Consider the following 288,358-nt stretch of genomic DNA (forward strand, 5'->3'; position numbering starts at 1 on the left):
TATGACTTTCCCTGCCACTGTCTTACAAGAGATAAAAGGCCGGACTTTGCATCGCGTATTGCTGATATTCAGGTAGTTGAGCGCTGTTGCAATTGCGCATGCGCAAAAATTCCTGAAAACCTGTATATCACATGCGTTACACAGTGTGTACGCTCAAAGGCGATTGGGACAGATGGCGTAAGACAGACGGTGATTGGTCAACTCAGTGGGCTTGTTATATGAGTGTTGGGGGCGTGTCAGAGCAAGAGTCTGTGTGCCCAGACACACAGCAGTGGGGATAGGTGACCATGGTCAGAAGGGAAAACTGCACCTTCCATAAGGCTGCTGCAAGTTTTAATGGTGCAACCAATAGCGGTGGCCAAAGATGCAACAATCAGAATGTCACAGTGCATGGGTGCTAAAAGTGGGCGCCATGGCACAAGCAGGGAAAACCTGGCTTCGGAGAGGAGGGGGGGGTTCTGCGCATGCGCGATTAACTCTAACCCCTGGCTGACCACGCTGACCAGCCCGGAGCAACAGTAAGTGAATATGGGTACATCAGGCGCCATCACATCCCCCTATAGAAACCTACTGGGGTTGAGGCTGCAAGCGGGACAGGAAGGATCACTGCAGGTATTGGAGATTCCCATACCTCCCAACTTTTAGGAATAGCGAGGAGGGACAACGGCGCCCGCCCAAAATTAGGGAGCATGGCTTGCCGGGAAAGGGGGAGTGGCCTATAATTGCATCATTCCACAAGATCGCACCCCTATCTTGACACTGTAGGGGCATGGCCCAGAGGCTCTGTGAGCCTCTATCCATGCCCCAAGCCCCTCTGGCTGCGGGAATAGACGCTGTGCACATGCGCACAGCATCTATTAAGTGCTGGTCAGCAACTGACAGGGGGGACTCCCAATGAAACCCCCCCCCCCCCCCCCCGCCGCAGGAGGGACGCGGGGACGTCCCCCGAAAATCGTGGCGTTCCTGCGGCAATCAAGGCAGTTAGGAGGTATGGATTCCTGCTGCGGCCCCTACGCCATGCATGCCAGCGGTACTTAATATTTGTGCCTAACTCCCCAAAAAATGGGTGTTTTCAGGCAATTAGCCACAAACAGTAAATGGTAAGTGGGCACATAATCAGTTAGGCTGTTGAATCTGCGCTAATACAGGTAGAAGGCAGCCAGCTCCAGGAAGTAGGGGATGGGGCCAGTGACCGTGCTTTGAAAAGGGGAGGAGCCAGGAGTGGGGCAATTCAAATAAACGCATGGATGGGCGTGGTCATTGATAATGCATCATCATGGCCACGTCCACCGCTGTGTAATGCCGGTATCACACAGTGGGGGATGGGGCCACGATTATGCAATCTGCGTCATTTGGTCCCCACGGACCCCCGGCTGTGGGAAGCTGCCGCCATTCCAGGGGACTTGGCCACTTTTCGGGGGGCATACACGATTTTTGGGAGCCTCCCAGCTGTCAGACTCATAGTCAAACCCAGATTTCGTTGCTGCATCAATAACTCCTGTACACCATTTGCCTGTCTTCCAGCATGGGGCCCCTGCGTGACAAGCTGGCCGGCCAGGGACTCACAAACATCAGTTACATGATTGTCAACGATCAGAGTTCTTTTTCAAAGTTGATGCTGGAAGAGTTGAAGAGAAAGGCTCCGGAGGGTATGCCGGTGTACCAGCAACTGCCAAAGCAGGACGATGTATGGGATATGCTTGATGGAAATAAGGACGACTTCCTGATCTATGACCGGTAGGTGGCAGCAGCTACCAGGAAGTACAGCTATACACACACACACACCGGCACACACATGCGCACACACATAAGCCCTATGCTGGGAAATAGTTGGTGATTGGAATTTTGCAGTCAGTTCTGACAGACACCGGCCACCAAAAGTACCAGTGCATATTTTGTTCCTGTACCGTAGCCCACTATGGGGGTAAGTACAGGGCTAGGCGGTGCCTTCTGCCCAGTGTAAAAATCATCACCCCTGGATGTGTAGTTCCACAACAGCTGGAGGGCCATGAGTTTCACACCACTGCTCTATTGTATATTAGATGCCACGTGGCATGCATAGAGGGTGTGGCTGGTTGGGTAGGTGGTCTGACCAGGGGCATGGTACTGTACAGTGAGAGGACTGGGCTATGATGATACAATTCAGCGAGAATTGTGTCATCGGGTTCCCCTCACACCCACCACAGTCCTCACATTGCTTCTGAAACACTTCTATTTGTAATATGTCTCAATGGATAAAGGTCCTTAGTATGTAACATGGCTGTAACACAATCTCCTGCCTGTATACATGTGAATTGTACGTACTTATTCTTTACAGATGTGGCCGTCTCACCTTCCATATCCGACTACCGTACAGCTACCTCCACTTTCCTTATGTCCATGCCGCTATTTATCACACCTATTATGAAGACTCCTGTCAAAATTGCAGCTTTTACGCAAACATCACCAATAATGCAACGGTAATACTAGTATATATAAACATTATAGGTTGCAGTATATATAAACATTATAGGTTGCAGTATATATAAACATTATAGGTTGCAGTATATATAAATATTACAGGTTGCAGTATATATATAAACATTATAGGTTGCAGTATATATAAACATTATAGGTTGCAGTATATATAAATATTACAGGTTGCAGTATATATAAATATTACAGGTTGCAGTATATATATATATATATATATATATATATATATATATATATATATATATATATAAATAGTGTTCCCGCTAGGCTGTTTTAGCTAAAACAGCCTCACGGGGAAGCCCAGCATCGCCGTTGACGGCGATGCCTGGTGCTTCCCCGGCAGCACAGTGTATTCGGAGGGGCCGGGCCCGCCCCCTTTGATGACTGTGGTGGCCGGGCCCGCCCCCTTTAATGACAATGGCGGCCCAAGCACGCCTCTTTCATTACGGCGGCGGCCCGGGCACGCCCCTTTCTTGACGTCGGTGGCCCAGGCACGCCCCCAGCTGTGACGTCGGTGTGCCCGGTCCGCCCCCCAGCGCCCTGCCCGGTGTAACTCAGGCACATACACTACTGCTCCCTCCCGGTGTAACTCAGGCACATATACTACTGCTCTCTACCGGTGTAACCTGGGCACATATACTACTGCTCTCTCCCGGTGTAACCCGGGCACATATACTACTGCTCCCTCCCGGTGTAACTCAGGCACATATACTACTGCTCTCTACCGGTGTAACTCAGGCACATATACTACTGCTCTCTCCCGGTGTAACCCGGGCACATATATACTACTGCTCTCTCCCGGTGTAACCCAGGCACATATACTACTGCTCTCTACCGGTGTAACCCGGGCACATATACTACTGCTCTCTCCCGATGTAACCCGGGCACATATACTACTGCTATCTCCTGTGTAACCCAGGCACATATACTACTGCTCCCTACCGGTGTAACCCGGGCACATATACTACTGCTCTCTCCCCATGTAACCCGGGCACATATACTACTGCTCTCTCCCGGTGTAACCCAGGCACATATACTACTGCTCTCTCCCGGTGTAACCCAGGCACATATACTACTGCTCTCTCCTGGTGTTACCCAGGCACATATACTACTGCTCTTTCCTGGTGTATATTGGATACATAAAACACTGTTTTTTTCCAACAGTACAGTAAGTACATATGCTACATTTTTACTGACCTCCGTCCTGCATGCTCTAGGATGTGACTGTTAAGTTCAAATCAAAAGGTAACTAATGACCTATGATTTAACCACACAATTGGTCCATGATTTGGATAATAAGTGGCTGGGAACATGATGGTCATTTTTTTAGGATATGACAAGCTGTGGATTGTCAAATTCATAGAATATATATGCGATGTGTAAGATATAATAAAAGGATAAAATAAAAGGTGGTCTATAATTTTAATTGAATTACCAATAAAAGTTATATAATTATAACAGTCATAGTACGGATAATCTTTTGGGACATAAGAGTGCCCCCAAACAGAGTTTTCTCTTTTTTCTCCTGTTCTCCCTTGAACTTAACATTCATATATGACATTTTTAAAACTCGGGGTGCACCACTGACTGTCACAAGTAAAAACCCAAGGACATATATTAAAGGGTGATTTGGTGACCAATTGGAGATTTAACTCCAATAGTCAGTAGTCCCAAAAGATCAGTAAAGACCATAGAATTGTAAAAGAATTCCAAATATAGTACATAACAGACTGGTGCGATCTCCATTCCCCAAACCCCCTTCCCTTCTATATGCTCTAGGATGTGGTCAGCACTGTGGGGCATGTTGCGGTACAAGTGTGCGGTGTTGGGGATGTGATCATGTTATCATGAGATTGGCATTGTGCGCAGCCAACTAGACCATGCTCTGACACCATCCAGGAAAGTAGGCAATTCTTCTCTCCTGACCAGAACCATACAGTACTGTTTTCTCCAGGAATACAGCCAGCACACATGATACAACCCCTGACAAGAGGTTCTCCAGCTGGTCGCCCTACTTCAACAGCCAAGCCCGCCAGTCAGCAGATTGTTTTGTATTCCAACCAAGCGAACCATTTAGTGACATGGTCCTAGTATCTATCCTAACTAGACAGAGAAATATTCTCCGTGTCCATGTACATGTCAAACCAAACAGATACTGGAGGAGGGTGTGGTGCCTTCCGATACACTGGCATTACTGAGGTTCTTGCATAGATAAAATGCGCAGAGATTTCTTATATCTGGGAATGGGGAGATCTATAGGATCATGCAGCCAGAATCCAAGGACAGATGGCGTCCCCTCCCCAACCATAGCCTCAGTCATCCGAATGATCGGATCCCAGGGCTGATGAAGGTTAGGGCAATCCCACCATATAAGGTGGGCACAGCCCCTCATCCCTCCCTCTCATGGCTGAGTTGCTGCTGTGCTTCCACTTTCTAATATGTCACTGACAGTTAACTGTGCAATGTCATCAGGTATTGCAAAGGTACAAATGGGGACTGCACGGCTAGGTTGCTTGATCTTACACCAGTGACAATGGGTCTGATTAGATCACCAGTTATGTCATTAGGCCCCACCCCTTTATGTAAATATGCACAGGTGCACGGATAGGGAATGGAAGTGTGGAGTTGGGGGTGGGGACAAATTAGCAGGGCCGGATTAAAGTGGGGGCAGAGGGGGTCAGTACCCCTGGGCCCCCCTCTATCTAGGGGCCCCCTGCGGTTGCCATGTTTTTTTTATTTTTTATTTTAGCTAATGATTTTGCTCAGTTATACCATAGAGGGCCGGGGACTGGCCAAATAGCTATTCCTCCCTCACTCTGCTCAGCTGCCCAACACAAAAAAAAGATGGGGTGTGCCACTAGGCCATACCCCATGATCCATGACCACACCCCTTGTCATGTGTGCGCACTAGAATGGCCGCTCTTTTTTAAACCCCCAGTTCAGTTCCACAATATAGCACTACAATGTAATTTGTCAAATGTAACATGTGAAACATCTCTCCTGACAGATCAACGCTGCTTTCAATAATTCTACGAAAGGGAAAACTGAACAAGACCCAAGTAATAAAAAGACCCAAAACTCCGGTGAGAAACATGACCACAACAACCATAGCGGAGGCCACGAAGAACATGACCATAAATCTCATCCTGCAACCAATAGGAAGGGGGAGAACCAGCAGAAACATCATCCAATCAACAATGATGGCCCACAAAATCTCAACAACCAATCAAAAGTACTGAACCACAATCGCCATCATAACAGTAATGGACCATGAACTCAGTGATCCAAAAATGTAAGAGACCAGAAACCTCAGCATCTAGTCAATAGTATTGGACCTTTAAACTCCATTATATCTGATGTGTATTGTACTCATGCTCTGTAATTCTGATATGGTTTTTTATGTCTACCCCCTGTCCACTCTGCTGAAACTTTGTAGCTTATTAATAAATGATGATGATAATAATAATAATAATAATGATAATAATCATCATCATCAGCCAAACAAACCCCATAATTTGCCGCTGTTGACAGGATAGCCGGTCCCGGGGGGATATCCAGTTACCAGTTATTAGTAATAAGCTGTACTATTGGTGCATAAAGGGTTAACAATCATTTCTAATATTGGAACACACTCCTTTAACCCCTTCAGTGGTTGGTTTTTTTTTGGGAGCGCTCCCCACTGGGCGAGTTTTTTATGGGGAGCGCTCCCTTTAAAAAAAAAACCACCACTACCCCCCTGGGTCCGGGCAGCGCCGCTGAACTGTCAATCAGCGGCGGCCCGGACCTGCGCCCCCCCCCACCGCATCGCTGTCCCCGGCAGCCGGCTTGTCATAAGCCGGCGCCGGGGACTTCTATTGAAAACCCGGAGGGGAGGAGGGAGGAGGAGGGAGAAGGAGGCGACACTGCAGAGGGGAGGGAGCCGGGCAGCGCGACGCTGCCTGAGATCAGAGTGAACTCAGCAGCGCTGCCCGACTCCAAACAGTGGCAATCCCGAGAATTTTCCGGGCTTGCCAGACTGGGCACTGAGGCACAGCCCGGAAAATTCTCGGGATTGCCACTGAAGAGGTAAATCATAGAAAAAAAAAAGAACTGCGCAATAAAGGGGAACACATGCAATTTATTTATGCACTAATATGAAAATATATAAAAAAACATACACAAATTCAAGGTACAATTATAAGAATTAATAAAAAAAGGGGGGGGGGGGGTAGGGGTATATAAAAATATATATCTTTTAGCACAACCGGTCGTGTCTGATTAGTATGTAAGTTTTAAAACCAAATACATTTTGCTTCCCTTGGATTAGTCACAGTCATGTTAGTGTATTAGTTGATTATAATGCTGGTTTTAGTAACAGTCTTATTTGTGGATTAGTGGAGTAACTGTCCAGGTTTTTATGTCTGGCCAGACAAATTGTATTCGGGGTACCTTACAGCTGCCACCTGTAATTCCTCCGGTCTCCCAGTGGATGGTGCTGAATCACCTTTCTTGGTCCAACTTTATCTGGAGTTACCTTTGGGCTGGTGGTCTGGTAATGAACCTGTATGGTTTTTCCCCTTTGGTGAGACTAACTGAATCTCTGTTTCTATGGATTAACAATGACATTATTCATATTAATGGTGTTTTATTTCTATACTAGTTAAAAGCCCGCCAAAATGACAGCTTCTGCAATGTACTTTCACTTTGAGCTGTGACCGTTTTTATTTTCACTTTGAGCTGTGACAGTTTTGAGCCCATAGACTCTCCACCCCTTCCCCAGTCCCTATCTGCTCCTACCTCCAATCTCTGTCTTCACAGCCCCCTCTCTCCATATCCAGCAAGTTTGAAACAGATCAGTGTCCATGCAAATATTGCTTTCACTTTCTGTTATGACATCTTTTAGCACACAAAGGAGTAATTTAGTCTGTCAAGTGGCCTCCAGTGGTCACCTCACAATTTTACCAAATGAGAGAGATTTTTTTTCCCTTTTTTTAATCATAAAGTTCATCAAAGTACAGCCATAAAAAAATAATACATCACATCATCCAGATATAAAGTGCAATAAGTAAAATAGAGGCAGATGTATTAAGCCGCTGATGGCTGCCTAGGCGCTGTGCAGCTCGGCGGGTATGTGTTCCCCACATGTAATGTCTTAATGTAATGTATGTAATGCAGAGGCAGGGGGCAGGGTGCCATGTGCCCCCCGGGCCGCTCATTCGTTTTCTGTGCAGGCCGCCATTGTTCTGAGGCTGCTGCAGTGCTGCAGCCAGACTGACCAGGTTCCGACTGGTCTCCATAAACATGGCCGCCGGCCTCCTGCACTGAGGACATGTCTAGTGCAGTAGGCCACTACAGATTCTCTGTTTGTTCCACCTACTTCCTCATGCTGCTGCCTCACTTATCTGGCATCAAGGTAAGGGACTGTACATACAGGCTGGGCAGCCTGTGGGGTTCAGTATTATACAGGGGGAGCAGCCTGTGGGGGTCCAGTTATTATTCTAAGGGGGAGCAGCCTGTGGGGGTCCAGTTATTATTCTAAGGGGGAGCAGCCTGTGGGGGTCCAGTTATTATTCTAAGGGGGAGCAGCCTGTGGGGGTCCAGTTAATATTCTAAGGGTGAACAGCCTGCTGGGGTCCAGTTAATATTATAAGGGGGAGCAGCCTGTGGGGGTCCAGTTAATATTATAAGGGGGAGCAGCCTGTGGGGGTCCCATTATTATTATACAGGGGGAGCAGCCTGTGGGGGTCCTGTTATTATTATACAGGAGGAGCAACCTGTGGGGGTCCCATTATTTTTATACAGGAGGAGCAGCCTGTGGGGGTCCCCTTATTATTAATATTATACAGGGGGAGCAGCCTGTGGGCTCATGTTATACAGGTTGAGCAGCCTGTTGTGTCCTGGTATTATAAAGGAGGAGTAGCCTGTGATGTATTTTTATTATACAGGGGGAGCAGCCTGTGGGGGTCCTGTTATTATACAGGGGGAGCAGCCTGTGGGGGTTCCGTTATTATTATACAGGTGGAGCAGCCTATGGGGGTCCTGTTATTATTATACAGGGGGAGCAGCCTGTGGGGGTCCCGTTATGATGATTATTATTATACAGGGGGAGCAGCCTGTGGGGTCATGTTATACAGGGGTAGCAGCCTGTGATGTATTTTTATTATACAGGGGGAGCAGCCTGTGGGGTCCTGTTATTATACAGGGGAGCAGCCTGTGGGGTCCTGTTATTATACATGGGGAGAAGCCTGTGGGGTCCTGTTATTGTTAGAAGACAGGGGGAGCAGCCTGTTGTGTACTATTATAGAAGGGGAGCAGCCTGTGGTGTCCTCTTATAGAAGGGGAACAGCTACTCCATTATACAGGAGTAGCAGCCAGTGGGGGTCCTATTATTATACAGGAGAAGCAGCCTGTGGCGGTCCTATTATTATACAGGGGAGCAGCCTGTGGGGGTCCTATTATTATAAGACAGGGGGAGTAGCCTGTAGTGTCCTGATATTACAGATAGTGGTAGATGCTCAAATTAGTTCAGTAAAACTTTTCAGGTGCATGCAAGGGAGGGGTTAATACTTAGTAAGTAACAAGACATTGGTTCCCCTGGCACACTGAATAGTTTTAGCAGCCAATCTTGAACACTACATGATAATAGAATTCAGAGATATTGGTTACATATACCTGCGCAGGTGTATGATATGCCCCCAAGCCGCGTCAAGGCTTCTCTGTATATTGGGGGTCCCTAGCGCTATATCTAGGTGCAGGGTGTGGCACCCCAAAAACTATCATAGGTACTCTTTACCTAGAAGGGCGCCAACGATCAAAATCGTGGTCATCGCGGGTAAAAATCGCGGTGATCGCGGGCATCGCGGGTAAAATTGGATGGTCGCGATGCCCGCGATGACCGCGATCACCGCGATTTTCCCATAGGGAACAATGTTAAAAAAGCTGATTGACCGCGATTTCACTGTTAAATGGCTCAATTGACCCGATTTGGCCATATTAACCCTGAATTAGGCCCAATTAACCCTTAAATGTCCCCCCCAATTTTTGACGCCACCCCACGATCCACGCCAACCCGAAGCGTGGCGAGCGCAGCGAGCCCGCGAGGGGCGGCGGTACGCGTCCTCCGACCTTTTCATGCCCTTCTATCCACGTCGGCGTGGTGTGAGAATAGAATAGTGTGGCGAGCGCAGCGAGCCACCGAGCCCGAAGCGTGGCGAGCGCAGCGAGCCCCGCGAGGGGACGCGGATACCTTCACAGGTATACGCGTCCCCTCGCGGGCTTCACAGGTGTCCGGGTCGCCACGGACACCTGTGAAGCCCGCGAGGGGACGCGTATACCTGTGAAGGTATCCGCGTCCCCTCGCGGGGCTCGCTGCGCTCGCCACGCTTCGGGCTCGGTGGCTCGCTGCGCTCGCCACACTATTCTATTCTCACACCACGCCGACGTGGATAGTAGGGCATGAAAAGGTCGGAGGACGCGTACCGCCGCCCCTCGCGGGCTCGCTGCGCTCGCCACGCTTCGGGTTGGCGTGGATCGTGGGGTGGCGTTAAAAATTTGGGGGGACATTTAAGGGTTAATGGGCTCTGTAGCCCATTTAACATTGATTCCTATGGCCAAATCGGGTGAATTGAGGCATTTAACACTAAAATCGGGTCCATCGCGGCTTTTAACATTGCTTCCTATGGGAAATCGGGAGCATCGCGTCGCGGGCATCGCGGGTACGTTTATGGCCGGCCGCGACGCGACCGACACGATTTTCATGTTTTACATTGATTTCAATGGGAAATCGCGGGCATCGCGTCGGTCGCGTCGCGGCCATACATAAATGTACCCGCGATGCCCGCGACGGGCGCCGTACTAAGTAAAGAGTACCCTATCATAAGCTGGGAAGCCCAGTGCGGCATGCCAGTGAGATACTAAGGGGGAAATTTACTAAAGGAAATTTGTAAAAAATAGGTGTATTTGTATTCAGAAATACACTTATTTTTGACATTTACTATCCCGAAAATATGGCAATTCGTATTCGTATTGATAGCACATCAATACGAATTGCCGTATTTTCGGGATAGTAAATGTCAAAAATAAGTTTATTTCTGGATACAAATACACCTATTTTTTACAAATTTCCTCTAGTAAATTTCCCCCTAAGTGTTAATAATTAGTGATAGGAAGCCAAAGCTATACATAAAGAGAGAGAGATAAATGAAATGTAATTAAAATAAGAGAGAGAGAGTGTTAGTGAGGGAAAAGTGTTAATAGAATGTAAGGGCATGCCGCACTAAAGCCACCCAGCCCAACCAGTCCAGGGGCACCGCACCCCACACCACTGTTACCCTAAATTGGGTCTACAATTAGTCAGCAAGGAGCCACATGATAATGGCTCCTTACTTGGTATATCTGAACTAAGAGATACCTACCTTGGAGCAACCCCAGACTACTCCATGTGGCATATCAGGTCCTGCATCTCCGCCTAATACAGGCTCCTCTCTGCCTCTCACAACATACATACAGATAGTGGTAGATGCTCAAATTAGTTCAGTAAAACTTTTCAGGTGCATGCAAGGGAGGGGTTAATACTTAGTAAGTAACAAAACATTGGTTCCCCCGGCACACTGAATAGTTTTAGCAACCAATCTTGAACACTACATGATAATAGAATTCAGAGATATTGGTTACATATACCTGCGTCTGTGTCCTGATATTATACAGGGGAGCAGCCTGTGGTGTCCTATTATTGTTTTTGGTACTTGTTTCCTAGCACGGCACCCGTCGGGTCCTATCGCATACCATTAGTTAAGGTATGTGATGGGACCCGATCAGACCCGATATTCGGGTTTTTAGAGCTTCACATCCAATTTTGAAATCGCGTCGCATTGTATGCCATTACAATGGCATACGATGCGATGCGATGTGATTACACCCGATTTAATATTGTACAGGCACCCTGATGGCTGATTACAATGTTAAATGCACCCACACACCCGATTTTTAATTGTACACCCACCCTGATGGGTAATTATTATGTCAAATGGCCACCATTGTTAATGCCACAGCACTATCAACATGAATCCGAAGCATGGCAAGCGCATCGGTACGCGTCCTCCGACCTTTTCATACCCCCACTATCCACGTCGGCGTGGAGTTAATTTTAGATAGTGTGGCGAGCGCACGCGGAATACATGTGAAGTAATCCGTGTGCGCTCGCCACGCTTTGGGCTCTATATAAAATCAACTCCACGCCGACGTGGATAGTGGGGGTATAAAAAGGTCGGAGGACGCGTACCGCTGCGCTCACCACGCTTCTGGTTGGCGTTGATACTGGGGTGGCGTTAACAATGGGGGGGGCATTTCACAAAGTAATTACCCATCAGGGTGGGTGTACAATTAAAAATCGGGTCTGGTGGGGCATTTAACATAGTAATCAGCCATCAGGGTGGCTGTACAATGGGAAATCGGGTGTAATCAGGTCGCATCGCACCGATTTCATAGACCCGATGCCATAAGATTAAAATAGGTGGCACCGTGCTAGGAAACAAGTACCTTTTTTTTTTTTATTAATACATATTTTTAAATCGCAAAACCTAAATTTAACGATACGCTGTTACTTATGGGCCAGTGCTCTGTACTTCCCCTCCAGGCTAAAAGTTGCCAGCCAGCCCCTGATGTAATGCCTTCACCCCCCCTTCATCCCTGCTTGATGCTGCACTGTAAATCCACAAAAAATTCCTAGTGTGCGCAAGCATACATGGCCAATAAAGTTGATTCTGATTCTAACAAGAGATAAAGGGGCAGATGTATCATAGCAGCGCGATAAGCGCCGCTATGATACTTCCTGCTTCGCCTCAATAGCGAGGCGAAGCAGGAAGGGACATCGACAAGATGTATTAACATCTTGTCTGCCGAAGCGGGGGAGCGTTAACTCCCCCCTTCGGCGATGTCCCTTTCTGAAGATAGCGCATCAGTTAATACTGATGCGCTATCTCCTGTCCCCCGGCCGGCCGCACTGGGCATGCGCGGGATCTCGCTGTTCACGCGAGATCCCCAGCGCAGCCCACAGCTGACAGCAGGGACAGCGCTGTCCCTGCTGTTTAGATACGGCTTCGCCAGCCTGATGCTGGCGAAGCCAAAGCCGGCTTCGTGCGGAACGGTCAGCGATGCTGACCGTTCATACATTCGGCCTGCTATCATTTTATAAGCAGCGCCGATATGGACAGGGGCGCATAGCGCCCCTGTCCATTACCGCACGCTGGCGCCGTCATACATGGGGGAGAAGCGGTATCAGCGCACATAACGTGCGCTAATACCCCTTCGTCCGTTCATACATCTGCCCCAATGAGAGATACATGCCCAGCCAATCACCTGCAAACTGCCATGTTACAGGCTGTGTTTGAAAAAAGTCAGTAATGAGCTGATTGGCTGGACGTTTATCTCTCTTTATCACCCTTGCATTTATCTCTTGTTAAGGCCCATTAAGACAAAGGGGACGATGCTATTAGCCATGGAATTTGTCTAAAAGCGCTTGAACCTCCAGCAAAGGGTGCGAGATCTGGTTAAATCAGGTGCCGTTGCCTGCGTTTTAAACATGCTGGAACGGCACTCACCCCCTTCGCAGCTAATAGGATCGACCACCATAGTGGAGAATTCAATTGGGTACAAGGTTTTACCTGCTTAAAAATTTTGCGAACTCAATGCTTCATTTTGGATTACTGCGGGTATACACGCTTCTGGTTGGCGTTGATACTGGGGTGGCGTTAACAATGGGGGGGGCATTTCACAAAGTAATTACCCATCAGGGTGGGTGTACAATTAAAAATCCGGTCTGGTGGGGCATTTAACATAGTAATCAGCCATCAGGGTGGCTGTACAATGGGAAATCGGGTGTAATCAGGTCGCATCGCACCGATTTCATAGACCCGATGCCATAAGATTAAAATAGGTGGCACCGTGCTAGGAAACAAGTACCTTTTTTTTTTTAATTAATACATATTTTTAAATCGCAAAACCTAAATTTAACGATACGCTGTTACTTATGGGCCAGTGCTCTGTACTTGCCCCCCAGGCTAAAAGTTGCCAGCCAGCCCCTGATGTAATGCCTTCACCCCCCCCTTCATCCCTGCTTGATGCTGCACTGTAAATCCACAAAAAATTCCTAGTGTGCGCAAGCATACATGGCCAATAAAGTTGATTCTGATTCTAACAAGAGATAAAGGGGCAGATGTATCATAGCAGCGCGATAAGCGCCGCTATGATACTTCCTGCTTCGCCTCAATAGCGAGGCGAAGCAGGAAGGGACATCGACAAGATGTATTAACATCTTGTCTGCCGAAGCGGGGGAGCGTTAACTCCCCCCTTCGGCGATGTCCCTTTCTGAAGATAGCGCATCAGTTAATACTGATGCACTATCTCCTGTCCCCCGGCCGGCTGCACTGGGCATGCGCGGGATCTCGCTGTTCACGCGAGATCCCCAGCGCAGCCCACAGCTGACAGCAGGGACAGCGCTGTCCCTGCTGTTTAGATACGGCTTCGCCAGCCTGATGCTGGCGAAGCCAAAGCCGGCTTCGTGCGGAACGGTCAGCGATGCTGACCGTTCATACATTCGGCCTGCTATCATTTTGATAGCAGCGCCGATATGGACAGGGGCGCATAGCGCCCCTGTCCATTACCGCACGCTGGCGCCGTCATACATGGGGGAGAAGCGGTATCAGCGCACATAACGTGCGCTAATACCCCTTCGTCCGTTCATACATCTGCCCCAATGAGAGATACATGCCCAGCCAATCACCTGCTAACTGCCATGTTACAGGCTGTGTTTGAAAAAAGTCAGTAATGAGCTGATTGGCTGGACGTTTATCTCTCTTTATCACCCTTGCATTTATCTCTTGTTAAGGCCCATTAAGACAAAGGGGACGATGCTATTAGCCATGGAATTTGTCTAAAAGCGCTTGAACCTCCAGCAAAGGGTGCGAGATCTGGTTAAATCAGGTGCCGTTGCCTGCGTTTTAAACATGCTGGAACGGCACTCACCCCCTTCGCAGCTAATAGGATCGACCACCATAGTGGAGAATTCAATTGGGTACAAGGTTTTACCTGCTTAAAAATTTTGCGAACTCAATGCTTCATTTTGGATTACTGCGGGTATACACTCTCCCAATACCTGTGTTTCTAATAAAAAGAAAAATTACAATGGCTGACGGAAAAAAAAGGTACTCCCCAGTCCCGTGGTCTCCAGCTTCTAACAGGGGAGGAGGCTGCTGAAAGTTATAGTCACACATACAGGGGGGGGGATACACACATGGGGGTCACACACTAATACTTACACACATTCATACACAAGACACACACATACTTACCAACACACGCTGCCACAGAAGACTGGGTCCCGACAGCTGGATGAAGAAGACACTGTTTCAGAAGGTGAGTAATTGGAAATTTCCAATTGCTTAATTAGTTCTTGGGGGATGTTTGTTTGCCTGGGGGTAGCTGCACAGCGCTGGTTTGCCTGGGGGTGCCCGCTTAGTTGTGTGGCCTGGTTTGCCCGGGAGGTGGGTATTAAGCTGCTCAGTCATGTTGCCACGGGGCACTGAGACTGTGCAGTGATGACAGAGACACTTCTGTGAGTAGGATCTATGATATTTCCCATCTGAATACAGAGATCACTACACAGACCCGCGCTCTCTTCCCCCTTTTTGCCTTTTATCTGTCTATATTCCATTCTATTATGGAATACACCCAGTGGTGGGATTCAGCCGGTTCGCACCGGTTCTGCAGAACCGATACCTAATGCATTATGGGTTCTGCAGAACCGTTTCCTAATGAGCGCCCCATCGGCCGGGTAGAGGCTGAATCCCACCACTGATTACACCCCAGACCACGTGCACTGGTTTTACCATTACAAGTTAATGTGATACCCAGCAAAGAAGACCGATCTATAATAATAGGGGGAGAGATTGCTGATCGGGAGACAAGCAATGGCAGCCCGTCAGCAATATGTAATCCATGGAATTCCTCGTCAGCCCTCACAGCGACAGGCAGAGATTCCAAGGCAAGGGCAAATAACAAGGGCGATAGTTGTCAGCCTTGGTGTGTGCCCCTCGGTATCTGAAAAGGGTCAGAAAGGAAATCATTGCTGTATAAGGGTTCAAATATAAAGGGCCCAGGTAAATGCCGCCCGACTGAAGGCCCATCCCACCCCGCTGAGCGAATCCCCTCGATAGCATGCAATGGGATATATACGCCTGCACAGCCCCTTGTATGCGGCACATGCGCAGAAATACAACATCGGTCCCTGTGCGAACAAACGGCCGTTGCATATGGACCTGAATAAGGTCCAAAAACGTTGCCCGTTCCCCTACTGTCACCCCCCTGCCCGTCCTGGCCCTCCCTTAACAGTGTGAATGAGGCCTAAATTGGGTCTCGACTGATCTTAAGGAATCCAGTAAAAAATCCAGATCTGGACAATGCGGTACATTTATGACCAGGTGTCATGGGGTAAAGTATCAGCGCACATCCCGCTTCTCTCCATGTATTACTGTGGTGATGCTACTAGCTACAAGACAGAGCGACGATGTGCCAGGCAATGTATGAGCGCTCATGTATCTATTAATGCCGACAGCTGCAGTTGACCCATCTCTACACCAGGGGGAGCTCTGTCACTGACTGTCCTGGCTGCCGGGCTGCACAGGAGATCTTGGGATGGTTGCAAGGTCTCGCACTTGCCCAGTGCAAGGGGACGGGCAGTGAGTCACAGCACATCTAGACGGCACACAGGCCCTTATTCAGATCTGATCGCAGTACAAATTTGTCTGTAAAATGGGCAAAACCATGTGCACTGCAGGTGGGGCAGATGTAACATGTGCAGAGAGTTCAATTTGGGTGGGGTGTGTTGAAACCTAAACTGCAGTGTAAAAATAATGCAGCCGGTATTTACCCTGCACAGAAACAAAATAACTCACCCAAATCTAAGTCTCTCTGCACGTGTTACATCTGCCCCACCTGCAGTGCGCATGGTTTTGCCCATTTTCCAAACAAGTTTGTACTGCGATCAGATCTGAATAAAGGCCATAGTGATGAAAGCAGGAATTGCTCACGATCATGGGCATTTCCTCAAGCCTTGCCCCCTTTGCCAAAGTCATGCCCCCTTCTTAGGAGCCCCGATTGCCTATTTCTACAAGTTGGGAGGTATGAATCTATAGGGCCGTACACACGTTTGGATTTTTGGCCATTTTCGATTCGATTTTGCTTATAGGAGCAAAATCAGATCGAATCCTGTAAGAAATCGTTTCGGTTTGTTGTTCCTTTCGATCTAAATTCGATTCGATGTGCGCTCCCGTTTTCGCCAAATCGAACAAAAAAATCCTCTATGCAGCCAAGGAAATCTCGAATTCGATCTAGTAAATCGAATGTGTACACTGTACCATGAATGTATATCAAATTCGATATCGAAATCAATATCTAATGCAAAAGTACAGATCTAATGCCAAATCGAATGGGAAGATCTCATGCCAGATCTAATAGAAAATCTAATCTAATATCGAATCAAAAGCTTTTTGACATCCATCAAGAACCATAATGGGATCTTTCCAGTGGTCTATCAATTTTATCGCAGCTTTTATATGTAGCACACAAACCCACTGAAATGAATGAGCCAATGGGGGTTATTCAGACCTGAACGTTATTTATTTACTAATTTATTCAGCTTTGCAGCTGCTGCCTAACAGCGAGGGGTAAGGGTCATTGTGCCGACAGTAATTAGATCGACCACTATTGGACCAAAGGTTAACACGTGAAAACTGTCGACACGCATTAGGTTGACATGGACAAAAGGTCAACACAAGCAATAGGTTGATGTGGAAAAAGGTCAACATGAGTCAGAAAGTGGGCCTGATTCAGAACTGTATACGGTACTGACCAGACAGGAAACCATGCATGATTGTGAATTTTACACGTTTAATATCCCAGATCCCCCGGTGTGGCGGCCCCAATACACCGCTATTATATGGGCTTTAATGCCCCTGCTGGGGCTTTGGCGGTCTGCATCCAAAGACATAAATCCTGGCCTTCGCATGCCTACAACATGGGGGCAAATCAACCATGTCTTGGCAAATGGGCCTCGTTGCTGCCCCGGCTGCAAACAATCATGTAGAACTTGTTCCACGTACGCCCAAAAGCCGGAAATGTAAGTAAGGGCGTGATACAGTAGTGATCAGAAGGGAATGAATTGGGCCCTGTTCTGATGGCGGGGGTGGGGGGTCCGCGCTTTGCGTATTGGTGCATGTGCAGACCCCCTGTGTGAATGCCTTTGGTTAGTATCACACTCGCAGTGGCGTTCTCACGGGTAGGGGAGGGAGGGGGGCGGCCGGGGGCGAACACCATCCTGGACCATGACGTCAGCGCCCACCCCCTCTTCTGCAGAATCCAACAGAAATAAAACTTTTATACCGACGGGGAGAAAAATCATTTGGGGTTCCTTTTCAGTTCGTTTTTTAACAATTGATTTCTGATTAATCCCAGCTATAAGCCTTGAAGGAAACACCGACATTTATCATATATCCTTCACCCAGTTTAGAATTAAAAAATAATAATAATTATTTCAGAAGGTGCAATAAAGGGATTTTTGTAAGAACTTACCGTTCGAATCCCTTTCTCTGATATGGTCCTGGTGACACAGCTCAACACTGGGATGTAGGAGGGTCCGAAGGAGCCAGGCACCTATCCTAAAGCTTTAGAGGGTAGGCTCCTCCCCTACTGCATCCCTGGACTCTTCAGTTCAATCTTTCAAAGCCACTGGAATACATTAACTCAGTACAAACGCCTGCACATATTATATGCACAATTTATAACAGAAACTGTTAACTTTTAACCATTTTAACATGAACATCATGAAACTTCTGGCATACTTACTGAGCGTAAGGGAGGGATCGCTGTGTCACCAGGACCATATCAGAGAAAGGGATTCGAACGGTAAGTTCTTACAAAAATCCCTTTTTCTCTTTCAATGGTCCTGGTGACACAGCTCAACACTGGGACGTTCCAGAGCCGGTCCTTTGGGAGGGTACGCTCAGGTCTGCAGCTCTCAGCACTGCTCGCCCGAATGATGCGTCCTCCGACGCGAACTCATGGAATCTATAGAATTTGGCAAATGTGTGAACAGATGACCAAGTGGCAGCTCTGCAAACCTGCTCAGCTGTGGCCCCATGTCGGACCGCCCAAGAGGTGGCAACTGACCTGGTGGTATGCGCATTAATTCTGGCCGGTACAGGCCTACCCACCTTGGTGTATGCAAAGGCTATCTCAGATCGCAACCACCTAGCAATGGTCTGCTTAGATGCAGGCCAACCAATTTTATGTACATCATACAGTACCAATAAAGTGTCAGTCTTCCTAACACTCTTCACTCTGTCCACATATATGCGTAATGCACGCACAACATCCAAAGTCTTTAACTTGTCCCTTTTCTTAGAACCCTCTGGGGGTTGAAAAACAGGTAAAACTATCTCCTGATTTAAATGGAAGGCAGAGACTACCTTCGGTAAAAACTGAGGCACTGTTCTCAGAACAGCCCTGTCCTCATGAAAAATTAAGAAGGGAGATTTGCATGACAAGGCTCCCAACTCTGACACTCTTTTAGCAGATGCTACTGCTAACAAAAACACTAGCTTCCACGTGAGAAACTTAAAGTCAGCCGACCTTAAAGGTTCAAATGGTGCCTTTTGAAGGCAATCCAAAACCAGTGACAGATCCCAAGGCGCTACTGGTTGCTTGTAAGGGGGTTTTAGTCTGGATACCCCTTGTAAAAAGGTTTGAATCTCCGGCAAAATGGCAATTCTTTTTTGAAAATAGATGGACAAGGCCGAAATCTGCACCTTCAATGACTGAAGGCTTAGGCCCGATGAAAACCCATCTTGTAAAAATTCCAACATTTTTGATAATTTGAAGTGAGATGTGTGAGCCTTTCGCCTCTCACACCATCTAATATAAGTCTTCCAGACTCTATAATAATTTGCTGAAGAAACAGCTTTTCTGGCTTTTATCATAGTCTGCACTACTGCGTCAGAAAACCCTTTCTTTTTCAAAATGGCGGTTTCAATAACCAGGCCGTCAAAATCAATCGATCGGAATCCAGGTGATTGAATGGGCCTTGTCTTAACAGATCTGGTCTCAGAGGTAGACGCCATGAATCCACCGACAACCTCTGAAGCCTCGAGTACCAGGACCTCCTTGGCCAATCTGGGGCCACAAGGATCACCGGAACCTTCTGGTCCTGTACCCTCTTCAACAGTCTCGCTAACATTGGAATTGGAGGGAATGCATAAAGAAGATCTCCCTGCCAATGAGTAGTCATGGCATCCACTGCCTCTGCTAGCGGATCTCTCGTTCTGGCATAGAACCTGGGCACCTGATGGTTGAACCTGGATGCCATTAGGTCCAAATCCGGAGTTCCCCACCTTGCAGCGATCTGGTGAAACACCTGAGGGTGTAGGCTCCATTCTCCTTCCTTGAGCTCCTCCCTGCTCAGGAAGTCTGCTTCTATATTCTCCACTCCTGGAATGAATATAGCCGATACAGCAGGAACATTCTGTTCCGCCCATAGGAAGATTCTGGACACCTCCCACATGGCCAATCTGCTGCGTGTACCTCCCTGGTGATTCAGATACGCCACAGCTGTGGCATTGTCGGTCTGAATCCTCAAAGGGAGGTTCCGTAACCTGTCTCCCGCCAAGGAAATCACTTTCCAGACAGCTCTCAGCTCCAAGATGTTTATTGGTAACACTGATTCCTCTGCCGTCCACAGGCCCTGCAGCCTGAGATCCAGGACTACTGCCCCCCAGCCCCTGAGACTGGCATCGGTAGTTACTACCAACCAGTCCCAGGTCTGTAATGACCGACCCCACTGAAGGGAATCTACCTCTGTCCACCATTTCAAGGAGTCCCGAGTGTCCGCAGACAGCACTATCAACTCCGTCTTCATGGTCAAAGTGTTTCCTGACCAGGCTGACAAAATGTTCCATTGGAATACTCGAGAGTGGAACCTGGCAAATTGAAGCGTCTCGAATGACGCCACCATCTTCCCCAGGAGCTTGATGCACCTCCATACTGACAAGCTCGGAGCTCTGAGAATCTCCTGAACTAAGGTGACCAGGTCCCTGGCCTTTATCTCCGGGAGAAATACCCGATGGAGATGGGTATCCAGTATGACTCCCAAGAACTGGAGCCTCTGTGATGGTACCAACTGAGATTTTTGTAAGTTTAAAATCCAGCCGTGAGCCTGCAAAAAACTGATGGCCTCTTTCAAGTGACTTTGAAGCAGGGCTGCTGACTCTGCTTTGAACAGGAGATCGTCCAAATAGGGTATTACTGTGATTCCCCTGAGCCTCAGCACGGCCGCCATTACTGACATTATCTTTGTAAATACCCTTGGCGCGGTTGCTAGCCCAAAGGGTAACGCCCGGAATTGTAAATGCAGGTCTCCTATAGCAAACCTCAACAGGGTCTGATGTTCAGGGTGAATGGGAACGTGCAGATATGCGTCTTGGACATCCATGGACGCCAAAAACTCTCCCTGGTCCAGACTCAGGAGTACAGACCTCAAAGACTCCATTTTGAAATGGTCTACCCATAGGTGGACATTTAAGGACTTCAAGTTTAGTATTGGTCTGAAAGACCCGTCTGGTTTGGGCACCAGGAACAGCGTGGAGTAAAAGCCTTTCTTCCACTCTGCCCTGGGAACCGGAATTACCACCCCTCTCATAAGAGCTGTGCGCAGGAGCGCCTGTTTTGGCATGGGTGTGGGGATGAACCTCTTCGGAGGCAGCCCTCTGAAAGGGATTTTGTAACCCTGGGTAATAATCTCTAAGACCCAGGCATCCTGGTCTAGAGAAGCCCAAGCGTCCCTGAAGTGTGTGAGACGCCCCCCCACCTTTATCCCTGCCGGGCCTATCCCCTGGCAGTCATGCGGAGGGTTTTTCCTCTCCTTTGGAGGCAGGCTTCTTATGGAAGGAGCCAAACTTGGACCTTTGAGATTTGCCCCTAGAGGTCTGAAACTTTCCCCTGAACGACTGTCCCCGAAAGGACGCACCACCTCTAGGGGAGGGCCGAAAGGACGGCCTAAAAGCAGCGAATCTGGATGACTGCTTTGTTGAGGAGGCCGGCAGAAATGTACTCTTGCCGCCTGTGGCTTGTTTTATAATCTCCTCTAGCTCAGAACCAAAAAGTAACTTTCCCTTGAAAGCTAACATTTCTAGGGCCTTTTTGGACTCATTGTCCGCTTCCCAGGCCTTAAGCCAGAGCACTCTCCTGGCATTAATAGAGACTGTGGACACTCTGGTAGCCATTTTAAGAGCTTCCTCCTCTGCTTCCACTGCATATTCTGCAGCAGCCTTAATCTTTTCTGCTACCAGCAAAGCACCAGAGTCAGCCTCCAGCATGGTGCATAACTCACCAGCCCACTCTATAATGGCCTTAGAGACCCAGGCTGAAGCAATAAGGGGCCGTAGGGTAAACCCCACCCCTTCAAAAATAGCCTTGAGGTTTCCCTCCAGCTTTTTATCCACAGAATCTTTAAAAGCTGCACCACCCTGTACAGGCAATACCGTAGCTTTTGATAAACGTGCCACTGAAGCATCCACAACAGGCACCTTTTCCCAGAGTTCAGCATGAGACTCTGGCATGGGGTACAGACTAAGGAATCTCTTAGGCATCTGTAGCCTCTTATCTGGGGTTTTCCAAGCCCCTTCCAATAATTCCTGCAACCCCTCATCTGAAGGAAAAGTAACAGCCTCCTTCCGCTGTCGCTTAAAAACACCCTTAACAGGAGTCTTATCCTCTACAGACAGTTTTAAAGCCTGTTTTACAGCTACAATGAGATCCTCTATACCAGCAGCAGAGGTCTCTTCAAAATCATCACCCTGATCCCAGGGGGCGTCAGTATACGCTCCCTCCTCCTCATCTACCACAGTAGGCATAGCATAAGACCTTTTAGGGGTCCCTGCCACATCATCCATTTTGTCCAGTATTTCACTGAACCTGTTGATCCCCTTTGCAGTATCCTGCATCACCTGAATAAGCGCAGGATCTGCCTGGGTAAGAGGCAAGGAGCCAGAAGACTGCTGAGATGATGGCATAGGTCTCTGTGATTCTACCAGCACATCACTCTGCCTGTCCAGAAGCTGCACCAAAGCGTTTACAGACCTGCCTAGGGCACTGGCCCACGCAGGTTCACTCTGCTCTGCCCTATGGGGTTCACTGCCCATGGGTCTCACATCAGCGCAAGTAATACATAAGCCCCCCTTGGCCATCTGCTCAGGGACAAACTTTTGTGTGCAAACATTGCACGCGCTCAGTGCACTAAGGGCTCCCTCCCCCAAAACCACAGCCTGATGCTCAGACATGATGCAAGTGAAAAATATATATATATATCTCAATATACACAGTGCAAACAATGTACAAGCGTTTATACCAGGGGTCCTCAAACTACGGCCCGCGGGCCAGATGCGGCCCGCAGAGGACTTTCATGTGGCCCGCCTGCTTGCCGCTGCCCAGGCAATCAATCTGACTTGCCTCACTAGCCGGGACCGGGAGGATGGACGGGCAGGCTGGCTGGCGAATGGACGGACGGGCGGGGGCGTGGCCTGTGACATCGGGTGGAAGCAGCAGTGTCTGCTGGTCCGACCCGTCTCCCTGCTTCAGCTTCTCCTATGCGTGTGACGTCAACACGTCACACGCTGTGGCTGAGGAGAATCGGGAGAGGAGCCGACGCGAAGCAAGCAGCGAGGGAGCAGTGGAGCGGAGCAGTGCATATTACTTTGGGTAAGTAGAGGCCGTGACTGGTTGGGGGTATGTTGGGGGTGCTTGACCCCCCTTGTCCCCCTCCTGACTGTCAGAGCCGGAGTTGCCCTTCCACCATCTCCCCTCTCTCTTCATGTGTCGGAACCAGCATGTTCCTTCCCTCCTCCCCAGGCAGCTATGTTACCACATCACAGCGCTGCCACTGCCCTGCCTGCTTACTACTGCAGGCAAGGTCCGGTTCGCTGGGGGGGGGGGGGGGGTCGTCATCGGGCGAGAGGGGGGAGGTTATCCTGCTTACTCTCTCTGCTGAGCCCCAGGGCCGGCGCTACCCACTAAAGCAGTGGATGCAATGCAGGGAGGCGCTGGCCAGGAGAGGCGCACTGCCCACTTTGCATCTCTCTGCTGTCCTGCTTTTACTGCCGGCCCGGCTGCTGCACTGTCAGTGTTTACTGTGTCTATGACAGGCAGCTCCGGAAGCATGACCTGACCTTCAACCTCTGTCCCTCCCAATAACGCCTCCTCCCATGTCCGTCCCGGCGTCGTCCGCACAGGCTGGCAGTAGAAGTTTCAGCAGTCTCCCTGCTGCTTTATGTTCCTGCTATTAAGCACGGAACTCTTCCCCCTTACACTCCAGTTACTAGCCCTCCCCCTCTGCATTCTACATGCTGCTGCTGCACCAGCCAAGAGTGACTGAAAACAGCTTTAACCCTTTCACAGCTGACTTTTATACAGTAAGCTACAAGTGTGTGTGTGTGTGTGTTTAATTTTTACAGAGCTAGTGTGTGTATTTATATTTTATATTTTCTCTCTCTCTCTCAAACACACACACACACACACTCATGCACTGTATATATTGTATATTTTAACTACTTGTTGCACCCAAACTTCCCAATCTCCCATCACTGTCACCCCCTGTGGTCTCTACTTCTCTCCCACCCAACAGCTGCTGTCGCCCCCCCACAACCCCTCACCCCCTGTGGTCTCTACCTCTCTCATAAATGGTCACTCCTGTGGTCTATACCTCTCTCCCACCACTGACCACTGTTGCCCCCGTGGTCTCTACCTCTCTCCCACCTAGTTTTTGTTTTTACTATTGTCCGGCCCTCCAATGGTCTGAGGTACAGTGAACTGGCCCCCGATTTAAAAAGTTTGAGGACCCCTGGTTTATACAAAGTCAATGCACCCAGTCACTTAGCTGTCTGTAGGTTTCAACTGCGGGGAAGCGATGCCCAGGAAATCCAAGTCACTCTGCCAGGATCAATTAGCCAGCTCAGCTCCGCTGCAAGCGTTCTGAAAGTCACCAAAGTCAGAGTGAAGGAAGAGACCAAAAGTCCCTGCTGCTGCGGGGTCCGTGACCTTTTGGCGCCAACCACCCCCAGCCAGCCGCTCCTTAGGTAGGATTTCCTAGTTCCAGTGTCTCCCCCTCGAATGGGGACCACTTGGAACGTGCCTGTCACAGCGCTGCTGTCCTCTCAATCAGGAGCTCAGCGTGTAAGCTCCGCATAAAATGGCCGCCGCCATCACGGAGCGCCTGTCCCCCATGATCCCCACCTAACTGTGGAGCCGGTTTCAGGCAACTCCGGAGCCCAGGCAGCCTCTTAATAGAGGCTGTAAGCGCAGCACAGGGAGACCAGACAGCGTCTCCCCTGTGCACAGAGAGCTGACAGGACGCGCTTCTGTCAGCTCCTGCTGCGCTAGCAGTGTGAGGATTCACTATGAGAATCCTCACACTGTGCCTACCTAGCTAGGGTAATAGTTAATAAAATAATAAAAATCCCCTAACTACTCTATTTCTTCGGCTGCTCCCGCAGCCCTTTAGAATAGCACCCACTCCAGTGGGCACCTAACACGAACTGAAGAGTCCAGGGATGCAGTAGGGGAGGAGCCTACCCTCTAAAGCTTTAGGATAGGTGCCTGGCTCCTTCGGACCCTCCTACATCCCAGTGTTGAGCTGTGTCACCAGGACCATTGAAAGAGAAAATCCTGCTCTGTGATAATAGAAGTGGGCATCTTAAATACACAGCGTTATATTATCTGCTGCCCACCAGTTTCCTGCTTAGATACTGTCTAGTTCTTATGGGTGTCCCCTGGGTCTGCAGTCACCATGTACATAATGGGTTCCGGTCAGGGTAAGGTATCGTAATCTTTATATCAAGGAAGTGATGGTCAGGGGTCAGTAACAGGACGGAGGCCTTTGTGCTAGGAGGGTGATTACAGGTCACTGACCGGCCACTCGGCTATGGGGGTACTGATAATTACAGCCAATATCTAGCCTATAGGCCCAAGGTAAGCAAAAAAACCACAACATATTTGAAAATAAAAATCAAGCTTATGTTGGCTGCAATTATTGATTAACAATATTGGGGTATAAGTAACAGGGTACAAGTCGGCCCGAGGTGCGGAACGCTGGGGGTTTTCGGATGTTTTTTAAAGCAGCAATCATTTACAAGGTTGTTTTGCTTTTTAAAGAATTGCCACTTTCAAACAACTTCCAAGATCAGCCAGCATCCAGAACTTCCGGTGAACATCGGACCCTATTACATTTGCACCATTGACTTTAATTAACATTAGACTGCGCAGTTTAACACTACAGCAATCCCTCCAAGTATGAATATTTATTTATTTATTAACAGTTTCTTATAAAGCGCAGCATATTCCATTGCGCTTTACAAAGGGGACAGTGATACAACAAAACAGGGTATTTACAGACAGTCAAAATGTAGGAGGGCCCTGCTCGCAAGCTTACAATCTATAGGGAAATAGGCATTGATACATAAGGATAGATACTGTATTCTTTATTGCATCGATTCCACCAGAACGCAAGGTTCTATGACTGGTTCTGGAATTTGATAAGCTGCCTGAAGAGATGAGTTTTTAGGGAACGCTTATAGGTTTGGAGACTGGAGGAGAGTCTTATTGTGCTTGGGAGGGCATTCCACAGAGTGGGAGCAGCCCGGAGAAAGTCCTGCAGTCGGGAATGGGAGCGAGTAATGAGTGTGGATGAGAGACGCAGATCTTGGGAGGAGTGTAGAGGTTGTGTTGGATGATATTTTGAGATAAGAGAAGATATGTATGTTGGTGTAGTTTGGTTTATGGCTTTGTGTGTAAGTAAAATTATTTTGTATTGAATACGGTAGAATACAGGTAACCAATGAAGTGAGTGACAGAGTAGCTTTGCAGACGATGAACGTCTGGCTAGGAAGATTAGCCTCGCAGCTGCATTTATAATGGACTGTAGTGGTGAGAGTCTGTATTGGGGTAGGCCAATAAGGAGACTATTGCAATAATCAATGCGTGAGATGATGAGAGCATGGATTAGAGTTTTTGCAGTGTCTTGTGCAGGGGTGGATTGGGAATTAAAACCAGCCCGGGAAATATCTTGAACCAAAGAGGGAAAGGGGGTGTGGCCACTGAAAAAGGGTTGTGTCTTTAAGTGTAGCGTATCACACTACATACCCCTTATACACCACACTAGTAGGACCCCTTATACTATCTAATACTAGTGCCCTTAACACATTGTGCCACACAGTATGAGCAAAAACTCAAGGACAGCAAGGAAAAAGGGCCAGAGAGAGTGACAGCGGGGACACAGAGAGCCACATATGTATATTGAGCATCACGGTGTGTGGCAAATGTATAATGGACTCGTTATACATATGCCACACACCGTGATGCCCATTATAATTATGTCCCACACCGTGATGCTCCATTATACATATGCCACACACCGTGATGCCCATTATACATATGTCACACACCGTTATGCTCCATTATACATATGCCACACACCGTGATGCCCATTATACATATGCCACACACCGTGATGCTCCATTATACATATGCCACACACTGTGATGCCCATTATACATATGTCACACACCGATATGCCCATTATACATATGCCACACACCGTGATGCCCATTATACATATGTCACACACCGAGATGCCCATTATACATATGCCCCACACCGTGATGCTCCATTATACATATGCCACACACCGATATGCCCATTATACATATGCCACACACCGTGATGCCCATTATACATATGCCTCACACCATGATGCTCCATTATACATATGCCACACACCGTGATGCCATTATACATATGCCATACACCGTGATGCACCATTATACATATGCCGCACACCGTGATGCTCCATTATACATATACCACACACATGATGCCCATTATACATATGCCACACACATGATGCCCATTATACATATGCCACACACCGCGATGCTCCATTATACATATGCCACACACCGTGATGCCCATTATACATATGCCTCACACCGTGATGCTCCATTATACATATGCCACACACCGTGATGCCCATTATACATATGCCACACACCGTGATGCTCCATTATACATATGCCACACACCGTGATGCCCATTATACATATGCCACATACCGTGATGCTCCATTATACATATGCCACATACCGTGATGCTCCATTATACATATGCCACACACCGTGATGCTCCATTATACATATGCCACACACCGTGATGCTCCATTATACATATGTCACACACCGTGATGCCCATTATAATTATGTCCCACACCGTGATGCTCCATTATACATATGCCACACACCGTGATGCCCATTATACATATGTCCCACACCGTGATGCTCCATTATACATATGACACACACCGTGATGCCCATTATACATATGCCACACACCGTGATGCTCCATTATACATATGCCACACACCGTGATGCTCCATTATACATATGCCACACACCGTGATGCTCCATTATACATATGTCACACACCGATATGCCCATTATACATATGCCACACATCGTGATGCCCATTATACATATGCCACACACCGTGATGCTCCATTATACATATGCCACACACCGTGATGCTCCATTATACATATGTCACACACCGATATGCCCATTATACATATGCCACACATCGTGATGCCCATTATACATATGCCTCACACCGTGATGCTCCATTATACATATGCCACACACCGTGATGCCCATTATACATATGCCACACACCGTGATGCTCCATTATACATATGTCACACACCGATATGCCCATTATACATATGCCACACATCGTGATGCCCATTATACATATGCCTCACACCGTGATGCTCCATTATACATATGCCACACACCGTGATGCCCATTATACATATGCCACACACCGTGATGCCCATTATACATATGTCACACACCGTGATGCTCCATTATACATATGCCACACATCGTGATGCCCATTATACATATGCCACACACCACAATGCTCCATTATACATATGCCGCACACCGTGATGCCCATTATACATATGCCACACACCACAATGCTCCATTATACATATGCCACACACCGTGATGCCCATTATACATATGTCACACACCGTTATGCTCCATTATACTTATGCCACACACCGTGATGCTCCATTATACATATGTCACACACCATGATGCCCGTTATACATATGCCACACACCGTGATTGCTCCATTATACATATGTCACACACCGATTGCTCCATTATACATATGTCACACACCGATATGCCCATTATACATATGTCACACACCGTGATGTCCATTATACATATGCCACACACCGTGAAGCCCATTATACATATGCCACACAACGTGATGCCCATTATACATATGCCACACACCGTGATGCTCCATTATACATATGTCATACACTGTGATACCCATTATACATATGCCACACACCGTGATGCCCATTATACATATGCCACACACCGTGATGCCCATTATACATATGCCGCACACCGTGATGCCCATTATACATATGCCTCACACCGTGATGCTCCATTATACATATGCCACACACCGTGATGCCCATTATACATATGCCACACACCGTAATGCTCCATTATACATATGTCACACACCGTGATGCTCCATTATACATATGTCACACACCATGATGCCCGTTATACATATGCCACACACCGTGATTGCTCCATTATACATATGTCACACACCGATATGCCCATTATACATATGCCACACACCGTGATGTCCATTATACATATGCCACACACCGTGATGCCCATTATACATATGCCACACACCGTGATGCACCATTATACATATGCCACACACCGTGATGCTCCATTATACATATGCCGCACACCGTGATGCTCCATTATACATATGACGCACACCGTGATGCTCATTATACATATGCCGCACACCGTGATGCCCATTATACATATGCCGCACACCGTGATGCCCATTATACATATGCCGCACACCGTAATGTCCATTATACATATGCCACACACTGTGATGCCCATTATACATATGCCACACACCGTGATGCTCCATTATACATATGCCACACACCGTGATGCCCATTATACATATGCCACACACCGTGATGCCCATTATACATATGCCACACACCGTGATGCTCCATTATACATAGGCCACACACCGTGATGCCCATTATACATATGTCACACACCCTGATGCCCATTATACATATGTCACACACCCTGATGCCCATTATACATATGCCACACACCGTGATGCCCATTATACATATGTCCCACACCTTGATGCCCATTATACATATGTCACACACCCTGATGCCCATTATACATATACCACACACCGTGATGCCCATTATACATGCGCCACACACCGTGATGCCCATTATACATATGCCACATACCGTGATGCACCATTATACATATGTCACACACCGTGATGCTCCAATATACATATGTCACACACCGTGATGCCCATTATACATATGTCACACACCCTGATGCCCATTATACATATGCCACACACCGTGATGCCCATTATACATATGCCACACACCGTGATGCCCATTATACATATGCCACACACCGTGATGCTCCATTATACATATGTCACACACCGTGATGTCCATTATACATATGTCACACACCCTGATGCCCATTATACATATGTCACACACGGTGATGTCCATTATACATATGTCACACACCGATATGCCCATTATACATATGTCACACACCCTGATGCCCATTATACATATGTCACACACCGTGATGCCCATTATACATATGTCACACACCGATATGCCCATTATACATATGTCACACACCCTGATGCCCATTATACATATGCCACACACCGTGATGCTCCATTATACATATGTCACACACCGTGATGCCCATTATACATATGTCACACACGATATGCCCATTATACATATGTCACACACCCTGATGCCCTTTATACATATGCCACACACCCTGATGCCCATTATACATATGTCTCACACCGTGATGCCCATTATACATATGCCACACACCGTAATGCCCAGTATATATTATAATACATAAGTGCTGCTCACCTACATGCTTGTTGCCAGGGGTTCTAGGTCGACAGTCATTAGGTCGACATGAGTTTTTCACAGTTTTTTTTACCCGAATGTCGACACAGTCGACATGGACACAGTTGGAGTTGAACCGCAGCCCCTCGCATCGCTCACTATGCTTCGGGCACGGTGCCTCGCTGTGCTAGGCACACTATTTTATTCTCCAACCACGCCCTAGTGGATGGTAGGGCATAAAATACTGCCTGTCGGCACATGTCGGCTCAAAAAAACAGTGAAAAACTAATGTCAACATAATGACTGTCGACCTAGAACCATGTCGACCTTGGCCCATGTCGACCTTAAGTCATGTCGACCTTGACCCATGTCGACCTTTAACCCTGTCGACCTTGGCCCATGTCGACCTTCCATGGTCGACCTAATGACTGTCGACCTAAGTCTGGTCTAGTAGATGACCATTTCCCGCCCGCAGTAGTAACGATACTTATACACATAATGCCCGCAGTAGTAACGATACTTATACACATAATGCCAGCAGTAGTAACAATACTTATACACATAATGCCCGCAGTAGAAATGAGGCCTATACATGTAACGCTCACAGTGTGGCTGGGTGGTGGGTGAAGGACCTTGCGCGGCAGGAGGGTTGAGTGGGCGGTCGGCTGAGTAGGGTGCTGTGTAGGCGGCTGAGTGCATCATCGCCGCAGCCATGCTTTGGGGCCCCTGAGAACGCCGGGGCCCGGGTCAGCTGTACCCTTTGACCCTCCATGTAGCCGGGCCTGGGTACATCCCACACCCCCATAGGCAGACATGTCCCCCTCCAGCATAGCCCCCCAGCCCCCCCCCCACACACACACACAAGTAGGCAGACTTGTCACATATTCACATGCCCCAGGCACTCCAGCACAGCCCCCCCATAGGCAGACATGTTACATACCCCTCCAGCACAGCCCCTATAGACAGACATGGGGGGGGCGGGGGGCTGAATGTCACATGTCTGCCTATGGGGGAGCTGAGCTGGAGGGGGAGCTGAGATGTCACAGTGAGTCTGTCTGTGAGACAGTCACAGATCCCCTTCCCCCTAAAGTGCAGGAATGTCACATACACAGAAACCCCTCCAGCACAGCCTACACTGTAAAACTGGCACCTGCAGGCAGGGAGATTTATTCCCCATGTCCCTCACACACAGTGACAGGAGTGAGCCCAGTGTGACAGGACTCACATAATTCTGGAAGCTGAGAAGCCCGGCCACAGCGCTGCTGCTCCTCGTCTCTCTCCCCTCTCAGGCTGACGTCATCAGTCTGAGAGGTGCTCCCCCTGGCTGCCAGCGGCTGTATTTGCAGCTCATTGCAGCCGCAGCAGCAGGGAGGAGGGAGCCGGACGGAAGCACACGCAGCCATCTTTATTTAGGGCACAGTGCCGCGGCCCAGCACGGAGATGCCGCGGCAGCCCAGTTAGGTAGGATAGGCGGCCCAATCTGACATAAAAGGTTCCGGCCCACCGGGAAACGGCCCGGTTTCCCGGTTGGCCAATCCGCCCCTGGTCTTGTGTAAGGTAAGGGCGAATTTTAAATATGTTTTTTAGGTGCATGTGGCATGATTTTGAGACAGATTGAATGTGGGGTACAAAGGAAAGTTCTGAGTCAAGGATAACACCTAGGCAGCGAGCTTGAGAGGTAGGAGCTATAGAGATATCAGGTTGGTAACTACTATTTATTGGTGGAAATATAATTAATTCTGTTTTTTAGATATTACGTTTGAGGTGGCGAGATGACATCCAGGATGAAACAGCAGAAAGGCATTCAGAGACACGGCTCAATACAGATGGGGACAGGTCCGGGGAGGATAGATAGAGCTGAGTATCATCCGCATACAGATGGTACCGAAATCCAAAGGAGCTGATTTGTTTGCCAAGCTATCCAAGAATAGTGTAGGTTTAGCGTATTTAAGATAATTACCCACTTCATTATGAAGGATTCAAAGAAGCAGAAAACCAATATTTCTTTTTCATTGTCTCACAATGTAGGATGTGATCCAAATGGCCTAGAAATGGCCCTAATCTTTGCACAACGTTTGGTGGTGATTTCGGAATTATTTATATGGAATAATAGATGTTTTGCAAATTAAGCTGAAAGTTGGTCAGTGCATTCAGAAAACCGAGGGCTGCATAGGCAGGAGGTGACATAAACCGCCGAAGGTACCTGAGTTGCTGGCACTTTAAGTAGCAAGTTGCTAGGGTCTGACTAGGAAGGGAGCAGCCAATCAGGGCTTAGGGTGGAGCTGTCTGTGCTTAAGGAAAGAGGAAGTTGGATTGAACTTCCTCTATGATCCAGCTTTCCCCTCCCTCCCATCCCTATTTCTCTACTTTCCAGGCGGCGGTAAAGAACGGTCCCCCTGGACAGGCGATTGGCTGCACCATCCGGATGGGTGGGTGTGATGGGAGAGTTGAACACCAGCAATGTTTTGAATGGTGTGTGTGGTATTTACCCCCTCCTTTCTATGACCTTTCTTTAGGGCCGCCTACCACTTATAGTCAGATATATAACTGTCAATTAATAAATGTGACAATTTATTTGAAACACCAGCACTTGTGCCTGTCTCTTTATTTTAGTGATAAGTTTATTTGTAAGTTAAATAAGTTTGGTTAAAGTGTGTGGCAAAAAGGTTGCCGATGGTGAGTTTATATCACAGCAAGTCTGACAGCACATTTAGACGGTTCTAACTTAACAGCAAAATGAATATTGCGTTGGTCCATGGTGGCTGTGCCACTACCAATTCTTAAAGAACTGGTAACCCCATCGCCAAGGGGCCACGCCCGATAGCCATGCAATAACAGCCACGGGTGGTTTGGGTTTCTTTGTCTCAGGTTCCCAAGCCTGTTGGTGGGTCTCTTTGTCTGAGGTTCCCAAGCCTGTATGTGGGTCTCTTTGTCTCAGGTTCCCAAGCCTGTTTGTGGGTCTCTTTGTCTCAGGTTCCCAAGCCTGTTTGTGGGTCTCTTTGTCTCAGGTTCCTAAGCCTGTTTGTGGGTCTCTTTGTCTCAGGTTCCCAAGCCTGTTTGTGGGTCTCTTTGTCTCAGGTTCCCAAGCCTGTTTGTGGGTCTCTTTGTCTCAGATTCCTAAGCCTGTTTGTGGGTCTCTTTGTCTCAGGTTCCCAAGCCTGTTTGTGGGTCTCTTTGTCTCAGGTTCCTAAGCCTGTTTGTGGGTCTCTTTGTCTGAGGTTCCCAAGCCTGTTTGTGGGTCTCTTTGTCTAAGGTTCCCAAGCCTGTATGTGGGTCTCTTTGTCTAAGGTTCCCAAGCCTGTTTGTGGGTCTCTTTGTCTCAGGTTCCTAAGCCTGTTTGTGGGTCTCTTTGTCTCAGGTTCCCAAGCCTGTATGTGGGTCTCTTTGTCTCAGGTTCCTAAGCCTGTTTTTGGGTCTCTTTTTGGTTCCCAAGCCAGATCTGCAACTGGTAACTCCATCATCAAGGGGCCATGTCCGATAGCCATGCAATAAAAGCCATGGGTGGGTTTCTTTGTCTGAGGTTCCCAAGCCTGTATTTGGGTCTTTTTTTGGTTCCCAAGCCAGAGCTGTTGGCTCTAATATCCACAAAGATGCTTGCACTCAGGACCGCACACTTCTCTATGCTTCTCGAGGTTACGGAGGATTTTTCTCTTCCTCTTGGTGTTACCTCTTGTATGTGGTAATTTGATTGCTTTCGCATCTTTTTTTGCCTTCTTAAGTATTCCCTTCTTTTTCATAAATGAAACTTTTTTTTTTTGTTTCTCTGGTATCTCTGGTTGTTCTGGTTTCTCTGGTGTTACCTGTCTGACTGGAAAAATTTCATCTATTTCTATTATGCTCCAGCTGCTATCATCTCCAATCTCAATGTCAGGTTCTGATTTCTTTCCTTTGAAGATGTATTTGCAGAGGACGATCATAACTGCTAGAATTGCCGCAAAGGCACAGGTAAAGGCGATCATCAAGCCAAAGATTTCAAAAATGTTGGCATATTCATTTGTCGGGGCATGGCCTGCAGAGAATCCTAGATTTGTGGCTTCAGCCATCGCAGTTGTTGTTCCTTTGCCAGGTGTAATAAATAATCCTAGGACCATAAACAGGAACACTTCATTTTTGTGTCTTTCTCCTCTGAAAACTGCCTATCAAAAGGCTGAAACTGTAGCAGTCAGTGACATCACACGGAACTCAGCTGCATTCTAATGCATCCTGTGATGTCATAATGACAGGAAGTGGCTGGGGCCTTCTAAGGGGCAATCTGTGAAGGTATATTCTATTATGTGATATTATGGGGGAAATTTACTAAGATGAGAGTTCTATTTCACATTGGATGTTGTTATGGGCAACCAATCAGAATCTACTTATTTATTTAGCACCTTCTAGTAGATAATAGATAGTAACTGATTGGTTGCCCATAGCAACATCCCATCTGAAATAGAACTCAAATTTTAGTAAATGTGTTTTAAACAAGAACTGTCATTAAAATAATGTTATGGCATAAATGGGCCGTTATCTCACAGAGGGCGGGATGGTGTAAACCAGAAATGCAATAGAAACCCTGTTATCTGGGTATTTACCGCATTTCTGTATGATGTATTGCCCCTCCGCAGTGTCAGTGCTGCAGAGGGAATCGCCAGCAAAAGCTGGTGATTACCTGCAGAAGCCTATGGGCTTCTTACCGCAGCGCTGTACGGATCCTTCCCAGCATGCCCTGTGGCCGGTGCCAGGCTCTGCACATGTGTAGATGGCTCCCGGGTCTCAGACCCGGAAGTCCAGCGCCGGAGCCGTATAGCAAGGGACAGATCTTATCACAAGAGCTGTCCCTTGTGTCAATAATATTAGAGCATATAAGATTATTAAGAATGCAGTGACCTGCGAAGGGGGGCTATATATGTTAGACCACCCCGCCCAGAGTCACACATATATTCTGCAGCACCAGTATGCCTGCCCGCGCCCTACCCCCACCTACTAAACCTGACCAGTATGCCTCCCCGCGCCCTGCCCCCCACCTGCTATTGTAATATGTCACTGTATTTTGACTTGTATATTATTTCTGCTACTCTGCTGCACTGAACTTCACAGCAAATTCCTAGTATACGCAATTATTCCTTCCCATTAAGGCTGATTCTGATTTTCAGCTCCAGGCCCATTTGACCCTTAATCCATCCCTGAGTGACCCTAGAACATATACTCCTGATACTTCCTGTATATTATCTCGCATTCACAGATCCCTCCCTGTTTATACAGGCTGCTGCTTTGGTGTTCTCCCATCTTATCATGACGCAGATAACTGAAATGTCTCAGAGAACAAGCAATTACACAACTAGGGACTGGATATGTCCCACAATACCGTGTACAAACACATTCTGCCTGTCGTCACTCCTCCACAAAAAGACAAAACTTTCATAGGTTTGGGTTTCTAATCCTACCCAGTACAGCATGTTGGACCATGTCCCGCCTGGTTCGGTTGGTACTTTCTCTGTCTACTTGGTACTTGTGGAGTATCACGGCTCCCATCGCATGCCATATGTAGTGGCATGAGATGGCATGCGATGAGATGCGATTTTTACAGTTTTTTAGTTATTTTTTTTCAAAAATCATATAGCATGCAATCAAATCGCATGCGATGCGATCGCATGCGTTTTTGCACTGAAATGCTTCCAAATGCATTGAAATGTGTAGCAAACATGTTAAATGCCCCCAAATGTCATTTTTCAGAGTGTACCACCCCCACTATCAACGCCAACCCGAAGCGTGGCGAGCGGCGGCGGTACGCGTCCTATGACCTTTTCATACCCCCACTATCCATAGTTGAGAATATAAAGTGTGGCGAGCGCAGCGAGCCACCGAGCCCGACGTGTGGCGAGCGGACGCGGACACCTGTGAAGCCCGTGAGGGGACACGGATACCTGTGAAGCCACACTTTCTATTCTCAACTCCACGCCGACGTGGATAGTGGGGGTATGAAAAGGTCGTAGGACGCGTACCGCTGCCCCTCGCGGGCTCGCTGCACTCGCCACGCTTCTGGTTGGCATTGATAGTGGGGTGGTACACTCTGAAAAATGACATTTGGGGGCATTAAACATGTTTGCGACACATTTCAATGCATTTGGATGCATTTCAGTGCAAAATCGCATGCAATCGCATGCGATTTGATTGCATGCGATGCGATTGTTTTTAGCATGCGATGGACATCTTGGGAGCCGTGATACTCCACAAGTACCGTCTACTTTATCTCCCACCAAAGTTTGATACATCTTCCCCCAAAAGAGCAATGCCCATATTTCCTTGCATTCAGGGCCGGTGTAAGGCTTCTCAGCACCCTAGGCAAAACTCCACCCTACTGCGCCCCCCCCCCCCCCCCCCCATACTGCGACCAATACCCAGTTTCCAACCCCTTAAGGCATTCTTGACTAACATTCCGGAATGGCAGGCAGGCTCCCAAAAATTGGGTAACAAACCGAGCCCCCTGAGAAAGTGGGCAAGTCCCCTGGTAGCCCCCCTTTGCCATCCACATTACGTACAAGGAGAAGGGGGCAGCAAAGTAGGACAGTATGTCTCAAGAGAAAGTATGGAGGTGAGGTCTTAGCGGACACCAGCATTAAGTACAACAAAGATCCTCATAGACATCCTTGATTTTTTGATAGGCAGACTTGGTGGCACCCCACAGATCCTGCCGCCCTAGGCAGTTGCCTAAAGCTGCCTAATGGTAGAGCTGGCGCTGCTTGCATTGAAATGAGTCCATGAAAATGTCCAAACATTGAGACGCAAAAGTCATCCACGTACACATTCAGAAGAATCAGATGAATGTGTACGTATCAGAGACATTCTGGCAGGCACGGTGCCTCATGCATCACCATCAGCAGTGCTAGTGGCATAAATTCACCCCAGTTGCCCCCCAAATAGCTCAATCAGTAAGGTGTCTCCAGTAAGACAGGTCATGGGTGCTAATACAAGGCGTGACACTTGCAAAAATGATGTTAGGAGGGGGAGTCAGCCACAGAAGCGATATTGACAGCTTTTACATAACTGATTTAAACTCGCTGGGGAGGAGAGATGCCCCGTTGGGAGCAGGAGCCCAGCGGCAGATGACTCCATTGCCTCCCAGCGCCACACCTCTGTTCAGCACACCTTAGGTTCTGATGAGGATTCCTGTATGATAGAATAAAATAATACTCTGTCTCTATAATGGTAAACAATGTGCAGGGATGATGTATCCAGCAGCAACCAATCAGCTTCTACCTATTATTTTATACAATGTACTTGATACATGTCACTTGTTGCTATAGGCAACTTCTCCACTATCACAAACCAGACACAAGTGTACAGTCGCCAATGCCAAATCCATGTACTAAGTCTTTGAGAATTATACACTGGAGAGAGATAGAAAAAAACAGCCAATCAGCACCTAACTGCCATGTTATAGGCTGGGTTTGACAAATGACGTTGATTGGTCGGTACTTTGTCACTTTTCAAGGCTTGGTACATCTGCCCCTATAAATGAAGGAGGCACTCTGATGGCTTGTACTACCACGTGTACAAAGGTCCGCACACACTTTGTTAACGATATCAGCCGGTCCCGCAAAAACGAACGGTACGCGGGTAAACTGGGAACCCGGCAGAACATGCAGTCACTGACGATATCTTCAGATTGGACTGTATGATCGGGCATATCATTATAGATCTGCGGGAACGTCCATCGTTAATGATACAGTGGGGTACACAACGATACCGTTACTGTGAATATGGCAGGCTTGCCTACCTTCTCGGAATGGCCGTGAGTCTCCCGAAAACCGGGTCCCCCTCCCGGCCCCCCGGGATGGTGGGCAAGTCTCCCGCAATTTCCTCGGAGACCTGGCACCCCCCTTCCCCGCAACTACAACTGCTGGAATTTGGGCTGTACAGGGGAGGGGAGGGGCTAAAATGTCGTAAATCGTGGCATTTTGCACCTTTAAAGCCCCGCCCCTCTTCGCGGACCCGCGAATAACATCGTTTTGTGGAATGGGGGCAGGGCTACATGACATAAGTCTCATCCATGCATCCCCCACCATGTGCTTCTCCCGGAAAGGAAAAGCAAAAGGTAGGCAACTATGGCATATGGTGCATGCAGGTTGCATAGTGTGTGCCCAGCATTACGCACATATCAGGAACACGGTACATTCTTCATTCGTTACGTGTTTTGGTAAAACTCAGAGCAATATATCTAGAACAATATCCACATCCCACATACCTCGTACAGATGTCTAAATGTGATTACAATGTCCATTAGTAACCATGGGAACAAATCTAGCCAAGTAGTAATCATACGACCCGTGACTGATGATTACTACTCCGTTTGATTGATTGACTGACATTGGTACTTGACTTTGAAGTCTGCTTGAGATATTTCAGCCTTCATGCAGTTAATAAATGAATACATTTCCTAAGCAGACCCAGCTCTGTCCACCGCACATATTCTGCAATGTCTTATACATTCTAAAGGAGATTGGCCATAAATATAGAAATCCCAATTTAATTCCTCCCTTTTTGGATTTTGTTTGCGAATCAACCAGAATAAGGACCACTATGCGGATCTGGGCTGGGAAGAAGGGAAACCATTTCTAAGACATCCTGTTACTCTTGTAACAAGGTCGTGGAATGTTTTTGTTCTCACAGATAGAATAGAATAGAAGAATAGAATCAACTTTATTGGCCATGTATGCTTGCGCACACTAGGATTTTTTTTGCGGATTTACAGTGCATCATCAAGCAGGGATGGGGGGGGGGGGGGGAGAGGACATTACATACATTACATTGAGAACATTACATGTAGGGAACACATACCCGCCGAGCTGCACAGCGCCTAGGCAGCCATCAGCGGCGCCACTGGTCGTTGCAGCAGTCGGTAGGTGACAATATGAGCAGGGACAGTACAATTTATCACACAGGGAACACATACCCGCCGAGCAGCACAGCGCCTAGGCAGCCATCAGCGGCGCCACTGGTCGCTGCACCAGCCAGGCAGGTAACATTGGAGCAAGGACACGGGGGTTACATAGCTGAGTGCACAGTTCCTTGGCAGCCATTTGCGGCGCCATCTTCCTGTAGGAGAAGCCAGCGTGGGGGATGGAGTGGTATGGGGGAGTTGGGGGGGAGGGGGCAGAGAGAGTCACTGGGCCTGGGGAGAGACAGTGAGGCCTGGGGCTGGAGTTGGGCCCTCCCTGAGCTGAGTTCCACGCCGCTGCCACCGATGGACTGATCCTACCTCCTCCTTCCTTGTAACATAGGGGGGTACCACAGCATTGGGTGGGTGACGCCGCCCGGTGCCGATGGGGGGGGAGCGAGCTGTGCGCCTGCGGCATAGGCCGGGTCCTATGCCGCATTCTGGGGGCTGAGCTGACACGTGCAGCCGTCCAGAGCCGGGCCGGGTCCCCCTCCTCCTCGCCGCTTCCGTCTCCTCAGTGCGGGGGCCGTGGCGGAGTCCTTGTGGCCGACTTTGCGCCGGGGGCTGGGCTGACTCCTGCGGCCGATCCTGAGCCACATCCAGAGCCGGGTCTCCCTCCTCCACATCCCTTCCGTCTCATCTGCGTCTCTGCGGTGCGGGTGCTGTGGCGGTGCCCTGTCCCGGCCGGGGGGGCTTCTTCTCTGCCCTCTCCCCGTCATCCTCCCCCGTCCACGGGGCGCCCTTTCTCCGGGGGCCGAGGATGGAAGCTCCGGTGGACAGGAGCTCGCATGCTTGCGACCATCCCCGGCCCCCAACGGAAGTAAGAACGGATCCCCAGCCTATGCCCCATTTGTACCCATGGTGAAGATGTGACATATAAAGGACATGGACATGCCTATCTACAAGTTATTATATTTCCAGAATGGTAGACAATATAATATTCAACGTGTGTAAAAAAAAAAAAAAAAAAGTTGCTAGAATGTAAAATCTCAGTATAAGAAATCACCAGCAGGAGGACACCTACTCCATCATTTACAGGAGTGAACACACAATAGAATGAATTTAAACTAGAGATGGGCAAAACAGGTCGCTAACGAAAGCTGGGAACCAGCAGATCAGTCTGTGAAAAGATCCAGATCTTTTGCACAGATCTTTGGTTCACTTTGAAAGAAGGGGTCATTTGATAATAATGAAGCATAATTTGTTTTACAATCATTTTTTGCCATTTGTTTTTATATATAAAATAAGAACATACATGACCAAGTAAAACACTGATCAATGGCTGGATGCAGATTCGCCATCGATGGCAACCATCGATGGCGTCTGCACCGATAGCCATCCCTAGCAGCAGCAGCAGCCTTGTTATTCTTTCTTTTACTTGCAGTCGCAGCACTGTACTCAGTCTCCAGAGTCAGTACATCTCAGCTGCCACAGGTGGCAGTGCTGAGCTCAGGCGAATGCATTGTAATGAAAATGAAACTGAAAGTAAAAGAACAACGGTTCACCTTTTTGGGATCGGCGGCTCCCTCAGTCTTTTATGGGATCCGTCCAAAAGACCCGCTTCGTTCGCGAACGACCCATCTCTTATTTAAACAGAGTATAGCATAGCAGGGTATTCTGGGACTTGTAGCTACATCGCATGCACAGGGCTGGCAACAGAAATCTTGGGGCCCTGTACAATTATATTTCTGGGGCCCCCACCTAATCCCAAATCCACACAACCCTCTTCTGTACGAGCCTCATTTAACCTTTCGCTGCTCCAGATCCTGCTTTCAGGTGCAGACTGCTCTCGTTCTCAGTACTGTTGGCCTGGCTCCTGGCTGCTGCCTTTTGCTGGCCTGTCACTTTCACAAAAGAACGCAGAGCACTACAAGCAGGCACGGAACAGACGACCCATGCATGTGCTATAAAGTACAGGACCCAGAGACTGAGGCTACAGTGCCAGTGGCGAGTTTGGCTGTGCACCTGCGGCCACAGGCTATGTGCACACACAGAGTAGATGGCTCTGAGCACCGAATGGAAGGGCGCACACACAGTAGACAGCAGTGGCACACAGTGTCAGTCACACTCAGCCACACACAGAAGGTGCACAGTAGACAGCCTGGCCCCGAGGGTCACTGACAGGCCAGTGTCCATGATGGGGCATGGAAGCTCTGGGGCCCTTGAGATTGCTGGGGCCCGTCACACTTGTCCCCTTTGACCCCCCCTGTCGCCTGCCCTGCGCATGCAATCCCATTCCCCCGCTTCCGGGAGGGGGACCATTCTGGAGGTCAGACAGGCAGCAGGTCCGACCTCCGACTCCGATGCGCTCGGGACTGCGCATCAGATCTGATCAGATGGACTGAATTTACTCGATTTCTCGGCATGATTCTAATCACTAGTGTCAGTAGCTCAGCACTTTGTAGTGCTGAGCTACTGACACTAGTGGGTGCTCTCTCCCACTAATCCCAAGCTTATTTCCCCTTCAATTTCTATTGATTTCCAGTAGCCATGGATTTTTTTTTTTTCATCCCAGAAGTTTCCTACCCCAAGGGAAAGAGCAATGAAAAAAATAAACTGCCCCTCACCAGCACCACCTTGTTTTATTTCCATGGATTCCCTAATGGGATCACTGGTCTGTTGTGTTAATGATGAATACACAAACAAAGCCTTTGGCTTATAGAGGGCAGCACACAAACAGTCATTTCAACACAGTACCCTACAAACACTCTGGGACAAAGGCTCACTCTGCAGCTATTTGCTTTGTAATGATCATCTTGTCATACGGAAACACTGATGACAAACCACAACTCGATAGTGTGCACAGAGGTGCATCTGCTGTCATCCTGATTTACTCCGGAACAAGGTTATTCTGGGTATGCATCAGAGTGATTTGGGCTCAATTCCCCCCATTCCGACGCGTCGTACGACCGATTGGATGTAGAAAGTGCAGAATCGTACCTGTTATCAGTACAATTCAGATTCGATGCGCACCCCCGCCGGTCGTTTGACGCATTGTAGATTTTGCCTGCTGCACTAAAGATTCGTCATCTACATTGGCTTGGGTACTGATTGTGTGCAGATTGGGCGACCATCGTGCGATTTCAAAGGAAATCGTTTCACAATCGTCACATAATCATGGTCGTTCTGGTGTGTACCTGCTGCTCGATCGTGGTCATTCTGGTGTGTACAGATGTGTCTTTATGCAGATGTGTCCTTATTCAGACATTGGCCCTTATTCAGATCTGATCGCAGTACAAATTTGGTCTCAAAATGGGCAAAATCTTGCTGCACTGCAGGTGGGGCCGATGTAACATGTACAGAGAGAGTTAAGGTCCATACACACTGGGCGACTATGCCTTTTAACACCGCTTTTCAGATCCAGCAGCAGGCGCTGCTAAACACCGCACGTCTGTAGTCTCGCGATAGCAGAGACCCGGAAGACACTCTGACTCAGAGGGAGCGAGGGGAGCCCTGGGACCCGCTCCGGACGGAGAAACCCCCAGCCGGACATCCTCCGCAGACGCCCAGCAAACCGTGAGTGAATGTGCACACACGCTGCGATGCGGGACGCCGCCAGCAGCAACTTGTGAGGACACACCACGGACACTGCACCAAGTGAAGGAGCAGAGAGGGCATAGGTGTTTACCTATGTGATTGTAAGGGGGTTCCTGCAGGAATCGCCTGAAGCCCACCTGAGGCACCTCTCTGCACACTCCACCAAAGTCAGACCGTCACACTTAAACTGTTCACTTCCCACACAAATCGTCAGGAGAGGCCGTAGGTCCTGGGCTCAGGACCCACGGTAGCTAAAGTAGTCTAGTACAGACTAACTGAAAACCCATTGGGAACTCTCCCCTGGCGACACTTGTGTAGGAAGATTCCCATCATACTGGGGACCCCAAGTAGGTGTATAGAAACACCATTTACACCCATCAAGGGTACCCATTACCCCTAGGGTAACAAGGCTGCAACACCACCCAGAACTGCCGACCACTATTCCCCGCAGCCAAACACCCCCCCCCCCCCCCCCCCCCTGTTCCTACAGAGTCTGGCTCACACATAGTATCTTAAATAATCAATAAATACCTTAATTTTTTACCTTTACAATACTTGACCTATTCTTCTTTTTTACACCCACAACAATTAACCCTTTTTTCAACACCATCAGGATAGCGCTTTCCCATCTCCAAACTTTCTTCACTAAATGCCTAGAGCAGCCTAGTGGTGGCGCCAGCCCTGCCTTTGCACAATTATCACAAACAATGAAGGATGTTGCTGGAATCCATTGCCCTTTACAACTGGGAACAGAACAGTTATAAAACAAGACTGGGTAATGCCACACAGACAAAGAGCTAAAAGTATACTTACCTACCCTCCCGGAAGCTGCAGGAGACTCACAATGTTTAATCTAGTCCCCCGCAGCCCCGAAAGGGTATGTGGCTTTCCCGTAAGGTAAGATGAGGATAAAATCATTGAAACGGCAGAGATGATGCAAAGAAGGTGGAGCTAAAAAAGATGCAAATTACATCATTTAGCCCCACCTCTACACACAGACCCTCAAGCATTTTCTTGTCTTGGGGGCAGGGCTTGATGACATTACAGTTGAGGCCCCGCCTTGATCCCCACCCCCTACTTGTAAACTTACCATCTACAGGAAATACATGCAAATAGCACCTTACGTGTTCATTTTGGACAACCAACCAGATCTGATCAACCACCAGCATCTTTAGTATAGAGACAGATATGGAGAAACACATATCTCACGTTCAGACCATTTTCACTCTTGCTAGATCTCACCAGTGTACATTTGGAACATTGGCTTGTGTTGCACAGGGCTTACAGAGTGTCCCAAAATGAAAGGGCTCTAAATCCACCGGACCCAGGGCCGGCGCTACCCACTCAGCAGCTCCTGCAAAGCAGGGAGGCGCCATGCTGAAAAGGCGCTGTCTCCCTCGCTGCTCTGCTAAACCTGCCTCAGCCCTCACTGTCACAGCCTCCTGCACTCCTGCACACCGCCCGCAGCGCCTGTCTGACAGCGGGCGGCAGTATGGAGAGGCTGAGCAGCTCCCTGCACCGCGCACACACTGCCCTCCTCCTGTGAACTGCCCCCTCTTCCTCACGTACACTTGTGCTGAGGCATGTAGCTCTGTCTGTGAATGCCTGGATGACCTGTCATGTCCGGATCCACCCCCTACCCATTGCTCCCTGCGCCAGTCAGCTGTCAATCAAATGACGAACAGGCAGCAGCGCCGCCTCCCCATCCTTCCCTCTTCTCAGTGTGCTGTGCCAGTGCCACTGCCAGTCCTCAACACTCCGCCACCTCTATGTCCTCCCCTCTTGCATGCCGTGCGATGCGATCTAGCCCATAACATATGCGATTCTCTTAGCGCAGAGCTGGGCAATTGCGGCCCTCCAGATGTTGAGGAACTACACATCCCAGGATGCTTTGCATTAGTTTTGCTATGTGGCCATGCTGAAACTGATGCAATGCATGCTGGGATGTGTAGTTCCTCAACATCTGGAGGGCCGCAATTGCCCAGCCCTATTTTAGCGTGTATGGGCATCTTTAGTGCCTTCAACATTTTGCGGACACAGCACTGAGATGGTCTATGCATACATGTACATGCACCCAAGATCCTCCATAGGATTGAATGTTGCATACACTCCCACAATCAGGCTGCAGCTTGTTGCAATGGCAATGTAAAAGTGTGCAAAATGTATGGTTTGCAGGAGGGCGCCGGACACCCTAGCACCGGCCCTGACCGGACCCTAATGAAACTAAAGAAGGAAGACTGGTAATGCTGCTGCAAGGTCCTGACTTAATCTAGGCATATATACGTATGCATCATACTTGCTGACTTATCAACACTCCCCTCTGGAAGTGCTCTAGAAGTGGGTGTAGGTTTGGTACAATTCCAGTTATTAAGGCCCATCTTCATCTGCGTAATCCATTTGTGCTAGGATAATAGCCAAGTATGATATATATATCCCAACCACAGGTATATGACCTTAGAATAAGTCAGTTATACAGATACCATTGACAGGAATGTATACGTAACATATGTCAGCATTAGTCGTGTGTTGTAAAAGTATGGATAATACAGGGCTCCTTCGGGACCTTGTGCAACGTTCACTATGATAAAGGTGCTGATATCACCAATACACACACATATAAATAAACAGTACAAAATGCATTCTGGTATTTACATGGTACGTGTGTAACTACTTAAACCGCAAGTGGTAAACACACTTGTTGGCAGTAATGTGATATTCAAGGGACTTGTGACCTCACTGCACAAACAAGAGGCCGATGACATCATCACACACTCTTAGGCAGAATATCTTTATTCAGGCATCTATCCAGGCGCTGCCAAGAGACTGCAGGGTGCTGCCTGAGCTGTGCTACATGCATTCGTCAGAAGCAGCCTTGGTTTGGTTGTACACAATTGCCGTGCATGATGAGGTAGAGTAGTCTGGTATATGGTTTCGCTGCTGAAAGTGTGTTAACATAACTATGGTGTGGCAGCCCCAGCTGTGGCTTGGGGGAGCCAGCGGTCTCGGGGCGCACTGAAAACTGTCCTGTATGAATACACAGTTTGCTGTCACTCAGTAGTAGTGGGCGGCGGTGGATGTGTACTGTAGCTGCGTACCGTAGGTGACAGTCCCCCCCCCCCCCCCATAATTTCCAGTCTCCTCACCTCCTCTGTGCCTATGGGAGGCCAGTGTCATTACTCGCACACACTCCCGCTAGTATCCCTGGTCGGTCCTTGGAAGCTGAGGTTGGTGACGGAAGGCTACAGTATGTCAGCGGACGGGATGTCCTCCCTGTTATGCGCAGGTCTCTTTGGGTGACACATGGCGGTGCACAGTAGCCCAGATAACCAGTTTACACCATTGTCATGTTTTACTAAATAAGTTTTTGGCAGGGGGGAGCTAAATTTATCGTTACGCCACTGTGTGTTAATCCAACCAAATTATACAGTAAACCAATATTCATCCTCTCAATTCCCAGCGATCACCAATGAGGCATAAATGCACTTGCTGGGCGGCGTTCTCCTGAATTCTGGTTCAGTCCACAATATGACTCCCTCCACAGTTTGTAGGCCACCATGTCACTAAACATAAAGATAGGTGATTTAAAGTTCTGAGGAATCAGGCTTCAATGTCTGTATTTTGAGTTGCTTACATCATACTCGCTGACACACCCTGACGGTCACCGTAAATAGTGCTGATCTCCTTGTCCACCCTGAGGACCCATCTCTCCGGTTCACAATGGAGTGTACAGTGTGGAGAGGAAGGAGGATGTGGGTTTGAACATAATTAACCACCCCTCTCCATCTCACTGATGGCTGTGTCCCAGGATGGCAGACTTACCTCCTTGGGATGCCCATCAATGGCTACCCATTGATAGTGTGAACCCATCTGCAAGGGCACACTTGCTTTACAATACAGAAGGTTGTGGGCCCAATAAGACACGGGGGGGGCGGAGTTTCACAGCAGTGTCGGGATGGAGCGAAGCTCTACGTCCTATTACTTAAAAAATAACAAAAATTATTCGCTTCTGCATCATTGATGGTGGAAAACGATTTGGTTCTCCACTATCGATGGCAAAAGTATTCAACATTGGTCATAGACCAGCGGTTCCCAAACTTTTTTGAATCATGGCACCCCTGATTAACAGAATATTTTTCACGGCACCCCTAGGACAAGTTTCTCATTAATACAATCAGAAAATATTAAATTAAGCAAATTGTGTTTAGATATTATCCCTACTGTCAGTTATGTGGTAATGGTCAGGATTCACTTCTGTTTGTCTACAATTTGCAAATGACCTTGGTCATAATTAATATGAATTGGTCCTGGACTACCAATCAAGGGCACCCCTGCAAGTCCTTCAAGGCACCCCAGAGTGCCACGGCACACAGTTTGGGAACCACTGTCATAGACCATCAATGATTTTTAATCATGGACACAATGCATCCCCATGGCAACCTATGGGACAAGTGGCTGCGAGTGGGGCAGGAGGGATCGGAGAAGTACTTAATATTTGTGGCAAACCCCCGAAAATGGGTGTTTTCAGGGAATTAGCCAAAATTATTCAATAGTAAACTGTTAGTAAACGTTAGGCTCACATTCTCTCTCTTGTGCGTGGATTAAAGGGGGAACCAAGCGACTGGTCAAAGGTCACCTATCTACTGAATCAGTCTCTTCCCTTGCATTTGAGTATAATGCTTGTGGCTGAGGAGATTGAGCAGAGAGATATAAGGACTGGATAAGTCAGTATTTGGCTTCACTCATGGTGACAGTTGTAATAAAAGGTAATCACGCTGCTTTTGTGTATAAAGTGACACGTTGTGTGGAGCAGCTACGTTTGAATTGGAATGCATGACAGCGGCTCAGCAGCCCGCCCTAGCCTGCGGCAACAACATCTAGGAACAACAAATCCACCTGCAGACAGGTAAATGACACTTGACGGACAGGTGTCTGTTTGAGCGCATGGTGTGGCCAAGGGCTGAGAGGTGCAATCAGCAGGAGCACTGTAATGTATCAGTCCATGGTACATTTGGATCTCATCTGCTCCTGACAATGGACTTTTATGTAAAGCAGGGGTCGAAAAGCATTAGGTTGACACCGCTAGGTCGACATGCAGTAAGGTTGACATGGAGTTAGGTCGACAGGGACATTAGGTCGACATGGGGAAGGTCAACAGTCAAAAGGGCAACATGGGGTTTTTCACTTTTTTCGGTCCCTGATGTCGACACAGTCAACATGGACACTACAAAAGTGCACAGCTGCGCTTGCTACGCTCGGCACACTATTTTATTCTCCCACCATGCCCTAGTGCAGGGGTGGGGAACCTCCGGCCCGCGGGCCGGATACGGCCCCCGCACCCAGTATGTCCGGCGCATCCCCTCCACAGCCACTGTGATTGGCGGGCGCGTCTTATGCACATCTCCCCGGTGGCAGCAGCAGCAGCCATCCCCGGCGGCTGGTATGAAATATAGGCGGCCGGGCGGATAATACTTCTTTAATATGGGCGGGTGGCTGTAATATAGGCAGGCGGGCCGGACATACTGGGTGCGGGGGCCGTATCGGCAGCAGCAGTAGCCATCCCCGGCGCCTGGTATGTAATATAGGAGGGAGGGCGGGCGGATGATAATACATCAGTAATATAGGGGCGGGCGGGCGGCTGATAATACATCAGTTATATAGGCGGGCGGGCGGGCAGCTGATTAATCAGTAATATAGCCGGGCGGGTGGCGGGGAAGATGTGCGCCCGCCAATGCTGCTTCTCTCACCCTCCCTTTCCCAGTGACTGACACATCCAGGGGTTGTCATTTACCCCTGGATTCACCCCCAAACAGGTTAATGTGATTATGTCTGATTCTCATAATCAGACATAATCACATTAACCTGTTTGGGGGTGACACCCCCCCTTCCTCCACACTGTCACTTTTTATGGTGTCTCTGCCCACATGTATATGCCACTGCCCGTGTGTATAATGCCCACATGTATATGCCGCTGCCCTGTGTATAATGCCCACATGTATATGCCGCTGCCAGTGTGTATAAGCCCACATGTATATGTCGCTGCCCGTGTGTATAATGCCCACATGTATATGCCACTGCCTGTGTGTATAATACCCACATGTATATGTCGGTGCCCTGTGTATAATGCCCACATGTATATGCCGCTGCCAGTGTGTATAAGCCCACATGTATATGTCGCTGCCCGTGTGTATAATGCCCACATGTATATGCCACTGCCCTTGTGTATAATGCCCACATGTATATGCCGCTGCACTGTGTATAATGCCCACATGTATATGCCGCTGCCCTGTGTATAAGCCCACATGTATATGCCGCTGCCCTGTGTATAATGCCCACATGTATATGCCGCTGCCCTTGTGTATTATGCCCACATGTATATGCTGGTGCCCTGTGTATAATGCCCACATGTATATGCCGCTGCCCTTGTGTATTATTCCCACATGTATATGCCAGTGCCCTGTGTATAATGCCCACATGTATATGCCGCTGCCAGTGTGTATAATGCCCACATGTATATGCTGCTGCCCTTGTGTATTATGCCCACATGTATATGCCGCTGCCAGTGTGTATAATGCCCACATGTATATGCCGGTGCCCTTGTGTATTATGCCCACATGTATATGCCGCTGCCCTGTGTATAATGCCCACATGTATATGCCGGTGCCCTGTGTATAATGCCCACATGTATATGCCGTTGCCCTTGTGTATTATGCCCACATGTATATGCCGGTGCCCTGTGTATAATGCCCACATGTATATGCCGCTGCCAGTGTGTATAATGCCCACATGTATATGCCGCTGCCCTGTGTATAATGCCCACATGTATATGCCGCTGCCAGTGTGTATAAGCCCACATGTATATGCCGCTGCCCTGTGTATAATGCCCACATGTATATGCCGCTGCCAGTGTGTATAAGCCCACATGTATATGCCGCTGCCCTGTGTATAATGCCCACATGTATATGCCGCTGCCAGTGTGTATAAGCCCACATGTATATGTCGCTGCCCGTGTGTATAATGCCCACATGTATATGCCACTGCCCTTGTGTATAATGCCCACATGTATATGCCGCTGCACTGTGTATAATGCCCACATGTATATGCCGCTGCCCTGTGTATAATGCCCACACGTATATGCCGCTGCCCTGTGTATAATGCCCACATGTATATGCCGCTGCCCTTGTGTATTATGCCCACATGTATATGCTGGTGCCCTGTGTATAATGCCCACATGTATATGCCGCTGCCCTTGTGTATTATTCCCACATGTATATGCCAGTGCCCTGTGTATAATGCCCACATGTATATGCCGCTGCCAGTGTGTATAATGCCCACATGTATATGCCGCTGCCCTTGTGTATTATGCCCACATGTATATGCCGCTGCCAGTGTGTATAATGCCCACATGTATATGCCGGTGCCCTTGTGTATTATGCCCACATGTATATGCCGCTGCCCTGTGTATAATGCCCACATGTATATGCCGGTGCCCTGTGTATAATGCCCACATGTATATGCCGCTGCCCTTGTGTATTATGCCCACATGTATATGCCGGTGCCCTGTGTATAATGCCCACATGTATATGCCGCTGCCAGTGTGTATAATGCCCACATGTATATGCCGCTGCCCTGTGTATAATGCCCACATGTATATGCCGCTGCCAGTGTGTATAAGCCCACATGTATATGCCGCTGCCCTGTGTATAATGCCCACATGTATATGCCGCTGCCAGTGTGTATAAGCCCACATGTATATGCCGCTGCCCTGTGTATAATGCCCACATGTATATGCCGCTGTCAGTGTGTATAATGCCCACATGTATATGCCGCTGCCCTGTGTATAATGCCCACATGTATCTGCCGCTGCCCTGTGTATAATGCCCACATGTATATGCCGCTGCCAGTGTGTATAAGCCCACATGTATATGCCGGTGCCCTGTGTATAATGCCCACATGTATATGCCGCTGCCAGTGTGTATAAGCCCACATGTATATGCCGGTGCCCTGTGTATAATGCCCACATGTATATGCCGCTGCCAGTGTGTATAAGCCCACATGTATATGCCGCTGCCCTGTGTATAATGCCCACATGTATATGCCGCTGCCAGTGTGTATAATGCCCACATGTATATGCCGCTGCCCTGTGTATAATGCCCACATGTATCTGCCGCTGCCCTGTGTATAATGCCCACATGTATATGCCGCTGCCAGTGTGTATAAGCCCACATGTATCTGCCGCTGCCCTGTGTATAATGCCCACATGTATATGCCGCTGCCAGTGTGTATAATGCCCACATGTATATGCCGCTGCACTGTGTATAATGCCCACATGTATATGCCGCTGCCCTTGTGTATAATGCCCACATGTATATGCCGCTGCACTGTGTATAATGCCCACATGTATATGCCGCTGCCCTGTGTATAATGCCCACACGTATATGCCGCTGCCCTGTGTATAATGCCCACATGTATATGCCGCTGCCCTTGTGTATTATGCCCACATGTATATGCTGGTGCCCTGTGTATAATGCCCACATGTATATGCCGCTGCCCTTGTGTATTATTCCCACATGTATATGCCAGTGCCCTGTGTATAATGCCCACATGTATATGCCGCTGCCAGTGTGTATAATGCCCACATGTATATGCCGCTGCCCTTGTGTATTATGCCCACATGTATATGCCGCTGCCCTTGTGTATTATGCCCACATGTATATGCCGCTGCCAGTGTGTATAATGCCCACATGTATATGCCGGTGCCCTTGTGTATTATGCCCACATGTATATGCCGCTGCCCTGTGTATAATGCCCACATGTATATGCCGCTGCCCTTGTGTATTATGCCCACATGTATATGCCGGTGCCCTGTGTATAATGCCCACATGTATATGCCGCTGCCAGTGTGTATAATGCCCACATGTATATGCCGCTGCCCTGTGTATAATGCCCACATGTATATGCCGCTGCCAGTGTGTATAAGCCCACATGTATATGCCGCTGCCCTGTGTATAATGCCCACATGTATATGCCGCTGCCAGTGTGTATAAGCCCACATGTATATGCCGCTGCCCTGTGTATAATGCCCACATGTATATGCCGCTGCCAGTGTGTATAATGCCCACATGTATATGCCGCTGCCCTGTGTATAATGCCCACATGTATCTGCCGCTGCCCTGTGTATAATGCCCACATGTATATGCCGCTGCCAGTGTGTATAAGCCCACATGTATATGCCGGTGCCCTGTGTATAATGCCCACATGTATATGCCGCTGCCAGTGTGTATAAGCCCACATGTATATGCCGCTGCCCTGTGTATAATGCCCACATGTATATGCCGCTGCCAGTGTGTATAATGCCCACATGTATATGCCGCTGCCCTGTGTATAATGCCCACATGTATCTGCCGCTGCCCTGTGTATAATGCCCACATGTATATGCCGCTGCCAGTGTGTATAAGCCCACATGTATCTGCCGCTGCCCTGTGTATAATGCCCACATGTATATGCCGCTGCCAGTGTGTATAAGCCCACATGTATATGCCGGTGCCCTGTGTATAATGCCCACATGTATATGCCGCTGCCAGTGTGTATAAGCCCACATGTATCTGCCGCTGCCCTGTGTATAATGCCCACATGTATATGCCGCTGCCAGTGTGTATAAGCCCACATGTATATGCCGCTGCCCTGTGTATAATGCCCACGCGTATATGCCGATAATTGATCATTTTTATATGGCCCCCGAAGGGTTTTCAATTTTTTTCCAAATGGCCCTCGGTAGAAAAAAGGTTCCCCACCCCTGCCCTAGTGGGTAGTGGACGGTAGGGCATGAAATACCACCTGTCGGCACATGTCGGCTAAAAAAATAATAATGACAAAGCCCATGTCGACTTTTTAACTGTCGACCTAATGACCCTGTCTACCTACAGTAACCCCATGCCGACCTTCAGTCATGTCGATCTAGTGGTGTTTACCTAATGCTTGTGGACCTTGTTGTTGTAGACCAAGTGACCGTATCCCGTAAAGCAGGAACTGGGTCTCCCACAACTGACACCGTCTCTTTTCCAGTTTATCCTGTTTTCCCTTGCAGTGCTGGCACTACCCCCGGCTCGTGCACTGTAATCGTATCTCCAGCACTATAAATCTACCGTGTGGAAAATGGAAGTCATTAACCATGTACTGCAGCCTACATCACAGTGGCGTAACTATAGAGGGTGCAGGGGATGCAGCTGCTATGGGGCCCGGGCCCTTAGGGGGCCCGAAGGCCCAGCAGGCTATCCCCTGCACCCTTTTGATTTTTTCCCCCATACAGTATGTGCTGCAGCGCGGGCAAAGTCTGCACCGCTGTTCAGCATCTTCGTTCAGAGGCGGGACCCCGCACAGATAATCGGCGGCGTGATGATGCGCGTCTTTCAGGAGTCCGTGCCCACAGGACATTCCGGCGCACATGAGATTTGTGGCTCGCCGGGTACCTGAGCTGCTTGCAGGGGGCTGGAGCCCCTGCGCACAGCACATCCAGGACTCAGGAGATCAGCGGCGCAGACACCCGGGCACGGAGCCACTTGCAGGAGTCGGGGCACAGTAGAGACGAAGCTGCCTCTGCCTGCGCATCTTGCAGGGGGGGAGAGAAGGGGCCGGCCCAGGTTACGGATGCAGCCACTGAATGGTGAGAACACCCGGCGCACACTGCAGGAGCTGCTTGTAGGAGCACCTGGCCTGCACACTGCACACAAGAGACATAGTACACCTCACCCCTAACTCCCTCTCTCTCCCCCACTCTCTCTCCTTTTTGTCCCCCACCCTGTCTCCTTCCTCTTTTTGCTCTCTCCCTATTCCGTTTTCTCTCCCCCCCTTTTTCCCCCCTGCTCTCTCTCACCTTCCCCCTCTTTCCACTGCCTTTCTTATTTTTCTCTCCACTCTCTCTTATTCCCTCTCCCCTCTCTCTTTATATCACTCTGTTCTAGTCTCTGTTTCTCCTATCTCTCCTCCCCTCCTCTCTTCCCACACTTCCCCTCAATCCGTCACTCCCTAACACCATCTCTCACTCCATCTCTCCCCCTTTCTCTTAATGACACCCTCCCTCACTCTGTCTCTCTCTTTTTCTCTCAGTATCTCTCACTCCCTGTCTCTCTCCATGACTCTCTCTTTCTTGACAATGGTGGGGGGCCCTTTCAAAAGTTTGCTATGGGGCCCACACGGTTATAGTTACGCCTCTGCTACATCACATCATCCCCTATTGCAACATTGAGCATTGACTGGTATTTATAAATGATGCATACAGGTTTATCTATCTTTAGTGTGAGTCACTCAGCGATCCGTAACTGATCTGATGGTAGATTTTCCATAGCAAGCAAAGCTCATTCTGTAACATTTATCAAACCTTCTCAAGAGAGGAAAAAGTGTAGCGGATCTACAATCTGCCCCATGCTGGCCCCAACCAGCAACCACCAAACACTGTACTGTCATGTCGGGTGTGGTATAGTAGCCCGACAGTCGGGATTTCGACAGTCAATAGTCAGACGTCGGAATCCCGACTGCACAGCGTGGGGAGCGCAATGAAGCCCCTTGCGGGCTTGCTGCGCTCGCCACGCTGCGGGCACGGTGGCGAGCTGCGCTCTCCACCTATTTAATTCTCCCTCTATGGGGGTCGTGGACCCCCACGAGGGAGCAGTCGGGATTCTGACGTCGGAGGAATGACTGTCGGAATCCCGACTGTCGGGGAGCCGTCCGGCACCCGTCATGTCAAGGGGTGGAGCTGTCCGGATCAGGAAGAAGTAGGGATTGGCCAATAGTGTGGCTGCATCAATGGCAGCATGGCAAGTGGTCCTCAATGGCAGCTACTATGTAACGGATGACCATAATGCAGCCAGTATTTACCCTGCACAGAAACAAAATCACTCACCCAAATCTAACTCTCTCTGCACATGTTACATCTGCCCCACCTGCAGTGCACATGGTTTTGTCCATTTTGAGAACAAATTTGTACTGCGGTCAGATCTGAATAAGGGCCATTGTGTAAGCAATTATTTGCTCCTCTATTGTCGATGACTTGGAAGATTATGCCAGACTGGGATGCAGACAGTTCTCATGCATGCAGCAGTCATAGAACCAAAGCAAACATGCACCAACTGATACGTGTGTCATGCATGTCTGGATTCACACGGCCGATCTGATAACCCGGCTATGACCTGACGTTTTATAAACAAAGCCGCATTCCAGTGGGAAGTATTGTATTATACATGTTCCTGTACCGGGCCCTATCTTGCAGACACACTGCTTAGACATAACTAAAACCATTTCTGAACATGATTGTACAAGACTTGTTAGCGATCTGTTACGGAGCCGCCACGGACACAGATGAAAACAATTTTCCACTACATAAAGTGTCCAGACATCGCACCAGGTTGTGGGACACGTGTTCTGCATGTGTGACGTCCCAGCTGAAGTTCCCGCAAAGAGGCTGTAACACAGAACCTTTACACGGACAGCAGACACAGTCCCCGTCTTGTGAGTTAGATCATCCCAGTCCTAATGTCTGTTGTGCAACAGTGGTCGGGACCCGTAAAGTGTAGCCAGAATTACTCGCACTCGTGAGATCGACGCGTGGAATGGGATTGACCCCTTATGGGCCATACACACAGGGCGATTGCAGCCCCATTTGTAAGCGATCTGTCTAGACGGCTTAGAAATGAAGCAGGGATCGCTCCGTGTGTATGGCCCCCAGTGACCGTGATGCGTGGTCCCATGTGATGCTATCACCTGATTGGATTTATACTGCATTCAGTATAAATCTAGTCATCGCCAGTGTTCTCTCAGTTGAGAACACTGACTATGACAGATCGCTCAGCAAACATCACTGGTGCATCACTGCGCGTTGGGCGTTCTGTGATTAACTAGTTTGCTCAGCTCCCTGCTCCCCCCACCCCATGTGTATGGGGCATTAGTGTATATAGGGCAGTAATAGATGAGACAGGTGCTGTAGGAGGAGGTTGTTATGGATTGAATGATGTCAGAGAGTTCTATGGGCAATCTCTGTAAAACTGGTTTCAGTCAATATTGAGGACATGTACTAAGCCATGGAGAGTGATAGTGTGGAGAGCGATACAGTTCTAATCAGTTTCTATCTGGCAGGTTACAGCTATGTTTGAAAGGGTTTAGTATGATTTGTGGATGGTCAGGATTCAGGCGGTCGATATTCAATGTCAACAGGGTAACAGGAGGAGGAGGGAGGTAAACCCCCCCAGCCTAACCCTAACCTCCCTCCTCCCACGGCCTATCCCTTAAACCCCCCCCCCCCCCCCCCCAGTATGTGACTAACCAGGATTCCGACATGGGGATTTTGGACAGTGTCTTAATCCTGACCGTCTGGACTTTAACAACACCCCCTTTGAAAAATGACAGTTATGAACTGATTGGTTGTAGTTTACCTCTCTCCACTTTATCACTCTGCCCCAATAAATATGTTCTGCCCTTTCTCCTAGGTCATGCGTTACAGTCTGTAGTTTCCTCGCACTTCCCAGAGATAATACCGTTTTTGTCACAACAAAGAGTCTCTTAAATCCATTGCCCAAGATTGTTCTTCTGCTCTATGCATTTCTTTAGATAAAGCCAGGTTGTTTCTTCCCGAAGCATCCAGCAGTCCGCCCCCTCCTCCCTGTATAATATTATTATAGATGATCCTGGCAGTAGTGAAGATCTGTAGAATGGGAACATGACAGACCTATGAATATTTGGTGAGGATGCAATGGGAAAATGGCTCTTTTGTGACGCACTTTGAGTCCTTTGGTCCCTGGGGAATGTAATTGGGACAACTTTGGTTGATGCAAGATTAAAGAGAATAAAAATGAAACAAAAGCTCTTTTAACCGCGTATTATCCCTGAAATATGTCATTGGACTCATCTTGCCCGTGACATAGTTACAGCTAGTTCTGGATGACTGGAGGCCGGATCCTGCTCTGGAAGCCAAGAAATCTTCAACCTATTAAGATGTGCAACATATTTATAGCGGAGTCATGGAGTGTTCTCCACTGGCAGGCCCAGAGGTGCAAACGCCCAACAGCGGGGGAGAGATGCCTAAATAGATGTGCCTGCTGGCTAAGAAGCAGCTATCTGGATGTGTACACTGATCTGTATATACCCATAGTGTGCACTGCTCTGTACATACCTATAGTGTGCACTACTCTGTACATACCTATAGTGTGCACTGCTCTGTACATACCCATAGTGTGCACTGCTCTGTACATACCCATAGTGTGCACTGCTCTGTGCATACCCATAGTGTGCACTGCTCTGTGCATACCCATAGTGTGCACTGCTCTGTGCATACCCATAGTGTGCACTGCTCTGTGCATACCCATAGTGTGCACTGCTCTGTACATACCCATAGTGTGCACTGCTCTGTGCATACCCATAGTGTGCACTGCTCTGTGCATACCCATAGTGTGTACTGCTCTGTACATACCCACAGTGCGCACTGCTCTGTACATGCTACATACCCATAGTGTGCACTGCTCTGTACATACTCATAAGGTCCATACACACTGTGTATGGACAGCGATGATGTCAATCACCGCTGCGGGGAAAGCCGCTCAGTGCATACACACTGAGCGGCTTTTTCCCTGCCCGGCGAAGACGGAGGGGGGGCAGGGCCATCTTAACAGCAGTGTGGGCCCCTGGGCAAAGCAAAGCACTGGGGCCCTTACCCATTCTCCCCTCCTAGGGGTGGGGGGTGCTATCAGCAGCAGCTGTGATGTCCCAAAGGTGGCAGGGGGTGCTCTATCTTCCACTCAACATGTAGGACCTGGAGTAGTAACTTCTGCTAATTACTCCTTTACTGCACAGGTGGTGGGAGGGTGAACACTAACGTGTGGAAGGGGGTACTGAGCTGAATGAAGGGTCCCTTGTAAATGACTTCAAGGGAGGTAGGGGGTGTTTTAAACGCAGGGGAGGGTTGGATAATGGAGTGGGCTTAATATTCATCATTTCCCGGTGGAAGGGCAGCTTGTTTGACTGCAGATATCGCCATTATCTGGAAATAGATTTCTAAGCCTTCAATAGTATAAAAAAGTCCCAACTTTCAGGAGGTGCTGGGAACTTGGGGATCAGAGATCAGGAGCCAGAGCAATCCATTGACAAAAATATAAAACTGTACACCAGACGTTTGGAGCTGGAGCAGGGACCAGCTGCTTGAAGGCTGATATCTCTGGTTCTGGGCATGATAGAGACAAGCCACTAGTGTCGACAGAAAGGGCCCAGCTTTTGGAATATTCTCTCAAAATATACTCTCAGAAAAACTCTAAGTCAGAGAGAACCTGAGAAATATAACTGGGAATTGCAATTAACAGGTCAGATGTGGACTGCTGCTTTGAAGTTGGATATCTCCAGTTCCCCAGGGCCGATTTTCAAAATTTTGGTATCCCTGGAAAAAGGGGATCCTCAGCTATCAGCATAGGGCCCTTATACACCTGGGGCCCCTGGGCAAGTGCCCATTAAGCCCATACGAAAAGACGGCCCTGGCACCCGTCCAGACAGAGTCCCTGTATAAGAATGCACAGCAAAGCTTCACATACTCAGCCATTCAGGAGCATGTGGGGGCTTTGATGGCATCACAAGATGGCTCTGATGGCATATAAAGGGGCATGATATCGCTCTGGCAAATAAAGTGGCATGTGAGAGCTCTGAGAACATAGCTGGGGTATGAGATGGTTCTGATGGATGTGGGTGCTCTGATAACACGGAAGGGTAAGAGATGGTTCTGCCATATAAAGTGTCATGTGGAGCTTTATTGCAGTTAGCATTCATTCTAGCACCCTGCATTTTTCAAAACCCCTGCAGTTCCTATTTCCTTTTGGGGTGTCGCTCTTTCTGCTGTGGGACCTCTAGCACAGTGTGGTCTGTATATCAGTGCCAAAATACAGATGTGACTGTGCTAGAAGCACCACAGCAGAGAGTGTGACAACCCAGGCAGATAAGCTTTTAATATGCAATGAGGCATGTCCAACATTGGCCCTCCAGATGTTATGAAACTATACATCCCAGCATGCTTTGCAATAGTTTTAGCATTCTCTAATAGCAAAACTGTGTCAAAGCATGCTGGGATGTGTAGTTTCACAACATCTGGAGGGCCAACGTTGGACATGCTTGATTCATACCTTATAGAGCAGTGATCTCCTTTCCAATGCAGCTTCTGATAGTTTATATATATATTATTTGTGCCAGTAGATGTAACTTAACCTCCTTAAGCTCTTCATCTGATTGCAGGTTGTCCGCGTACAGAACATCCACTCCGACAACCCCATAATCACCACAGTGTATGCCAACAATGGCTCCGTGCTCCAGGCATCCACATGTGCGTCCGTGTACGAGGGGAAGCTGCTCATAGGCACAATATTCCACAAAGCTCTGTGCTGCCAGCTGGATTAACGTCATCTGCCACCCAGAAACTGCCCTAATATCTAATCGGAACAGATTCTTTCCTCCATTATTTGTGTCAGCGTCTGATTTCTGCAGTTCACATGAACATTTAAAGGATAAATACACCGAAGACTAAAATAGTAGTGTAGATTGGAGAAGATAACTACCGGGGTCCCGGTGGTGGTAACTACAAACCGTGTCCTGGCTTTCTGTTCTGCTTAGTTCAGACCAGCCCAGCGGCGGTAAATGTCCCTCCCTCGTATCTTCCAATTCATATAACTAAGATCAACGGCAGAACAATTGATTAGTGCCTACCGGTTACGTGTGGTTCTGTTTTTGGTTTTAACCCTTTCTTCACCCATAAGAAAATGCTCAGTGGGTGGAGTTATCCATTAACCTATCACAGTTTTCAGCAGACCAGTTACCATGATCTGAGACGCTTCCACAAGCCCACTTCTCAGGCGAATCAGAAGAAGTGACTGATGGTATATTGATTCAGGAGCCCTGAACCTACACATCAAGTTGGTGTATGTAAATGAACCACTAATAACACTACAAGATCTATACACACACACTTTTCAGGAGCTATCGAAACAACAAATATTTAAGATGCGGTTGTGATCAAGGGGGTGGAGGTGTGGGGGAGAAATTCTTTAACATGTAGCCCCCTTTAACAGTTGTTAGTAGTGTAGTTGTACAAGTGGATGTTGGCTTCTAACATCATGGTCAGGCTGTAGTGGTACACCCACCTTCTGTTTGGGGGCTAGCTTAGGCATGCTGGGTGCTGTTAGGGTAAACTAACCGAGTGGACACATAGGGGTTGATCCTTTTTAATTGCAAAGGGTGCGGGTGCCGTTCCAACGGTTTTTAAATGCTGGCAACGGCACCCTATGGGACAGCGAGCACTTTGGTGGGAATTTCATCTGCCGTAAAGTGCGTCCAGTGCCGTAATGTTTAAAGGCTAATAAGATCGTCCCTATAGTTTTTTCGGTACTTGTTTCCTATCTGGGCGCCCGCTAAGTTAATTGCGCACCATGCTATTCTCCGTATAAAAATCGGATCGCATCGCATCGGATACCACAAATGCACATACACGATATTGAACGATACGATGCGATGCGATCCGATTCGATTTCCCATAGGAAACAATGTTAAATGGATCAATTTACCCAAATCAGCATAGGGAAGAATGGTAAATGGGCCAGAAACCCCAAAAAAACACACAGAGCAGTGGAATGTCCCCCCAAAAGTAGTTGACGCCACCCCGCCATCAACGTGAACCCGAAGCGTGGCGAGCGCAGCGGTATGCGTCCTCCGACCTTTTCATGCCCTACTATCCACTAGGGCGTGGAGTGAGAATAGAATAGTGTGGCGAGCGCAGCGAGCCCCGCGAGGGGACGCGGATACCTTCACAGTTATACGCGTCCCCTCGCGGGCTTCCCAGGTGTCCATGGCGACGCGGACACCTGGGAAGCCCGCGAAGGGACGCGTTTACCTGTGAAGGTATCCGCATCCCCTCGCGGGGCTCGCTGCGTTCGCCACGCTTCGGGGTCGGTGGCACGCTGCGCTCGCCACACTATTCTATTCTCACTCCACGCCCTAGTGGATAGTAGGGCATGAAAAGGTCGGAGGACGCGTACCGCCGCCCCTCGCGGGCTCGCTGCGCTCGCCACGCTTCGGGTTCACGTTGATGGCGGGGTGGCGTCAACTACTTTTGGGGGGACATTCCACTGCTCTGTGGTTTTTTTTGGGGTTTCTGGCCCATTTACCATTCTTTCCTATGCTGATTTGGGTAAATTGATCCATTTAACATTGTTTCCTATGGGAAATCGAATCGGATCGCATCGCATCGTTCAATATCGTGTATGTGCATGACCGATGCGATGTGATCCGATTTCATTGGGAAATCGCATCGCATCGTTCAATATCGTGTATGTGCATTTGTGGTATCCGATGCGATGCGATCCGATTTCATTACGGTGCCGTACGTAGAAATCCTGGGCGCCCAGATAGGAAACAAGTACCGTTTTTTCTAAGTGCATCGGTACATTTAACAGTGTAGTTGGTAGAATTATCTATTCGGGACAATATTTGCCCTTCTGCTCTCCCTGAGCTCACCTTAGGGCACCTGCATTATGGTTTGACAGGTGTACCGCCCCAGATCATTGATCATACTGATCATTTCCAGCACAAGCTTGTCAGATGCAATAATACTTAACAGCACATCCATGTTTTACACTTCATGATCACTATCACCATTACACTACTTACTAAAGCGGATTGAGCCTGTCCCAGCAGGCCTGTAGTACCCCTTTTACACCAGAATACCGGATCGGACCCGGGAAATTGAACACGGGATATTGCCAGGGCATGCCCTGCCTCAGACCCCATTTACACTGCACTTCAATCCGGGTTATTCCCGGGTAAGGCCCTTTTACACTGAGAACGGATCAGCCCTGCCTTTTCTTGCTGCTGTCATTAAAAAATGGATTTTTGGCCTGTTGATGAGGTCATAACAAATGGAACATGACACTCCTCAAGTTTTTTTGCTTTATTAAGCTGAAAATATGCATAAAATCATCGTACATTGGAATCTTTATAGATGTAATGCATTCTCATAAAGAAAGATGAAGATGCGTATGAATAAAAACTCGTAACACACTGGCACACACTGTGTGACAGCCAGCGTGTGTTGCTGCAGATGAGGCTGTAAACTCACTGGGGAGAGTGCTTCCAGCACAGACTTGCTGTAGTGTAGGGCACAGTCTGCACACAGCGTGGTAACGCTGCTTCTGCTGCGCTGCTCCATGTGCGGGTCTCCAGCAGATGACATTATCTGCCAGAGCCGCAGAAGCACCAATCAGCTCTTTGCAGCCTTCTCCCTGCCAAATAACCCGGATAATGACCATTTACACCACCCTGAGCCCCGGATAAGCCCCGTGTCCGACCCTGAACATTTGCCGGGTCAGATTCCCGGGGAACAGTACCCGTGTTATTTTTTTTAAGCCCATTTACACCATGCCCTGCCCCTGACTGGAGAGGCAATATCCCGGGTCCAAACTCTGGTGTAAAAGGGGTATAAGTACACTCAGTGTCTCAGCGGGTCTGCTTGTCTCCTACTTCTAATACTGCCTATTGTATCGCCATATCTGCAGAAGTCCCGCGCTGCTGTTTATGTGGGTGAAGGATTTGAATTTGGACTCTACCCCGATAATAAACCAATAAATCCACTAGGCGCAGGAGGTGATTGCTGCTGTGTCCTGAAATTGAAACAAAGAAAATATGGAGTGTTAGAAGTGGATATAACTCATCGGTAGCAAACTCGCCCCTAGTTGTAGTCGGCAAAAAAACATCAGTGCATAAGGCCAGATGTACTAAACTTCACAAGTGATCAAACGGAGAGTGATAAACAACCAGCCAATCAGCTCCTGCCTGACATTTTTCAAACACAACCTGTAACATGGCATGAAGGAGCTGATTGGCTGACTGTTTATCACTGTCCATTTTATCACTTTTGAAGCTTAGTACATCTGGCCCTCAGACGTAAACAACTATATAACATAACAGCAATAAAAACAGCCTATGACGTGTGATCAGATGTTGGGGAATAAGAATATACCGTATATGCCACAATACTGCAGTTCAGTCTGTAATTATTTCATTTATGTAGTTTTATGAACGGGATTTAAGTATTTCTGAGTTGGAGTAGTTCAATGCCTTTTTTTTTGCTATTGTTAGGTTATGTTCTGTGGTTGTTTTATACCAGGGATGGGGAACCTTCTGCCCTCCAGCTGTTGTTGAACTACACATCCCAGCATGCCCTGCAACAGTTTTAGCATGACAAAATAGCAAAACTGTAGCAGGGCATGCTGGGATGTGTAGTTCACCAACAGCTGGAGGGCCAAAGGTTTTAAACACATTAATAAGTTTTTCGTGGTTATAACCTGGTGTGTGTTTATTTCTAGGACATAGGGGTAAATGTAATAGGGTGCAGGACTATATTTTTATTTATTTTTAAGCACCAATCCTTGACTAGGTAAAGCCAACTTGATTTTGCCTTGTATTATTGCCGCTTTAAAAATACTCACAGTTCCAGCACCTTGCATCATATTACATGTACATCATTGTTTTCTCTCACATCTAACATTACTCCCATAGTTATAGAATGTACAGGTAAACATGTTCAGGGTTAATTCCCATTGTCCCAGACGAAGCAAGACTGGCCGTACACACGATGCAATTCTATGACTGAAGGTACGATGTGTCGTACCAGCTCTCATTTGGCACCACATAAGACATGGGACCAAATGTAATAGGGTGAGAGTTTCAGAAAGTGAGAGATTTTGGGAGAGTTTTCCCATGTTTTTTAAAGCAGCAATCAATTACATGGCAAATTCAACCTGGTATTGCAGTGTAATTGATTGCTGCTTTAAAAAACATGGGAAAACTCTCCCAAAATCTCTCACTTTCTGAAACTCTCACCCTATTACATTTTGGCCCATGATCTCTTCTGATTGGCTCTGCACCACCGCCAACCAGAACATCTCGTACATGACACACACAGGAGTGTGCAATTGACAATACACCATGTATGATCTGCGAGATCTGTCGTTTTGATTTCCCAGTAACAACCTAACGTGGTGTATTCCTGCAAGTGTGTACCAGGCCGTCGACTAATCCAAATCAGACCTTTTGGCTATCGGCGAAGGCAGTGGAACACATATTCAGTCATGTCGTCTGTCACTAACTTCTAGTACTTTTCTATTTCTATATTAAGTACAGTACTAAGCTTGAAAAGTGATAAGATGGAGAGTGATAAACCAACAGCCAATCAGCTACTACCTGCCATGTCACAGGCTATGTTTGAAAAATGATAGGTAGGAGCTGATTGGTTGGTGGTTTATCACTCTTCATGTTATCACTTTTCAAGGCTTAGTACATCTCGCCCTTAAGCAGAGGTGATGATGCGCATAGCAATCAAATTCTTTCATTTTCTAATGAAATAGCAAAATTATAGACAGGATCTAATTGGTTGCTATGGGAACTATTACTTTTCATTTTTAGAATATTTTTTTATCTATGTAAATCAAATAATTGGTGCCTTTTTCCTTTTCTGACATTTTCTCGGTCGCTTTTGTATCTAGCTAGATTGTATTTTCAACTCTGCTTCCAGAAATGTGGCATTTCCTTATTTGTAATTTGAAATGTGATTTAATAAAGTTGTAAAATAATGAATAAATGTGTTTGGTAATAAAAAAAAAAAAAAAGACTTTCATATAATACTCCATTTTGTTCATTTATTGTTCCTATTGGGAATTTAACATCTGTGCTTTATATATGGAATAATGAACCCACAAATGTACACATTGGGCCAATGAAACGATGTAAAATGGTTTTGCCAGTATAAACATAAAATTAAGTTGGTATATGTAAAGTATCATTCTGCGACACTGTCACAAAACAGAAAGCAGAAAGTCGAGCAGGGCGAGCCAGGCCAATAAAAAAAACCCATACAAATCACTAGGAGGCCGCTGAGAGAGCTCAACCAATCAGTGGCTTTCCATTAATTTGTAAAGGGCTCCCCGCAAACCACCCCATCCGGCTCCAAAATGAGCTGCAGGGCCATAGAAACCAATAGGCAGCCCCCTCAGTGCGCCGGCCACTGACCGCCATCATACGTGCTCAGTCTACAGTGCGTTATTTTTTTAATTTATTTTTTTAATCATAATTATTTACTTTAAAAAAAAACACATTATTTATTTTTCCTGTGTTTTCCAGGGGGAAACAAATCAGCAGGTGTCCTCTATCCCCCAAACCATTCCCCCCTCCCTGAGCTGTTTTGGAGAGGAGTGATGGCTGACTAGTATACTTACCCAAGGCAGTGAGTAGGGATGGCCATCGACCATCGATGATTTGAAATCATCGATGGTTCATGGCTGATGTTGAATACATTTGCCATCGATGGGGGAGAACCAGATGGTTTCCCTCCATCGATGGAACAGCAAAACGATGTTTGTTTGTTTTTTTACAAAGTGCCGGGACACGGAGAACATAGCTCCGCCCCCCACACCCGCGAAGCCCTGCCCTGTGTTTTGATTGGCCCATAGGCGAATCAATCAAACACAATGGCTGACCAACGATATGTAAAAATATTGATGGTCAGCCATTGCATAGTTTAGCACTATCGATGGCCAGTTGCAGAATTGCCATCAATGGCAACCATCGATGGCAATTGCAACGATGGCCATCCCTAGCAGTGTGCAGGCGCGGCTGGCCCCTGCTGTAGCTCCAGCCGCGGATGTACCACTACCTCTACCACCGCGACTATGATTGTTTCCATCTTGTGGTCATCCTGGCCTGACCTGGGACCAGGGACATATTGGAATGGAAAACCAGCCTGGGAAATTACTGGAAGCAGCCCTAATGGAGGAGGGCTTATTGAGGGGCGGTGTACTCCTTCCTTATAGAGCCTGATTCTGAGTCGGAGGCAGTCTTGGTTTTCTTAATATGACTTTTACTACCACACATACTATTGCGGAGTACACATTCTTCAATCCTGGCGGCCATCTATACCGATGGAACAGGAGGGAGGGTGGTGGGAGGACGGCGTGCAGGAGGGGGGGGGGGGCGGAGCGGGATGCTGCATCGGGCAGCATGTAACTACCAGGCAATACTATTTCTGCTTTCGAGCCAGGGGCCGGGCGTTGGGATCAAATCTAGATCGAAGTCAGTTAACGTTGTTCGATTTTGATTCGATTTTGCTTCTAGAAGTAAAATCTAATTGAAAACGTGTCCAAATTGAACCGTGTATACACCACATATGATAGTACTCCTCAGTCTGTCTGAATAATTCCATGCTTTCAGCCACAGCTATTACGATTTATAAGATGAGGTAGTGTCATCTCTTCCCTGTACTGCCCCTCCCCCTCGGCACTTAGGGGGAAATGTACTAACAATGGGCATACACGGGATGAATGGGATCAGCTGTGTACGACACGAAAATACAAATGTACATAGCTATCGTATTCTCATTTATATTTTCCAATGTTGTACGAAGCGGCAGCGGCGCTCGGATCAGTCAGAGCCGGTCCTGGTTTTAGAAATTCAGGGGGACATAAAAATGCTAAAACCAGCACCAGGCTCATGAGCCAGTCCTGGTTTTCAAAATATGGGGGACAAAATGAATAGGGGTCCACCATATTTTGACGACCAGCAACGGGCCCAAACGGCCAACTTTTTATACAAATTCTCCGGCCAAAGCATTAAACCCTCTGACTAGGGATGACCAGCAACCATCGATGATTCAAAATCATCTATGGTATGGCCGGTGTACAATAGTTTTGCCATCAATGGGGAGAACCAGATGGTTTCCCACCATTGATGTCAAGCTTAAATGAATGGGTTTTTTTGTTTGTTTTTTCCCCCATGAGGCCGGGACACTGAGCATAGCTCCACCCCAGACATCCTGGAAGCCCCGCCCCCATGTTTTGATTGGCCCACAGGTCAACCAGTCAAAGAAAATGTATGACTGATTGGCCCAAAGGTCAATCAGTCAAAGAAAATGGATGACCATCGATATGTAAAAAGTTAAACATCAACAGTCATTCATTTTGTAGTAGAACACTATCGATGGTCTGTTTCACTTTTTCAATAGATGACAAAGGCAACGATGGCCATCCCTACCTCTGATAGAGCGGAAGAAGGGGCGGGGCTTGCTCCTCTGACCTGAGTGGGACTAGGGATGGCCATCGTTGCCATTGCCATCGATGGTTGCCATTGATGGCAATTCTGCAACTGGCCATCGATAGTGCTAAACTATGCAATGGATGACCATCGATATTTTTACATATCGATGGTCATCCATTGTGTTTGATTGATTGGCCTTCGGGCCAATCAAAACATGGGGGGCGGGGCTTCGCGGGTGTCGGGGGGGGGGGGGGGGCTCCGTATCCCGGCACTTTGGAAAAAAAAAAAAAGCAAAACATCGTTTTGCTGTTCCATCGATGGAGGGAAACCATCTGGTTCTCCCCCATCGATGGCAAAAGTATTCGACATCGGCCATGGACCATCGATGATTTCGAATCATCGATGGTCGATGGCCATCCCTAGGTGGGACAGGGCAGGGTACAGGGAAAGCTGGGCCTGGGCTGCTTAAGGGGAGAAGGGGGTGGGGCTTGCTACCCCGATCTGGCTGGGACAGAGCAAGGTACGGCGAAAGCTGGGATAAGATTGAGCTGCCTGAGGGGAGAAGGGGGCGTGGCTTGTTTGCTCCTCTGACCTGAGTGGGCAGACTGCGGACTAGCCATTGTATGGCACAGGCCCCACGCATATAACCATTGTGGGTTAAGGACAGCCGCTGAAGGTTGCAGGACCATTAGGTACAGTGTCCCGCCCATGGCTGCCTGGGACACCACTGGCTGCATCGCCTGTCATGTCATTACGCACTACGCAGGCAGCTGCCTGTGTGACATGACAGGAGGCGGGGCAGCAGGCGGCAGCTAGCCGGCAGAGCGGGGAGAGCGTAACTTCGGCACGGCGCCGGCTCTGCTGCTCAGCGGCACGGGCGGGCGGGGGTGAGTGAGCTGCTGCACTGGCAGTCACGTGGTGGCAGGCGAGGCGCCCCCCGTGCGGTTGCCTGTAGAAACGGTCTTGCTGCTTACTGGACAGAGCACGATGGGAGAGGAGCTGAGGAGGGTGACGTGCCTGCACATCCGGGATTAGACATATAATGGATATAATTATATTCGTTATCGCCGTCCTTTTACTGAATACACCGAGTAATGCCACAAAAGGTAACGGAGGCGTCACTTATACCGCATGCAACCAGTGTCATTTAGGATTAGGGGGCTATTTAGCAAGGTGCAAAAGGCCCTATAGCCGCCAGACCTGTTATTTGTGGTGTTCAGTGTCATTGCTGTATGAGGAAGCCTATTTATCAAAGTTCCACCGCGATGTCTGTTCTGATAATTCTACCTCTGCATTGAATTATGCGCATCAAAGCTTGGTGAGAGAAACCTAACTGCCATGTTATACCCCTTTCAGACCACACTCTCAACCAGAGTTATTGCCTGGTCCTTACGTCACCAATTGGGGTGGAGGTGTGGTGTGAAAGGGCCACCCTGGGTTGAGCAACCCGGAGTTCAACCCTGGTCACGATCAGGGTTGAACACGGCTATGACCCGGGTCGAGGTGCAGTATGAACTTGTAACCCTGGTCCGTTCACAGTACGGAGAAAGCAGCGCTGTCAGCTCCAAGCGCTGCCTCCTCTGCCCCCCACCCCCTGATTAGGGATGACCATCGATGTTTTTATATATAGATGATCATTCATGGTTTTTTTTGAGTGATTGGCCTGTGGGCCAATCAAAACACGGGGTGGTGTTTCACGGGTGTCTGCGCGGAGCTATGCTCCGTGTCCCAGCCCCTTGGGGAAAAAGAAAAACAAAACTTTTCGTTTAAGCTTGACATCGATGGTGGGAAACCATCTGCTTCTCCCCATGGACAACAAAACGTCTACATTGGCCATAAACCATCAATGATTTTGAATCATGGATGGTCGATGGCCATCCCTACCCTCAATGATGCGTGTGACGTCACCGTCCAGGTCGGACACAGAGCTTTCAGGCCACAAATGCTGGGCCACTCCTGGGATGGACCTGCGTCCTAATCACGCATGTGACCTGAAAGTGGTTTTACAAGCTGTGTTTAATAAATGACAGCTAGGAGCTGATTGGTTGGTGCTATACCGAGCTTTGATACATGAAATCCTCATTGCCAGAGAGGTCACAGCAGCACATGGGCAGAATGCCAGTCATCACCCAATTTTGTGATAATCACCCATGGCATACCAACATGAATTAGGCCCATAGTGCAGTAAAATAAAGAGGGGGAAACACAATGGCCTTTATTCATATCCGATCGCAGGACAAATTTGTTTGGAAAATGGGCAAAACCATGTGTATTGCAGGTGGGGCAGATGTAACATGTGCAGAGAGTTAGATTTGTGTGAGTTATTTTGCTTCTGTGCAGAGTAAATACTGGCTGCATTATTTTTACACTGCAATTTAGATTTCATCTTCAACACACCCCACCCAAATGTAACTCTCTCTGCACATGTTACATCTCCCCCACCTGCAGTGCACATGGTTTTGCCCATTTTCCAAACAAATTTGTACTCCGATCAGATCTGAATAAGGGTCAATGTGTTAACTTTAAAAAAAAAACATGTTTTATGTTTTATATATATATAGGCAATGTTGTATATACACTGCATGTATGGGCTTTTTATGTGCTTAATAGTGATTAAATCCAATATAATTTATTTGCAGGTAAAAACATCACCGACCCAGAAGGGAACAAATCTGCTAGTGAAGCCAATGGTGAGTCTGTGTAACCTTCCCTGGGCAGACTGATCATGGGGGCGGTTTATAAAACAGTCAGTGCTCACAGGCTTTTAGTAAATGTGACCTCATGGCGGCCACTAGGAGCCGCTCTTACATAGCGGATATTGCGCATGATAATGGTAGCGAAGATGTGGTAAGAGTAGGGGGAGGGGGCCGGAGGGTGGATTCACATAGTGTTAACCACAAGGCTATCAGATACCTAGCGTGACAGTTATGTCGGGCACACACTAGACAATTCCTCAGTCGTCTGTACATGCAGATTAATCAGTGGATGTAGCTAGTGGCGCCACCCGCTGTACCCCTACACATCGCTACGTGTGTAGGCCCCATTGGAAGCTAATTGTTTAGAAGCTTTTAATTGGGTAAAGGTGCGTACACACACAGGGCAATATGATCGCTGGCAATATATTGCTAGCAATATATTGCCAGCAATCATATTGCCCCGTGTCCCGTTTTCATCTGCGACCAGAGATGGTCGCAGATGAAAATTTAAACACTGCTGGGTGAAGAGGCAGGGGATGTCACTGGTCGGAGGAGCATGCTCCTCCGACCAGCGACCCTTCAAGGGCTGAAAACGGGAGCGCGCACCCGGCTATTTATCACTGGTGCACACTCCAATCACACTCAGCGACCATATTCCCAGCGATTTCAGCCCATATCGCCCCCGTGTGTACACAGCTTAAGAGATTGTTTGCTATGGGCAACTCCTTCACTTAATCTCTTTCAAAGGTTTCATACATTTCCCACTAGTTCCTCCTGGTAGCACATAACACTGCATCTCCTCTGTATATGTTAGGTTGTACATAGCACAGGTAAATAATACATCATTTTTCAGGCAAAAGATACTGTATCTAGTTTTTTATAATAATCATGATGCAAAAAGTGAGGCCTTGTATCTGGGCCACTCAGAAAATCTGGGCATGACGGGGCAGCAACAGTGGTGCCAAAAGGATGGTGAGCGAGGAGCATGCGCACCCCCAGCCGCGTGCTGTGCATGGCGAGAGGACTGACAGGTATTTCAGCGGCCTCTGTTCCCAGCACACGGGACACAAGCTGTATGCCGGGGAGAGTGGCAACCCCCCCTGTGTGTTGTTCAGCCACTTTTATTTTTTATAGTTTACAAATATCTCCCCCTCTTAGTAGAAGGGCCCAGCAGAGCTGTCGGTGGCCCTGGGCAGTAATTCTGGTTTGGTTTCTTCATCAATCGACACCTGGGTTTATATTTCTGTTTATTTGTAAAGGTGCCCTCACGCAGTGCTATGTGCTTTTAGTACTAGATCGCATCTAGTTCAAATCGCATGCGATACCCTACAACAGCGTTCAATTTGAACTAGATGGGATGCGATCTATTATACTGGCAATATGAACTACACGGGAGTGCGCATCGCAGCTCAAGCCACAACTACACGCCATGTGTTTTGAAATATAAATTCAAAAGGCATCCGAGAATCACACTGTGTGTGGGCACCATAAAGGCTCTGCAGGGAAATAAGTAGAGGGTGAGAAATAAAAAAAAAAACCTACATGCTTTTTCACACAGCTGCGGGGTTTTGCTATTCAATTAAAGGACAGAAAATGTAAAAATTAAATGCAGTGATATATCAGGGCTTGACAAATTTCTTTGAAAACTAGGAGCCAAGATGAAAAAGGAGCCAGACAAACTAAAAATAGGGACAGTGTGTGCCAAAGCCGTACACCCAAAATTTACACTGTAATGCCTATTACACATGTCACACCCATTACGTATTACACTACATGCTATAATACCTATGACATATTAAGCCACACACCGTAATACCTATGACACCACACAATACTTTACGGCACTGGGGGAGCCTGTGTCCGCGGCACTGGGGGAGCCTGTGTCCGCGGCACTGGGGGAACCTGTGTCCGCGGCAGGGCTGCTGGGGCAGGCACGAGGGGCAAACGCTGGGGCAGGCTACAACATTAGTTACCCCACCTGCCGACATGGCTATTTCGAAACTTGCGCCAGACCAGAGCTCACGGCGGTCTGACAGACAATCAGGAGCTGCCGCTCCTGATTGGCTGCTGAACCGCAAACTGCGATTGGCTCCCGGTGCCGCAGCAGGCCAGCTCTTTAGGGATGGACATTGGAATTAGCTCCGTCTCATACAACCAGGTAGATTGATGGCTAGAGCAAATGCACCCGGCGATGACAAGATTCTGCTTCCTCCCCAAGAAAATCTGGTCGCCGTGGTGACCTGGCCCCCGGGGTTTGTCGAGCCCTGATATATATCTTTAGAGAGAGAGAGAGAAGTAATCAGGAAGCACTCACCAGTTTGCACTTAAAAAGCCACTTAAATACGCATCACGATAATAATGTAATAGTACTCAACGTTTCTGTCTTCTCGGGGCCATCGTCAGGAGTTTCTCACAATTGCAGCATTGCACATAAAAAGGCACAGCATAGACCACGCAGCATCTCCTACTGGCTGGTCTATGCTGTGTAGGTCAGAGGTCTACGGCTCCTACAAGCAGGAAGCAGGTGGATTTTCAGACTAGATACTGACTGTATGCTGGCACCAAGAGGTCTAAATGAAAATCTCGGTGTACTTGTGTAGTTTCACGGCGGCACTGGGACCGCATTGCATGCAATTTGCATGCAATGCGATGGTACTTGTATAGTTTCACGGTGCCCCTGCCCGCGGATCGCATCGCACGCAAATTGCATGCGATTTTATCACGTGCAATGCGATTTAGCACCCCCCCACTATCCACGTTTAGCACACCCCCACTATCCACATCACCCCGAAGCGTGGCGAGCGCATCGGTACGCGTCCTCCCGACCTGTTCATATCCCCACTATCCACATCGGCATGGAGTTGATTTTATAAAGTGTGACGAGCGCAGCGAGCAGACGCGGAATACACGTCAAGTAATCCGCATCTCCTAGCAGGCTCGTTTTACAGGCTCGTTTTACGCAGACCTCCGCGGGCTCACGCTCGCCATGCGTTGGGCTGGGCTCGCCACAGTTTATAAAATCAACTCCATGCTGATGTGGATAGTGGGGGTATGAACAGGTCGGGAGGATGTGTACCAATTCCTCTCGCCATGCTTAGGGGTGATGTGGATAGTGGGGGTGTGCTAAGTAATAGTGGGGTGTGCTAAATCGCATGCAATCCAAACGCGTGCGATGTGATCCGCGGGCAGCGGCGCCATGAAACTATACAAGTACCATTGCATTGCACGCTATTGCATGTGATGCGATCCCAGTGCTGCCGTGAAACTACACAAGTACCGATATTTGATATTTTCCTGTATCTCTATTCACCGATATTTGTTGGATGCTGTATTATGACAATGTTCCTATCCGATGTATATGCATGCACAGTTGCTAGGTTACCAATATGCACTGTTTTAATTTGTTTGTTTTATCACGTGGCTTCTTCAGGTACACTCCGGGTCCTCCCCCTGAGTGGGCGGATGACGTCAGCGTCTGGCGCACTTCGTCCGACAACGGGAGAGGATACGGACATGTATGAAGGGGATATAGGTGAGTTGTGTCACCCTGACGAAAATGCAATAAACTGCATTGAAACGTTGGCAACACATTGGGCCTGCGCTTGTTTTTTTGGTTGAGTGCCACGTACCATATTATATTTCTCTTTCGTCCAGTCCGGTGACACAGCTAACCTTGGGATGTAGAGGGTTACGCCAGGAGCCAGGCACCTATGCTTCAAAACTTTGGGAGCAGGCTCCTCCCTTCTGCATCCCATCATGCCTCAGTTTCGTTTAGGTGCCCACAGGAGTGGGTGCAATGCTGAGTGGCTGCGCGCAGCCACACTTTTATTCTTTGGTTTTTAGTTAGGTTTTTATTATTTTCTTAACTTATAGTGCAGGTTTTGCCAGCATAGGACTTCTGTGGAAGTCATTACATGCTGAGAGCGCAGCAGGACACAGACAGAAGCGCGTCCTGTCAGTGTCCTGTGTGCAGAGAGGTACATTCAGGGAGAATGTGCGCTCTGCACAGCGCTGAGCTCCGCTCAGACGGAGACTGGTCCTGGGCCACGGGGGACCCCATCCAGCGCCTTGCTAGAAGGGGATCTTGGGGAAGGTTTGGGAGCTGAAATCCCCCAGGGGAGTTGAAGCTCCTTACAGGACGCCCAGCGTTTCTGGGCAACTCCAAGTGATCCCTAGAGGGGGAGTTACTGGAGATGATAGAGAGACACGGTGGGTGCGCCTGAAGGGGATTTGGCGCCAAAAGCGCGACTTCCCTCACTGTTAGGAAGATTGGACTCTTCCACTCGTTTCTGGCGCCATTACTCTGTGCTTGCTGCGGAGCTGAGAAAGACAGAGCCTGCTCAGAAGTCTCTCTGGAGAACGCTTCCTCCACTGTATCGCTAGCAACAGGAACACAGATAAGTACACTTGGTGCATTGCTCTGTGACTTTGCCTGAACGTTGTGCAGTGTTTAATACTTGATATTATCATGGCAGACGAGTGCAGTTCTGTTGCTGGGGAGGGAGCGCTTGAGATGTTTTATCATTGCAAGAAATGTAATGTAAATATGTCGGTTGAACAGTTGGACCAGGGGGAATTGTGCCCTTCCTGTGAAGCTGTCCCCTGTGGAACTCGCACCACAAGTCCCAGGGAGGCTGAGCCGGCCTGGGCTGTGGCTTTGGGACAGTCTGTAAAAGCTTTGGCAGAGGCTTTAAACAGGCAGAGGGGATCGTTGTGAAACAGGTTAGGTCACAGATGCGACCTAAGAGTGCGCCTGGGAGGAGTTGTTGGGCCTGAGCAGCGGTCTCCGAATTGGGGTGTCAATCCCAAGCAATAAACAGAAAAAAAGGGGATCGTTGGTAGGATCACCAGGTCCTATTCCCTCATCTCAGGGATCTCTTCCCCTTTCACAGGGAGACCCCATATTGCTGCAGACTATGCAGGATACTGCTCAGGGGGTGCATAAAATGTCTTCCCTTTTGGAGCAATTCACGAAGGTTTCTGATGAATTTATGCTACGGCAGGGGTCCCCAGTGGTTCCTCCAGTATATGCTGATGATGATGTGGAGGAAGAGTATTTAACTTGGTCACAGGGGGAGGAAGCAGATTTCTCAGCCTCTGGTATTGAGGACCTCATTTGGGCCGTCAAACAGGCATTGGATTTACCTGTAGAGGAAAAATCCTCTACACAGTGTGTGTTTAAGCGGAGTAAAAAGGAACCAGTTTCTTTCCCATCAGATGAGGGCATGGTGGCTCTGCTGGGTGAGGCTGGCAAGGCCCCGGACAAGAGGCTATTGATGGCAAAAAAATATGCAAACATGTATCCCATGCCGGAGAATCATGTTAAGGTATGGGAGAAAGTTCCGTTGGTGGACTCCTCCGTGTCCAGATTGTCAAAAGCCACGGCACTTCCAGTGCAGGGTGGCGCGGCTTTTAAAGACCCGGTAGACAAAAAGGTAGAAGGCTGTTTAAAGGCAGTTTTTGAGGGAGTGGGTTTCACTACGAGGCCCATCATTGCCTCGGCTTGGGTGGCTAAGGCCATGATCAAGTGGACTGAGTCATTGGAGAGTCATCTGCAGCATGATGCTGAAGCTTTGGCCATGGTTGAAAAGTTAAAGTGTGCCGCAGAGTACATTGGTGAGGCCAGTGAGGAGGGCGCCAAGATGGCGTCAAAAGTCTCGGTCACGTCTGTCACGGCCAGAAGGGCTCTCTGGTTAAAAGCTTGGGACGCAGATAGTGAGTCCAAGAAGTCCTTAGAGAATATTCCCTTTAAAGGGGAGTTGTTGTTTGGTTCTGAATTGGATGAGATAATCAAACAGGCAACGGGTGGTAAGAGCACCTTTCTTCCTACTACTTCAAAGTCTACTGGGTCGAAGTTTGGAGTGTTCAAGCAGTCCTTTCGTCCCTCCTTTAGGGGGGGAGCATCTGGCAGAGGTCAGTCAGGCCGGGGAAGATTTCAAGCCGGCAGAGGTAGGGCTTCCAAGTCCAGGTTTGGCGCCTTTAATAAGAAGCACGTTGCCAAGGGGGAGGACAAACCCTCGGCATGACGGGGCGGAGACTCCCTGTTCTGGAATCAGGGTAGGGGGTCGGCTCCTACAGTTTCAGGACAGTTGGAAGGTAGTCACGGACGATCCGTGGGTACTTTCAATTGTTTCAGAAGGATATCAGATGAAACTGAGAGGTCCGCCCCCTCACAGATTCCTTCCAACGCCCTTACCAAAGACAGCCTCCCTCAGAGCTTCTCTTTTGGCAGCAGCCATATCTCTAGAGGAGAAGGGGGTAGTTATTCCAGTGCCCCTAGGGGAGAGAAGAAAAGGGTTTTATTCAATACTCTTTTTGGTTCCCAAGCCAGACGGGTCTTTCAGGCCCATTCTAAACTTAAAATCTTTGAATGCTCATCTCTGGGTGGATCACTTTCGCATGGAATCTCTACGGTCAGTGCTGCTGAGTATAGAACCAGGGGAGTTTTTAGCATCAGTAGACATTCAAGATGCCTATCTCCATGTTCCCATTCACAGGGAATTCCAGTCTTTGCTAAGATTTGCAATAGGAGAGAAGCATTGGCAATTCCAGGCACTCCCCTTTGGACTAGCCACGGCTCCGAGAGTATTCACCAAAGTGATGTCCATTATGGCGGCAGCTCTCAGGTTGGGGGGGATAACTGTTATCCCTTACCTGGACGATCTGCTTTTCAAAGCGGAATCGGCAGAGAAGTTGAAGGTCCACCTGGAGAGGGCGACACAGTTTTTAAGAGATCAGGGTTGGATTTTAAATCTACCCAAGTCCCACTTGACACCGACGCAAAATCTGAAATTTTTGGGGGTGATCATAGACAAACATCTTCACAGGGTGTTTCTCCCAGAATCCAAAGCGCTGGAAATTCGGCTGATGGTTTTGGAAATTCTCCAAGCCCCGACACCATCAGTGTGGCAGGGAGTCAGACTACTAGGGAAGATGGTGGCAACCTTCGAAACCTTGCAGTTCGCCAGGTTCCACTCCAGAATTTTTCAATGGAACATCCTGGCTTGTTGGTCAGGAGATGCCAAAAGGATGAAATTGGAGATTCTTTACCTGTTCACGGAGTCCAGGAGGTCTCTCTTGTGGTGGACAGATGTGGAGAATTTACAAATGGGAAAATCTCTCGGGTCTTGGGATTGGCGGGTCATAACGACCGACGCCAGTCTGAAGGGCTGGGGGGCAGTGACCCTTCATCTAAGACTACAAGGACTTTGGTCAGTAGAGGAGACAAAATTGCCCATAAACATCCTAGAACTGAGGGCAGTACTGAATGCCTTACTACAGGCGGAGACGTATCTCAGAGGGTCTCCACTGAAAATTCAGTCGGACAATGCCACGACGGTGGCCTATTTGAACCATCAAGGCGGGACTCGCAGCAAGATGGCGATGGCCGAGGTATCCAAGATCTTCAGCTGGGCGGAGATCAATGTTCCAGCATTATCGGCCATTTTTATACCGGGAGTCAAAAATGTGGAGGCGGATTACCTCAGCAGAGAATCCCTACAGGAGGGAGAGTGGTCTCTCCATCGGGAAGTCTTTCAGGAGATTGTCAGTCGTTGGGGTCTCCCAGACATAGACCTTATGGCAACGAGATCGAACCGTCAGGTTCAGACGTTTTGCTCCCGAGTAAGGGATCCGACTGCTTGGGCGGTGGACGCCATGACAGTTCCGTGGGAGTTCCAGATGGTGTACATCTTTCCACCTTTGCCCATGTTGCCGAGAGTCTTGAGGAAGATAAGGGACCAAAAGGTACGAGCAATTCTGATTGCTCCAAACTGGCCCAGGAGGTCTTGGTACTCCACTGTACTGAGGTTGTCGAAGGAGTCCTGGAAACTACCTCTATGGCAGGACCTGTTGTTACAAGGCCCGTTCCTTCACGAGGACCCAGCTCGTCTAAGTTTGACGGCGTGGCTTATGAAACCGCCTTATTGAAGAAAAAGGGGTTTTCTGATGAGGTTATACAGACCATGTTGAGGGCCCGCAAGCCAGTGTCTGCGGCTAACTACCATAGGGTCTGGAAAATCTACATTAGATGGTGTGAGAGACAGAAGCTGCACACCTCCAGATTCAATTTGTCTAGACTTTTGAATTTCTTGCAGGATGGTTTTTCAGAACAAGAAGAAAAGAGACGGGAAAGCTAGTTCCTTGGATGCACACCAAAAAATAGTTAATATAAACCACCAATTATTGGGGGTGGTTTATGGGAGTGGATTCTCAAAAAGTGGAGTATCCCCTATAATCTTTATTAATATCCGGATATGGGATACACCACCAATAAATGCGAAATACAAGAGGTTAAAATGTATACGGACTTACAACATACATTTATACATTGAGGTGAAAAAGATTAGAAAGTATAATGTGAAATAAATTAAAAATTGTAGGCAGGGGGGGCTGGGCTGAGTAGTATCAATGAGACACTGGGATTGTGTCCTCAGTCTCTAGGATTGTTCTGTAGATATATCAATATAATTATGCCTGTATTGGCTATTTTTGATATATATTGGCAGGGTATATCTCTTGGGGTTAGTGTAGGCTTATATGACCCTCTATATTTGTGGGTTCATATGATTTTGTTGTATATTGGTACACTCTTATTCCCAGTTTGCCTTCTCGGGCAATATATTGGGGGATGATAATATCCTTAATTCTCAAATGGTGATGAGGGAATGGTTCACTTTGGTACATATGCAATTCTCCAATTTCACGAGAACTAGCATATGCCACCTGTATCAAATATAAATTATAGGTACAGTGATGGAAAGGTGGTTAACCTTTTCTGTAGCTCTGCAATTTTATATGGGCTTATGTACACCCCTTACACCTTTTGTTATATTGGCTTTTTTAATAGCCTATGCACTCCATTGTACTTATACAATTCATTTGTAGTTCGTCTTAGGCTTATTCAGTGTTGTGTACACATTAGGCCTTGTCGGTCGAAATTTACAGTCAAAAAATGAGAAAGTCCTATGATGGCTTATTTAGTGTTTTATAATAATACAAATTTCGCCATACAGGTTAATTTGGACATATAGATGTATATTTATAGAACTTTATGATCCTGTGTCCAAAGTGTAGGTATACGTTGGCTTATTTAGTGTTTTTTTACACAGTTTGCCATTTAAATTGGTCAATTGATTGACTGGTTGTATATGGTTTTGTGTTATGGGTATATATAACAGGTGTTTACAAAGGTGTGTACAATATTGCCGAGTTGGATTATGTGTTGTAAATGCACTTGACAGCTAGCTAGTCTAATACCCCTTTCCCACTGCAGGCTTTACACGTGTAAATGCCGTTTTTTTAGCCTTTTTAAACGGCTAGAGCTGCAGTGGGAAAGCTCCAGGTTGCTTTACACGGGTAACAAATACCGGTTTTTGTTACCCGTGTAAAAAGCAGTGTTTTTACCGTGTTATAGCCGTTTTTTCGGCAGTGGGAAAGGGGTAGCCCTTTACCCGTTAAAAAAAAAACCGGCATGGGGTCCCCCCCCACTGCCGAAACCAGCACCAGGCTGAAGGAGCCGGGGCTGGTAATAAAAAATCAGGAAACCCGACAAATAGGGGTTCCCTGATTTTTTACAACCAGCCCCAGGCTCCAGGTCCGGGGCTGGTTCCCAAAATACGGGGGACAAAATGACTAGGGGTCCCCCGTATTTTAAGAACCAGCCCCAGGCACAACCAGCCAGCAGGGTAATGCCACAGCCGGGGGACACTTATGATATAAGTTCCCGCGGCCAAAGCATTAACCCTACCGACCAGTCAGCCTGGCCAGGGGCCCTGGGGGAGTGGGGACCCCCCCAATAAAGGGGTCCCCCCCCTCCAGGACTTACCTGACCAGGCTGAAGCCTGGTGCTGTCCCCGGTGACCCTGGAGCGGTGGTCACCGGGCTGATGGTATTGTGTAAAAAATAGAATAAAAACCATTGTCTTTTACTGGTGAACTATGAGTCCCAGCAAGCCTCCCCCGCAAGCTGGGACTTGGAGAACCACAAGTCCCAGCCTGCGGGGCATTAAAGGGCCCGCTGGGTCTTGTAGTTCCACAGTAAAAGAAAGAGTTAAATAAACACACTGACACACGTGAAAAATAAAAGTTTAATACATACATAACACATACATACTGATACTTACCTATCTTGAGCCCGTAGGTAGCCCTGGTCCTGATGTCCTGGTCCGTGTCGGCGTCTGTATCCAGTCGGCATCCCTGTCGGCGACGGCGGTCCGGAGTCCGAAGAAATCCATTTGGGAAGCTGTGGAAGGAAATCCTACTCACCTGTCCCAGCGCGACGTAGTCCAGGTAAGGTCTTTGCAAAAAAAACAAACCGACACCCGAACCAGACCGGACTGACGGAGACACACGTGTGTTTGTTTACATTGTGCGGCTCCGCCTCCCGAATGCCGCTATTGGCCGCCTTGCGGCCTAGCGGCTCCTGATTGGCCGCTAGGCCGCAAGGCGGCCAATAGCGGCATTCGGGGGCGGAGCCGCACGATGTAAACACACCGTGTGTCTCCGTCAGTCCGGTCTGGTTCGGGTGTCGGTTTGTTTTTTTTGCAAAGACCTTACCTGGACTACGTCGCGCTGGGACAGGTGAGTAGGATTTCCTTCCACAGCTTCCCAAATGGATTTCTTCGGACTCCGGACCGCCGACGCCGTCGCCGACAGGGATGCCGACTGGATACAGACGCCGACACGGACCAGGACATCAGGACCAGGGCTACCTACGGGCTCAAGATAGGTAAGTATCAGTATGTATGTGTTATGTATGTATTAAACTTTTATTTTTCACGTGTGTCAGTGTGTTTATTTAACTCTTTCTTTTACTGTGGAACTACAAGACCCAGCGGGCCCTTTAATGCCCCGCAGGCTGGGACTTGTGGTTCTCCAAGTCCCAGCTTGCGGGGGAGGCTTGCTGGGACTCATAGTTCACCAGTAAAAGACAATGGTTTTTATTCTATTTTTTACACAATACCATCAGCCCGGTGACCACCGCTCCAGGGTCACCGGGGACAGCACCAGGCTTCAGCCTGGTCAGGTAAGTCCTGGAGGGGGGGGACCCCTTTATTGGGGGGGTCCCCACTCCCCCAGGGCCCCTGGCCAGGCTGACTGGTCGGTAGGGTTAATGCTTTGGCCGCGGGAACTTATATCATAAGTGTCCCCCGGCTGTGGCATTACCCTGCTGGCTGGTTGTGCCTGGGGCTGGTTCTTAAAATACGGGGGACCCCTAGTCATTTTGTCCCCCGTATTTTGGGAACCAGCCCCGGACCTGGAGCCTGGGGCTGGTTGTAAAAAATCAGGGAACCCCTATTTGTCGGGTTTCCTGATTTTTTATTACCAGCCCCGGCTCTTTCAGCCTGGTGCTGGTTACGGCAGTGGGGGGGACCCCACGCCGTTTTTTTTTTTTAAATTCCCCCCCCCCCTATCTTTACACTGCTTAAACGGGTTTTTAAACGGGTAAGTGTGAATGTGACAAAAACAGCTTTTAAACGGTAATTTACCGTTTAAAAGCTGCAGTGGGAAAGAGTCTTATGGCTCTTACCCGTTTAAAGACCCGTTTAAAAAAAACGGGTCTAGCTGTATTCAGAGCTCCCTCATACAATTGCTATTAAGAGATTGGATACACTTTCTATATTGCCAAATAATCTGGCATGCTGCCCAGAGGTGTGATAGTTACACTGTTGCAGAATATATTACTGAGCTGTAAGTAATGATTCCTCACTAGTGTTCTACTGACACCTAGTGGTATGTCTAGTGCTATTATCAAGGGAAATTTCCCAAGTTCAAACTAATGAACTTGCACTATAGATCGGTACCGCTCAGTCTGCACAGTGGAGATCTATACACATATAAATACACTCCTGCTATTGGACTGATTGACTACTCAGTAGGATTAATAAAGCATATTTTTTTTTTTTAAATCTTTCTTTATTGAAGCACCATATAAAAAACATACAGAAGAAAACACAATCAATTTCAAGAGTAAGAGGAATAATGTGGAATACATTGGAAATTTTCCTGCAAATTAAAAGTGTGTTGTAGACATATATATTTTCAGAAGATATTGGTGATATCTAGCATGCATATTTTTGTCAGCAAGTTCATTTGTTAGAAGTGATAGAATATAAAACAAATTCGAGGGTCACGAATAATGTGGAGTACATCGGGCGTTTTCTTACTTTTGAGAAGATCTTTATACATTGTCGTGAGGTACTAACAGTTTCCAGCATGCATCCTTTTATTTATTTATTGCAGGTTTTCTTAACTGATTCTTTTGTCAGAGAGTATAGTAAACCAATACAAAAATTAGCGGAGAATTAAATAATAATTAAATAAAAACCAAGAGTAGAAAAAAAAAAAAAAGGAAATAAAAACTTGTGGCTCCCTCCCCCCCCAGCCCCATCCCGCCCAAGGACAGTGCGTCTATAAGTTGTTGTTGTCTAATGTTACAGGTGGGTCCCCACCCATTAGTCGCAAAAGGTACCATGATGTGTTCTTGAGACCTGAATGGACCTGGTTTCTCATGTCTAGGGAAAGGGTTTCGATATAGGTTTCCCACATGGAAAAGAACTTTTCCACCTTTGCTTCTTTCTCCAGAGAAACCTCCACCCAGTCCATACGAAATAAATTGAAAAGTTTGGATTTAAACAAAGATAGGGATGGTATTGTAGTAGATATCCATTCATGGAGAATGGTTTTTTTTGCAGCCGCGCTTAAGGCTGTTAATAGGCGTTTACATCCCTTTGTAACCTTAACTCCTGCAGGGATAATTCCGAAAATTGCCCAAGCAGCATTGAAGGGTAGATGACTGACTAAGTGGGTTTCAGCGTAATGTTTTATCTGGAGCCAGAAGCCCCTGACCACCGGGCATGACCATAAACAGTGGTACAAATCTGCCGAGCTTTCACCGCATCTATAGCACGCATGTGATGTAGATCTTCCCAGTAGGAAGCTTCGGTGAGGTGATAGGTAGGTTCTATGCAGGACGTTGAGAAACATCTCTCTATACATAGATGAGGTGATTAACCCACAGGAGACATTATAAGCTCGTAAGAGGTCTTCAACCGTCAAATTAGGGAAGTTTTTAATCCAATGAATCATACCGCTATCAGCGGTCTCATGGTTCAAATTAGTTCTGAAGCAATTGTAATAGTATGAAATGGCTTTTTTGATGATTGGTGGCTTTGCTAATAATGAATCAATTTGGTTGTTCCAATCTTTCTCTGAGAAAGAGTTGACTACTGCCGAGATATAGTGTTTTGCTTGCAGGAAGGCCAGAGGGAAACCTGATATGACAGCGTACTTATCTTGAGCCTGCTCAAATGTCAAGGGTGTATTTCTATTTTTGTCCACCAGGCATCCTATATGTGTGATGCCTGTTGCACGCCAGATATTAAATGGGTATCTGGCTTTACCATGTTGAAAATTTGGATTGTTTAGAAACTGTAAAAATAAAGTTTTGTGTGGGTTTGCGCCTACTTGTTTTCTGGCAATGTGCCAGATTTTTCTTGTATTCCATAACAATGGATTATCCTTTACCAGGTCTGGGAGCTCGCTATCTTGTGAATGAAGAAAGGAAATTAAATCCCCATTATCCAGGAACCCTCGCTCCAGTGATGTGTTGGTGTAGATTTCGCTATCGTGTATCCAGTCCGACAAATATCCGAACATTGATGCTCTGTTATATAGTTGTACATTTGGAAGGCCTAATCCACCGTTCGTCTTAATTTGTTGTAATTTAAGCAAGCTGATTTTATATCTTTTTTTTTTCCAAATAAATTGTCTGAAGAATTTATTGATATTTTGCAAGTCTTTTGTTGTGATAAATAAGGGGAGGGCCTGAATCAAGTACATGAGCCTGGGAAATGATATCATTTTTATTAGGGCTGTCCTTCCTAAATAGGATAGGGGCAGGTTTTTCCAGTCTTCAAGCTCATCTGTAATCTTTTTTATCGCAGGTGTATAATTTAGTCCATAAAGATTTGTCAATCGGCGTGGTATGTGTACACCTAGATATAAGAAATGTTCCCTTGCCCAAGTTATATTTAGATTTGTTAAACTGTGGGGGAACGTGTGTCTAGGACCAAGATAAAGTGCTGTCGATTTGGTTTTATTGACTGTGAATCCTGATATTTCTGCAAATTGGTTTAAAGTATTAAAAATATGGGGGAGAGATTCTCTAGGGTTAGCTGTATATATTAAAATATCATCAGCGAATGCAGTTAATTTGATGGAGCTTCTGCCTATTTTGATGCCTTTAAATTTGGTATCTGTCTCCAGTTTCCGTAGTAGGGGGTCCAAGGCCAAGTTAAATAGCAGAGGGGACAAGGGGCAGCCCTGCCTTGTGCCTCTGTACATTTGAATTGATGCACTTTTGTTCCCATTAATAATTAGGTTAGTTCGAGGGGCTGTGTATATGTATCTTATGAAATTGATGAAGAAAGGTTCAAAACCTCTAATTCTGAGAACTGTGAATAAATGGGGCCATAAAACTGTGTCGAAGGCACGGGTTGTATCTAAGCTTAAAAGAGTGTTAGTAGTGGAGTGTGAGGAAGCTGCCACTGCCGCAATTGCCGCCCGTATTCCTTTCACCGACTGTCGTCCTTTAACGAAACCCAGTTGGTGTGGGGTAAGAATGTCAGGTAGAATGTTTTGGAGACGGTCAGCAAGGATTTTGGTAAATAATTTCACGTCTGTGTTAAGAAGGCTGATTGGTCTATATGATTCTAATTTTTGTAAATCCTTATGGGGTTTAGGGATTAAGATCGTGGATGTTTGTGTGAAGTAGGGGAATGGAGTGTGGTTGTTAATAAGGTCATTAAATAGTTCAGTTAATGCAGGGGCGAGTTGCTGTTGAAGTATCTTGTAATATTCGTTGGACAAGCCATCGGGCCCTGGTGACTTGCCCAGCTGTAATTGTTTAATAGCATTTAAGACTTCAGTTACAGTTATCTCACCACGTAGTTTTTCTTTTTGGTCTAGTGTCAATTCTGGAAGTGTAATATTATGTAGAAATTCAGAATGTTTCTCTGCATCAAATGGGGGTTCTGCATATAGGTTTGTGTAATAAGTTTCAAAAGTTTTTACAATATCCTCGGTGGCTGTGACTATAGAGTTATCCGAGGGGTGTTTTATGGCTGTGATATAATGTTTTTTGTGTCTAGGTTTCGACATGTTGGCTAACAATTTTCCTGCTTTATTTCCCCATCTATAGTATTTGTGTTTCGCGAAAATTAGGTCTTTTTTTGATTGCGACAGTAGGTGGGTATCTAGCAGTTGTTTTGATTGGAGGTAATTCTCCTGGTTCTCAGGTGTTTGATTATTTATATAGTTGCGCAATGCTATATTTAGGTTTCGAGAGAGGTTTTCATATGTGTTCTTTTGTTCTTTGCGTTGTCTAGACACGTATCCCATAATATGGCCCCTAAGGACGGCCTTGGAGGTCCCCCAAAAAGTAGTCGGGGTGTCCCAAGAATCTATATTGTCGTCCTGAAAATTCATCCAATGGTGTAAGAGGAATTCCCTGAATTTATCCGATTTGTAAAGGTATGCTGGAAATCTCCAGTCGCCTGGGCTACATTTTTTTTTTTGTTATTGTTATTAAAATCGAGACAGGTGCATGATCAGATATTAAAATTGGGTGAATATTAGTATTACTGATTCTGGGCACTAAGAGCTCGGAAATAAAGAGTGCGTCTATACGAGACCAAGATGAATGGACAGCAGAGTAAAACGTGAATGATTTTTCGGTTGGATTAAGTAGTCTCCAGATGTCAGTTAAGTGAAGTGTGGATTTAAGGGATTGAAACTGGCGCCATATGGGTGACGTCCTAAATGGTAGGGCGGGTTGTTTGTCCAGGGTAGGATTTTCCACTGCATTAAAATCCCCCGCCAATATTAGCGGGTAATTTTGTCGCTGTGTTAGTATATTAATTATCTGTCCCAAAAAGTCCTGAGGTGCTATGTTGGGTGCATAGATATTCACCAGTGTATATCTAAAGCCCCATATTTCAACATCTACGATTAAATATCGACCCTCAGGGTCGGCAATGTATTGAAGGATTGAATATTGTGTGTTTTTATTAAATAGTACTGCCACCCCTCTGACCTTCCTGCAGTAGTTTGCTGTCAAACAATCACCTATCCATTGGGCTTTTAAGCATGAAGTCTCCCCCTCTACCCAGTGTGTCTCCTGCAGGAAAATCACATCAGCTTTAAGTCTTTTTAGGTGGTCAACAGTTCGTCTCCTTTTTGTGGGCGAGTTCAGTCCTCCTACGTTCCATGTTACTAATTTTACATTATCTAAAACAGGCGAGGATGGATTGTTGTCATGGCTCATAGACATTTATCCTATACCCATCTTGGGCAGAGTTTGTAAAAATGTGTGCGTTGTGTGATTACTCACCAATCTGTCCCAGCGAGCAGATGGCGAGCATGATTCAACAAGAGGCCAGGGAATTCGGGAGCCTCCCTGTTCGGAAGGGCAAAAAGAGAAGGGGGAGGAGAGAAGCCACAAAACCAAAAACAAAATAAATACATAGCGCTTCCTACACCTATTTTCAACTTTTCCTTTCATTGTAAACATAGTCAACATCACCCTTAAGTGAGATATTGACTGAACATAAATTTAGAACAGCATTGAAGCATGGAAAACATACATTCATATTAGATTTTGTCAAAACATTAAGTATAACAGTAGTTTTCAGTTAGTTGAGTGTCAAGTATATGTTAGATACCATAGTTTTAAGTTAGAACTTTAGGTAGTGTGGGAGGATATCGTAGCCATTTGTCGCTGAAAATACATTAATTGGTTGTGGGAGGTTCCTATCAGAATTCTAGCTGTGTTGTCCCAGTGATGGAGTGTGAGGTGAATTGTTTCGTGGACTAACGTTAAAAGTTCAAGTACCAAAGTTTACATAGGTATCAATTTCTGCCTGTAGATTTGCATATCATCTCACAACAATTAGTACATCAACTGTGGGGGCAGTCTTGGCTCAATCACTCAAGATTTTTCTATTGATTGAGAATGATCCCTATCAGCAACCAGGCTGCGTCCCCGCTTCTGTATGGCAGGAGGTGGACCAGCGTGTATTATATTGGGTATAATTTAACCATCTGGAATTACAAGAATATCATACCGCATCCGTCCATCTTTTTTTTAAACCTTGTGTTCGGTATCACATATATATCTGCGTATCATCACATGGTAACTAGTATAAACGTAGAGATATTTGGGACTCAATCACTCACAATGTGTTTTTTTTTTTTTTTTTTTTTGAATGTATATTAAATATAATTTATTCTAGCTCATTACGTGGAGGGGATCTGTGAGACATAAGTTTTTCCTTTGCCTTGTTTGGGTCATCAAAGAAAATCATTTGCCCATCCTCAATGACTCTCAGTTTTGCTGGGTACAGTAAAGCAAAACGTCTGTTATTATCATGGAGGTATTTGCATACTTCCGAAAAGGCTTTTCTCTTCTGTGAAACCGCCACAGAAAAGTCTTGGAAAATCAGTATTTTATGAGAGTTAACTGTGAGGGATTGAGTCCTACGATAATGGGACAAGATCTTCTCCTTTGCTCTATAGTCCAGAAATTTTGCTATCACTGGTCTAGAGCCGCCTCGCACCTGACGGTTTTCTGGTCCTAACCTGTGTGCTCTCTCTATCTGTGGGGTGGAAAATTCCCCTGTTATGCCAAGAGCTTGTGGGAGATCCACGCTAAGGAAATCCATTAGCTGAGGATTGGAAATGGATTCTGGAATCCCCACAAAGCGCAAATTATTTCTTCTATGGCGATTTTCCAGTTCATCAATTTTTTCTTGTAAGGCCTTAATAGGGGTATCATGGGATGCTCCTTGTTGCTGTATAGCTTGCATCCCATCTTCCACATCACTAGTGCGTTGTTCTAAGGTGAGTAACCTGGATGAATGTGTATCAATTTTTGCTAAGGTAGCGTCTAATTTTGTATTCATGTCGTCTAGACGCTTATCGATAAGGGGCATCATTATGTTAGTCATTTCCTTGGCCATTGCAGCCAATGGGAGAGATTCCACAGGAATGACTGTGAGTCTGGTTGGTGAAGGGGGGCTCATGTGGTCTGCTGAGCTACTAGGTTTGGGGTTGGTAGCTCCCTTGTTATTCTGTGATTTTTGGCGTCCCATGTTAGTGGAGGGTGAGGCCGTGTCTGGAGTAGACTTCTCAATAAATCTCTCCATGCCCTGCGGGCCCACCACGTGGCGTGTAGGGTGCAGTAAAACCCAGCTAGAAGATCAGCGGTTTGTAGGAGTCTCTGCAAGGTAAGTAGCGTATTTTTTTTTTTTTTTTTTTTTTTATTAATAGGTTTGATGAATTGTTCCCTCACACGAAAAGGATTTTGCTTCAATGCATGTCCTAGTGCACTATTTTTATTTACATCTTAGTCTGCTGGTATTAGGGATAAACCCTTTGTGTGATTAGTTGATGTCTACTGAGATTCACAATTCAGCGGATTCTGTGACAGTCCCACTGTATGTCCTGTCAATAACAAGTTGTAGTAATTAGCAATCAAAGAGATTTGAGCTTTAGCACTTCTATCTTTTCGATATATTAAGCGTTGCTTAAAAGTGTCTATAATGTGTGTAGAGCAGGTGTGGTAGCAGCTCAACAATTACAGCAAAAGAGTAATACAGACTGCTATTTTGCATCAATATAGTATTCAAACAACACGTCAACCCAACTCCCAACAAGTGTCAGCTGCTTCGCTATAAACAGAGCAAATAATTATTGTTATATCTATATTTTTTTTTCCTTTTCTTCTCCTTCCTCCTTTTTTTTTTCTGCTTTTTACTCTGTTTTTTTTTTTTTTTTTTTTTTTATTTATTCGTTTTTTTTTTTTTTTATATATATATATAAATTTTTTTTATTTTATTTTTTTAAGTTGTCAGTTAGTGTGGTAGAGCAGATATCAGAGAATTCAACTGCTATCTGGTCAAGCACAAATTTCTTAGCAGTTTTCACTGTACCTATCTAAGTGTAGTAATTGGGTGCGTCAGTAGGTGGCAGCAAATCCCAAGTAAAGCAGATGATAGGATCCCTTTTAGTATTTAACCTATGTTAAACCATCATATAATGTGCTGTTAAATATCAGGATGCTTATGATAACAAAATACCTTTAGATATGGTTCACCTGTATGGGAATAAGTTTTGATGAGTGAGTAACAAGGAATTAAGTCAAAAAGGGCATACGGTGTGTTGAAGTGAGGAGGGAAGAAATCTTGAACAGCTCCCTTATGTATCTCGTTAGTCCCTGTAACTGGCGTGAGTGTCCTTGGAGATCTCTTCAGGGACAGTTCAGCTTCACCTAAGATTCTGAGGGATTATTCCACTGTGTTGGGGATGCCTGAGGGAGTTATGTTTAGGTGATTGGGGTAAAAAACAGTTGGGGGGGGTTGGATCCACAGTAACTTGTTAAGGGTATTCCCTTGTCTCCCAAGGGGAACTTGATGAGGATTCAGTTCAAGAAGGGGAAGCTTTTGGTAGTGGCTGCGGTGCAATGATAAGTTTGTGCAGTTAATGCACTCTAATTAGCCCGCTTACTTCCAGAGGGGGGGGGGAGGAATCCCAGGTGTCCCGTGCCCAGCAGTCCCCGCAGTGAGCCACCGATGTCACCTACCCCTGCTCGGCAGTGTCACAAGGGGGGAATCCAGCTGCGATCTCCGGTCTCTCGGTCAGATCTGTCACCTCTAAGGGGGGGGGGGGGGGGAGCAGGGTGCCCACCGCACGGCGCACTCAGGATCTCTGTCTCCCCCGGCAGCCTGGGGCGTCCCGCGTTCAGCTGTACCCTTTAGGAGACGCTGATGTCTCTCACCGCCGCTCAGCAGATAGTCATAAGGGGGGAATGCAGCGTCGGTCTCCCGCTCCGGGGGTCCCCCACTCAGGTCTCCGCTCCGGTCCTCGTTGTGTCGGATGGGGAAGCAGGGAGGGCACAGCTCCGGACGGCGGCAGCTAATCCTGGAGGCAGGAGCCTCCGAAGCAGTCGAGGGCTCCTCCGCAGTTGTCTTCAGCGCCCGTCAGGCCGGCGCACGCAGGGCAGCGCGTCTCACCAAAGGCGGCCGCCGGCAGGAGCAACACAGTGTCTCGCCCGCAAGGATCCGCAGCCCGGGGAAACACAGACACGGGCTCCACCGGCAAGAGGTCAGGAGAGTCATCCCTCCAGTCTCGGTCCGCCAGCCACCTTTCCCCGTAGTTGAAGGAGGGCGCAGAATGGAGGGTGGATTCCGAGGGTCGCACCTTCTTTCCACGGACGCCCGCCGCCCGATAACTGGTAGGTCCAGTCCCGAGTTCCCTGGGGGGGTCCGGGACGATGGGGGATGTGTTCCCAATGTAGTTAGAGTCAGTATAAGGGGGTATTCTGAGAGTTATATTCTCTTACCAGAATTTCGCGCCAAAAGCTAGGCGGTCATGCAGGCCATCGACGTAGGTGGCCGGACTCCGGTGGTTGTGTATAGAAATCGGGCAAGTGAGGTATCAATCTCTTTCCAAGGATATGATCTATGTTATCATGTAGCTTGCTGCTTCAGATTTTGTCAATATCCAAGGATGAGTTTGGATTTTCTGTTGTCGTTCTCAGAGCCCTGTTAAGATGCGGCCATACTAGATGTCCCGCCCACCGGAAACTAATAAAGCATATTTATAGATAATACATTATTATTCTGGATGGTTTTTCTTCAGGCCTTAGTCTACAATCGTTAAAAGTACAGCTATCGGCCTTATCCATATTTTTTCAAAAAAGGGTAGCTTTGTTGCCGGAGGTTCAGACGTTCTTACAAGGAGTTGCTAGACTCAACCACCTTATAAGCAGCCGGTGGCACCTTGGGATCTATCTTTGGTTCTATCCATGCTACAGAATCCTCCTTTTGAACCGCTTAGATCTGCGGAATTGAAGTACGTGACATGGAAACTTACTTTTTTATTGGCTATTGCATCAGCCAGACGTGTGTCAGAGTTGGGTGCTTTGTCATGTAAGTCACCGTTTTAATTTTTCATGATGACAGGGCTGTGTTACGCACAGTTCCAAAATTCCTACCTAAGGTAGTGACGTCTTTTCATTTGAACCAGGATATTGTACTTCCAGTTTTGTTCCCCCAGAAGGGGTTAAAAATAGGGACAAAATGAAGAGATTGGATGTTGTCCGCGCCTTGCGGATATACATTGAGAGGGTAAAGGACTTTCGCAAATCGGATTTGCTCTTGGTGCTATATGATGTGCATAAGATTGGGTGGCCTGCCTCCAAGCAGACCATCGCACGTTGGTTAAGATCTACCATTGCCTTTGCCTACTGTAAAGCGGGTAGACCTGTTCCATCTCGTATTAATGCACACACTACCAGGTCGGTTGCTTCTTCCTGGGCGGTGCGCCATGGGGCTACGGCGGAGCAGTTGTGTAGGGCTGCCACCTGGTCCTCTGTTCATACCTTTACCAAATTTTACAGGTTCCATGAGTTCGCGTCGGAGGACGCTTCATTCGGACGGGCAGTGATGAAAACTGCTGGTCTGAGCGTACCCTCCCAAAGGACCGGCTCGTGAACGTCCCAAGGTTAGCTGTGTCACCGGACTGGACGAAAGAGAAAAGGGGATTTTTGTAAGAACTTACCGTTCGAACCCCTTTCTCTGAGTCCAGTCCGGTGACACAGCGATCCCTCCCTTACGCTCAGTTAAGTGTACCGTTCATGTGTTGCCATGTTATGGTTAATGTTATGTTGCCTTAAAAGATATATGCATATATATATATATATATATATATATATATATATATATATATATATATATATATATATATAAAAGATGTTCAGGCATTGTTCTGAGTTATGTATCCTAGTGTGCTTTTGAAGTCGAACTGAGGCATGATGGAATGCAGAAGGGAGGAGCCTGCTCCCAAAGTTTTGAAGCATAGGTGCCTGGCTCCTGGCGGACCCCTCTACATCCCAAGGTTAGCTGTGTCACCGGACTGGACTCAGAGAAAGGGGTTTGAACGGTAAGTTCTTACAAAAATCCCCTTATACAAACAGAGTTCCCTCAGGTTCCAGGAGCAAGCACGTCACTGCAGCTTAGTTCAGGCATCAAAGTTTATTACCTCAACGGGGGGGGGGGGGGTGTCGGGGCGGTGATGAGGACCGCCGATGGTGCCGGAGCACGGTGACACGGGGCGCGCGAGCGACCCCTGGTGGGGGCTGGGGATAGAACGTAGCTTGCTCCATCTGTATCTTGGGTGCCGACATCGGAATCCAAACTGCTAAATGCCTGACAGTCGGGATCCCAACTTACAGGGGCTATTGTCCCTCGGGGGGGTCCTCAACCCCCCCATAGATGGAAAATAGAACCTGTGGCGAGTGTAGTGATCCACCGAGCCCGCAGCGTGACGGAGTACCGGCGTTTGGGATACCGGTGTCGGTATACTGATCGGCCGCCTATACCACACCGGCATATCTCAAGGTTTATCATGTTCTTTATTTATTAACCAGGGATATCACAACGCTCCATTCTGACAAAGGTCATAACCGCTGGAATGTATTGCGTCTTCGTAGTGCTGGTGGCTGGAATCTGCATCCTCCTCCATGTCTAGTAAGTCACAGTACAACGTCATCTATGTATTATATATTGAAGGAATTTCGAGCTCTTACATTGGGGTACATTTACTAAGATGGGATGTTGCCCATAGCAATTAATCAGATTCTACTTCTTGTTTATTTAGCACCTTCTAGAACAGGGGTTCTCAACCTCGGACTCAGGACCCCCAACAGTGCACATTTTCCAGGCCCCCCGGCAGGTGCACAGGTGCACTCATTATTCACTGACACATTTTGAAAGATCCACAGGTGGAGCTAATTATGTCACCTGTGACTCTGTGTGGAGACCTGGAAAACCTGCACTGTTGGGGGTCCTGAGGACCGAGGTTGAGAACCACTGTTCTAGAAGATAATAGATAGAATCTGATTGGTTGCTATAGGCAACATTCTATACAATAAATGCCGTTAATGCAATAAATTCTAAATGCAATTTGACCTTGTGTGAGTTCATCCCTAAGCACATAAGTATATTTCCAGTGTATTAAATGTTATTTTATTGTGGACATTGGACTGGCTGCAACTTGTAGGAACTACCTGTATGTATTGGATGCGCTGCCTTCCATACCATTAGCTTCTCATTTATCTTTTCCCATCAGTCTGAAACATCCTGAAGCGTTCCAGTCCCTCCGACAAAAGACAAAGTCTAAAATTAAGAAAATTAAACCTCGGATTAAAGATTTGAAAAGTGACCCAGGAGCACTCTTTAAACGCCGTAAATCAGGTAAAAATCAATAGATCCTTTATTCAGCACATCAGAATGGAGGAAAGACTTACGTAGCCCATACAATTGTGCGATATTGCATGCAATCATTCGATTTCGACCACATCTGTTTGATACATCGAATAATTGTATGCAAATTTTAGGGACCAGGCAACGCTATGCGCGGGCCCGCCGTCGAATGTTGCATCTATAGATAGTATGTGCTGCGCATAATCGAATTTTTAACCACATGCGATTGCTCGAATGCAATCCGCGGGTGGGGGCAGAGGGAACGCTTTTGGTGATGCTGGATTTGGGGAGCCAGTTGGACAGCTACCTGTGGCCCTCTGGGTACTTTAGTGCTGTGAAGGAGCTCTAGCGGGTTGCGGACCGCCCAGTTTTTTAAAATGTTGCCGCCTCGTCGACCCCCGCCACCTGCTAGCGCTACTTCAAAGTGCTACGCTACTCTGCCGCCCTCTGCCATCCCCCGATGTACCATCGCAAGATGTCATGCAACATTGGGTGCTGAAAGGCACTTTTTGCATCATAAGATGTGATCGGATGCGATGGACATCGCACTTCGATGTTGCATGGAATCCGATCGCATAAGTGTATGGCCAGCATTAGTTTTACATTGTAAATGCTTCAGCCTGTGGTGGGTCTGTTCCTGATTCCTACGGCTAGAAAAAAAGTCCTTTGTGGCCTATAGTTTGTCTTTATATTTCCTGGGTGGAAAAACTATTTGCACATCCACAATTAACACTGGTCCGACTCCGGTTGTTGCCGGGTCGTCCCGGGGCTCTGTGCGGTGTGAAAGGGCCTTTTGAAAAATCCTGGGTACAGCAATCCGACCCGGATTAAAAGAAGGGTTAATCCTGGGTCAGACCCAGGTTGCTGTGCAGTGTGTGTTGGTCCCGTTCACACTATACAGCATCAGCTCCAAGCTCTATCTAGTCCTCTTCCGACCATCCCAACACCCCCCCCCCCCCCCCCCCCCCCCCCCCCCTCGCCCCCAGAATACTTCAGCAACCCAGCTTATTACTGTGGGGAGCTTCACCTCACAATTGCGGGGTTGCGACCCGGCATTTGTTATGTGAAAGGGGTGTTAGAGAGTCTGTAACTTAATTACAGACACATCCTAGAGTATTCAGCCCCATAATCTCCAGGACTTTGCTGATCACATATTGTTGCACTTTTGTGAGTGGGGATAGAAAGACCTGCAGAGGAGGGGTTGCAGCACAGTTCAACATTTACAGTTCAAAATTCAAATAGGGGAGTCACACCAACTGCCATTCCAAACTGACTCATTGGCAGTTGTTGTAGCTCCTTTATTTGACTTTTGAACTGTGTGCAGCCCCGCCCCTGGAGCCGCTACTGCCTGCAACCCATTCAAATCAAGCCCATACTGCTTCCACATATATAATATTTTAGTATCACATTTAATCACACCTCCCTTTGCAGAAGTTGTAGAAATGGAGGATGCAACTGACAAAGACGAGGAAGCTGAAGCCGAGGAGCCGATAGATGACGGAAATGGGGAACAACATGAATCGGAGGAGGAAACAACAGTGGTGGCGGCCAGAGATGAGGAAGAAGCTGTAGAAAATGCTGGAACTAAAACAGACAGTTTTGCCAAAACGAGGATTTTGAAAGGAACAGCCAAGGATATGATGGATGAAAAAAATGAACAACAAGCAAAAGCAGACAGCAAGCATAGTACGACAAGTGAGCAAATAAAACTGAGAATCCTGAAAAAGCTGAAGCAGAGAAGAAAGAGAAAAAGGTTGCAACAACGTCGGCCAAACTGTCCTTGGCCAGTGCGAAGGAGAACGAGAAACCCGAGGAAGCGCCACCAAAAATAGAAAAAAACGAAATCGCAGAAACTGCCGCAAAAAATTACTAAGGTAAAAAAGGTGCCGAAAACAAAATCCGCGAAATGAAAGTCTGGCAAAAAATAGGAAATAACTTACACAACACATTAAAATCTTAAGTTATTTAATCGTTTTGTGTTTTTTTATTTCTCATATTGATAAATAATAATTTTGTAGAAAACGCAGACCTTCCCTAGATGAGGACGGGGCGACTGATCCAAGATTTGGGCTATGGAGAGGATAATTCTATAGTCTTGTGCTGACCATTCCACTCTATAATAGAAACATAAGGACAAAGGGGTCGAATCAACCACGATCGCAGGGCTACGATGAGTTAGCCCCCAACCCGCCTGAGTGATGACCGAATGGTATCGCAGCCATGCGAAGTGGGAGAAATCCACTCACCATCGAATGGATCCCCCTCCCCCCCCCCCCCCCCCTCCCCCGCATGTCTAGCACCATGTAAGTCAATACTTACTCACCGCTGTGATGACCGTGGGGAGATCGGGGACACTGATAACGTCAGTGGCCCTCCCTCCCAGTGACTGGGCCTGCCTGCGTTTTTATGCGGCACTCCCAGAAACCGCTGGGGTGCCGCCCACAAACACCAGCCGGCTGTCAATCAGCCAGCGTACAGCCAGCAATCACAGGCCATTGCAAATTCTATCAGGGCTGAATCGGCCCCAAAAAAAGAAGACCATCCTTTCATGCCGCACCTGATGTCAGATTTACGGCAGGATTACATTTTCACAAGGCAACTTCTAGAAAGTTTTCCCACGCTGAATAAAAGTAGATTACTTTTTGTTTCCACTGGCGGGGTAGCAAAGGACGACCCAGGAGATCCAAGTGCGGTCTCCTCATAAAGACCCATTACCAACCAAGACTTAACATTCTGGCTAAATTATTTGCTAATATATTCCTGTCTCTTGTCGCGCCCAACCCATCCAGTTTTACTTATGGTAGAAACCCTTCCCGGCCATAATGTTTAGCCTTTGATACTGGAGAGTAGATGGATGAAGCAGTGATAAGGGAGGAGAAGTGATAAAGTGCCTGGTATTTTATCACCAGCCAATCAGCTCCTGATTGTTAAGTTACAGGCTGGGTTTAAAAAGGGACAATTAGGAGATGATTGGCCGATGATAAAGTACCAGGCACTTTATCGCTTCTCCTCCCTTATCACTGCTTCATAAATCTAGCCCTGTGTCCCTATCTCCACGCTATCCTTTCTGACTTAGCATTTGCCCCGATCCATCCCAATTTATCCAGTCGTTTTATACGTCCCCTCATTCCATAGGTTATTAGTTATACCCCTTTTACACCGCCGAAAAATCTGGGTCAGCGGCGGGTCAGACCCGGATCTTCGGCGGTGTATTTATTTTATTTTTTAGCTAAAGGTTTTGTGCATGGGAGTGGGGTAGTGCTGCAGCTTCACCTATCTGCCAATGTGACAATGATTAATGGTGCTGGTGTGGATTGTGATTGGTTGCTATGGGCAACATACCATCTGCAATAGAATTATCTTAGTAAATCCCCTTGTATCATTAGGCATTGCCTTAATTCTGCTCACACCTGCATGAACAGTAGATATAGTGATATTGGGGTTATTCAGACCTGCACCCTACCGCCGCACTGAAAGCGTTTATGTTTGTCTCAAAACACAAACACACGTTATTAACTCTCACCGGGCCGCAATGGGGCTAATTCAACCAGCCCTGCAGATCTCCTAAAATTGCTTAGCGTGAATTGATCTGCGAATGCCCGCACGCACCAATTTGCATGGGCAAGCAATCAAGTGGCGACAGGTGCAGCGACAACATGATGGGGGCAGGGCCGAGTATCTTGTGGGAGCAGTGGGGACTCACAAGCTGCTGCTGAGACCCAGAACATGGCCAGTCTGCATCTGATTCCGCAGATGGAGGCAGCCAAATATTTTCAGATAAAACAGATACAAACCACCCCCCCCCCCCCCCAAAAAAAAAGGTAATTTCAGGGAATATACCTCAAATATTTAATTATTCATAGGCCCCTGAAGGCCCTCATCCCCTCGGAGAAGTCGCAGGTGGTGCTCTCTTGAGCCACCCGCAGGAATGGATTCGATGTATCACATGCGGTCCCCGCCAAGCCTGACTGAAGCCAGAAGCAACTCTACAGATTTCTCCTCCTGCCGGGGCGACTCGGAGGGTCCGGTGCGATGCACATCGCTATTTGGGCTCTTTCACTGCGATTGGTTGCTGCAAGTGCCCAAATTACAGCTGAATCACCGAGTGTATGGGGGCCTTAAGTGATAATTATCTCTGGTAGAAAACCATTGTCCTACAGAGAGTTTCTGAGCAATGTGCAGAGTAGATAAGCAGGTTGGGATCAGTAGCACGAGGGAGTGTACACAGAACTCTGTCCAGCGAGTTCATGGATCCTCCCTCTCCCCCAGTCCCAGCTCTCTCATTGTAATCTTCACGTAAGGATCCTATAGCTGTTCTACATTACATTGTCTGAGTGACGGCCATGGGGAAACTGCTCAGTCTCACGCTCATCGGACTCATCCTGGCATTTCTAGGGGAAAGGATAATGCAATTAACGTAAGTTCTACTTCCTCTACAGTGGATGAGGTTCTGAATGTCAGACAACTGTACAGGACGTCTATGTATTGTAATTATATGTTCCCTTACCTAGAGTAGTATGTAGATGTTTGTACTTTATATAATCATTAATAAATGGTAAAGGTCTAGGGCAGGCATGTCCAAACTATGGCCCTCCAGCTGTTGGGAAACTACATGTCCCATCATGCCTTGCTACAGTTTTGCTATTAGGGAATGCTAAAACTGGCAAAGCATGCTGGGTTGTATAGTTTCACAACAGCTGGAGGGCCATAGTTTGGACATGCCTGGCCCAGGGGCTAAATATATGACAGGGTATCGGCTGGTCGACACCAAAAGATCTACAAGCAGTCAACATTGACACAAGCAAAAGGTCAATATGAAAATGTCGACCTAGATTTAAAAAAAAAAAAATGTTTTTACGTTTTTATATTTCCCAATCCACGCGGATCCGATTGGGTATGGTGAGCGCAGCTATGGCCGAGCAAAGCAGCCATGCGAGGGGACGCGGTACGCTAATTGTGGGCCTACGTGCGCAGGTGTCAACATTGACACCCAAAAAAATTCACGTCGACCTTTTGCACATTTTCGACGTCAACCTTTTGCTTAGGTCAACCTGTTAAAACCTGTTAATGGTGATTAGATATGACCAGAGATACAATAAGTGAAAAGCGCAGGTTACGTAATGTGTCCGCAACCTGCTTACCCTTTATACCTAACTACGTGCGAACATAACGTAGCGCAGCGTAGCGTACCCTTTATTGTGTATTTTGCACCAAGAACCAATACCTTAATACGAGATCCTTTCGCAGTACTTTGTCTCTAATCTGCGAATATACCTTAAAGGACAGAGTCCGCAATGTACCTTATCGCTATTATGCGAATAAACAGTCACGACCACTGAATAGAAATAAGGAGATTAGAACTCCGTAAAAAGGTTTGTATTTAAGTCCCTAATGGACAAAAGGGGTTTACAGAAATAAGAATAAACAGGTATAACAAGTGATACAATATACTAACAATGAATACTAAACAGACTCTGCTAAGGGGAAAGAATACAGATACAAGACACAATCAGCCAACGATACTTTAAGAATAAATACCGTGAAATGCAACCGTTACCCGTCTCATCAAGTATGCGAAGTGCAGTCCGGTCAGAGCTCACTATCGTTCAGGAATGAACTATAGTCCGGTAGGAAGGTCAAGGGAAGGTAGATGTGCCGAAGAGACCCTGGCTGCTCTGGGTCGCCTATCTTATAGGGTCAGAAAGGGGAGGTCAAAGGCCATTCTCATTGGTCAGAGATCATATGTCCGGTCCACTGTGATTGGAGGTTAGACGCTGTACCTGGTCTGACCAGGTGCAGGGGAGTGAACTTTAAGAGTCCTTTGTTTGGTGGTTTCGGCGTCAGCAAGGATAAGAACCGGTTTTATCTAGTTTCCTTTGTTAACTACTTTCAACAGAAACTGTCTCTGGAATATGGATTATGTCCATAACTATCGGGCAGTGTACATTGCGAAATATTCGCAATGACCGGAATACTTCGCATAATGAACTGAACGGAACGGTACTAAACACGATACAGACAGGTGTGTGCAGGGCTAACTAAGCTATGTGTGGCGTTCTAAACCTTTTAACTATATTTTATTTCGTGTAAGTGTGTTATTATGAATTAATGTGTGATAGTATGGCTACTCTTCTGGTCCACATTGTCACACATTCTCGGGTATGGTAACTTTATTTGCGCAACTCTGCGAACCAAAATGGCGGCCATACTATCCTAAAATGGCGTGTGTGTAACTAGACTTCCACAGTCCACCCTTTAACAGTAAATATAAAACTGTTACAATACAAAACATTTCACACGACAATACAGAAATTCATAATCACAACAGAGAAATTGGGATACATGAATTAAACATATAAGGGGAGTAAACCATCTGCTCTCGGCCGATCCAGGATCATGGATAAACGATGGGCCGCATTTATCGAACAATCTACTCAGGGTCACGAAGGATAATGTACAATTTTGGGATAAAAATAAAAACAGGGGTGGTTACAACATATACACGTTTTTCAGATATGGCATCCTTTGGTAGGTATTGTTTGTGCCAACAGACCCTTGAACTCTTTGTTGTCTCTCTTTTTGGTATGTTTTTTTAAGTATGATGGTATTATCACTATCAAACATCCAGTCCTGGGTAAGGTGTCAAGTTTATAGATTCTACCTTGACCTAAGCTGGGACGGGTAACACACTCTTAGAACTCTGTATCGTCTGTCCAATGCCTGGCAGCAGTGTGGCGGCGGTATCCTTGATTTTGAAGATAACGGATAGTGGGGGGGGGGGAGACAAGAATAGGACCCACAACAATAGAGAAAACTGAGAAAGGAAAAATCTTGTTAGTGATCCTTCCAACCTGTTACCAGTGGGGTGTGTCACAGTCCCTTTTGTAGTTTGTACAGGTTGCTTGACCTTAGCTGCTCTCCAGTCCTCCCGAATGGTGCCTCTTAGCGATTTCTTTCTTTCGCCCTCGAGTGTAAGGACCTTCTGGCTTTCAGTTCCTTTGGCAGTAGGACGTACGTACCCGAATCTCTCTCTCTGCGACTTTGTTATTGAGGTAGTGCTGGTCAACAAGATCTGGGGTGGTCCTTTCCAAAGGTCTATCAAGCAACCTGTATATGGCAAAGCAGGGGAAACAACAACAACATCTCCTGGTTCATGGTTATGACAGTTCACAACAGGTGTCAACAAAGTCCTTTTGCTGCAGTTTTCCAGGTGTGGGTACATCACTTGCATTTGTGGTCTAGGATCTCCTTGTGGGATTACCATAACCTGTGGCTGCCCGCCAAGCAATGTTTCGATGGGGACAAATGAGGTGGAGTTCTGAGAGTGATTCTACTACTACAAAAAGAGATTATGGGGTGTACCATCAGTCCCTAAAGGTTCACACATGACTTAAACCTTTCATATATATTTTGCATACTCAAGGGTGCTTCTGGGCTGCCATATCTATACACACAAACGTCAACACATACATGTATATATATATAAAAAAAATAAATAAATAACTATAATGCTTCTAGAGTGGACTGTACAAAGCCATTTTTTGTATTACCTGCAGAGGATCCTGCTGGAGGAGGGATGTGGAGATGGCTCTGTGGGAACAGCCGTTGCAGTTTCTTTCCCCCAGACAAGTAAGGCATGATTCTGTCGTCTTACCTGTCTGTGGGCACACCAGTAATTTCGGACTAATTTTCCACCTACCTTCCCTGTCAAGACAAGTCAGGCCATGGGCTATCTCTGTCCTGACAGTTTGGCATGTTCTCAGAGTCACTGGTTTTCCTTGTCCATCTTTCTATTCCTGTCCACATCCCTTCGGCTTCCAGACTGTTTCTCCTGCAGGGGACACAAATCTTGTATTTCTATGTGAATATACTGATATTTACAGGGGGAACACAAACATTATCCGCAGAGCGCATGGCTCACCCAGCTGCCTTGCCAGCATGTCCATCATCAAGTGACACTGAATCCTCATTGAAGATGTGGTTTTTACACTTGATAACAGCCACTCTGTCCGGCAGCTGTGTGACTGTCAAGAATCTTTTAAACTTACAACGCTTGCGCCACTGGAGTGCCAGCTACTGAAACAAAACATCTGAGGCGCCATAGGGCCTAAGATCTTCTGTATTACCCCAACAAACATACTTGGAGTCGGCATGAATATTGGCTGTTTTTCTCTCAGTTCGCAGTACTATTAATGAGACTGCTGTTGCTGAGTGAGACGTCCAATGGGTTCAGCCTCTACTATGCCTTTTCCATCTATTACGGTATAGCCAGTGTACAATTTTCCCTCTCGGTGTTGTGGAAAGAACGAAAAAAAAATAAAATGAATTACCTCTTCCAATGGGTTGTTACCACCCTTTGGGGGCATGCTGCAAAAGGTCTGACTCAAACATGTCATGCAATCATATTCGTCTCGGCTCCCACTAAATTCCACCATTCCAGCAACCTCAGCACCACTCCACCCTTTGTGCCTTTGGCGGGCACACTTGGTAAGAGTGTTGCTGGGTTTACAATATTACCCATTTTACATGGTAACATCAATGCAAGTTCCCATTTAGTGAACTTGGCTGATGAATATTTTTCACATGTTTAGGCAGAAATTTAGGAGTGTCCAGACTATATGAGGAGCATAAACAGTTAAAACACACCCCAACACCACATTCTCAGTTTTGTTTACCAGTAGTGCTATGGCAACTACACTGTGTAGACAAGTATGAAGTGCTTAAGTAATAGGGTTTAATTGCACACTGCAGTACGACATTGGTCAGGCTGGCATCACCAGGTTTCATACGTCGCTATATCTGTCGCCCCCTCAGCAGGTCTAATATTCTAAATCACATGGTCCCTTGTGTCAGTCATACCCATGTCAAAGGCTGTAATCAGGCCTGTTTCTCCTTCTTCATTATCCACATCTGTCTGTGAAGACATGGGTATTGTGGTTGCACCTATTTATATGTAAATGCGTTTTACAACCCTTTTCATTCTTTGTAGAAGGGGAATGCTTTGTGCATTACTTGGACTGCTTTTCACAAGATGGTGGCTGTGGTTGCCCTGGGTAACATTAGGAGTAATGCTTAAAGTTATTGGGACTTTGTTCAAGATTTACTGAACAATATCTATATTGTGACTACTCGCTTTACAGGGTACCGCATATTCACAATGGTATTTCTCTGCTGGGAGTGCGACAGATTCTTCGAACTATTTTTCTATGATTTGTGGGTTTCTGGAACAGAAGGGTAGGGGAAGGAGAAAAAATTGGAAAAAGAGAGAGAGAAAAACTCAAAAAGGGTAGAAAATATTAATGACAGTAATGTGTACATTTATTTTCAACAGAAACATTTTTCTTTTATTTTTTTGATGACGCCAGGATTTAGCACTATGGGGGAATTGGCTCTCAACTATTTGGTTCTTACCCTTTTCAACTCCTGTTCTGATTCGTAAGCCCTCCCTTTCTTTCTGTTTCCCAGTGTGGTTGTGACTATGGGCTGTGTCTAGGGGTATTTAGCTAAAAGTTCTCTTTTGGGAACCTTGTTATTTCACTGGGTATTTTCCCAGCTCAACCTCAGGTTTCGAATGGTGAAGCTGTACTTTGGGGCGCTATACTTTCTGTTTTTAACAGGGTTTCTATTGAAGCTATGGTTGCCATTGATCCTGTGTCCTTCCCATCTTTAGTTCAAAGGGAACTCGGTATTTGTGCTGTAGTTTTCAGCTACCTTAGATGGATTTGACTCTATAACAGTGGAATACAACATTAGCCTCTGAGGACTGTCCAGCATATCTTGCACTTCTTGTGTAAGATTTCTAGGAGTGTCCAGAAATACCCCATCGGGAGTGCAATAGATGACACATCCCATTTTGCATAGTAAATCTCTACCCAGGAGGTTAGTCGGGGCCGCTGCGGCCAACAGGAAAGAGTGTTTGGTATGCAGAGGCCCGATTGTAACCTCCGCTGGTTTCGTCAGCGGGTAATGTTGTATTTTTCCTGTTACCCCAATTGCTGCTACTAATTGCTTGGCACAACCTAGACCAGGAGTGAATGTTGTTAACGGGTTTGATACAAAAAAAACTTTATATTTAAACTATTCCACTTACCCATATCTGAGGCTCCTCCCTCAGATATTGTCTTATGTTACCTGGATTGTGGGGTGTATGTGTGTCCTACTCCCTGTTTGCATATATGTGTCATGCTTAGGGCGGCGTTGGCTACTAGGTGGGGCTATGGCTATGTGTTGAGACCTACCTGTCTTCTCCCATTGTGTCTTCCAGTTACTTACATATGTGTTATGTTTCCTATGGTTACTTACCCTGCAATGTCTGACTATGGCCCTTATTCTGATTGACGCGGACTTTACCGCATACTTTCGGATCGCGTGTTTACGGCGTCTGCGCATGCGTGGAGAACGCAACGCGCATGTGCCACGCCTTGACTCGGTACCAGTTCGGCCAGATCCCGTCCAGAACTGTTCACCGCTATCATTCGGGAAATAGGGGCGTATTATGGGCGTCATGCGGAATGACACATGGGCGTAGTTTCAAAGTGGGCAAAACGGGGCGGAAACATGGGCGGACACGGGGGAGTACACTTATGTTGGGGGGCGTACATTCGGAAACCACTCCGAATGCACGCGATCAAAAAGGGCAGAAATGTGCGGTGTCCACAAGTGTACTATTGCTTTGCGGACACCACTCGTTCATGCGCTAGGCGAACGTACGCCTAATGACTACAACCATTAACACCTGAACCCAATAGAATCTACTCCTTTACTCATTACTCACTAATAGGACGCTTGTCAGTGCTTTAATTGAAACCATTGCTGCTTCAATTGCTGTAAGGGTTAATGTGTGCAATGCATGTGTTAGGCATGCTTGTAAGGATATATTGGAATCTAATTGATTCCAATTCCAAATAAGCAGTTTTTTATGAGGATAGGTAATTGAATAAGTGGGTCATGTGATGTATAGCAGAAGATACTTCATAGTGGGTTGTTTGGCGTAAATACTCCGCTTACGTGCGGTAGCACCGCTTGGCTCCCGTTCGGATGCGGTATTCCCGAGCATACTCTGTAATACTCTGTAATACCGTGCCGAATCGGAGTGTTTCTCCCGCACACGCATGCTTTGTATGTCGTCCGTAAACACGCCCTGTTCTTAAAGAGTGAGTCCGTCCGAATGCGGAGGACACGTGGGCGTTTCTACGGACGATGGCCGCACGCGGCAAAACACCGTGGCGTGCGGACCGCACCGTAAGAATGCGGGAATATCCGCACCGATCAGAATAAGGGCCTATGTGTCCTTTGTTTCCACATTTGAAACATACCATTTGGTTTTGCCTTTCTGTCATAAATCGTTTGTCCGGATCAACAGCAGATTTCTTTAAAGTGTGTATTGACATCTGTCTGCAGTTGGGGTGAATGGTTTCTATGTTGGTTCTCAGATTTTCCCTAGGACCTTGTATCAGCACAGAGACAATCCCTCCCTTAAGATGTATGTTGTCCCTGGGGCTGTGGATACCAGAGTGTTTTGGCAACGCCTGTAAAGCACGGTTGAAATGTCCGCTGGTGGACTCACCATCTTTCTGTGTGATGGTGAATCCTAGGGTATTTTCAACTGTCCCTGGGAAATATACACCCAATTGTATATTTATTAGGCGTATATTTTCCTGGTTGCCCTGTTCAGTTAAAATCTTATCGCCCTCCACACCACTGTCCCGAATGAACTTCTGGATATCTATGTGTGAAGGGAGGCAAGCTCTCAACATGTATCGCCAATCCTTATTGGTGGGCTCATCTGAATTTCCTCGCTCCCTTACAAATTTCTGACACTTTGCCAGATCTTTGCTGGGATCAGGGAAATTTTTGATGATTGAATGACGTTCCAATCGTGTCCATGTATTGTGCATGTCATTATCCTTTACAGGCATTACCTCATCCCCGTCTCCCCGTCCACAAGTAGGTTCCACTGTGTGCAGAGGGTGGATCTGTATCCTCCCTGCACCATTGGACAACATCCCAGGAGCAACTATCTCTGTGCTGTGTTGTGTGTACTTACCTGTGTCTCCAATCGTGTTCCTGGCATCAGCCATCTCCTCGACCAGAACAGCAGCAGCAGCTTGGGCTGTCTCAGCCTCTCTCTCCTTTCCGCTAGCTTCGCAAGGGATGGCTGATGTCAGGAATCTCCCTTGTGGATCTGTATCTTGCTCATAGGGGGTAAAAACAGGGTACAAGTTAGCAATGGATACATTATTACTTATGTCTTTCTTATAAGTCATTAATCCCTTCGGCACATATGGGGGTGGGGGAGTTGATTCTATTGCGGCAACGGTTGCATTTTTATTGTGGCTGATTGCGTCAAGTATTGCCAGACCTCTGGTTCCCCATTGTTCCTGTCCTTCCTTCTGCCACAATTTAAGAATATCTATATGCTTCACTCTCTCCTTACGACTGAAGAGTAGGCATATTTCATCTTTTACTGCCGATAAGATTTCTGGATCGAAGCTACCAACACTGGGAAATTCTAACTTGCTGCCTTGTGTCATTTTTCTCCATTTATTTTGGTAAACAACTGCGAGTTCACCGTGCTTCCTGCACATCATAAAAGCAGCCGATCCTCTTGGCCGGCTTGCTTCCTCCCTATCCTGCACGTTATCACAGCGTGACCCGTTATTACCCATAGTTACAGGAATAAACGTTCACAGCTTAATAGATAATCGGTGGGTTATTACTTATCTGAGAGCTCCCCAACCACTCACTTCTCCACACAGCGACACTACTCCGCAATCAAGCGAAGAGCCCACAATGCGAGGTAACGTACTCAATGACCAAGTCTTTCAACTAGCAGCGAACTTCTAGCCAACTTGCTTGGTGCGGCACAATTTTTCCAGGGTATAACAAACTTGTTTTCCTATACCCCCAAAAATCGGATTTCTAAAGTAGCTAATCGGAAACAAGTGCGTTCCGATATATCTTCTTGTACCCTCCTAGCGGAATCAATTCCACTGAAGGGGCAGTTCCTATGGGCACGTCGTCACGTGAACCCGGTCCTAACTGGACTGTCCTACACTGGACTACACTGCGCTGAGTCGTGCCGTCACACACCCGTTCGCCTCAGTTATGTTTCACACTGGGCGCTAGTTACACCTTGGTCTTATGCTAATTTTTGAAATATTTCTGTACAGAAAATCTTCCCAGGCTGGTAGCTTTTTCACTAGATTCTTATGCAGGTATAAATCCCTTATAATAAGCTATAGGAATCTATTAAAATAATGCTTGAGTTGCTTGCTTGAGAAAATGAACAAAAAGAAAAAAACTTATTTTCTTTTATTAATCACCGCCTTATTCGCAGTATATTACTATACTGTTTAAATAAAGCTGATGGTTTAATACTGTTCACTTTTGAGTTCCTATGTGTGCTGCATGTGCAGTACCAATGAACAGCCACGTGTGTACGTGCGTTGTTCACAGGCCGCCGATGAATCGGCCACCCACGTGTTCTATAGTGTATTTGCAAGGTTGTGCTCGGGTTTCGCTATACGCAGTAATTGCGCCTAAATGTGGAATAAATCCCTTAACTCTGTCCGAGAGTTACGTATCAAGATGCAAAATAAATCCCGCACTTAATCCGTAAATCACGTACAAAGATGCGAAACTTTCCCGATGTGGGCACGTGCGCGCGCACCTTGCGTAATACACAATAGACGCTTTACGTTACTGCAAAAGGCCCAGGACTTGTCGCCACGTGGCGGAGTCCCTGTTTTTGCGGTAACTAACAATAAACAATTATAGTTTCTCACAGAGGGGATCCTCTATGTACTATAATAAACACAGATTCCACGTGTGCGAACCTTATCGCACGTGGTACATATACTGTAATGAACAAGCAACTCAAGACACTATACCCCGTTAAACTACTTGTGGCAGGCAGAAGTACAGTTTACTAAACACTTAATATATGCTTTAAACACGTGGCTTTCACTTATTGTGCTCCGGGTTCAACGCTAGCACTTCCCAAACCCCGCACCGCCGCGGACCCGGCCTATCCAGCAATGGATAATACTTCCACCCTTTTGCTGGTATAGGTCGGGTCGCACGCCTGGTACTGAGTTCTGGAATGTGGAGCGGACGGACGTGCCCCCAATTGTTAATGGTGATTAGATATGACCAGAGAGACAATAAGTGAAAAGCGCAGGTTACGTAATAAGTCCGCAACTTGTATACCCTTTATACCTAACTACGTGCGAACAAAACGTAGCGCAGCGTAGCGTACCTTTTATTGTGTATTTTGCACCAAGAACCAATACCTTAATACGAGATCCTTTCGCAGTACTTTGTCTCTAATCTGCGAATATACCTTAAAGGACAGAGTCCGCAATGTACCTTATCGCTATTATGCGAATAAACAGTCACGACCACTGAATAGAAATAAGGAGATTAGAACTCCGTAAAAAGGTTTGTATTTAAGTCCCTAATGGACAAAAGGGGTTTACAGAAATAAGAATAAACAGGTATAACAAGTGATACAATATACTAACAATGAATACTAAACAGACTCTGCTAAGGGGAAAGAATACAGATACAAGACACAATCAGCCAACGATACTTTAAGAATAAATACCGTGAAATGCAACCGTTACCCGTCTCATCAAGTATGCGAAGTGCAGTCCGGTCAGAGCTCACTATCGTTCAGGAATGAACTATAGTCCGGTAGGAAGGTCAAGGGAAGGTAGATGTGCCGAAGAGACCCTGGCTGCTCTGGGTCGCCTATCTTATAGGGTCAGAAAGGGGAGGTCAAAGGCCATTCTCATTGGTCAGAGATCATATGTCCGGTCCACTGTGATTGGAGGTTAGACGCTGTACCTGGTCTGACCAGGTGCAGGGGAGTGAACTTTAAGAGTCCTTTGTTTGGTGGTTTCGGCGTCAGCAAGGATAAGAACCGGTTTTATCTAGTTTCCTTTGTTAACTACTTTCAACAGAAACTGTCTCTGGAATATGGATTATGTCCATAACTATCGGGCAGTGTACATTGCGAAATATTCGCAATGACCGGAATACTTCGCATAATGAACTGAACGGAACGGTACTAAACACGATACAGACAGGTGTGTGCAGGGCTAACTAAGCTATGTGTGGCGTTCTAAACCTTTTAACTATATTTTATTTTGTGTAAGTGTGTTATTATGAATTAATGTGTGATAGTATGGCTACTCTTCTGGTCCACATTGTCACACATTCTCGGGTATGGTAACTTTATTTGCGCAACTCTGCGAACCAAAATGGCGGCCATACTATCCTAAAATGGCGTGTGTGTAACTAGACTTCCACAAACCACAACCAGCTGTATGTGATATATTTGCTGAAAAATAATCAATAATGGGCATCAAAATCCCGATATCACAGGTCTGTTCTGCGAAAAATAATACAAACCATCCGTAGTGAGAATCGCAGCTAATATTGTGCATAGAGGAGTTGATCCTCTATGAGGGACATTAACAGTGAATATAACACCAGGCTATCCAGTGGCCATTATGCAATATGAATAATACTGTATACAGGTCTTGTCACATTCTTGGTTAAGCTCCTGCATTGTGTAGGAAAGAGTGGGAGGGGCCATCACAGCTTCAGCTAGACCAATGTGAATGACTGTTCATGCATCAAGTGGTAAGGACCTTATTCAGAATCGGACGCAAATGTCATTGCAAACTGCATCTGCAAAGTTGCATTTGTGCAACCTTTGCAGAATTGGCTACATAGGGCCCAATTCAGTTCTGATCGCACGACCAGCACACGCCGCCCCGCTAGAGGGAAATCCCACTTTGTGAATCAATGTGCTTGTGTACGGCCAGTGGCGTAACTATAGCTCCGCAGCCCCCGCGGTGGCGGGGAGGCGCAGAGCAAGTTTGGGCGCCGGAGTCTGCGGGGCTATAGTTACCCGCTGCTGTCTGCGGTACCTGCCTGCCGTGCCGTGACTGCCGTCACAGTCCCGTATCTCCTAGCGCTGGCTCCTGCTTCTATAATGAAAACGGACACTTAGAAAATGGCTGCCCCCATACTGCAGACAGTTTTCTGTCTGCAGTATGGGGGCAGCCATTTTCTAAGAGTCACGTTTCATTATTAGCAGCAGGAGCCAGCGCTACGGGACCATGACGGCACGGCAGGCAGGTACCGCAGACAGCAGCGGGTGGGCAGGTATGGGGGGGGGGGGCTGCAGAGGGGAGGGGGAGTGGGGGCGAATTTTTTTTACCGGCGGGGGGGCGCATAATAAGTAGCTACGCCACTGTGTACGGCTACACATCCATTCACAGCTGAGCAAATATGTCAGAACTCATAGTAACAGCCTCAGGATTTTTACACTGGGCACTGGCGAGTGAGTCCGCACAGCCCTGGACTCACTCGCCAATGCGATAGAAAAAGGCACATCCGGCCTGGAGCTGACGTCACGCATCCTCCCTCAACAGACGGACACGCCTAGCGTTTTCCCGGACACTACCAGACTTTTCCTAGACACTCCCACTGTTTCCAACCCCAGACGCCTAGTTCCTGTCAATCACATTGGGAACGGTGTGTGAATAGAAACTTAATGGGATTTGCAAGAATAATAACAAATTTGACTCCTAAAGAGAGGTATTAAATGTTCATCTGTGAAAGTGCAAACCTCCCCCCCCCCCTCCCCACTCGCCGACTGCCAGGAGAGGGTTAAGAAACGTACACACTGGGAAATAAATAATTTTATTGGCCAGTGTGTACGCTGTACACGATTACCGATGCGTTCTCCCGTGAGTCGTTAATGACCCCTCCGTCATCTGTGCACAGAAGAGGGAGTGGATCGCTAAGGAGGGCCATGCTGCAGAATGGCCGCAAAGATGAGAGGAAGTACCGAATAATGTTCTCCTCAACAAATTTTTCCAGCACCTCTGCAGTGCCAGAGATCAGATGTCAGTCTATACTGGTGTGGCATGTAGGCTGCATGGTCCATTTGAAAGAACAAGGGTGACATTCTATGCTTTGCGCTAAATGCGCATGTTTTTTTCGCGCACCACATCGCCGCAAATCGCCTTTTTTCAATTCACACTTTTCAGTCAAAATGCGCATATTTAATGTGATGCGCATTGGAGGCTGAAAAGTGCGAAGAGGGGCGATTTGCGGCGAAGTGGTGCACTGTGTTTAGTCCTGAAAATGTGCGATTTTCATGTCTGAAAATCGCACGTTTGCCGGACAGCGCAAAGTTTAAAAAAAAAACGAGCGCGGGGTCCCCCGCCCGAGCATAACCAGCCCCGGGCTCACTGAGCCGGTGCTGGTGACATAAAATCAGGGTCCCCGACAAATAGGGGTCCCCTTGATTTCATGAAACCAGCACCAGGCTCAAGGTCCGGCGCTGGTTCCCAAAATACGGGGGACAAAATGACTAGGGGTCCCCCGTATTTTAAGAACCAGCACCGGACACAACCAGCCAGCAGGGTAATGCCACAGCCGGGGGAAACTTATTATATAAGCTCCCGCGGCCAAAGCATTAACCCCCTGGCTGGTCAGCATGGGCAGGGGTCCTGGGGAAGTGGGGACCCCCCCAAATGAAGGGGTCCCCCCCCCTCCAGGACTTACCAGCCCATGCTGATAGTCCGCGGCTGTCCCTGATGCCCCTGGGCGGTGGGCATCGGCCTGATGGATTGTGTAAAAAAAAAAAGTAAAACTATTGTTTTATACTGGCGAACTATGAGTCCCAGCAAGCCTACCCCGCATGCTGGGACTTGGAGAACCACTAGTCCCAGCATGCGGGGCATTAAAGGGCCCGCTGGCACTTGTAGTTCTGCAGTACAAAAAATAGTTAACAAAATCACACTGACACACTGTAAAATAAAAGTTTAATACACACAAAACACACACACACTGATACTTACCTACCTTGAGCCCGTAGGTCGGTCCCTGGATCCTGGGTCCGTCCTCCGGGGCTCCAGGGCAGAAGAGTCCGGTTCCGGGGCCTTGGTCCTGGTTCCGGGGCTGGTCCTGGGGTTCCGGGGCTCCTGGGCTGCAGAATCCGGGGTCCGGGATCCGAGGTAGTCCCCAGGGGTACCTAAGGAAGCAAATCCAACTCACCTGGTCCCCGGCGACGACCTCAGAATCCTCTCCGGTGACAGCGCTGCTCCCATCTGGTACCCGGCTCGCAGGACTTTGACAGGCGCTGAGATGTTTCCTCCTCGGCGTCTCTGCACAGAATGATTTCTGGCCAATCAGGAGCTGAGAAAGTCGGCTCCTGATTGGCCAGAAATCATTCTAACTAGAGACGCCGAGGAGGAAACATCTCTGCTCTAGATGCGCAGAGATGTTACTTCCTCGGCGTCTGTATTCAGAATGATTTCTGGCCAATCAGGAGCCGACTTTCTCGGCTATGCACAATTTACTCGCTCTCTCTGAGGAAGCCGCCGACGCTCACAGCAGGCGGGGAAACGCGTTAGAGACTTATTTCCACTTCTCCTGATCACTGAAGACTATCGATACTGCACTGAGGGGACCTGTTATTCATCTTTAAGCCACTGGTGTCACAAACTCCAGATATAGTTGCATACAAATTTGGAAATTCAGTTCTAGCAACTGGGAGGCATCAGAGACTGTAATCCACCACAGGTCTCCAAAGGTATATACCCAGCTTTTATATTATATTTTTTTTTTGTCTGGCCAGGCAACCTATCTAACTCATTCTGAAGTTGATAACACCTTTTGCATGTTGCAATTTTACTAACTCCATCTAAGTAAAAATCTACCAGTCTGAGTATATGCACTTTCTGGATCCAACCATACAAGTTTTCAGCTTGCTAATCTACTAACCTGCATTACTAACCAGCAGAGGCACCTACTAAGCTTGATATTGTGTGTGATTTGTGCTATGTAGTTTTTATACTATATATATTTATATATTTTTATTTTTGTTTATTTTTTCATTTTTATGTGGATGTATTTTATGTCCTAAGTTTTTATAGGTTGTGGCCACATACCATATGTACATTTAATATTGTATAATAAATTCCTTTGATTATTAACTATTAGTGTTTCCCCTTGCGCAGTTTTTTTTCCATTTTAGGTTTATTCTATACTCTAAAGGGTTCTGTGTGCAAAATGACTAATACCCCATCCCAGTACATATTACAGGGGTACGATAGAAATGGTAGAAATGTCTGTCAACCACTAATGGATGACAGTGGCTCGTTTGACACCTTGAAATGGTCGACATTGACAAAAGGTCAAAAAAAGCTTATGGCCAATGTAGACGTGGTTGACATGATTAAGGTCGACATGAGGTTTTTTATGTCTTTTTTTGTGTCAATGTTGACATGGACATCGTTTAAGTGTGCCACATCCCCTTGCGTTCACCATGCTTTGGATACATGGGGCTAATGATCCCCTCCGCCGTCTGTGCACAGGCAAAGGAGCGGATCAGTAACGAGGGCCATGCTCTGGACACGTGGGGCTAATGACCCCTTATGCCGTCTGTGCACAGGCGAGAGCGTGGATCAGTAACAAGGGCCATGCTTCAGGCATGTGGGGCTAATGACCGCCTCCGCCGTCTGTGCATGAGGGCCATGCTTTGGGCATGTGGGGCTAATGACCCCCTCCGCTGTCTGTGCACAGACGAGGGAGCAGATCGGTAATGAGGGCCATGCTTCAGGCTCGTGGGGCTAATGACCCCCTCCGCCGTCTGTGCACAGGTGAGGGAGCGGATCGGTAATGAGGGCCATGCTTCGGGCACGTGGGGCTAATGACCCCCTCCGCCGTCTGTGCACAGGCGAGGGAGTGGATTGGTAATAAGGGCCATGCTTCGGGCACGTGGGGCTAATGACCCCCTCCGCCGTCTGTGCACAGGTGAGGGAGCGGATCGGTAATGAGGGCCATGCTTCGGGCACGTGGGGTGATTGACCCCCTCCGCTGTCTGTGCACAGGTGAGGGAGCGGATCGGTAATAAGGGCCATGCTTCGGGCACGTGGGGCTAATGACCCCCTCCGCCGTCTGTGCATGAGGGCCATGCTTCGGGCACGTGGGGCTAATGACCCCCTCCGCCGTCTGTGCATGAGGGCCATGCTTCGGGCACGTGGGTCTAATGAACGCCTCCGCCGTCTGTGCACAGGTGAGGGAGCGGATCGGTAATGAGGGCCATGCTTCGGGCACGTGGGTCTAATGAACGCCTCCGCCGTCTGTGCACAGGTGAGGGAGCGGATCGGTAATGAGGGCCATGCTTCGGGCACGTGGGGCTAATGACCCCCTCCGCTGTCTGTTCACAGACGAGGGAGCGGATCGGTAACGAGGGCCATGCTGCAGTGTTTCATTAGTAGCTGGACCTCATTGTACCTGTCACCCAGAAACCAAACACCTTTTACATGTCTGAAAGCAAATTATGGGGGCCATTCAGACCTGTTTGCTGTGGTCCGAATTCGCTCTCCTGGCCGCCTTCGGTGAGTTTCCCACTCCTTGGGGCATTCACTCAATGATGGGATGGACAGACAGGGGGATAGACAGACAGGGGGCGGGCAGGGGGATGGACAGACAGGGGTCAGGCTGGGGGATGGACAGACAGGGGGCGGGCAGGGGGATGGACAGACAGGGGGCGGGCAGGCAGGGACAGGTGTTGGGGCCCACCTAGCGTTTAATGGGCGTGTCCACAAAAACAGTGGGTGGGCCCATGGAAACGCTGGGCGTACCCCTGCGAACACAGGCTTGTTGATGCCTGCTTGGGGTGAGTGACTGGGGTCACATGACATCAGCACACGCCCCCACTTCGGCCATCTCGGTCCAGGATAACAGTAAGTATAGCCTTTATCAACTTTAATCAACGATGGGAGGAAAAATCAATCGATAGTGAGCGACCGTTTAATGATTTTTCCTCCGTGCGGCCACATGCCTGCACATCCGATTGCATGGTAGCACAGGGATTCACTAGCCGGGAAGGGGGGGGGATTATACACCTCCTAACGGTCGGGCGCCGCCCACTAATGACCACTACCTGTCAATCACCTTGCATACGGACAACGAAGGCTAACCGTCACTTGCTCAGTTTGCAGCACAGGCATGCGCACAGCTGCAAACGCGCATACACGGTCATCCAATCATCGCACAGGCTTCATAGCCCAGCGAATGGGTCTGAATCGGGCCCATTGTTCCTCTAGAACTGGGGTCCCATTGCAGTTGTCAGGGATCACCTCCTCCTGCATTGCTATTGCTATGGATGGCGTATACTAAGTTGCTGCGAGCAATTTGCAATCATATGCAATCCTTTCTGAATCAGGCCCAGTTTGTATAAAACGTGCATCTGGACTTTGCTTGGAATGATACAGCAATCGTCAACATATCAGTGTTCAAGGTCGGCTGTGCCCTGAGTAAAGGTTGCTGTAATATTGGAAAACTCTGGGTAGAAAATATTGAATCAAATGCATCTGAAATATTTGAAACCCATTTGCTGCCACTAATCACCAGTGGGGAGACCCAGGCATCAGTGTGGGCTGTCATCCACAGCAAAGTGCCAACTGCATGTTCCCCTTCCCCCTACTGGCACTAATCACCAGTGGGGAGACCCAGGCATCAGTGGTGCTGTCATCCACAGCAAAGTGCCAACCGCATGTTCCCCTTCACCCTACTGGCACTAATCACCAGTGGGGAGACCCAGGCATCAGTGTGGGCTGTCATCCACAGCAAAGTGCCAACCGCATGTTCCCCTTCCCCCTATTGGCACTAATCACCAGTGGGGAGACCCAGGCATCAGTGTGGGCTGTCATCCACAGCAAAGTGCGAACCGCATGTTCCCCTTCCCCCTACTGGCACTAATCACCAGTGGGGAGACCCAGGCATCAGTGGTGCTGTCATCCACAGCAAAGTGCCAACCGCATGTTCCCCTTCCCCCTACTGGCACTAATCACCAGTGGGGAGACCCAGGCATCAGTGTGGGCTGTCATCCACAGCAAAGTGCCAACCGCATGTTCCCCTTCCCCCTATTGGCACTAATCACCAGTGGGGAGACCCAGACATCAGTGTGGGCTGTCATCCACAGCAAAGTGCGAACCGCATGTTCCCCTTCCCCCTACTGGCACTAATCACCAGTGGGGAGACCCAGGTATCAGTGTGGGCTGTCATCCACAACTAAGTGCCAACCGCATGTTCCCCTTCCCCCTACTGGCACTAATCACCAGTGGGGAGACCCAGGCATCAGTGGTGCTGTCATTTAAAATTGTTGTTTTTATTTTTTTAAAGTATTGCCAAAAGGATAGAGGATCTTTCAGCCCCTCTGTCTCCTGAACCCTGGAACCTAGAGTGATGAGACCCCTCTTTTAAAGTATGTGACCCTCTCCCATAGAGATCATTTCCAGATGATCAGAGTGAACTCCAGGTAAAAGCTGGAAAATCATGGAGTCCAAGGATGGGTAAGGTCTCCCCCCAACCCGACATCCATAAAAACTGGGACACTCATTTTTGAAAGCCCAAATGATTTGGGACATGCATGCAAAACTAAGGCCCTTATTCTGATTGACGCGGACTTTACCGCGTACTTACGGATCGCGTCTTTATGGCGTCTGCGCATGCGTGGAGAACGCTACGCGCATGTGCCACGCCTTGACTCGGTACCAGTTCGGCCAAATCCCGTCCAAAACTGTTCACCGCTATCTGTCGGGAAATAGGGGCGTATTATGGGCGTCATGCGGAATGACACATGGGCGTAGTTTCAAAGTGGGCAAAACGGGGCGGAAACATGGGCGGACACGGGGGAGTACACTTATGTTGGGGGGCGTACATTCGGAAACCACTCCGAATGCACGCGATCAAAAAGGGCAGAAATGTGCGGTGTCCACAAGTGTACTATTGCTTTGCGGACACCACTCGTTCATGCGCTAGGCGAACGTACGCCTAATGACTACAACCATTAACACCTGAACCCAATAGAATCTACTCCTTTACTCATTACTCACTAATAGGACGCTTGTCAGTGCTTTAATTGAAACCATTGCTGCTTCAAGGAAACCTTACTAGTCCCCCTCATATGCTGTACTTGTCAGACACTTTAAAACTGCTAACAATGGACATGACAGAATATTAATACTAGCAATACACATGTGTATTCGACATGTTCCAAATAAGCAGTTTTTTATGAGGATAGGTAATTGAATAAGTGGGTCATGTGATGTATAGCAGAAGATACTTCATAGTGGGTTGTTTGGCGTAAATACTCCGCTTACGTGCGGTAGCACCGCTTGGCTCCCGTTCGGATGCGGTATTCCCGAGCATACCTGTAATACTCTGTAATACCGTGCCGAATCGGAGTGTTTCTCCCGCACACGCATGCTTTGTATGTCGTCCGTAAACACGCCCTGTTCTTAAAGAGTGAGTCCGTCCGAATGCGGAGGACACGTGGGCGTTTCGACGGACGATGGCCGCATGCGGCAAAACGCCGTGGCGTGCGGACCGCTCCGTAAGAATGCGGGAATTTCCGCACAGATCAGAATAAGGGCCTAAGACACTCCCAGGTGCCCTAGCTTTGCGTGCTCCTGTACGGGAACAGGACGGGCAGCTGACATTCTGGTGATGTCAGCTGCCCGCCCCCGGCAGCCGGATCACTGCCTAATTTCCATGGGACGCCAGTGTTTTTATTGGAAAACCTCATAGGTGCATCCCCTCGCTGCCGGCCTCCCTAATATATAAAAGTGAGGCCAGCTGGTGCTTATGAGCCTATATTTATGTGGAGGCGCTCCACCCTGTGGAGGGCCCGGGTCTGCTGGAGGGAGCACAGCCTCTCTCCCCAGCTCAGTAGACACTGCTCAGCGCTGTGTGCTGAGCTGGGGAGAGAGATCGCTGCAGCGGCAGCCTGTCCTCTCTCTCCCTCTGTGTGTGCAATATAGATCCCGCCTCCTGCAAAATGTAAATTTTTTTTTTAAATGGGGTTGTCGCCTCACCCCTCACATAGGCCATGCCCCCATCATTTTAATGGAGCCCGTCCGACCTCTCGGCACCCCTGCATCCAAGCCCATTGTTAATCTAGCCCTGATGGGTCCCCAAAGGCTTCCCCCACAAGGGGGGTTTTCCTCTCCAGAGTGCTGAAGGATGACTGTTCTTGTGTCCAGAGGTTGCCCCAGTATGTGTCTGTTACACCATAAATAACATGCTGGAACAGGGGCTCCGATTGGAACCAATCTCTGCGATGTGTAAGAAATAAAATGAGTGCAAATATGATGACTACTCCTCAGTTAGGACAAACTGTACACAATCGTCAGAGTGTATGTCTATAATAGAGTACATCGGAGAAGGATCCCAAGTATCCCTCTCCTGGAACGTTTTGCATAATGTAGAGCAGGGGTAGCCAACTCCAGTCCTCAAGAGCTACCAACAGTTCAGGATTTCCAGGTCTTCTCACAGAATCGCAAGTGAAATAATTAGCCCCACCTGTGGGTCTGTTAGAATGTGTCAGTGAGTAATTAGTACACCTCTGCTGCAGCTAGGTCCAATGGAAAATGTGCACTGTTGGTAGCTCTCGAGGACTGGAGTTGGCTACCACTGAGCTATATAGTGTGACAGAGACAGCATCTCTCCACATGACCGTAATGTGGAGGATCCAGACCAGGTTTTGGAGCAGTAGCAGCAGCCAGGTGTGTAATCAGCAGCACCTGGGATGTCATGATATAAGTGTTTCCAGGGCAGAGTGCTCTTGCTCTTGATGGTGGATTAAGCTACCCAAGTTTTATTAGGAACTATGCCCAATTCCACTTCTGCTATCTGGATAGTGATCAGTACACTACTCTGTGATCAGTCGCTATAGAATTACACAATGGGGTTTATTCTGGTTCGCTTGTAATGGTAAATTCCTTCTCAAATGGACAAAACCATGTGCACTGCAGGGGGGCAGATGTAACGTGCAGAGAGAGAGTTAGATTTGGGTGAGTTATTTTGTTTCTGTGCAGGGAAAATACTGACTGCTTTATGTTTCCACTGCAATATAGATCTCACTTTGAAGTAAAACCCCACCCAAATATAATTCTCTCTGCACAAGTAACATCTGCCCCACCTGCAGAGCACATGGTTTTGTCCATGAGAAGGAATTTGCCTTTGTGAGTGAACCAGAATAAGGGCCCATGAACGGATCTTCCAAAGACGCTTTTATAAAATACTTTGTTACAAAATGAAAAACTTTATTGGATAGAAAAATAAGTAACAAACATCTCACTTTCAAAATGTAGTCTTGGCTGTAGGCCGGCCTTAGTGGCTGAATACATAGTGGCTTACATAAAGATCAGAAGTGCATAAGGTACTCTTTACCTAGAACGGCGCCCGTCGCGGGCATCGCGGGTACATTTATGTATGGCCGCGACGCGACCGACGCGATGCCCGCGATTTCCCATTGAAACCAATGTTAAACATGGAAATCGTGTCGGTCGCGTCGCGGCCGGCCATAAATGTACCCGCGATGCCCGCGACGCGATGCTCCCGATTTCCCATAGGAATCAATGTTAAAAGGCGCGATGGACCCGATTTTACTGTTAAATGGCTCAATCCACCCGATTTGGCCATAGGAATCAATGTTAAATGGGCCACAGAGCCCATTAACCCTTAAATGTCCCCCCAAATTTTTAACGCCACCCCACGATCCACGCCAACCCGAAGCGTGGCGAGCGCAGCGAGCCCGCGAGGGGAGGCGGTACGCGTCCTCCGACCTTTTCATGCCCTACTATCCACTAGGGCGTGGTGTGAGAATATAATAGTGTGGCGAGCGCAGCGAGCCACCGAGCCCGAAGCGTGGCGAGCCCCGCGAGGGGACGCGGATACCTTCACAGTTATGCGCGTCCCCTCGCGGGCTTCACAGGTGTCCGTGGCGAGGCGGACACCTGTGAAGCCCGCGAGGGGACGCGTCTACCTGTGAAGGTATCCGCGTCCCCTCGCGGGGCTCGCCACGCTTCGGGCTCGCTGCGCTCGCCACACTATTATATTCTCACACCACGCCCTAGTGGATAGTAGGGCATGAAAAGGTCGGAGGACGTGTACCGCCGCCGCTCGCCACGCTTCGGGTTGGCGTGGATCGTGGGGTGGCGTTAAAAATTTGGGGGGACATTTAAGGGTTAATTTGGCCTATTTGGCCCCAAATCGGGTCCATTGAGGCATTTAACAGTAAAATCGCGGTCAATCTGCCGTTTTAACATTGTTCCCTATGGGAAAATCGCGGTGATCGCGGGCATCGCGGCCATCCCGATTTGCCCGCGATGACCGCGATTTTTACCCCCGACGACCGCGATTTCAATCGCTGGCGCCGTTCTAGGTAAAGAGTACCGTGCATAATTCAGTTATCTCCCACATACAATAAAACATCTTCCTTCCCCCTAAACCCTATATGTTTGTGTACACATAACTGTCATTTATAATCCTTACTAATACTATTCTGTTACAAAGCTCTAACTTCTTAGTTCTATAAAATGTAGGGGCCGGTGTTAGGACCACTGCAGAGTTATAGGCTTTAGGTCAGGCATGTCCAAACTGAGGCCCTCCAGCTGTTGTGAAACTACACATCCCAGCATACCTTGCAATCATTTTTTAACATTCCCTAATAGCAAACGGTGGCAATGCATGATGGGACTTGTAGTTTCACAACAGCTGGAGGGCCAAAATTTGGACATGCCTGCTTTAGGTGGTACATTATTGAACATAAGAATTTCACAGAGTAAAAACATCATTTTAATTCAATATGACTAGTAAACAGTTTTTTTAATTGGCGTCTAAAGGTGGCCATACATCTACAGATCGATTGTCAGATCTGGCTGGTTGGAACAAAAACCTGGTAATATCTGAATGACAGTTTTTGGCAGTTTTCCAGCAATTCAAAGCAAATGGTCAACTGTCATTTGCTCTCATCCATTACCAGGATTTTGTTCCAACCAGCCCAATCTGACAATTGTTCTGTAGATGTATGGCCAGCTTAAGAGTTTCCATAATTGGGGCAAGTGGACAAGCACTGTATATCGAAAAGCGAGTGTGCACTACACAGATTCATGTACACGGAGCAATGTTGCCTAAATATCATTAATCAGTATAACAATATATAAAATGTAAGATTGGCAACGTGTGAGGTGTACACTGAGAGCAATGGATGGTTCACCCGATCTGCATGTCAGTAGCCGCTGATCTGTAGTAGATTGACTTGATCAGATTCTGGCTAATACCAGCTATGACCTTTCTAAGAAGTTGCTGCAAGAAAGCAGCTAGGCAATATAACCGTTCTGTCCCAGCAGAATCCGGTCGCTGCAGTTAGAGGTCACTTCTTGGCGGTGGGTTTGAAGAAACTTTGTATTGACCTCTGCTTCTCCTCCATCTTGACCTTCCTGGATAATGGTTGGATGCCCGCTTCACCTCTTTTCCTTTTTTTCAACTGCAAAACAGAATCAATGTATCACGCAGGTCCCTAAGTGAAACAAGAGGACACAGCGGTGTGTGACAATCACTCAGGAGTGCGACACTCACAGTTTCTGTGCAGCTGCTCAGCATATTCTTGCTCTCACACAACTTTATGATCTGTAGAGAGAGAATACGGAGGAGTCAGAAAACCCTGGGCAGACAGTGGCTGTATTTCACCAGCAATGGAGATAGTTACACTGCATCAGGCCTAAGATCAATCACTGTCCTTACACCCGATAGGCCACTGGGCTTTATACAGGGCCACTTGTTATATGGTTTGGCTGCACTGAGCCGCAAGTGAGACAACAAGCACGAAGGCTAGAAGGGAGGTCCACAAATAGTTGGTGTAATGGTTACATTACTGCCTCACAGCACTGAGGTTATGGGTTCTATCCCCACCATGTGTTATATATACGGGGCAGTACAGATGGTGTAATGGTTACATTACTGCCTCACAGCGCTGAGGTCATGGGTTCTATTCCCACCATGTGTTATATATACGGGGCAGTACGGATGGTGTAATGGTTACATTACTGCCTCACAGCGCTGAGGTCATGGGTTCTATCCCCACCATGTGTTATATATACGGGGCAGTACAGATGGTGTAATGGTTAGCATTACTGCCTCACAGCACTGAGGTCATGGGTTCTATTCCCACCATGTGTTATATATATACGGGGCAGTACGGATGGTGTAATGGTTGGCGTTACTGCCTCACAGCACTGAGGTCATGGGTTCTATCCCCACCATGTGTTATATATACGGGGCAGTACGGACGGTGTAATGGTTAGTATTACTGCCTCACAGTGCTGAGGTCATGAGTTCTATCCCCACCATGTGTTATATATACAGGGCAGTACGGACGGTGTAATGGTTAGTATTACTGCCTCACAGCACTGAGGTCATGGGTTCTATCCCACCATGTGTTATATATACGGGGCAGTACAGACGGTGTAATGGTTAGCATTACTGCCTCACAGCGCTGAGGTCATGGGTTCTATCCCCACCATGTGTTATATATACAGGGCAGTACGGATGGTGTAATGGTTAGCATTACTGCCTCACAGCGCTGAGGTCATGGGTTCTATCCCCACCATGTGTTATATATACGGGGCAGCACGGATGGTGTAATGGTTAGCATTACTGCCTCACAGTGCTGAGGTCATGGGTACTATTCCCACCATGTGTTATATATACGGGACAGTACGGATGTAATGGTTAGCATTACTGCCTCACAGCGCTGAGGTCATGGGTTCTATCCCCACCATGTGTTATATATATATGGGCAGTACGGACGGAGTAATGGTTAGCATTACTGCCTCACAGCGCTGAGGTCATGGGTTCTATCCCCACCATGTGTTTTATATATATGGGCAGTACGGACGGAGTAATGGTTAGCATTACTGCCTCACAGCACTGAGGTCATGGGTTCTATTCCCACCATGGCCCTAACTGTGTGGAGTTTGTATATTCTCCCCGGGTTTTTTTTTTTAATTAACCCTACAATGTCTGTGTGTGCGTGTACATGTGGTAGGTAATATAATTTATAAGCAGGGCAGGGAATGTTCAAATATTCTCTGTAAAGCGATGCAGAATATGTGTGCGCTATATAAATAACTGGAAATAAATACATGTACCTTTTTCATGGCGGTGGAGACGGCAGAATCTAGAAACTGTTTCATGGTGACCCAGCGGTAAGCGATGTGCTTGGGATCCTCTACCTTTATAGGGCAACTTTCTGGGTGGCTCAGAGACAGGAAATAAACCAGATAGGTCTGGTTGATGTGGGAAAAAATATGGACGAGCTGTCGGAGAATAGAAATACGTGGTGCTAAGATAGTATAATAACGTGGACTATATCTGGGAGTTTGCAGTGAACAGGCTGCCTGTCTATATGCTTGGAAAGAACCTATGTTCCAGGTTACCCAATTTAGAATTAGGAGGTTATTTGTCAACCTTGTCATAGTCCTGGACATCTGGCTGATACCACCCTTCTGTGTCTCTGTTCTTCTACCCATACATACTGTATATCTCCCTAAGGACGCTTACCTCCCCTGCAAACTGCAAGTCTTTTTCCGCGATCTCCCGACCGGTCACTTCATGGAGACGACTGCACAGAGTACGCTCCCGTTCCTTCACAGTGTGGTCCTTCTCCAAGAGCATGCTGGGAAACTCCCACATCCCAGCCAGAAGTCCTATATGAGAGGAGAGTGTGAGGATGTGTTACAGGTGTGCGGACCAGGGAAACGTACATGTAAATCGCACAGTGACATACCTGTCTGGGGTCTCTGTACTAATAAGTACTCCATCTCCCCCAACTGTCCGCATCTCTCCCACACACAGGTGACGGTTTGCTCCACTCGCGAAGCTTTCTTTGCAGACTTGCGGGGGAAGTTTGCCACACCCAGGCTGCGGTCCCACGGGGTACTTGATGGGATACATAGTGGACATGACGCGACTGCTGCAGAGAAACACCATGTTACAATATAATATAGTGTTAGCGGCTTGACACCCCCCGCCCCCCCCCCGCTCTATAACACCACATACCACGTTCCCAGCCATGCAATCCTGCTAGACTATGGACTACAGGAATGGGTGCCGCTGAGACATGTGCATGCTAGCGATGGGACAGACCTTACACAATTACATAGATCTTCCATATACCAAATGTGTTCAGAAAGCTGTGATACGTTTTAGCTATGACCACATATTCTTGTCCTAGAGGCTTACAGTTTAAAATAGCCTCCTAGAAGAAATATCATACTCCTATATTTCAGTGGGGCAGATGTATGGGATGCAGTTACAATCCCGGCGGTCAGGATCCCGGCGTTCAGAATCCCGACTGCCGAAATGCCGACACATTCTCCCTCCGTGGGTATCCACGACACCCCTGGAGGGAGAATAAATTAGTGTGCCGAGCATAGCGAGGCACCGGGCCCGCTGCGTGGCGAGCGCAGCGAGCCCGCAAGGGGGGGCGATACACGTCCCCCCCTTGTCGGCATTTCGGCTGTCGGGATTCTGAACGCCGGGATCCCGACCGCCGGGATTCAATACTGAATCCAGATGTATGTGGCAGTGATAAGAGAGTAGAAGTGAGCCAGTGGCAACCAATCAGCACTGAAGTAACATCTATAATTTGCATACTATAAAATTACACAGTGCAGCTGATTGGTTGCCATGGGCCACTTCTCCACTGGCTCACTCCTCCTCCCTCATCACTGCTTCATACATCTGCCGCTCAGTTCTCCAGGGCGGGACCATGTACTCTCAACCAAAGAAATGTCTCTTATACTAAGCTCATAATTCAGAATAGTCTGAGCGAAGACAGCTGTATAGGTGTGACGATGAGGTCTTAAGCCCTGTACACACCTGGAGATATAATGAGCGATATTGACACTTCTAAAAGCGATACCATTCATTATATCTATATATATATACATTAACCTGATGCTTCTTTCCCGTCACACTCACCACATTCCTCGATGTCAGAGGTTATCCCGGGCTGATTGTCAGCTCTTCCGTTCACAAGCTTACTGAGGGCGGATGCGGAATCCAGCTCCACCTACAACACACAGAAACACCAGTCTGACTCCATGACCAAGCCCGGTGACACTGGGTCTGCGTTACCAAGACCCATTAAATGCGATACATTCAATAATGGAAGCGTCCGGCTGGGTTACCACTTACATTATTGTTATCATTATTGGAGTAAATCTCACTATTATAGAATACATTACCTTCTTATAAGCCTGGCAGAGGTTCTGCAGTGGACATTCGGTGCACATGGGTTTTTTGGGCATGCAGACCGTGGCCCCTAGTTCCATCATGGCCTGGTTGAAATCTCCTGGTTGATCTGGGTCAACAAGAGCATTTGCCAGGTTCCTGCATTGACAACAAGCCTGTATGAAGGTCCCCAGTTTCTTAGAGAACAGACAGAAGCCACAGCCCAGCATCCGGTTCTGTCAGCCACTATCATAACTTACCAAAGGGCATCAGTGACTGCCGGGGTGCCAACGTCCGCTCCAATACATCGCAACCGACTCAAAACCCTTATCACATTCCCGTCCACGACGCCCGTCACCTGGGGCGATACAAGGGAGACTGCAAAGCTCAGAAAGCTCCAACAGGGACATAGTAGGGATAATCCTTAGCCTAAGGAATGCTTCATCTTAGATTTACCTGCCCATAGGAGATAGAGGCCACTGCCCCAGCCGTGTATCGGCCCACTCCTGGCAGGAGTTTCTGTAGGTCTTCCGCTGTACGGGGCATCTGACCTCCCATCTGCTCCACCACCTGGAGACACGGAACATGACGTTATTCAACAGGTATAACAGCAGAGGTCTTGGCCATTATTCAGATCGCAGTACAAATTTGTTCTCAAAATGGGCAAAACCATGTGCACTGCAGGTGGGGCAGATGTAACATGTGCAGAGAGTTAGTTTTGGGTGGGGTGTGTTGAATCTGAAATCTAAATTGCAGTGTAAAAATAATGCAGCCAGTATTTCCCCTGCACAGAAACAAAATAACTCACCCAAATCTAATTCTCTCTGCACATGTTACATCTGCCCCACCTGCAGTGCACATGGCTTTGCTTCATTTTGAGAACTGGTAACTAATACTTGATAATTATTACAGGCATTACTAACACTCATGGGGATATGTATCAAATCTTCAAAAGAGATAAAGTGGAGAGGTTGCCCACATCCCAGATTGTAATATTATAATCTGGCTGGTTATTATGAGTAATTCAGTTTATCGCTCTCAAAAGTCTTTCTCCCCCCCCCCCCCCCCCCCCCCCAGTATGGGCCTTATTCTAGTTCACTCTTTCTGACAAAATCCTTCTTAGATGGACAAAACCATGTGCACTGCAGGGGGGCAGATGTAACTTGTGCAGAGAGAATTAGATTTGGGTGAGGTTTTACTTCAAAGTGAGATCTATATTGCAGTGCAAAATTAAAGCAGCCAGTATTTACCGTGCACAGAAACAAAATAACTCACCCAAATCTAACTCTCTCTGCACATGTTACACCTGCCCCCCCTGCAGTGCACATGGTTTTGTCCATCTAAGAAGGATTTTGTCAGAAAGAGTGAACTAGAATAAGGCCCAATGTATCTGGTGGTTGAGCCTATTCTGTGGCCTTTACTCACCTTCTGTGCCCCTTCATGCAGCCGCCTGCCCCGGGAGTAATACCCCAGACCTGACCACTGCTCATTGACCTCCTGGGGGGTACAGGAAAATAAGGCATCACTGAGAACATTTAATAGGGGAAACATAGAAACAATATAAACTAAGAAAACAATGATATATCTGAATCTGATATATACAGGAACAATCAGGGGTGCATTAACTCCTGAAAGAGACCTTATTAGGTCCCCCCCCCACTAATCTTGTGCCAGCAGCACCGTCTTCTGTGTGATATTTGGGTGGCACAGTGCCAGAGTATTTGCCAATACCAGTGCCTGCTTTCTGAAAATATCACTGAGAAGATGGCACTGCAGGTGCATTAAATAGTGGGGGTCCCACTACATGTGTGGTGTGGGCCCCTTGGCCAATGGCTTGTGTGTACCATGCATCCTGCATCCATTACAGCAGAAACACCAATAATATATTATAGTGACCAGGGCGCTTTATAGAATACACTGCATCACCCCCAAACCCCCCCAATTACAGTGCCTGCATTTCATTCTGATGTATATCGTCAGGAGTGTGATAAGGCACATTCCGGATATATAGAACCTGCTATACTCTATACTCAGCTGTACCTCCAATGATGCTGTGGCGAGATCATGCACACACATATATAGAATCTGCTATACTCTATACTCAGCTGTACCTCCAGTGGTGCTGTGGCGAGATCATGCACACACATATATAGAACCTGCTATACTCTATACTCAGCTGTACCTCCAATGATGACGCGGCGACATCATGCACACACATATATATATATATAGAACCTGCTATACTCTATACTCAGCTGTACCTCCAATGATGACGCGGCGAGATCATGCACACACATATATATAGAACCTGCTATACTCTATACTCAGCTGTACCTCCAATGATGACGCGGCGACATCATGCACACACATATATATATATATAGAACCTGCTATACTCTATACTCAGCTGTACCTCCAGTGATGCTGTGGCGAGATCATGCACACACATATATAGAACCTGCTATACTCTATACTTAGCTGTACCTCCAATGATGCTGTGGCGAGATCATGCAAACACATATATAGAACCTGCTATACTCTATACTTAGCTGTACCTCCAATGATGCTGTGGCGAGATCATGCACACACATATATAGAATCTGCTATACTCTATACTCAGCTGTACCTCCAATGATGCTGTGGCGAGATCATGCACACACATATATAGAACCTGCTATACTCTATACTCAGCTGTACCTCCAATGATGCTGTGGCGAGATCATGCACACATATATATAGAACCTGCTATACTCTTACTAAACTGTACCTCCAATAATGCTGTGGCGAGATCATGCAAACACATTTATAGAACCTGCTATACTCTATACTTAGCTGTACCTCCAATGATGCTGTGGCGAGATCATGCACACACATATATAGAACCTGCTATACTCTATACTCAGCTGTACCTCCAATGATGCTGTGGCGAAATCATGCACACACATATATAGAACCTGCTATACTCTATACTCAGCTGTACCTCCAATGATGACGCGGCGAGATCATGCACACACATATATAGAACCTGCTATACTCTATACTCAGCTGTACCTCCAATGATGCTGTGGCGAGATCATGCAAACACATTTATAGAACCTGCTATACTCTATACTTAGCTGTACCTCCAATGATGCTGTGGCGAGATCATGCACACACATATATAGAATCTGCTATACTCTATACTCAGCTGTACCTCCAATGATGCTGTGGCGAGATCATGCACACACATATATAGAACTGCTATACTCTATACTCAGCTGTACCTCCAGTGATGCCGCAGCGAGATCATGCACACATATATATAGAACCTGCTATACTCTATACTCAGCTGTACCTCCAATGATGCCGCAGCGAGATCATGCACACATATATATAGAACCTGCTATACTCTTACTAAGCTGTACCTCCAATGATGCTGTGGCGAGATCATGCACACATATATAGAACCTGCTATACTCTATACTCAGCTGTACCTCCAATGATGACGCGGCGAGATCATGCACACACATATATAGAACCTGCTATACTCTATACTCAGCTGTACCTCCAATGATGCTGTGGCGAGATCATGCACACACATATATAGAACCTGCTATACTCTTACTAAGCTGTACCTCCAATGATGCTGTGGCGAGATCATACAAACACATTTATAGAACCTGCTATACTCTATACTTAGCTGTACCTCCAATGATGCTGTGGCGAGATCATGCACACACATATATAGAATCTGCTATACTCTATACTAAGCTGTACCTCCAATGATGCTGTGGCGAGATCATGCACACACATATATAGAACCTGCTATACTCTATACTCAGCTGTACCTCCAATGATGCTGTGGCGAGATCATGCACACACATATATATATATATATAGAATCTGCTATACTCTATACTCAGCTGTACCTCCAATGATGCTGTGGCGAGATCATGCACGGTCGGCCACTTCTATAGGGAGTAAGAACAGGGATTAAGATCACTGCAATAAATGTCTGGTTCCGCTCACGTCTCCCTCTCGCCCACAGACATCACATCACCTTCATCCACTTGTTGTAGTAGTCGATGACTGAGGCCACCTGAGTCTGCTGCAGCATCACCTCTGACACCCAGACTGTGAGAGGAGGAGACACATTACACCTCTGACACTGCAATGGCTAACATGAGCCTTCCGGCACAGACACTGTATTATAATGCACTTACATCACACATATAATATAACGCCCTTACATCACACACGTAATATAACGCCCTTACATCACACACGTAATATAACGCCCTTACATCACACACATAATATAACGCCCTTACATCACACACATAATATAACGCCCTTACATCACACACGTAATATAACGCCCTTACGTCACACACGTAATATAACGCCCCTACATCACACACATAATATAACGCCCTTACATCACACACGTAATATAACGCCCTTACATCTCACACATATAATATAACGCCCTTACATCACACACATAATATAACGCCCTTACATCACACACATATAATATAACGCCCTTACATCACACACATAATATAACGCCCTTACATCACACACATAATATAACACCCTTACATCACACACATAATATAACGCCCTTACATCACACACATAATATAACGCCCTTACATCACACGCATAATATAACGCCCTTACGTCACACACATATAATATAACGCCCTTACATCACACACATAATATAACGCCCTTACATCACACACATAATATAACGCCCTTACGTCACACACATAATATAACGCCCTTACATCACACACGTAATATAACGCCCTTACATCACACACGTAATATAACGCCCTTACATCACACACATAATATAACGCCCTTACATCTCACACATATAATATAACGCCCTTACATCACACACATAATATAACGCCCTTACGTCACACACATAATATAACGCCCTTACATCACACACATAATATAACGCCCTTACATCACACGCATAATATAACGCCCTTACACCACACGCATAATATAACGCCCTTACATCTCACACATATAATATAACGCCCTTACATCACACACATAATATAACGCCCTTACATCACACACATAATATAACGCCCTTACGTCACACACATAATATAACGCCCTTACGTCACACACGTAATATAACGCCCTTACGTCACACACATAATATAACGCCCTTACATCACACACGTAATATAACGCCCTTACGTCACACACATAATATAACGCCCTTACATCACACACATAATATAACGCCCTTACATCACACACGTAATATAACGCCCTTACATCCCACACATAATATAACGCCCTTACGTCACACACGTAATATAACGCCCTTACGTCACATACGTAATATAACGCCCTTACATCACACACGTAATATAACGCCCTTACATCCCACACGTAATATAACGCCCTTACATCACACACATAATATAATGCCCTTACATCACACACATAATATAACGCCCTTACATCACACACGTAATATAACGCCCTTACATCACACACGTAATATAACGCCCTTACATCACACACGTAATATAACGCCCTTACATCACACACATAATATAACGCCCTTACATCACACACGTAATATAACGCCCTTACATCACACACATAATATAACGCCCTTACATCACACACATAATATAACGCCCTTACATCACACAGGTAATATAACGCCCTTACATCACACACGTAATATAACGCCCTTACATCACACACATAATATAACGCCCTTACATCACACACGTAATATAACGCCCTTACATCACACACGTAATATAACGCCCTTACATCACACACATAATATAACGCCCTTACATCACACACATAATATAACGCCCTTACATCACACACATAATATAATGGCTAAGATGAGACCTCCGGCACAGACACGGTATTATTTATAATGCCCTTACATCACACACATAGGTCCTTATTCTGGTTTACTTGCAAAGGCAATTTCCTTCTCAAATGAACAAAACCATGCTGGACTGCAGGTGGGGCAGATGTAACATGTGCAGAGTCAGTTAGATGGGTGTTATTTTGTTTCTGTGCAGGGTAATTACTGCCTGTTTTATTTTTACACTGCAATAAAGATCTCACTTTGAAGTAAAACCCCACCCACATCTAATTCTATGTGCACAAGTTACATCTGCCCCACCTGCTGTGCATATGGTTTTGTCCATTTGAGAAGGAATTTGCCTTTGTGAGAGACCAGAATAACGCCCATAATGAAATGATCATAACATCACACACATATTATAATGGCGGCAGGGACGGACCATTTAATGTTTCCTTTTTGTTGTTTTTGTTTCTCTATACAAACACTCAATAAGAAATACATGACATGATTCAACAACAAAAAATATGTTGGCTATATAAAGTATATAAAACCCCTCTGTTGTGACAAGAAAGCGGTCTCTGGTGCAATTTGCTGGAAATTGTAGCCGGAGGACTTATCACTGTCTCGGGGAAGAGTGCCTGTGGCAATTCCGCACAAGCAAGTACAGAGGTATTAATGGCTGACACATCTTTTCATTTCCGCTGACGCTTATGATTGGTTAGAATGTGGATTTGGAATATCAAACCCACAGTTTGGACAATAATCACAATTGTATTGCACCTGGCATAGGCCAGATCACCTCAGTCTCTGCTCCGCCCACTCAACCCTGCCCTCTGACATGGCTTGCCATTTTCCATCACCCATATACTGGGGCATGGCTGCACCCTGTGTCTCCACCCTGTTGCTCAGTACCAAGTCCCCAGCACCCCTCCCAGACACCCCCTCTGTCCAGTCTCCCTCATAGTGGGAGCCATTGGGATGAGCGGTTTACTGGTGAACCTATTATAACCTGAAATTACAAATGGTGACTAATGAGTGCTTTAATTATTTAGGGGAAGATGTAGGAAGCAGTGATAAGGGAGAAGTGAGCCAGAGGAGAAGCAGCCCATGCTAATCAATCAGCTGCTCTGTATGATTTTATAGTATTCAAATTTTAGATGTTACTTTAGTGCTGATTGGCTGCCATGTGCCACTTCTCCTCTGGCTCACTTCTCCCTTATCACTGCTTCATACATCTGCCCTTCAGTTCTGGCTGCAAGAACAGGCTACAACACATGACTACTGGGTCAGTCCAATGTCAGCATCCAGTCATATTTGCTGCTATACACAGACATCAAGATGGATCAAAGTGAAAAGTGATTATTTCACGAACAATTATTTACCTCACCTGAATACGCTCTGCGGTCCAAGTCACATTCTGTAGTGGCCTGAAATAAACATATTGTAATTACTGACTGGTATTACCACTAACAGGAAACAGCAATCTGTCCTACGTAGTAAGCAATCTGGAGCACCTTCATTGTATAAGTCTCTGAATCAGACCTAATATATTGGCACGAGCCATCAGCGCTCAGTTAATCCCATTCCACAGAACAATGTTGGGGTGAAGAGGCCATTTTGTGTTTCTTCAGGCACTGCATCAGACATTTTGTTGAAGACATGCACTACAGACAGTTAGCAATAAAACATGCCCAATATAACATACCAGCCTCCTCCACGGCAGGTCTCTCTTACAGCGGTCATACCAAGAGAGCAGACTCGTCCTCAGAGTGTCAGTCTCCAGAGAGGAGAAGGAGTGATATGGAGAGAGCTGGACTGGGGAATCTAGAACAAAATATGTACAATGAAGGGCCTGTCTCATCTGAGGTCAGCTGATGCTCACACTAGCTGCTGATTTAGACGCTAACTCAACTTTATATTGAGGAGAAATGTAATGTACTTCTGTGACATTGATCCATATAGTCCTGGCCACCAACCCCCCCAAGGCAGACAGACCATCCCCATACACACAGTTCCACCCGATCAAGACAACTCACCCAGTTTGTCAGTTGCGGGCTGTTTTTTGGGGGATATTGGCACATTCTTCGGGCGGGTCTGTGTGCCACGTTTTACTCCCGCTCTGCCCATTTTTCTGCAGTGAGGAACACGTTACTACATCACAATCTGCTGGTTCTAGATTGATTTTGGCATTATGGGCACTAGATTAGATTTAAAGCAGCTATGTTAAGGTAAGTGCTGGCAGAATGGTGATCTAAACCACAGGAGGATATCAGGAGCCACCAGAGACACTAATAGTACTGTAATCCGATTATTTTCTCATTTGTTTCTAGAAAAGACCCTCCATGATAATATCTGACATTGCAAATCACATCATTCCTAATAATGTACACATATCATTGTCTACAGTGTCTGATATTTCATATATATTAGTATCGCCAGTGTCTGTAAATTATATTCTATATCCCCAGTGACTCTATATGATAATGTAATATCTGATATTCCATACACATCAGTATCCCCAGTGTCTGTATATAATACATGTGATATCACATACAAACAGTATCCCCATTGTCTGTGTATGATATATGTGATACTACATACCCATCAATACCCAAGTGTCTGTATATTATATATGTGATATAACATACACATCAGTATGTCCAGTGTCTGTATATAATACATACACATCAGTACACAAGTGTCTGTATATGATAATAACACAACACTCTTATCACATACACATTAGTCTCAGTATCCCACAAAGGATTCTGGGTAACGGAGCCAGGGTAACACCGGTAACGTCACACACTGAGGTCGGAGATGTAATGGACCAGAGGTGTATACTGTACTCCGACCACAACAATCTCCACACTAGCCGCTCTTCTAGGCCCCGCCTTCATTCTCGCGTACCGTAGCTGATTGGCTCTTGGCAAGAGGAAAGATGACGCGCATGTGACTGACAGGTTACTCCTCCAATAGACCATCCCCAAAGCTTCTCCCGCAGCGCACACACACCTCATGACGTCAGTAGTCTGTGCCGGAAGTGGTCCATAGTGTGCGTGTAGCTGATGGTAGAACCGTACATGTTATTATAATTGCGGTGTTCCGTAATAAGGTGATATGCTGTGCTGCTGACAGACGCAAATGATGTGATATTATTCTGTGCTGTAGCAATTACCTCCCCCAATGTATTGTATGTTTGTATATTATAGTGTCACGTGACTGCTGCAGGTCTGTAATATTGTAATATAATATACCTCTATAGTACTTGTGATGTCCAGTGTGGTCACTAAGTCTATGGGCAGTTTTGTAATATGTGTAGAACTCTCCCTATGATATGTAAGGGGGAAAGGCTGAGCACAGGTAATATGGTACTTCCTCATCTTTGCGGTCACTGCTTACGCTATGGAACTTACGTACTGTATGGCGAGCCGCAAGGGTGGGTCCATGCCACCACCCTGGGTCCACGCCACCACCCTGGGTCCACGCCACCATCTATCACCTTTAGTAAAGTTGTGCCAAACGGAGCGAGCCACTGAGCCCGAAGCGCGGACAGTGGTGCTCCTTACGTAGCAGCTAACGTAACTGGCGTAGCGGTGGCCGCAAAGATGAAGAAGCACCGGTAATCTTTACCTCAGTTTTTGCCTGACTGTGATTTTCTTTCCTCCTAACTAGGTGACTATGACGAATCTGAAGGTCCCAGTGATTGATGTTCACAGTGATAATTTTGGAGTTCTCTGGCCATCCATGTTGCTGGCGATGAAGACGTCCACATTCATCGCTGTTGATACTGTATGTGAGGCAGCTGTTAAATAGTGGCTTTACTCCTATACTACATTGTTATTAATGTTGTTCTGAACAAATATGTACATATTTGCACAGGTTATGAAAAAAAAGGCACTACGTTTAAGGGTAGTGCATCACAGCACAGCCTAAAAACACACTCCGGATACAAAAATCAGTAACACTTTTAGGGTGTTCAATGTGATATCATGGAGCAGTGGTTCTCAAACTCGGACCCAAATAACGACGATTGATGCATCTAGACTATACAGCACTTTCTTTGATCACTTGATAGGCATATGAAGAATAACTCAGTATAGGGCATTTTCTGTCAATCCAAAAAGCGTCCTTAACATTGTTCATAACCATTAGGCCTCCTGGCTCGCCCCAGGGATTTGCATGCATGTTTTGGTCCGAGTAGTGGGAGAAGTTGTTCCTTGGTGCACTTCCTGAGTTCATGATACAAGGTATCCAATAGAAACTGTGCAGATGGATACTTCCCTGAATTCATCTGGGGGTCGAGCTTTCAACTTTGTTGCTTCAACTCTTTGGAACTCTCTTCCTCACACAGTGCGAGAAGCCCCCACTGTAGAATCCTTTAAAAATAGACTAAAGGGTACTTGTTTCCTAGCACGGCCACAACGATTTCTATCGTGGTGGTCGTGTCGGAAAAAATCGTGTCGGTCGCGTCGGGTGCATACCAAAACGCACACGATGCGATGTACCCGATTTCTCCATAGGCTTCAATGTTAAAATAATTTAACATTGAAGCCTATGGAGAAATCAGGTCCATCGTGTCCATAGGCTTCAATGTTAAATTATTTTAACATTGAAACTGAGTCCATTTAACATATTAAAAAATGGGTAAAGGGCCAATATGGCCATTTCTCATTGGGTATGGCCCCGTCAAGTGTGTAAAAAATAATGTCCCCCCATTGTGGCCGCCACCCCCACGATTGACGCGAACCCGAAGCGTGGCGAGCGGCGGCGGTGCGCGTCCTCCGACCTCTTCATTCCCCTACTATCCACGTCGGCGTGGAGTTGAGAATAGATTAGTGTGGCGAGCCCGAAGCGTGGCGAGCGCAGCGGACAGCTGTGAAGCCCGCGAGGGGACGCGGATACCTGTGAAGGTATCCGCGTCCCCTCGCGGGGCTCGCTGCGCTCGCCACACTAATCTATTCTCAACTCCACGCTGACGTGGATAGTAGGGGAATGAAAAGGTCGGAGGACGCGCACCGCCGCCCCTCGCGGGCTCGCTGCGCTCGCCACGCTTCGGGTTCGCGTCAATCGTGACGGGGCCATACCCAATGAGAAATGGCCCATATTGGGCCTTTTCCCATTTTTTCCTATGTTAAATTCAATGTTAAAATATTTTAACATTGAAGCCTATGGCCAAATCGGGTCCATCGCATAGGCTTCAATGTTAAATATTTTAACATTGAAGCCTATGGAGAAATCGGGGGCATCGCGTCGTGCGCGCATAGGCTTCAATGTTAAATATATTTTAACATTGAAGCCTATGGGGAAATCGTGGGCATCGCGTCGTGTGCCTTCTTAAGGCACACGACCGACGCAATGTACCACAGTTGTGGTTTTTTCAAGGGAAATCGCGGGCATCGTGTGCCTTAAAGTTACGGCACACGATGCCCGCGATTGTGGCCGTGCTAGGAAACAAGTACCGACTAAAGACCTACTTATTTATTCAAGCATTTCACTGACATCTACTGTTAAGCTTGTTTTGTATTTCGAGCTGTAAAGACAATGGTACAGCACTTTGAGTCCTATTGGGAGAAAAGCGCTATATATATATCATTATTATTATTACTACCATATGATGTGCATAGATGTTTCTTTATTAGTGATGCACAAGGGACAGTGTGAATCTGCACATCAGTGCATGAAGGCTTTGAGTGGGAGCCCCTACCTGGACAGCTATTCATACCAAGCGAAGAAGTATTCTAAGTGGTATTATGACATGTGGACCGCAGCTCCCACTTTCTGTAAAGTACAGGAAGACATTTAAAGCCCAGAGGACACTATTTCTGTAAATCACATCACCTTGTCACCAGTGCTGAGCGACCATATTGACATCGATTGGAGTATGCACCGGCAATAAATCGCCGGGTGCGTGCTTCCGTTTTCAGCCCCCTAATGGTCCCTGGTCGGAGGAGCTTGCTCCTCCGACCAGCGACTTCCCCTGCCTCTTCTCCTGGCAGTGTGACATTTTCATCAGCAACCATCTCTGGTCCCTGATGAAAACGGGACACTGAGCAATATGATTGCTGAGCAGTATATTGCCAGCGATCATATTGCTCCGTGTGTACACAGCTTTACTCTAATTAGTGCGTTTTCTTGCTGTTCAGGGAAAGGAAGTAGAAATGGGAGATATCCTGTGCAGCGAGAGCTGTGTGAATGGCTGCAGGATTTCATTAAGCAATTATTGGAGAGTTAGGGATGGCCATCATTGCAACATGCCTTGTGATGACACGTAGTCATTGCAAGGTACCCATTGCATAGTTTTACCATCAATGTGCAGTGGGCAGCTGGAGTTTGTGCATGTGGAGAGGAGCTGTAATATCGATACACAGTGTCTCCTTCCTGGTGTAGACAGCAGGAGTGATGTCTGTAGCATCACAAAAGAAGTATGTGATGGTTCCAACAATCACAATCATGACATTGAATTAGGAAAAGCATCGTGAACATCAGCAGTTCATTTGCTGACCAGTAAGCGTTAGACCATCCGCAAAGGCAGCTATTGCCGTCATTGGATAAACCCTCTCCCAATTCTAATTGCAGCATGGGATTAGCTGCGGTACCATTTCCTTATATAGGGCCTTATTCTAGTTCACTCTTAGAGGCAAATTCCTTCTCAGATGGACAAAACCATGTGCACAGCAGGGGGTCATGTAAAATGTGCAGACAGAGTTAGATTTGGGTGAGTTATTTTGTTTCTGTGCAGGGTAAATACTGGCTGCTTTATTTTTACACTGCAATATAGATCTCACTTTGAAGAAAAACCCCATCCAAATTGAATTCTCTCTGCACATGTTACATCTGCCCCACCTGCAGTGCACATGGTTTTGTCCAGAAGAAGGAATTTGCCTCTAAGAGTGAACTAGAATAAGGCCCATAGTTCTAGTAAACCTTCATTGGTGGAATACAATCCTATTATTTCTTCATAAGTCCATTTTCAATGAGTTCTGCAATAACTGTAATCTATATTCATTGTAAAAGGATGTCATCTGCAACAATGTGTTTTATGTCCTTGCAGGAACTGAGTGGTCTGGGATCCAGAAAGAGTCTACTGAATCAGTAAGTGACTGAAATGTATTTGTGATATATGGGGCGTTTCAGAGGGTGATCGCCTTTAATTCATATTATATTTTATATGCCCCATGCTGTTGCTATTTTCCAATGTAATACTGTAGATGTCAATTCCTGATGAGATGGCAAGAAGAGATATTTCTCTGTCACACCATCAGCAGTTCTGTGTTGTTTACTGTAGTAAATGCAGTTTTGTGTCTCTGTCACGAGTTAGGAAGGTGGAGAACTAATTGGTGAATCCCAGAAAATGCATCTGGAAACATCTCGTTATATTGAGCAGTCTCTGCGGTGCAGTAATGTCTGTTGTGTTACAGATGCGTGGAGGAGCGATATACGGCCATCTGTCACGCTGCTCGCACCCGCTCCGTGCTATCTCTGGGAATCGCTTGCTTCAAACAGCTTCCTGACAAGGTAAGTGGGGGACAGGGTGAGCTGGTTTTGCTTCCAGCAGTCTGAGGGGATAGCCTGTATTAGCACTACATCCAAGCCCAGGAAATTCCTCTTTTTGCTCTTTAGATGTTTCTGTTACAGAACGCATATCTGTACGTTTTGGGGGAAATAAACCAAACCTTAGCGAGTTTTCCTGTCTTTGCTCTGGGTCCCTGGGAGTTCATCTCGGGTTCTGGAGTTAACAGCCTGGGACCTTATTTCTGTATAATAGTCAGGAGTCACACTGGTAGCTGCATCGCTTCCCAGAGTCTTCAGGCCTTGGATGGAACTGGAGAGCTGTAGGAGGAAGACGGGTTTCTTCTTCCTGTAAGAGTCATCAGGTTCTGCCACAGGTGGTTTCTTGTGTTTATGCATATATGAAATCTGTGATTTTATGCAATAGAACGCATGATATCACATGAGGAGTCTTTACGCTGAAAAGCTGGGTACACACTGATCGATCCCAGGCACCGCCAATTCTGTTTACTATATCGTGCCCCCCCCCCACACACACTCCGTACATGCAGTCTCTGATGTTATTATCAGATTGAGCTGCAGGCACAGATGCCGGGAGGGTTTATCAAGAGGAGCGTTCCATGGTGTAAAACTGACATTTCATAATAAGCACACAATATGTGCCGGTACAGCCAATCAGTACTCGCACCAAATTAAAATCTGCTGTGGGCTGGTTACCATAAGATTTCAATTTTTAAAAGCCAGGCAAAGCTCCTACTACCATCCGGGGCACTGCGGAAACTCACGGATCCTCGCCGGTCACACTGCAAGTGGAAGTGGTGTGTCGGAGACCCGATCAGGAACAGACACGGTAGGGGGATGCCTGGCACCGCGTGATCAGACATCACCAAGCCCCACCCTAACGCATTTCGTGTCAAACTTCGTCAGATTTATATGTATGAATGTGACCCAGTGTGTACGCAGCTTTAGCAGGGTATTCAATCCCTCATTCCGACTCTTGGACTGTCCCGACAGCCGGAATTCATGTGTCAGAAAGTCCGTAGAAAATGCGGCAGTTTTGTTGACAATCCATGGCCGTTTCCAGTAATACAGACTCCCCTCCAAAGGGAGGCGGGTCTTTAGCAGGCGAGTCCCGCCCAGGATTTTTTTCTACTGTCTGAAATATCTGCAGACAAAAGATTTCAGGCAAGCGCACATCTTTACCAAAGGCTTCTCTTAAGATCCCTTGTGCATTGCTAGGGAACTTTTGCTAAATCTTCTGATCTTTCATGCAGCATGTAAGATCAGAAGATTTTGCAAAAGACCCGCAAGAGCGTGCATCTGATCGAGATCGGCTAAATTTGCGTCTGATTTTGCGGTAAAAATCAGCCAATCGGCAAAATCATTCTAGTGTGTGGGCACCTTTTTAGAGTCTTAGGGGAGTATGTACCTCTGGGTGATAGATTAGAGCAGTGTTTCTTAACTGCCCAGGGCTCCCTACCAGTGAATGTTTTCTGCATACTGAAGTGCACGTGGTTTTTAATATCAACTTTCCCATTTCACTTCTGATTGTATGAGGAAACCTGGAAAACATGCTCTGTCAGAGTTCTCTGAGAACTGCAGTTTGGAATCAATGAAGTAGTGTTGTGCTGTGTTAAAGCAAATTCTGTAGGCCAGTGGACTGAGAACAGCTGTATGTCTCCCTCTTGTGGAGAGTATGCAGTAGTTCAATGCAAATACAAAGCACTTGCCTATTGCTATTGCTAAGATGGGAATCTTTCTGACAGTGTTCATGGCGAAGTCTCTCAATAGAGAGAACAGGGCTCCTTGTTAGGGGGTAGGTGTCTGGTACCGAGCACATTATTGGAGTGCAGGATATAGCGTAGGTGGATGTTCCATTGAGGGATGTCTATGATGAATGCACGCACATTCCACAGACAGCGCTTTTACAGAGGTTATTCGGTCATTTACATCAGTCCCTGCCCCAGTTAAAATTGCAATCTCTTATCCTTACCACATGAACACATTTACACAACAGGTTTTAGTAGACCTTTAAACCCTTGAGTGGTGGATTTTCCTGGGGCAGGACAAACCTACCAGGACAGGTAGTGCTGCAGCACAGTCAGAAGCAGCAACAGCAGCCACCCTGGAAAGTTTTGGGCCGCTTGGGGGGAGAGTGCGCTTGGATGTTTGTGCGAACTTGGCAGCAGTGAAGGAAGTAATGATCAGCGGCGAGGAGTGCCTGGGGGGGACGGGACAGGTGTGTGTGTGTGTGTGTGTGTGTGTGTGGGGGGGGGGATAGTGTACAGTATGTACTGTAGGCGCGTGCCAGTGCTGGAGGCACCACTGGCGCGCAGCTGAGCCCGGAACATTTCCGGCCATACCACCAAAGCGGTTAACTTACAGGTATATTTTGGGAGTGTGGAAGGAATACAAAGCACCCAGAGGAAAACCACACAAGCACAAGGGAACTTGCAAACTCCACACAGTCGCAGTCGCGACCTCCGTACTGTAAGGCTTTATACCATTCATACCACAGAATTATCAGACCCCATAAGGCAAGGCTCGACCAATCCTGGGGGCCAGGTCACAATTGATTTCGCTGTCTGGTGATCAGATTCTGCAAGTTGTGCAGCGGCTCAGATAACAAACTCCCCTGCGGCCCCACATTACTATGTGACTTTAGTAAGATGGGAGTTCTATTGAAGATGGCACGATGCTATGGCCAACAAATCAGATTCTATCTATTATCTTCTAGAACAGTGGTGGCCAACCCGTGGCTCTTGAGCCTCATGTGGCTCTCCCCCTTGTAAAGTGCGGCTCCTGCTGCCCGCCGCCCACCGTCCATCCCAGTCCCCCCTGCTGCCGGTTCCCTGAATCCCTTCTCCTTCTGAGGGGAGGAGGGTGCACATCGCGCATCTCTCCTACCCCTTACTGTGCATCCTTGTGACTGGGACTGGGACATCCGCCAATCAGAGCTCGCGGGCCAGCAGCCAATCAGGAGCCGGCCAGCGAGCTTTGATTGGTGGACAACCCAGTCACAGGGAAGTGAGGGGGAAGGAGATGTGCGGTGTGCTGTGCTGTGCTCTCCTCCAATCGGTGACATGACAGGAGGACTGCAGACTTGCGGCTGCCCGGCAGCAGCAGCAACAACGGTGAGTGCTGCTGCTGGGAAATTTGCACTGTAGGGGCATAGCAGTTTGTGTGACTGTGGGGGCATACCAGCTTTTTGGCACCGTGTGGTGCATACCTGGCACCGTGGGGGGCATATGTGTATCTGCCACTATTGGGGGCATATGTATATATGGCACTGCACTATTGGAGGCATATTTGTATCTCACCCACCCAAGGGATCAAAATAGACTACGCCCCTTTTTTTGCGCATGCGCCTTCGGCGCGCACATGATGTCGGCTCTTGGTCTGGCTCCCACATTTTCATCCTGGCTCCTAGATTTTTGTTTAAAAGTTTGTCAAGTCCTATGACAAGGATATTGGAGCCTTAAGCTGTGCACACACTGGGATGATTTCAGCACATATCGCTGGCAATATGGTCGCTCAGTGGCGGACGGACACCCATCCCCCGGCGGAGGTCAGTGGCGGACGGACACCCATCCCCCGGCGGAGGTCAGTGCCGGATGTCAGCGGTGGGCGGATGGGCAGACATACAGACTCCAACCCCTCCCCCGTAGAGGAGCATTTCGGCAGGTGAGCTGCTGACTGTGTCCCCCTTCGGCAGTGTCTCCTTTCAGCGCTGATGAAAAGGAGACACTGAGCAATATATTGCCAGCAATCATATTGCTCCGTGTGTACACACCTGTAGAGATGCTGTGGAAGGAAAAGTGAGGAGAGGTTCTTGTTGGTGTCGGGCAGGACAGGAGAGTTTGAGATGGGCGTATTATTGGCACACTACAAGATGCATTGGCCACATGATCGCTAATAGTTGTGCCTCGCAGCCAGTTGTAGGAATATCTGTTATTTTCCCAAGAAATGGGGAGGCAGCCACGATACCAGTCCTTGGGCGTTTGTATTTCTTATGCTGGGTACACACCAGAACGATTTGGCCTCAATTCTCCCAATTTCGATACAATCTTGAGCATTGTATGTAAATTGGGCATGTTTTAGATCTGATCCGATGCGTGTCCCCGCTGGACGTTTGGGTGTCCAGATCCCACCTGCTGCAGTCAGAATTTGAAAACAACTCCTTCAACTTGGTACCGATTGGGATCGGATGCAGATCGTGTGCTCCAGCAGATCGTGCGACCATCGTATGGTTGTCTCACGATCATGATTATTCTGATGTGTACCCTACATCACTGAGGTATCCCATATACAATAATGGAATTAGGAATATTTTTTTTTTTTTATTTAATAATTGTGATTTGAATAAAGCGATTGTTGTCTTTTCTAAATATACAGTGTCCTGATTTATTTATACAGTACCAGTGTGTGTCTATTTTATTTTTTGTGCTGTTTAAGGTTCCCAGTGGCCTCTGCTTGATATTCATAGGGTCCCCTGTCTGCGAATCATCGTGAGGAATAGGGTTCTGAAGTTCCATCTGATTGATCTGTATTTCGTTACATGTTTGTAAGACCTCATTGTGGAAGCAAAGTAGAAAACAACGTGCGGACACAAACCACAAAATAAGAGCTTATTACTTTTAATGGTCCCACAATTTTGAACGGACAACCTTGTATTTTTCTGCATTTCACAGGCTACAAATACCTTTATTATGTCACTGTCAATCTTCTTTTTATAGTGAATGACTTCAGTATTGAATAGAACGCTTCATGGTAGCGTTAGAAATTTCACAGCTGCACAGAGTATTTGAGGAGACACGTGCTGGGGAGGGGTAGTGTGAACTATCTGAGAGGGGAATTGGGACAAGAGGGATACGGTCATTGGGTCACCAGCAAGTTGTTACAGTCATTAAGTCGACACCATTAGGTCGACATGCATTTAGGTCAACATGTGTCTAGGTTGACATGCAAGAAGGTCGACAGGGTCATTAGGACGACATGGGTTAGGTTGACAGTCAAAAAGGTCGACATGGGGTTTTTCACAGTTTTTTGAGCCGACACGTGCTGACAGGTGGTATTTCATGCCCTACCACTATGGTGTGGTGGGAGAATACAATTATTTTTTATCCCTTTAACCTGTGTCCATGTCGACTGTGTTGATATTCAGGTCAGAAAACTGTGAAAAACCCCATGCCGACTGTTGACCTAATGACCCTGTCGACCTAGACTCATGCCGACCTTCCTGCATGTCGCCCTAGACAAATGTCGACCTTAATGGTGTCGACCTAATGACTGTAACAACTTGCTGGTGACCAACTGATCCACACCCTTTAAATGATTGGCTAGTAGGAAATGCAGGGTCCTCCCACAGTGCAGGTTAATGACGTGAAGCACAAAGAGACAGTATGCCGGGAAGGGGAAAGGCTCACAAGCAGATGGGTTATAATATCTTATTGTCTAGCAGAGGGCAGTGGGAGCATTAGTAAAATGATGTGTAAATGCTGCTGGTTATCAGTTGGAGAATACTTCCCGTTTACAGTATTGCAGCAGTTTGTGTCTTGTGCAGATATTAACCGCAGAGAATTGTTACAGGAAACGGCCAGGATATAACCGTTATGTCGGTTTCTGCAGTAATAGTGACTCTGATAGTGCTGTATAGTGCCATATAGTGCCAGCTCTCTACATAGGCTAAAATACAAGCATCCTTTTATCGTACAATAACTGGTGTTTTATTGCAGTACAATTTGGTATACTGTACCTGTTTTATGTTATTTATCATTATTTTATTAACTTTAAGGAACAAACTAAACATAAATGCTAAAGCAAGTGTAGAATACACAGCCACCCACTTACAGCACTGTGGGAGTGACTTATCTCAGACTGCCCACACACTAGAAAGATCTGTGATCGTAAGATGTGCGCATTAGCAAAAGATCCACGGGAGCGCACATCGGACCGAAATCGGATGATTTTCGACCGATTATTGGTAAACATTGGACGATATATTGGCCGATTTTATCGAAAGTCGGCCAAAGAATCGTTCTAGTGTGTGTGCACCTTTAGCTCTTGAAACAAGCACACAGTTAGTGCCAGATAAGTAGGGTATATAGTGTTAATTCCCCAGAACAGATCTCTTTTCCGGCTCAGCAGATTTACATTTACAATTGAGGAGAGATTAAATGTTTCTGCTTTGTATCTTTATGTAACAAGGATGATGATAAAGTTAAAGGGAATATGTACATGGCCTTCCCTGAAAGGAAGATCGAGACTAAAGAACATGTTGATTTTATAATGACAACCTAGACAGGATTGCACCAGATCAGGGATGTGTTTGCAGTGTCTTGTTCTGGGATAAGAGCTCCTGAGGCCTGGCCAAATAGCTGCAGCCAGGGTCCACGTCTTGGGAATCATGTCTGCTGTGTAAATACTCATCCTGGCTAGTTCAGACCTTAGGGGTCTGAAGCAGTGATAAGGGAGGAGAAGTGATAAAGTACCAGGCACTTGAATCACGGCCAATCAGCTACTAACTGTCCCTCTTTAAACCCAGCCTGTAACTCAACAGTCAGGAGCTGATTGGCCGGTGATAAAGTACCAGGCACTGTATCACTTCTCCTCCCTTATAACTGCTTCATACATCTACTCCTTAGTGACGTGTGCATTATGAGCCACTTCTGGTGAACTCGCGGATCAGGCATAAAGGCAGACAAATTGCTTGTTTTAATTATACATAATTAAGAATGACACCTATCCAGACCGTATCACTTGTACACATGGCTTTATATGTCCTTACTGTGTAATATTGGGGTGCATTGTGCCTATAGTGGTAACGCAAGGTCTCGCTGTCTGTCTCTGCAGGGGGAGAACGTCTATCTGTCTCAGATCTACAATCTGACCCTGCTGTGTATGGAGGATTACACCATAGAACCGCAGTCCGTGCAGTTCCTCGTCCAACATGGCTTTGACTTTAATAAACAGTATGCGCTGGGGATCCCGTACCACAAGGGGAACGATAAGGTAATGCCTGCATCTACAGGACGTCGTCATTGTTGGTGGGGTTATTGTACTATAAAGGTCCTGGCTGCCTGGCAAGTATTGGGGGACTCTGGTTTCACAGGTCACTCCGGACTGTCTATGGGTGATTGTTCTGCTGAGATGTCCATGAAATTGCTTATGTGGGGCTTAATCACAATATTATTCATAATACGCAATACTGTTCATCCTGAATGTGGAACCACACATCAGCCCCGGATCAGAACAGTTAGGCCCCTTTCTTATGCTCCGGCTCTTGCCGCGTGGCAAAACACCGCACGGTAGTTAATGATGGACATGTTGGGTCCATTCACACGGGACGGCCACGACCCGGCCATCCCCACCATTGTAAACTTCTGTGTGCGGCACAGCTTTTGGCCATGTGGGGTTTTGCCGCCCGGCAGGAGCCAGAGCTTGTGAAATAGCCCATAGGGTGGCCAAGAAGCTGTGCCGCACACAGAAGTGTTAACTACTGTGCATGGCACTGCTTTTGCCCGTGCAGGGTTTCGCCACCTGGTGTCAGCTGGAGCATGTGAAACCACCCTTAGGCCCCTTTCACACACACCGGCAGCCATCAGGCGGCGAAACGCCGCACGGACAAAAGCACAGTTGCAGCCGGCTGTCACCACTGAAAAGGACGGCTGGCAGGCTGTGGCCATCCCCACCCATTGTAAGCTTCTGTGCACGGCACGTCTACTTGGCTGTACGGGGTTTCGCCGCCCGGCATCAACTCGGAGCGTGTGAAATCACCCTTACTCATCATGTTGGACTGATCGTGACAATGGCAGAGAGGACAATCTCTAATGCTGCCTATTGTTGTGATCCACAGATGCCAAAATCACTGGGCACTATATCTGCCTTGAGAGCCCTGCACAGCAGTCACTCATCTTTTATGCCACTCGTTCTACTCTCTGACAGTCTAATAATTCTGTGACATCCGGGTCTCTCTGCAGGGGGACGAGAGGCACCTGCAAAGTGTCCGCAGTCTCTTCCTTGAACTACTGAAAGCCCGGAAGCCGGTAATCCTGCACAACGGGCTGATCGATTTGGCCTTTCTGTATCAGTGCTTCTACGCGCAGCTCCCAGACAAGATGGTGAACTTCATCGCCGACCTGTCCGAAATGTTCCCGGCGGGGATCTATGACACCAAGTACGCCTCGGAGTTTGAGACCCGGTTTACAGCTTCTTATCTGGAGTATGCCTACAAGAAGTGGTGAGTGAGTGTTATGTGTGTCCTTTGTATAGGTCGTATGTGTGGCGTTCCGGCATCTCGTGTTACTAGGGACAACAGCGCAATCTCCTGGACCAGTTATATCGGTCCCAATGTCCTCGCATTACTGTAATTACTCTGAGATCCCCTTTTATAGCTGATGTAATAATTATATTATTTTCCTCTCCGTGTACATATACACTTACACAAAAAAGTCGAGCAATACCAATTCCCCCACAGTCTATTAGTATTTTTATTAGATTTTCATTCAATTTTGAAATTTGGAGACTTACTAAAGGGTAACATCGAATGTAAAACCAAATCCTGGTCAAAATCGACTATCTGCTAAACAGCTGTTCTTATTACCTAGGCCAGTGGTTCCTAATGTTTTTTGAATCACGGCACCCTAGAGTTTTTGGTGTGTCGCTGAATGTTCCTATGAATCTGTACTCAAGTAGTGCAGCTCCAGTGTCTCTGTTCAGGCTGCCGTGTTGCGCGGCTGTGGCTTTAATGGAGCTGGGAACGTGTACGCAGTGGCTGGGCCCGTGCGATGGCTCCGCTAGGTGTCTTTGACTTCCTGTCGCAAATGGCCCCAAACAACCGGCGCCGGTAGCCCCTTCAGTGGTATTTCTGGAGCAGAACAAACCTGCTCTGGGAGTTTTGTCCTACCCCAGGAAAAACCCACCACTGAAGGGGTTAATAATGATACTGTAAAGGCTGTGTGTGACCGGTCCAAGTATACGATTTTATCAAATTGAAAAGAAATTGAGAAATGCCTGAGGACCCAAACATTTAGTTCACTGCGGCTGCAGGAATAATGGGCCTCATCAGAGATGGACGCAGTGCACATCGCTGCTGCCTTTGGATATCCACCCCCCAAATGGTGACGGGCTGCGGCTTAGGGGGCACTGAGTGCGAGGACCCATGACACGTTCCGCACAGGCACAGAATGGGTTCTATGCATGTGTCCACCGCCAGTGGTGATGTGCGCAGCCCATTGCAGACGCCCCTGCCATCGGAAATGTGCACAGCTCAGCGCAGTCGCTCCCCGTCGTCGGTGATGCATGCAAACCAGAATTAGAGGAACCACAGCAGCTTCTTGAATGTGATCTGTTTTAACCAATAGGGAAACATAAGGAAATGTTTTTATTTATTTATTTGATTTTATATTCAATGTTCTAGGTGATTTACATCCAAAACCTAAAAAGAAACCACTACTTTTAGAATAATACAAAGAGCCCCTGTTAGGTACTCATGTCTCTGATGGTAGATGTGGGCGTTCCTGTATCCTGGCCCTGATAGACCTATTCTCGGTACTTGTGAGTTATCCGGGCGCCCGATGTGGTCATCGCATGCCATTACAATAAGCATACGATGCGACGCGATGCGACGCGATTTGACATCTCGTCGTATCGCGTCGCATCGTATGCTTATTGTATGGTATACAATGGGATGCGATGCGATTTTAACACTTCCTGCCCATTTTTAAACCCGCCCTCTGCCACATCTGGCAGAAAATCAGTGTGAGGTAGTTTCCAGAGGAGAGAACAAGTGATTTACAGTGTTGGTGTATTTCTGAAGTGAAATTTCGGACATTTGCCCCAATATTGTCCCATTTGGCCCCTTACACCTGCCCCATTTTGCCCCTTACACCCTATTTCCTAATATGGCTTTGGTGGATGGTATCTTCAGCCTCCCTAAAACTGAGGAAGAAACAGTGCAATTCCTGCAGGACAAAGGGCTGCTTCCATCTACAGCCACATGTCCAAATGGCCACCCTATGCGCCTGTCTATAAAAGAGCGCAAATGGCGCTGCTACATAAAAAGTTGCAGTAAAAAGCAGAGTCTGCGGGCCTCGCTTTTCTACCCCGGATGCAGGCTGCTGTTCATGACAATACTGCGCTTCATATATTGTTGATGTGATGAACTCACTTCTATAGAGTTCTGTACTAAGAACTTGAAAATCTGCAATAAAAGTACCATATTTTATAATGCATTGATGCGGGAGGCATGTCAATGCGACCTGATGTCACAGCCTCAACGCCAGATTGGTGGTCCAGGGCAAATAGTGGAGGTGGATGAGACACTCTTTGTCAAAAGACAGGCCAATGTTGGAAGAGTTCTCCCACAGCAGTGGGTGTTCGGAGGAGTGTGCCGGGAAACTGGGGACTGTTTCATGCTAGCAGTTGCCAAGCGAGATGCGCCAACTCTCATCAGTGCAATTGTGGAGCACGTCGCGCCTGGAAGCACAATCATCAGCGATTGCTGGCGCGCATACAAAACTCAAGAACTGGAGCAGGCTGGTTACAGTCATTTAACAGTCAACCATCGCTACAATTTCGTAGACCCAGAGACTGGTGCACACACCCAAAACATCGAGAGACTGTGGGGTTGTGCAAAATGGCGCAACAAACGCCAGCGGGGCACAGCCCGCCATCACCTTGACTCATACATGCAGGAGTTTGTGTGGCGAAAGTGCCTGGCGGGAGACAGTGCATTTAACCGCATTCTACATGCGCTCACTTTGCTAGAGAAATAATTACGTTGTTTAATTATTGTGTGACATGTGTTGATTGTTATTATAATTTATTTCTGAGAGATGTTAATTACACAGTTATTCCCTTAAATTCAGTTGTCCTTAATGTGTCAGATATGAATGATATTGATGAATGATATTGGATGTTCACAACCACTCCACTATCAACGTGAACCCGAAGCGTGGCGAGCGCAGCGAGCCCGCGAGGGGCGGCGGGACGCGTCCTCCGACCTTTTCATGCCCTACTATCCACTAGGGCGTGGAGTGAGAATAGAATAGTGTGGCGAGCGCAGCGAGCCACCGAGCCCGAAGCGTGGCGAGCGGACACGGATACCTTCACAGGTAAACGCGTCCCTTCGCGGGCTTCCCAGGTGTCCGCGTCGCCATGGACACCTGGGAAGCCCGCGAAGGGACGCGTTTACCTGTGAAGGTATCCGTGTGCGCTCGCCACGCTTCGGGCTCGGTGGCTCGCTGCGCTCGCCACACTATTCTATTCTCACTCCACGCCCTAGTGGAAAGTAGGGCATGAAAAGGTCGGAGGACGCGTCCCGCCGCCCCTCGCGGGCTCGCTGCGCTCGCCACGCTTCGGGTTTACGTTGATAGTGGAGTGGCGTTAACAATGGGGATGGGACTGACATTGTGTCACTTTTTGTGTCACTTTCTGGGGATTTTGCCCTGCTAAAATCGGGTGCTGTCGCATTGCATCGCATGCCATGTGGTTAACATGCGATGCGACATTACATGGTACCCGATGTAAAATCGGGTTCGGGTGGTGATCTCGTCGCATCGCATGCCATTTGGTTAACACACGATGCGACGCGATGCGAAATCGGGTTCGGGTGGTGATCTCGTCGCGTCGCATCGCATGCCATTTGGTTAACATACGATGCCACGCGATGCGATGCGTATACGACCAAAAATCGGGCGCCCGGATAACTCACAAGTACCCTATTCTCCTCTATTACAGCAAACGTGAGAATTGCCGACTGATAGACGTAAGCAGCAAGCACTTGGTCATGGAGTTCTCCAGCTATCCAGCCAGCATGTCCCTGTATGTGGATTATCGCCTTTGCTCTCTGCCAGACCCGGATGCTGCTGGATCGGCCGCGTCCACTCCACAAATCTGCGAGAAGTTCTCAGTGAGTACATTGGATCTCTATAAGGAGAGGATACTGGGGGTGTTGGTGCCATGGGCTGTTTTGCTGGTTAAGCTATATCTTCTAATGTTCCCCGCCACTAGTCACCTCTATAACACACTCCTGGTGTAGTGATAAATTCATGGTGCTTTTCTTTACTGTGGAAATAAACTTGTTTATAATACACTTGGATCCAGTAGTAGCAGTTCCACCACCATATCGTTACTGTGAACGGAAGTGTGCACTGGGTCCAGCAGTAATAGTTCCTCAACTTGGCCCTTATTCTGGTTCATTCGCAAAGGCAAATTCCTTCTCAAATGGACAAAACCATGTGCGCTGCAGGTGGGGCAGATGTAACTTGGGCAGAGAGAATTAGATTTGGGTGAGTTATTTTGTTTCTGTGCAGGGTAATTACTACTTTATTTTTACACTGCAATTTAGATCTCACTTTGAAGTAAAACCCCACCCAAATCTAACTCTCTGCACATGTTACATCTGCCCCACCTGCAGTGCACATGATTTTCAGAAGGAATTTGCCTTTGCGAGTGAACCAGAATAAGGGCCCATTTCTTCACTGTGCACGGGGTCCAGCTGCTTACTGATTTTGAAAATAAATAAAAATGTGTGCTTCTGGGGAGTTGGCTTCCTTGAAAAACCTTTTTTTGGGGGGCTAGATTCAAATGTTTTTGTGCCAGCAGCCACTAGAGGGTGCCCAAATGTAGCCCCCCGTATGGCTGCCAGCACCGTAACTTTAGCTCCCACTCACCTGGGGTGGAAATGTGCGAAAGGTCAACCATCTGAGTGCGCACACAGAACGTTTTGGGCCATGTCTATTTAGTTGGGTTTAGCTGCTATGCCTGCCTAAACCTGACCTTAATGGGCGCAATATGCACGATAAAAAGAGCCATGTCAATTTTGCATCGCGATCTCCCTTTAGATGGAATATCGTGCGCAATTATTAAACATACGAGTTCGCCCCTTTAACTATATTATCTGTTTGGGGGGGAAGAAACCAAGCCAAAGTCTACTGCATTGGTTCTCAAACTGTTTGCCGTGACACGCAGGGGTGCATCGAGTTCATGATCCAGGACCAATTCATATTATTTATGGTCAATGTAATGGGCACAACCAGTGCTAGCGGCTGCCAATCATAAATGATGTGGACAAACAGGCGCAAATCCTGTCTCGCACCATGTAATTGGCCATAAGGATGACACATAAACAAAATCTACTTCATTTAATTTATTCTGCATCTCTTTTGGCCTTGGGGTGCCCTGAAAAAAATTGATACTCTAGTGCCGGCATGTCCAAACTGTGGCCCTCCTACTGTTGTGAAACTACAAGTCCCATCATGCCTTGGCACAGTTTTGCTATTAGGGAATGATAAAACTGTGGCAAGGCATGCTGGGATGTGTAGTTTCACAACAGCTGGAGGGCCACAGTTTGGACATGCCTGCTCTAGGGCGTCATGATTTTAAAAAGTTTGGGAATCCCTGGTCTAGTGGAGGATGCGTTTCTGGTGAACGTTACAACCTAAAGGGAGCATTCAATTATTTATCGCGTCGACTGCACTCTCAATCTCTACAGTGACGGAGATCGCGGGGCACAATGTTTCGTTTGTTTTTCCCTCTGCTTGTCGCATCCAAACTGACGGGTTTATCCAGGTAAAACGGCTAAGCCCAACCAAAGTGCTGGCTGAATGTGAAAAGTGCCATTTGGGTAATATCCACAGGCTGCAAGCTGACGTGCCGGTATTGGCAATAGAATTGCTCTGTCAGGTGCCATGTAGTGGATGTGGGTGTGATAAACCATGAAATCCTCTGAGATCAGAAGATAGCGTCAGGTTCATGTGTATAAACACACCAATTATTTATACTCAATCTCATTTACTCTCTACTACAGTTTACTTTAAGTTCAATGCCAAAACCATTAGAGGCTTGAATACTGAGGCTAACATTTATCATTATTGTTCTCGGCATGTATTTGTACAGGTAGATTTGAGGATGGTAGAATTTGTGTGTTTCTTAGCAAATAGCTAACAGAAATATAATCGTATGTGATCTCTCTCATGGACAGGCATACGGCTGGTGTCCCAATGGCTTTAAATGTACAAGTTCCCACAATATTGACCTGATCATCGAGGAAGACGAGAAGGGCACAGCGGACAAGCCAAGAAAGAGACGGAAAAGGAAAAAGGACAAGGCCCAGGAGAGAGTGGACAGCAATCTGGCGATGGACATGGAACCCTGTTGTAAACAGGCTAATCTCGCTAAAGCAGAAGAGGAGGGGGTACTCCAGGGTAGTCCCCTGCTTGCCCCACAGGCTGCTGCTATGGACCAGTCTTATCCAGCTGGGGATGTAGATAAGGAGGAGCCATCACTAGAAGACTGCCATAACAAAGACTTGCCTACAAATACCAATTTACCGCCAGCAGCAGGAAATATCTCCCGCTCAGCCGAGGGTGGAACCCACAGAGCTGGGTTTGATGCCTTCATGACCGGCTACATCATGGCTTATGTGTGGATGCTGAAAAAAGGGGACAGTTCGGACTCTTCCGTCTCCCACTGTCTCCCGGACTGCCACAATAAAATCTATCTGAGCGGGAAGAATGTTCCATTGCAGATTGTGAAAAGCATCTTCTCCAAGTCCACCAGAGCTCACGTCCAGAAGATGAAGTTGCTCTCTGATGACAGTTCCTAGTCGGGATATGGTTTGAGTAGGACGCTATGGGCTGTTTCTCATTCCTTTGTTCAGCGTTTACCGATCGGCAAAAGCCACCACCTGAACCAGTGTTGCATGGATAATGGGTGATGCTAAGAACGTGCCTGCTTTCTACGTTCACTAATAGAAATTCAAGATGTGTAAGGTTCCGTCTACACCTACCTGTTCCTGGTCATTACAGAAGTAACATTCTCGATCATCTTTACTCCCACCTCTAGGGGGCGCAAGCAAAATACTAAATGTTTCCTGAAAACTTCCCAGTTAGTGTATTTGTAACTATGTAATATATTAATTGATGTAGTACTTCTAGACAGGAGTATTACTGTTTTCAAAGTGTTGGTCCAAGTGCCTTTTTTTTTTTTTAAACAAGGGGAAAGAATATAATTTATTAATGTTTGTTAAAATGGGTTATGGCACATTGCCTCTCAGGCCATTCCTTCTTGACTCTATAATGCTCACTTCAGAATCTCTTGGTGGTTATTTCACTGGGATTTACTCTTATTGCTTAAATACATTATAGAATGGAAAGCTGAGGGATTGTGCAGAATGGGGTCAGCTCACAGTGTGTCACATGATCAGCTCACAGTTTGTCACATGATCAGCTACGGGCAGCTTTGTTTTATTGGAGCAAAATCCAAAACTTAGTGTCTGCGCTCACTCCTCTCATCCAGGCCATAATGTCCTCACCAAGAGCCCCGCACTCATACCCCCAAATAGGCCATAATGTCATCACTAGTGTTATGAATGCCACCTAGAAATGAAGTTATGGGTGGGTCAAACCTAGAAACATGTTCTGCATAAGATCTTACCGTTCACGCTACTCATTAATAATATATAATCTGGACAAGGTTAAACACAGTACAGTTTATATCTCAGGGAGGAATGAGCCGCACTTCTGCTTACTACTACATTGCAGACACTGGCGATTCATTCTGTTACTCTCACTGAAGCATTAAAGGGTGATGGGCCGCAGCCGGTACTGCCACGTGTTGAAACAGAACCAGGAAGGAACTGAAGAATTATACAGTTCGGGAAAACATTTCCTGCAAGGAGTGCCCAGCTTGTGCTATTATCTCTAAGCTTGCCAGCCACTCCAGTCTGTGTCCCCATGCCAGTCACATCCCTATGGTTCACAGGGTCAGAGTTCTAATCACTCCTCTGGTTCCCCATGCCCTCCTCCATTCTTGATGCCTATGACACACACCTATAGTGCCTGGGGCCAGAGTTTAAGTCTCTACTTAATTCTAGTTCCCTATCGCTGAGTACAAGTCACTGCCCTAGGCCAATATGTTAAGTTATTGCTCCACATTGGGCCAGCGGGCCAGTAATCCAGGTTGCGGTTTGTATTTTGTACCTGGGTTGCAAGCGCTTTCCAGTGTGAAAAGAGATTTAGACATACTTAGCTTCCAGGCTCCTGTGCCAGTCACCCCTTCACCCAGGGTACATATGCCAGTTGCTACATGGTTTCCAGTGCCAGAACACTAGTCACTGATCCAAGCTGGGAGCAACATGAGTTATTATCAGTATACTATGATAGAAGTATGACTGGGGTAGCTTGTTAAGTATACAGACCATACCCTTATAGAGAGACTCCCAAAATGAGTCCTCAATGCACCCTAAACAGCCCAGGTTTAAAGGATATCCATGGCCAACACAGATAGTTAAATCAAATTAATATAGTCACCGGTGCTCAAGCATGGTTATCCTTACAACCTGGACCATTAGGATGCCTTGAGGACACAGCTTGGGTACCTCTGGCCTAAAGAGCATGTGGTTAGATTCTGTGTTGCCCTAGTGATGAAGAGGACGTAGTGCTCCTATTACCACAATTTTACACACAGTAAGAAATGTGCCCTTTACGGGAAATCTAGTATTACATCAAACTCTCCATAAGCTCACTGGCCCTTTAACTCTGTTTCCAATAACAGCTGATGTGGCTGCACAAAACTTGCGCTGAGCAGAGACTGCAGGGTTCCATATAAAATGGTATCATCCATTGACGGATTAGGATCATATGGTCGACGCCCTCAAAAGATTTACATGGGTTTAGGCAAAAGGTCAAAATGGCTTTTTGCGTTTTTTTTGTCCCATGTCGACTGTTGGCAGTCGACATGGACACCGTATTGATCACTGCGTCGCCTCGCATGCTTTGATGCACTTGCCATGCTTTTGGCACAGTACCTCACTATGCCCGACACACTATTTTATTCTCCCAACATGCCCTAGTGGAGGGTAGGGCATAATATACGGCCTGTCGGCTAAAAAAACAAACCCATGACCTACTTTTTGTGTTGCCTTTTGAGGGTCTCGACCTAGTGACCATATACCCTGTTGATGCCAAATACTCATTCTCTCAATGGCATGGGTACGAAGTAAACATTTACCATGTTAACAATGGGTGCAGTGATGACTGTCACCATTACATACTGGCAGCCCAGCCATCACTTACCTGCTCCAGGCAACGTCTTCTAGATCAAAGCGGCCAACTGCCCATTTCTGCTGTGTAAGCGCCGTTATCCTCCAGTACATATTTACTATCTATACCCCCCCACCCCAAGCCTAGTGCCTTTGACATTTTAAGAATGTTCTATAATGGAACATTTTGAATTTTATTCTTGTCGATCTTTTGACTGATAAAAGAAAGAAAAAATGAGAAGAAAACCCATAACCTATAGCCAACACCCAAACTGTCATCATGGCACTATGCAGGAGACATTTACACACTGGCATCAGTTATACTTTGTTTACATTCAGTAAATGAAGTATGAGATTGAAAAAGAACATGCAGACTAAATGGTTCAGTAGAGAAGGAGGGCGACGCCGGACACTGCTAGACATTTTAATCTGATCGCTAGATGAGATCTCACAACTACAAAAAAAAAAAAATACAGTCTAAAATGATTCATTCAATTTCTCTTTGGTTTCTCATTTCAGAAATCATATATACACAAAGCTTATTGGCAGGACACTGAAGCATAACCATTTTATAGATCCATAAATATACATAGAAAAATTGGGGGGTTTGAAATAGATTTGAGAGGGAAAAAAAACAAAAACTAATAATTTGCTGGCAGTGTTCTCGTTTTTGTTATGTTTAATTACAGCTCCGTAAGGTTCCGAAACCACCGGTTCTAAGACTTCATAAAACGCTTATAAATATGAACATAAACCAACTTTTTAAGAGGCTCGAAACCAAATCCAACTGCCAACAACTTGACTTTTTTGCATAGAAATGTATTGACAGCAAAATATCAGTTATAAGTGCAAAACAGAAGAATTCAAGTGTCTTTTACTATAAGACTGGTATGTGTAAAAACAGCCCGATCCACAGAACGCAACCCGGGTCTCCTGTCCTTCCAGCATCGTTTTGTGAACCAATTGAAAATACCTTATACAAAAATATTTACTACATCTCTCAATCATTAACAATTACATGCCTGAAAAAAAAGACTATTTAAAAACAAAAAAATAAGACATTTTGTAGTGATTAATCTGAAAGTACTGTACATTTTCCTACTTGGTTATTCAAGTGGTCCTGGAGTGTTGAGCATGATCGGGGAATTACTGTACAACATAAATATTGGACGTGTGCATTGAAAAGTCACTTTCATAAGAGTTAAAAAAAGTGTACCCGTCTTCTACACAAAGTGTGGCGGTCTATATATATATCTTAGATCTAAATATTTAAGCCTATCAAATCACTAGGAAATCGTGACATCACTGAGCTTTGAGTGATGTCACCAGTCTTTAGTGTACTGATTGGTTGCATTTTTAACGATCTTGGGTTCAACCCAAAGACTGGTTGCTTCATCGTATGTATAGCTGGTGAAGTACACTGCAACACTGTACAGGACAACCACCAATTCTTACCCGCATACATACAGTTTGCATCAGAATTGTAGTTCATAATTTAGACGTACATATTTTTTTTTTTTTAACTGCATTAACAAAACTGGGAAAATACTTGAATTCCGCCCACATTTATTTCATTTCATAATGGAGCAAGTATTTATCACAGACTGTGGATGACTGTCTGTTGAGGGTCTTCTAGCAGGGCAGTAGCTGGTCTGGAAGTGACTACACCAGGCATGTCCAAACTATGACCCTCCAGCTGTTGTGAAACTACAAGTCCCATCATGCCTTGCCACAGTTTTGCTATTAGGGAATGCTAAAACTGTGGCAAGGCATGATGGGACTTGTAGTTTCCCAACAGCTGGAGGGTCATAGTTTGGACATGCCTAGACTACACTATAGTGCTCCTGCGTGCCCTTCTCTGGCTGGCTAAACTCACTATGTCCAACAGCAAATGCTTGATTATGGATGAACTGTACAACAGGTTAATGTTACCGGTTAGAAGGGGAATGCCACAGGGCCCATACAGCCACTTCCTCTTTCCATACTGATTAATACAATTGTTCCTTTATCTGCAAAAGCCGGCTCTCGCAGTAGGAAGCCTGTTTCTCTTAACAGAGGGGTAACAGCCATAAACAGGCTGGTTAGATGATAATCCTGTAACAACTGTATTTAGTGGGCATTAACGCTACCGTCCAGAATGATATTACATCTCAGTGACCATGTACCCCAATAATCGGAGAACTGCAGCTCTACATCCGTGCAGATGGTTTTGGGTCAACAGATGCGATGGGACACAATGCTAGGCAGGAGTGTTCCTCAGCTGAAATGTTTGGCTGCATGGATATGACCCCTTCTGCAGGGACAGATGTTCCCTGACGTCTGAAGGCGAACAGCTTACAAGCCGGGGGAGACTCGCCATCTCAGCTGGAGGACTCACATCCTGTACACATAACACTTGTTAGATGCTTCTGGTCTGGAGCCAATCAATTGACATCTCTTGAGAAAAGCCGGGCATATGCAACAAGGTATATACCACAGACTGGCATTTCTAACGGTCTTAAAGTTGCATTCGAGCGGTCAGATTAACCCAGAGTCAGGAGTGTGGAGACCCCAACAGACCAGTACTATGTGCGCGGTTCACATTACTTAATGAGGTTCATTAAACACATCAATCATCTATGGTGGCAGTCTGGGGCTTGTTGTATAGGCCGGTATACTGGCACTGAACAGGTTAAGGCTTTACAAAAATCACATTAAACCCTAAAAGGCTCGTTCAAAAATACCGCTCCAGGGCACGATAAACCTCATGAATACATCTCACTGGTCTAGCCTGCAACTCAGGTGGTTACCGTTAACATCTGATTGGGTACAAAGCATCACATGACCGATCAGTTACAATGTGTAACATGACATAAAGCGCGATATTCATTGTATGAAAAACATTTTTATGTCGTTCTAATGCAACGTGAATATGTTGGGAACATTAAGACAACAGGAGCTGCTGGTCAAAGCAGCGGACACTTGTTTCCAATTCCTAAACAGCGTTATACAATCGGAGCTGGTTGCCGTGGTTTCTGACACCTTTTTCCTGTGCGCCAGATCTCCAATGAGTTTGTGCGATTAGCATTTTGTATCCCTTTTATGCATGAACCTTAATCATCACACAGTCCGACAGAACGTGTCCTGTAATAAGCTCATCATCCAGAACAGATCTTTCTTCCTGTAGTAGAACATGAATGCAGGTGTAATAACCCTACTGGGGGGTGCAGGCATCAGGAAATGCAGGAAGAGGAGCAGGTATTACAGCTCGTAAGGAACCTGGCCAATGGGAAAATCCCACAATGAGAGCTTCCCATTGCGTACTAGAATCCCATTAAATAAACCGCGTAGAACGTCAAGCAAGAGCATCACATTTTCACCACTCCCTGCATGATCCTGCAGCCAGACAAAGGGTCGCATAGACAGTCTTTATTGTCTGTATCATTCCCCGGCACTAATGAGACACCCCCAAATGCCGGTGGGGAGCTGCAACTGACAGACGACTCGGAATGGCTCTCGTTAAGTTCTTCCTCTATTTCCATGGCCTCGGAACTAGGGGATAGCGCCAAGGAAAGGTCATCCTCAGCGAGGCAGTGAGCTAGGCTCGGAGAACACAGGACGGGCTTCTCCTTGCTGACCAGCAGCGGATTACAAAACTCATCTACCTTGTTCTTCTCTACACAGGAGGAACCAAAGCTACTTTCTTCCAGGGCTCCGGTACCGTCCGTGCAGTCCATGTCTTCCTCGTTTGCCTGCACGGAGTCCAAGGATAACAAACACAGCTTATAAGGGGGAATATCTGATACTCCATATTTTATGTTACAGAGGAGTTTTGCCCTCACTTCATTGCTGTTCTGCGTAAGGTCGCCCTTCCCCGCTGCAAAAGAGGCCGAGCAGTCTCTTTTTAAAATCTCCGGAGAGAGCGACCTGCTGCGTCTTCTGGGGATAGAGCTGTTATCCATAGTTTCCTGGCTGTACTGCTGCCGTAAAGACCCCGGGACCCCGGCCATCTTGGGCGAACGCAAGTCAAAGACGTGGGAGATGACCGATTTGCTGGGCATGTCGAAGAATTTGATCTTTCCTCCCTTCAAGTCCTCCCTTGCATTAAAGGGGTTAACTTTGCGCAGTGCCCCTTTGCTGGGAGTGTAGAAGGGGTCCTGCACGTTGATCTTCCTCACACCTTTCCGTGCAAAGACATCCGACTGACTCCTGGAAAGGGTGATGTTGCGTCGCGGGCGCGGGGATTTCTGTGGGATTTTGTCATCCTGTGGTGTAGCTATTAGACGCTTGACCCCTTGGCTCTTCTCGCTGGCCCCTGTACAGTAATGAAAACAACACCTTAATCATAAGTGACGTTAAAAAACATTCAGACTAGGCTGCCATTTGCTAGTGAACCCTCTCCCAATATGAATCATGTTGGGGAGAGGTGTCATACGACATTACTCAACGGGACTGCACAAGCAGGGGCCACCGGGAACCTCCATACTGTGACAGTACGCTATATGAAGGCGGGGGGGGGGGGGGAGACACTCACCTTTAGTAAGGGGTTTAGTCTCTGTAGCCTCAGGGCTATTAACCCTTCGCTCGTTTTCGGACTCTTCTTTCTTCAAACGATTTAAAATATCCTCCAGCTGCTTCACAATGTCCACAAAGGACGGACGGAGCTTCGGGTCCATCTGGCAAGAGAAATGATGTGAGGCCCAACCATCAGGACATGCATTATTACGTATCACAAACCCTCAGGGATCAGTGGGCTCTGCCGGTGTAGAACCTAGAAGATTAACCATTGTGAAAGGGAGTTTAGGTCCCACAGCGATCCCTAATCATGCTTGCAGGTTTATTGGTAACAGCAGGGTAACTAGCCCTGCAGGGGTTAAGCAGTGGTATATACATCGTAGCCTCATGCTGTAACGTACAGCTGTGAAGAGTAGGACTCAGGTCCAATGCCTGTAGCAAGCAAGGAGTTGCTGGGTGTTGCAGTGCACCATCAGGCTATTTAGTCACTTAGAGTTAATAGGGGTGGTGCAGTATATATTAGCAGCCCTTGAGGCTGTAGCAGGGGTCAGGTGCTGCTGGGTGCATCTTACGGATCCAAGACCCTGGAAGAGGGAGACGCGCAGCATCGCCACAGTAGAACATACAGAAGTGGTAGCTCGTCGTGAGGCTCAGGGGAACGGCTTAGAGTGCTGCAGACCTCCATCCAGTAAGGGGAAGGTGCTTCTGTGGGATGCATTCACTATGTGGACACTAGAATGTTAGGTCGTCTATATGGTCACCCACGCGGCACCCAGGACTCATCCCTGTATAACCAGTCACCCTTAGGGTGGCCAGGGCTCTTCCCTGTATAACCAGTCACCATCGGGGCAGCCAGGGCTCTTCCCTGTATAACCAGTCACCATCGGGGCAGCCAGGGCTCTTCCCTGTATAACCAGTCACAATCGGGGTGGCCAGGGCTCTTCCCTGTATAACCAGTCACCATCGGGGCAGCCAGGACTCCTCCCTGTATAACCAGTCACCATCGGGGCAGCCAGGGCTCTTCCCTGTATAACCAGTCACCATCGGGGCAGCCAGGGCTCTTCCCTGTATAACCAGTCACCATCAGGGCAGCCAGGACTCCTCCCTGTATAACCAGTCACCATCGGGGCAGCCACGGCTCTTCCCTGTATAACCAGTCACCATCGGGGCGGCCAGGGGTCTTCCCTGTATAACCAGTCACCATCGGGGCAGCCAGGGCTCTTCCCTGTATAACCAGTCACCATCGGGGCGGCCAGGACTCTTCCCTGTATAACCAGTCACCATCGGGGCAGCCAGGGCTCTTCCCTGTATAACCAGTCACCATCGGGGCAGCCAGGGCTCTTCCCTGTATAACCAGTCACCATCGGGGCAGCCAGGACTCCTCCCTGTATAACCAGTCACCATCGGGGCAGCCAGGGCTCTTCACTGTATAACCAGTCACCATAGGAGCAGCCAGGGCTCTTCCCTGTATAACCAGTCACCATCGGAGCGGCCACGGCTCTTCCCTGTATAACCAGTCACCATCGGGGCAGCCAGGGCTCTTCCCTGTATAACCAGTCACCATCGGGGCGGCCAGGACTCTTCCCTGTATAACCAGTCACCATCGGAGCGGCCACGGCTCTTTCCTGTATAACCAGTCACCATCGGGGCAGCCAGGGCTCTTCCCTGTATAACCAGTCACCATCTGGGCAGCCAGGGCTCTTCCCTGTATAACCAGTCACCATCGGGGCAGCCAGGGCTCTTCCCTGTATAACCAGTCACCATCGGGGCAGCCAGGGCTCTTCCCTGTATAACCAGTCACCATAGGAGCAGCCAGGGCTCTTCCCTGTATAACCAGTCACCATAGGAGCAGCCAGGGCTCTTCCCTGTATAACCAGTCACCATCGGAGCGGCCAGGGCTCTTCCCTGTATAACCAGTCACCATCGGGGCGGCCATGGTTCTTCCCTGTATAACCAGTCACCATCGGGGCAGAAAGGGTTCTTCCCTGTATAACCAGTCACCATCGGGGCAGCCACGGCTCTTCCCTGTATAACCAGTCACCATCGGAGCGGCCAGGGCTCTTCCCTGTATAACCAGTCACCATCGGAGCGGCCAGGGCTCTTCCCTGTATAACCAGTCACCATCGGGGCAGCCACAGCTCTTCCCTGTATAACCAGTCACCATCGGGGCAGCCAGGACTCCTCCCTGTATAACCAGTCACCATTGGGGCAGCCAGGACTCCTCCCTGTATAACCAGTCACCATCGGGGCAGCCAGGGCTCTTCCCTGTATAACCAGTCACAATCGGGGCAGCCAGGACTCTTCCCTGTGTATAACCAGTCACCATCGGGGCAACCAGGACCCCACCCTGTATAACCAGTCACCATCGGGGCGGCCAGGGCTCTTCCCTGTATAACCAGTCACCATTGGGGCAGCCAGGACTCTTCCCTGTGTATAACCAGTCACCATCGGGGCACCAGGGCTCTTCCCTGTATAACCAGTCACCATCAGGGCAGCCAGGACCCCACCCTGTATGACCAGTCACCATTGGGGCAGCCAGGGTTCTTCCCTGTATAACCAGTCACCATCAGGGCAGCCAGGACCCCACCCTGTATAACCAGTCACCATCGGGGCGGCCAGGGCTCTTCCCTGTATAACCAGTCACCATCAGGGCAACAGGAAGATGAGACATTTACATACACTGCATATTTTAAACGGAGAATGGCGGAATAGTTTGCGGTTACTCACATTGCAGCAGTTAAACGTCAGCTGAAGAAAGTCGGGAGGACAGTCCCCGACCATGTGCTGGAAAGCGTCATAGTCCAACCCAAAGTTCTGTGCAACAGGAGGGGAAAAAAGTGAAATGGAAATCCATATACCCAGGCTGTATTTCATTCTATACCACCATATATTACCCTGTAATGTGCTGATCCCCTGTATACCACACGGACATTCTATACCACCATATATTACCCCGTAATATCCTGATCCCCTGTATACCACACTGACGTTCTATGCCACCATATATTACCCGTAATGTCCTGATCCTCTTTATACCATAGAAACATAGAATTTGACGGCAGATAAGAACCACTTGGCCCATCTAGTCTGCCCATTTTTTAAACATGTTACCTCAAACCATATTTGATCCTTATTTTTTTTGTAAGGATATCAATATGCCTATCCCAAGCATGTTTAAATTGTACTACTGTATTTGCCTCTACCACCTCTGATGGGAGGCTATTCCACTTATCTACTACTCTTTCTGTGAAGTAATTCTTCCTCACATTTCCCCTGAATCTTCCTCCCTCTACTGTCAGTGCATGTCCTCGTGTTCTGCTGCTCCTCTTCCTGTGAAGAATGTCTCCCACCTGTACCTTGTTAAAACCCTTGATATATTTGAAAATTTCTATCATGTCCCCCCTTTCCCTTCTCTGCTCTAAAGTATACATATTAAGATCTTTTAGTCTTTCCTGGTACGTTTTGTGATGTAGGCCATGCACCATTTTAGTTGCCCTTCTTTGTACAGTCTCTAATGTATTTATATCCTTCTGGAGATATGGCCTCCAGAACTGAACACAATACTCTAGGTGAGGTCGTACCAATGACCTATACAGTGGCATTATTACTTCTTTCTTTCTACTGCTGATACCTCTCCCTATGCAACCAAGCATCTGACTTGCCTTCTTCATTGCTTTGTTACATTGCCTACCTTCTTTTAAGTCCCCTGAAATAGTGACACCTAGATCCCTCTCTTCCTCAGTAGTTTCCATTATAGAGCCATTTATACGGGATACGGTCGTTTTATCGAATGACATTAGGTCGAATGTCATTTGGTCGAACCCACTAGGTCGAATGTGTAAAAAGGTCGACATGGGTTTATGTCGAACTTCCGACTATGTCGACTGCCATTAGGTCGACTGGGGTTAGGTCGAATTGCTCTTTTTGGGTTTTTTTGGTGCCGACATGTGCCGACAGGCGGTGGTTCATGCCCTACCATCCACTAGGGCGTGGAGGAGGTTATTAAAGCTGTGGCGAGCGAAGCGAGCCACCGTGCCCGAAGCATTGCGAGCGAAGCGAGCGATGCGAGGGTCCGATTCACTATGTCAACAGTGTCCATGTCGACACTGTTGACATTTCGGCCAAAAAACCCCCAAAAAGAGCAATTCGACCTAACCCCAGTCGACCTAATGGCAGTCGACATAGTCGGAAGTTCGACATAAACCCATGTCAACCTTTTTACACATTCGACCTAGTGGGTTCGACCAAATGACATTCGACCTAATGTCATTCGATAAAACGAACCACATCCATTTATACTATATTTAGTCTTTGGATTTCTGAGACCCAAGTGCATGATTTTGCATTTTTTTGGCATTAAACTGTAGTTGCCATTCTCTTGACCATTCCTCTAATCTACCACACTGACGTTCTATGCCACCATATATTACCCTGTAATGTCCTGATCCCCTGTATACCACACTGACGTTCTATGCCACCATATATTACCCTGTAAAGTCCTGATCCCCTGTATACCACACTGACGTTCTATGCCACCATATATTACCCTGTAAAGTCCTGATCCCCTGTATACCACACTGACGTTCTATGCCACCATATATTACCCTGTAATGTCCTGATCCCCTGTATACCACACTGACGTTCTATGCCACCATATATTACCCTGTAAAGTCCTGATCCCCTGTATACCACACTGACGTTCTATGCCACCATATATTACCCTGTAATGTCCTGATCCCCTGTATACCACACTGACATTACATATATTACCCTGTGATACCAAATATAACCCCATGGTTCCCTGTACACCGCTCTGACATCCTATGCCATCATGTATTACCCTGTAATGCCTAGTGCCACCATATATTAATCTGTACTGTTCTGTGGCCCTGTACACAGCACTGACGTCCTATGTCATCATGTATTACCCTGTAATGCACTGTGCCACCATATATAACCCTATGATTCCCTATGCCACCATATTATTCTGTAATGCCCAGTGCCACCATATATTAATCTGTACTGTTCTGTGGCCCTGTACACAGCACTGACGTCTTATGCCATCGTGTATTACACTTACAGGGTAGAAGGTAATTGTTATACAAACAGTGATCTTCAGTTGCACTGATCAGTTCCGTCCCCTCCATAGAACCCCCCAGGATCTTAGGATACGATAACAAGCAGTTGTAGGTGCTTGTGTAAAATCAGAGACAAAAATACTTCTTCCCTTATACAGTAAATGATTCCTTCTTCCTGCACGCTGTAGGGGGCACCGTTGCTGTAGCTGTACAAGTATATGTTTAATAATAGTCTAATCTGTAGCTGTAATGTAATGGTGTGTAACATGACAGGTAAAACCATTCTGCAGGCATTTATTGGTGTTTGCGCGATTGCATATTTCCCTTGTGATCTTTGTACTTCAGTGGTTAGAATTCCAGAGCATTTGCAGTGATGAGTATTTTGTTACTATGGATATAACATGATAAAGACCAACCACTTCCCTGCAAGATGCACTGGGAAGTCAGAGAGACATTTATCACGCAACCTTCGAATCTGCCTGAAACATTAGAGGCTGCTGTAGAACGCCAAGTCCTGCGTTATGGTAACAGATATATTTAATGTATGGAAACGAGGTTCTGCAATGGGTGCATCGTTAGACCCCGCTCAATGACTCCCATTCCATACGCCGCTTACCTCTGTACGGGGCAAATAGTCTGGGTCCGCCTGTATCCGAGCGATGACCTCACACAAGATGATTCCGTAGGAGAACACGTCAGCCTGGAGGCGGGAGGAGAACAGAGGGGTCAGTAGGAAACGAGCCTCTTAACCCCCTATATTCAGGTATTCTATATTATGACGGAATAAAGAAAATACATGCGAGAATGACTTTGTAGAATTACATTTTATTTCCTGTGTGGTCAGTCCGGTAATGTCACGACACCATTGGACTGAAATCTGAGGTTTGTCATCACAGTTTGTTATTTTATCCATAGTTGGATTTAGACCTCATGGAGTCCTGAGCAAGATACTGGTTTGGGGCCCTCCTCCCACAAACAATCCATAGCGCTATATTTTTTGCAGGCGGTATCGATAGAGCACATAGGCGCTTGCACAGTCTATGGATAAATGATTAGTTGCGTGAACATCGGCATTGCGTACAAATCTGAATCTGGCTATAGGTGTTTTGGAAGTCAGCTTAATACCTGTCACATTTACAGTAACTGACTGCCCACATACAGGGGGTGAGACCATTGTTTGTGTCCAAACATATTTAATCCTAGCAAGAACATCAAAGGGAGCTTGGGCGGGTCCATGTGATGTCATAAGGTCACATGGTAGTTGTGCAATGCTCCTCTGGGAATGTGATGTCATAAGGTCACGTGGTAGTTGTGCAATGCTCCGGACGGCCAGGATATTTTTAAAAGTAAAAAATCCGCCTCTGCCACCAGTCATGAGGGGGGGGGGTAATTTATTAAAGAAAGGAGGCCGATAAAGTGGAGAGAGAAAGCACTAACCAATCATATTACATTCTGATTAGTGCTGAAAACTCACTCCTGTGTCATCCTATTGACTGTCTATCGACTGCTTCTCGCCGTCATCCAATGCTGGAGTGGTATATAAGTGCTTCAGTTCATAAATGGAAAGTGATGGGAGCTGTCAGTAACAGGAAGGTGAAGGAATGTGCAGAGCTGTTTACACAGCACAATATATTCTCCCTCTTACAAGAGATAAGCATCGGAGCCCTGATTAATATTTTACTACCAGTCAATGTGCACCTAACTACAGACCGTATTTACTCATCGGCAGGAATCTCACTTATTTCTCTCCGACAACACAGCGATCAGAAGGAACTCCCAAAGGTCAATACTGGTTACTATGGCTGCAATTGTACCGCACGCACCTACACCCAGTCACTACTGCACCCAGCATGGACAGGAATCATGCAGAGTGTAAACTTTCATGGGCAGGGTCACCCAAAATAATTATGATCACGTGAATGAAACCACTCAGTCTTACCCACCACCACCCCTCCCGTCTCTTCCAGAAGTAACTCCAGCACTAGCCAACAGAGGGCGCCAGTAAGTACCAGGACTGCAGAGGCAAACTCATAATGACTGATTCCGATGTCTGTGAAACAACCGCCGGAATCCCGACTGTCGATGAGTTATCCGGCACCCCTTAGATAGACCCAATGACAGGCTACAAATGAGGCTGCAACATTTTAATGAAGGAACCACCAAGGGGAACGACACATGCACTTATAGGTCTATGTAGTTGTAAATATACATTCCAATCGGAGAATGACAGACACTTGGTGATGTATCCAGGTCAATGACTGTATATAAATGCACATAAGGGAGTGAACAGATGCCGCACGATCCTGCATACATTAACCCCTTCAGTGGTAATCCAGAGAATTTTTCAGGCTATGCTCCAGTGCCCATATTGGCACACCTGGAAAATTCTCAGGATTGCCACTGTTGCGCTGCTTAGTGCCGGGCAGCACTGCTAGCACTGAGCTCAGCTTCAGCCGCTGCCCGGTCCCGCCCCTTTGCCCGGGCTGTGTGTGGTGTGACCTTGCTAATGTCGCGTCGCACACAGCCAGGTTGCCGGGGGGCAGGGCCAGTCAGCGGCTGATGTCCCAGTTTTGCTATGCTAAAACTGTTGCAGGGCATGCTGGGATGTGTAGTTCAACAACAGCTGGAGGGCCAACGGGCTCCCCATCCCAGATGTAAAGGAACATAATGAGTGAATCCAGCTTTTTATTTATATACAATGGTCCGGACCCACCTTCTCGTTGTAAGGTTCGTCTCGCAGGACTTCCGGAGCCATCCAGTAGGGAGACCCCACCACAGCGAGCTTCTCGGTCCCTTGACTGAAAGACACAAAGACAGACAAAAATGAAGTCATTCGATGCAGGAACATAGGTCTGTACCAGAAATCTGGCATTTCTACGTTATGGCAGCTCTACGTCAGCTTTCAACATGCAACCCTCCAGCTCCTGTAAAACTACACATCCCATCATGCCCTGCCACAGTTTTCCTTTTAAAGAATGTTAAAGTTGTGGCAGGGCATGCTGGGATGTGCAGTTTCCAGCAGCTGGAGGGCTGCATGTTAAATACCCCTGAAAAACCATAAGAGCGTCCATGATGATCAGGGTGAAAGGAACACTTAAATTTGGTGAAATGAGTCAGAGCGTAGTTACACTGTACACTGCAGTATTTACACAGGCAAATTGTTTAAAGGGCAACCGTCACCCCTAACACTGCGGCAGCCGCCATTTTGTGGCTGAACCAATATTCCTGAAAGTAGCAACTAATTAGAACGGAACGGATTTACAGATAAAACGTCTGTTCTGTAGGTTTAGTCTGCAGCGGTGGATGGGGAGAGAGTGTGTGTGTGTTCGCAGCTGCTCAGATAATAGGAGAGGTGTGCCCTGACTCGCACTGAGCAAGCTCGGGCAGGAGATATAATTATGGTCTTCTAACCAGGTAAAGATCATTTATTCTGATGCATCACGGCCCAGCTGCAGGGGAGGTACCTGTACAATACCTGGCATTACTATTACAGGGGTGATTAATGTGAAGGGTTACAGATCACATCCATATTACTGCAGAGCATTCACACAGACAGTGCCTGCAGATATTACCAGGGCAGAAAACTATTCTCACCGGACTTTTAATTCTGTTGACTTTGGCTGGATACTGCTGCATATTACTGCAGGGAAGTGGTGTGGAGAGTGTAACCCAAGTTGGTCATACATCCCCCCCCCCCCCCCCCCCCCGCATACCCAACTTCCAACCTGGGCGATTCTCATATATAGACTTTATCGTCACCATCGTTATTAGTGTTCTGTGCAGCTGGATCTCCTCTAAGTTGGAAAATGAGAGCAAAGGGTCTGGTTGGAAAGGACGCAAGTAATTATTCCAAGCAGGCCTCCCTCTCCTTACAGAGGAGGCAGCTGTCCGTGATGTCTGTAATCATCGTTTAATGTGGCCTTCGCTGAGGAGCGCCCACAAATAACTATGCAGAGAAAGCCATAATCTCTGCACAGGGATGCCTATAATCACCTGTGTTCCCGGCCACTTCCAGGAAATTGCGGCAAATAAAGTCTAATTATTAAGCTGGATTCAAACCATAATACTATATTTATATACATTTAATCCTAGCCATTACGTTCTATAAACGTCAGAAAATTACAAATGTCCAGCATAACGCATAAGAAGAACTTGTGGCCAGGAAACGGAATCGGCTACCTGCTGCCACTGTCTCAGTTATATTAGAATGATCTGAAATCTAATTGGTCGCTGGGGTATAAAGCAGCGCTTTTCCCTTCTGTCCCCACATTGCATCCTCCCGGAATAAGCATCAGAGGAAGCTGAAGGATACAATCCACTGTAATAAGCTTGCAGCTAATCCGCCTTGTACATTAGGCAAGGCTTCCCATACAGTCAGCTGCTGCACGCTCTCAGCATTACCCTTAACGGGTTTATCCACTGACTGCCAGTTACAGAATGGCCTTCCGTGCCATGCTTGCCTGGGGAGGGGTGGTGCGGGCACCATATGGCTGGCAATCAAATCTGTTTACGAGCGCAGCGCAGATCACGTGACCTCAGCTGCTGCAGAACCACTCATGACAGCAGTCAATCGCAGACCTGCTGGACAAGTATATATCCTGGAGAGGACGGCAACTGTCACAGACGTGCAGAAGAACGTTTTCAGTTCTACACAATGACGTTGAACCCAAGAAATCTCAGTATTCGGCTAAAAAAAAACCAGTCCATAAAACAGCCGCATATTTTGTAAACCATTCTGTAATTCACGGGGAGACTATGCAATGTGCCTATGCAATGTGTTAGCAAACATTGGGGAAGATGTAGGACGCCTGGCAAAGTGATCAAGTGGTGAAAAAAAAAGGGGAAGGTGATAACTAGCCAATCAGCTGTGTTTTTAAAATGACAGTCAGGAGTTGATTGACTGGTGCGTTATCACCGTACACTTTGTCACTTTACCAGGCTTAATGCATCTTCCCCATTATGTAAACATTGCATAATCACCCTGCACAATACTGAGAGAATGCATGATCTTTCTCAACTGTCCCTGATCTCCTACACCAAGCTGTATGACGGGGACGAGGAAGGATCATCAATGGCGGCCTGCAGAGATCCAGCAGATATATTTGATGAATGGAAATAGATTTCATCCACCTAAATTCTTTTGCGCTCCCATCTAATGTGACCAAGCCCCTTTCAATGGTTTGCACGACCAAGCCCAAGAACTGGTGGTCCCAAATGCACTGGATTAGCCACACTTTCTTCCAAGCTAAGTACCGACGTGTTCAGCAGCAAAACCCTTCTGCCCGTGGATTTCTGCTCTGACCTCAGGAGGGTGCGAGCAGAAATCTGTGATAATGGCAGCCCCAGTTCAAAAGCTTAGGTTACTTTATATGGTAGCAATAAACAATTGAATTGCCCCCTATTTTTTTTGTCCCCCCCCCCCCTTTAAGCAGCAGTTTCCTTTCTGCTTATAGTTACTATTCATACAAGGCTGTAACTGTGGCAGACGTTCAAACATTTGCATTTTACAGCAACAATCTAACGGGGCAATTCAATTATCTGTGATGTGCAGCTCAGCACGCGATGGATAATTATGGAGCAACAACATTGCACGCACAGCATGGGCGCTGCAGGTGAGTGTTCCTGCAGAGTGCCGCCATAGTGAGCATTTCTAGAACGCCGTGACAGCACAAGCAGGTGTGATTTAGTGATCTAGAATTGCCTCAGCCATCGGGGACCTGTTTTCCTTTTCCAGTTAAACTATAGTTATCCTTTAATAGAGTAACCCTACCAGTGTCATCCATCGCATTGGAAGCCATCATCCTCTTATCCATCTGTTACGCCTCGCAGAGGACACACGGAATGGCTAACATTATTCGCTTTACTTACTAATATGGAAAATAACATTTAAGTTACATGGCCCCCGCATGGCCCCTCCCTCCGCACAACGAGCGGCCTGGCAAGTGTTTAACTCGCCAAAGCCGTTCTGTGCCGGGCTTGGCACATGTGCGGAAATGCTCATACGCAAACCCCAACCATTGGGGCTAGGGTTTAATTTGGATCACGCAGAGTGATCCTGAATGGTCCCCACAATGCGATTTCGTCAACGATTTCCCTTGAACTACCGAACAAACAATACATGGTTAGTGTTCATTCTAGCACCCGCTATCTTTGAAAACCCATGCAGTTCCTCTTCCCTGCCTGGGGTGTCGCTGTCTGCTGTAGTGCTTCTAGCACAGTGCGGGGTCTGTATATCAGCACTGATATAAAAACCAGACCTGTGCTAGAAATACCACAGCAGACAGCGACACCCCAGGCAGGGAACAGGAACTGCATGGGTTTTCAAAGATAGAGGGTGCTAGAATGAACACTACATAGGTGATTTTTATAAGCTATATCGGCAGTTACTACATCCCGGAGTATATTCATTGTTAATTATATCCTCAGATTGTCCTGCAGGTAAAGACGATGCAACCAACTGTGCTCAGGAGAGCACATCGTTAATGATACAGTGCATACACACCGGACAATAAACACGGAACCGTTGTTCTGACTGGTCGTGATCGTTCAGGTCGTGTCATATCGTGTCATACCGTTTACAGAGCACTGGGATCTCACAGAGGTAACAATAAAACCATCGTTGTACTCAGAGAGCAAGTCAGATACACGGATCCTTTTTATTCCGGAGCAGACGCCACACTATGGACTATCCAGAACACGGGTCTCCTTTCAGCTCCATGTTCTGGGAATTCTCTCGCTTCAGGAAGGGTTTTGTTACATTACAGCCACCGAAGCCTCCATCTGGTTTATGGGTTTATCAGTCACATGTGGCAGGAACAGACATCATTGATCCGCCCGCTGCCAGAAACATACGTCGCAGGTATGAGATCTGGCCGAGATCCCGATACTTCATGCGGTCGTGTATGCGGACTGGTGCTAATCAATGCCAGCTGTACCTCCCCCCAACACCACATTAATGAGGTGCAGCCGAGGAACTGACTTTTTTTTTTTTTGCTTTTTGGCCTGACGGTGTAAGAAAACATTATTAAACATTTCCACATTTGGGAGATGTTTTCTTTCCTCTCCTTAGAACTCCCGGCAATGGCGGTATCCCTGTGAGGTGAGAGGAAGGAGGCCTAGCACTCTCCTGAGCAGCCCGTTCACTGTAGACACTGAGCCAGATGCACGAAGCTTTGTAACGGGATAAAGAAAAGAGCTAAAGTACAAGCCAATCAGCTGCTTACTGCCATGATATAGGCTGGGTTTAAAAAATGACAGGAGCTGATTGGCTGGTAATTTATCTCCATCCACTTAAATCACTTTTTATTCCATCCATCAGCCGCTAATGGATATCATTGTGTGGACACAACACACCAATAACTACTATACTATACCTAGAGGAGATCCTGCACCAGAGGCAGAGAACGCCGCTCATTACTGCATGTACATGTTTTCTAGGTTTCTGCAATACACTTTAGTAGACATTCATAGGTCACGTGTCTCACTGTGCTGCTGCTGCTGCTGCAGGCTCATTTACCTGTAATCTGGAATTTTTTCAGCAAGTCCGAAATCTGCCACCACTGCGGAAAACCCGCTCTCGTCGCTCTTAATGAGGCAGTTCTGTAAGAGAAGGCACAGTAATTAGCTGCTATGGTTGTAGGCAGTCCATGAGAAGGGTTAATGTGGCTGGAGAGGCCGGTGCACTGCGTGCAGATTAACAACCAGCAGGACACCTGGAAGCTGCTGAGGTAGTAGAAATGCGGCATAAGCTCTTAGTGAGGGCAACACTGAAGGGTTCTCTCTAACCTACAGCACTGGTGCCAGCCTGTCCTGGGGTACTCCCCAATGTACAATATCTATTCTAGTGCCAACCTGTACCTGGGTACTCTTGAACCTACAACATTTATACTAGTGCCAGCCTGTCACGGTGTACTCCTGAATGTACAACAGTTATACCAGTGCCAGCCTGTCCTGGGGTTGTCCCCATCCTACAACAGTTATACTAGTGCCAGCCTGTCCTGGGGTTGTCCCCAACCTACAACAGTTATACTAGTGCCAGCCTGTTCCGGGGTACTTCCTATCCTACAACATTTATACTAGTGCCAGCCTGTCCCGGGGTACTCCCCAACATACAACATTTATACCAGTGCCAGCCTGTCCCAGGGTACTAGCGCCAGCCTGTCCTGTGGTACTCCCTATCTTACAACATTTAAACCAGTGCCAGCCTATCCCAGGGTACTCCCCAACGTACAACATTTATACCAGTGCCAGGGTACAACATTTAAACCAGTGGCAGCCTGTCCCATGGTTCTCCCCAACGTACAAGATTTAAACCAGTGCCAGCCTGTCCCAGGGTTCTCCCCAACGTACAACAGTTACACCAGTGCCAGCCTGTCTTGTGGTACTCCCCAACCTGCAACAGTTATAATAGTGCCAGCCTATATGTTTTTTTTTTTTTTTTAACAGGGAAATCGCTTTAAACCGCTTTAGATGTATAGGCCTTTAGAATAGGTCTATAAATGTTAAAAAGATTTCTCCATAATAGAACAATTTTTAAACATCTCGATTGACCTGTTGCCACAAGCACAAGTCATATGGCGGAAGCGAAGTCTGATCAATGTGGCCTTTGTTACCGTTCCACATGGTGCAGAAACACAGACCCCTCCTGTGTAACACACGGCCTGGAAACATCTGTTTCCCACCTTCCAGACGCAGAACACAAATATCACTTTTAATAAACTTTGTAGGATCTGTTTATTGAGCTGCTAAACACAGGAAAGGGGAGGACAGGACCAGTCTGTTTATTACTACATGACTATCAGAGTAAGAACAACAACATTATACATGTATAGGAGACACAAGCGAGCCCAGAGCTACAGCAGCGGGGTCCCAAAAGCGGATCTCTAACTACTACACTTTGCTTAAATAGTGGCAACATATTCTGCAGGGATGTATAATAAGGGGGAAATAGATGGGATGTAGTCGAAATTTAGACCTTGCACATGTCAGTATGTGCAGAATGTCAACATGAACACAATGTCTATGACAGGAGGGGAGTGCTAGAGTTAATCTATGGGAGGGAAGAGTGCGTGCTAGGGTTAGGCTACGGGAGGGAAGAGTGCGTTAGGGTTAGACTACAGGAGGGAAGAGTGCGTTAGGGTTAGACTACAGGAGGGAAGAGTGCGTGCTAGGGTTAGACTACAGGAGGGAAGAGTGCGTGCTAGGGTTAGACTACAGGAGGGAAGAGTGCGTGCTAGGGTTAGACTACAGGAGGGAAGAGTACGTGCTAGGGTTAGACTACAGGAGGGAAGAGTGCGTGCTAGGGTTAGACTACAGGAGGGAAGAGTGCGTGCTAGGGAAGAAAGTGCGCTAGGGTAAGGCTACAGGAGGGAAGAAAGTGCGCTAGGGTTAGGCTACAGGAGGGAAGAAAGTGCGCTAGAGTTAGCCTATGGGGGTGGGGGTGCTAGGGTTAGCCTACTTGGGGGGAAGGGGGAAAGTGCAAGGGTTAGGTTATGGGAGGGAAGAATGTAAAGGTTAACCACTAGGAAGGAGGTAGTTAGTGATAGATTTAGAGTATGGGAAGGGAAGTGGTCAGGGCCCTTTCACACACACCGGTTTTGATCTGCCATTTTTTTTTGCAGGGTGTAACATGCAGTTACATATTGAAGCTTATGTGTCCTTTCACACTGCACAGACATGGCCCAGGCTCCCGGGTCGTGTCTGTGCCGCCCTGCAACTCACTGAAAAGCTAAATGTTTAAGAGTCATTTTACACAAGCCAGCAGCCATCTCCATTTTCACTTTCCTTTTGAAAGAAAGCACATGTTTAAAACTGGCTTAAAACCAGTGCATGTGAAAGGCACTGACAGCATTTTTTGCTGCCGGTCAAAACTGGTGTGTGTGAAAGGGCCCTAGGGTTAGGCTACGGTAGGGTAGAGAGTGTTAGGGTTAGGCTACGGTAGGGTAGAGAGTGTTAAGGTTAGGCTACGGTAGGGTAGAAAGAGTTAGGGTTAGGCTACGGTAGGGTAGAGAGAGTTAGGGTTAGGCTACGGGACGGAAGAGAGAGTTAGGGTTAGGCTACGGGACGGAAGAGAGAGTTAGGGTTAGGCTACGGGACGGAAGAGAGAGTTAGGGTTAGGCTACGGGACGGAAGAGAGAGTTAGGGTTGGGCTACGGGACGGAAGGGTGTGTCAGGGTTGGGCTACGGGACAGAAGGGTGTGTCAGGGTTGGGCTACGGGACGGAAGGGTGTGTCAGGGTTGGGCTACGGGACGGAAGGGTGTGTCAGGGTTAGGCTACGGGACGGAAGGGTGTGTCAGGGTTAGGCTACGGGACGGAAGGGTGTGTCAGGGTTAGGCTACGGGACGGAAGGGTGTGTTGGGGTTAGGCTACGGGACTGTAGAGTGTGTTGGGGTTAGGCTACAGGACTGTAGAGTGTGTTGGGGTTAGGCTACGGGACTGTAGAGTGTGTTGGGGTTAGGCTACAGGACTGTAGAGTGTGTTGGGGTTAGGCTACGGGATGGAAGAGTGTGTTGGGGTTAGGCTACGGGATGGAAGAGTGTGTTGGGGTTAAGCTACGGGATGGAAGAGTGTGTTGGGGTTAGGCTACGGGATTGAAGAGTGTGTTGGGGTTAGGCTACGGGATGGAAGAGTGTGTTGGGGTTAGGCTACGGGATGGAAGAGTGTGTTGGGGTTAGGCTACGGGATGGAAGAGTGTGTTAGGGTTAGGCTACGGGATGGAAGAGTGTGTTGGGGTTAGGCTACGGGATGGAAGGGTGTGTTGGGGTTAGGCTACAGAATGGAAGGGTGTGTTGGGGTTAGGCTACGGAATGGAAGGGTGTGTTAGGGTTAGGCTGAGGGTTTGGGATTTATGGAAGATGTATTTATCACGATGCAGGATCCTCCGGACTAGGAAGAGATAGCTGGAGCCATTGGATCCACTGTACCATGTAAGTCACCACTAGATCACTAAGGACATTTCTTTTAAATTCTAGATCATGTTGAGATTTCATAAATGGTCAACGCAGGCATTCTGCATGTCGATAAAACACCCCATGTTATATCTTAAGAACCATGCAACTCTTCAGAAGTCCCCTTTTCCCAATCTACACACCTAGCGAATTCGGCCAGCCATGGAACCTACCTTTGATGTGAGGTCTCGGTGGAAGATCCCCTTGGAGTGGAGATAGGCCAGGCCCCGGGCCATATCCAGGGCTAGCTTCTCCCGTACAGTCCACGGTAGATGCTGGTTGCTGTCTAGAAGCTGTTCCAAATTTCCACCATTAATGTACTGAAAAACAAGCAGACATGAAGCTAAGTACAGATCAGTAACCGGAAGAGTAGAACAATCTAAGGTCTGAAGGTGTTATACTTAATAGCCATATCTAATTTTGGGGCAGATGTATTAAGCCTAAACAAGAGATAAATTCAAGTGTGATAAGGAGAGATAAACATCCAGCCAATCACCTGCTAACGGCCATGTTAAAGGCAGTGTTTGAAAAAAGTCAGAAAGGATCTGATTGGCTGGACGTTTATCTCTCCTTATCACACTTGCATTTATCTCTTGTTAAGGCTTAATACATCTGTCCCAGTGACACTTGCTGCCAGGGTGATGGCTACACCTCTATAGGCAAGGAACCTTGGGGTAAATGTATGGAGCTTGGAGAAGTGATATCTATCCCCATAAAGAACGTGATGTGCAAAGTGATAATGCACCAGCCAATCAGCTACAATATGTAAAATCAACAGGAGCTGATTGGCTGGAGCATTATCACCTTGCACATAATTCCTATAGAGCTCTTCATTCTTATTTTCCTATAGTCCCAGCATACTCCATAGCGCTTAAGTAAAGACACGCCCTTCAATCCGCCCAGCTCCTCCTATTTAATACTCCTTGCCACACCTCTGCAGCATTGGCCAGCTTAGGTGCATACTGCGGAAAATGAGCAAAATCCCAGAAAGAAAAACTGTATTATTGTCAGGTTGGCGGATTCGATTCCCACCATGGCCCTAACTGTGCGGAGTTTGTATATTCTCCCCATGCTTGCGTGGGTTTCCTCTGGGTACTCCGGTTTCCTCCCACAATCCAAAAATATACTGGTTGGCTAATTGGCTCCCAACAAAATGAGCCCAAGAGTGAATGTGTGTGCGTGTACATGTGGTAGGGAATATAGATTGTAAGCTCCACTGGGACAGAGAATGTTCATATACTCTCTGTAAAGCGCTGCAGAATATGTGTGCGCTATATAAATATAGACTGTCACAGACTGACATACCAGCTCTGGGCAGTAGAAGGTGGAGTCTGAGCGTGATTGTGGCTGAGCGTGGTTGTGTCGGTGCCTCGTGGGTATACTAACTGCAAAAACGGCCCCTCCGATAAGCATTTGATTCTGTTCTTGCAACTTGGGACAGCGATGAAACCCAAAGACAGGTTCAAGTGTTTGCTCTTCAATAACATTTTAATTTATGACCGAGAACCACTCTGCTGCCAGTTGGGAATCAGCCTCTGCAGAGAACGCTCTGCAGTCATGTATACAAATGACCAGACTTCAGGACCCTGTGGGAGCCGCTGGACAGGGAAAAGCGGAGGGGGTCAAACAACAAAATGTTTTTGTTTTTTTTACTAGATACCCAGGCCCCTGGGGTACACATTAATGGGACATCTGTTCTATACAAGGTTTGTGTATGCTGGCAATTACAAAGGTTACACAGATGTCCTCAATACTCATTTACGGCAGAGCAATGAACGAGCATTGTCGCAGTGATTGCAATGTATAAGAATAGAAGAATCTATCGCAGAGAAAAAATGATCCGAAACATTCCGTGTCCGTAGTTGGACAGATGCAACGGGTCTGTATTCCTCCGATGTAGCCTGTGCATTTTGATTAAAAAAAACTTTACAAGTGGAAATCTTAATAGATAGAAGACAAGGGACCAATATTCCCAGGGGGAATGCAGATAAGCAGAAGCCAGAGAGAATGTCGCGCTGTACAAGCGTCCAACAGACTTGGGTAATATCTCGCTGCAGGATCTCGACCGCAGGACGGAAAAATATCGTTTCCCAGCTTTTCTAAATGCAGCAATCGCATTATGATTTTATTAGACTTAAAGTTTGGCAATAAGCCGACACACGGTGCAAATAACAATCTGCAGCAGAATTATTCACAATAAAGGATTGTGCAGCACAGTCTAAAAAATACACAAAGGAGTCTGTGGTTATCGGGCGTTTTGTTTTCATTACATGTAGCTGAAACGGAGCACGTGATACAGGATCTACCACCTAATATAATGGAGCCATTCAATGTACCTGCAGCCTCCTCGCCGTTACGGAGCACCTGGCTACTTCTGGGTCCTGTGCTGGTGATGAACAGGGCGACCTGGGGTTGTCACTCAGGTTGTCGCTGGATTATCAAAGTGGTGACCAAGGTCTATATATGAATTGTAATGAACGCTGCTTTTATACATGTGCACCAGCCTGTGCTAGAGCAAATCCATGTGTTTAGCAAACAAACTGGGTGCAATAGCAAAAAAGTACACGTTTGTCATTTGCATATCCATATCGAAAGATCCTACACTGTGCTGTGGCCATATCACCAGGTCACATTATTACTTGTCTTTCTTAAATTTTGAAGCCACTTTGTCTTTATAAAACTTCTGAAAGAAATGGACTTCAAAACAAGAATGACCTGTAGTAATTGTTTTATGACTTGGTTACTTCGTTGTAACAATGTTGCAGCTTTCTGTCAATTTGTTACAAGCTAGCGGTACAGGTAAAGCACCGATTATATGACACCTGATTGCCTGCCACCTCTTTTAGTCTGGTCACATCAGGTGCCAGGGGGAAGTTAGTCAGGTTGCAGGAGGATTAGGTGGTAAGGGGGGAGGTAAGCTACAGTAGGGCTTGGTTAGGCTGTGGGAGATCAGGGTGCAGGTAGTGGCGGGTGGGAGATAAAGCAGTTGGGATGCCGCTGTATGGACCACCGATAACCCGGCAAAATGGATATTCCAGCACAGTGCTGGAACCAAAGAGGCCGGATTATCGGTGGTCTACCTGTACTGATAAATGCAACATTAATCCTTAATCGATATTGTTGCCAAATGGCTACAACTACGGCAGGGATTGTTGCAATTCAGATGTTGTGGTCATTTGGCAACATCAGACTGACCATTACCACCTGATGGTGTAACTAGAGTAATTAAAAATTATGACGCCATTGTGACCAATAAAGGGTTAAAACTGCACTACTACTTTAATAACTTTTTACGGTACTTGTGCATTAGCACGGCGCCCACGATTTCCATCTTATACAATTTAAAATTGTATACCATTGTATATGGCATACAATGAGATGAGATTTTAAATTGTATAAGCACACTAATGGGTGCTTACAATGTTAAATGCACCCCCACTATCAACGCCAACCTGAAGTGTGGCGAGCACAGCGAGCCCGCGCAGGGTGGCGGTATGCGTCCTTCGACCTTTTCATACCTTCACTATCCATGTCGGCGTGGAGTTGATTTTAATATAGTGTGGCGAGCGCAGCGAGCCCCGCGTTTTACTTTACATGTATTACGCGTCCCCTTGCGGGGCTCGGTGGCTCGCCACACTATATAAAATCAACTCCATGCCGACATGGATAGTGGGGGTATGAAAAGGTCGGAGGACGCATACCGCTGCGCTCGCCACGCTTCGGGTTGCCGTTGATAGTGGGGGTGGCATGGGGGTGCATTTAACATTGTAAGCACCCATTAGGCTGTTATACAATTAAAAATCTTATAGGGGGGCCAATTAACATTGAAAGCCCCCATTAGTGTGCTTATACAATTTAAAATCTCATCTCGTCTCATCTCATTGTATGCCATATACAATTTTAAATTGTATAAGATCAGGTCCCATCGCAGCACATCTCATCTCATTGCATACCATATTAAGCCTTATGGTATGCAATGCGATGGGCGCTGTGATAATACACAAGTACCCTTTTTACTATGATCCACTCCCCCTAGCCAATGCCTGCTATATGTAAACAACAAGTCTACTACGCTAACCAATCAGAACTCTTGAGTTATTTTCCTGCCCCCACGTGTAAGATGCTAATGGACCAATTAGACTGTAGGGTGCCCTCCGCAAACTCGGACGGTTCATGACGCCTGCCCGATAATAACTACACAATGAGCCAATAAATATGTTTTTAAAAGGGTATTATAATCAATTATAAAATGTATTACTTTAGAGACAACAGGCATTGCTATCACTTAAGCTTAGACACTGCAATGCACGAAAATGAATGGTTCATAAAATGGAGCCATCAATAACGAACAATGGAAACATCCTTTAGCATTTTTTTTTTAAGACACAATTTTGTTAAATGAATCGGTACAAATTCAAATACAATGAAACAATGAAATTGCAGCAGACACGTGATAACAAACCAAAATAAATATTACAGTGATTTATGATGCAACATGTATTCTAAAACTGTGAAGGGGGTGGAGGTAGATGGATTATTGCATGTGTAGCAAATCAAGACAGGGGGAGGAGTGTGACAGATCAAGGTCTCCTAGAACCAAGACCAGGGTCAGGGTCATACTCACAGATTCAGAAGAGGCTATTAATGAGGTGAGGTCCAAGGAGCTTATGTTGTGTACGAGGCACAACTGCAGACAGACAGGCCTTCACTCCTGTCAGGTGCACACTAGATACACTGGCCATACACTACAATGAGATCTGGCCGATCTGCATGATTTTAATGGGTCATGCTATCGATTGTGTGCACATCGTGAGGTATTATCAGTACGATGCATGGTCCTGCAGGTCGAGGGGTCGATCCTCAGACCATATGTGCTGCAAGTATGATCTTCCAGCTTTGTTTGCGGTCGTGAGCAGATCATATGTGCTTTTAACCCTTTGCAGTCCAAATTTTTTTTTGCAATTCAAAGAGTCTGGTTTAAATTAATTGTAATTTTTTTTTTTATTCCAAAATAGTCTACATTGAATGTTGAATGATGTTCCTGGGTACTTGTTTAGAGTCACAGCGGCAGTTACGCCGTCAGCGTAGCGTACCTGTCAGAATCAGCGTAGTGTTCCCACGCCCAGCGTAGTTAATCAGAAGTAGCATAGCCCAACGGCTGCCTCACAGCGGCAGTGTAAGCTACATTATCAGTGTAGGCTGCCGCCGTAAAACTACACAAGTAACTACCGTACTGTTGCCGGGAACTGCATCTCTGTCCCCAGCAAGCCTAGTCAGCGCCTCTCTCACACCGCCGGCGCCAGCATGATCCCCTCTCTTTGGCAGAGAGGGGATCATGCTGGCGCCGGCGGAGAGGCGCTCCATCTGTTTGTGACGCAGAAGCATCTCAGACGCTCCAGCAATGCGACGCTCCTGCCTCTGACCTCTGAGTAGCTATTGCTCAGATGTATGATATGGCAGGTGGGAATGTGTTCCTGAAACACCCCCACTATCCACGGCAGCCCGAAGCGTGGCGAGCCCTGCGAGGGGGCGCGTTACGCGTCCTCCCGACCTTTTCATACCCCCACTATACACGCCGGCGGGGAGTTGATTTTATATAGTGTGGTGAGCGCAGTGAGGGGGCGCAGATTACATGTAAGGTAATCCGCATCCCCTCGCTGCGCTCGCCACACTATATAAAATCAACTCCCCGCCGGCGTGTATAGTGGGGGTATGAAAAGGTCGGGAGGATGCGTAACACGACCGCTCACCACGCTTCGGGCTGCCGTGGATAGTGGGGGTGTTTCAGGAACACATTCCCACCTGCCATATCATACATCTCAGCAATAGCTACTCAGAGGTCAGAGGCAGGAGCGTCGCATTGCTGGAGCGTCTGAGATGCTCCTGCATGTCAAACAGGTGGAGCGCCTGACCGCCGGCGCCAGCATGATCATCTCTCCACCAAAGAGAGGGGATCATGCTGGTGCCGGCGGTGTGAGAGAAGCGCTGAGTAGGCTTGCCAGGGACCCCGTGGACAGAGATGAAGTTCCCGGCAACATTACGGTAGTTACTTGTGTAGTTTCACAGCGGCAGCCTACGCGAATAACGTAGCTTACGCTGTCGCTGTGAAACTACACAAGTAAGGCAGCCGTTGGGCTACGTTACTTCTGACTGACTACGCTAACTACGCTGGCCGCGGGAACACTACGCTGATTCTGACAGGTACACCATGCTGACGGCGTAACTGCCGCCGTGAAACTACACAAGTACCAATTACTCTATTTAAAAAAATAAAAAAAAATTTACTTTTGTGGGTTCTTTTTTCAGGCTATGTATAGAATTATGCTAAAATATGCAGCAAACGCCAACATTTATGTGACGATTCAGTAATGTTTTAACCATGTCAACATTTGTGAACGTCTATATATTGCTTGTAGGCCGGGTCGACAGTCCAACTGCCATCATTTTGAAACCGCCAACTTCTCTTTTTCCCCAGAGTACCTCTCCTTTAAACAGTTTGCACAAACTTACATTTATCTGATTCAATCTAACATCACTGTCTGACTCCACCATGTAACCCCAATAAACACGTCTCCCCATGCAATCTGGCTGGACCAATAAAATCTCATGTATCAAACTCCTATTACCCCAGTGACTGTACTAGGTGCTTTCCCATAGCCTGGTCTGTTAAGATCTAGTCTTGGGGAGACCTACCCTTGTCTAGAGTGCCCGGGGAGGGAAGAAGGGGGGGGGGGGTTCGCTGAGATGAGCAGTCACTCCTTGCTCAGTAAATCGCAAGTTGTGATCCCTCGCATGCAATATATAAATGGGCCACTTTCATCAAACCCAAATGGACCGTTAAGACCCAGTTATGTGCTTGGGACATAAATATAGATATTTCTTAAATGTATTAATTTCACACGACGCCAATACAGCAACTGAGAACAAAGGGGACAACTGTAGAATATCACCGACGCCAAATCCAGTTTCATTGTGAGGGAGCAGAAACTGCACCAGAGGTTCCTTTGTTCCTGGGATGGGAAGCTTGTCTTACAAATTAATACTTTAAAGCAATCACCTGACCCCGATCAAAACGAGGAGGGGGAGCGCATCCTCGTATTTCAGGGTTATCCTCCCACCCTGAAAATCAATCATCCAGAAGAGGAATGCTACAAGCGGGCCTGTATAATAATAACCTTCACATGAATCTGATGTCTTCAGCTGAACAAGCAGAATAATTCTCTGAAATAACAAACCGGGATCCAAGGAGATTAAAGTTTTCAGCACAGGAATAAGTGTCTTATCCAGAGAGTGTAGTGGTGCGGGGTTCCCAGGGTAATGGAAGTTAATAAGCGTAGACTGTCCGGCCTGTTTTACCTGTATGCTGGCCGCGCTACATCAGACTCTATGCCGTGGTAACACTCCCAGGTGCACTACTAGCTTATACTGTACCTGCTCTCCCTATAAGTCACAGCGAGTAACATTCCCCAACCACGGTCAGGCCAGGAACTCACTGCCTCTAGGTTTTTCCCATGTGGGTTTGCTCTCCCATCTGAGTAAATTTACTAATAAGATTTTCTAATAAGAAAAGGAGTTGTGTACTGCCCTCTACCTCGCTCCAGGATCAGAGGACCCCCTGCACCGTCCGTCCATTGGGGATACAAAGCACCGGATTCTTACACCTCGCGTTTATTTGAACATTCACATCAGTCCCTGCCCCAGTGGAGCTTACAATCTAACGCAGGGCTGGGCAACACCGGCCCTCCAGATGTTGATGAACTACCCATCCCAGCATGCCTTGCATCAGTTTCAGCATGGCCACATAGCAAAACTAATTCAAAGCATCCTGGGATGATTAGTTCACTAACATCTGGAGGGCCAGTGTTGCCCTGCCCTAACGAGTAGATTTATTAAGCTCAGTGAAGTGATAAAGTGTCTGGTTTTTATCACCGGCCAATCAGCTCCTACCTGTCATTTTTTCAAACCAAGCCTGTAACTTCACAGTTAGGAGCCGATTGCCCGGTCATAAAACCCAGACCCTTTATCACTTCACCAAGCTTAATAAATCTGCCCCTATATTCCCTACACACACTTATTCCTTCTAGGGTTAATTTTGTTGGGAGCAAATTGGCCTACCAGTATATTTTTGGATTGTGGGAGGAAACCGGAGTACCCAGAGGAAACCCACGCAAGTACAGGGAGAATATACAAACTCCGCACAGTTAGGGCCATGGTGGGAATCAAACCCATGATCTCAGAGCTGTGAAGCAGTAATGCTAACCATTACACCATCCGTATTATATATATATATATATATATATATAACAACTTGCACAATGCTCTGTTAATGAGGACATACTCAGTAGTTGTATATACACCTAAACCGTCACCTCTCACTCCCTACTAGACCCCCCCCTTCAGTCTGGTTTTCACCCAACACAATAAGCAGAGACTGTTCTCACAATAGACAGAGGGACCTCCTAGCAGGCAAGTAACATAAATCATTTCAGAGACACCAATGGGCTGCGTGCAGGGTCCCAGACTACAGATCTTTATTACCCAAGCTTTGCACTGAGCTATCCAGTTATTGCAGGTCAGACAGACTGTGGGCTCTAGAAAGGCAAAGCAGTGACTGAACGTGCAGCGGTATAATAAGAGGTTCCTGTGATGTGCAATATCCCAGGCCGGAGCCCAGGGGACTGAGAAATCGCAGTGCTCAGTGCATTGTTTGCCTCTGGTCGGAAGCACGTGCCATCTTGGTGAAATAACAGGTTTGGCAATAGTATTGCTGCAAAGTCCTAATCGGTTGCACTAATATCCGTTCTTACAGAGGACAAGACTGAACTGGCCCATCTGCAAAGAGGTGGATTATACTTTATCACATAACAAGGAGAAGGCAGACGGAGCAGAGAGACAGACATCGTACAGGGTGTTTCAAAAAAATAGAATAAAGGTAACTGAAACAAAGGTGTATCTTATGTGTTATGCTGCCCATACACTTGTGAGATATTGTATACAATCCTTAGATTTCGACCTCATTTGGCCAAGAAATCGAACGATTGTATGCACAGAATGAGCACCATTCCACGCGATGCGTGGGCATGCCATTCGAATGTCGTGTCTCGCAGTCTTATGTGCTGCACATAATATTTCTCGAATTGTACGTGTGGTCGAATGCAGTTTTGTGCGCGTATGATTTTTCTAAACGGCGACGTGCAATTCTTGAAGAGTTCTGGTCACTTCCTGGCCCCTCTGCTCTTTTTTTAAAATCGCACGGTACATTTGATAAATCAAATGATCCAATGCACTAAAACGCTTTTTTCATTATCGAATGGTGAGCGTCAAGGGAAATCGAACCAGAGATGGAATCAAATGCAATCGCACATATGTATGGCAGCATTACAGTAAATGTTAAGTGACAGCCGGTACGCCCAAGAACGCCATTCGGGAACGCGAATGGATCATTATTTCTGCAGTTACAGGAGAGATACCATAGGATAGTACCTACTTTATTCTACATCTGGATTCTTCTGCCTTACACCACATTAGACAGCTCAGATTCAAAGATTTATGTACCTGCGCCAGATACGCTCAATGCAATCCTGACAAGATGAGCGATGTCTCTGATATTAACTTAAGACCTGCAATAAAAAGGCCAATCTAGAGCTGCCGTGAGCAGCAGCCATTAGGAAAGCAGATAGCGTAGATGGGAGGAAGATATAGTCAGCGTTTGGCTTCTGTTTTTTTTTTGTTAAATAGCACTAACACCGCCAAGAGCAACCCAGAGACCAGTATACATGTTATACATAATTATATGGCGGCAGCAACAAGGCAAACTGCTGTGGGAGAACAAATATATTTATTTTCATAGGAGTCGAGGAAACCATGAATTTCAGCTCCCGAGCACGGATGATATAATCTAACCAACGCTAATGATCATTTTTAAAGCAGATATAGACGCCTTCTGAATGTACATACTCTCACTACGCTTATTGTGCAGCGAAATCCACTGAGAATCCAGGAGTGATTCCAAGACATTGAAATGCTTACACATTGGCCGCGCTCCACCCGTCATGGAAATCCCATATCCCTAAACCCTCTAGTGGCTGCGGTATGATGGGAGTTGTATTCAGCGGGTATTTCAAAAGTGAGGACAGACTGGGTACTTTCACAAACAGACGCTACAGTTACAATTGCTGCAAGCGGTACTACAGAAAGACAGTGATTGTTACAGTGGTGCACAAGCTCTTACCTCTGTGAGTGCATGCAGCTGGCCCTGGTGGACACAGACTCCCATAAACCTAGGAGAGAGAGAGACACATAGGTCATATACTGCATAGACCACAAGATTACAGAAACAACCCAAACCACCACAGTAACATCAATCCATTATTATCAGGTTACAGTGCAACAGTCTACCCTCAGGATGAAGGCGCGCTTCCAGGTGGCCTATACCATGTCGTCTAGGTGGAAGGTGGTACCATGTAAGCTTGCAGCAGGGCCCTCTAACCCCCAAGTCTGTCTGTTGTTACCCAGTTTGTTTTATCACTGTCTACTATTGTAAAGTGCAACGGAATCTGATGCGCTATATAAGAAACTGTAAATAAATAATAAATATTGTAAGCAGGTCTGTTTCTGGGTTGTAAGTATAGAGCTACGTACTTATGATAACGTGTGCACCCATCTGTCCGCTTACACCACTTTGTACCCGTTATTCCTCTACCTTTTCCTCCTACATACAGGGCTATGGATCCCTTGTGTGGCCATATAGTCATAGATTATAAGAAGAAAGTCATCGAAATCACATCTTCAACTCCCCCCAATGCAAACATGTGCACCTGCCCAAACCCATCATTCCCACATTTTGGGTCAGTAATGATTAAGAAATGAGGATATTCAAGAATTTAACAAAGAAGATTGACAAACATGATTGTTACAGATTACAGGTGGACAATGATGTATAAACATTTCAATAGATTATATTCTTCTAAAACGTACTGCAAACAGGCAACAAGAAAAACACTAATACAATAACAGAACTACCATTGAAGTATATATGGCCCAGTTTGACACTGATATCACACACTGATCACTACACATAGGCCACAATGGAGAAATGTAAAAGGATCAGAGTTTGTGTAGGTTCTGGATTTGGGCGGAGATTGACCGTATTTTTAAAGCAGCAATAATTTACAAGGCAAAATCAGGTGGCTCCCCAGCTGCAGGCCCGGCCAACCCTGTGGCTCCCCAGCTGCAGGCCCGGCCAACCCTGTGGCTCCCCAGCTGCAGGCCCGGCCAACCCTGTGGCTCCCCAGCTGCAGGCCCGGCCAACCCTGTGGCTCCCCAGCTGCAGGCCCGGCCAACCCTGTGGCTCCCCAGCTGCAGGCCCGGCCAACCCTGTGGCTCCCCAGCTGCAGGCCCGGCCAACCCTGTGGCTCCCCAGCAGCAGGCCCGGCCAACCCTGTGGCTCCCCAGCTGCAGGCCCGGCCAACCCTGTGGCTCCCCAGCTGCAGGCCCGGCCAACCCTGTGGCTCCCCAGCTGCAGGCCCGGCCAACCCTGTGGCTCCCCAGCTGCAGGCCCGGCCAACCCTGTGGCTCCCCAGCTGCAGGCCCGGCCAACCCTGTGGCTCCCCAGCTGCAGGCCCGGCCAACCCTGTGGCTCCCCAGCTGCAGGCCCGGCCAACCCTGTGGCTCCCCAGCTGCAGGCCCGGCCAACCCTGTGGCTCCCCAGCTGCAGGCCCGGCCAACCCTGTGGCTCCCCAGCAGCAGGCCCGGCCAACCCTGTGGCTCCCCAGCTGCAGGCCCGGCCAACCCTGTGGCTCCCCAGCAGCAGGCCCGGCCAACCCTGTGGCTCCCCAGCAGCAGGCCCGGCCAACCCTGTGGCTCCCCAGCAGCAGGCCCGGCCAACCCTGTGGCTCCCCAGCTGCAGGCCCGGCCAACCCTGTGGCTCCCCAGCTGCAGGCCCGGCCAACCCTGTGGCTCCCCAGCAGCAGGCCCGGCCAACCCTGTGGCTCCCCAGCTGCAGGCCCGGCCAACCCTGTGGCTCCCCAGCAGCAGGCCCGGCCAACCCTGTGGCTCCCCAGCTGCAGGCCCGGCCAACCCTGTGGCTCCCCAGCTGCAGGCCCGGCCAACCCTGTGGCTCCCCAGCTGCAGGCCCGGCCAACCCTGTGGCTCCCCAGCTGCAGGCCCGGCCAACCCTGTGGCTCCCCAGCTGCAGGCCCGGCCAACCCTGTGGCTCCCCAGCTGCAGGCCCGGCCAACCCTGTGGCTCCCCAGCTGCAGGCCCGGCCAACCCTGTGGCTCCCCAGCTGCAGGCCCGGCCAACCCTGTGGCTCCCCAGCTGCAGGCCCGGCCAACCCTGTGGCTCCCCAGCTGCAGGCCCGGCCAACCCTGTGGCTCCCCAGCTGCAGGCCCGGCCAACCCTGTGGCTCCCCAGCTGCAGGCCCGGCCAACCCTGTGGCTCCCCAGCTGCAGGCCCGGCCAACCCTGTGGCTCCCCAGCTGCAGGCCCGGCCAACCCTGTGGCTCCCCAGCTGCAGGCCCGGCCAACCCTGTGGCTCCCCAGCTGCAGGCCCGGCCAACCCTGTGGCTCCCCAGCTGCAGGCCCGGCCAACCCTGTGGCTCCCCAGCTGCAGGCCCGGCCAACCCTGTGGCTCCCCAGCTGCAGGCCCGGCCAACCCTGTGGCTCCCCAGCTGCAGGCCCGGCCAACCCTGTGGCTCCCCAGCTGCAGGCCCGGCCAACCCTGTGGCTCCCCAGCTGCAGGCCCGGCCAACCCTGTGGCTCCCCAGCTGCAGGCCCGGCCAACCCTGTGGCTCCCCAGCTGCAGAGCATCACAGCATGCCCTGTCACAGTTTTTAGTATACGGCCGCTAATAGTAAAACTGTGGCAGGATTGTAGTTTCACAATGAGAACACTAAATTGGGATGGACACATTTCTGGAGACACTACCTGGGTGGCACTGGATATGACCCATGGATGAACCCACACACCCCCCTTAGGCTGTTGGATACACAAACGGCACCCGTTTACTGCAGCCTCCCTGGTGTAGTTTGCAGCAGATTCCCAAGTGAGGGAGAAGTTTGACTGACAACTTTGAAGACCTAAATACACATAAGTGGACTGATTGGCGGATTCACGCGCAACCACAGGGACATGGCTGATGGTGTGACAGTAAGTCAGTCTCTCCTTTAAACTTGCTTGGGGTTAGAGCAAGACATTGGGCTATGGGAGGAGTAGGGGGTTGGTAATGTTCCCTTCCATCGTCTGTGCATTCTGTATCATGGCCCTCATTAAGGACATGCGCCCTCGTCTGTACATGCACAGATGCACAGGGGTTGCTATGGTAACAACCAGCGGGAGCGCGCATCGTCCATCAGGCAGAGCATACAACCTGGGTGATATAATGAACAATATATGGGATATAATTTATTATATTGCCCAGTGTGTACGCAGCGTTACAGATCTAGCTGGATGCGCACTAGGAGGTGAGCCGTCCAATCAGTGACAAGCTGGCAATGAATGGGAGCAAAAATAATTATTGAACATTTGTTCCCACACAACATAGACAGAACAGACGCTCAGGAGGAATACTGTCGCTAGGACGACACCATGAAGGTCGACATACAATAGGTCAACACATGAAATAGGTCAACAGAGTTGGACGGTCAACACAAGCATTAGGTTGACAATGGGAAAGTCGACATGAGTTTTTCATTATTATTTTTTTAAGCTGACTTGTGTCATCAGGCGGAATTTCACACATTTCCTATTGTCAACCTTAGCCATGTAGACCTATTTCATGTGTCGACAAACGCCCTGTTGACCTGCAGTCGACCTTCATACAGTCAACCTGATGGCTCATACCCCAGACAAATTGGTTAAATCCATTTGATTCCAACTTATCAGAACAACCTTTTTTGCCCATTTATCGGCTTTCGAGAGCAAATGGCCGATTGTCATTGGCGCCCATACTTTACCAGAAAAGATTGGATAGATAATCTTATGTGTATCCAGCATCACAAAACACACAGCCAGAATCCACAACATTCAATAAAAGTCAGAGATACAAGTGAGAAAGAACGAACGAACGAACGAAAAGAACGAACGAAAAGAACGAACGAAAAGAACGAACGAAAAGAACGAACGAAAAGAACGAACGAAAAGAACGAACGAAAAGAACGAACGAAAAGAACGAACGAAAAGAAGGACTCCACTGAATGGCCCTTATTCTGGTTGGTGCGGCCAGAGCCGCACACGGTGCTCTGGCCGCACAAACCAATCCCCGCCCACGAGACGGATCGCCACGGCCGTCCGTACACGGACGGCTGGCGATCCGCATAAAAATGGTGGAGGCGTACGCCTCCACCATGGTGGGAGCTGCCCCCTGCATTCGATGGTCGTCGACCATCGAAGGCAGGTCCGCACGCCCCAGCAGCTCCCGCAAGCTGAGACCACACGGACAATCGTCCGTGTGCTAGCTTGTATGGGGGCTGAGAGCTGACATCCGGCGACGTCAGCTTTCCGCCCCCATGAGTTGCGTCATACCCTCATTACCATGCATACGCCCCGCGTTTGCATGGGAACGCCCATGAAACGCGGGGCGTACACATAGGGAAATGAGGGTCTGAAGCCCCTCACGCCCCTATACGCCCCCTTTGCGGCGGACGAAATACGTCTGCGGCGAAGGGGGCTGCACATGCGCAGATTGACCTCTGCGCATGTGCAGAATAAAAACATCGGCGGTACGGCCGCACACGGGCCGTACCGTCCGAACCAGAATAAGGGCCAATGTGAGGAAGAACCAAATTCCTTATCTCATCAGAATCCTTTATCTGCCATAAAAGTCAAATTTATTAAGTGGTGAAATAAAATCCCCGGCTTGTATCCCTGTGGAATGCATCCAGACGGTAAAAGGACTGACATTATCACGTTACTCCCTGAAGCGGTGCAGGTAGCGGTTACTGTCATTTATACACTTACTGTACATACCTGTAGTTACTAAGAATGAAAAATGCAGAGTAACAATAAAGCGGAGTATTCCCGCTGGCTCTCATTCCAAGCACTGATCTCAAGTTCTCCTTTCGAGTAACCCACATTGGTTGAAATATTATGGCTTGGGCATCAAGTACCAACAACCAGAAGCAGCCAACGTGCACAGACGATTATGGTGGAACATTCCGGTCATCGCATGTACTCCAAATATCCTAAGCTATCATTTATCTAATACTTTTTATAAAACGATTGCTAGAATCTGATTGGGCGTTCTCCTCAGAAGGTTTGATAAATCTCCCCTTAAGACTAAGGAAAAGACACAACCATCAACAGCCCAGTATGTACAAAATCTCTGCACACTAAGTGCCAGTAGTATCAAGCTTCAAAAAGTGACAAAGTAGAGAGTGATAAACATCCAAACAGCTCCTAACTGCCATGTTACATGCTAATTTAGAAAAATGACAGGTAGGAGCTGGTTGTTGATCACTCTCCACTTTATCACTTTTTAAAGCTTGATAAATCTGGCGCAAAAAGCGGTATTCAATTGTTTTATTGCGCCAGATCTCCAGTCTGAAGTGAGCGGTGACTGCGAGCACTCATAATGGTCGAGTTTAGCTGACCAAACTAATGGGCGCAGTGTGAAAAGGTCTCCCAGGTGAAGTGAGCTGAAATGATGTTAGCGTGCCCTTTGGGGATAACGATATCAGCCAATCGTCACCTATCTGCCATGTTACATGCCGAATTTAAAAAAAGGACAGTTAGGAGCTGGTTGGCTGGTGCATATACCCCTGGCTCAGAAGTGAATGCTAATGCAGCTGCATCTTTCTGCACAATCCAACACTAAGCTGTGGGTGATGGAATTCATACAGAACGGCATCGTTAATCCGATGCTTTGTGTAAAGCGTCGCACATTGGTTTCGGCATTGAACATTAGAGCAGCGCCGCAGTGACCATCTTTGGATTCAGTGGCTGGCAACGACACGGCCACCACCCCCGTCACCTCGCAAGAACTACTACCAAAACCGCCTCGTGACCATCTGCATGTGTCAGCCATTAACGAGATATAAATGATACACACACGATAAATTCTAAGCGTTTGACTGTCCAGCATAAATAAGCTGTACATCTGATCAATATTTCCCGTTACCAATCCCGAGTCCCAGCTAATGGAATGCATACACACGGGAAACCAATCACTGTATCTCAGGGTAAAGCGACAAGCCCAGGACAAGACAATAAATCTGGATAAATCGCTTTCAGCGTTTTTTACTCATTCCACTGACAAATATATCTGCAGCTAAACCAATATCGCAGCATCAATAAAAGTCACCGCGCCTGACCAGCACACCGGCCTGCAGAATTACAACCCTGCAAATCCACTCATTACAAGTCAATGACTGGGGGCTTCGAAGAAGAACACGTTCCTTCTCACGGACAAACCATTGTGGTCAGAATGACTCGGAGAAGCATAAAAACCATACTGAGTAAGGAAAAAAGGGACGAATCACTCGGATTTCCTAAGTTAGCAGAATGAAGAAAAGAAAAGTGGAAATGTGTCAAACTTTAATGAAAAAGATTTATTCCAAAAAAACTCCGGTGCGGGAGCAGATTCAATCTCCAGAGTATGAGCTCACTCCGCAAACATTTTACTTGCTAAAAATACCTCGTAAAAGAGCCCTGCAGTGTAACGGCGATACAAGCCATCAAATAGAAGGAGATCGCTCAACAGAAATAGAAGGAGGCTGGAAGCTGCCAAAAAAGCTCACAAATCCTGACCGGAGAGGCAGGCGGCCAACAGCAATAGCCCCTTCACTACAGAGAGCCTAGCGGGGCTGGGAAGGGGTTAATGGGAGCAGTCCGGATCACACCCAGTGAGGGAGGTGGTGAAATACCTGTGGCTGCAACTCACCCAGTTACTTACAACTGCAAGACTGTCTGTTTGGATTCATTGTATCAACAGGAGATTTGCTTCTGTTTATATTACTACATCCTATTGTACTGGAGTTCCACTCGGAGCAATAACAGATGGTCACAGGTGTCCCCGGCACGGGCAATGCTAGAACAAAGCAGCTAGCGCTTTGTTACTTATCATCAAGACCCCCAATGGGTACCAGGACCTGGCACAGCATCCACTAACCCACTCAGCAGCCTGGCCTGGGCGCCCAGCATTAATTAATCACCTATATACTCAGCCCAAACTATTTTACACACTTGGTTGCCAGGCCCTGGTGCCACCTACCAACATGATTGCAAAGCCACAATCCACTGCTATAAACTTACCTGGCAGTATGGCATAGGCCCTACCACCATTTACCCACCCAGCTGCCTGGTCACCCATGCCCTTTACCCATTTGGCAGCCTGGTCCCGTCGCCAGAGATTCATCTGGCAGCCAGGCCCAAGTAAGAGCTGCTTAACTGCCTGGCCTGCCAGGCGGGCACCAGCAGCATTTACCCAACTTGCTGCCTGGCCCTCAGCCCTGCCACTGTTTACCCATCTGGCAGTCCTATGCAGGCCTGTTCCAGTTACTGATGCACAGAATAATTACATAACCATGAACAGATGACTAACCTCTCCCTCATTAATAAGCATGTAAAGCACAACTACACTCGGCTGGCCGTGCTGTGCTGTATACAAGATATATAAACTCTGCTACAGGAAGTCGGTGGGATCAGCCCACAGGTCTGCCAGAGCAGAATGTAACCAGAAATCTGTGAGCGACAAGGTAGTGCAGTACTCAGGAAGATTACAGTCCTCACCTAAACGGTTTTGTCCACAATGGCAAATTCTGTAGACAACAATAGGACATTCTGCAGAGCTAGAGATTATAATGGGAAATTCTGTATAGCTAATAATAGGACATTCTGCAGAGCTAGAGCTTATAAAATGGGAAATTCTGTATAGCTAATAATAGTACATTCTGCAGAGCTAGAGCTTATAATGGGAAATTCTGTATAGCTAATAATAGTACATTCTGCAGAGCTAGAGCGTATAGGGGGAAATTCTGTATAGCTCATAATAGGACATTTGGCAGAGCTAGAGCTAATAATGGGAAATTCTGTAGCGCTAATAATGGGAAATTCTGTATAGCCAACAATGGGACATTCTGCAGAGCTAGAGCTAATAATGGTAAATTCTGTAGCGCTAATAATGGGAAATTCTGTATAGCCAACAATGGGACATTCTGCAGAGCTAGAGCTAATAATGGGAAATTCTGTGGCGCTAATAATGGAAAATTCTGTATAGCCAACAATGGGATATTCTGATTCTGCAGAGCTAGAGCTAATAATGGGAAATTCTGTAGCGCTAATAATGGGAAATTCTGTATAGCCAATAATGGGACATTCTGCAGAGCTAGAGCTAATAATGGGAAATTCTGTATAGCTAACAATGGGACATTCTGCAGAGCTAGAGCTAATAATGGGAAATTCTGTAGCGCTAATCATGGGAAATTCTGTATAGCCAACAATGGGACATTCTGCAGAGCTAGAGCTAATAATGGGAAATTCTGTAGCGCTAATAATGGGAAATTCTGTATAGCCAACAATGGGACATTCTGCAGAGCTAGAGCTAATAATGGGAAATTCTGTAGCGCTAATAATGGGAAATTCTGTATAGCCAACAATGGGACATTCTGCAGAGCTAGAGCTAATAATGGGAAATTCTGTGGCGCTAATAATGGAAAATTCTGTATAGCCAACAATGGGATATTCTGATTCTGCAGAGGTAGAGCTAATAATGGGAAATTCTGTAGCGCTAATAATGGGAAATTCTGTATAGCCAACAATGGGACATTCTGCAGAGCTAGAGCTAATAATGGGAAATTCTGTATAGCTAATAATAGTACATTCTGCAGAGCTAGAGCTAATAATGGGAAATTCTGTAGCGCTAATCATGGGAAATTCTGTATAGCCAACAATGGGACATTCTGCAGAGCTAGAGCGTATAGTGGAAAATCCTGTTACGCTAATAATGGGAAATTCAGTATAGCTAATGATGGGACATTCTATAGAGCTAGAGCGTATAGGGGGAAATTCTGTATAGCGAAATATAAGACATTCTGCAGAGCTAGAGCGTATAATGGGAAATCCTGTGAGCAAAGAGAAACTTTGAGACTAAATAGCTTTTACACCGGCGCAGTTGAGTGACCCTACCTCAGTATATTGGGGTGGGACAGGCGGTTCATGAGCTGCACCTCCTTCAGCATGTTGGCGCGGTTACTGCTTAGCATGTTCATCTTCAGGGCCATCACTTGGTCCGACGTCCTGTGCCGCACCTGGAACACATACAAGCGACAATGGTCAGCACAGACACAACAGCTAACCTCGCACTCGGCTAATGCCAAGGACCCTTCAAACTGGGCTGGGAAATAGAACCCTCAGGCAGGTCTATGCGGATTCACATTGTAATGGATAAGTGCCAAACACAGTGTGTTCTACTTTATATTACTGTACGCCGGTATACCGCCTCCTGTTCCATCTATGGCGCGGCCGTTCACACAGATTAGATGACCTGTGTGTGGGTGGTGAACCCTAGGAGGTCTACAAAAGGAAGGTGTTATATCATATTTTTACTGACTTGTAACGTTCACTCGGAGTTTCCAGCCCCCAGTAAAAGAGAAACTGAAAGGAGAATCTCGTGTCATGTTCTAGTGTCTGGTAATCCCCCTACATTTCATACTGTTTACATAGAGTTCTCCCCGATAAGTGATATCAGATATATGAGACTTCTGGGTCTGTGTATAGCAAATAACTCGTTAGATGCTGGCAGTGCAGGGCGACGGGAAAAACCTCTATAACTCATAATGAATTGGGCTTAACAACATTATTATATTTAAGTGTTGGGCACGGAGATCGCTCCAACCAATGAGAACCAATGAAGGAGACGGTTTCTTCCGACAAACGGGTGCTAGCTCGGTGGAATCTGAGCTTTATCTGAAAGGGTTAAAAGGAATGACGTTACTATGGCAATAAACCAATGAAGAGCCATTATCAGGGACATTCCATACCGAATCTACTCATTATTAAACACTCACCAAGATGTTCCCCCTTCCCCCCCCAAAAAAAAACACCATCTTAAGGGACATTAAAATATTAATATGCAATTGGATGATTTCGCGTTGGGTGACAGAATCTACTGAATGGAGTCATGAATAATTAATGAGAAGCGTTCTTATTTCAGTGATTGCAAATGCGTAAGACATCAGTAACGGAACACAATGCGAATAAGAGAACTGCCCCACTAACGTGTACGATGCCTTTTCCATTTTGCATTGTACAATAACAACAACAACAACAACAACAACAAAAAGGTCAGAGCGTTATAAACACAAACAGGGGAGCAGTGGGTTTGGCTGCAAGAGCTTTATAGGTTTCTTCCAGACTGTATATAGCAGTTAAACAGATTATGCAACAATAAAAAGCTTTGATCCCAGTGCTCACGCTCTGATGACACAGCTGGGTTGTTTATGCCTTTTTATGGATTTAAACCCAAACGCCTGAAAGTGACGTTACTGTGGAGAAAGATGGTAATTCTGCATTGCTGTAAATCTTAGGGCTGGTGAATCACTAAACCACACTCTGCTGTAGCGCAGGGAAAGACCGTGTGTAATATGCACAGAGTGGACAGAAGAACTCCTCTACTAAATAGAAGATACAATTGGGTGAACTGTCCAATCATTTGGTCGCCAGTTCGAAGGTCAGCAAATCATTTATAGCGGCACAAGTGTGCCAATAAGGTCCGAGGTAGGACGGGCTGGAGAAGATATTGACTATGTAGCTGCACCATCTGCAGTGCTGATGCTGGAGTATTGTTTTGTCTAGTAGGGACGTCCATCGATGATTCTAAATAATCAATGGATTATGGCCAATGTCGAATACATTTGCTATCGATGGGAGAGAACTAGATGATTTCTCTCCATCGATGGCGCAGCAGAACCAAATTTTTTTTTTCCCCTCAAGGACAGAGCATAGGTCCACCCCCCAACAACCCTGAAGCCCTGCCCCCACATTCTGATTGGCCCACAGGCCTGTCAGTCAAAGAAAATGGATGACCATCAATAGCTAAAACTATCGATGGTCATCCATCAGTTTATTATCATCGATGTCTGGTGACTGCACCAATGGACATCCCTACTATACAGTGAAAGAAACAAACAAATGTAAACTAATTTAGAAATGGGATATTGCAGTATATTCCATGTAAATAAGGGAGGGTGGTCAAATATACACCATGCATCCTGCAGGAACTGAGGACCGTCTCATGCAGCAAGAACAACAATGTTTGCATGCAATTCTGACCCTGGGAACATCATTGGTTGCAGTTGAAGAAAGCTCCTGATAATGAAATTCATATTTAAGGTTTACATTTACTCTAAATGAGCAGTCAAAGGGAAAAAACCCAACAACCAAAAGCAGAAGAATCGCAGATCAGCTTCTCGTTTTATGAGCTGCAGGCAAGAAATAAACCCCCAAACTCTACGCGTATAACGGAACGATGATGGTTTCGGCAGAGTGATGTAAGTCGTGATAACGGAATCCCACAGATTACACAATACACAAGCCATGCAAGACAGAGCCCAATACAGAGATACTGCAGACGCAGAACATATGCAGGGCAAAGGGGGAATTCAATTGTTTTTGTGGCACGTGTAAGTAACGGGCGATATTTAATAGTTCTGGGAAAATGCCAGTTACTTATTATGCTTGTCAAGGAAATCACCGGGGTCACTGAGTTTGGGTACCTAATAGCCCATCTCTAGATGGATTTCTACTCTCTGCTTCAAGAGGGTGCGAGCAGAAATAATGAGCACCTGCGGAACTCCCGCACAGCAGAACCAACAATTGAATAGCTCCAGTCATGGCAGAAACAATAGAATCCACCCCAGAGCAGTGGTTCCCAAACTGTGTGCTGTGATACCCTGGGGTGCCTCGGGACACTTGCAGGGGTGCATTGAGTTAGTGGTCCAGGAACAATTCAAATTATTGATGGTCAATGTAATAGGGCAATACCAGTGATAGTGGCTCCAAATCATAAAACATGTGTACAAACCAAAGCAAATAGTGTCCCTCACCACAAAACTCACCCGAAGGATGACAATAAATATAATGTACTTAAAAAAACATTTTTTGGGTGCCGCAATTCAAAAAAGTTGGGGAACCACTGCCCCAGAGTATAATATGGAGAGTCCAGAGAGATAAACGAGGTATTCAGGACACTGTATAATACAGAGATACTGGAGAGGTGACAGCTTGTGCAGGACACCGTATATAGAGATACTGGAGAGGTGACACAGCATGTGCAGGACACAGTATATATATAACACAGGGACACTGGAGAGGTGACACAGCATGTGCAGGACACAGTATATATAGAACACAGAGACACTGGAGAGGTGACACAGCTTGTGCAGGACACCGTATATAGAGATACTGGAGAGGTGACACAGCTTGTGCAGGACACAGTATATATATAACACAGGGACACTGGAGAGGTGACACAGCTTGTGCAGGACACAGTATATATATAATACAGAGATACTGGAGAGGTGACACAGCATGTGCAGGACACAGTATAAAGAGATACCGGAGAGGTGACACAGCTTGTGCAGGACACAGTATATAGAGATACTGGAGAGGTGACAGCTTGTGCAGGACACCGTATATAGAGATACTGGAGAGGTGACACAGCTTGTGCAGGACACAGTATATATATAACAGAGACATTGGAGAGGTGACACAGCTTGTGCAGGACACAGTATATATATAACACAGAGACACTGGAGAGGTGACACAGCTTGTGCAGGACACAGTATATAGAGATACAGGTACCGGAGAGGTGACAGCTTGTGCAGGACACAGTATAAAGAGATACCGGAGAGGTGACACAGCTTGTGCAGGACACAGTATATAGAGATACTGGAGAGGTGACAGCTTGTGCAGGACACCGTATATAGAGATACTGGAGAGGGGACACAGCTTGTGCAGGACACAGTATATATATATATAACACAGAGACATTGGAGAGGTGACACAGCTTGTGCAGGACACAGTATATATATAACACAGAGACACTGGAGAGGTGACACAGCTTGTGCAGGACACAGTATATAGAGATACAGGTACCGGAGAGGTGACAGCTTGTGCAGGACACAGTATATAGAGATACCGGAGAGGTGACAGCTTGTGCAGGACACATTATATAGAAACACTGGAGAGGTGACACAGCTTGTGCAGGACACAGTATATAGAGACACCGGAGAGGTGACAGCTTGTGCAGGACACAGTATATAGAGACACTAAATAAACTTGAAAGTGTGGGATTGGATTATAAAACAATTAAATGGATAAGAACCTGGTTGCAGGATAGGAAACAGACAGTTGTCGTAAATGGAGTGCATTCTATGGAGGGACATGTTACCAGTGGAGTACCCCAGGGATCTGTACTTGGACCAGTGCTCTTTAATATCTTTGTCAGTGACATTGCAAATGGTATTGAAGGGAAAGTATGCCTTTTTGCAGATGATACAAAGATATGCAACAGAGTAGACACACCAGGAGGGGTAAATCAAATGACTGATGATCTAAGTAAACTTGAGAATTGGTCAAGAGAATGGCAACTACAGTTTAATGCTAAAAAATGCAAAATTATGCACTTGGGACTCAAAAACCCAAAGGCTCAATATAGTATCAAGGGTACTATAATGGAAACTACTGAGGAGGAAAGAGATCTAGGAGTCACTATTTCAAGTGACTTAAAGGCAGGGAGGCAATGTAACAAAGCAATGAGGAAGGCTAGTCAGATGCTTGGTTGCATAGGGAGAGGAATCAGTAGCAGAAAAAAAGACGTAATAATGCCACTTTATAGGTCATTGGTACGACCTCATCTGGAATACTGTGTCCAGTTCTGGAGGCCATATCTTCAGAAGGATATAAATACATTGGAGAGTGTACAAAGAAGGGCAACTAAAATGGTTCATGGCCTACATCACAAAACTTACCTGGATAGACTAAAAGATCTTAACATGTATAGTTTGGAGCAGAGAAGGGAAAGGGGGGACATGATAGAAATCTTCAAATATATCAAGGGTTTTAACATAGTGCAGGTGGGAAATTTTCTTCAAAGGAAAACAAGTAATAAAACACGAGGACATGCACTGAAACTGGAGGGAGGTAGGTTCAGGGGAAATGTTAGAAAGAATTACTTCACAGAAAGGGTAGTGGATAAGTGGAATAGCCTCCCATCAGAGGTGGTAGAGGCTAAGACAGTAGAACAATTTAAACATGCTTGGGATAGGCATATGAATATCCTTACAAAGAAACAAGGATTAAAAAGGGTTGAGTTTACCTGAAGGGTAAAAAAGGGGCAGACTAGATGGGCCAAATGGTTCTTATCTGCCGTCAAATTCTATGTTTCTATGTCACTGGAGAGGTGACACAGCTTGTGCAGGTCACAGTATATAGAGACACCGGAGAGGTGACAGCTTGTGCAGGACACAGTATAATACAGAGATACTGGAGAGGTGACAGCTTGTGCAGGACACAGTATATAGAGACACCAGAGGGGTGACGGCTTGTGCAGGACACATTATATAGAGACACTGGAGAGGTGACACAGCTTGTGCAGGACACAGTATATAGAGACACTGGAGAGGTGACACAGCTTGTGCAGGACACAGTACATAGAGATACCGGAGAGGTGACAGCTTGTGCAGGACACAGTATATAGAGACACTGGAGAGGTGACACATCTTGTGCAGTATATAATAATAGAGAGATACCAGAGGAGGTGACGCAGCCTGTGCAGGACACAGTATATAATAATAGAGAGATACCAGAGGAGGTGACGCAGCATGTGCAGGACACAGTATATAATAATAGAGAGATACCAGAGGAGGTGACGCAGCCTGTGCAGGACACAGTATATAATAATAGAGAGATACCAGAGGAGGTGACGCAGCATGTGCAGGACACAGTATATAATAATAGAGAGATACCAGAGGAGGTGACACAGCTTGTGCAGGACACAGTATATAATAATAGAGAGATACCAGAGGAGGTGACGCAGCATGTGCAGGACACAGTATATAATAATAGAGAGATACCAGAGGAGGTGACGCAGCCTGTGCAGGACACAGTATATAATAATAGAGAAATACCAGAGGAGGTGACGCAGCATGTGCAGGACACCGTATAGTACATTGATACTAGTACCACTTTTCCAATAAAATCCCGGGTAAGACCCGGCTTATTTACCCGGTACTTTGCTAGCTCTCACTCTCCAATGTCTCTGTTTCCACTGGAATGTATTTCCTTGTTTTTCCCGAGTCGACACTCAAAAAACATGTGTCATAATCAATGACAACAACATGTCAGAACACGTACAAAACAGAGCACAATACAGAGAGCCCACAGAAACACAAAACATCTGCATGACAGATCCCACAGAGATACATCAGCAGGACACAGTGTAATACAGTGACCCTGGAGGTATTACAGTCTCTGCAGGACATGGTATAATAAAGACATTGCAGTGACAAAGAACATGTACAGGACATACAGAGATACATCAGCAGGACACAGTAATACAGTGACCCTGGAGATATAACAGTCTCTGCAGGACATGGTATAATAAAGACATTGCAGTGACAAAGAACATGTACAGATCCCACAGAGATACATCAGCAGGACACCGTGTAATACAGTGACCCTGGAGATATTACAGTCTCTGCAGGACATGGTATAATAAAGACATTGCAGTGACAAAGAACATGTACAGGACATACAGAGATTGCAGAGACAAGAAGAACTTGCGCAGGACAGAACACAATACAGAGATACCGCAGACACACAGCATGGTATTGGAGGGATACATAAGGATGACAGGCGGTCAGAAGACCGACGTGGGATCCTGAAGGACGGAATACAGACATGGGTCAGGTACCGGTCTCCTAACACCCCCTCCCCAACCCTCCCTTCAAGCAGCCTAATCTTAATCCCTCCCACCCCCCACCCCACATGGAACCGCACCAGTGCCTAAATCCAACCCCCCACAGCCATATTGTAACCCCCGCAACCAAACCCAAATGCCAAGACCCCCGCCCCCAACCCCTAAATCCCCCACTAGTGTCTAAACCGCCCCTTTCCGGGCCGCCATCGCCGGAATCCTGATCTTTTTGATGACCTGGCGATGGTGTTTAGGGATGTACGAACTGCTGTTTTTTTTTGGTTGGCAAAAACACACGTGACCTGCAGGAGTGCGCATTAAGGCAAACCCATTAAACCATATGCACAACCTGCCATTCCCATGCTGCAAATGATGCCGATATCCTCCCAATATTTAACTGTCCGTAGAGAACACAAAGAGGATATTCTGTGTCAATGCAGAGCCACAGAGAAGTCACCATGGACTGAACATTTAACATCAGCTAAAGCTACACTGGTAGAAAACTACATTCATGTGATATCTCTCGAGTCTCGCCTACAGGCCAACAAGGAGATGGAACAAGACGTTTTATTGCTAATTATATCTCTTTTTTTACAGACTAAGAAAACACAATCTATCAATGTCTGCTGGAAACCTTATTAATACTGAATTTTTGCTGTGTACAATAAAGTTATTTATATAGCATCCACATATTATGCAGCACTTTACAAAGAATATTGAATCATTTTATACACACAATAGACTTAGGCTACAAGATGGCGGCCTCCGTGTGCAGGTGACAGGTCAGTTTCCTGGAGCACAAAGTCCCGTCACCACTTGTTCAAATGTTTGCACATTGTGTTTGAATTGTAAAAGCTTTAACCGGTTACAAACCATCATGAACGGAGGTGTGCCAGCACTGGAATCCCATTTTGACGTTTTAGGTTCTGGAAAACAATACACTTGTTTGGCCAAGCAGGAGACGAAAGGTTTATAGAGTTCTCCAAACCTCTGGTCTTCAAGGATCAATTCATTCATCAGGAATTTCTTATTCGATGTGTCCTTTGGTACATTAATACATACAGAGAGGAGCTACAGCACAGTCTCCTTTATCATTAGGGAGTACGAACCTGAATTCCTGTGGGTTGTACTATACCAAACAGATAATTGCTTTCAGTCTGCCATTCTATACTGAGAAAGAAACAAGGCATAGAGTTCCCAGCACATGGACACACCGAGCCTGTCCCAACAGGCAGGGGGAGGATGAGGATGGAGGTTTGGTAATTACAGGCTGCTCTCTCTGCACACAAATCACAGATACCCCATCTAAAAGAATCTCTGGGCAGCATTTAATAATAATCTCAGCCGCAGCTTAAATAGCTTTGGAAGCAGGAGTTCAAAGTTGAGGTGTACAGTTTGGGGAAAACTATGTCCCCATAATTGATTACAGGCATAAATCCCTGCCCTGAAACCTGTTTCTGACGGGATGAAGTCTGCAGCTCCTGCCTGCTGGAAGTGCCATTTTCTCAATTATTTGGAACAGGCGCTGAAGTCTGCTGCAAGCCACCTGGCCCGGGAATATTTACCTAATGCTCAGCGCGCCCTTTGCCAAATACTACCCAGACTCTGCTTCGGGTTTCACTGTAAACAGACTGAGAGCAGCCGCACTTCATGTAGAGATTTTCAGTCAGCGCAGTCTAATGTGATTTATATACATGTTACCCAGTGTTCATTGTTCAGGATCACTGCTCAATAGACCGATATGTATTGATGTGTCCGTTGTCAGGGATGGGGGAACCTTCAGCCCTCCAACTGTTGTTTAATTACACATCACATACTGCCCTGCTCCAGTTTTGTTATTTGGCCATGCTAAACTGTAGCAGGGCATGCTGGGATGCGTAGTTTAGCAACAGCTGGAGGGCCAAAGGTTCCCCAACCCCGGTTTAAATGAAGCAGAGGAAGCCCTTTTTGTGTATCAATTCATAAAAGTGCCTCCAGTGACCTTATGGTCAACATGGCCGCCTCTGAGGTGAGCAGGTGACGGAACACTATACAGGAGGTACTGGAAAGGGTCACTAATTTAGCAAGGTAACCCGATAGACATTGCTTATGTACAGTCAGCAGTAATATTCACTTATCAAGTAGGAAGAAAAACTTGGAAGCTTGATGTTTGTTGCACATAGAGATGTATTATACAATGTGGGGAAACAATGCATGAAAACACTACAAAGTGGGAACACACCGTTCACAATCTGCACCGACATCTCAGGGTAATCCAGTCAACAGTCGACGGCAGTCAGAGCGGTTTAATGCATATCTGTGTATTTTCTGCACATTTCCTCAGTGCCTTGCATGCTTGATATAGAAAAGTGGTTTGAAATTCATTTGACAAGTGTCAGAGCGCCTACGGGTTTCATTTTTAGAAACTGGTTTATAATAGATAAGGAAAAAAAAAAGAAAGAAGAAACCAGAAGCACAGAGTATCTTAGCTCTGCTTATCTCTCCGTGTCCATTTAAAAAAGGTATAAATCAGTGATTGGGAGCTTTGACACTCCAGCGGTTGTTGAACTACACATCCCAGCATGCCCTGCAAAATTCTGCTATTTGGCCTTGCTAAAACTGTTGCAGGGCATGTGGGGATGTGTAGTTCAACAACAGCTGGAGCACCGACGTTTCAAAATCACTGGTGTGGATACATCAAATTGAGGCTACAGTGGTGCAAGCGAGATTGTGGTGTCACAAATGAGGCTCTTACAGCTAATATGTGCGTTAATGCCCTTCCGCAAGCTGGCCTTGTACCCATTTGCTGCATCCTGCAGGCACTGGCGCCTAGACCGTAGGGCAGAGATAGGTGCCCCTCTAACATTCAAAAAGGCCTGCACATTACCCTTAATCTTTGATAAATTGAGACGTGTGGCTAGATAAGTATCTGTCACTGCGTATCCAAAGCCTATCATGTGACTTCCCAGAATACATAATCAGTCGCCATGGGAACTGAACTGTACATCAACTGCCAAAAACAAGAATATGCAAAAGAAATCTTTAAAACCATTAAGACAATCTGCTTACTTAATGAAATGGAGTGATAATAATTCTAACCACATGTAAGTATTATGTAAGTACCATGCTGGTGGATATACAGGGATCAATGCCGCTTTCTGCGAGGGGCAGCAGGCTCAATTAAACTAGAAGTTAAATACTGGTTATATCTTCAATATAAGAGATGACAAATTCAATATTAAAAACGGTTTAAACCAGAAGCAGAGGGTCCTGAACCCCGGTGTACCGCGGCAGGTGCAGAACGGTGACGGAGGATGCGGACAGACGGAACCAGAAAGGAGAGACGCCTCTGTCACCCCGCAGCTTTTGTAACAATCAAGGAGTCATTGGATTTCCTTCTCCGATCAGAACGAACGAAGCAAATATAGGACAAACAGCTCAGATAACATAAGGGCTGCAGGTCGCTCAATCTAAGCTTCCGTGCACATTCCACACCCCGGCATAACATATTGTTGCAGTTATTAATCCGCTCAGCCTTTCCCTTCTGTCCCACAGGCTCTGCACGTGTAGAAGGTCCAGTAAACGATCAGCAGTTACAGATGATCAGGCATTAACTCTGAACCTGCAGAGAAAACCCTTGGGGCAGGTGAGCGATAGAGCAGGGACGAGCTGGACTGATTTACTTACATGGGGAACCGCACGGATAATTCATTTACTGCGGTCCTGTGACAAACAGGCGCCAGTTGCACACAGACACACACACTACAATACAATACAATAGTCCCAGTTTCTGGGGCTCACAAAAAAACTAAACTAATGAAATTATGGGATGAACATCTCATCCCAATATCACAGGCACACAGTGGAGCTAATCCTGGCCTCTGCGGCTATACCAGTTACTACTGTTCTAGGAAGGCTTGCCACTAGAACTTAGCTGCGAGGACTCTCGCCCATTAGTGGGTCGGGCACTGATGTTGTGGGTCGAGCCTGGGTCACAGCAGGCTTTCAACTTCATATCAATGGTGTTTGATGGGGCTACAGTCAGGGATTTGCATATCTCCGAACATAACCCTCTCCTGGAGGGACACAATGCTCTGTTCCTGCACTTCCCTGGTAATGTATGATTGCCATCACCTTTGGGGAGCTGGGTAATAGATAAGAAAGGTGTCACCACAGGTGCTGGCAATCAGGAGAGCATCATGTTGGGAGGTATGGATCTGTGCAGGCCAGTCTGAATCTTCCACTCAGACCAGCAATGCATTATGGGTCGTATGTTCGCTAGACAGCATATGTTCGCAGACTAGTAAACAGGAAAACGCCACCAGCCCACCAATCGTATCCCCCCCCCCACACACACACACACTGCTCGAATCTCCACATTTGCATGTGAGGGGATATATATAACGCGTACACATCCCATCACACGCGGCTGCACGGGGGAAGAATCATGCGGTGGTCTCCGCATGTGGGCCTTCCCCTGTCCTGGCCCGCCCCCTTCCCATGCGAACACCCCTGCAAGTGTCATACACGCCGAAGGCGTTCGCACTGGCCTGAACTCTGTCCCGACTGATCAAACCTGAATCAGGCCCATCGTGCTGGGCTTCACTTTCTGCACAGGAACTCAGGGGATAATGTTCTGTGGGATAATGTTGTAACTCTGTATCACTGTCATTTACTTTCACTAAAACCCATGGCCAAACCATGAACCACCACCCTGGACCATTTACCCTCCTCCAAAACTTTACTATAGGCAGTATCCATTTAGGCCGGGAACATTCTCATCCGCCAAACCTGGAGCCTGATGTCAAGAGTCCAGCCGGAGTTTGGCAGTGCATATGAAGACCTAAGGCTTGTGTGTAGATGTTCCGCCATGGAAACAAATCTTAGAACTCTAGTTCTTGTGTCGACATTGCTAGAAGAGGCGCTTACCCTAGTGGTCGGTGTCGGTACTGCAACGTCCTGTTTTGTGAGCTACCGCTATTTTGCGGCTGGGCTGTTGCCACTAGATGTATCCCATGCACAATAACAGCACTTACAGGCGGCCGGGGCATTTTCTAAAAGGGCATACTTTGATGAGCTGTCTTGTTGGAAAGATGGAATCCTATGACAGGGCCGCACTGAGCTCTCTGATACAACCCACTCTGCTGCTTATGAGTCACTGCAGAGATTGCAGGGCTGCATGATGGATTGTATGCAATGGGTGTGGCTGAAATAGCCAACCAGACTATTAAGATGGGTGCGCACAAACTATCGGCCGTGGAATGTGCTGATGGCATCTGATATCGGTGAAAGAGTTGTGTTCGGCAAATCTGCCAGGTTATCAGTCACCGTCTGCCGTGTAAGATAACCTAACCCCTCCTAACAAGGGAACCTGCTGCAGGAGGAGTGCGAGAGCAAGCAGGCGGGCTCCCAACACTGCAGCTATCTCATGCACATTACTCAGCCTTTCATAATATGGAGGCTCATTACGAGCATTTGGCAAATGAACAGCAGCAAGTGAACTAGAACAATCAGATGTAATGTTATTGGCCAGGCCATGTAAACATTAACCACGGGTGTTTGTAAACTACTAGGACAGGCCTGGCCAACCTGTGGCTCTCCAGATGTTGTCAAACTACAAATCCCATCATGCCTTGCCACAGTTTTGCTATAAGGGAGTGTTAGAGCTGTGGCAAGGCATGCTGGGATTTGTAGTTTCACAACATCTAGAGAGCCACAGGTTGGCCTGGCCTGTACTAGGATATGTCTACCTACAGGAAACAATGTGTATCCCACTGCCACTAATACCTCTATCACATCGCACTTATAACCCGGCTTATTGCCAGGTTGCTGCCTTGTCCACCTAGGTCGAGGTGCAGTGTGAAAGCATCAAAACCTAATAACCCAGGTCGACCAACCCGGCAATTCAACCTGGGTGTCTCAGATTTAGTGCAATTGGGATATGAAAGTGGTGAAATACAGTAGCTTGTATAATTATTATTACTGCAACAACCTAGCAGAACCCCCTTCAACAACCTGGCGATGCCCAGTGGCTCTTCCAGATAATACCTTAGCTGGGAAATAATGACATAATGAGCAGTTGTGTTTCTAGGCATAACATTTTCCCACAATCAGATAACGTATTAACCATCCAAAATCTCCTACAATAATGTAGCACTTTGTTATATTTCTCCTATTTTCACCTGTGCTTTCAGTCCTACACTTATATCATCAGGCAGAGATGTTTATTCCTATTGTCCTGGGGTCCAACACTGCACTACTGTACACAAGTGTTCTCCGATAGCAGCTGTGTGTCAAACAAATGGGTCGATTTAATACGGTGCGCAGTGAAGCTACGCTAATCAGGGCGCCGCTAACTCAGACTAGTGGATCTCTCCTTGCTCCCGTCGTAGGGTGCCAGCAGAAATCTGTCAAAAACTAGAGCGGTTTAAAGCCCTAGAACAGCGCAAACAGCGTCGCAGGAGGAAAATGATGGTACTTGTGACTAAGTACTCGCAACTAAACATTCCGCGAGTACCTGCATTCTCCAACTTAGCAGCGTACCGATTACAATAGTTCTGGGAGCTTCCTCCCAGCGCTAATCACTCCGCACCATATTGAATCAACCCCAAAGAATCAGCAGTAAAATATCTGCTTGATGCTATAAATGGTTAAAAAGGAGTCAAAAATGAACACACAATACAACCCAATAGCAAAGTATTTAGGCTGGTGCATGATCACCATCCACTTTATCCCTGTTTTATCAGCACTTTATCATTTTACCAGGCTTAATCTGCCTCAATGATCCCTATAGCTACATGCATTTTAAATAAGGGTTCCCACGGCCACTTACATGGAACATGTAAAACACAAAAGACATGCAAAAGGTGCGACACGTATCACTGTCTTTTCTTCAACAAGTACAGTAGAACTTCGTAACGGCTTTGGGGCTCATCGACATTTGGATGCAAGTCTTTATGACACGCCCCCTTCTGAGTACCACCCACACAATCGCCCTGAGGCAAGTATGGTCAAACCAGGTTTATACATACAGTCTATTGCAATAAACAGCGATATGTTCCGTATGGATAAGACAAACAGGGCTCTAAAATGAAAGCGAAAGCAGGTATGATCTGGAGATTTCTAAAACATCTATTCTGCGTGTTTCTGAAGGTGACATGAGCGGTATGGTGGCCAATCCTAGGATCCGCAAAGGCGGGATCATGGGGTTTGGCCCTAAAATTGCCGGTATTTCTGGGTTAGACTGGGCATGCCCTGCTGCTCCCGTCTCCTGCTGTGCAGCTCTGCGCAGAGTCACATGGTCAGAGGTCATGCTGCGCAGCCAGGTGCATCCTGACTCTGCTGCTCCCAGCCACCCCGTCCGACCATACAAGTAAATACCTGTGCGGGGCGGCCGGTTTTGGGCTTAATTCCGGGATTGAGCATTTTCAACCACCACGATTTAAAAAAATCCCCCAGGATTAGTATCCCTTATTGGCAGGGACTCCAGCAGCCCTTATTTCAAGGCCAAGATCCGGGTCTGCCAAGCAATGACATCTGGAAGTTTAAAATATTTAAGTACAAGCTCTGATCTCAAGGAGATTGAGCCCAGTAAATGATTCCTTCAGAAGAGACCGTACTAATGTCCGGTGTCTCCGTTACAGGAGCTTGTAATTACAGAACCTGACATGCAGATTGTTAAACTTATTTTTGTTCCATACGGAAGCCACAGAGCATCTCAGCTTTGAACATAAATCTACCCCATTAGATCCAACAGTCCCGCAAGGTGCATGCCGTCAGATCACAGACAACAAGGGGAAGAAAACCAACACTCTCAGCCCGGCCAGTCCTGCCCCTACAACCAGCAAATGACAGTTTCTTTATAGGAGGACGTTGGAATCATTATTCAGTTACCTTAAAAACTTCGGAGAAGAAGCCAGAGCCAATCTTTTCGCATGTGAAGTCGTCGAGCCGCGTGAGTCTGGAGAAGGCGCTGATGAGAGCATTGTAGGAGGAGGAGTAGACTTTCTCCATCTGAGCAATCCCACCCTCTCCTCCAAGGCCATCGTCAATCCGCTCTAAGCGAGGGGGGAAGCCGGCAATCGAGTTCCGTTTGTTCCGATCCATTGTTCCCTGAGTAGTCTGGCTGGGAATGTAGAAGAGTTACCCTGACATTTTAGGATCGCCAGGAATTGGGGTTTCGGGTGGTTACTAAATGCTGAAAGATACAAAAGAATACAATATAAATAAAAAAGACTAGAACATGTAATGTACAATGACAAATAAAGCACTGACTCATCACAAACACAGAATAGTACATTTTGCTCATTTGACTTCGTAGTTATTAAGTCTCAGAAGTGAATGTGCATCCTGTAAAATACCTAAAGCCGGAGAAAGTCACATACAAGCTTATACCCTTTTTACACCGCCGAAAAATCCGGGTCAGCGGCGGTGTAAATAGGGTCAAGCCGTGTCCTTTTACACGGGTCCTCTACCGCACTGGGGAAGCTGTCCACGGGTGCTGCGGCAACAAGCAATTTCACCCCCCCGTGGCAACGAGCAAGCATTTTTAATGACATCCACAGGAAAATGCTGGGTTGACCCAGGTTCAGTGTAAATGGTATAGACCCAGGTCGAAGTGCTGTGTAAATGGGGTATAAAGCAAGGTCAGATCCTGGAAACTCCAGAATTCAAAGACCAGGGTCCGACCAGGGTTTTTGGTGTAAAAGGGGTATTATAAAGGTATCGGATGCCGCACAGTACATAAAGACATTTATTTATAACTGCCATTATCTGTTTGTGACGCCATTTCTGCAGGATCGCCAGTTCCAGCTCCCAATTTGCTTGGTCTTGGCTAAACCGCCACCGGGTGCCACTTTAATAAACAGAGCAAGGCCAGCATCATGACTGCAGTGATGGAACTTGGGGATGTATTACACAGGTAATACAGAAATCATACACTGGTCTCTGAACCATGATGGCACATTTTACCGCTCACTGCACAGCTAGAGAATCAGAATGTATTACGCGGAGGATCCCTACTTGACTGTGAGGGACACGACTTCTAGCATCTCACAGGTACCTCAGAAGAGCACAATATATGGGGGCTCTGGCCTTTGTGGTCCTATTATTATGTATATAACATACTGTACATCCCATGTTTATGAGGTTTATCTGATTATATTGCACAGGTGAGGCCACAATACTTACTAATAGCCACGAAAATTATCTCTGAATAGTAAATTCTGAGGCCACCAATTAAATCTGGTGATTTTTAGGAAACCTCCTCCGTTGTGAATGATCAGATATTACAAGTCTCGGAGGAATGCCAAGTCCTTTATATTAACATGCAGTCACAAGTCCTGTGTCTTTATCTTTTACATATTGGGCAAGTTAATTAATTTGCGGGAACTTAAGGCTTAATTCAGACTTCATCGCAAAGCACTTTTTTTTAGCAAATGGACAAAACCATGATACGCTGCAGGTGGGGGAGATGTAACATGTGCAGAGAGAGTTAAGGCCCCCCATACACTTGTGCAATACGGCCTGTTTCCAACCAAATGGCTCCAAATCGCACGTGTTTGACATCCAAACCGACCCGATGCACCGTCTGTTGCGCACCAGGACGGAGTTCGGACGTGCTGCTCATGAGATAAATCATATGTGCACCCGCGATTTGCCTTGAACTCCCCCGTGAGTCCTTTCACATGCGATAAATTGCATACAATTTATTGCAAGTAAAAAAAGTGGAACATCAAGTGCCAAATCGGATAAAGGAGTCCCTGGAAGCTGCTGGGGAAGTTCAAGGGAAAACTGGTTCGACTTGCGCCTCAGACAAGTCGGTCCAGTTTATTGGGGCCTTTAGATTTGGGTGGGGTGTGTTCAAACCGAAATCTAAATGGCAATTTAAAAATAAAGCAGCCAGTATTTACCCTGCACAGAAACAAAATTCTAACTCTCTCTCTTTGAGAAAAAAAATGTGTTTTGCAATCAAGTCTGAATTAGGCCCTTAGCTCCAGGGTTAAATGCCAGAGTTACACAATTACTTTCCAGGAATAGTCCCCGGGGCTGCATTTATGGCAGATGCCCGCTCGCACCCTACTGAGTGGTGAGCAGAGCTTCGGACCTAGTTTCGATAGGACAGCTGCATCGCGCCCGTGCTGCAAATGAACACGGCTAACACCAGGCATTATCGTGGGATAACTCCTCGCACTTACGCCTTTGAGCTACATTCCACAAATGAATTGATCGGCCTCCATTACATAAAATATCATTATTAACAGGTAAGGATACATTATCTCATGATTATAAAGAATATCACGGACTTGAGACATTGAACAAAGGTGCCTATCTGGTACACCCACCCCGGTCTGTTTGTTGAAGTTCTACTGGTCACAAATTGACACCCCTGCCCCCCTACACACACACACTGCATTAAGAACAGACTACTGAATCCTCCATTAGTGATATGCACACCTGCTCCTGGTAACTCCAATACTCCGCATACAGTGCTTATACCACCACCCAACAGAAAGACATGCAAATGTCTGACCCTTATTTACCTATATACACTGTGTGACTGGTGCCATCTCCAGGGCAGGGATTTCCTCTCCTATTATCTTGCTAATGAACCCGGCATTTCCTTCCAGTATAATAAGACCCTATGTATATGAAAAGCAAGCAGGCACAAATCCTGGTGTACTGAATGAGCCCTGTGCTTTCAGGTCGGCCAGCAGAAGCGGTAATAAAGCAGCAGTTTGGTTGTATACATGTGCCATAGAGATATGTGAACCATGCACCACTTACAAAGTGCTTCGGCTAATATGATGCTACTAATGAGAGAGAAAGTCATCAGCAGAGAGACAGAGACGCCCAGACTTACTAGAAGAGTGCCGGACGGGGTCCCGACAGTCATTTACACGATGTCGGGATCCCGACTGTTAAAACACCGACAGACGAGTTTTCGACGGCAACCGGCTATTCTCCCTCCCACGACCCCAATAGAGGGAGAACAGAAGGTGAGCGTAGCGAGCCACCGTGCCCGCAGCGTGGGCTTTGTTGCCCTGGCCACGCTGTCTGAGTCCGGCCAGTCAGGATCCCGGCGTCGAGCTAATGTCTGTCAGGATCCCGACTGTCGGAACCCTATACCACACCCTACTAGAAGACCCCACACAGGCACTATACCCAAATATACTACAAACAGAATCCAATATATTGCTTTATGTAGTGAAAAAGTGCAATGAAAACTTAAGCAGGGTACGCACCTATACAATCTAGGGTTTCATTTGAGCATTCGACCGACCCTACTCCCGACTGAACAAACTACAGCCGATATGCGCGTTCACACCTATACAATGTTACTTACGACATTCGACATATGCTGGGTACACACCAGAACGATTTGGGCTCAATTCCCCCAATTTCGACGGTCGTTTGGTTGTTTTGGAGATTTTACCTGCTGCACTAAAGATTCATCATCTACATTGGAATGTGTAGAGATTGTAATCAGATCGTTTGCTCCAACAGATCGTAAGATTTAAAGGAAACCATCACGCGATCATGGTCGCTCTGGTGTGTACCCTGCATAAGAAGCTTCGAACACATCACTGCAGTCTTTGTACATCAGAGAACATGTCCGTTCATTTTCTATCCACTTTGACACATTTTTCAAGTACAGATGTTACAAGTATGTCTAGAAGCGTGGGTAAAATCAGTATACAGAAAAAGATCTGAGGTGGTTATCAGATATATTTAATATATAATACTTCAAATGTAATGTTATAGGCATAATGGTAATGAAGGTATACAGATTTATATATAGTGTGTTCTAGAAAATATATATTATATATTTTGGAAGGAAATTAGGTTCAATTAATAAAAAAGGGGAACGTGATGGTGTTTACATTCAGTGCTGTAGGAGGGACCACACAGCTAGTAAACCCACCCATGGGTGTTCCTGCCTATGGGGTATTATAGCAAGAACGGCCAGCAATTCGATTTGAATGTGCACACTGCACTTCCCCCCCCCGATAGGAGTCCATTCAGTCAGATGAATATTAAAATTGCCGTTTATCGATCTTACCACAAGTTGGGATAGCTACAAAACCTATACAATCCAACGGGCTTTCGTTTGAGGTTGGAAGAATGGCCAGACAATTGTATAGGTGTGTACCCAGCTTAATCTACTGAGATCAGCTGCCAGCCAGCAAAATACATGAGACCCAGATAACTTTCCATTCCGACAGGACCTGGACCAGCGACAGGACTAGAACACTCTCAGTGATGAGAGTTAGGACTATGCTATTGCACACTGTAAGTGGTGGGTGCTCAAACAGTGGGAGTATGGGGTCCAGGAGGCTTGGGTTGACACTAATGCCGTCAACAACAAAAATGTTGACAGTGTAATGTCAGTAGGAAAATGAAGATGGGTACTTATGTAATATCTGGAATCCCGTTTTTCTTATTAGACCGCGTCCGCTCGCCACGCTTCGGGCACGGTGGCTCGCTGAGCTCGCCACACTATATAAAATCAACTCCATGTGTAGTTGGATAGTAGGGGTATGAAAAAATGGGGTGCATTTAACATGGGAGTCCAGATAATACATAAGTACCTGAAGATGCTTTAGTAACCTTGTTAAAAGCAATTTTACTGGGTCGTATGTGCTCCTGTAGGGATTCACCTTCCGCTTATTCGTGCTTTCTGCTAGGTGTAAACTCAATGACTTGCCCTTTTTTTTCTCTATTACAGCGAGTGTTTATCTAAATACTGTTGGTTAAAGGAGTGGATCACTTTTACAGGCAGAATGGAGTGCAATAGGTCACTTATACTCCAGTATAGAAAACAGAGGTTCCCAAATGCAGTTCCCTCAATGACCCAGGTTTTACAAATATCCATGGTTCAGCGTAGATAGCCAATTCAAATTAAGTCACCTGTGGCCAAGCATGGACATATTTCAAATCTGGACAGTTGGGATGCCTTGGAACCCACGTTTGGGAAGCACTGCGTTAGATTATTAATATGGGAGATAAAAGTACAGAATCAATAGGCCGAACGGTGGTTAAACATGGATGCCTGTGCTATGCTCAGGAGACCTCCGACGGCAATAACGCATAAAGGTAACTGGCCAGGAGTGGTAGAACTAAGGATCATATTCCTCTTCCTGAAAGGAACATACATATTTCACTTGTCGATCAGTGAGGAGACCTGGAAAACATGCACTGTTAGGGGTCCTTTTTAGGACACAATTTTGGAACCACTGTTCTATGGTGATGGCAAAAGATAAAGCGATCACTAATTAGTGGCTAATAAGGCATGAAGATCTAGGTGTGTGTACACACGGGGGAGATATATTGCTCAGCCATATATGGCTGAGCAATATATTGCTCAGTTTCTACTTTACATCAGCGACCAGAGATGGTCGCTGGTGAAAAAGAAACTGCCGGGGGGAGCCCGGCAGTGGTAATCAGCTGGTCACAGGAGCATGTTCCTGCGACAAGAGATCACCACAGTGGCAAAAACTGGAGCGCGCACCCGGCGATATATCGCCGGTGCACACTCCCATTGCGGGCAATATGGTCGCTCAGCGACCATATTTCCAGCGATTTTGCACAAAATCGCCCCTGTGTGTACACACCTTTAAGGTGGCCATACACACGCAGATTTATCTTCAGATCTGGCTGGTTGGAACAAAAACATGGTTATGGATGAAAGCAAATGACAGTTGACCATTTGCTTGGAAATGCTGGAAAACTGACAAACTGTCACTCATCCATAACCATGTTTTTGTTCCAACCAGCCAGATCTGAAGATAAATCTTACTAGTGTATGGGCACCTTTAGAGTGTGAAATTGACCTGGAACTCACCGATTCCATTCTCTAGGCTTTTCAGACTATAAAGTATGAAAATCTCAGCTATGCCCACATCCGGCGATGACACCGTACATAATGCAATGTCGTGATTGATGTGCACCTGTACTAGACACTTGGGGAACATAAGCAATCAGCTGAAAGCTAGATGTATTTTATTAGTATTAGCAGCTGTTGATTCCCACAGTGCTGTACACAGCCACACCGGCTGCAGAGCAATTTTCCCATTTGAGAGGTAACATAAAATGTAGTGATTCACAAAGACACAGCAATAAGGACGCACCATCAGCTTTTACAGGGACAACCACAACAAATCACTGCACAGTACCACCCTCATAAACCCTAACACTGGACACTACACCCTTCGCACAGCACTTTAGTACATCCACTGTGCTGTAACACCCACCACACTATACACACTTATATAGAACTATGAATAATGATGTATATGTGGAAAACCAAGTAATACACCATAGAGTAGCACAGCATTAGGGGTAATACACCATAGAGTAGCACAGCATTAGGGGTAATACACCATAGAGTAGCAGCATACAGCATTAGAGGTATAATACACCGTCCATAGAGTAGCGGCATACAGCACTACAGGAATTACACCATAGTGCACTACAGGTAATACACCACAGAGTACCACAGCGCCAGGGGTAATACACCAGAGTAGCACAGCGCCAGGGGTAATACACCGCAGAGTAGCACAGCACTACAGGTAATACACCGCAGAGTAGCACAGCGCCAGGGGTAATACACCAGAGTAGCACAGCGCCAGAGGTAATACACCACAGAGTAGCACACCATAGAGTAGCACAGATTAGGGGTAATACACCATAGAGTAGCACAGATTAGGGGTAATACACCATAGAGTAGCACAGATTAGGGGTAATACACCATAGAGTAGCACAGATTAGGGGTAATACACCATAGAGTAGCACAGATTAGGGGTAATACACCACAGAGTACCACAGCGCCAGGGGTAATACACCAGAATAGCACAGCAGTAGAGGTAATACACCACAGAGTAGCACAGCGCCAGGGGTAATACACCATAGAGTAGCAGCATGCAGCACTGCAGGTAATACACCACAGAGTACCACAGCACTACAGGTAATACACCATAGAGTAGCAGCATACAGCATTAGAGGTAATCCAACATCCATAGAGTAGCAGCATGCAGCACTACAGGCAATACACCGCAGCGTAGCACAGCACTACAGGCAATACACCGCAGCGTAGCACAGCACTACAGGCAATACACCGCAGCGTAGCACAGCACTACAGGCAATACACCGCAGCGTAGCACAGCACTACAGGCAATACACCGCAGCGTAGCACAGCACTACAGGCAATACACCGCAGCGTAGCACAGCACTACAGGCAATACACCGCAGCGTAGCACAGCACTACAGGCAATACACCGCAGCGTAGCACAGCACTACAGGCAATACACCGCAGCGTAGCACAGCACTACAGGCAATACACCGCAGCGTAGCACAGCACTACAGGCAATACACCGCAGCGTAGCACAGCACTACAGGCAATACACCGCAGCGTAGCACAGCACTACAGGCAATACACCGCAGCGTAGCACAGCACTACAGGCAATACACCGCAGCGTAGCACAGCACTACAGGCAATACACCGCAGCGTAGCACAGCACTACAGGCAATACACCGCAGCGTAGCACAGCACTACAGGCAATACACCGCAGAGTAGCACAGCACTACAGGTAATACACCGCAGAGTAGCGGCATACAGCATTAGAGGTAATACACCGTCCATAGAGTAGCAGCATGCAGCACTACAGGTAATACACCATAGAGCACTACAGGTAATGCACCATAGAGTAGCACAGCACTACAGGTAATACGCCATAGAGTAGCACAGCACCACAGGTAATACGCCATAGAGTAGCACAGCACCACAGGTAATACACCATAGAGTAGCACAGCACCACAGGTAATACACCATAGAGTAGCACAGCACCACAGGTAATACGCCATAGAGTAGCACAGCACCACAGGTAATACACCATAGAGTAGCACAGCACCACAGGTAATATACCATAGAGCAGGCATGTCCAAACTATAGTCCTCCAGCTGTTGCGAAACTACAAGTCCCATCATGCCTTGCCACCATTTTGCTATTAGTGAATGATAAAACTAACTATGGCAGGGTATGCTGGGATGTGTAGTTTCGCAACAGCTGGAGGGCCACAGTTTGGACAGTCCTGCCATAGAGTAACAGCACTAGAGGGAATACTTTAGAGTAGCCCAGCAACAGGGGTAATACACCACAGAGTATTACAGCAGTAGAAGTAATACACCACAGAGTAGCAGCATACAGCATTAGAAGATGAGGTAATACACCGTCCATAGCATGCAGATCTACAGGTAATGCACTGTTCACAGAGTAGCAGCATGCATCACCACAGGTAATACACACCACAGAGTGCCACAGCACTACAGGTAATACACACCACAGAGTGCCACAGCACTACAGGTAATACACACCACAGAGTGCCACAGCACTACAGGTAATACACACCACAGAGTGCCACAGCACTACAGGTAATACACACCACAGAGTGCCACAGCACTACAGGTAATACATCAGAGTACCACAGCACTACAGGTAATAAATACACCATGGAGTACCACAGTGACAGCACTAGAGGTAATACACCATAGAGTAGCAGCATACAGCACTAGAGGTAATTCACCATAGAGTACCACAGCACCATAGGGTACCACAGCACTAGAGGTAATACACCATAGGGTACCACAGCACTAGAGGTAATACACCATAGAGTACTACAACACTAGGGATAAAATACCATAAAGTGCCAGCATATGATATAGCAGAGCGCAGTACAAGGTCCAGAACAGGGGTCACTGGTTTGTTGATAAGAAGAGGTAGGGGGAGGAGCCGTGGCCCCTGCTGCGGGGGAGTGGCTGTGGCCCCAGGTAGTAGTGGGTTTGCGTGTGGCCACTGCTCCCGTAGCGGATTAGAACAACTCACCGTGAGCGGCTGCTGATGGGCGGGGGAATGTAAGACCCCGCAGCGCTACCCCCCGGCCGCCATGTCTGCTCGTCCCGAGCACTGAGCAGCGAGTCAGCTGCGACCAAGCGCAGGTCCTGGGAGGGGCGGAGCCCTGAAGCGAGATCACGCCCATCCCGCCCACTCTAGCCAATCGCATCGCCTGCATGTTTAACTGACAGGTAAACCCCTCAGCCAATCACACGTCGCAGCTCTCGCTCAGCGCTCTACACCCAGTCCGCTTCCAAGAAGGTTCCAGTCCATTGGCCACTTTCGGGTGACTGAAGGCCTCATTGTCGAATAGTAAACAGAGAATGTGGAGGCGGGCGCGGCTATAATCAACTAATAGGAGCGGAGAGGTCGCATGTCGCAGCTGAACTGCTGAAAGTTGGTAAATAGTTTTCTGGGAAGGTTGGCGCTGTCCGGGGTTTGGTTCGTGGTTGCTGTGACAACCGAAGGCGGTAACCTTAGACTAATGGCCGAGCTTCAGCGATGACTGGCAAAGAGTTTGATAAATTGGCAGCGACGTCTGGGTGAATAGCTGGAGGTCGCTGTGTAGCAGACATTAGGTAGTTCCACTATGGAATGCCGACGTGTGGTGCTCGTTCCTCTGCCAGCTATTAGCCATAGTGGAGCTCGTATTCTTATGCCAGCAGCTGCCGATAGGTGGTGCTCGCACCTCTTCTTATGCCAGCAGCTGCCGATAGGTGGTGCTCCGCCTCCTACCTCTTCTTATGCCAGCAACTGCCGATAGGTGGTGCTCGCACTTCTTCTTATGCCAGCAGCTGCCGACAGGTGGTGCTCGCACCTCTTCTTATGCCAGCAGCTGCCGACAGATGGTGCTCGTTTTTATACCAGTAGCTGGGAGGGTGAAATGATTAATGAATGGTTGTGGAAATAGGTTCTGAGTGGTAATGGGTCATTCGGTAGACCATTGAAGGTCGACACCTGAAATAGGTTGACATGGCTAAGGCTGACAGGGTTGGAAGGTTGACACAAGCATTAGGTTGATAATGGGAACGTCAACATGAGTTTCAAGTCGACCTTCAGTGGGGAGGGGTGCTAATTACAATGGGTGACCTAGGTGTATACGTACTGTGTGGGAAGAACTTTAGGTACTTGTTTCCTAGCACGGCCACACCGATTCTAATCGGGGGCATCGCAGGTAAAAAAATCTAATCGGTCGCATCGCATGCGTGCTAAAAAATCGCATGCGATGGTCCCGACGCGATGCCCCCGATTTCCCATAGGGAACAATGTTAAATGCCTCAATTTACCCAAATGAACAGGGAACAATGTTAAATGGTCCAGAAACCCCCCAAAACACCCCAGAACAGTGAAATGGCCCCCCAAAATTAGTTAACGCCACCCCACGATCAACGTGAACCCGAAGCGTGGCGAGCCCGCGAGGGGCGGCGGTACGCGTCCTCCGACCTTTTCATACCCCCACTATCCACGTCGGCGTGGAGTTGAGAATAGAATAGTGTGGCGAGCGCAGCGAGCCACCAAGCCCGAAGCGTGGCGAGGGGACGCGGATACCTTCACAGTTATACGCGTCCCCTTGCGGGCTTCACAGGTGTCCGTGGCGACGCGGACACCTGTGAAGCCCGCGAGGGGACGCGTTTACCTGTGAAGGTATCCGCGTCCCCTCGCGGGGCTCGCTGCGCTCGCCACGCTTCGGGCTCGGTGGCTCGCTGCGCTCGCCACACTATTCTATTCTCAACTCCACGCCGACGTGGATAGTGGGGGTATGAAAAGGTCGGAGGACGCGTACCGCAGCTCCTCGCGGGCTCGCTGCGCTCGCCACGCTTCGGGTTCACGTTGATCGTGGGGTGGCGTTAACTAATTTTGGGGGGCCATTTCACTGTTCTGGGGTGTTTTTGGGGGTTTCTGGACCATTTAACATTGTTCCCTGTTGATTTGGGTAAATTGAGCCATTTAACATTGTTCCCTATGGGAAATCGGGGGCATCGCGTCGGGACCATTTAATGCTTATTTAGCCGCATGCGACGCGACCGACGCGATTTTTTAACTTTTCAATGCATTTCAATGGAAAATCGGGTCCATCGCGTCGGGGGCCATCGCATACCACTATTAAGGGCACAAGATCAATGCGATTGTGGCCGTGCTAGGAAACAAGTACCGAACTTTATAAAATCTCATAACAAGATAGAGGAATGTTTTAATGGTTGCTGGGAAAATGAAATAGAGATTGTAAGCTCGCGAGCAGGGCCCTCCGTCCTCTGTATCGGTCCGGTGTTACCCAGTTTGTTTTATGACTGTTTACAATTGTAAAGCGCAACGGAATCTGCTGCGCTATATAAGAAACAGGTATGGGTCATTGATAGACCCATATTAGGTTGACATGCATTGGGTTGATCAATCAAAGTCAACATGGTTGGACATAAGCATTAGGTCGACATGAGTTTTTCACGTTTTTTGTTGACATTGTCAACATGGGCACCACCAAGATGTACCGCGTCCCGTCACATGGCTCCTGGCACACTATTATATTCTCCCTCCACACTAGTGGATGGTAGGGCATGAAATTCCGCATGTCGGCTAAAATAAAAAAAATCATGTTGACCTTTTGACTGTCGACCTAGCCATTGGCAACCTATTTCATATGTTGACCTAAGCCATGTCGACCCAATGCATGTCGCCTAATATGTGTCAACCTAACGGCCGGATACCAACAGAGACTTTAAATAAATAAAATGATTAATGGATGAGATAATTGGTGTTTGGTGGAGGAATGGATGATGAGTGGGGATGCTAATAATGTTTGTTTTTCTCTCTTTTTTTTTTTTTTTCTTTACGAAGCCCGAGGTGCTGGGGCCGGGGGACCTTTACACCCTCTCCAACAGGAGAAAGGCCCCGTTACTCCCCAATCCCCTCAGAGCCAAAAGGCCAATTGAGGGGAAAAAGGGTAATTGTGTCCTCCTTACCGGAGCTTAGACACCTCCCCACCACCACCACCTGAAGTGGTCAGGGTCCGTGGGCTTCCCTCTGCCATTTGTTGCTGGCCTCAACTTCCCCAGGGTGTCTCTATGGGGATCGAAGACCATGGCTCTGCCAAGGGTGGTGGACGGCACCCCGACAGTCGGGATTCCGACAGTCATTACTCCAACGTCGGAATCCCGACTGCTCCCTCGAGGGAGAATAAAATAGGTGGCAAGCGCAGCGAGCCCGCAAGGGCCTTCATTGGGCCCTCCGCCCCCCCTCGCTGTGTAGTCGGGATTCCGACGTCTGAGTAATGACTGTCGGAATCCCGATTGTTGGTCATTTATACCACACCCCTCTGCCAAAAGGACAGAGTCTCAGTATGTGGTGAGCAGGGCAGCCCATAAGGGTCATGCCTACAGACTGGAAAAAAAAACGTGAAACCGGAAACCTGACAAACGTGAAGGGAAGTAAATCCCCAGACCAGCTGGGCTGGGGTGTAAAAAATTGTCTTTTTACTAGCCAGCAAGGGACTTTGGTACTTGTGTAATAGCACGGCACCCAGCTACGCTACATTTTCAGCATAGGCTAAGCTACGCTGTCAGTGTAGCCCAACGGCTGCCTAGCGTAGTTAGTGTAGTGACTCCGCGGCAGCCCGGCTCTGTCCCCGTGTCCATGGCAAGCCTAGTGAAGGCCTCTCACACAGAGCTGGTAACAGCCAGATCCCCTGCACTGGCGGATGCCGGCGGAGAGGCGCTCCAGCTGTCTGAGACGCAGATGCAGTAATTATTGTGGCAGGGTACGGCAACCCTGCCCGTGTCTGCTTCAGGGAGAGCCTCCTTTTCAATCCCCCACTATCCACGCCAGCCCGAAGCATGGCAAACAGACACGTTACGCGCCCCCCCCGACCTGTTCATACCCCCACTATCCACGTTGGTGTGGAGCTGATCTTATAAAGTGTGGCGATCGCATCGAGCCACCCAGCCCGAAGCGTGTGCTCGCCATGCTTCGGGCTCGCTGCGCTCACCAGACTTTATAAAATCAACTCCACGTCGAGTGGAGGTATGAACAGGGGGGGGGGGGGCGCGTAATGCATCCCCTCATGGGGCACGCCGCGCTTCGGGCTGCCGTGGATAGTGGGGGTGTTTCACGAACAGATATCTGCCAAGGATGCTGACTACGCTGGCCGCAGGAACACTACGCTACTTCTGACAGGGACACTGACTATGCTAGCGGGAACACTAAGCTACTTCTGACTGACTACGCTAACTACGTCCCTGCGCGAACACTATGCTGATTCTGACAGGGCCGCTACATGAAAGAGAATAACACATCATATAGTGAAGTACTGTAAATTTAATAGTTTGGCGCAGCGGCCATTCAAACTTGGCGCTGTTGTGGCTGCCAGTTGAAAACGTTTAAACCCTGGCTCCATTTGGGAGCCAATCATGGCTCCCGAATCGGCAGCCAATAGTCCACGACGAGCCAATCAGCGCTCTCCGTGCCATAATCCAACCCAGCGTCTGATGTCAGACGCCGCCAGGAGGTGGAGGAGAGTCCCCCGATGCTGGAGTGCTCAGCAGGAGGAAGGAGACGCCGGGAGCCGGCGGAGGACGGCGCAGAAGACGGACGCGGCAAGCAGAAGACCAGCAGCAGAGACCAGAGGACGCCGGGATCAAGCAAGAAGATCTCCGGCGCCTCCTGGACAAGGAAAGGAAGCGGTGCTGCCACTGGCCAGGATGGGCCAGCGGCAGAAGAAAAGAATACGGTGCGCGAGTGCCAATAGGTGACACTCTGGGCTCTGAGGCCGTGCGCCGATGATGATGTTTCCCGGAGCTTCCTATTGTAGAGACGTCGGAGGACGATTCGGTCTGCTTCCAGGAAGAACAGTGGGGTAGATTTATTATCTAAGAGCGCCGCTATAACACTTCCTGCTTTGCCTCATTAGCGAGGCGAAGCAGAAGGGGACACCGACAAGATCTACTAAGATCTTGCCGCCGAAGCGGGGGAGCGCTAACTCCCCCCTCCGGCGATGTCCCCTCCAGCTGACAGCGCGTCAGTTAACATTGACGCGCTGTCTCCTTCCCCCCGGCCGGCTGGACTGCGCATGCGCGGGATCTCGCTACTCACGCGAGATCCCAGTGCAGCTCAGCGCCAGCAGCAGGGACAGCGCTGTCGCTGCTGTGGACATAGGGCATCGCTGCCTGCAGCTGTCTAAGTCGATAGCTGCAGGCGGCGGAACGGTCAGCGATGCTGACCGTTCATAAATCAAGGAAGGAGGCAGGGGCGCAGCATGAAATATCGTAGCTGCGCTATGCCTCCTGCCCCACACCGCCGCCGATAAAATACCCGGCCAGCAGGTGTGATAGTTCAGGGGAAGCGCTATCCCCTGCCTTAAGGCACCGGGATAGCGCATATTCCCCTGATCGCCAGATAATAAATCTACCCCAGTATCTCTTCTTTCCCCTAGGAGTTCGTGTCCGGGTGCCGGAGAATTCCAGGACCGTGGTTTGTCACGGCCTGAAGGTGAGAGAATGCGGCGCCAGGTAAGTGGTCCGGAGACACCTGCACGGCAGCAGGCACCACACCGCCCACCCCACCCCAACACCCCTCTCACGTACACATTAAAAAAAAAAAAAACATATTAAAAAGTTGTATACAATAAAGTGCATCGGTACTTACATTTGTTGTGGTATGATAAATGCATTGTTAACGCTGACGAGTAAAATATTAGGTATTGTGGCATAGTTACACATTGGGGCACTCATGTATGGCCTATTACTGATATATGGCATGTGTATTGTGGCACTGATGTATGGCATAATTATGTATTGGAGATACTAATAAGTAGAATATTATATATTGTGGTATGTGTATTGTGGCACCGATATGTGGTATAATTATGTATTGGGGCCCCGCTATGTGGTATAATTATGTATTGGGGCACCGCTATGTGGTATAATTATGTATTGGGGCAGTGATGTGTGGTATAATTATGTATTGGGACACGGATACGTGGTATAATTATGTATTGTGGCACCGATATGTTGTATAATTATGTATTGGAACACTGATACTGTATGTGGTATAATTATGTATTGGGACGCGGATATGTGGTATAATTATGTATTGGGACACTGATACTGTATGTGGTATAATTATGTATTGGGACACGGGTATGTGGTATATGTATTGTGACACAGATATGTGGTATAATTATGTATTGGGACACTGATACTGTATGTGGTATAATTATGTATTGGGACACGGGTATGTGGTATATGTATTGTGACACAGATATGTGGTAGAATTATGTATTGGGACACTGATACTGTATGTGGTATAATTATGTATTGGGACACGGGTATGTGGTATATGTATTGTGACACAGATATGTGGTAGAATTATGTATTGGGACACTGATACTGTATGTGGTATAATTATGTATTGGGACACGGGTATGTGGTATTATGTATTGTTGCACCGATATGTGGTATAATTATGTATTGGGGCAGTGATGTGTGGTATATGTATTGTGGCATAATTACATATTGGGGCACTGATGTATGGCCTATTAGTGATGTGTGGCATAATTACATATTGGGGCAATGAGTGAGATATTATATATTATGAAACTGATGCGTCCAGAGCACAAAAACAAAAGGGTGGATCTCTTCCTAGGTGCCCAAAAACCTTGCATTGACTCTGATATTCCCCATTCTGTTTCCTGTTGTATGCTACATCATTCAGTATCATGGGCACAGAGAGAGGGTGAAGCGGGTACACATTACCTGGATGTAGTTATCTGTAGGGGCCTGAGAGTGAATCGGATGCATACGCCCCAACCCCACCTCCAAAGAAAAAGGATTTGGACACTAATCCTTTATGCACTTAATTTGGGAGCTCTTTCTCATTTAGTTACTTATTCTTTATCTCTAGTTTTTGATCACCATTTTTTAGCAGTCATATCCTCCTTTTTTTTAAGCCCACATTTCAAAATCCGGTTATGCATAAGATTCAAACTCATGACCTTCCATATTGCAGTCTGGCACATTACTTATAGAGCTTTTTGCTCCTATATGCGTATTTTGAAATGTGTGCCTTAAGCAAGGAGTGTGGGACATGAGAGGAAGATGGGGGTGGTCAGGTGATGCCAGGGATTAAAGAGGAGGAAGTTTTCAAGTGAGATTGAGTAAAAGGAAAAAAAAAATTGTCAGGTGCTGCAGAACAGCGCCCCCTGCCTTGTGGTGCAGGCACCTTAGTTATGGCCTTGAACATAAGTGCCACTTTTGCATAACGGTTGAACCAAGCTAAATTAAAGTTAATTCATTTTTGTATGTCCTTTAAGTGGCGTCAGCTATTAGTTTATTTTAATAGCAAGATGGAATTTAAAACCTTGATTAGAAGTATCCAGTATTTTCCTTTGTATTAATGGGCCATCGCCACCTTTAACATTTCTAATAATATATTTAACTGCTTCTGCATGTTAATACAGTGCGGTGTCATCACCCAAGTGCGGGCACAGACTGAAGACCTCTGTGCTCGCGGTAATATAAAGCAGGCAGCCAGCGAGGGCTATTGTATATAAACCCCACAAGGTGGTCACTTAGTAATGTCAACACAGACGACGGCAGAACTGCCAGAGAATGGATATTTAGACTATGGATCCGACAGGATGGTGAATTATTCTGAATGGATTACCCACGAGTCAGTGTTTGGACAGTTTATTTTCTGCTATACACACTTACACATTATGATCTGATTTAGTTGGTTCTTGAGATGTGTATTGTGCGGATACACAACTGGATCCAGCTGGCAAGTTAAATACTTTTTAAATAACTCTTTATGTATTTATTTTTTTAAATAATTTCACCAAGCAAAAAATCTGCAATTGTTGCCTGTTTTTTTTGGGGCCTATTCAATCCCCATGCCAATTTTTCGCCTGAGTGAAAAATCCAGCATCGGCGAAAACCACATGGATCTGCAAATTTGCCTATAATCCACTTGGTTGTGGCAAATTTGCAGCTGCATTTACAACCCCAACTGGGGATTTACTATTATTCCCTTACCCTCACGTTTGTCACTTTGTCACTTTTCCCGTTTTTCTGTAATGTCATGTTTTTCTCAGGCTGTAGGCATGACCCTGATGGGCTGGAATATATGGTGGGAACAGCCCATGGATGCCCATATTAATCTTTAACATAGGAATCTATGGAGCCACGCAAAGCCGATCAGCCGTGGAACTCCCTGGAACTCGCTTCTGATTGGCTGCGGGAGGACCCGGTGCATAACGTCACTGGGAAATTCCTCAGTCTCTGGGAGGAGCTGCAAGTCTAAACACACTTTCAGCGCCTTGTGTTCGTATGGTACGGGCTAATCCTTTTTTTTTTTTTTTTTTTAACACCAGTGGATGCTGGAACGAAGCGGATCAATCTATGCCGGAGGAGCTGGTGAGTACCCCAATGGATTCTACTGGAGAAGAGGACAGGCCTACGGTGGACCCTATAGGTAAGTACAGTATGTATGGGTGATTGTAGTATGTATTGAAGTTGTGCTTTATTTGTGTGTGTGTTTTATTTAGCTGTTGGTTATGTTGTAGAACTACAAGACCCAGCAGCCCCATTAATGCCCCCTTTATTGGAAGGGGGGGGGGGGGGGGAGTCCCCACTCCCACAGGATCCCAGGTTGATGCTTTGGCTGGGGGACCTTGTATAAAAAGTGTCCCTCAGCTACCCCGGAGAGGAGACTTGTCAACTTCACCTCTGGGGGCGGGGCCTTATGGAGCCATCATCATTCCCTGCCCCCAGTAATGCAAATACCGCAATATGCGGGTCTCCGATGACCCGCATACTCACAATTTGCATATTTAGCCCCGCCCATTCTGCCGAAAACCCACGAATCGCGGCAATTTAAAGCTTCCGATACCAGGTACATGAGGGGGGGGGGGGGGGAGGGGGGGGGGAGGGGGGGGGCCGGAATCCGGGAGGGTTGCCCACCTTTCCGGGGGGGCGGGAGTTTCGGGATCCTCCCGGCCATTTCGGGAGGGTTGGCAACCCTGCTCAGCTATGGCAGTAGCCTGCTGGCTGTTTGAGCACGGTGCAGGTTGCCAAAATATGGGGTACCCCTACTAGTTTTGTCCCCCATATTTTGGGAACCAGGACCGGGCTATAAGCCAGGTGCTGGTTATAGAAATACAGGGGGACCCCAGCTTTTCCCCCCCCCTGTATTCCATCGATGGTGTATACTTTCTAATAGCCGAATTCAGCTGATCTTGCTGTATATAAATACGGCAATCAGTCGAATTCGGCTGATTGTAAATTATCCAGGCACCGGGTCCCAGGCACGTTTCACGTCAAATGGGTGCGAATGTCTGCATGCTCCCATCTACAGTGGTTACAGCTCTGAATCGACCTGTCGTGTTTTACTGACCCCTAGTGGACATCCTGGATATTCTATTTTTCTCCTGTGTTGTATATTTAGCTGAAAATTTCTTTATTATATCTTAAAAATTGTTTATAATAAAAAAAAAACTTAGAATAACAAATAATCACATACATCGATATTGACTTTCACTTACATCTCTACTAATTAAAAAAAAGACTTTACTTCATGTACAATTTATTTCCCCATTGTTTCTGGTTGTTAATTAGAGATGTGCATAAAAAAAAGATCTTTACCCCGTCAGACAGGGGCGTTTTTAGGAATGAGGTGGCCCATGTGCAAACTCTGGGCCAGATATATCAAGCTTCAAAAAAGTGATAAAGTGGAGAAGGGTAAACAACCAGCCAATCAGCTCCTACCTGTAATGTAACAGACTGGGTTTGAAAGCTTGATACATCTGGCCTTCTGTCTGGACCTGGGCTGGATTTGTGCCTAGGTCCGTGAGGCACGGGCTTTAGGGCGGCACCAATCAGAGGTGGCACAGCAGGCTGACGTTCTTTTAAATAGCAGCATGGCAGAACGGGTGGGCAGCGGCAAGTGACAAGCGGCGGCGCCGCCGACATGATTCATCATATGTCGGCAGTGCCGCTCGTCACCCACCGCTGCCCAAACGATCTGCCATGCAGAGTACATCACCGGCTATCTCCGACGGTCCCCCTGTGCGTCCGGCTCTGCCGCTGGATGAGCTGAGCTGAATTGCTCTGGCTCACTGCCGCCGGCGGGGAAAGCAGCTAGGCTGAGCAGCGCGAAACTCCCTGCAGTCAGTCAGTCAGTGTGAGAGAGACTGACTGAGACTGCACATAAAGTTAATTCACCCTCCCTCTGTCCGGGTCCTCCATACAGTTAGCAGTTCAGACTGCACTACATTTTTTTGAGGTGGGCTACAGTAAAATGTGTATGATATATATATATATATATATATATATATATATATATATATATATCTTATATATTTGGCTACATCTGTCACTCAAAGTGTGTCTGGAGCTGTAACGCTGGGTTGTGGACTTCCATCTTAATTTATGATTGTCATCACCTGTTTTAAACAGGGTAATTGATAAGAAAGGTGTTTAACCACAGGTGATGGTAATCCATAAATTAAGAAGAAAGTCCAGAAACAGAGCAATGTGTCCCTCCTGGAGAGGGTCATGTTGGGAGGTATGCACCTCCCTCCCTCCCCCCCCATTCACGGCATCCCCACGATTAAATGGCACATGCAAAACACTGACATGGCTATGGTCGACAATGAAAAAGGTTGACAAGATTTATTTTTCACTTTTTCAATGTTTTCATATTCATTCTCATGTGTCGAAATGGACACAAATGAAGTGCCACACTTATGTCAACATTTACATGTGTTGACCTTTCTGTGTTGATTTTTTCTTGTGGCGATTCGCGGCACCCCCCGCGACCCCCCTCCCGCGATTTGCAGCACACCCCCCGCAATTCGCGGCACCCCCGGTGACTCCCGCGATTCGCGGCCCCACCCCGTGACACACCCCCCCTCCTGCGATTCGCGGCACCCCGCGACCCCCCCTCCCACAATTCGCGCCAACCCCCCGGGCCCCCCTCCCACGGTTCACGGTGCCCCCCACGACCCCCCCTACCACGATTCCCCACCCCTGACCCCCCCCTCCTGTCATTGCGGCAACCCCGCGACCCACCCTCCCGCGATTCACTGCAACCCCCCGCGCCCCCCCCTCCCACAATTCGCGGCACCCACACCCCCCCCCCCCCCCGCGACCCCCCCCTCCCGCAATTCACGGCATCCACCCATGACTCCTCCTCCCGTGATTCGCGGACACCCCTCACCTCCTCCCTCCCCCCCCCCACCCCCGCGCGCGATTCACGGCAACCCCAGGATTAAATGGCACATGCAAAACACTGGCACAGCTATGGTCGACAATGAAAAAGGTTGACATGAGTTTTTGAAGATTTATTTTTCTGTTTTTGAATGTTTTCATATTCATTCTCATGTGTCAACATGGACACTTATGTCAACAGTTACATGTGTTGAACTTTCTGTGTTGATTTTTTCTTGTGGCGATTCGCGGCACCCCCCGCGACCCCCCACCCGCGATTTGCAGCACACCCCCCACAATTCGCGGCACCCCCGGTAACTCCCGCGATTCGCGGCCCCACCCCGTGGCACCCCCCCCTCCTGCGATTCGCGGCACCCCGCGACCCCCCTCCCACGATTCGCGCCGGCCCCCCCTCCCGCGGTTCACGTGCCCCCCACGACGCCCCCTACCGCGATTCCCCACCCCTGACCCCCCCTCCTGTCATTGCGGCAACCACCCGCCCCCGCGACCCACCCTCCCGCGATTCACTGCAACCCCCCGCGCCCCCCCCCTCCCACAATTCGCGGCACCCACACACCCCCCCCCCGCGACCCCCCCCTCCCGCAATTCACGGCATCCACCCACGACCCCTCCTCCCGTGATTAGCGGACACCCCTCACCCCCTCCCTCCCCCCCCACCCCCGCGCGCGATTCACGGCAACCCCAGGATTAAATGGCACATGCAAAACACTGGCACGGCTATGGTCGACAATGAAAAAGATTGACGTGAGTTTTTGAAGATTTATTTTTATTTTTTGGAATGTTTTCATATTCATTCTCATGTGTCGACATGGACACCGATGAAGTGCCACACTTATGTCAACATTTACATGTGTTGAACTTTCTGTGTTGATTTTTTCTTGTAGCAATTTTTTTCCAGTGACAACTATGAACTATGTGCACGTCAACCTACACATCATTAACCAATTCTTTGTATAATATATAACACCTGTTCTGTTTTACTGTAGGTGTTTTAAGTCAGACCTTTTACTGCTACTATTACTGTTTATGTAAATGCATTCTGAATGACATCAACATCCTACCATCCTTCTACAAGAATATATAACCAACTAGGTGATTCATCGCGCCCCGTGCCCCCCCCCCCCCCTCGCGCAATTCACGCCCCCTCCCACTTTGCGGACCCTCTCCCGCGATTCGCCGACACCTGCGCCCCCCCTCCCTTGATTCACGGCACCCCCGCGCCCCTCCCGCAATTCACGGCACCCCTAAGCCCCTCTTTAGTCCCCCATATACTCACACCCCTATCACTACCCAGCTTCCTGCTCTCCTGAACCGTAACTTCCACCACTGGGGAGTCGCTGACGCTGTTTTGCCCACATGCCCCTATCATGCCTCATAGCCCAGCCTCCTGCTCTCATGCACCCGAACTCCCACCCAGTAGGAGGAGACACTGACTAAGGGCCACCATCCTGTACTCCTGTACTGCCACGCTGGACCCTCACCCACTGGCAGAAGCTGCACAGTATCTCCCACCCTCCTCTTTAGTCCCCCTTATGCCCACACACCCCTATCACTACCCAGCCTCCTGTTTTCCTGTGTCGTGACCTCCACCAGTGGGGAGCCGCTGACTCAGAAACACCCTACTATACTATTGCACACACACACCTAAACAACATGCACACACAGCCCCCCCCCCCCACACCCACAAATGTCACTGTACCATCCACACTATCAATGTACATCTTACTCTGTAACCGCTTTTTAATTAAACAAAACAATACACACCCCCCTTCCAAATCATATGCTCTCTATTTAACACATTTCACCTATAACTCAAGTTGCAATACAGGCATCTTTCATACAATTCTAACCATCTTTCTCATATGCAAATGTTCACAAATTAAGGGGGCGCAGCCCCTTACGACGGTGTGAAGAGCGCCCGTAGGGCGCGATGAATCACCTAGTGTGTATATATTTATATATATATATATATATATATATAACCAGCAGGAAGAAAGGCGGCACTCTCACAGTGCCGCCTTTCTTCCTGCTGGTTATTTTGGATCCAAGAGCTCCCTGGAAGGCACCGCAGCAAGATATTTGTATCACAAGCAGAGTGCCGGGTAATACTGTTTCCTATATATATATATATATATATATATATATATACTGTGTGTCAAGTCCGGCACTGCCCCTCTCCGGTTACATTAATCAGCTGGCCCGGGTGCCCATCGAAGGTGAAAATTAATTCACTTGCATACATTGAAAGAAGACGATGTCACTCCAGGTCTTATACCTCAAAACCAGCGTTTACTGATGCCTACGGCGTTTCGGGTCTCGCCCGTCTTCAGGACATAATCAGTTAACAACTCCAAACAGTGACATATTTATACATAAGTGCAACTTACCCTACCCGGTGCTGTCTGCTCTCACATCCGCCCGCCGGCATGCTCTCCGTCTCCCTTCCGGATCCTCCCACCGGGGGTGACGCGGCGCCGTCCGGGGTCATGATGCTTTGACTGACAACACTGCAAAATAAACGTGTAAATATTTCATTAATGTAAACATCTCCGCACATTCATCTTAATATATTTAAAACATGCTAATCCTGTCATCAAATGATTGTTATTATAAAAGCGTGCTGATGTGCTAATTTGTACGATGTATCTAGCCTACTCGGCTAGTACTCAAACAAACAGTGATCACTAGGTGGCGCTGACTGTGCTCTCAATCTCCTCTACATTAGAGAATCTCTGGTGCGCTAACAAATCTACTTACCTACATAAGACATACAATAATTACATTACCTATAGCTTTAAAATGATCTTAAAAATACTCTTAAAAATACTCTTGTGCTTTCTATTCAGTGTTCAATATGTGTACTGTTACTCATAAAAGGAACGTGCGTGTATCAGGACCTCGAGTGCACACCATTATGTGCACCCGTCTCTCCTGAACTACACTGTGTATGAAGTACTCGATGTGATAGGTATCTATATTAGAGATCAGTACACTTCTGATCATTTACATGTGGCTGCTTCCAACCTATAAATAAAAACTAAGTGAACAAAACTAAACAAAACCAATCAAACCAACTACAACTGTGTTGGTTGAAAGCAGACTAATTCTTAAAATCTTGTGCTATTAATACGTATCAGTGCTCTTGTGTGGCAGCAACCATCCACTCTGTATCGCACCCCCTCATTTCTGATTCCACCTCAACCTTCCTATTTGCTAATATTATTAATACATTTTTATGCCAACACTCCACTGTCCTATTAGGGTCTCAGCCATTTATTAGGACACCCCCCAACCTATTACTATTGGACAGTGTGTGTTATGTAATCTATATTAAAGTCTGGTCAGCTTAAATTAGTCTATTCCTCTTCCAATAATCAATACTGGTTCACAACAGTTACTCATGTTCTAACCTCCAACCAACATTTTTTCAAAATTTTTTTTTTTTTTTTTTTTTTTTTCTTATTAAACAGATTCTCTTACAAAAAACATTTCTTACAGAAAACATCCATAGTAAATGGCCTCATTTAGCCCGTGTGGCTTCACAGTGTCGAGCTTATGTATCCATTTACTCTCTAAGCACAGTAGCTGCCTATCCCTGTCTCCACCTCTTAAAGAGGCAGGGATGTGATCTATCATTCGATATCTTAAGGCTGCCATACTGTGCTTGGCCTCAGCGAAGTGCCGCGCCACTGCCTGTTCGCTGGTTCCACTAATTAAAGCGGCCCTGATGGCCGTTCTGTGTTGGGCCATCCTTTCTTTAAATTGTGTTACCGTCTTGCCCACGTAATGCAAACCACATGGGCAAGACAGCAAATATACCACATAGCGGGATGTACAAGTGAGGGTATGTTTGATTTTATAGGCCCTACCCGTGTACGGGTGCCTAAATGTATCTCCTGCCACTAAGTAAGTACAGGTGGCACACCCCAAGCACTTGAAACATCCAGCCTTCCTGGACATAAAATGCTTGGGTTTTGTCACCCCTCTTCCCGTTATGTCAGTTTTAACTAGGATGTCTTTTAAATTTGGGCCTCTCACATAACTGGGCATTAGTCGTACCCCTTGTAAGCTTTTAAGATCCGGGTCGCTATTGACTATTGGCCATAATGTCTTGACTCTTTTAATCATGTCTGGACTTTTGTTGGTGTATTGCGTTACCCATGTGAAAGGTTGATTTTCCTGTCTGCTGTCATCCTTATTGTTTTGTTGCAGCAATTCTTGGCGGTTTTTCCTGCACGCTTTTTCCTTGGCTCTATTTAGATCCTCTTTCCTATATCCCCTTTCTAGAAATTTATTAACCATTTCCTCTAATTGCATATCGCGGGTGGCCGTATTGCTGTTTATTCGGCACACCCTCAAAAATTGGGAATATGGAAGGCTAAGGACAGTATGGTTAGGATGAAAGCTTTGTTTGTGCAGAATCGTGTTCCTGTCCGTAGGTTTGGAGTATAACCGTGTCTCCAACCCACCTTCTCTGACCACAATCTGCACATCCAAAAAATTTATGGTCTCCTGGCTCATGGTGTATGTTAATTTTACCGGGCTGCTAGATGTATTGTGTGTATCAAGGATCCCACCCAGTTCTTCTTGTGTCCCAGTCCATAGAATGATGATATCATCTATATACCTAAGATATAGATGTATCCTGGAACTAATGGTGGCATCTGCGAAAAACAGCTGTTTCTCTACTGCATACATAAAAGTGTTTGCATAGACCGGCGCTGCCGGAGATCCCATGGCACAGCCAGAGTTCTGGTTAAAGAACCGTCCATCATGGAGAAAACAGTTATGAGTCAGTGTGAACTCTAGTAGTTGTAGGAAGAATTCTGTCCGTGGGCCTGTGTATCGAGGGTTTCCTGTTATTAGTTCCTTTGTGGCTTGTAACCCCTGGTGATGTGGAATACACGTGTATAGATTAGTTACGTCCACACATGCCAGTACCAGGTCTTTGGGTAAAGTGCCCAAGGCCTCCAGTCTAGATAACAACATAGTAGTATCCTTCAGATAAGTCTCAGTCGCCTGTATGCATGGCTGCAAGTAATGGTCCACGTACTTGGCTAATGGCTCACACAGAGACCCACGGGCAGAGATGATGGGTCTGCCCGGGGGACTCTGTGCGTCCTTGTGTATTTTTGGGATCGTGTAGAATAAGGCCGTCTTGGGTTTCAAATTAAACAACCGTTTTTTCAAATTTGCTGTTATGACGCCCTCCTGTATTGCCACGTTAAGAATTGTTTCCAACTCCTCAGCGTAAGCCTCAGTTGGATTACTGGGCAACAATTTATACGTTTCCTCATTCAACAACTGGCGGTTGCATTCACTACGGTATGCCTCGATCCCTTGTACCACTATTGAACCCCCCTTATCCGCACCTCGTATAACAATATCTTCTCTGGTGCTTAGGTTTTTCAACGCTTGTCTCTCTTCCATAGTTAGATTTGGTCTGATGGTTGTTGTTGCCTCTTGGGTGTTCTTATCCATCAGTCTTGAGAAGGTTTTGATTGAAGCGTTAAAAGTTTGGGGGTCAAAAGTGCTAGTGCTACCCAATTTTTTCAAAATGCTGTGTTCTTCAGTGGGTGATGTGTCAGTATCTTCTCCTTTTTTTTCATAATAATCTCTCAGCCGGAGTTTTCTCTGTACTTTGTAGTTATCAATCTTCAGTTGAAACTCATCTTGTTGTCTGGTTGGAACAAATGTGAGTCCTCTACTAAGTACTTGTATTTCCATTTCCGTGAGAGGAGTCGCAGATAAATTGAAGATCAAATCCTTCTTCCCCTGGTACCTCTGGGTTGTCTTTTGGATTCTCTGGCTCTGGCCCCCTCGTCTGGTGCGTTTACGGGTCTGGGGTCTCTCTCTTCCCGAAAGCGGATTTTGGAGCGGGTGTCCACCCCTAAAGGGCCCGTTGGTCTTCTGCTGTTTCTGCCACGCGGTTTAGGGGTCTCTGTGTCACTCGCTGACGTGCTAGAATATCCACCTTGTTGTCTCGGTGGTCTATGGTCACGCCTATATTGGGGTGGCACATGTCCTTTATCCTGTGGGTCCGTGTTGAGCCATCTATACACCCTATGCTGGGCATAGTCTTGTTGTACCTTATGGAATTTATCTTTCTTGAATTTCAAGATATCTCGTTTGTAGTTATCCACTTGCGTTTGTAATTTGCTCATTAGCTCAGAGTGTGCCGCATCATTCAGTGTGTCTCTATGTGTGCTCTCAAATGCGGCAATTTTCTCTTTGATGCCATTGAGCTCACGAGTGGATTCCTCTATCACCAAGAGGATCAGATCCATAGAACACTTGTTCAGGATACTGATCCACTTGGTGCAAAACAAGGGGTTAAAGCGACCTATCGTGGGTGAATTGTGGACGCGGAACCCCCTGGGTATCTGTTTGTTTCTGAAATAATCAGACAGGGTCATCCCGTGCAATAAAAAGTCCACCTCTTTTTTCCTCAACCGGGTCAGTTCATGAAACAGGTCTTCTCCTGAAGATTGCACATTGATATCAAAAACTGATCCTGTGTATAATATTCCTCCCACATCGCTATCGGAGTAGCTGAACACATCCGTATTATCACATTGTGACATCTGCAGGGTGTCTGTGCCTGCTGAAGCTGCCATGTTACTGCAATTAGGTGCTGCAGAACCAGAAAAGTGCTTGCGTGCAAAAACAAAAGTGCTGGTGCTGGTAAAGTGCTCTAGTGATCACTGCAAGGGGATCTCCCCTTTGGTGCTGCAGTGTTGTGAAACAGTCCTGGATATAGGGTATAAAAGAGGGTATTGAGCAACCCTGCGGCGTGCCTTGAAACAATTAGTCAGTGCTGTCCGGGATACGGTCCACTCACTGACAATCCATATGCTGTGTGTCAAGTCCGGCACTGCCCCTCTCCGGTTACATTAATCAGCTGGCCCGGGTGCCCATCGAAGGTGAAAATTAATTCACTTGCATACATTGAAAGAAGACGATGTCACTCCAGGTCTTATACCTCAAAACCAGCGTTTACTGATGCCTACGGCGTTTCGGGTCTCGCCCGTCTTCAGGACATAATCAGTTAACAACTCCAAACAGTGACATATTTATACATAAGTGCAACTTACCCTACCCGGTGCTGTCTGCTCTCACATCCGCCCGCCGGCATGCTCTCCGTCTCCCTTCCGGATCCTCCCACCGGGGGTGACGCGGCGCCGTCCGGGGTCATGATGCTTTGACTGACAACACTGCAAAATAAACGTGTAAATATTTCATTAATGTAAACATCTCCGCACATTCATCTTAATATATTTAAAACATGCTAATCCTGTCATCAAATGATTGTTATTATAAAAGCGTGCTGATGTGCTAATTTGTACGATGTATCTAGCCTACTCGGCTAGTACTCAAACAAACAGTGATCACTAGGTGGCGCTGACTGTGCTCTCAATCTCCTCTACATTAGAGAATCTCTGGTGCGCTAACAAATCTACTTACCTACATAAGACATACAATAATTACATTACCTATAGCTTTAAAATGATCTTAAAAATACTCTTAAAAATACTCTTGTGCTTTCTATTCAGTGTTCAATATGTGTACTGTTACTCATAAAAGGAACGTGCGTGTATCAGGACCTCGAGTGCACACCATTATGTGCACCCGTCTCTCCTGAACTACACTGTGTATGAAGTACTCGATGTGATAGGTATCTATATTAGAGATCAGTACACTTCTGATCATTTACATGTGGCTGCTTCCAACCTATAAATAAAAACTAAGTGAACAAAACTAAACAAAACCAATCAAACCAACTACAACTGTGTTGGTTGAAAGCAGACTAATTCTTAAAAGAGTATTTTTAAGATCATTTTAAAGCTATAGGTAATGTAATTATTGTATGTCTTATGTAGGTAAGTAGATTTGTTAGCGCACCAGAGATTCTCTAATGTAGAGGAGATTGAGAGCACAGTCAGCGCCACCTAGTGATCACTGTTTGTTTGAGTACTAGCCGAGTAGGCTAGATACATCGTACAAATTAGCACATCAGCACGCTTTTATAATAACAATCATTTGATGACAGGATTAGCATGTTTTAAATATATTAAGATGAATGTGCGGAGATGTTTACATTAATGAAATATTTACACGTTTATTTTGCAGTGTTGTCAGTCAAAGCATCATGACCCCGGACGGCGCCGCGTCACCCCCGGTGGGAGGATCCGGAAGGGAGACGGAGAGCATGCCGGCGGGCGGATGTGAGAGCAGACAGCACCGGGTAGGGTAAGTTGCACTTATGTATAAATATGTCACTGTTTGGAGTTGTTAACTGATTATGTCCTGAAGACGGGCGAGACCCGAAACGCCGTAGGCATCAGTAAACGCTGGTTTTGAGGTATAAGACCTGGAGTGACATCGTCTTCTTTCAATGTATGCAAGTGAATTAATTTTCACCTTCGATGGGCACCCGGGCCAGCTGATTAATGTAACCGGAGAGGGGCAGTGCCGGACTTGACACACAGCATATGGATTGTCAGTGAGTGGACCGTATCCCGGACAGCACTGACTAATTGTTTCAAGGCACGCCGCAGGGTTGCTCAATACCCTCTTTTATACCCTATATCCAGGACTGTTTCACAACACTGCAGCACCAAAGGGGAGATCCCCTTGCAGTGATCACTAGAGCACTTTACCAGCACCAGCACTTTTGTTTTTGCACGCAAGCACTTTTCTGGTTCTGCAGCACCTAATTGCAGTAACATGGCAGCTTCAGCAGGCACAGACACCCTGCAGATGTCACAATGTGATAATACGAATGTGTTCAGCTACTCCGATAGCGATGTGGGAGGAATATTATACACAGGATCAGTTTTTGATATCAATGTGCAATCTTCAGGAGAAGACCTGTTTCATGAACTGACCCGGTTGAGGAAAAAAGAGGTGGACTTTTTATTGCACGGGATGACCCTGTCTGATTATTTCAGAAACAAACAGATACCCAGGGGGTTCCGCGTCCACAATTCACCCACGATAGGTCGCTTTAACCCCTTGTTTTGCACCAAGTGGATCAGTATCCTGAACAAGTGTTCTATGGATCTGATCCTCTTGGTGATAGAGGAATCCACTCGTGAGCTCAATGGCATCAAAGAGAAAATTGCCGCATTTGAGAGCACACATAGAGACACACTGAATGATGCGGCACACTCTGAGCTAATGAGCAAATTACAAACGCAAGTGGATAACTACAAACGAGATATCTTGAAATTCAAGAAAGATAAATTCCATAAGGTACAACAAGACTATGCCCAGCATAGGGTGTATAGATGGCTCAACACGGACCCACAGGATAAAGGACATGTGCCACCCCAATATAGGCGTGACCATAGACCACCGAGACAACAAGGTGGATATTCTAGCACGTCAGCGAGTGACACAGAGACCCCTAAACCGCGTGGCAGAAACAGCAGAAGACCAACGGGCCCTTTAGGGGTGGACACCCGCTCCAAAATCCGCTTTCGGGAAGAGAGAGACCCCAGACCCGTAAACGCACCAGACGAGGGGGCCAGAGCCAGAGAATCCAAAAGACAACCCAGAGGTACCAGGGGAAGAAGGATTTGATCTTCAATTTATCTGCGACTCCTCTCACGGAAATGGAAATACAAGTACTTAGTAGAGGACTCACATTTGTTCCAACCAGACAACAAGATGAGTTTCAACTGAAGATTGATAACTACAAAGTACAGAGAAAACTCCGGCTGAGAGATTATTATGAAAAAAAAGGAGAAGATACTGACACATCACCCACTGAAGAACACAGCATTTTGAAAAAATTGGGTAGCACTAGCACTTTTGACCCCCAAACTTTTAACGCTTCAATCAAAACCTTCTCAAGACTGATGGATAAGAACACCCAAGAGGCAACAACAACCATCAGACCAAATCTAACTATGGAAGAGAGACAAGCGTTGAAAAACCTAAGCACCAGAGAAGATATTGTTATACGAGGTGCGGATAAGGGGGGTTCAATAGTGGTACAAGGGATCGAGGCATACCGTAGTGAATGCAACCGCCAGTTGTTGAATGAGGAAACGTATAAATTGTTGCCCAGTAATCCAACTGAGGCTTACGCTGAGGAGTTGGAAACAATTCTTAACGTGGCAATACAGGAGGGCGTCATAACAGCAAATTTGAAAAAACGGTTGTTTAATTTGAAACCCAAGACGGCCTTATTCTACACGATCCCAAAAATACACAAGGACGCACAGAGTCCCCCGGGCAGACCCATCATCTCTGCCCGTGGGTCTCTGTGTGAGCCATTAGCCAAGTACGTGGACCATTACTTGCAGCCATGCATACAGGCGACTGAGACTTATCTGAAGGATACTACTATGTTGTTATCTAGACTGGAGGCCTTGGGCACTTTACCCAAAGACCTGGTACTGGCATGTGTGGACGTAACTAATCTATACACGTGTATTCCACATCACCAGGGGTTACAAGCCACAAAGGAACTAATAACAGGAAACCCTCGATACACAGGCCCACGGACAGAATTCTTCCTACAACTACTAGAGTTCACACTGACTCATAACTGTTTTCTCCATGATGGACGGTTCTTTAACCAGAACTCTGGCTGTGCCATGGGATCTCCGGCAGCGCCGGTCTATGCAAACACTTTTATGTATGCAGTAGAGAAACAGCTGTTTTTCGCAGATGCCACCATTAGTTCCAGGATACATCTATATCTTAGGTATATAGATGATATCATCATTCTATGGACTGGGACACAAGAAGAACTGGGTGGGATCCTTGATACACACAATACATCTAGCAGCCCGGTAAAATTAACATACACCATGAGCCAGGAGACCATAAATTTTTTGGATGTGCAGATTGTGGTCAGAGAAGGTGGGTTGGAGACACGGTTATACTCCAAACCTACGGACAGGAACACGATTCTGCACAAACAAAGCTTTCATCCTAACCATACTGTCCTTAGCCTTCCATATTCCCAATTTTTGAGGGTGTGCCGAATAAACAGCAATACGGCCACCCGCGATATGCAATTAGAGGAAATGGTTAATAAATTTCTAGAAAGGGGATATAGGAAAGAGGATCTAAATAGAGCCAAGGAAAAAGCGTGCAGGAAAAACCGCCAAGAATTGCTGCAACAAAACAATAAGGATGACAGCAGACAGGAAAATCAACCTTTCACATGGGTAACGCAATACACCAACAAAAGTCCAGACATGATTAAAAGAGTCAAGACATTATGGCCAATAGTCAATAGCGACCCGGATCTTAAAAGCTTACAAGGGGTACGACTAATGCCCAGTTATGTGAGAGGCCCAAATTTAAAAGACATCCTAGTTAAAACTGACATAACGGGAAGAGGGGTGACAAAACCCAAGCATTTTATGTCCAGGAAGGCTGGATGTTTCAAGTGCTTGGGGTGTGCCACCTGTACTTACTTAGTGGCAGGAGATACATTTAGGCACCCGTACACGGGTAGGGCCTATAAAATCAAACATACCCTCACTTGTACATCCCGCTATGTGGTATATTTGCTGTCTTGCCCATGTGGTTTGCATTACGTGGGCAAGACGGTAACACAATTTAAAGAAAGGATGGCCCAACACAGAACGGCCATCAGGGCCGCTTTAATTAGTGGAACCAGCGAACAGGCAGTGGCGCGGCACTTCGCTGAGGCCAAGCACAGTATGGCAGCCTTAAGATATCGAATGATAGATCACATCCCTGCCTCTTTAAGAGGTGGAGACAGGGATAGGCAGCTACTGTGCTTAGAGAGTAAATGGATACATAAGCTCGACACTGTGAAGCCACACGGGCTAAATGAGGCCATTTACTATGGATGTTTTCTGTAAGAAATGTTTTTTGTAAGAGAATCTGTTTAATAAGAAAAAAAAAAAAAAAAAAAAAAAAAAAAAAATTTTGAAAAAATGTTGGTTGGAGGTTAGAACATGAGTAACTGTTGTGAACCAGTATTGATTATTGGAAGAGGAATAGACTAATTTAAGCTGACCAGACTTTAATATAGATTACATAACACACACTGTCCAATAGTAATAGGTTGGGGGGTGTCCTAATAAATGGCTGAGACCCTAATAGGACAGTGGAGTGTTGGCATAAAAATGTATTAATAATATTAGCAAATAGGAAGGTTGAGGTGGAATCAGAAATGAGGGGGTGCGATACAGAGTGGATGGTTGCTGCCACACAAGAGCACTGATACGTATTAATAGCACAAGATTTTAAGAATTAGTCTGCTTTCAACCAACACAGTTGTAGTTGGTTTGATTGGTTTTGTTTAGTTTTGTTCACTTAGTTTTTATTTATAGGTTGGAAGCAGCCACATGTAAATGATCAGAAGTGTACTGATCTCTAATATAGATACCTATCACATCGAGTACTTCATACACAGTGTAGTTCAGGAGAGACGGGTGCACATAATGGTGTGCACTCGAGGTCCTGATACACGCACGTTCCTTTTATGAGTAACAGTACACATATTGAACACTGAATAGAAAGCACAAGAGTATTTTTAAGAGTATTTTTAAGATCATTTTAAAGCTATAGGTAATGTAATTATTGTATGTCTTATGTAGGTAAGTAGATTTGTTAGCGCACCAGAGATTCTCTAATGTAGAGGAGATTGAGAGCACAGTCAGCGCCACCTAGTGATCACTGTTTGTTTGAGTACTAGCCGAGTAGGCTAGATACATCGTACAAATTAGCACATCAGCACGCTTTTATAATAACAATCATTTGATGACAGGATTAGCATGTTTTAAATATATTAAGATGAATGTGCGGAGATGTTTACATTAATGAAATATTTACACGTTTATTTTGCAGTGTTGTCAGTCAAAGCATCATGACCCCGGACGGCGCCGCGTCACCCCCGGTGGGAGGATCCGGAAGGGAGACGGAGAGCATGCCGGCGGGCGGATGTGAGAGCAGACAGCACCGGGTAGGGTAAGTTGCACTTATGTATAAATATGTCACTGTTTGGAGTTGTTAACTGATTATGTCCTGAAGACGGGCGAGACCCGAAACGCCGTAGGCATCAGTAAACGCTGGTTTTGAGGTATAAGACCTGGAGTGACATCGTCTTCTTTCAATATATATATATATATATATATATATATATATATATATATATATATATCTTATACCTTAATAATGATTATATTAAAATAGGGGGGGGGGGGGGGAGACAAAAATGTTGTGCCTAGGGGCGGCCTGACCCCTAAGTTCGCCCCTGGTCTGGACCCCCTCCACTCCAGCCAGCAGCATTGTAGACTCTGGGTACTAGGATCACTAGGGGACCCTAATGCTGTCCCAGAGTCTACTACACATGCACAGGTCTCTGGCTGCCATTTTCCCGGTGATTTTTTTTTTTGTACTGCACATGCCTGTAACTCTGGGAAAATGGCCATTTCCAGAGTGATGATGCTGACATAGGACTTTGGAAGTTGAGTATTGAAAAATATGGGTGCGGACTGGGCCCAGGGCCGGCACCACCATTAGGCAGCTTTAGGCATTTGCCTATGGGCGCTGGCCACTAGAGGACGGCCTGCACACTGACGGTGAATGAGCTGCTCCTCTAATTTAAGACAGGAGGAGCAAGGGTGCCAAGGAAGCCCAAGAGTTATTAGCCAGCACCAGTGTAACTCATAGACTGGATGCATTTTCAGTAGTAAGTGCAAACAGGGCTCTTTGTACTGAAGTGTGTTCCTTTCTCCTAACTCCTCTCCCCCCTTGCAGTGTTGGTGGGAACAAGAAGATGGGGCATCCCCCACCTTCATCCACTACCTTCATCCACTGTCATGTACGGAACACCACTGCCACCTCCCCCTCGAATTTATGCTACAGCTGCAGGTGGTTATGCCTTCAGCCTGGCAGTGGCTGTCCACTCCCCCCTCTCTCCCTGGAGTTTACAATGCAGGCACCAGCAGTCATGCCTGGCACCCCACCGGGTGCTGCTCCCTCCCCGGAAATTATACTGCAGCCACCAGCAGTCCTGGCTGGAGCACCACCAGCTGCCGCTCCCTCTCTCCCTGGAAATAACACTTCAGCCACCACCAGCAGTCCTGCCTGGAGCACCACTAGCTGCCGCTTCCTCACTCCCGGGAAATTACACTGCAGCCACCAGCAGGCTTGCCTGGAGCCCCACCCTTGCTCCTCCCTCTCTCCATGGAAATTACACTGCAGCCTAGAGATGGGCAAAACAGGTCACTAACGAGAGCTGGGATCCAGCAGATCAGTCCGTGAAAAGAGACGGATCTTTTACACAGACCACTGGTTCACTTTGAAAGGAGGGGTCATTTGATAATAAAGAAACATAATTTGTTTTACAGTCATTTTTTGCCATTTTTTTTTAAACAGTGAGCTGAACAAATTAGAACATACATGACCGAGTAAAACTGATCGATGGCTAGGTGCAGAATCGCCAAGATTGGCTTCTGCTCAGACGCTGCCCGGCATTAGACTACGCTTGCGCAGTCTAAAGGCCCCCATACACTAGCCGATTTTGGTCAGATTTCAGCCAGATCAGTCGGATCTGGCCGAAATCGGACCAAAATCGGCTAGTTTTGATGTCCCCTCAGATCCGATGCGCGGTCCCGTGCGCATCGGATCTGCGTCGGGTGGTCGGACCTGCTGCACGTCCGACCACCCGACTTGGGACCTAGTGGGGCGGCGAGGCGGTAGAGGGAGCAGGGGGGGCTGGGGACGCTGCGGGGGACACAGGCAGCATAGAGCCGGGCAGGGGGAGCCGACGGGAGCTGTCAGTATTGAATAAAAAAAAAAAGCCCATACAATGCATGGGCGGCCTGTGATTGGCTGAGCGCTCTCTCAGCCAGTCAGCAATTGGCTGAGAGAGCGCTCAGCCAATCACAGGCTGCCCATTCATTGTATACAGGGGCGGATCCAGGATAAAATAACAGGGGGGGCACCATGATAAACGAGAGTTTGGGTGGGGGATGGGCGGTGTTAGTGGTGCCAGTGTACATGCTAAGAGAGCTGCAAAGAGAGGGTGGGAATGGGATTAACACCATGGCCACAAAAGTGAAGGATGCAGTTGTGCGCGCGCCGAAGGCATGCTCCGGAAAAGGGGTGTGGCCACTTAACAGGGGGCATGTCCTTGAGTGTAGTTTACCACACCATATACAACTTCTACACATTATGCAACAAAATACTATACCCCATTATACTTGCCCCTTACACATGATGCCAAATGTAATGAGGCAAAATTCATAAAATGCCATACGGATTAAGCCAAAATTCACATAGTGACACATGGATTGAGCCAAAATTCACATAATGCCACACGGATTGAGCCAAAATTCACATAATGCCACACGGATTGAGACAAAATTCACATAATGCCACACGGATTGAGACAAAATTTAAAAAATGCCACACGGATTGAGACAGAATTCACATAATGCCACACAGATTAAGCCAAAATTCACAATACGCTTCATAAACAGGGACATTGCCTGCCAAAGGCGCGCATTAAACATTTACACCATAATGTCCATTACATGCTCATTGCCAAAGGTACCATGCTCATTGTCAGAGGTTCCATGCTTGTTGCCATGTGGGATTACATGCTCATTGCCAAGGGGGAATACATGCTCGCGGTAAATGGGGGAAAGCCGCCACCAGGCAGAAGTGATAGCCACTGACAGTGGCAGGGGGTGGCTGTATTCAGGTCCCGGCTATTTGAAATAATACCCCTTTCACACCAGAAAATGCATTCCCAGGTTGGCCCCTTTTACACCAGCCTAGTCCCTGCATTTTCTGGTGTGAGGGGGAGAGAAAACCACCCCTCCCCCCTTTAACCAGTTATCTCATGTAACCGGTTATATCTTCGGAACCAACTGACCCATTTACATGAGAAAAGTATCATATTGAAGAACTTTCAGTGGGCTTTGAATAATTTTGGTCCAGTGAAACTGGAACGTTTGGTTCCAGAGGAATCTGCCCTCAAAGAACATGAACAGCCATGAAATTAAATTTCAAAAATAAAAAAAATTGGTTAATCCGCAATATCTCTGGAACCAATTGACAGATATGGACCACAAGCTTCTGTGATGCCAGGGGAGGAATTGGCAGCCGTCGGAACCGGAACCATCAGAATTAACGGGTCCCATATTATCCTATGGGGAAAAACGTTACAGCTTTGCCAGGTGATATCTCCGGTTCCCAGGGGGCTAGAGACACGGGGCTGGGCTCGTTGGAAAGCCCTGGTCCTCAGCTACAAAATAAATGACAGGGGGCACGTGCCCGGGTGCCCCCCCCCCTGAATCCGCCAGTGATTGTATAGGCTTTTTTTTTCTAGCACTGACAGCTCCCGCCGGCTCCCCCTGCCCGGCTCTATGCCGCCTGTGTCCCCCGCAGCGTCCCCAGCCCCCCCTGCTCCCTCTACCGCCTCGCCGCACAGACGCTGTCCCCAGCAGCGGGGGACACAGACGTGTCCCCCGCAGCGTCCCCTGCTCCCACCAGCTCCCACCTCTGTAGCCCCCCCCCCCTGCTCCCCGGGTTTTTTACATGTGATAAATCGAGACGATTTATCACATGTAAAAAACGGCACATAAAGTGCCAATCTAATCAAGCTCCCCCGGGGAGCAGCCGGGGAAGCTCAGGGGGAAGTCGGGGGCGACTTTTCCTAAGGACAAGTCGCCCTAGTGTATGGGGGCCTTTAAACCCTAAATCCCAGGATTGAAAAACAAATCCCAGGATCTCGCTGATACTGATCCTAGGATTGGCTACCCTAGCTAGAAGGGATGCGGTCATTTGGTCTACAGCATGATGGTCGACAATCATTAGGTCAACACCATTAGGTCGACATGGCTTTAGGTCATTAGGTCGACATGGGGTTTTTGACTGTTTTTTGAGCCGACATGTGCCGACAGGCGGTATTTCATGCCGTACCATCCACTAGGGCGTGGTGGAAGAATAAAATAATGTGATGAGCACAGCAAACGATGCACTTAAACCAGTGTCCGTGTCGACTGTATTAACATTCAGGTAAAAAAAAAAACAGTCAAAACCCCATGTTGACCTATTGACTGTCAACCTAGACCATGTTGACCTAATGTTTGTGTCGACCTAATGACCTGTCGACCTAACGCCATGTTGACCTCAGGGCCGGCGCTACCCGCTCAGCAAAGCCTGCAAAGCAGGTAGGCGCTCCCTACTCCCCACCGAGGGACAGCTTTAGGGGGCAACTGTTTCATTAATTGTCCCTCCTCCACAAGCAGTGACAGCAACACTGCGTCAACCTCCTGCACAGTGCACAGTGCACCCTTGCTGCCCGCACACTCACTGTGCGGCTCCTCACCTCAGTCAGGCACAGTCTGCACAGCCTCTTTCACATGACAGCGGCACGGGCACCTTCCCTTGAAGCCCGCACACTCACTTTTTCTCCTCACCCGGCGGCTCCTGCAGCCTACAGAGCGCCGAACCTAGGACACAGCGGTGGAGCACCGATCAGCATCAGCGTGGAGCTCCCCCGCTGTGTCCTAGGTTTGGCGCTCTGTAGGCTGCACTGTGCTGCATGCCTGAGTGAGGAGCCGCCGGGTGAGGAGAAAAAGTGAGTGTGCGGGCTTCAAGGGCAGGTGCCCGTGCCGCTGTCATGTGAAAGAGGCTGTGCAGACTGTGCCTGACTGAGGTGAGGAGCCGCACAGTGAGTGTGCGGGCAGCAAGGGTGCACTGTGACGCAGTGTCGCTGTCACTGCTTGTGGAGGAGGGAGAGCAGCTGTGGACTCTGCTATTAAAGCCGGGCGTGCAAGAAGGGTGGAGATCTGCGGGAAGGCAACACTGCTGGACACCTGGTAGGTCTCTGTCCCTACATCCCCCCCTAGTCCCTGTGTCCCCCCAGTCCCTGTATCCCCCTAGTCTTTGTTCCTGCAGCCCCCCCCCCCCCTTTGCCCCCCAGTCCTTCATCTTCCCCCGGTCACCACTGTCCCTGAGTCATCCCCTGGTCCCTATCCCTGCTTCATTCAGCGGTCCCTGTTCCCCCCCCGGGTCCCTGCGTCCCCCCGGTCCCTGCATCCCCCGTTCCCCGTCCCTTCATCCCCCCCCTGTCCCTGCATTCCCCTGCCTTGATCCCTGCCTCCCCATGGTCCCTGTGTCCCCAAATTATATGTAAAGTTTGGCCCCATCCATGACAAAAACGTGAATTTTTTTTTTTTAGATCCAGGGTATGGGTGAAAACCGGACCAAGACAAAACCCCCGGACCGGACATCAAACTCTGCATTTTGGAGCTTGTAGCCTCCGGTCCGGGGGGTGTCCTGTCCGGGCTGGCTGCCTGTCACACCTGTCACCAGGTAGAGGAGGAGGGGTAGAATAAAGCCTCCCTGTACGGTCCGGGCATGTAGCAAAAACCGGACGGTCCGGACCACACAGGGAGGCTGTAATCTCCCCTTCTCCATGTCCCTGGTGATAGCTATCATAGGGACCCCCCCCCGGACAAGACCCCCCCCCCCCCCCCCCCCCCCCCCCCCCCCCCCCCCCGGACAGGTCACCCCCCAGACCGGACCCCACAAGCTCCGGACTGCAGATTTTGATGTCCTGTCCGGCGGTCCGGAGTTTAGTCCGAGTCCGGTTTTTACATAGTCCCTTAGATACATGTAGCATAACATAAATTTTATCTCAATCTGGATGGCATGATGTCAATTTTGGATCAATCTGGGTGGAATGATGTTCATTTTGGATCAATCCGGGTGGCATGATGTGAATTTCGGCTCAATCCGGGTGGCATAACGTGAATTTTGGCTCAGTCGTGGCATGATGGTAATTTTGGCTCAATCTGGGTGGCATGATGGTAATTTTGGCTCAATCTGGGTGGCATGATGGGAATTTTGGCTCAATCTGGGTGGCATGATGGGAATTTTGGCTCAATCTGGGTGGCATGATGGGAATTTTGGCTCAATCTGGGTGGCATGATGGGAATTTTGGCTCAATCTGGGTGGCATGATGTAAATTTTGGCTCAATCTGGGTGACATGACGTGAATTTTGGCTCAATCTGGGTGGCATGACGTGAATTTTGGCTCAATCTGGGTGACATGATGTGAATTTTGGCACTTCATTTTGGCATAAAGGTGCCCATACACAGTGCGATCCTGTTTTGCGAGGCGATAAGTGGTCCCCCACATCGCAAAGCACAAAAAGTATGCTGCAGGTACTTTTTGAACTAGATCGCACCACATCGCATCTATTTCAAAACAACGCTGCTTTAGCACATTGCATATGTTTTTAACTAGATGCAACGCGCTCTAGTTCAACGGAGCACATCGGTCCATGTACGGGCACCTTAACATGAATTTTTGCTCCATCTGGGTGGTATAATGTGATTTTTGGTTAAATCCTTTAGAATTTTGGGTCATTGTGTATCGCATAATGTTTAAGGGGCAAGTATTATGCGGTCTACTATTGTGTTGCATAATGTGTTTAAGAGGTATATGGTGTGGCACACTACACTCAAGAACATGCCCCTTTAAAGTGTGCATACCTCAAGCATGTCTCTATTATAAGATATCGGAGGGCGCAAATTTATAGTTTGCAGGAGGGCGCCCAATACCCTAGCACCGGCCCTGGTTGACCTACAACCATGTCGAACGTTACCCATGTCGACCTATCCCAATGTCGACCTAATGGTGTCGACCTAATGATTGTCGACCATCATGCTGTAGACCAAATGATCCCAACCCAGCTATAGGTGAAAGGAGACATTTAGAGAAAAGCAGGAATAGGAAGAAAGAAGGGTGAGAAACATGTTGGCTGGTGGAATTCATCATGCTGAAGAACTACACATCCCAGCATGTTCTGCCATAGTTTTGCAGTCTGTTAGTGCATGTCATTGGATTAACCGACAGTTACTTGAGATTCACCATGTCCCAGCATATGGGAGAGGCCTTCTCGGACTTGTAGTTCTACTGTAAAAAGCAATGTTTTTTACTCTGATTTTTACACTTATTTTATCAGCCCTGTGTCCACCACCCAGGGATGCCGGGGACAGGCAAAGCCTTGGGGGGATCCCTTTATTGAGGGGTCCCCACCTCCCCAGGTAACCCATCCAGGGCTCACCAGCCAGGGTTAGCATGTTTCGGCCGGGGACCTTGTATAAAAAGTGTCACCCGGCTGTGGCATGACCAGTCCATGAGTCCAGTGCTGGTTTCTTAAATACGGGGGATCCCCATGATCCCCCCCCCCCCCCATATTTGTAGAACCCAGACCATCTCAATGAGCCCAGGGCTGGTTATGCCGGGGGGTGGCAAGGTCAACAGGGTTCTAGGTCAACATGGGTGAAGGTCAACAGGTGTCTATGACGACTTGGGACAAGGTCAACATGGGTTTAGGTCAACACGTGCGTTAGGTCGACATGGGTTTTTAAACAGTTTTTTTTACCCAAATGTCAACACTGTTGACATGGACACAGTTGGAAGTCAACTGCAGCCCCTTGCTTCAGGCCCACTATTTTATTCTCCCACCACACCCTAGTTGATGGTAGGGCATGAAATACCACCTGTCGGCACATGTCGGCTCAAAATAAACAGTGAAAAAAACCATGTTGACCTGTCGACCTAACGCATGTGTCGACCTTGTCCCATGTCGACCTAGACACCTGCTGACCTTCACCCATGTCGACCTAGAACCCTCTCGAACTTGCCACCTGTCGACCCAATGGTGTTGACCTAATGACTGTTGACCTAAGTGCTGTCGACAATACGACCGTATCCCATCACACCCATGTCCAGTCTCAACCTTTGGTCAACATAATGACTGTCAACCCTATGGCTCGAGGTGGTGGGGCCCCCTCTTTTGCACTTGGCCCCTGGTCCCCTCAATTGCTGATCGCAGCCCTGCGTGTTTGCATGTTTTGTGCCATTGTGTTATAGTGCAGAGAGAGTCGCTGACCACAAGGTGGCGCTAATACTCAATAAAGAAAATGGCTTTTAATGGTTTTTTTAAATTGTAATTCTTCTCTATAGCAAATGAACAATTAATCTTGTTTTTTTTTTAGCAGGTAGGGAACTATTATTAATAAAATGTCTTGAAGCAGAGAGGGTATTCTCCATTTGGCATAATAGATGGATAGGATGAGTGACCCAGGGCTGCTGACAGCCAGGTCACAGTGACCTTCACAGCAAACTTGCGTCAGACATGACAGCCCTCAAATCATCTGTCTGTTTAATATGTCAGCTTATTCCCATTATATTTCTGTTCTGGAACCATCTGTTGTATGTTTTCTTATTACACTATAAATCATATTGATTTTCCTCTCTACAGACAGACCCCACTTCAGGGCATTATTAACCCTTTGAGTGCCAAGAAAAATTGTCAAACATTTTTTCAATAAAGTTGATTTTAATTAACAAGAAAAAAAAGACGTCATACAGTGTGATCATTATTTCACACATAAATCAAAGATCTTACACTCAAACATTGCAGATGATGTATAGTCAGTGGCGGTTTTTACCTATGGGCTGCAGTGGCGGATTTTACCCCCCCAGGTAAAATCCGCCACTGTCTCTGCCTAAAGTGAAGCCAGATGCAGTCTGTGAGACTGCTCTGGCTTTAATGTGACTGGCAGTGACTTCCTATTGGAAGTCCGACCTGCCAGTCACTCAAGGCAGTGTTCCCTCCCTCCAGGATGCCTCTCTGTGTGCAAATGCGCGTCAGCCCCCAAATCAGGTTCTACGTGTGCGCAGCAACGCGGACGATACTGCGCATGCACCGGACCCGGGAACCTGATTAAGCCTCCGGGGGTTGCTGCAAAGGCAGCCCGTGGAGGCTTGGGCCAGCGCATGTGCAGAATGTATGAAGTTACTGCGAATGCGCTGGCCCCGTGCAGGGGACCGGCGGCCGGGATTGTGAAACCGGTGCAGGGACCGCGGCGGGGTAGCGCGCGGGGGGGGGCGCATTGCGACAGCTCCCCTCCTCCAAAATGGTAAGAGCCGCCACTGTGTATAGTCACAGATATCGAGAGCTATCCCAGTTCCAACGCAGTTAATATACAGATAATACAGCCATGGATTATATATGAACTAATTATGCGGCTGAAGATTAAGTGGGTGTCCCACTCAACACGATGAAAACACTGTGAAGAAATCCACACGCATACATACATACATAAATTAGTTATTGTGGCATATAGTCGTGCACCATTAACCGCTGAACAACCGGTGTTCCGCAAGCCTAACTGGCACTCTCCCGTGTATAACGTGGACTTTCCATCCATCTTAACCAGGATTTCTCATATTTAGCACTGGATTGCCTATTCATATAAACATCTCACATATGACACCTCCGCCCATGTCATCATTGACAGCCCCAACACACAAAATTTAGGCACCAGTAGGTCAGAAGCTATGCCCGTGGAGACTGAGCCTGACCCGACAGCCGTGACCCGGTCCCTTTCTCAGCTGGCTCCACACTGAGCATTGATAAGGGGGCGTGGCCGCAAGAAGCCACCGGAAATCGTTGAGCTGCCGCCAGGAGATAGACAATTCCCGACTGCTCTCGGCAGAACGTGGCCGACTGCTTGTAAAGTTCTGACGAGATCCCTGTTCAATGCTGTCAGGGAAGACAACATTGCATAGGGCCCCGCTGCTATTTCCCCCGTCGGGAATGGCGGTGCGAGATTGAATATCCCACTAAAGCTTGCTGAACATGGAGCCAAAAATCCCACAAAAGCGGGCGTTCCCATAATAAGTCCCAGAAGGTGCCTATTGCACTCGAGCATTTGGGACATTCTGGGGAAGAGGGTGCCCCGGACCTAGCCAACCAATCAGGTGTCAGATATGTGCGATGTAGGATAAATAATTGCATTTGTTGGAATCTAATGGCCATACGGGGTTTCGCCGCCCAGCAGGAGCCGGAACGTGTGAAAGGGGCCTTACTCTCTCTCTCTCACTCTTACTCTACCCATCACTCTCTATCTGCTCCCCTCTCCCTTCTCTTCCTCCTCTAGCTCCCCTATCTCTCCTCCCTCTCCCCCCCCCCACTCAACCTCTCTCCCTCCTCTAGCTCACCCCCTCTCTCCATATCTCTGTACCTACTCTACATAGCCCTCTCTTACTCCACCCTCAATCTCTCCCTTTCTAACTCTTCCCATCACTCACTATCCCCCCCCCATCTCTCTCTCTCCTTCCTCTAGCTCATCCCTCTCTCTCCTTTCCCTACTCTATCCCCTCAATCCCTCCCTTACTCTGTCCATTTATCTCTCCTCTCTCCCCTCACTCTCTCTCCATCCTCCCTTTCCCCATAATCCTTCTCCCCTTACACTCTATCTCTCTTACTTTGCCCATCACCCTCTATCCGTTCTCTCCCACCTCACTCTCCCTCCTCTAGTTCTTCACTCTTCCGTTTTCCTCCCTCCCCTTCCTTTTCTTTCTCCCATTATATCCCAACTTCCCCTCACTGTTTCCCCCTCTCTCTCTAACCACTACCCTCCTCTTCTCCTAGGGTCCCATGTTCTGAACTTCTGCGCAAAGGCCACTACTGCTTTTTTTTTTTGGGGGGGGGGGGGGGTGGGGGGGTTACTGCTGTGCCCCAGGTGTCTGTGGCTGTGGAATGGAAGAATGAAAAGCTTCATCTTATCCGGGACAGATGTACTAAGCTTTGCAGTGTGAAGTGGAGAGAAAAAAAGTACCAACCAATCAGCTGCTAAGTGCTATGTTACCGCCTGCTTAATAAGTGACAGGAGCTGATTGGATGCTTCTTTATTTGTCTCCACATTGTCTCTCTCTCCAGGCTTAGAGCAATCTGCCCTGTAATGATATTGCGTAACATACAGACAGAAGCTGGTCATTTCCCTCCTTAACGGCAGAGGTCCAGGTTGGTTGGAAGGACTGCTGAATAGAGCCCAAGACCTAAGAGAGGGGCCCATTATACCTCTAGTATCAGGACAATGGGAGTTTGGGGGAAAGTAGTTGGTTTCTCTCCCGCTAGCGGTGCCCCCATGCATTGGCCAGAAAAGCGCATTGCTCAGCAGTACTGCACCTTCCACTTCTGGGAAAGTACAATCTACGTTCCCTGCTACCAAAGGGATTGTAAACGATGGGAGCTGAGTGATGTGACTTGGCTGGGATGGAGAGGGCTCGGAAAGTGCTCTTCCCTCTCAACATAAAATGCTAAGACCGCTGGGAAGAGGTCATAAATAATGAATATAAGCTGAAGACTCCTTGTTCTCAGTCTTTGCTGAGTATATGACATTTCTCCAGCTGGAACTGGCTCATCGCCTCCATTTAATTGCAGGTCCGGTCTGGCTTGTGGAAGGGCACATAGGGTGTGCAGCTCCTTGGTTATGGTATAGGGGGTCCACAATGTCTAGGTCAACAGTCATTGGGTGGGTCCACGTCACATGGTATGGCTCACTGGAGCTCGCCATGCTTCGGGCATAGTGCGTTGCTGCGAACGGCGCACTAATATAATAATATTCTCACTCTATGCCCACTTGGATAGTAAAGTATGAACCAAGTCGATCTAAACAAAAAAAAAACATTTAAAACTTGTGTCGACCTTTGAGTGTTGACCATGTCGATCATAAACTTGTGTCGACCTTCTGTCATTGTTGACCTACGGTATGTCGACCATCCTTAGATGTTGACCTAGTCACTGTTGACGTAGGGACCGGGGGAGGGATGTACTAAAGGGAAAATGCGGTAAAACGGGGGTTTTACCGCATTTTCGTATGTACCAATACCCGTCCGCCCTGTCTCTGCCTATGGGCTTCTATCGCCGTCCACGCGCCCCCCCTCCCGTCCTCCCTTCATCTCCTCCCCCAGCAGGTGTCACAGCCGGGAGGACATCCGGCTGCAGGGGGGAGGAGAAGACACAGGGGGACATTGGCAGCCGCCGGAATGTGACGGAGACCCCCGCAGACCACATCACAGGTATCGCGGGGGTCTCCGTCACTGCAACCCAATGCTAGCCACATATGTTAGTACATATGCGGCAGCATCGCGGCGACTGGCAGGCGAAGGCCGGCGTATATTAATACATCCCACCCCGGATACCCAGCGCCTTCTGTTTGCAGTTTAGACCATCTACGAGCGATTCTGAATCAGCCATCAGCCAATCAGATCTCACCGCAGACTGAATGGTGTCTGCATGTAGAAGAAGCATCCTTTGGGCGTGTCATGGGCGGGTAGACATGAAGGGTCCACCGCGGAATGCAGTGATAGGGGCATTTATTTAGGGGTGTGGCTAATCTCCAGATGGGGTGTGGCCAGCTGCCACAGAGGTTTAGAGAGTGCAATATAAATGTCTATATAATAATACTGCTAGTGCATGCATGGCACCAGATTAACAGCGGCACGGCACTGTAGAGAATACACCATAGCCCCGGGGGAAGACTGTGGAGATTGATTTAACAAAAAAACAGCCAATCAGCTCTTAACTGGCATGTTACAGGATGGGGTGAGAAATGACAGTTAAGAGCTGATTGGATGGTTGTTTATCACTCTCCTTGTAGAACTTGAATAATCTGTAACCGGGAGACTGAAACAGAGACCACCAATTATCACATCAATTAATATAGGCTTTTATTAACACATAGAACATATCACTGTTACTCGGTAATTAGCCATGCTATATTTATTGAGCAGGTAACAGATCTTGCCTTATTTTTAGATGGGTTCCGGTTGTGACATGTCTTACATTATATACAGCTTCATAAACACAACTCAATGCAAACAGCTACAAAAACCATATGATATCTGATTATCCTGTGTGACTATAGGAGATGAAATTCATCCGTGTCCCATTAACATGTAATGTGGTTCATATGTGCCCTGAATATTTGGATCTATGGATCTTTTCCCCTATGGGCTACAGATCACGCAATGGGCGGTATTCAATGAGCCTGATTCGCCATGTTTTTATGGCGAATTTGTGCTGTTTGGCGAATTTCTGACTAAAACGGAGAATCACCCTATTCAATGACCAGATGGCGAATACATTTCAAGGTTTTTTTCACCATGATTCACCGAGTAGCAATCGCTATCTTTTTATGGTGAAGTGGAATGTGAACTTTTAAAATAAAGTGTTTTGTTTTTTACATTTGGTGTCAAAAAATCAGGAATTTTATTCTGAGGAGGGGCATGCTATTTTTATTCATGTGCTGTAAGCACATGAATATATATTTAATTTGTAAAAAAATATTTTTTTTTTTACACAGCAGCCAGCAGGGGGCGCCGGAGCCGAGCCGCTCATTACATATTCATATATTCACTGCACCCGATCGTTACGATCGGGTATAGTGAATATACGCTCCCCTGCTGGCACCCCCGGGGGGCAGCCTGTGCTGCCTGGCACCTGGGGAGCCCACCTACCCCCCACAAAGTTCTGGGGCAGGCAGAGAGACTACCATCTCTCTGCCTGGCACCGTCCTCAGGCTCCCTGCGGCAATCGCCGTAGGAGCTCATATTCGCCAGTCAGGGGCAGCGAGCCCCTGACACGTTGAATACCGGAGCCCGCCGGCTCCGGAACGTGGCGAATGTGCAGCGAATCCTAAAAAGGATTTGCTGCACCTCGCAGGTATTCTCATTGAATACCGCCCATAGTAGTTCTGTCTGGGTTCTCCAGGAACCCTCCGCTGGAAATGACCCCTGTGTATGGCGGTCAGAAAGGCCGCTCATACACAAAAGCCCCGGCGGCGCTCACAGCACATCACAGGGACAGGCTCCAATCGGAGCCTTGGCTGTTTTTCGGCGGTCCGACAGTAACTCGACAGTCAGAATTCAATGTTCCGACTGTCGAGTGTAGCAAAGTCTGAATCTGAATCCTATACCTGCACAAGTCACTAAAAATCTATCTCCTGTGCTTATTCCAATCTTAACTAAAATCTGCAATCTCTCTCTTGCTACTGGTACTTTTCCGTCTCTGCTCAAACATGCAGCGATTACTCCCATTCTGAAAAAACACAATTCTGACCCTAACTCTCTCTCTAACTATCGTCCTATCTCTCAGCTCCCATGCCTCTCCAAGCTACTTGAGAGACTTGTCTACTCTCGCCTAACAAACTTTCTTAACTCCAACACCCTATTAGACCCGCTTCAGTCAGGCTTTCGTTCTCAACACTCCACTGAGACAGCACTGACTAAAGTGGTTAATGATCTGGTAACAGCTAAGTCTAATGGGCCCCACACACAGCACAATTTTCAGGCATTTTCTGAGCGATTTTACTAAATCACTCAGAAAATGCCTGAAAATGCATGTAAATCGCTGTGTGTATAGCCCACACAGCGATTTACATGCGCGCACCCGCCGTTCTGAATCTGCACAAGATTCAGAACGGACCTGCCCGTCAATCAAGAGCAGTCGCTCAGAAGCTCCTGCTCATATGTGGCCTCGGACGTGAGCAGGGCCTTCTGAGCGACGCTGGATGCCGCCCTGATGTCCCACAACGCCGCCCCACCTGACACACCGGACGCCGCCCCCCCCCCCCCCCCCCCCCCCGCCGCTCGCCGCACGAAGACAGTGACAGACACAGTAAAGACCCGCCGCCCCACCGCCTCCCCCTGCTCGCCGCACGGACACGGAGCAGGGGGAAAAAGCTACTCACCCACTCTGCAAATCTGCTGCCTACCCGCAGCAACTCCCGGACCGGACCCCCTGTCACCTGTCCTCCTCTGGCGCCGCCCGCTCACACGTCCCCGTGCTGCCGCAGCTCCACTGCCACCAATGATAAGGCACCCCTATTTATTTATATATATATATATATATATATATATATATATATATATAAAACCACTGCCACCAATGACAAGGCTTCCCTATTTATTTATTTATGATATATATATATATATATATATATATACATACATACACACACACACACACACACACACACATACATATACATATATATACATATATATACATATATATATATATATATATATACATACATATATACAAAGAAGGTGACACTCCCCCAGGCTTTTAGTTCAACCCCTTATTTAAATTTTGAATACTTTATTTATTCCCCTGAAGGTTCTGTGAGAGATTTGAAATCTCTCATGCTGAATCTGCCATTATGAATATCTGGCACAAATCTGTGTGTGTGTGGCTCATTATCTGCAAAATTCAGTTTTAGGGAAATCTCTTGCGCTGAATCTCCCGTTATGTATCTCTGGCACACATCTCTGTGTATGTAGGGCCCTTAAAGGCCATTACTCACTGCTTATTCTTCTAGATCTTTCTGCTGCGTTTGACACTGTGGATCACACTCTCCTTTTACAAACACTACACTCCCTAGGTCTTAATGATACAGCCCTTTTCTGGTTCTCATCTTACCTATCTGATCGCTCTTTCACTGTTCGCTTCTCTGACTCTACTTCCTCTTCACTACCTCTGTCAGTCGGAGTTCCGCAAGGCTCAGTCTTAGGTCCTCTGCTTTTCTCAATCTATACCTCCTCGCTTGGCAAACTAATCAGCTCCTTCGGATTTCAGTATCACTTATATGCGGATGATACTCAAATCTATCTATCAACCCCAGAGTTGTCACCAGTGGTTTTGGGCCGAGTCTCTGAATGTCTCTCTGCCATCTCACTTTGGATGTCTTCTCGCCAACTCAAACTCAATATTTCCAAAACTGAATTACTTATATTCCCGCCAACTAAGAACAGTTACCATCCTGATATCTCCATCACTGTTGACAACTCGACAATCTACCCTACCCAACAAGCTCGTTGCTTAGGGGTCACCCTCGACTCTGACCTGTCCTTTGTTCCCCACATTCAATCTGTCTCCAAATCATGTTACATGCATCTAAAAAACATATCCAAAATACGACCGTATCTCACACAAGACACTACTAAATCTCTTATCCATGCACTCATTATATCCCGCATTGATTATTGCAATAGTCTCCTAACTGGACTTCCCAAGAACAGACTCTCACCACTGCAATCCATTTTAAATGCTGCTGCTAGGCTGATCTTCCTTGCAAGACGCTCATCGTCTGCTGATCCGCTCTGCCAGTCCCTCCATTGGTTGCCTGCATCTTACCGTATTCAATATAAAACACTTCTACTTGCATATAAAGCTATTAACCATACTGCACCAGCATATATCTCTGCACTTATCACACAATATCTCCCATCTCGACCACTCCGCTCTGCACATGATTTGCGTCTCTCATCTGAGCGGATCACTAGCTCCCATTCACTATTACAGGACTTTCATCGGGCTGCTCCCATCCTATGGAATGCCCTTCCATGCACAATTAGACTCTCCGCTAGCCTCGAAACTTTCAAGCGTTCCCTGAAAACTCACCTCTTCAGGCAAGCCTATCATATTTAAGTTCTACATGCATAACCCTCCGAGGCACTTATGTATTATATAGCTTCCCTTCTGGACTTGTAACTTGTTGGGACTGCTATGCTATTACTGGTGCCTGTCCTTGTGTTTCCCTCCTATATCCCTATAGATTGTAAGCTTGCAGCAGGGCCCTCCTACCTCCATGTCTGTCTGTTGTTACCCAGTTTGTTTTATCACTGTTTACTATTGTAAAGCGCAACGGAATCTGTTGCGCTATATAAGAAACTGCAAATAAATAAATAAATAAATCTGTGTAAACACAGCTGTTTCGTCAAAACAAAAAGTGAAAAAACGAGAATGAGCTGCAAATAGCAACGAATGAGTATAAACGCTCAGCCTGTGCCCCACAAAAAAGAGACATAATTGCTGCAGGGGGGAAGGCAGGTAGGGTAGGTGCCAGCTTAAAGCAAGAGGGAAGATAAGGTGAAGGACAAAAGGTAAATGGCCCCTCCCCAGGGGATAGGCCATACTTAAGGAAGGGGGAGGATGGGGGTCATTACACTCAGAAGCAACCCCAGCAAGGAACGAACAAAAAACAAGAAATAAATAGAACAAGATAGTAAGAAAAAGTAAAAGATAAAGAAATAACAAGAAACAAAGAGGAAGAAAGAATCTATGGTTTCTGTACTAGACTTCATTTCTATTGACTTTATATTTGTGTGTTCTATTGGGCCCTACACACATAGGGGCAGATGTATTAAGCCTTAACAAGAGATAAATGCCAGGGTGATAACAAGAGATAAACGTCCAGCCAATCACCTGCCAACTGCCATGTTACAGGCTGTGTTTGAAAGAAGTCAGTAAGGCGCTGATTGGCTGGACGTTTATCTCTCCTTATCACACTTGCATTTATCTCTTGTTAAGGCTTAATACATCTGCCCCATAGCACCTAGCTTTATAACATAGTAACTTAGTAATTAAAGGCCCCCATACATTAGGCCGACTTGTCCTAGGGACAAGTCGGACCCAATTTACCTGCGAACCACCCGGCAGCTCCCCAGGAGGCTCACATACAATTTGGCACTTGATGTGCCATTTTTTACATGGGATAAATCGCATGCGATTTATCCCATGTAAAAAAAAAAACCCGGGGAGCTGCAGGGCGGTGAGGAGTAGTGGGGGCGGGCAGCGGCAGTAGTGGGGGCGGGCAGCGGCGGTGGGGGCGGGCGGTGGGTGCGGTGAGCGCTGCTGACCTGGCCGGTCAGTGTACTTACACATAGCAGCAGCGGGGACGGGACGCGTAGTGGCGGCTATTAGATTTTTAAAATACTTGTAAAATGACCGTCCGCTCTCTGATTGGCCGGAGAGCTCTCAGCCAATCAGAGAGCGGCCGGTCATTTGACAAGTATTTTAAAAATATAATAGCCGCCACTGCGCTGCCCGTCCGCGCTGCTGCTATGTGTAAGTACACTGCCCGGCCAGGTCAGTCAGCAGCACTCGCCGGTGCTCAGGGACCCGCTGCCCCGGTGTCTGCATGCATATGCCTGTCAGGTGGCAGGCATATGCATACAGGGAGGTCGGACGTGATCGTATGTACAGACCGTCCGACCTCCCTGATCCGGTCCGATGCGCACGGGACCGCGCATCGGATCAGATATCACACACATACGATTTTGGGCCGATTTCACCCGATTATCGGCACAAAGTGCCGAAATCGGATGAAATCGTCCCAAAATCGCATAGTGTATGGGGGCCTTTAGGCTGAAAAGACGTTAGTCCATCGAGTTCAACCTATCTGGTCACGCCACTGCTGGGAGTCCCTGCAGCCGTTTGCAGCATGAGGCTCTCGGGCGTAGGAGATGGGATGGACCTGCGGGGCCAGCTCTTTTCACAAAGGGCGGCTCTTTTTGCAAGAACTGTCCTTTGTGATACTAATGGCATATGCTAGTACATATGTGATTAGTGCAATTGCTTAGTACATCCCGCCATAAGGCTGGGATGTATCAAATAAAAAATGCGGTAAAAAGCCTGTAAACTGGGTTCTTACCGCATTTTTGGTATTCATTTATTAATTCTATTATACTTAAGTGTTAACATTATATTTGAAACATATTATTTAGCATAGAATGCGTTAGCAGGCAATAGCTTAGATGTACATATCATGCGGCACACACATTCGTTTGATAATCAGATGAATCGTGAAGTCGCTGTCCAGGGATCAGCTGTGAATCAGGCCCTTTCATGGTTGCCAATACTTCCCCAATTAATTTAGCAACCTGGAGGTTTAATAAACTGATCATTGGCTGAATTGGGGGGAATGGGGCGGCCTTGCTAGGTATAAAAAGTATGCAAAGGGCTATAGTTAGAGCTGACAAACTGAGATGTAAGGCACTGATCCGCGGCTAATGCTAACGCTTGAACAGCCCATCAGATAAGTGACATTTTCTTCTAATTCTTGTGCCATTAAATGTTTTCACCACATTTAACATTCTAGAATGCGGCCTAATTTATCCCCCATGTGGCAACGTACTTCCAGTACAGCAGAGTGTTCTGGTAACTGCGCAACAAAGGGATTTTTGTAAGAACTTACCGTTCGAATCCCTTTCTCTGATATGGTCCTGGTGACACAGCTCAACACTGGGATGTAGGAGGGTCCGAAGGAGCCAGGCACCTATCCTAAAGTTTTAGAGGGTAGGCTCCTCCCCTACTGCATCCCTGGACTCTTCAATTCAATCTTTCAAAGCCACTGGAATACATTAACTCAGTACAAACGCCTGCACATATTATATGCACATTTTATAACAGAAACTGTTAACTTTTAACCATTTTAACATGAACATCATGAAACTTCTGGCATACTTACTGAGCGTAAGGGAGGGATCGCTGTGTCACCAGGACCATATCAGAGAAAGGGATTCGAACGGTAAGTTCTTACAAAAATCCCTTTTTCTCTTTCAATGGTCCTGGTGACACAGCTCAACACTGGGACGTTCCAGAGCCGGTCCTTTGGGAGGGTACGCTCAGGTCTGCAGCTCTCAGCACTGCTCGCCCGAATGATGCGTCCTCCGACGCGAACTCATGGAATCTATAGAATTTGGCAAATGTGTGAACAGATGACCAAGTGGCAGCTCTGCAAACCTGCTCAGCTGTGGCCCCATGTCGAACTGCCCAAGAGGTGGCAACTGACCTGGTGGTATGCGCATTTATTTTGGCCGGTACCGGTCTACCCACTTTAGTGTATGCAAAGGCTATCACAGACCGCAACCACCTAGCAATAGTCTGCTTAGATGCAGGCCAACCAATTTTGTGTACGTCATACAATACCAACAATGTGTCAGTCTTCCTGACACTCTTCACTCTGTCCACATATATGCGTAACGCACGCACAACATCCAAAGTTCTCAACTTGTCCCTTTTCTTAGAACCCTCTGGGGGTTGAAACACAGGTAGAACTATCTCCTGATTTAAATGGAAGGTAGATACCACCTTCGGTAAAAACTGAGGCACTGTTCTTAAAACAGCCCTGTCATCATGAAAAATTAAGAAGGGAGATTTACATGACAAGGCTCCCAACTCTGAAACTCTTTTAGCAGATGCTACTGCTAACAAAAACACTAGCTTCCACGTGAGAAACTTAAAGTCAGCCGACCTTAAAGGTTCAAATGGTGCCTTTTGAAGGCATTCCAAAACCAGTGATAGATCCCAAGGTGCTACTGGTTGCTTGTATGGAGGTTTCAACCTGGATACTCCTTGTAAAAAGGTTTGAATTTCCGGCAAAATGGCTATCTTTTTCTGGAAATAGATGGACAAGGCCGAAATCTGCACCTTCAGTGACTGAAGGCTTAGACCCGATGAAAAACCATCTTGTAAGAATTCCATCATTCTTGATAGCTTAAAATGAGATGTATGAGCCTTTCTTCTCTCACACCATCGAATGTAAGTCTTCCAGACTCTATAATAATTTGCCGAAGATACAGCTTTTCTGGCTTTTATCATCGTCTGTACTACTGCCTCAGAAAACCCTTTCCTTTTCAAAATGGTGGTTTCAATAGCCAGGCCGTCAAAATCAATCGATCTGAATCCAGGTGATTGAATGGGCCTTGTCTTAGAAGGTCTGGTCTCAGAGGTAGACGCCATGAGTCCACAGACAACCTCTGAAGCCTCGAGTACCAGGACCTCCTTGGCCAATCTGGGGCCACTAAGATCACTGGAACCTTCTGCCCCTGTATTTTCTTCAGAAGTCTCGGTAACATTGGTACTGGTGGGAATGCATAAAGGAGATCTCCCTGCCAGAGAATAGTCATGGCATCCACTGCCTCCGCTAGTGGATCCCTTGTTCTGGCATAGAACCTGGGCACTTGACGGTTGACCCTGGATGCCATCAGGTCCACATCCGGAGTTCCCCACATCGAAGTGATCTGGTGAAACACCTGAGGGTGTAAGCTCCATTCCCCTTCCTTGAGCTCCTCCCTGCTCAGGAAGTCGGCTTCTATATTCTCTATTCCTGGAATGAATATAGCCGATACAGCTGGAACATTCTGTTCCGCCCATAGGAAGATTCTGGACACCTCCCACATGGCCAATTTGCTGCGTGTACCTCCCTGGTGATTCAGATACGCCACAGCTGTGGCATTGTCGGTCTGAATCCTCAAAGGGAGGTTCTGTAACCTGTCTCCCGCCAAGGAAATCACTTTCCAGACAGCTCTCAGCTCCAAGATGTTGATTGGTAACGCTGATTCCTCTGCCGTCCACAGGCCCTGAAGCCTGAGATCCAGGGCTACTGCCCCCCAGCCCCTGAGACTGGCGTCGGTAGTTACTACCAACCAGTCCCAGGTCTGTAATGACCGACCCCACTGAAGGGAATCTACTTCTGTCCACCATTTCAAGGATTCCCGAGTGTCCGAAGACAGCACTATCATCTCGGATTTCATGGTCAAAGTGTTTCCTGACCAGGCTGACAAAATGTTCCATTGGAACCTCCGAGAGTGGAACCTGGCAAATTGAAGCGTCTCGAATGACGCCACCATTTTCCCCAGGAGCTTGAGGCACCTCCATACTGAAATGCTCTGAGCCCTGAGAATCTCCTGGACTAGGGTGACCAGATCCCTGGCCTTTACCTCCGGGAGGAATACCCGATGAAGATGGGTGTCCAGTATGACTCCCAAGAATTGGAGCCTTTGTGACGGTACCAACTGAGATTTTTGCAAATTTAAAATCCAGCCGTGAGCCTGCAAAAAACTGATGTCCTCTGCCAAGTGACTCTGCAGCATGGCTGCTGACTCTGCTTTGAACAGGAGATCGTCCAAATAGGGTATTACTGTGATTCCCCTGAGCCTCAGCACCGCCGCCATCACTGACATTATCTTTGTGAATACCCTTGGCGCGGTTGCTAGCCCAAAGGGTAACGCCCGGAATTGTAAATGCAGGTCTCCTATGGCAAACCTCAACAAGGTCTGATGCTCCGGGTGTATAGGGACGTGCAAATATGCGTCCTGGACATCCATGGACGCCAAAAATTCTCCCTGGTCCAGACTCAGGAGTACTGACCGTAGGGACTCCATTTTGAAATGGTCTACCCATAAATGAACATTTAGAGACTTCAAATTTAGTATTGGTCTGAAAGACCCGTCTGGTTTGGGCACCAGGAACAGCGTGGAGTAAAAGCCTTTCTTCCACTCTGCCCTGGGGACTGGTGTAACCACCCCTTTTTCCAAAAGGGAGTGAGCTGCTCTCACAAGAGCTGTACGAAGCCGTGCCTCCTTTGGTAAGGATGTGGGAATGAACCTCTTCGGAGGCGGCCCTCTGAAAGGGATTTTGTAACCCTGTGTTATAATATCTAACACCCAGGCATCCTGGCCTAGAGAAGCCCAAGCGTCCCTGAAGAGTGTGAGACGCCCCCCCACTTTTGTCACTGTCGGGCGAAGCCCCTGACAGTCATGCAGAGGGTTTATCCTCTCCTTTTGTGGCAGGCTTCTTGTGAAAAGAGCCAAATTTTGACTTTTGTGTCTTGCCTCTAGAGGACTGAAACCTTCCCCTGAAAGACTGTCCTCGAAAGGACGCACCACCTCTAAGGGAGGGCCAAAAGGACGGCTTGAAAGCAGAAAATCTGGACGTCTGCTTTGCTGAGGAGGCCGGCAGGAATGTACTTTTGCCGCCCGTGGCCTGTTTTATAATCTCCTCTAATTCGGTACCAAAGAGTACCTTTCCTTTGAAGGCTAATGTTTCCAGAGCCTTCTTGGACTCATTGTCTGCTTCCCAGGCTTTAAGCCAAAGCACTCTCCTGGCATTAATGGAGACTGTGGACACTCTGGTTGCCATTTTAATAGCTTCCTCCTCTGCTTCCACTGCATATTCTGCAGCTGCCTTAATCTTTTCTGCAAGGAGTAACGCACCAGGGTCAGCCTGCAGCATGGTGCATAATTCACCAGCCCACTCTATCATGGCCTTAGAGACCCAGGCTGAAGCAATAAGGGGCCGTAAGGTAAACCCCACCCCTTCAAAGATAGCCTTGAGGTTTCCCTCCATCTTTTTATCCACAGAATCTTTAAAAGCTGCACCGCCTTGTACTGGTAATACAGTAGCCTTGGACAACCGTGCCACTGAAGCGTCCACCACTGGGACCTTTTCCCAGAGCTCCGCATGAGACTCTGGCATGGGGGACAGATTAAGGAATCGCTTAGGCATCTGAAGCCTCTTATCAGGAGTTTTCCAAGCCCCTTCTAACAATTCCTGTAACCCCTCATCTGAAGGAAAAGTAACAGCCTCCTTCCGCTGTCGCTTAAAAACACCTTTAACAGGAGTCTTATCCTCCACAGACAGCTTTAAAGCCTGCTTCACAGCTACAATGAGATCCTCTATACCAGCAGCAGAGTTCTCTTCCAAATCATCACCCTGATCCCAGGGGATGTCAGTATACTCTCCTTCCTCCTCATCTACCACAGTAGTCAAAGCATAAGACCTTCTAGGGGTCCCTGCCACATCATCCATTTTGTCCAGCATTTCACTGAACCTGTTGATCCCCTTAGCAGTATCCTGCATCACCTGAATCAGCGCAGGATCTGCCTGGGTAAGAGGCAAGGAGCCAGACGACTGCTGAGATGATGGCATAGGTCTCTGTGATTCGACCAGCCCATCACTCTGCCTGTCCAAAAGCTGCACCAAAGCGTTAACTGACCTGCCTAGGGCCCTGGCCCACGCAGGTTCCATCTGCTCTGCCCTATGGGGTTCACTGCCCATGGGTCTCACATCAGCGCAAGTAATACATAAGCCCCCCTTGGCCATCTGCTCAGGGACAAACTTTTGTGTGCAAACATTGCACGCGCTCAGTGCACTAAGGGCTCCCTCCCCCAAAACCACAGCCTGATGCTCAGACATGATGCAAGTGATAAATGTATATCTATCAGTATACACAGTGCAAACAATGTACAAGCGTTTATACAGAGGCAATGCACCCAGTCACTTATCTGTCTGTTGGTTTCAACTGCGGGGAAGCGATGCCCAGGAAATCCAAGTCACTCTGCCAGGATCAGTAAGCCAGCTCAGCTCCGCTGCAAGCGTTCTGAAAGGCGCCAAAGTCAGAGTGAAGGAAGAGACCACAGGTCCCTGCTGCTGCGGGGTCCGTGACCTTTTGGCGCCAACCACCCCCAGCAAGCCGCTCCTCAGGTAGGATTTCCTAGTTCCAGTGTCTCCCCCTCAACTGGGGATCACTTGGAACATGCCTGTCACAACGCTGCTGTCCTCTCATCTAGGAGCTCAGCGTGTAAGCTCCGCATAAAATGGCCGCCGCCATCACGGAGCGCCTGTCCCCCATGATCCCCACCTAAATGTGGAGCCGGTTTCAGGGTACTCCGGAGCCCAGGCAGCCTTTTAGAAAAGGCTATAAGCGCTGCACAGGGAGACCAGACAGTGTCTCCCCTGTGCACAGTGAGCTGACAGGACGCGCTTCTGTCAGCTCCTGCTGCGCTAGCAGTGTGAGGATTCACTATGAGAATCCTCACACTGTGCCTACCTAGCTAGGGTAAAAGTTAATAAAACAATAAAAATCCCCTAACTACTCTAATTCTTCGGCTGCTCCTGCAGCCCTTTAGAATAGCACCCACTCCAGTGGGCACCTAACACGAACTGAAGAGTCCAGGGATGCAGTAGGGGAGGAGCCTACCCTCTAAAACTTTAGGATAGGTGCCTGGCTCCTTCGGACCCTCCTACATCCCAGTGTTGAGCTGTGTCACCAGGACCATTGAAAGAGAAACATTATATGTACAGTTTAAATACTTCAAAGATTTATTTTTGTATGATTAAGTAATATTATCAAAAAAAAACATCACATCTGTTTTTAATAGGTTGGGTGTATTGGCAGAAATTGGTGGAAGTAGGGGAATCTATTATATATTTCCCCTGGAATAAGAAAGGCATCAGAAAATACCTTAAATGGGCTCTAATTCTCTCTATCGGACATGACCTCAGTGGCATAACTACGGATCTGCAGCCGTAGCGGTGGCGGGGGGGAGCAGGCTCCACCGGGGCGCAGGGTCTCAGAGCTCATGGAGGCTGCCAGACGCCAGGAGTCCTGTGTCAGGAGCAGGGCAGGTGTAAGGCTTCTCAGCACCCTAGGCAAAACTTCAACCTACTGCGCCCCCATCCCCCTTCGGCCACTAATACCCACTTTCCAACCTTTTAAGGCATACTTGCCTAACATTCCGGATTGGCCGGACTTGCCCAACCGGGAAGGTGGGCAAGTCTCCTGCTTTCTCTGGAGGCCTTCCTTTGCCACCCACAACAGAGTACAAGGAGGAGGGGGGCAGCAAAGTAGGGAAGTATGCCTTAAAGGGAAAGTATGGAAGTGAGGTCTTAGAACAGAGGTAGGCCAGGGTTGCCGACTTTCAAATGCTCCTCTCCGGGAAAAGCCCGAGTGTGTCATTTTAGCTCCGCCCCCTCCTCTGAGACCAGCGGATTGCGGCATTTATATGCCGCGATCGGGGGCTCAGTGGGGGTCCCCCTGATTCCGGGAGGGTTGCACACCCTTCCGGGGGGCCGGGAGGGGGACCTGATTTTCGGGAGACTCCCGGTAATTCCAGGAGGGTCGGCAACCTTGGGGTAGGCAAGTAATTTCTTATGGAGTCCGTATATTTCAAAGTATTTTAATCAAGGTCCAGAAAATTATATATATTTTTTTTTTCTTTTTTTCTGGACCTTGATTAAAATACTTTGAAATACTAAGTAGTAGTAAAACAATACTCCCATGATGAGTCCCATCATATATTTAATCTGACTGGGGGCTTTCATCATCGTCGCTACTCCCTGCTGGTGCGGCTGCTCCCGTCGGGTCCTCATGCCGCCACTGCTCCCACTGGGCCTTCCTGCTGTCTTCTCCCAGCGATTCGGCAGCCTCAGCACATGGCGCCGACTAATCTGCGCACCGGTGCGCGGTGACATCACCCGCGCACCGGTGCGCGGTGACATCACCCGCGCACCAGCCGCAATGCATCCCTGGGACCGCTGCAAACGGATAGAAAAGCGGACCGTTTAAACTCCTGAAACTATCAGCACTAGAGGTGGACCGCGGTCCCCAGTTGCTGGTCCCTGTCTTAGAAGTTCCAAAGCAAACACCTGCATTAAGTACAACGAGGATCCTCATAGACCTCCTTGATTTTTTGATAGGAAGACTCGATGGTGCCCCCCCAGATCCCGGCGCCCTAGGCAGCTGCCTAAATGGTAAAGCCGGCCCTGCAAATACAGTCTCTCTTTCCCATTTGGCCATACAGATTTGAGGACATTTGCTGCAGTGCTATCCCAAGGGATTCAAGTCCTCTAGCGACGCTTGGTAACTATTAACCCTTATTGGGTACTGTAACTGCTCTGATTTCTATTATTAGTATACCATCTACAGAATTGAGACGTCACAGTCACTATATCCCTCCCTGCCCAAAGCAACCGGTCCAAATCCTCATATCAGTGGTTTAGCTATATTAATTCTAATTTGTACTCTTCAACTTATTCATATTTTTATTATTCTATTGTCAGTGATTTATGTGGTTTTTTTCTTGTATTTATGTATTTTAATGTTGATATTAAATCTATAAATCTTTCATCAAACAAGCGCCACTTCCTCTATTTTTTCCAATCACAGGAAAAGAGCCTTTACTGCTTTGGGGCTGATCTACATTTGGATATAAGTAAGTATATGATGCTCTCTCAGATGTCGCGGTACATGTCTGCGATTCCAGGTGCCCCCTTCACAATATCCCTGAGATGATTTTTCAAAAGTAGGCAACATACAGTACAAACCATACAGGGTGTCTGGTCTCTGAGAACATTAACCCCTTGCTGTCTGCTGTAGATCTGGCACAGCAGGAATATTATATACATGTGTTTGTGCAGAAAATTTTATATATTTCTCTAGGATCCAAATGGCCTAAAAATGGCCCTAGTCTTTGCACAACGTTTGGTGGTGATTTCTGAATTATTTATATGGAATAATAGATGTTTTGCATATTAAGCTGAAAGTTGGTCAGTGCATTCTATCACAGCAAGTCTGACAGCACATTTAGACGGTTCTAACTTAACAGCAAAATGAATATTGCGTTGGTCCATGGTGGCTGTGCCACTACCAATTCTTAAAGAACTGGTAACCCCATCGCCAAGGGGCCACGCCCGATAGCCATGCAATAACAGCCACGAGTGGGGAGGGGGGTGGGGGCGGGGGGTTTGGGTTTCTTTGTCTCAGGTTCCCAAGCCTGTTTGTGGGTATCTTTGTCTGAGGTTCCCAAGCCTGTTTGTGGGTCTCTTTGTCTGAGGTTCCCAAGCCTGTTTGTGGGTCTCTTTGTCTGAGGTTCCCAGGCCTGTTTGTGGGTCTCTTTGTCTGAGGTTCCCAAGCCTGTATGTGGGTCTCTTTGTCTGAGGTTCCCAAGCCTGTTTGTGGGTCTCTTTGTCTGAGGTTCCCAAGCCTGTTTGTGGGTCTCTTTGTCTGAGGTTCCCAAGCCTGTATTTGGATCTCTTTGCCTTAGGTTCCCAAGCCTGTATTTGGGTCTCTTTGTCTCAGGTTCCCAAGCCTGTATTTGGGTCTCTTTGCCTCAGGTTCCCAAGCCTGTATGTGGGTCTCTTTGCCTCAGGTTCCCAAGCCTGTATGTGGGTCTCTTTGTCTCAGGTTCCTAAGCCTGTATGTGGGTCTCTTTGTCTCAGGTTCCTAAGCCTGTATTTGGGTCTCTTTTTGGTTCCCAAGCCAGATCTGGAACTGGTAACTCCATCGTCAAGCAGCCATGCCCGATAGCCATGCAATAAAAGCCATGGGTGGGTTTCTTTGTCTGAGGTTCCCAAGCCTGTATTTGGGTCTCTTTTTGGTTCCCAAGCCAGAGCTGTTGCCTCTAATATCCACAAAGATGCTTGCACGTAGGACCGCACACTTCTCTATGCTTCTCGAGGTTACGGAGGATTTTTCTCTTCCTCTTGGTGTTACCTCTTGTATGTGGTAATTTGATTGCTTTCGCATCTTTTTCTGCCTTCTTAAGCAAGCTATTGCCAATCATAAACGAAACTCTTTTTTTTGGTGTTACCTGTCTGACTGGAAAAAGTTCATCTTTGGCTATTATGCTATCATCTCCAATCTCAATGTCAGGTTCTGATTTCTTTCCTTTGACTGGAAAAAGTTCATCTTTGTCTATTATGCTCCAGCTGCTATCATCTCCAATCTCAATGTCAGGTTCTGATTTCTTTCCTTTGAAGATGCATTTGCAGAGGGCGATCATAACTGCTAGAATTGCCGCAAAGACACAGGTAACGGCGATCATCAAGCCAAGGTTTTCAATACTGTTGGCATATTCTTTTGTCGGGGCATGGCCTGCACAGAATCCTAGATTTGTGGCTTTAGCCATCGCAGTTGTTGTTCCTTTGCCAGGTGTAATAAATAATCCTAGGACCATAAACACGGACACTTCATTTTTCTGTCTTTCTCCTCTGAAAACTGCCTATCAAAAGGCTGAAACTGTAGCAGTCAGTGACATCACACGGAACTCAGCTGCATTCTAATACATCCTGTCATAATGACAGGAAGTGGCTGGGGCCTTCTAAGGGGCAATCTGTGAAGGTATATTCTATTATGTGATATTATGGGGGAAACTTACTAAGATGGGAGTTCTATTTCACATTGGTTGCCCATAACATCCAATCAGAATCTACTTATTTATTTGGTATCCGGACTATTTGTCTACAGCAAAAAGATAGACAACCATTAGGTCGACACCATTAGTTCGACATGCCAAAAGGTCGACAAGGGGTTTTCCACTTTTTTTGAGCCGACATGTGCCAACAGGCGGTATTTCATGCCCCATCCACTAGGGCGAGGTGTGAGAATAAAATAGTGTGCCGAGCACAGCGAGGCACCGTGCCCGAAGCATTGCGAGCAAAGCGAGCGTTGCGAGGGGCTGCTGTTCACTTCAAACTGTGTCCATGTCGAATGTGTCGACATTTGGGTAAAAAAAAAAGAGAAAAACCACATGTCGACCTTTTGACTGTCGACCTAGACACTGTCGACCTAATAGCTGTGTCAACCTTTTGGCATGTCGACCTTTTTGCTTGTCGAACTAATGGTGTCGACCTAATGGTTGTCTATCTTTTTGCTGTAGACAAATGGTCCCGCTTCCATTTAGATAATAGATAGTATCTGATTGGTTGCCCATAGCAACATCCCATCTGAAATAGAACTCAAATTTTAATAAATGTCATTAAAATAATGTTATGGCATAAATGGGCCGTTATCTCACAGAGGGCGGGATGGTGTAAACCAGAAATGCAATAGAAACCCTGTTATCTGGGTTATTACCGCATTTCTGTATGATGTATTGCCCCTCCGCAGTGTCAGTGCTGCGGAGGGAATTACCAGCAAAAGCTGGTGATTACCTGCAGAATCCTATGGGCTTCTTACCGCAGGAGCGCTGTACGGATTCTTCCCAGCATGCCCTGCGGCTGATGCCGGGCTATGCACATGCGTAGATGGCTCCTGGGTCTCAGACCCGGAAGTCCAGCGCCGGAGCCGTATCGCAAGGGACAGCTCTTATCACAAGAGCTGTCCCTTGTGTCAATAATATTAGAGCATATACGATTATTAAGAATGCGGTGGACGGCGAAGGGGGGGCGATATATGTGGCACCCTACTGCAATGGTGCCCCTTGTGTCCTCGTTCTCAGGGGACCCAGCAAATGGTGGCCCATGCTACCTGTAAAAACCCCTTTACTGCCTGGCCGGTGTGGAGGGGGTTAACAAGCCCCAGTGAGTGCCCCAGCTCCGGTGCACGTGAAAGGAGCCTGTCTTTCTCCTGAGTGGCTGGCTGAGCGGCGCGAAAAGGAGAGGTCAAGAGGTGCCCCCGTGGTCTGGGTAGAAAAAGGAAGCGCGCAGGAGGAAGACTGACCTGGTCTGCAGAGCGTTGCACAGCGGGCGTCTGACAGCGGAGAAGAGAGAGAAAACGGAGCCTCTGGAGAAGGGACGACTAACCTGATAGCAGAGCGGTGCGCAGCGGAAGTCTGTGGAGTGGACCAGCGCGCCGGGAGCCAGAGGAGAGCGGTGATTGACAGCTGTGGGGCGACGCTGCCGGGAACCCTGAGAGACGCGCCGGGTCAAGGAGAAGCAGTCTCCAGCAGCAGGCGTCCTAGCGGTGAGGAGACTGGCAGCCGCAGGGAGGAGAAGACAACCCCCGACGAAGTGAGTGACAGCGGAGACCGGAGCGCCGGGTGACGTCACTGGAGAACTGCCGGAGTCCAGGGGAGACGCTGCCTGCGCTTGGAAGAAGACAACGCTGCTGGTGCCGCAGGACGGGAGAAGCTGCCGTGACCCCGCCGACCGGAGGGAGCAGAGAGAAGTCCAGGACCCAGAGATCGATACTGGCAGGAGCCGGCAACGGAAGCAGATTACCCAGGTATTCCCTGCCATTCCGCTAGCCTGCACCCTGTGAGCCTCAACCCCTCCCTAAGACCCTGTCCCTTGGGACCTAAATTGCAAGCACTGGGCCATACTTTGCTGCCCTAAAGGAGAGCCTACCCAGAGTCCCTGGGAAGCTAGACGCCCACCTTGTTGCCTGTTCAGCTGCCCTGTTGTGCCACTGTGGGGACCCCCTGCCATACCCACCTACTGGGACAGATCCGCATCAGTGTATTATTTGCTCATCCCACTGACCCCATTGCAAGGGGTCCTCTGCCCTGGTCTGCCCAGCCCTAGCGACAAGTTACCGCAGTTCTAGCAGGGAGTCACCCAGGGAACGGGGACTCGCCTGTACCCCTAAGGGGACCGTTATTTTGCCATAGCCTCTTCTGAGTAGTGTGCACACTTAAATAGATCTGGTACTCGCCCGGAGGTTTGAACGTCGTGGGACCTTTATTTGAGTTTAGGGACACAGACTTATGTCCGAGACTGTAATGTAAATGTATATGTAAGGTATATGGTGCCCTCTGGTGGACGTTCTTTATTGAAACAGTTTAGCATCCTTTTGTAATATCTATCTTTATTACAGTTCTTTTATTGCTAGTTTATTTGTCGCATTATTCTAACTGTTATTATCATTGTTGTGATTTTATGTGTCATCCCTTAGCCTTACGGTACCGTAGGTAGAATTGCTCATGGCCAAGGCAGTCTGACCTTTGATACGGACTGAGGTGGTCATTGGGTCCTAGTCTGTTTTGCAGGGATATTTATTTATTCATTCATTTGTGCCGTTATTACTGTAAGTGAAATGTTATTATATTTCGTTGAGCAAAGCGCAGCAACCGTGCATTATCTTTCCATTTAATAAATATCAGTTGCTGCCAGCTGTGGTTGTTGTGTGCTTTTGTTTGGTGGGTTCTCTCCCGGGTGTTCCATCCCCTGCCACAGGTGTGTCCTCATCAGCGGAAAGGGCCGTGAAGACTTCAGAGTGTACAGCCGTCGTCTGATCCAGGTACGCTTTCATCTAATCGTTTACAGGGGCAGCTACCACAACTTGGCGTCACAAACAGGATTGTCAAAGACCCCTGTGAACGGCGAAGATGTTGCAGCCACAGAACGCAGCGGACGCAGGAGACCAACAGCAGGTCGACCAACAGCAGGGCGACCAACAACAGCTCGACCAGCAACAACCTAATCAGCAACAGCCGGCAGAACAAGTACAAGGCAGGAGAAGGCTGCCAGATACACCGATGGCTCCAGCGGCTCAAATCACCATGCCCTACTTCTTTGGGGCACCGTGGATGCCAACATATTCCGGAGACTCTCGCACGCCTGGAACCAGCTCCTTCAGAGAGTTCAAGGAGGGGTTAATGAACACATTCCTGATGTACAGCCCCAGCGAAGAACAGAAGGCGGGAATGGTAATTGGACAGCTGAAAGGGGCGGCGCGACGAGAGGTCCGGTCATGGTCGGCGGAGGAAAGGAAGTCAGCTGACGGCATACTGAAGAAGCTGGCCGGCATCTTCAACGCACAATCCGCTGCAGAATTGAAACGGCGACTGTATGCTCGGAAACAGCAGCCTCAAGAGACCCTGCGGGACTTCGCCATAGGACTGCAGGAAGCGATGCGGGCCATTCAAGCAAGAACCCCACAAGACGTTACTCCGGTGGATGAGACGCTGATCGACATTTTCATTGAAGGAGCCCGAGGAGAGGCAATTAGGTCACAGCTGAGAATGTGGAGGCGACAGAAACCCGACTGCACCTTCCCGGAGTTTAAGGAAACCACCTTGACCATCCTGGGGTTAAATCAGAATGTCGATGAAGAAGGTGGAGCTGCGTCGGCGGGAATGGAGGATGATGAGGTGGAACAAGCCCAGTTCTTCCCAAGATTTGAACCCAGAAAGACCAAGCCCACAGTAACACAACAAGCCCAGGCGACTTCGAATCAAATGGAAACCCTCACCACGGCAGTCACAGAAATGATGAGAGAGCTACGGGACATGCGAAAGGAACAGAATGAAACCCGTCAAGGAGGATGGCAACGTGACTCAGGCGGAAGGGGCAGGCGACAGTGGGACATCCCACGAAGGTCGGGCAGGCGCTCCACAGATCAGTTTGATGCCCAAGGAAGGCCCATCTGCCGCCGATGTAAACTCAGCGGGCATGTCGAACGAGAGTGTGACAAACAGCCTTTAAACGACTCAACCCCGAGGCCAGGGACCGACCCTCGGGAGGAACCTCGCCAGTAGGTCCGCCAACCCAAGAGTGGTGGCCGCAGTTCGTTGGCAAGTGCCCCCACTTGAAGATCAAGGTGAACGGAGTGGAAATGGCAGCTCTCTTGGACACCGGGTCCCAGGTGACAACGATACAACTGGATGCGTTTCAACGCTATTGGAGAGAGGAAGAGATAGTGTCACCCCCGACCCCGTGGCTTAGTCTGCTGGCCAGTAACGGACAGCCAATTGAGTTCAGCGGCTATTGGGAAGCAGATCTCAACATTGGAGATGCCCGACTAGAACGTCAGGGCTGCTTGATCACGTCCACCTGCAACGAACATCTACCCCCGGTCATCCTGGGAATGAACGTTCTAAAGAATTGCCCAGACGAGCTGGTGGAAGCTCTCCGGATCGAGATGCGGGCTGCCGCCCCGAAGGAGCGAAGAGCCATGCAGCAGACAGTGCGCCTGATCGAAGGGCACAAGCGCTTCACCAACTCACAAGGGGAAGTGGGCAAGGCGAGGATCACCGACCGACAACCCATCCTTCTGCGCCCCAATGCCGAACACGTGATCTGGTGCAAGGCCAGGATTGGCCCAGGTGGGCAAGACTATGATGCCGTCATTGAACCATGTGACCTCGAGGGACAGCAGCCTTTTGCCGTGGCCAGGACGTTAGCCAGAGTAGAGCGTGGGAGAGTCCCCGTCCGCGTGCTGAACCCGCACAGCTATCCGGTGCGGCTGTTCCGACACTGCACAGTGGCGAACGTGGTCCTGGTTGACTTCCAGGATATCCTTGGAGAGTCTTTGCCGAAAGCCCAACCAGAAGCCGTGGTGGGTCAGTCGAGCCTGATCACAACTGAAACCGCGTGGTGGAAGGAGATACAGGTTGGCGACTCCAATACCCCAACAGAACAGCGTGAGGGCGTCCTTCAGGTCGTCTGCCGGAATGCCAGCGCGTTCAGCCAACACCCAGCCGACTTCGGACGTGCAGAAGGGGTGCAGCACCATATTCCTACCGGATCCAGCCCACCCATTAAGGAAAGACACCGGCCGCTTCCACCGGCCATGTACCAGCCAGTGAGGACCATGCTCGGGGAAATGCAGGAGGCCGGTGTGATCAAGGAGAGTCACAGCCCATGGGCCGCCCCGCTGGTCATAGTCAAGAAGAAGGACGGCAGCCTTCGCTTCTGTGTCGACTACAGGAAGCTAAACGCGGTCACCCACAAGGACGCGTACCCTTTGCCCAGGATCGAAGAGTCGCTGACGGCCCTGAAGACTGCCGTCTACTTCTCCACCTTGGATCTGACCAGCGGGTACTGGCAAATCCCGATGGCCCCCGAAGACCGGGAAAAGACAGCATTCACCACCCCCATGGGCCTCTTTGAATTTGACCGGATGCCCTTTGGGCTTTGCAACGCCCCTGCTACATTTCAAAGGGTCATGGAGCACTGTTTGGGCCACAGGAATTTTGAGATGGTCCTCCTGTATCTGGATGACGTCATCATCTTTTCCAAGACGTATGAGGACCATCTGAAGAATCTTGAAGAAGTCTTTGTGCAGCTGACACGATGTGGCCTAAAGCTGAAACCGTCCAAGTGTCACCTCCTGAAGCCTCAAGTGCAGTACCTTGGGCACATAGTCAGTGCTGAAGGAGTGAAGCCGGATCCCGAGAAGATCTGCGCGGTTCAAGACTGGCCAGCACCCAGGACTGTCAAGGACGTGCGGAGCTTCTTGGGATTCGTTGGCTATTACCGACGCTTCATCGAACACTTCGCCAAGGTGGCCGCGCCCCTCCATGAACTACTCCGTGGCAAGTCGGGTCAAGAGAAAAGGAGCACGTCCGTGGTCTCCTGGACAACTGAACACCAGGCGTCATTTGCCCAGCTCAAGCAGGCCCTGCTTGAAGCGCCCCTCCTGGCCTATCCTGACTACGAGAAGCCCTTCCGGGTCTACACTGATGCCAGCCACCGAGGCCTGGGAGCTGTGCTCTCGCAAGTCCAGGACGGTAGGGAGAGGGTGATTGCCTACGCCAGCAGGGGCCTCAGGAAGACGGAGCGGAACAGCGAGAACTACTCCACCTTCAAGCTCGAACTGCTCGCTCTCATCTGGGCGGTGACGGAGAAGTTTAAGAATTATCTGGTTGCCACTCCCTTCGAGATAGTCACCGACAATAACCCCCTGGCCCACCTGTCGACAGCTCGCCTGGGAGCACTGGAGCAGCGATGGATGGCCCGGCTAGCCAACTTCCGTTACACTGTGGTGTACAGAAGCGGAAAATCCAACGGCAACGCAGATGCCCTGTCCCGCCTGCCCACCGAAGACCTTGAAGAAGAGGGGTACGATCGGTCTGAAGACATCGAGACCCCGGTGTTCAGAACACAAAAAGGGGACAGAGTTGTTGTCACCTCCGAACCCGTAGTGGTCACTGGGGATGCTTCCCCCAAGCCGCGTCCAGATGATCAGTTGGGATTTGATTGGAGGCGGATACAAGAAGAAAGCTTGGTGCTCAAAGACCTGAGAGACCTCCTCCGCCAGCAGAAGCAGCTTACCAAAACACAGAGGGCCATGGCTGACCCCGAACTGGTCAAACTTCTGCGACATCGTGACCGCCTGAATCTCCAACAGGGACTTGTTGTGCGCACCAGCTTGGATCCTGGGACCCACCAGCCTATCCACCAAATTGTGGTGCCAAGAGAGCGAGCCACCTTTCTACTCACCGCCTATCATAACCAGTCTGGCCACTTCGGCACCCAGAAGACAGAAGCCACCTTGCGGAAGCGGTACTTTTGGATCGGGATGCGCACAGATATTGAGAAATGGTGTCGGGACTGTGCGAGTTGCAGCCTGAAGCGCCCTGCTGAATCTTCTCAGAGGGACCCGTTAAATCCAATCCGCAGCAGCCGGCCCTGTGAACTCGTGGTACTGGACCACGTCAAGTTGGAGCCTAGTCCCAGCGGGTTCCAGTATGCCCTCACCATTATGGACCATTACAGCCGTTTCCTCGTGGTGGTCCCAGCCCGTGACCTGACTGCTAAGACCACAGCCGACCTGTTTATGAAGCACTTTGCCCATCAGTATGGATATCCTGACCGGATCCTGACAGATCAGGGTCCGGCATTCGAATCCCAGCTTTTCCATGAATTGTGCCACCTGTATGGATGTCGGAAGCTGAGGACTACGGCCTACCATCCCCAGGGGAACGGCCTCTGTGAGAGGGCCAACCAGACCGTGATCGGAATGCTACGAAGCCTCTCTGCCGAGAATCGGGCCCAGTGGCCCCGTCTTCTTCCAGACCTGGCCTATTTGTACAACAACACAGAGCACTGTTCGACTGGGTTCACACCCTTCTTTCTGATGTTCGGTCGGCAAGGCAAGTTACCAAAAGATCTAGAACTGGGCACTGAACTTGGCGGGCCCAGCACCCCGTCCATCGAATGGGTGCAGGAACATCGACACCGCATCGAGACGGCTCGGCAAGTTGTTGAAAAACGCCTGGAAGTAGTTCATGCTCGTCAAGAACGGAATTACAATGCAGATGCCCGGCCCGTACCATTACAAGTGGGTGACAAGGTTTGGAAGAAGAAAAATCGTCGGACCAGCAAACTTGATGCGATGTGGGAAGATACGCCATACACTCTTATGACAATTCCATCCGGCGAGTCCTATACCTATCGAATTCAAGCGAAAGACGGCCGAATCGCCACTGTACCTCGCGACCAGCTGAAATTATGTACCTCCGCAGAACAGGAGCCCGCACTACAGGAAGCAGAGAGCTCTGTGGCAGAGGGATGGGATTCCTGGGGGGGTGTACCACTTAACGACCCTTTTAAGTTGATGATGTTCTTGGGAAATGCTGTTCCCAATCTCAGGGTCAGGAGCGCTGCTCCAGGGTCATTGGAAGATGAACCCATTATTGAAGAGCAAAATCCAGTCCCAAACGTTGCTCATGTTGAGGCTGTACCAAATGTAATCGGTGTCAGGAGGTCAGAGCGCCGCACCAGAGGCGTTCTGCCCTCGCGCTACCGAGAGTAATTTGATTCTGTTCATTGAGTGTACGTATTTCTTTGTTTTCTCTTATTTATCGTTAATTATTTACAATGGACATTGAATATACTTTGTTGCACAATCAACGTTCCTGTCCTGGTGCGTGCGGACACGCATTGTTTCAGCAGGGGGATGTGTGGCACCCTACTGCAATGGTGCCCCTTGTGTCCTCGTTCTCAGGGGACCCAGCAAATGGTGGCCCATGCTACCTGTAAAAACCCCTTTACTGCCTGGCCGGTGTGGAGGGGGTTAACAAGCCCCAGTGAGTGCCCCAGCTCCGGTGCACGTGAAAGGAGCCTGTCTTTCTCCTGATTGGCTGGCTGAGCGGCGCGAAAAGGAGAGGTCAAGAGGTGCCCCCGTGGTCTGGGTAGAAAAAGGAAGCGCGCAGGAGGAAGACTGACCTGGTCTGCAGAGCGTTGCACAGCGGGCGTCTGACAGCGGAGAAGAGAGAGAAAACGGAGCCTCTGGAGAAGGGACGACTAACCTGATAGCAGAGCGGTGCGCAGCGGAAGTCTGTGGAGTGGACCAGCGCGCCGGGAGCCAGAGGAGAGCGGTGATTGACAGCTGTGGGGCGACGCTGCCGGGAACCCTGAGAGACGCGCCGGGTCAAGGAGAAGCAGTCTCCAGCAGCAGGCGTCCTAGCGGTGAGGAGACCGGCAGCCGCAGGGAGGAGAAGACAACCCCCGACGAAGTGAGTGACAGCGGAGACCGGAGCGCCGGGTGACGTCACTGGAGAACTGCCGGAGTCCAGGGGAGACGCTGCCTGCGCTTGGAAGAAGACAACGCTGCTGGTGCCGCAGGACGGGAGAAGCTGCCGTGACCCCGCCGACCGGAGGGAGCAGAGAGAAGTCCAGGACCCAGAGATCGATACTGGCAGGAGCCGGCAACGGAAGCAGATTACCCAGGTATTCCCTGCCATTCCGCTAGCCTGCACCCTGTGAGCCTCAACCCCTCCCTAAGACCCTGTCCCTTGGGACCTAAATTGCAAGCACTGGGCCATACTTTGCTGCCCTAAAGGAGAGCCTACCCAGAGTCCCTGGGAAGCTAGACGCCCACCTTGTTGCCTGTTCAGCTGCCCTGTTGTGCCACTGTGGGGACCCCCTGCCATACCCACCTACTGGGACAGATCCGCATCAGTGTATTATTTGCTCATCCCACTGACCCCATTGCAAGGGGTCCTCTGCCCTGGTCTGCCCAGCCCTAGCGACAAGTTACCGCAGTTCTAGCAGGGAGTCACCCAGGGAACGGGGACTCGCCTGTACCCCTAAGGGGACCGTTATTTTGCCATAGCCTCTTCTGAGTAGTGTGCACACTTAAATAGATCTGGTACTCGCCCGGAGGTTTGAACGTTGTGGGACCTTTATTTGAGTTTAGGGACACAGACTTATGTCCGAGACTGTAATGTAAATGTATATGTAAGGTATATGGTGCCCTCTGGTGGACGTTCTTTATTGAAACAGTTTAGCATCCTTTTGTAATATCTATCTTTATTACAGTTCTTTTATTGCTAGTTTATTTGTCGCATTATTCTAACTGTTATTATCATTGTTGTGATTTTATGTGTCATCCCTTAGCCTTACGGTACCGTAGGTAGAATTGCTCATGGCCAAGGCAGTCTGACCTTTGATACGGACTGAGGTGGTCATTGGGTCCTAGTCTGTTTTGCAGGGATATTTATTTATTCATTCATTTGTGCCGTTATTACTGTAAGTGAAATGTTATTATATTTCGTTGAGCAAAGCGCAGCAACCGTGCATTATCTTTCCATTTAATAAATATCAGTTGCTGCCAGCTGTGGTTGTTGTGTGCTTTTGTTTGGTGGGTTCTCTCCCGGGTGTTCCATCCCCTGCCACAGGTGTGTCCTCATCAGCGGAAAGGGCCGTGAAGACTTCAGAGTGTACAGCCGTCGTCTGATCCAGGTACGCTTTCATCTAATCGTTTACAGGGGCAGCTACCACATATATGTTAGACCACCCCGCCCAGAGTCACGCATATACAGGGCAGCCGAGAGGAATGCCGGGCCCCGGTAAAATTTTGGGGGTGTGGCCTAAGTGTGTGTGTTGTGGGCACCTCCCACACTTAGGCCACACCCCCAAAATGTTTAGAGGAGGGTGAAAGAAAACTGTAATCTCAGACGCAACACACACCTACAGCATGTGCTGACCTCTCACGCTGTCAGTGAGACACTCATGCTGAGCCTGTTGTCAGCACAGCACATGCTGTAGAAGTATTTGCTATTGTTGCTACCCGGGAGGGACGGAGGGGAGGGGTCGAACCAGGGCCCCTGCGGGGCCCCTTCAGCAAGCCTGGGCCCGGGTAATTAGTACCTGCTCCCCCCCTCTCTCGGCTCCCCTGCGCATATATACTGCATCACTTTACAGATAATATTTTAACATTCACATCAGTCCCTGCCCCAGTGGAGCTTACATTCTATATTCCCAACCACATGTACACCATACTTACCTATCTGCTGGGAATGGCCTGGAGGGTCTTGAAAACCGGTTCTCCCACCCAGCCCCCCAGATTCATACCTCCCAACTGTCACGATTACAGCGGGACAGTCCCGATTTTTAGGTCCTGTCCCGCTGTCCCACCTGCGGCAGGCATTGTTCCGCTGCGGGGGGTGGCAGTTGGGAGACCCCCCAATCTAATAGAATAGATGCTGTGCGCATGCGCACAGCGTCTATTCTCGTACGAAAATGAGGTTGTGTCTAATTAGCATAAGCCGTGCCCTTATTTGCATACGCCCGCCCCCTTTTCGGGCGCTCGCCCGGTTTCGCCGCGAGAGTGTCCCTATTTCGTCAACACAGAAGTTGGGAGGAATTCAGATGGGTGGGCTAGCCTCCCATGTTTAGCAGGTAAATTGGGTCATTTAGTTACACCCCCCCCCCCCCCCCCCGAATCAAGGCATTTACAGGACAGTATTATTCTACTGTACACATTAAAGCAATTGTATATGCAGGGAGCCATTGGTGTGTGCAGTGTGTGGGGCCCCTCATCCACTTCTCATAATAGGCCCTAAGCTGTACAGACGTTAAACCTGACCAGTATGCCTCCCCGCACCCTTCCCCCACCTACTAAACCTGTCCACGTCCCCCCCTTGTCGGGATTTCGGCGTTCGGGATCCCGACCGCCGGCTTTTCATGCCGAATCCCCGCCGATGAAATGACAATCTCCTAATGGACCTTCCTCCTCCTGAGCACGGATCCCCAGTGCCCCCGCTGTCTGTGCACCAGCTGCAGCCTCCTCCTGCATGAGGCTTTCATGCATCAGTCTGGGACCTTCCAACTAGGAGCCCTGGAATGCCCGCTGCCTACCATGCTGCCCCGCTGCCTGGATGCAAGGTACCAGGGGAGGGGGAAGTAGTGTGGGATTTTAAATTCTGTTTAAAGGGCCCCTTACACTTGTGAGATTTGATCCAATTTGAGTCAATTTATCTGACAAGATCTGATGTGCCTGTCTGACAAAATCTTATGTGCCTGATGTGTAGAGGCCCCAATACACTATGCGCTTTTGGGACTATTTCATCCGATTTCGGCACTTTGTGCAGATAACCGGGTGAAATCGGCCCAAAATCGCAGTTGTGTGATATCTGATCCGATGCGCGGTCCCGTGCGCATCGGACCGGATCAGGGAGGTCGGACGGTCTGCACATAAGATCACGTCCGACCTCCCTGTATGCATATGACTGCCCACCTGACAGGCATATGCATGCAGACCCCGGGGGAGCAGTGGGGCAGGCAGCGGGTCCCTGAGAGCTTAGCTTGCGGCGCCGGCGAGTGCTGACCTGGCCGGGCGGTGATGATCATAGATACCAGCAGCGCTGCGGGAGTCGGGACGGGACGTGCAGTGGCGGGTATTAGATTTTAAAATACCTGTCAAATGACTAGCCATTCTTTGATTGGCTGAGCTCTCAGCCAATCAGAGAATGGCCAGTCATTTGACAGGTATTTTAAAAATCTAATACCCGCCACTGCGCGTCCCGTCCCGACTCCCGCATCGCTGCTGATATCTATGATCATCACCGCTCGGCCAGGTCAGCACTCGCCGGCGCCGCAAGCTAAGCTCTCAGGGACCCGCTGCCCGCCCCACTGCTCCCCCTGATGAGGATCACCACCGCCCGCCCCCTGCGCCCCGACATGTGATAAATCGCAAGCGATTTATCACATGTCAAATTTGGCTCATCAAGTGCCAAATTGTGTGTGAGGCTCCCGGGGAGCTCCCGGGCGGCTCACAGGAGAATTGGGTCCGACTTGTCCTAAGGACAAGTCGGCCTAATGTATGGGGGCCTTAGGACACAATCCACAATCCCTTGCCATTGGGTATAACCAAGAGATTGGAAGAGATTGAACCTCCTGGACATAGGATAAAACTCGAGTCAATCAGGTTCAATTTGTTGAACAATAAGTTGAACAAGTGTAAGAGGGCCTTAAGAGGCATTCCCACTGCCTAAAAAACGGTATTTAAATGTGTAGGACTCTGCTTTTTAAACGGGTTGAAATACCGGTTAACTTTAACCGGTAAATCAACTCTTCCCACTGCAGCCTTAAACGATAAATAGTGGGGAAACAATGGCAATTTACCGTTTAAGAGCTGCATTGGTAAAGGGGCATAATACTCTGCTTCCTGCAATGACCCTGCTATGTTAATGGATTCTAATAGCATGCTGCCTTCCCTGACACCTGTAAGGGCTCTGGGAGTATCCCCGCCAACCCCTGACTCCGTTGCCTCAGACTGGGGTTGACGGACACGTGCAGAGCTAGACTTCACCTGTACCCGTCCCGGCTGTAAAGCTGCCTATACACGCTGCTAAGCGTGCTGTTCCGATGTGTGCTATGAGATGCACACTCCTGCAGCACCTCATCGCACAGTACAAAAAGTATGTGCTTGCACATACTTTTTGTACTTAGGTTTAGGTTTCATCACATTGCATCGCATTGCAATGCAATGTGATCCGTGCTGGTACAGCACGGAAATGACGCCCACAAAGCAGCGTGTATGGGCAGCTTTATGTTTGGACAACGCGTCCGTCAAGGCCGGAAGATAGCAAGGGGACAAGCTAACTAAACCCCGCCAGAGATGGGGAAATCCCAGAAGCTTCAGGGGAGTAACAATACTCAAGAGATTACACACAAATGAAATAGGACACACTGGTGATTAGGATGGGATAACACACAGTGTGGGTGCAACAATGCACAGGGGTGACTAATAAAGAAATATAATAAACTCCACAGAGGAGACAGCAGGGTAACCCCTGACTTAGCTGCAGGCAGACTGGAGAAAGCTGAGAGAACCTGAAGGCACAGGAACAGTCATGACTGACAGGCAGGATATCCAGAAACGATTCTGGGGATCAGGCACAGCTAGGACCAGGAGACCAAACAGGCGAGCTGGGACAAGGCATGCACACAGGACTATGAGCTCAGACTGTGAGAATATAACTGGCAGGGCTGAGCAGGTGAGGATGCCTTATGTAGGGTACACACCAGGACGACCCGCTCACGATGCACATCGTGAGCGGGTCGTCAGTGTCTCGTCCGACCCGCTCACGGTGACGCGGGGGGGCACGACCCGCTCACGATGTGCACCGTGAGCGGGTCCGATCCGATGGCGACCCGCACCCGGCTGTATGGTCGTCATTGAGATCCTACCTGCAGCAGGTAGGATCTCAATAACGACCGACCGACCCGCGGGACCGCGCATCGGATCGGTATCGGTCCACACCAGGTCAGAAAAGGGCCCAATCAGCACACAATCTACATCCAATTGATCGGAATTGGATCTAGATTGTGGGGATCGGGCCCTAGTCGTCCTGGTGTGTACCCAGCATAATGAAGGCCTCAGGTGATTAGGGCAGCTGTGCAGCATCCAGCCCAACATGAGTGATTAGGTCAGACTTGTGCATAATTAACCACAGAGGACTGAGCTGCTATGGCACAGACTTACCACTGGAGGCCACCAGAGAGTAGATACAAACACAAGCTGAAATAATCCCATGACAGGCAAGGCAGATAGGAGTCATAACTGATGACTCCTAACACATACTTGCCTACTTTTGAAAACTAGTTTCAGGGAGATTTTAGCCATCTCATCGCGATGTTTCACTACCATCGATTTTTTTCCCGATGGTAGTATTTTTACCATTCGATGGTGGCATTACGATGTTTGTCGCCATCAAATGGTAAACATTTGATGTTGTTCCCTCCTTACCTGCAGCCTAACCCTACCCCCCACCTGCAGCCGACCCTAACACTCCCGCTAGCGCCAAAACCTAACCCCCCACATCCATCATACATACATATATGTATATAAACCCCCACACACAATCCATTATACACACACACACACACACACACACACACACACATCCCCCACAAACATCCATTATATACATTATACATATATTACTAGAAGCCCCCACACATCCATTATACATACATATATTACTATTACCCCCTCCCACTTCCATTATATACACATATATGACTATCATCCCCCCACATCTAATATGTATGCCTTCCTATCACTAACCCCCCATATAAACTCTTTTTACACCTATCGCCCCCCCACATGTTATACTGTATATTGTAACATACATTGTGGTGCTGCCTGAGGCTGGGAGGAACAGAGGATCCGGTCTCAGGGGCTGGGAGGATGATGAGCTCTGTCATTGGCCGCCATGTGGGAGTAGAGCCAGCCAGGCTGATGCGGAAGACAGGGATCTCCTCCTCTTCCCTGGGACGCGCAGTCACGGAGCCGCAGCGCAGCCTGCCCGGCGTGTGCAGGGTGGAAGTCCCCAGCTGATTGTGGCTGCCCGCTCTAGGCTGAAGGGGCAGCTGTCACCCTGCACTGTCAGCCGGGCCGGACAGCTGCAGCAGTAGCGGCAGCAGGAGGCGACGGCGGCGGCAGATAAGCCTCTCACTGCCTGTCAGAGAAGCCGCTACCCATAAATACAGTAGTGCCGGCTTCTAATTAAAGTGAGGTTGCGGCGTTGCGCGTCCCAACTTTAAACATCTGTTTTGTTACCTCCTCGCGCATGCGCAGTGTAGTTTTCGCGCTGGGACCTGCAAAAACCGGGAGCTTGATCAAGGTTTGCGGGGGACCGGGAGGCTCTGGTAAAAATCGTGAGCCTCCCGCTAAATGCGGGAGGGTAGGCAACTCTGCTCCTAACAACACCACTGTTAGTGGACTCTAATACTCTTCCTGCCCTGACCCTGCTATGTTACTGGACTCTTATAGTATGCTGCCTTCCCTACACCACTGTTACTGGTCTCTAATACTCTGATTCCTGCCCTGACCCTACTATGTTACTGGACTCTAATAGTATGCTGCCTTCCCTGACAATGCTGTTTCTGGACTCTTAATTATATGCTGCCTGCCCAGACCCTGTTATGTTACTTGACTCATCACCACTAGACTCCATATCGCTGCTGCCTGCCCTGACCCTGCTATGTTACTGGTCTCTTATCACTACTAGACTCCATGGGGGACATTTACCAAAATGGATTCGTAGAAAATAGGTGTATTCGTAGGGAGAAATACACCTTTTTTTTACGAATTTGTATTTTCGGGATTTACAATCCCAAAAATACAACAAATCGTAGTCCTAAAGATGGAACATTCGTATTTGTATTTACAAATACGAATGTCTACACCATCGATAGAATACGACAGAAATCACCATTCAAAGAATGGTGGTTTCTGATTTACTAAGCAGCCGTACTGACAATACGGCTGCTTAGTGGTGTGAAACACCCACGCAAATACGACAGGAAAATAGAACACCATTTTCCTGTTCTATTTGCTTTAAGCCTGCACGGATCAGTCAGATCCGTGCAGGCTTCAGTGTAAAAAAATAGAAAAATAAATAAATTAAAAAAAAAAACGGCGTGGGGTCCCCCCCACAGCCGAAACCAGCACCAGGCTGAAGGAGCCGGGGCCGGTAATTAAAAATCAGGGAACCCGACAAATAGGGGTTCCCCGATTTTTAACAACCAGCCCCAGGCTCCTGCTCTGGGGCTGGTTCCCAAAATACGGGGGACAAAATGACTAGGGGTCCCCCGTATTTTAAGAACCAGCCCCAGGCAAAACCAGCCAGCGGGTAATGCCACAGCCGGGGGGAGACTTTTTATGCAAGTCCCCCCGGCCAAAGCATTAACCCTACCGACCAGTCAGCCTGGCCAGGGGCCCTGGGGGAGTGGGGACCCCCCCAATAAAGGGGTCCCCCCCCTCCAGGACTTACCTGACCAGGCTGAAGCCTGGTGCTGTCCTCGATGCCCCTGGGCGGTGGGCATCGAGCTGATAAATGGTGTAAAAAAAATAGATAAACTATTGTTTTTTACTGTGGCACTACAAGTGCCAGCAAGCCTCCCCAGCAAGCTGGGACTTGGAGAACCACAAGTCCCAGCCTGCTGGGCATTAAAGGGCCCGCTGGCACTTGTAGTTCTACAGTTAAAAAAATAGTGCACAAAACACACTGACACACTTTTAAAATAAAACTTTATTACACACAAAGCCCACACATACTAATACTTACCTATCTTCTTCCCATAGGTCGCCCTGGTCCTGTGTCGGCGTCTTCTGGTCCTGTGTCGTCTTCTTCCTCCATGTCGACCGTCGCTGTCGCCGTCCGGATCCGACGAAATCCATTTGGGAAGCTGTGGAAGGAAACCATACTCACCTGTCCCAGCGCGACGTAGTCCAGGTAAGGGTCTTTGCAAAAAAACAAACCGACACCCCGAAACCAGACCGGACTGACGGAGACGCACGTGTGTTTGTTTACATCGTGCGGCTCCGCCTCCCGAATGCCGCTATTGGCCGCCTTGCGGCCTAGCGGCTCCTGATTGGCCGCTAGGCCGCAAGGCGGCCAATAGCGGCATTCGGGAGGCGGAGCCGCACGATGTAAACACCGTGCGTCTCCGTCAGTCCGGTCTGGTTTCGGGTGTCGGTTTGTTTTTTTGCAAAGACCCTTACCTGGACTACGTCGCGCTGGGACAGGTGAGTATGGTTTCCTTCCACAGCTTCCCAAATGGATTTCGTCGGATCCGGACGGCGACAGCGACGGTCGACATGGAGGAAGAAGACGACACAGGACCAGAAGACGCCGACACAGGACCAGGGCGACCTATGGGAAGAAGATAGGTAAGTATTAGTATGTGTGGGCTTTGTGTGTAATAAAGTTTTATTTTAAAAGTGTGTCAGTGTGTTTTGTGCACTATTTTTTTAACTGTAGAACTACAAGTGCCAGCGGGCCCTTTAATGCCCAGCAGGCTGGGACTTGTGGTTCTCCAAGTCCCAGCTTGCTGGGGAGGCTTGCTGGCACTTGTAGTGCCACAGTAAAAAACAATAGGTTCATCTTTTTTTACACCATTTATCAGCTCGATGCCCACCGCCCAGGGGCATCGAGGACAGCACCAGGCTTCAGCCTGGTCAGGTAAGTCCTGGAGGGGGGGGACCCCTTCATTGGGGGGGTCCCCACTCCCCCAGGGCCCCTGGCCAGGCTGACTGGTCGGTAGGGAGAATGTTTTGGCCGCGGGACCTTATATTATAAGTGTCCCCCGGCTGTGACATTACCCTGCCGGCTGGTTGTGCCTGGGGCTGGTTCTTAAAATACGGGGGACCCCTACTCATTTTGTCCCCCGTATTTTGGGAACCAGCCCCGGACCTGGAGCCTGGGGCTGGTTGTTAAAAATCGGGGAACCCCTATTTGTCGGGT

At 47.6% G+C, this 288,358-nt stretch overlaps 5 protein-coding genes across 10 annotated transcripts in view; 3 read left to right on the forward strand and 2 right to left on the reverse strand.

The window, feature by feature from the left end:
* Nucleotides 1–7,092, forward strand: part of LOC146026664 (selenoprotein Pb-like) — a 16,235-nt gene extending 9,143 nt beyond the window's left edge. For both annotated transcript variants that reach the window (XM_083157496.1, XM_083157497.1), the window contains 3 exons: nucleotides 1,525–1,737; nucleotides 2,318–2,459; nucleotides 5,483–7,092. In XM_083157496.1, the coding sequence (XP_083013622.1) occupies nucleotides 1,525–1,737; nucleotides 2,318–2,459; nucleotides 5,483–5,749 (622 nt within the window). In that variant the 3' untranslated portion in view covers nucleotides 5,750–7,092. The remainder of the gene's footprint in view (nucleotides 1–1,524; nucleotides 1,738–2,317; nucleotides 2,460–5,482) is intronic.
* A 60,849-nt stretch (nucleotides 7,093–67,941) lies between these two features.
* LOC146026665 (uncharacterized) lies at nucleotides 67,942–95,130 on the forward strand. 2 transcript variants are annotated; one of them, XM_083157499.1, is made up of 6 exons: nucleotides 67,942–68,248; nucleotides 69,782–69,832; nucleotides 73,269–73,370; nucleotides 92,327–92,426; nucleotides 93,028–93,152; nucleotides 94,593–95,130. In XM_083157499.1, exons 1-6 carry the CDS (start codon nucleotides 68,185–68,187, stop codon nucleotides 94,991–94,993), a joined length of 843 nt encoding a protein of 280 aa, XP_083013625.1. In that variant the 5' UTR covers nucleotides 67,942–68,184; the 3' UTR covers nucleotides 94,994–95,130. The 2 variants fall into 2 exon arrangements, with proteins under 2 accessions (XP_083013625.1, XP_083013626.1); XM_083157500.1 differs by lacking the exon at nucleotides 73,269–73,370 and having other exon boundaries at nucleotides 67,944–68,248.
* Nucleotides 95,131–97,370: 2,240 nt separating this feature from the next.
* TOE1 (target of EGR1, exonuclease) lies at nucleotides 97,371–153,628 on the forward strand. 2 transcript variants are annotated; one of them, XM_083157506.1, is made up of 8 exons: nucleotides 97,371–97,578; nucleotides 133,810–133,926; nucleotides 137,189–137,229; nucleotides 137,556–137,652; nucleotides 144,499–144,657; nucleotides 145,626–145,885; nucleotides 149,386–149,557; nucleotides 151,631–153,628. In XM_083157506.1, the coding sequence occupies exons 2-8, from the start codon at nucleotides 133,816–133,818 to the stop codon at nucleotides 152,252–152,254; spliced, it is 1,464 nt and encodes a 487-aa protein (XP_083013632.1). In that variant the 5' UTR covers nucleotides 97,371–97,578; nucleotides 133,810–133,815; the 3' UTR covers nucleotides 152,255–153,628. The 2 variants fall into 2 exon arrangements, with proteins under 2 accessions (XP_083013632.1, XP_083013631.1); XM_083157505.1 differs by lacking the exon at nucleotides 97,371–97,578 and adding an exon at nucleotides 133,098–133,249.
* On the reverse strand, nucleotides 119,220–133,028 carry MUTYH (mutY DNA glycosylase). 3 transcript variants are annotated; one of them, XM_083157503.1, is made up of 16 exons: nucleotides 132,874–133,028; nucleotides 132,171–132,265; nucleotides 131,840–131,958; nucleotides 131,522–131,561; nucleotides 128,317–128,390; nucleotides 128,186–128,227; nucleotides 125,703–125,774; nucleotides 124,734–124,847; nucleotides 124,538–124,635; nucleotides 124,292–124,436; nucleotides 124,026–124,116; nucleotides 122,830–123,012; nucleotides 122,604–122,749; nucleotides 122,192–122,359; nucleotides 120,621–120,671; nucleotides 119,220–120,528 (listed from the first exon to the last, which is right to left on the reverse strand). In XM_083157503.1, exons 2-16 carry the CDS (start codon nucleotides 132,259–132,261, stop codon nucleotides 120,415–120,417), a joined length of 1,548 nt encoding a protein of 515 aa, XP_083013629.1. In that variant the 5' UTR covers nucleotides 132,262–132,265; nucleotides 132,874–133,028; the 3' UTR covers nucleotides 119,220–120,414. The 3 variants fall into 3 exon arrangements, with proteins under 3 accessions (XP_083013629.1, XP_083013628.1, XP_083013630.1); XM_083157502.1 differs by having other exon boundaries at nucleotides 122,830–123,015; XM_083157504.1 differs by lacking the exon at nucleotides 132,171–132,265 and having other exon boundaries at nucleotides 122,830–123,015; nucleotides 132,874–133,027.
* Nucleotides 153,629–155,100: 1,472 nt separating the features above from the next.
* TESK2 (testis associated actin remodelling kinase 2) lies at nucleotides 155,101–218,131 on the reverse strand. The gene is made up of 11 exons (XM_083157501.1): nucleotides 217,979–218,131; nucleotides 208,993–209,296; nucleotides 194,331–194,452; nucleotides 185,441–185,489; nucleotides 175,383–175,529; nucleotides 171,779–171,861; nucleotides 166,976–167,060; nucleotides 164,879–164,962; nucleotides 161,912–161,998; nucleotides 159,204–159,345; nucleotides 155,101–158,984 (listed from the first exon to the last, which is right to left on the reverse strand). Exons 2-11 carry the CDS (start codon nucleotides 209,203–209,205, stop codon nucleotides 158,038–158,040), a joined length of 1,959 nt encoding a protein of 652 aa, XP_083013627.1. The 5' UTR covers nucleotides 209,206–209,296; nucleotides 217,979–218,131; the 3' UTR covers nucleotides 155,101–158,037.
* Between the last annotated feature and the right edge of the window lie 70,227 nt (nucleotides 218,132–288,358).

Source organism: Crinia signifera, chromosome 8, assembly GCF_055691185.1.
Source record: "Crinia signifera chromosome 8, ASM5569118v1, whole genome shotgun sequence".
In the NCBI taxonomy this organism is placed as follows: domain Eukaryota; kingdom Metazoa; phylum Chordata; class Amphibia; order Anura; family Myobatrachidae; genus Crinia; species Crinia signifera.

Excerpts from the sequence above, each read along its gene's own strand:
- TESK2 (XM_083157501.1), bottom strand. The coding sequence starts at position 209,205 with ATGGATCGGAACAAACGGAACTCGATTGCCGGCTTCCCCCCTCGCTTA. Across the intron at positions 167,061-171,778 it reads GAAAAAATTCCAGATTACAG|TCAAGGGACCGAGAAGCTCG; the intron begins GTAAATGAGCCT and ends TGTGTCTTTCAG. Across the intron at positions 164,963-166,975 it reads ACGAACCTTACAACGAGAAG|GCTGACGTGTTCTCCTACGG; the intron begins GTGGGTCCGGAC and ends TCCCGCCTCCAG.
- MUTYH (XM_083157502.1), bottom strand. The coding sequence starts at position 132,261 with ATGGGCAGAGCGGGAGTAAAACGTGGCACACAGACCCGCCCGAAGAAT. Across the intron at positions 124,636-124,733 it reads CCTCTATCTCCTATGGGCAG|GTGACGGGCGTCGTGGACGG; the intron begins GTAAATCTAAGA and ends GTATCGCCCCAG. Across the intron at positions 122,360-122,603 it reads ACTTGCAGTTTGCAGGGGAG|CTCGTCCATATTTTTTCCCA; the intron begins GTAAGCGTCCTT and ends ATTCTCCGACAG.
- LOC146026665 (XM_083157499.1), top strand. The coding sequence starts at position 68,185 with ATGGATATAATTATATTCGTTATCGCCGTCCTTTTACTGAATACACCG. Across the intron at positions 68,249-69,781 it reads ACCGAGTAATGCCACAAAAG|GTAAAAACATCACCGACCCA; the intron begins GTAACGGAGGCG and ends ATTTATTTGCAG. Across the intron at positions 92,427-93,027 it reads TGCATCCTCCTCCATGTCTA|TCTGAAACATCCTGAAGCGT; the intron begins GTAAGTCACAGT and ends TTTTCCCATCAG.
- TOE1 (XM_083157506.1), top strand. The coding sequence starts at position 133,816 with ATGACGAATCTGAAGGTCCCAGTGATTGATGTTCACAGTGATAATTTT. Across the intron at positions 133,927-137,188 it reads CATTCATCGCTGTTGATACT|GAACTGAGTGGTCTGGGATC; the intron begins GTATGTGAGGCA and ends ATGTCCTTGCAG. Across the intron at positions 144,658-145,625 it reads ACCACAAGGGGAACGATAAG|GGGGACGAGAGGCACCTGCA; the intron begins GTAATGCCTGCA and ends GTCTCTCTGCAG.